Raw genomic sequence first — 286,827 nt, 5'->3', positions numbered from 1 at the left:
TATCTGCCATGTACTGAAACAGCAAACAAATCCATACAATTACAAAAATTAGAGACTGAAGAGACTATCTAGTCCGTAATCCTGATCAGTGCAATTAGTGTATTCTAAGAATGTTATTCAGTCTTAGTCAGTGACTGTACTTCTATCATATTTCTTAGAAATGTGCTCCTCTGTACGCTGACTCATAGTCAAGATCAAATTTCATCATCTCATTTAACCTTGAGAAATTACACTCCTTTGTTATCACCTTTAATGCTTTTCCCCCAGAGTTTTTCCTTAGGGTTTTATGCTGCATGTTCTGGGTTTTATTTTGCAACCTCACAGCATTTGTGACTTTCTGAAACATTTTAGATTATCAGACCGTTTCTCTCTTACATTTCTCTTCCAAGCTGTACATAAAGACCTCTTTTGATTTGCCTTCATGAATCAAACCTCCAGATATTTCATCTTTTGAATTGATGCTGATACGAATTTCCCCTACTTTGTAAAAATCTTTCCTGTACTAGAACTTGTATACAGACTACAATGCATACATTTTAGGGAGGAAATCACTGGACAGGATCTGACTGGAGCAAATGAAAAAGAATACAATACAATCTTTTCCAGAAGAAGTCAATGTTCCTGACCCTGTACCACTGAAAAAGATGGTTTAATTTCATTAGATAGCTTATCCTTACCACATTGTTATAATTCCAAAGTGAACCTGCTGGTGTATTCATCTTCCTGTTTTGCGAAGTAAAAACACTAGGATTTATTTTGATAGCAAAAATCTTTCCATTTATTAACATAAATGGTCTAGACAAGGCCAAGCAGTTGATGAACTGTTATTGCTCTCATGATTGATTAATAATACATGTGCATGTCCCACTATTTTTGTTATTCCTTTATTATCGTTACTGATATACTGATATATAGGAACCTCACTCACTGATTTCTATACTAGTGTGATCTGTGTCACGCAGAGGGGAAAAAAAGGGCCACTACTCCAGTTTCATGTCTGCAGAAGGCATTTGATTTTCTATAATATGAAATTCTGATTAAGAAGCCAGAACATGACATACATTCCAACGTGACATACACCAAATTGATTAAAAGCTGGGTAATAGGCCTTAAAATTTAACAATTTGAAAAAAGCTCCCCCCCCCCCTCACCCTGCTTGACATGAGTCTTTGCTTTGAGTGTCTTCTGGACATATATGTTCCACAAGAACAAAAAAAGATTTTTTTTTTTTTTAAAGCTACCTACATATGTACACAAAACAACTGTCTTTTCCACTTCCCTTTTTGCCTTTCTCTCTGTCTCTCTCACTCTCACACACACAGTTGAGATCTGAAATGGAAAAGCCACAGTTACCTCCTCAGCAGAAAACAGTAACAGCATTTCATGTATATTAATGAAGATGCATTAAACATCTTTCACTGTGACTGAGCAAAACAGCAAAACAGTTTTTGAAACCTATAAGTTATTGGGGGGGAGTGGGGGGAGAATAATATTATAAACACAACAACAGTCTGAACAAGCCAAGGGCAACACACAGATTTTTCACTTCCTTCACGCTAGCATCTGTTATGGAGAGAACATATCAGAAGTCTCATCAGCTTCTATATACTGACTATGAATACGATACTCTTGAGTACTTTTTTATGGTTTAATTTTGTTTGATGTTATTGTTGCTAATATCCACTTAGAAGCATGGAATTAAAATGTTTTGTGTTACTACTATCATATTTTTCTGTTTGGCAGACTGATTATTTAGTCTTCGTTTCTAATGGGACTTGAAAGGAATATGATGAGTAATTTTTTTTGTGCACAAGGTTTTTCCTCGGTGTCTCATTCAGCATTGCCCAAGGTGGTTTAGCAGTTAACTTTCACTCCCTCTGCTGGCTCTCAGGCATCAGAGCAGAAGTTATTGTTTTGTTTAGGTCCTACAAAAATGAAATGTGCTTACTATTACTTTTATATAAAAATAACGGTAGCATTTAAAGGAAATTCCTGACACATTAAAACAGTTCTGGATACACTGTGTTTATGCATTTTGCAAGTTGGAACTTTTTAGTCTCCCTGGGCCTTCCAAGTCACTCTTCAGGGGTTCTAACCAGCCAATTAGACAGCCAAAGTCTAGCAGCCCAACACAATCAACACTTCAATGTGTTCACTGCCAGTCTCAAATTTGATGTCATAGTGAGAATCTTACACCATCAGACTTTTACAAGAAAAAGAGTGTATTTGACATAGATATCAGCCAAGACTATGAAGATCCGTTGGAGAAAATCAGCAACAGTTACAATTTGAAAGAGATAAATATGAAAGATGGATGATGAGCAAACCAATAGTGTGTAGAAGGAGGAGACCCATTAATCCCCTGAATAGCAAGGGGAGCTCAAATTGAAAGACTCAGTCATTCAGGCCTACAAAAAAATGTTGCCAACAGCAAACATGATTCCTGGTGATACTACAACCCTCTTAGCCCACCATTCAAGGCTCTTTTTTTCTGTAGTAATTGTGGAATTAGTGCATATGAAAACAAGGATACTCTCAACCATTTTTCAGCATTATGCAAGAACAACCTCACTGTCTGCATCTAAAATACAAAGGTCTTTTTCAACCTTACAGCTGGCCCTTCTGCTCTTCCATCACCACAGTTGACACAGCTGACAAGTTTATCCATCTTAACTGTACTCTTCCTAGCTCAGCAATAATTACTGACAAGTATCTCTGCTTTCAAAACAAGCTGAACACTGGGTTTTCTGCAAAATCATGTCTGGAGTGATCAAAGGATCCTGTACTCACCCTAAATCTGTTTTAGAAGAGTCTGGTTTTATTTCTGCTATTCTTCATGATCCTCCATAGAATTGCCATCTCCAACAGCGAGACCAATTCCTCCAGGGCTGCCTGCATAGGAGTCTGGGAATCTGCTGACATGACTATGCAAGAAACACTGACCTTCCATCTCAGTAGGTCACCTTCTATTGAAACCTTCCTAATACTGCGAAGACACCGACAGCTCTCCTCAGAGTTTGTCAGGTCAGTATCAGCAACACCAAAATAAAAGACTTTGGATCAAGAGATCTGAATGCAAACCTGTTACAATGTTCTCTCAGTATCTATGGCAAAATGTACAGACAACCTAGTGGATAAAAAAGAGAAAACTCAAAAAGGACCAATTGACACTTTCACATCACTTAAAACTCACATCTGTTCCTCCTAGGTGGTCTCTTTCCAAATGGCAGTATGCAGAGATGGTAAAAGAAAAAATTGTTATGTCACACTGAAAGAGCAGTCACCGCCAGCTACAACAATCAATAATAACTGAAAAGCTTCCAGTAGCTACAAAACCTGAGTGCCATAAAGAGATGTCTAGAGACAAAGGTTATGATAATGACAAATAGACCTAATGCATTCTGTTCAGAGCAAAGCAAAATCCAGGCCTGACACATACACATTTTTAAGGATGGCACGAAGCATCACTGAAAGATTGCAGAGAGATATAAAATGAAAAATACATTATTTTAAGGAGTCTTTTAAAATTAAAATTGTTTTTTTCAGCTCCTTAGCAGATACCATCAGAAGTCAGCTTTCCTCAGGATTTCTGATGCTTTTCAGGGAAAGTCTAGAAAATATTTTGGACTTGAAGAAAACAAACCTAATTTGACCACAGGGCTCTCAAGGATAACCTGAAAGACATCCACGTTCAGTGAACTTCTACACACAGGCAGGAACGTTCTGAAAATGGTCCATATTGTTGATCCCTGGTTTGAGTGGCTTTATAAGAGAGATATGCGTGCAGTTCAAGTATGTTATAGAAATGCTACTAACTTCCCTAATATTACTGTCACCTGACGGGTCAGTGTCCACTGACTGCAGTGGCTGCTCCTACAAGGTGACCTTCTGCTCTTGTGAAGTGGAAGTAACACAATCTCTGCAAAAGTGCATAGCACAGCTGAGAAAGTCATTAGAGAGACAGAACTGCAACTACCAAAAACTGAGCAGCTTTTCTTTTAATATACAAAATGAAGGCCCCTTGAGGGGAAAAAAATATTAAACTACCTCCCAGATGAACCAAATGTCACATGGGACTCTACAGGTATGTAAATACATAGAAAGAGTTTATCATTTTTATGGGCCAAATATAAACCCACAGGTCATATATTCTTCAGACCCTAGGGTCTGTGACACTGACAACTATGCATTAATAAATTGTACCTAAAAAGAAGTACAATTAAGTCCACCGCTATTTTATGTATTAACTTCACTCGACAGGTACTGTGCAGAGTGCAAGCTGAACTACCTGGCAATCTAACGCATCTGAATGGACAGTACATCACTGAAGACTACTGCCAGACTCCCATGTGTTGGCATAAAGGTTGAGAAAGACTTGCTCAGCATTTACCTTGGCTTCATAGGATCCGTACAGAAGCATGTGCCAATATGGGAACAGGCCAAACGGGTAATCTGAGTAGGTTAGAAACAGCCCTTTCTAAATTTCAGTCATCTTATCTCATTGAGTCTTGCTTTGGATTCCAGGTTGGAGCGAGAACTCTCTGTTTGTGTCTAAATGGACAGATGCACAATAATAAGAAAGACAGATGCACAGGAATAAACCTTCCTGGCTGTCTCCCACTCTGTGGTAGATGGCTAGAAATGGGGCAGAACAAATTATGCACCACAAGCCCAGGACTTTGCCCAAAGGTATAACCTACTCTAAAATCACGGAATCATATCCTGGAAGAGCACTGACATTTAGTCCTTCTCCCTGCTCTGCAGCAAGATCAGTTTGTGCTTATACAAATTCTTCTGAAATCCCTCAACTTCCCTAAGAAATCTATTTCAGTGCTTTATTACCATTATCATTAGAAAAGGTTTCCTAAAATCTTGTCTGAGGCTTCCTTGCCCTATTGTAGACTGTTTTTTCTTGTTCTGTCCACCATAAATTGAAGCAAAATGGATCCCCTCCCTCTTTACATCAGCCTTTTGTGTACTCGAAGACTAATATAAGGTCTCTTTTATAGTTGCATAAAGAATTCTGTTTCTGCTTTTGCTTCAGAAAAAGGACCAACACTTTGCAGAGTCTCCCTCAAGTTATTGGCTTATAAATCTCCACTAGTAAACTGAATATTCAGGTATCTTCACCTTGTCTCACCCTAGAGCACACTCCATCAGTTCGAGACCATGAAGATCTCTACAAATCTTACTTATCAAACTGAATCCCATGCAGGATGCAGGAGGCCTTACTGGGAAAGAAGGAGGAATTGACACCTCTCAGGCCTGAGAAGCGAATTCACCATTATACTTTGCTGAGTTTGATTTCAGTGGAGCCAGAGCTGTTTATGGTACTGCAACTTAGATCCCTACTGTTTCAGCTGTTCCCTCAGTTGCCTGCCAAAGTGTAAGGTATTTGGAAACTTTGTGGTGTCAGGGATGTAGGCTTTACATTCTCCAGAATTCTGTAGTTTGCTGCAAATAAATTGGACATGTATGAACGGACAGATCCTCCGTCTTCTCTTTGATGGAAAAGGTCATACACCACAGTCCTTGTGAAGATCCAGGAGGCCAGTCTCAGGTCTATGTTACTGTACAGTGTGAAGTCCACAGAGAAGATAAAATGTGGACAGCTGAAAAATACCTTCTCAGCTCCAAGCTCCATTTATTCAGTCATTCTAATCACTGCATGTTGCAGCTTTATTCTAGCAGAACTAACTCTAATGAGGAAGAGATTTCAGTTAATAATTCTGCTTTTTTAATACTGTATTTGTGCTGAAAAGAAGTTAGAAATGCTCAATGTAAGATTTTTTTTCTGCTGTAGATACAAAACTTAACTGGAACACTCAATAATACCATAGGCCCCACAAATCAGAAATGAGAAACTGGACTGCAGTGACTGACAGTAGGTCTGGCCCGTAACTTCAGCTGAAAAGACATGCAAATTTGTGAGGATGAAATCACAGTGTCTCTAGAAAAGTCCAAAACCACATTTTCAGGCTGGCCACTCTGTTCTAGTACTTCAACGGTTTGAATCAAAACTCTTGGTGTGAATCTAAACATCAGAATTATTGAAATAGACACCTAATTTTTTTAGACCCACACCAGAGTAATAAAGGGTTAACATTTAAAGGTTTAAGGGTTTAACTATTTAAGGGTTTAACTAAGTAATCAGAAGGACATTGGTATTCCCAACCTGAAAGAAAATTTAAGGCAGGGATTACCTCCTGCAATCTGCTCAAACTAAAACAAAAATAACAGTATTCTTGATAAAAAAAAAAAAAAAAGCCTTGTTTCTCTGCAGTGATCCTTGAACAGCAGAGCATTTGAGTGCGATGGAAGGGAAGCCAGCCCTTGGCTTGTCGTGCATTAGTGCTCTATCACGTCTACTGCCAAAGTGAACCATTACTTACTAAAAGTGCTCTCTAGATGGGCCCCTTCTGGGACAGCGTACCCATCACTTTCTGAAGGGTAGTTTGGAGGATTCTTTCCTTTTTGTTGGACAGTCCCCTGGGTTTCCAAACCTCATGCATTATGGATAGGATTTTAATGGAGACTGGCTGCCTAAGCACTGTTTGCTGAGCCTCTCAGCTCAGGACAGCCACTGCTGCTCTGTGCTTTCCTCTTCTCTTTCCATCTTGTGTATGCCAATTAGACTCAAATTTGATTTCTGTTCTATCTGTATGAACCCCATTAAAACCCAATTCTGCTTATTACTAACAGCTTTCTTTAAATGAAACTACTTTCCCTCTAAGGGTTCTCCCAGATTCAGAGACAAATCAATCTGCAATTACCTGACATGTTGCCAGCCCATGCCACTTGGACTGATCCCCCCACTTTGTATTGAGAGAGAGCTTCCAGCTCACTGTCACCTCCTTGGCACTTTGCAACCTGCCACCATGTTGTCCATTTTTGCTTTGCCTGATCAAAAATGACAATTCGTGTATGTAAATGCCCTCAAATTACATCTCTCTACTGTAACATAATACCAGAATATTCTCTGTAGTACTGGCCACACAGGCATTAGCTCTAGTAGTTAGTGGTCTCTGCAAATACACCAATGATTTAACTATAGACAGAGAAGAAACTTGCTTATAAAATATTTGTCAGTATCAACAGGCAATTAATAACCAATAACCTCTTAATGAAGAGTCTCCCAGATTATAATGAAGCTTTGTAGCTATGTCCTAATCTTCTTTAGCTAAGAAACTTGGGATATTTTATGAAGGTTATAGAACCTCACTGTTGTTACAGATACAGTGGAATGTGAATCGGTACATGTCTTCTCTTAGAGAAAAGAAAGAGGCAAAAGAGAAATACTTTTCTTCCAGAACATGAATAATCTCAGTTTTCTATGACTACTTGGAAAAGAAAAGAAATAGCTTCAAGAGGGTGCAGTGAGGCTCTCTCCTTCACGTCTTTTCCTGGTGATGACTATAGCTGTTAAAAACAGAAAGCTGTTGTTTTGAAAATTATGTCAGTGTAGGTTGATAATAGACAACAAAATTGTCTACCCTCCATGAACAGAGGATCTACTCCTTTTTTCTTGCTGGTTAGCCAGCCCTGTTCTTTACTACAAGTGGATATGAAAACTGTTTCTTTTAAAAGCCAGTACACTTTTACAAACAATTGGAAACAGAAGGTACTTCAGATTTGGAGGAAAATCTACAATGACAGAACTATCTTTGAAATCAGGGAGTTTGAGTAATACTTGAACTCTAGTACATTGATGCTGAGATTGTTTCAAAAGACAATGAGGACTGATGCAGACATGAACATTTCTCTCCCCAAAGAGGCTCTGCTGGGAAAAGGCTGATTCCCTACTGAAGCTGGAGGAACCAGGGGCTTCATACAATGATCTTAGATGGAAGTGGTTTTGCTGACATATTACCTGCTGACCGGTATATTTTGTTTGTAATATTCTTAGCACAGTAAAGTACGTGCAAAAAAGCATAATGTAATGCCTTCCTTCTCCTTACGAGTTCTCACCTGAAGGTTTCTACATGGAGGGATTTCCCTTTTAATCATCCCCATATAAGGCCAGCAGTAGAAACATTTCAGGCTGTTTGTTACACACAAATGATACCCAGCCTTTCCTGAGCTGCTCTGCGTTTATTGTCTGGAACCTATCCACGAAGAAGGAAGAGAGTCAGACTAAAATGACTAAGAAGCCACAATAGAGATATAGGAAGTAATTAAAACTTATTTTGTAGTTAGAAATATCAAACTCTTTGGTGCAAGAATATGTCTGGCTATTTTAAGAACTGTAGCAGGCCTTTGTTGAGCTATATAAATGAGTACCACTTATATGTACAACAGCTAACAATAAATATAATGGTATTTTATAAACTACGCATATAAAATAGTAGCATGATAAACTGTAAGAACAGACAATAAATCGTATTTTTCTTTCAACCCTGGCCACCTCACTTGTGTTTCGTAGACTAACCCTCCTCTCCAAGGATTTATCCTATTCCAGACTCTAGGAACAGTTTGAAAAGCAGTTGCTACTTAAAATATAGAATGGGAAAAACTGCCGGAAGACTGTTTTCCTTTCCCTTCTCTTCCTCTAGTTACACAGGTCCAAAGTGCAAGACGGATAGTAGTCACTCTTGCATTACTGTTAAGTTTAAAGGTCTATTGCTTTAATCCTCAAGGGCCGGATATGGATGCTGTAAACCAACTGGCTCACGGCTGACAAGTCCAGGGCAAGGCATAACTCCTGAGAAAGGAGAAACAAAGCAATCACAAAGCAGTTCCTTTTAGCCACTGGTTCTAGCTAAACAAAACTTCCTGCTCACATAATGATTAAGAAACTTGGGTCTGCTGCTTTTTCCACCTATGAACAACAAAACTTGGTTTTAACTGTGGCTGCAGCCTCTGGGCATCAGCAAAGTTCATCTGAGTTCAAAAGAGGGTAGGAAGCCATATTTAGTTTGGGGAAATCCTGAGTGAAAATAACATGCTTGTGTGCTCTGTAACACATGCACAGTGAGCTTAACATATCTGGGATGTGTAAGATCTTCTCTGTAGCTTGCTTGCAGCAGTACCCACTGTTTTGACCAGGCTGCTGGACTGCTCAAAATCCAGGCAAATGGATAAAATCCTCAAGTACCATCCAAATAATATACTTTTGGAGGGGAAAAAAACAGACACAGCCAAGATGACATACATACATGGTTGTCTTAAGACGGGGAGGTAACACTCTAGCTACTCCTCAGCTTAGGGAAGGTCAAATACAGGAGTCCAATTTTCCTTAGAGTAACAGAATTTTTCTTTCTTATTTCCCTTCACTGGCCACTACTGTTTCTTTCTTAAAGCTTTCAGCACTTAAAGACCTTATATCCTCAAGGATATGTATGACATAGACTTACTGCTGTAGTAATATAACTCTCTGAGTGAAAGTTTTTACATTTAAATAAGCATATCCCTATGGTAAGATATGCTGGGATAGCTAGAGCATTGGCATTGCACCTCTGTGGGTAGGTAGGTCAGTAGAAGTTTCTGTGTGGACATGGCCAGGAAGATTAGCTCCATCACCCAGCCTAACAAAAACACAGGTAACTCACTCTTCTCTCTAGATCTGGTAGCAAAGGCAGTCTTTCAGCGTTAACTTCTTTTTAAGAACCTTGAGGAGCGTAATGTCCCCCTGGTCTATACCCATGACCACCAACAACACAGAGTCAACAAATTTGTAATGAACTGTAAAATACTGCTTTCCAGATCTGATGAATTTTTAGATAACGTCTGTATGATTAAACACAAAGGCACTTTTGAAAGCATGTAAATGAACATACTTTTTAACACCTCTGTGTATTATTATTCCCTGGCACCATGGATGGGTGACATTGGAATGAAGAGGCTGACAGAGTAGAAGAGTTGGATAGCACAGTTTGCAATGGCTTGGGAGGTTCTGTAGGCACAAAAGGCACAGAGTAATGTCAAGCAGATGGCTAAAAACAGGAACCAAAGCAGAAAGATAAAAAAAAGAAGTTGCTTGAGCGACACACACACACACACACACACATTTACAAGGTCTCATTGGCAAACCAGGACAATGAGTCTTTTGTAAAAGGGAAATAAGTTACACAACATAGAGCCGTATCACTCTGCACACAAAGCTGAATTAAATGAATTGACTGATTAATAAGTCAGACATCAAGAGCTACTAAAAACTGTCCAGGAAGTCTTACTGCTGTATCCTTCATATGTACACATAAATGACACACTATTGGTTTAAGTGGTCAGAACCATCTCTTATCACATGTGAACATCATAAGCCCTTTACAGCAAAGAGCCAGTGCAGATTCTTTTTTTAGCCTAAATGTTAAAGAGTCTTTGCTTTTGGAACAGGACAGTTCAAATTCTATCTCCAGTTAACCACAAAGCCCCAAGTGACTATAAAATGCAGTAGTGACATCTGTACAGTTTCAGAGGCCACAGATTGTTTCCATATTCTAATTACTACATCTCATTACAATGAAGAAAAATCACTTCTTTTTCTGAGTCACAGATGTGAAAGGAAGATCTTGCGGTTAAAGTAAAGGATTCACAGAATCCAGAGGCCTCGATTTTTTTCTCTTTCCAACTATATTGCAGACTTCCAGTGCAATAACACTCTCTTTCTTCCACTGAGTCTTGGAAGACTTAGCAAATCTGTGTTCATAAAGCATTTTGAGGTCCTAATTTAAATGCCTCATACTGTCACAAAATACATAAAATACCTTACAAGCAGGATTTTTATTATCACAGATTAGAAAGTTTGAAAAGAGGAGATACTAAATTTATTCTGTATGGCTGATTTTTTGTGTTAACTTTATTTTTAGAACACTAGACAATTAGGGGATACTATACAGTATTTGAATATCCAAAAATTTAATGCTTGATTAAATCACGGTTATGCGAAAAAAGTCTGTACAAGATAATGTTCAATTCATGCAGTTCTGCTAACCTTCCAGCCTTTCTAAGGCATTGAAGAAGCCTGTAAATTGCAAGCATTGGTTCAGCCAGAAAAGAAATGCCACTGGTATGATCAGCCACACCATGATGGGGTTTTCAACCCAGTGCCACATACCACTAATGTAACTGTATTTAAATTTAACCCAGCAATAAACTGGGTGCCTGATATTGGCAGGAATCTGCGATTCTTCACCAACATTTATAAACTGCAGCATCTTCTTTGGAAACACTGAGTTTCATGTGAATACTTAGGCAACAGCTGGCATGATAAGGCATGCATACTTGTGTCCAAAAATATGCACTCTGGGTGCGGTACAAGGAACAAGGTCAAGGGACATGTGCCTTCAAGCCTAGGTATTAGCTGGAAAGTACTCTCATCATGCAGGAGTACTCACCCAGTGAGACCCAGTGGGGCAGCACTCTTTTAAAAGGGTTTTCCATACTACATGACTTTGGAAGTCACTGATGGACTGCCAAAGAAGTTAATGAGATTTACCTAGATAGAAGTTTTCAAAGGCACAAAAAATTGCTGGGTATGAATCTCCCACTGGACCTCTAGAGCCAGAATACCTAAAATGCTATGAAAAAAAAACCCTCCTGTGACTTTTTTTGTGAAACATAAGCAAATTAATTTAGAGGACACTCCATACACACTCCTCTTAAACCTGCCCCATATAACAAAGGAGTTCTGCAGACCTGCAGCAGCTCCTGTGACCCACCATCTGGAAACGTAGGTATTTCCCTGTTCCAAAAATTCAGACTCATTGTGTTTTGGTGGGGGATCTCCAAAGTGTGAGTCACCCTAACTGAGCTGCCACTTTTGGCCTAAGTAGCTTGCCTAACTTGTTTTTGTCAGCAACAGATGCAAAATCAGAACTCTGGGGTTTCAGTCCCTGTTCAATCTACAGTTATCCATTCTCCCTCTCAAATTGAGCTTGCATTGACATTTTGCAATACACAGCTAACTGCAAAATGAATGACATTATGGTGGTGACACCAGATCTTTGCAACCTGAACTCTCCAGTATAAACAAAAAGCAGAAATGAATCCCCTGTCTCCTGAGCATTAGTAGTTCCTGAAAAGAGCAAACATGGAATTGCTTTGCTTATGGTCAAAAATGAATACTGTGAGGAAGTGATTGAAGGGCATTTTAGATTTCATGTTAAAGAAACAAAGCACAAATTGACTTTTTATAAAGGTCAAGTGAAAAATCGGATATCTTCAGGCTGCAGAGAATTTCTACTCTGTGTTCAGTTCTGTTTACATTAAAAAAAAAAAAAGGAGAAAAATATTGGTATGTCCAGCTTAACAGATGATCTGGCCTGGGACAAAGGAAAGAAAAAAGAGAAGACGACCATATGTGCAAGAAAGTCTGGAATTGCAAATAATACTGTTTATAGTAATGTTCCTTGATGGAAGCTATTATGTTGCCCTTCCACACACCATTACAACAGTAACAAAATCTATCGAGTTTGGTTTGCGCATAACCTGAAGGTTCCAGCATTTGCCACAGGTTTGTGAATTAGTTGGTTATGTGCTGAAACAGGTATTTAAGATCTATAATTCATCCTCTAGGCTAAAAATACATAATGTAACAAATAATACCCATACTGAAAATCATATTTTACATTCCTTTCACATGGACTAAACTGTGTCCCACGTGAATTGACTAAACAGCTTTGCAGCAATTTAAAAAAAAAGAAAAAATCCTGAATCTGATGTTTTAACCTGAGCCAGTTTTAATCATTATGCACCGGGTGACTTTCATCCTACAGCATGCTTTGTTCACGCCATTGCTAGATTCATTGCTGTCTCAGTACACTGTGGTTCACCTCCTACATGTGAGACGAACATTAAGACCAAGGACACCACAGCCTCTGGAAAGGGAAGCAAGAGGGCAGCCCTGGGGAAAGAGAAGCAGCACTAATGGAAACAACAAAAATCTGCATGATCAGAAACACACAAACAAAAAAAGCTTTTGCTGCTTCTTTCCCTACAGCCTCTCAGTCCTTTCCTCCCCCTGCCACAGATATTGCAGATTTTGTGTGTTTGCTCAGGAAGGAGGTTACTCCCTTTCCAGAGATCACAAGCATATTTCACACAGGGCTGAACAAGCTCTTCAGAATAGAAGCCACTGCCCCGAAATGTTCATCTCCCTCCATCTGTACACAAGCCCTTCCTTCCAGCCCCTTTTAAATTTTCTAGTCAGGGAGATCAGGGTTGTTGGGTCTTTAATCTCCTCTTCACAGTTTCACATACAAACCTTGGCTTCAATATTTGGATACATTTCCTGCCTTTTTTTTTTTTTTTTTTTTTTAAATACTCTTTTGAAGCCAAGTTGCTGAGTGAATCGTAAAGGGAGAGAATTCCAAGAGCGTTAGCTCCTCTGCTGTTCCCAGGGCAGGCCTGGGCCAAAATAAACCCCCGCTGTGCCAGCAGCAGTTACTTACAGTCAAACACCAGGCATCACAGCACTCTGCAGCTTCCCAGTCCGAACCATCTCCCATTTCCCTTAATAGATAAAGCCGCCTTAGAGATTTCTCACTTTGCCTCCAACTGCACCCCTTCCCATGTTTTCCTTGAGTCACAAAATAACCATCAGAATAGAAAATGGTGAGAAGGTAAATATTCTGTCTTGGAACCAGAAAGTCTCTGCCCAGAATATATCCTGCTTCGCTACAAAACTTTTCCATTCCCACCCTCAGTTCTACTTCTTAGGAAAGGATCTGTTCCCAGTTTCAGAAACTAGTGGTTTACATTGTGCCTTCCCCTTCACCACTTCTGTTCACATAGAGAACTTGGATGCCTAAATCAAATTCCTGCTAAAGAATTCAAGGAACAAATGGCCACTGCTTCACTGATCTCAGGATTTCAGTCAGACAGGACCGAAATTTGACATCTGGGCAGAGAAGTCTCAGTAAGACATATGTCACCAAATTCAGTCATTACACAAAAAGGATGGAATTATTTTTACCTTCTGGAAAGAAGCTTAATCTTAAAGCTTAAGCCACAGTAAGAAACCTCTTTCAATGGCTATTTGATCAAATTAAGAATTATTCCAACCTTAAAGATTTTTATATCATTTTCTCCAAAATTTCACAGTCATTTTAAGAATTTTCACCAGGTTTACTTCATTCTTCTACCCAATTCAGGTGAATTTGCACCAGTTGTGTTCACATCCATTTTACATAAGCACGTATACTACATATTCTGGTGACTATCATGTTTGCAGAGAGTGAATTTCAAATGTTTATGGGCAAAAGCCTTTAGAGGAAATGTCTGAGCTTTTGATCAAACAGCAAACACAAACAATACCATGACAATTACAGTTTGGGTGATTGTCAAATAATGGCACGAAACCGTCCATAAGCAAGTCTGAGAGATCCAAAATTTCACAAATTTGGGAAAAAAAAAAAAAGTCTGATCATTCACACTGCAAGACAACAAGTAAAACAAAGGAAACAGGGTATATTAAAGGGGCAAATTATTCCTATAGTTGCCTAGTCATCTTAAGTACAGAGGATGGGGAAGCCCCACACTCTAATTTGCATGAGGTATGCAGGAAAATACCACTGTCCAATCTATCCAGAGACACTATTTCCCCATATTTTTTTTTCAACATGTCTTCACACTCCTCTCCAAGACCAATAATTTCCTCCCTGGAAAGGCTGGTCTTAGAAACAAAAGAACTGAACTGCTCTAGACTCCCGTCCCCCTTCCTTAGGAAAGGACCATCATTCAGATCACTTAAATTCTGAAACAGCATCACTGCAAACCACAGGCTTTTACAACATTAAGGCATCAGGGAAAGCATTCTCCTTAGCATGATCATAAAAACCTGGTACTGTTTTTGACCATTCCGTTGTGAACCAAAGTGTCTAAGCCTGAACAACAAGGCAAAGCTGTTGAGTCCTCATTCTCTCACATACATGCACTTTTTTGTAATTGGTTCTGCTCTAATCACAGCTCCTCCTTTATGCTTTCCTCTTTTCTGTATTTATTTCTTAGCACACCTAGCTCCAAATATCAGCCACTACAGCAAATCCTCCAGTTCTCAATGGCAGTAACAGTAGAAGGGACTTTTTCATTCAACAAAATTTCTAATAAGTCACAGAAATTAGTTTGTCTTTTCCATCCATGTTTTCTTCCTCATGGTTGCAGTCCCCTCTCACTTCCATCATGATCCTTTTTTCTATTACCCCCCCTTCTCTACTTCTGTATGAATCTGACTTTTCATTTTCCTCATTCATGTTCCAGCTCTCTCTCTCCCTCTCTCTGTCTCACAGTAGTGCTGGAACGTGCAGCAGGAATATGATGGATGATCACCTGTCACAGTTTGTTTATTGTAATTCAGACAATCAATTACACATCCCTAATGCTGGTTGTCCCGCTGGAAATTTACATGCTCGGCACAGACCAATGTGAAAATGGAATCCCATTTGCCAAATGTCTTTCCGTGGGTACAGCATGATGATTACAGTCTGGTTGTTTCAACAGTTGTGTATGTCTGACAATGTCATCACTTACTGCCTGCCACAGGTCACATTGCTCTAAGGCATTATTTATTGTCTTATGTAGGCTAAGGCTTTCAGAGGACAAAGATGTTGCTAAAGCCACTATGCTCAAGGCAGGCGGGCCAGATAGCTCACACAGCAGGCACACAGTTTCAGCACCCATCACCTGCCTTTGTTTCCACTGGTGTGAATCCTTGTACCCTCTCTACCTTCTTTTCTTTTATGGATGACTGCCTTGTATTAAAGGGCTGGTGAGCTCTTGCATTGACAGGCAGGACTCTGGCAGGGGGAAATGCTGTTCATGCAGCTAAGTAATCCCAGGACAGCTAGTGATCTAATAAGAAGCAAAGGATTGCACAAAAATGAGACAAGGGGGAAAGCAAAAAGGGCTTTGTAAGTGTTTAGCTAAAATGCTATGCAGTAGTAGGTGCTGAACCTGCTGGGAAAGGGTTAAGAACATTTTACTGACTAACTGAGTAGTAGGGTTCATTCTTGCATCTAGGTAGAAAGGAGGTGGGAGATCCTACAGAAAAAGAGGATGTAGAGTATGGACTGAGCAGCCCATCCTGGGCTTCAGATCAAAACCTGGAGTTGATGCGAAGTAACCAGAACTTCAGGAAAATGAGGGAAAACTTAAATTTCACATGTAAACTGTGTTTATGAGCACGTTTAAGAACACACAGGTTTCTGTAAATGTAGGTTTTAGAAATCCTGTATGTGGGATGCTTCAACAACATGCCCAGCAATGCACAAGACACACGTACACATGCAAACATACTTAAGATGTAAAGGAAGTTTCCTCTCCCTTAACAGGGGAGAAAGGCAGGGAAAGGAAGACACCTTTCCTGCCTAGGAGCCAGGTTTCTAACATCTTCCTGTTAATTGGAGAGAAGAACACAGGAATAGTCCCATTAAATCATCTTGCTGATTTAGGCTTGCCATTCTCTCACACAGAAGTCAGCTGCTTCCCTCCATCTCTTTCTGCTCAACCCAGACAGACTGGTTTGGGTTCTGTACCTTAATTGCCTATGCTCTAAAGCACCCACAAACTAGTCATTCCTGGAAAACTCAGGTGAAAGACAGAGAGTAAACTTACTATACTGATTTCCTAAATATCAGTCTCAGTTGTGGAGGTGGTTGAAATTTTTCAATATAGTAGTTAATCTGACAGATTAACTACTTAAAAATAATTTTAACTAAGTATTCAACATCTAAATGGCTAATCTAAAGATCTGTAAGCACAAAAATATTAGCATAATCTGCAGAAAAGCCATGACATTTATGACATATAAAATAAAAATCTAGGTTAAATAACAAGTTTCTACTCCTTCAATAAACAGGACTAACCTTAAAGAGGGATGGCCTGTTGTTCAGAATAGTTATTCAAGGTGGAGGACAAGCAGTGAAATGGTGTAGTACTGATGACACTTTTTAAGATCTTATGAGCCACCTACCAGGGTTTTCTCAGTTCTGTGTGCACATGAGGTCAGAGAAGAGGCCCTTTATTCTTCCTCACAACATAAGCGCAAAAGAAAGTATTTAGCTTTCAGATGAGAGCTATGTTCCCTGCGTGAACAGATATATGAGATGTAGTTGCCTGTTACAGCAGAGGACTGGAGCACATGAATTGGAAAGATCCTCTGAAACCTTTGTTCTTAATGATACCATTTGTATATCCATGAGATAGGGTTCAGAAAGGCTGTGTGTAGCATATCATGTTGGTTATTTATTCATACGTTAAAATCTCTGTCTCAGCAGCACTGTGAGAAGTAATATTGGTCGCAAATCCCGGTGAGTCAACCCAAATCATGACAAAGTGCTCTCACTCCCTCTGCATATACACACACACACACAAATGGATTGACTATGGTGGTTTTGTTCTTAAATAACCTGTTTTTCAACAGAGGATCAGCACACTTAGTACTGAGGCTACATGTGCATCTAATTTCACAAATGATACAAGAGTATGTGAAAGGGCTCAAGTCCTTCTTACATAGCAAAAGGCTTCCTGTGCTCTTGTGAGTTCTGTATGAGTTGGCATAAAGAAAAGTCTGCTGAGGGGGTAGGAAGGAAATGGAGCAATCAACTGTGTAAGGAGTCACTGCTACCCACGGAGGGAAATGTTATTTTGAAGCTGGCTGAAGTGAATCATATTGAACCCTCAACCTCTTTTCTTGCTTTTCTTCTTTTTTTTTCCCCCCCTGCTCCTGTCTTCAGAAAGATGCATTAGTTACAATTAGGAAAAGAAGCAAACAAATATTAACTCTTATGGCTATGAGATCCTAATTGTATCAGACAGACACCCTGGGATAAGGAAGGCCACCTCTGTTGCATTATACGTGGGATATGAAGCTGTGCTGAAACTTTCTGAGGGAGTGCTGCATTATCACCGCTACCTGACTTGCTTTAATAGCAGGGCTGTGAGGATCAAAACAGCATGAGCTGTCTTTAGGTGCTTAGTGAAGTAAGATCTCAATATGGACTCTGTAAAACAAGGCATGCTCTGGGACTCTTCTAGTGAGGATATAGCACTTCCCAAGCCCGGTGCTAACTGGCTTGAACAACTGCAAGACTATTCACAAACTGGGCTGCTGTCTTAGGCAGCCAATCCTGATGGCTCCTGTGCCTGATTCTGAGGCAAGACAAGAGAAGACAATCACGAGCTTCAGTGCTTGCATTAGAACACACGATGGTCCTTCTGTGCCAGATTCGTAATTCAGTCTGTTCTGCCTGGAATGGGACGTACACCTTGCCTCTGTGACAGGCAGAATGCCTAAAGACAAATACAGCTACACAGGTCAGGGCAGGCTTGTGTTCTCCCAAGGGAGAAGAGTTTTCTCGCTCTTCTCCATCAACTACAAACTTGGGAGCTGCCACGAGGCTCAATTCCAAACAGAGGTGCTACCAGAAAATCCAATCAATTAAAGAACTTCTTCCTCCTAAACAGGCAAATGATATAACTGCTACCCTGTGAAACAGTCAAATTCTCATGCTTGCAAGGTAAGTTCCTTTCCTGCTGCCCCCAACAACCTCACTGCAACTGGAATTTTAGTTTGCTTATTACAGTGGACTCAAATTACACCAGACATTTAATTCCTCCTCACTCTGGTATTCTGCTGTTCATGCAAGTCCCACTGTGTTTCAGAAAACAGATTAATTCTTACATTATTTTTGTTACTGACTTGTAGCATAGTAGTACTGAGAGGTTCTCCATCAACTCAGTTTTTGACTAGGACACTATACAATCACCTTTATATCAAAGAATTATAGTCAAAACAGACAATGCAGACAAAGGGCACAAAACCGAAAGAGAGGCAGAGAGAGTTCACTTGTCCAAGGTCAAAAGCAGAGCTGGTAATACAGTCTTCCTATTCTTATTCCATTACTCAAACCACTAGGCAAAAGTGTCTTCCTAGCCTCCTCTCTCACCAGTTCTTATCCACCCTCTAAACCCCCCCCAATTCTGCAGTGTGTAAACATGCTGCAAATCAGTAACACATATGGAGAGAGGTCAAATGCTACCCCATGCAATGGATATGATGAACCTGTCTGGAAAAAGTGACTCAAGATACTTATGAGACATTGCATATTGTCATAGGACTGATGTATAAAAATGGCTTGGTTTGTTCCGTAAGGCTAATGTGGTAAACGCTAAATGCTCTCCGCCTCTACTGAAAGAGGCTCTCGTTCCCTACAGCACCCCAGCCTTGTATCAGGTTCTTTCTACATGACTGAGTACTTTTACAGACATTTAGAACTTACGCACACAATATATTTCTGAAATAAAGACCATGTATTTGTTCCTTCTTTGTGGGCACACTCCCCAGAGCAAATGCTTCATGTCACTTCAATCTAAACACCTCTACCCATGCGAACAAGCATCTCTCTCTTCACTGGTTGCAGGAGGTAGCGGAGGGGACCCGCTGTTTTGCCCGCAGCATTCCTAGTCTTGCTTGAGTGCACTTTTTGACTGTTAAGGCAGGAGATTTGCTGAGTCAGGCAGCTCCCCCAGCTGCTCACCGGAAACACAGCTGTTATGCAAAAATAACCATGAAGGCAAGGACTTGTACTTTTTAGAGAAAACAAAAAGAAAAACACATTGACCACCCCAAACTCAACAACAGACTCCTGAAGCTATTTGATTACATGCAAACCTACTTCATGCACTTCTCTTATTCTGGGCGAGAGTCTGTGCTGAGTACTGTCCTGCTCTTTTTAGACCGTGCCTGGGTGACAGGACAGGAGCCGGAGCCATCTCCCCTCCTGATTTTTTTGTTCCAAACTGGGAAACCTGAGCTCACTGTTTAATTAGGAAAGGATGGGGGAGGGTGTCAGGCAGGTGGACAGCTAATAAGCACAACCCCATATTGCAGCCTATTGCCTGTATCAGGTTATGGAACAATATCAAACAGTGCTGAACAAGCTGCTGTTTCCTTGCGCCTGTGTCCATGGCGTCGCCAGTTGTGCAGTGGCACCTGTTCCTCTGAATGTGAGCACAGGCTGTTCCCTCGGCGCTCCAGCACATACGAGTCACGACTCAGATTCAACAGCTACTTGGATAATGCCCCAACTTCTTAAAGGGCTCCAGCTCCATTGCTGCTGGTTTACTCAGTATCACCCCGCACAGAAACAGCTCCAACAAAAGCTGAAGTCTGGGAGAAGGCAAAAAGCACAACACGGCAACTTTTCTGTTGCTGAGAGGGAACAAGGGGGAAGCTGAGAGCTCACAAGGAAAAAAGGAATTGGCTTATTTAGGTAACCTGATCTTGAATGTGACCCGCACTGAGGCATCCACTACATGAAAGCATTTATCAAGGTTCCCTGGGTTCCAAAAAGGGTACCAATTTACATGGAAATGCACAGCCCCCTCATCTGTCGGCTGGGTGAAGTGGGGGAAAGACAGTGGCTCACCGTGTCTTTCTTTAAAAGCCAATGCAGGTAGTGCCCACAGTTTGGTTTCTACATGGCACATGCTGTGGATGTGCTAAACCCACCAAGCATCTTGGTATCCAGGTAATAGATCTGCAAAGACACCATTCAAGCCCTGGGCACAGTGCTCTCTTTGCCTCCAAACTGGCCGGTTAAAGGTCAGTCCTGAACAACCTTAATCTCATTTCACCTCTCCCCAGCCACTGAGAAGCAAGTTGCCCTTTCCCTCACCATAAGGCCAGGCTGCTACCCAGGGAATTTCACTTCGCAGTCCCCATACCTTAATTAATTAACAGATTAATTCAGAGAGGCCCAAACTGACAGACAAACAACGAATATCCTGTGACAAGCCCCAGAAAGCATCATGTTAATGACCCCAGAAATCAAAAGGAAGAGGATAATTAAACGTAGGCTGGGGAGGACAGAGTAGACAGGAGGTAAAAGAAAAAAAAAAGTTATAGTGGTCAGATCCAAAAAAGGCAGACAGCAGATATCAATTTGCATAATAATTCTGCGAACAACAATGGGCGCCCAGAAATCCTTTTTAAAGGCTGTAATACTAATTTAATGGAGAAAATATCTAATATAATTCCCACAGAATTTTTCAATTAAATTAATATGATGGGCTTTAATGGATATCTTAAGCAGAGAGCATGATTAACAGAAATACTGCATAAATTACACTTATATATTTTACAAAAACTGGCACACAGCCTTGCCATGCCGGGGACCTTACTCTAAACTCTGGCATACAGTTGTAAATGTATTTAAAAGGATTTCCCTGCTCAGAGATGAACCATTTCCTCTTGGGATTTTTACCCTTCCCATAATCTGGGCTAGTAGCAATGTGATTCCAAAAAACAAGAACTGAAGATAGGAACTGTCTTGGGGTGGTTTTTTTCCCTGTTTGTACAGTGTCTAGAGAAACTGGGTCTGGTGTGTGCATAGGACTTCAGAGTTGCTGCAATACACCTAATACATCATTAACATCGGCAACCCGTAGGAGTACTACACCCTTCCACAGCTGAACACTGGGGAGTCCTGTAGTAACACAAAGCCTGGCCATGTAGCAATGAAGAATTTTAACGATATACTGCCCATCCCAACCATAGTCACAGCACCATCAATACAAAAACCAAGGTTCTAAGGGTGATGGAAATATAATCCCAGCATCCAACTCATTCCTCCACAGAACATTCTTAACTGACTTTCAGATAAGCTTCCCAGGTTGCATAGTCCCAAACAAGCCCTGAACTGTAAGGAAATAAGCTGTTAAGTCAATATCCCATCTCTACTCATATCACAAGTTCCCCTTCTCAACCTCAACTACCTCCCTGTTACCATCCACAGCCCACACAATTGCACCCTCATCCTGAACAGCAGCCTTGGTGCCTACCATTTTGACCAGTTGTATACATTGACGCTTTAATACAGTGTTGGTGAGGCGTTCCTAAAAATCACACTGTATTTCTTCCCCCTACTTTTTCCACTCGTGCATAATAGGAAACAACACAGAGATGTCTAGTTGCAAATGTGGCTACGCATTACATTTAGTGACTTTTAATGCAGGTAAGAATTGCAGTCGTGGATACAGTCCATATACGTGCAAGTGTGATGGGGCATCGCATGCAGTCAGCATTGATTGCTCAGAAGTAGCTCTGTGGTGTGCCAGGAGAAGAACCATTGCTCTTGTGATTTCAGGTGGCTCAACACCGTATTAATTAGTGAGTGTTGTCATATAATTACATTACAGGTTTTAAAATGTAGAATGCAGAGGTAGGAAGAATTTTGGTGGAAGCTCAAAGTATTAGCTGTTGCAATACAACCACTGCTAGAAGCTGGGTATATCATACATCAGATGAGCTCAACATAGTTGTACCCTTGATCTAATGTTTTTTTAGATTATACCCACACAGCAAGCTAAATTTTACCATAGAGATACCACACACATTTCATACTTCCTCCCACATAATCCACACAGAGATGTATTCAACAAGCTTTATAAATATTTGAATGAGAAGAGGATCCTGCAAGTAAAATAGATCCCAGTTTTATTCTCAGCTTAACTACTATACAAGCCTGTTGTCCCTTTGAGCAATTACTAGACATAAATATTCTGTAGCAGTATCTTCTCAGCTCGTTCTTAATTTTGGAAAATTGTGGGCCCAACTCTTCAATTACTTAGCAATTAACCCTTTCTGAAGAAAGTGGGAACTGATATACACTGAACATCAGGACCCAGTTCCGTCAAATTAAGCCTTCAAAAATGCTGACATTTTAAATTATTGGTACTTTTGAGTATTAGAGACACAATGATCAGCTTTCTAATTTGTAAACCCAGTTCAATAAAATTTTACCAATTTCATAGCCATGAATCCTAATAAATATTTCTCAAAAGCACTTGAAGGTTGCTGGACAGCAGGTGCTAGTGAATGCTAGGTGTTATTATTTTTCTTGTGAAAATCCTATCAGCAACTCCATGCTGTGATATCTGGAAGAACAGCTTCCAATGAAGAAAAATTGCTTGTCACTTGCTGCCTCAAGATGCGAGACAGTTAAAGTTAAGCAGAAGCCATATTGCTGTGTTTTCTATTTCTTTCATAAAACACAAATAAAGTACCCTGTAGAAATATGTGAGATGAAGTGACAGGCATTTCTTGAATGCTTTTAATTGCTGCCAAAAATAGTCTGAAGCTTTCACCAAAGTTAACACAGACAAAATTTCCACGGAAAGCATCAGTTCCATGAGAAAAGAAGTTAGCTATTTCATCAGTTAAAATAAAAACAACAATTACACACTTTCCTTCTTCTGAAAATTCCATTTCACCTTACAACAGAGAGATACATTTTAAATACTGTGCTCACATCAGTGGAGAATGCAAGAAGCTCTGAATGCCATCTTACTTCTATCACTACATAGTAACCTCATCCCTCACCACTAGTAGGCAGATTTTAATCATCTTTGTTTCATTATTGTTACAATAGCACCTAATAATGCCAGTCAAGGACTAGAATTTGCTAAACTCAGCATAAAGACAAAATGCTCCCAGCATGTTGTTGAACAACAGACATCTTCAAAATCATGCATTCAGAGCTTCTAAAACCTTGTACTCTTGATAAAAATTCAAGCTGAGTTAGTGGAAGATTCGCTCCCCGGTTACAAAAAATTTATCTTCCTTCATTATAAATTTAATCAGTAAATGCTCCCCAGGCCAGACAAGAGGATGTCTCGCTGACTGAAGTCCTATGCAGTACAGTGTCAGCCATATACAACTGCTTTGGCCAAAGATGTTAGTACCACTTCGATGGCTCATCTCACCAGTGTTAGCAGATCAGAGTGTGCGTCTCATGCTATAGCGAGGCAGAAAACAGTTTTCTTATCTCAGAAAACTTGCAATTACCTTTCTCTTCCTCTCTTCATTTATCATCAGCTCTCAAAGGATGCATTTTTTGATTGTTTCCCACTCTTTCCATGAAACAGAAAGAGACTAAGATATCCAGGTAGTCAAGGCACTCATGTGGAAAATTGTCACTGCCTGCTTCAGACCTGTGACCTGACCTAGATCTTTAACAGTGCAGGTAAATTCTCCCAACATGAGGCTATTATCGCTGTGAGATAATATTCTGGGACAGGTCTCTCTTGTTTTAGCTAGAAGGGTCTGGACCCAAGGGACTACCCTGCCAGTGTTCCCCAACCACATTCTTGACAAAGATGACACATTAATGGCTGTTTTCTGAAACCAAACTGTTAAAAAAAAAAAAAAAAAAAAGAAGAAATCCTGACCAGCTGTAGCCTAAAACCTGTATTTCCTGAACACTGACAACTCCCAGTCAAGTCAATGAATTCACAAGATGTACAAGATGCAGGATCAGGCTCTTTGTGGTTAAAATTACTATTTTTCCAGTTTTCTTTATTTAAGTTTTACTTCCAGAACAAACATACATCAGCATGAAAAGAACCCATTAGTATGTCTAATGCTTTCCCCCTAAAACTACCATGATCTCACCACTTCCAAAGCCCAAAGGAAATTAAAGCACAGCTCAAGAGGACGGCACTGAAGGATACAACTTAAAACCCAAGAAAGCTGGGAAATTTCTGTGCAAAGGCTGCAAATCTGGGCTTGGAAAGGAAAGAAGCTTACAGTGAGCTGTAATAAAATTATTCTAGTCCGTAACCTGAAAAGAGAAAGCCTGCCATTCAGCAAACAGGAAATCCCAGAATTTATAGATGACCCTGTTACAAAGCAAATGTTTTGGAACAAATCGTTCTTTCCCTAGTGCCTGTTTTTCACTGTTTTCTCTCCTGCACTTTCCCCTATAATACAAGGGCCAGAGCAGCACCGTCTGGCTGCCGCTGGTAGCGGCACTCCTCTGGCCTACACCCACAAACACAAGATGAAGTGAGTAACCTAACAAGGGACTCCGAGCCTGCAAGTGTGTCTGGTTTTTTTCAACTGTATCAGTTAGCATATAAAAGGTATTATCCTCTTCCTACTAAACTTCCCTTTTTTTTATTCCCATTGATCATTCTAACTGGAGTACAATTACTTTTCTACTAAAAAAATGAAGTTTAGAAAAGCTCGTGCGTAGGTGTGTGACGTGCAGAAATTCTGTCCTCAGCCAATGTTAAAATTCACATACTCCTTGTACATATGACAAAGGTGACTGCACCAAGGAAAAAAAAGAAAAAGAAAAAACAATTCAAACAACCTTACCAGCTTCCCTAATTTTCTTCTGTTTATTATGTTTCAAAGACTCAAAGGCACTGGCAAGACAGCAGATGCAAAAGAAAAAGGGCAAACTCTCATCACAGTAACCAAGATGGCCAGGAAGGAGAAATGCAGCTGGGTGCCAGTTTAACCAAGACAAGAAAAGGAGGAGGTGCTCCTCTGCCCCCTTATTTCCACCGCATGCCTTCTCACTCCCTTGGGAGAGAGACACACGAAGCCAGGGAATGCTGATAAGAGCCAGGAAGCACAACCCACTCAACCTTTGGTGTCCACGTCCCCGCTCTAGTGAGATCAGCATCCTCCAGAGGTTTGCAGGACAGCTGGAGTAGCACTCCAGTATTGCAAAGGTCCACATCTCAAAAAGCCTGGTTTGGGAACTCCTCCTTCCTCACTAGTCTTAATTCAGCAGCTAGCAGGGCAGACAGATCTTCCCTGCTGACACAGCGAGCATGTGTCCACGCTTGTTTCAAGCAATAGGGTCATACAGCAGAGACTTTCTGTGGTATCTGTGGTTTTACAAAAGAATAGGTGTGCCAAGGAGGGACAGGCTCATCTAAACCTGAGAGAACAAAGCACGTGCTCCCAAAGGACAGTGTTCACTGTTTAGCATGACCTAAGGATCTAACTCCTGACAATATGAAAACCATCTATCAGAGAGAATCTTTCTTTTCTGTTCCTTTTGTTTGCCTCATCCTATCCCAGGACTGTTTAAAGCAACAAATAGAATAAATAGAAAAAAAATCATTTTTCCTCTGCAGCTATCGAATTGTCTGGATTCCTACACAATTTAAAAAACAGATATTGAATATATCTCTCCTTAGCAAATTTACTCTGTAGCATAAAGCATTTCCCACAGGAAGTCTGTGAAGCTCAATCACTATGGCACAGTCAAGAGAAATTTAGACAGTGAAGGAAAATTTAGACTGATGTTTGAGAAGCCAGGACAAAAAGGATCAACCTTTCTCAGGATGAAGAAAAGGTGCCTCAGCTAAGTAAGGCTGGCAGACCAGCGCTGAAATACTCTTCAGATATGCAATTACAGTTATCCCTAGGGGTTTTGCTTTTGTGTTGTTTTTTAAAACCCTTCTCCAGAGTCAACAATTTGCCTGAATCGCTTCTTATTCATTTCATCTTCATGACTTCTGAAGGCATCTAATGAGGCACTTTGAAGTTTGCCTGAAAACAAAACAGGGGGGGGGGGGGGGGGGGGGGGGGAGCAACCACCCTGAGATGACATTAAATCTTTCTCCTGAAACTATAATCTTCAGGATTACAGCTCAGCTTTGTTTTGTTTTAACACTGTGCTATCTTTGGATTAATGGGCTTTGTCCTTACTATGTTAAAGTATCTTGGGGACCAAAATCCAAGATGTGGCACCTATGATATAGTTATGCAGGCTTGATTGGCTGTATATAGAGGCAGGGCTGCGTCTGAAATTTAAAATTGGAGGTAAGCATTTTGTTATTTCAGATTCTGTTCAGAACAATGTCTTAGCCTAGTTAGTTCTTAAAACACTGCAGGTGGGACTGTGTGTAATTTACAGTGAGACAAATCTGGAGTCACTCGTGGTTTTCAGCAGAAAGTTTTAGATTTACAGAGTGTATAATCTGGCGTCACATCTCTTAGCCAAGCCCACACATAAACACTCATAAAGATAGAGAAGCAAACACAGTTAAAAACATTATTCGATTCCCTGACTCCCTCCTGACTATCCCTCCACAAAGACACATACTTTTGAGTATTTTTTTTTTAAAGAAGAAATCAAAGAAGTGGAAGAACTATGGAGATGTGGCCAGTCTCTGCTGAGGCTGCAGCTTGCCAGATCAATCAGCTTTGTGATTATTGCCATCAGTTGAAGAAATTCTTTCTTCATTTTAAGGAAAAAAAGAAAAGCTTTTCTATTTTTGAAGAAAGCTATCAACATTTTGTAATACGAAACATTTGAGCTGTCTTGTGATAGGCCCTACTGTACTGTGAGCTAGTTCTTCCTGAAGGGAGTCTGCAGGCTTCAGCCAGTTTATTCAATCATCTGTGCAAAGATTGATAATGTAGATGTGAGTAAGAGGCCGGAATTGTCAGCCTGTCTGAACACTGACAGCTACAGACAGATTTTCAAAGCAGCTCAGCTCCCACATATAAATGGCCACCACTTAAAAACTGCCTTGCATGTAAGAGCCCATCAGCATGTTCTTTGTTGAGCAATTTTTGAAATCCAGCCACACAGCAAGCATGGAGGTAGCCAGTCTGCATGGAGGGAATCCGTTTCAGATCGTCACGTGGTATTGTGCCATCAGCACACATGTTACAAGAGGAGTTTGGTTTTTCACTCTCTATTTTGTTAAAGCCAAGTCCTAGGAAGGAAGGGAGTCTTGGCACTAATCAGAGCATCCACATGGTTTCAAAATATGGGCAGGAATGGTAACAACTTATCTCACTATTTGCCTATATTCTTCTTCTGCAACCACACAGATAAGTTTGTAAATTTTTCTGAGCGTGCCACATGTTCTGCTGTTTTAACTGATTGAAGTTCAGTGGAAGCAAGGATAGAGCTGATGTTGGGACACTTCCATGCAGCATCTCAAAGTGTGTCCAGTCTGATCGGATTAAATTTGATTTAGGTTCCTACCGCTGACACTTCTATCCTTACTTCTACAAAGCAAAAGTTTGAAAGGGTCCCCCCTTGGCAGCACCTTCTCCTCTGCTGAAGTTTAAGACTGAAATTTCTGGATTCTTGTATAGCACTTCCTAACTAAACAAAAGGTTCACTTCAGAATAGGTCTTATACACAAGCTGACAGTTAGTTTGCCAGGAACTGGGAGTTTTAGTCAGTGCTGTGTGGTTTTTGTAAGCAGTTTTGATGTGAACAGCAACACACATAACTGGTGAGTCACATAGTGAAGCTTCAGTGCTTGAAGGCAAGGAGGGCACAGCAAGCCACACCTTTGACATTTTGCCCATACCTCTCTGCTACTCACACCAAAACATCACTAGCTGTGCAGTTGCTGTTTGGAAAGATTTTCATAACTTCATGATGCACCAAGATAGTATCTGAGACAGCCTGTACGTAGACAGCATATACCCTTCGTTCCCCAATGGCAAATTCAAAATTACTACCTGCAACCACTATTCACCTTCAAGTTCTCCAGATTTGTCAACTCTGAGAAATCTATACAGCATTATGCACAAATCTTACTGTAATTAAAATATCTTTCAAGACATATATAGGCCATGTTACTGAAAGATGGAATAGGGACAAATTAAAAAAATCATAAAGTAATTGTTTGCAAATGTGCACAAAAGATAAGTTGCTTTATGACAGCTCTCTCTTACCTGAAAGTAGCATTTTGGGGGAAAGAAAAGTTCTTTTTTCTTCAAGGTCTTGCTTTTCAAACACATAAATATAAGCTACTAATTCATTATTCTGATGTTGATAAGTAAGAAAACAACCTACCTTACTTATGTGCTTTAGATAGCTAATTTTGCTATCTAAAAGTCTGCTAGAGAAGTAGCTATTTCATTGCCACAGCTGTTAGAGCCTGTTCGAAGACACACATACACTGAACACTCTCTTGGGTGTTTTTTTACTATTTAGCCTTAGATTAGAAGGAAGCTTTTTAACAAGTATTTCTGAACTAAAACGATATGTCTGTCCTTTGCATATTTAAAATAGAGCAACTGATAAACAACACTCACCACACTGCAAAGCAACTTCAGTGACAAGAACAATTGCTCCAGTACTATTAGGAAACTTAGCACAATACTATATTATAAGTTAAGAAACCACATAATAATAATATCTCTTGGGTAAAGATGTACTCTGAGCCCTACTTAAGTCCAAAGTGGATGATGGGGTTTGGTGGCCAAGTATCACATGACTTTTAGTAGGTCTACTTTCAAGAGGGGTAAAATGCAAAAGAGAGAAAATAGGTAGGTAGTGGACTTGTTTGCTACATTTGTGAAGTAGCAACCATTTAACAATCTATCCTAGTTAGGACCAGCTGAATAGCAGGCTTTAGAGCCAAGAAACTAAAGCATTCATAGAGGAACTTCATATTTCAGTTGAGTTATTGCAATAAATAATAAATGGGAACTTAAGAAGCTGACTGTACTGTGGAAGCCCAAGTCAGAGATAAGACAGAAACTTCTATGAGCAGATAAGGGTGAAAAATACTCCTTTGTATGTTGATTTAAGCTCTAGAAACAGCAGGTATCTTGACTTTGACGCTTAAAAACAGAAGTCTGATTGAACCCCATTATGAAGATACACTTAACTATTTTTCTCTTCTTTGCAGTGTTACCAGTGACGCCTATTCACTTCAATACCTCTGCTGCTACTCTGTAAATTTAATGAAGTGGCAAAAGAATCCCAGCTATCAGCCTAAAAAGATTTGGGTAACCAACAGTATCTTCTGTTAATATAAATAAAGCCTAGATCTGCATAAAATGGTGGCCTTCAAACATTTACTCTCTTAAAAGATAAAATTAAGATAGTCATACTTCCCTCAGGACCATTTTAATTAAGCAAGAATCCTCAAGGATAAATGAACAAACTTAGTCAGTTTGGAGTAGCTTTTTAACTACATAGTGAACTCCATTGATAGCTGGGAAATTTCCTTATATCTAGTGAGACAGTTGCACAGGGGTTCTTAGTGGGTTCACAGCACTGGTCAGAAGAGGTTCTTGAGATCTTGCAAAAGGTTCATATAGACTTGAAGTATGGCTTCAAGGCAAAACCCATACTCAAAGCATCACAAGATTCACCTGTCAGCAGAATCTGAATTCTTAGATGAACTCTTCCTTGTATTTTCTTTTAGTATAGCTGAGAGAAGACTCCCAAAGATCTGAGTGTACAGCTGCATGGCAACTACAACTTCCTGTTTATACTGAACACAGACAACCTGTGACCTAACATCATCCATATAAAGTGGTATGTACTTCAGGGAGACTATTAAAATAAATACAAATGCACATAACAATGACATCCTTAATTCCATGGCATTCGAAACTCAACTTCACTTGCATCGCTGTACTAGTAACTGAGAACTTGCAGATACATTAATCATGAAAAATGTGCATGATGCCTTTCTTCATGCATTTTGCTGGCACTGTCTTCAAGATAGCTGAATGCATTTGGCCTTATTTTCACCCACAGCTGCACTGATTTAAGTAAAGAGTGACTTCAAACCCATTTAGTCAAATGCTGGCAAAAGTCTGCAAGATGTGTTTATTTTGGTTTAGCTAACATGGACTGGGAATACACAGTAAATCAAAGCTAAACATGAGTAAGACCCTCTTAAATTGAAATAAAGTTGTCTGCATTGTGAATGCTTAACTAAAGCTAGTTTAAAATACTGCTCCAATTGAATCAGCCTCACTTTCCCATCTAGATGAGGCCCCTGTTTCAAAGGCGCTCACTCTTTTTGCCTGTCAAGTGCAAGGTAGTATTGTGGGTTGGTAAAAATTCTGTTGAGCAGTTCTGAGACAACTGCAGGCCACTAGATACATTGGGGAAAAGATCTGTTAAGTACCAAAAAAAGAAACTAACCTTTGTGTTCTGTTTAAAAGAGAAACAGTTTATAAACTGTAGATGAACCTCTTATCTGGTAAATCTCAAAATCCATGAATTGGCTTGGAAAACAGCAGTGCGGAGGAGGAAGGCATTATAAATCATCTAGAAGAAGAAATATAGACCTGAGTCCATCTCATTCTTGCTGGGCAGAGCACATAGAAGTTTTTCTAGATATTAAGTAATGCCTTTTTTTTTTTTTTTAAACTTTTATATAGGCAATCACTGCTGTATGTACTATATCAATCCAGTATCACCGGAGCAGAGTTGCAAGGGAAGAGGGGGCAGAGGGAGAAAGAAAGAAGCTGCCAGCATTGGGCTTCAGCTCAGGCAATGCTTGATTGCAGGTATAAACATTACACGCTGTATCAGCAAAGCTGTAGAGAGTGAGCCATAAACCTCCCAGGAGGGGCTTTACAGGGAAGGCTGACAACGCAAGTTCAGAGTCAGTTATTTGGAGACATCCTGAGCAGCTAAAAACACATAGCAGCCTTTAGGAAGAAAGCAAAAAGGAAGTATCTTCCTCTTTCCAGTGCAAAGGGGCAGCGGGGGGAAAGAAGGAAAGAAAGCATTACCAAAAAGCACATGGAACATCTAGCTTGGGGACGTCCTACATGTGCGTACGTAAGCAGGTAAGCCACCTGCGCTGCCAGGTGTAGCAGTAAGATCCTGATGCTTGAAATTACTTTAAATGTGGGAAAGACTGTAGCCAGGGGCTTGCTCATTGTACTATGGCATTTAATAACTTGTCTCTGCTTGAGCAGATCCAGCACTTACATAGCAGCTATTAAAACTAAATTGCTTTCATTAATAGAATTTCCACATTCTGTCTGTGATGTATCCCAATGTCCTCTATAAACAAACACTGAGCTTTACCATAAGAACTGACAGCAGAAACATATCCCCATTTTATAAGGTGTGACAGATGCAAGAGACTCACAATGTTGGGGCTAGAACACGTAATCAGGAGTGCTAGCTTGTGTTTCATCATACTATGCCCCTCCCGTAAGCTGCCAGTGTTTTACTGAGACCCACGGTCTGAATACGTTACTGGGCAAAAAAGAGCAAAGTAGTTATGAAGGCAAGAACTTCAAAATTACCTTAAAACTGTGGCCACATTTTCAAACAATTCTCCTCTTGGTAGGACCCATTTCGAAAAACTGTTAGCGATGGGCAGTTCTGCAAACAGGCTGTGCAACTTCAAACTGCCCTAAGAGATGGGGTCTATGCCTAATTTGGTAAGGGACTAGAAATATTCTATAATAGAAGGAACGACTGGCAGAACGTTTATTGTTGCTAGTGATGAAGGAGCCAGAGTGAATCCACCCTGATTTTCAGATTCCATTTTGAATCTGCAGGACTGCACCTAGGGATTTTTTTTTTAACCTGTAAATGAAGGGAAGCTGATCCGCAGTCACTGAAACAAAACTGGAATCTATAATGCTAACTATCTATCAAGATACAGATAATGAAATGCAAACTGTTAATTTTCAAAGAGAAGCATCCATTAGGACGAATGTTCAATCATTCATTAAAACAAGAAAGGTAGAAGTGGGATCAGCTGATATTAGTTATAAAGGGTTAAACTGCCTGCAGTGTCAGACGCCCTTTAGAAAAGCATTTTAGTTCCATCTGATTAAACAGGAGCCACATTTTCTAAACTTCTTGCTCTAATGCCGATACAGTATGAAGCTGCCCAAAGGAATCTTGCTTCTAGCACTGCCCAGTGTAAGACCTCAATCATGCCCGGAACTTAGGTCAGGACTCAGAAAAGCTTTTTTTTTCCTGTTACCTGAATGAGAGGTACTCTGATCAGTAAAGGCAGGGGGAGATGCCACAGGTGGCATTTCATATTCAATGTGTGCGAATATCTCAGAATACTACTGTGAGAATAGACCTTGATTGTACCTAGCGATCAAGTGAGATTATGTAAATTCAGCCTAAATCATCTGCATTGTTTTAAAAGGCCCTACGATGTAGGATGAAGGTACTGAATAACTAGGCTACAAACATAACCAAGTAAAATGGAGTTAGTAATTCCACTGAGTAGAGATTCTGCAATGCCATAACTACTACAGAGAGATGAACTGCAATCTTGATACAAAAGGTAATTTAGAATGTGGCTCATCTTGTCACATTGTCCTGGAAATAAGTTTAGAGCAGTTCCTAGCATCAGGAGGACCTGCTGCCTCTGCTGTAGATGTTATGTGACCCTGAATAAATTACTCAGACTTCCAGTTTATCAGCCTATACCATAAGGATGACATGCATCTCAAAGGTGTTTAAAGAATTAACTCCTTAATGTTTGTAAAATTATTTGAGATCCCTCTCTAAACAGTGCTGTAGAAGGGCAGACTTATTATTGCAGTCATTATGGCTTTCAATAGATTTTAACTATGATAAGGAAAGCTCCTGCAGGAATGCATTGCTAGGAAACTTAATGCAGCTGTTAATCCTGGAAGGCTCTGATTTGCAGAACTAAGTCCAGAATGTGCTAAGAGTTGGGCTGTGAATAAAAATGACCTTTTACACACATTTTCAAGCTTTTACTACTGTAAAACTATGGAGCATCACGTATCTTTCAAGTATAAAAGGAGTATTCATGCTCCCAGATGGCCAGCAGGCCACTCCACCAATTTGCCAGGCTCAGAAATGAAGCAAAAGGAGTTCTAGTAAAGCAAAAAGACGGCTAAATGGCAAGCAGGGCTAAGGAAGGACCCAGAATTTGGAATGTAGTGGTCTTTGCAGAAGACTGGGATGCCTTAGCAGAGGAAGCATGTGCAATAGCTAGCAAAACGCGAGAGGCCTCCATTTTCAGAAGCAATAAATCTAATGAAGATCCAAACTGACAATCTGAATATGCATCTACCTTCGCCTTTTCTCTTTCCCACCTGTATCATTTCCTTGGGGAAGATTTCAGTTCTTGTTCACCTCTGTTTTGATTCCCTTGAAGTCTCAGCTGTTCCAGGGAAGGTAAATAGGGTTTAAAATTAATTATCAATTAAAATGAGGTTAATCAGCACTAGGCTTGTCATCTATTATCCTTGAAAGTGAGACAATCCTGTCCTCCTGCAAAACCCCTACAAGGAACAAGGCCAATAAGACTCAGCAACAAAGCCTGTTCCCTTGTGACCTTTGCTATGTTTAGGAAGAACAGCTAAAATAAGCTCTAATCCTCAGCCAGGCCAAACACTGTTGAGAACAACTATATTTAACCCTTTTGATGCACTGTGTATGTAAAGAGTCTGGACAGCAGAATGTGTTTATTATCTTACACCTCTTGCTACTGTGTTAGTTATAATATGTTCACTGGACACGGCCTTCTGCTATCCTAGCGTGGAAGCAGTTAACTTCTCCAAAGCCCTTAGCTACTACATCAGAATATGTCATACTCTGGATTTTTTGGTCCTAATGGGATGTGCTGGCTTATACAATCATTTACACAAGGCTTTGTTTCAAATGCCTTCCTCGTTTACTGTGGTGATCTCCCCATTCACATGAACAGGACTACGCAGGCAACTTGCTAGAAAGCCAGAGACTCTGAATACACTCACCCGCAATTTTAAAATGTTAGAGAAGCAAGAAATCTCACCATTGATACATGCAATCTATGCAATGTAACACTTTGCCATACATATAGCATATATATAGCATGCCTGAGCTCTGGCCTGCGCAAATGATTTATCTGCCTTTATAGCCAAGAAATCTCTTAATCTCTCACTTAATTTTTACCTGTGAGTTTCCGTATCTGTAAAGTGGGGAAGTATTTAGAATCACAGAATCATAAAATCATTTAGGTTGGAAAAGACCTTTAAGATCACCAAGTCCAACCATTAACCTACACTACCAAGTCCACCACTAAACCTATTAAGGGTAGCATAATAATTAATGTCATGTTTCCTGGCTTGGTGGCTGGATTATTTTTTAATGAAAAGTAAAATTAGAATAGAATCATGAAGGTTGGAAAGGACCTCTAAGATCATCAGTCCAACCGTCAACCTAACACCGCCATGCCTACTAAACCATGTCCCAAAGTGCCACGTCTACCCATTTTTTTAACACCTCCAGGGATGGTGACTCCACCACCTCCCTGGGCAGCCTGTTCCAATGCCTGACCTCTCTTTCCATGAAGAAATTTTTCCTAATATCCAACCTAAACCTCCCCTGATGCAATGTGAGACCATTTCTTCTCGTCCTATCACTTGTTACCTGGGAGAAGACACCAACACCCACCTCACTACAACCTCCTTTCAGGTAGTTGTAGAGAGCGATAAGGTCTCCCCTCAGCCTCCTCTTCTCCAGACTAAACAACCCCAGTTCCCTCAGCTGCTCGTCATAAGACCTGTGCTCCAGACCCTTCACCAGCTTCGTTGCCCTTCTCTGGACATGCTCCAGCACCTCAATGTCCTTCTTGTAGTGAGGGGCCCAAAACTGGACACAGTATTCCAGGTGCGGCCTCACCAGTGCTGAGTACAGGGGGACAATCACCTCCCTGGCTCCTGCTGGCCACACTGTTCCTGATACAAGCCAGGATGCTGTTGACCTTCTTGGCCACCTGGGCACACCCCCAGGTCCTTTTCCACTGGGCAGCTTTCCCAAGCCTGTAGCGTTGCATGAGGTTGTTGTGACTGAAGTGCAGGACCCGGCACTTGCCCTTGTTAAACCTCATACAGTTGGCCTCAGCCCATCGATCCAGTCTGTCCAGATCCCTCTGCACGGCCATCCTACCCTCCAGCAGATCGACACTCCCACCCAGTTTGGTGTTATCTGCAAACTTACTGAGGGCGCACTCAATCCCCTCATCCAGATCATTCATAAAGATATTAAACAAGGCTGGCTCCAAAAGTGAGCCCTGGGGAACATCACTTGTGACCGGTCACCAGCTGGATTTAACTCCATTCACCACAACTCTCTGGGCTCAGCCATCCAGCCAGTTTTTCACCCAGCGAAGAGTACACCTGCCTAAGCCATGAGCTGCCAGCTTCCCTAGGAGAATGCTGTGGGAGATGGTGTCAAAGGCTTTACTAAAGTCCAGGTAGATGATATCCACAGCCTTTCCATCATCCACCAGGCGGGTCACCAGGTCATAGAAGGAGATCAGGTTGGTCAAGCAGGACCTGCCTTTCATGAAGCCATGCTGGCTGGGCTGGATCCCCTGGCTGACCTGCACATGCCTGTTGAGCATACTCAGGATGAACTGCTCCATAATCTTCCCTGGCACCAAGGTCAGGCTGACAGGCCTGTAGTTCACCGAATCCTCCTTCTGGCCCTTCTTGTAGGTGGGCATCACATTGACAAGCCTCCAGACGTCTGGGACCTTTCCTGTTAACCAGGACTGCTGATAGATGATCGAGAGTGGCTTGGCAAGCTCCTCTGCCAGCTCCCTCAGTACTCTCGGGTGGATCCCATCCAGCCCCATAGAGTTGTGAGTGTCCAGGTGGCGTTAGCAGGTCATTAACTGCTTCCTCCTGGATTATGGGGGGTTTATTCTGCTCCCAGTCCCTGTCTTCCAGCTCAGGGCGCTGAGTACCCTGGGGATAACTGGTCTGACTATTAAAGACTGAGGCAAAGAATGCCTTAAGTACCTCAGCCTTTTCCTCATCCTTGGTGGCAACGTTCCCCCCCCCCCCCCCCCCCCCATCCAATAAAGAATGGAGATTCTCCTTGGCTCGCTTTTTGTTGTTAATATATTTTTAAAACCTTTTTTATGACCTCTTACAACAGTGGCCAGATTGAGTTCTAGCTGGGCAATTATTTAGCAAGGCAAAAAAAAAAAAATTATATCATTAAAGAGAAAATATCTATGAATGCAGGATATACCTGCATCTCAGGATTCAGATTTACACATATGTCTATTAACCAGGGGATAAACACAGACATGCGACAGGATGCCTTGTGTAGTGCCAGTGCTGGTTCAGAAGCATCCTTGTCTAATAACCCCTGTGAGTCCCCAAAGCTTTTCTTCAAATTTTATTGCTTGCTACCAATATGGAGAATGAGACTTTCAGAGGCACAAGTGAGAGTTAGAAGACCTCAAATCCTACTGAGTTGAAAAGACTAGATGAGCACTTGGAATCCCTTTGCATGTTTAAAATCTCCCAGAATCAGTCTTGGACCTTGGACCTTTAACACTGGATTAGAAAAGAACACTGATTTTTCTGAATCTGGGCACTGCCTGCTCTTCCTTGCCTTCAAAACCATCAAACAGAACATAAAGATATGTGTCCCTTCTTTAGTGTCTCTTTGATCTCTATTTTCATCTGGTTTTTCCTGTTCCTATTTTAAAATAATTCAGTAGTGAGTATGTGTGTGCATGCACTGAACTTTACTCTCAAAATACGTATTTAACCAAAAAAAAAAAAAAAAAAAAAAAAAACCCAAACCACAAGAACAATTTGTTCCAATCTGCTTCTGCAAGTTGTTAAGGGGGAAGCTCAGCTGTCACTGCCCTAATAGGCTTTATGCAAAGAGCTTCCTGCCAAGAACTGCCACAGAACTCCAGCCTTTGCCTTTGCTAAGCTTGCTATGGGTCTTGAAATAAATGGAGTTGACCTATATGATCTGGAGAACAGCATACCAGAGGATGCAAAAGCAATATATTCCAAGACTGGAAAACCTTGATGCTCAGCTATGCAAAGGTGGACCTGGCCCCTATTTGTGGCTACATGCTACAGAGAAGCCCCAAGGAACAGAGTAGGAATGGAGAGGGTACGCAACAGATATGGAATTAACAGGATGGGAAATCAGTAAGTTCTCTAGATTCCTTCAGTACAGTCCTTTAACCCTGATGTAAAGATGGCAAAGACAGAAAAGAAAGCAAGCAAATATGGTTGTGGTGAGGCTTCATGTGAGAACCAAACCTGTGTGAAGCCTCACATGAAAACGTGTTTGCCTGCTGCAATTTCTTCTCTAATGGAGACCTTTGATGTGGCATAGATATCCATGTATGACTATTGGAAAGACCTTGCTGTTTGGCTAAATTTTGTTAAAAGGAAACTTCTACTTAAGAGAAGCCTTGGCATGATAACATAGAGTTACATGGTAGGACAGAAAAGAATTAGACTTTGCAGGGATTTACAGCAAAGAAATTCCAGAGAGCCCAGGATATCAGCATCAATGGTTTCCTACAGGCAGGTTACTCAACTAACAGATTCCAGTCTAAGACCAGCTTATGGATAAGTTTTGCCTCGGCCTCAGTGGGACACATAAAGTGTGGTGCTTCATTAATTTCTGCTGAAGATCTTCTATTCTTACAATTCTTTCACTGAGTAGTCATGGCCAGTGGGCCCCACCTGACTGTCTCACTGGAGCTGGAGATGTACACTGCTTCTTTGTTGAGCAGGCCTTAGTAAAATGATGTGGTAAAAGTTAATTTAGTATCTCTCTTCTAGGAGAACAGTGAGATATGGAAAGAGGTCCATATTGGAAGGTAGTCTGCTCAATATCAGCAAACAGCCGTTACATTCATTATCTTTTGGGCACCCAAAAGTGGACCTCAAAATCTGCCTTCAGAGGCAGACACATATAACCACCTTCTAAAGATCTCAGCTAACCACCACTGCTCTGGGAAACACAAGGGCTGGGAGGCAGATGTGCACTCTCTGAATCCCACTGTGACTTGGATTTCTGTATCCAGTTACTGTCTCAACAAAGACATTTGTAAAATGAAGCTTGTCTTCACCCTCCCCCTTCTCTCTTGCTGCATTACTGGTATCTATTTTTGGTTGGGTTTTTTTGGGTTTTTTTTTTTTTTTAAGCGTTCCACTTAGAACATTTTGCTATGTTCTTTGCCACAGTGCTTGAGACCTCTGCGCTCAGGATGCAGGCAGCATGTACCTGACTTCTTTCACGGAAAGCTGGAATCAGGAAGGGGTTCTCCTGGACTTACAAATTCCAGTCTTTTAAGTCTTAGTAAACTGAATAAAAGGAGGGGAGAAAACCCCTACTGATCTGGATGCTTTTATTTTGTGTAGGCTTTTGTACACACCAAATCTTATATTGCTTTATTTATTCTACTCTAGTTAAAATGGTAACATTCCCACCCACCTACGCATGTGTACAACAGATCTATTTCCATTGGTACAATACCGAAGATTTATACTAACAACTGTTCCTGAACAGAAACAGTCTGTAATACTTCAGTACCGGTACAATAGCATTTACAGTACAGACCAGATACATGTATTACTATTTTCTAAGGAAAATCACGCCCTTATTCAATCAGTTTTACATACAGAAAACCTCCATGCAGACAAAGCCCAGGGAGCAGAATGGAGTTGAGGGACCCTGCTTGCCTGCCCCTCCGCCACCCTGGGATTTGCTGCTGGCTGTGGCTGTGATGAGGTGTGGGATGCCCTCTAGTGATGCAATGTTCCTATCTTTGGAAATACATTTTTGCTTCCCGTGTGGCTTTTGAGGTCTCTGGACAAAACAGCAGCTTGTGGCCTAAGCAAGGCAAAGCACTTAAAAGCATTAGATAATACGTCCACATCCTCAGCCTGGGGCAAAAAGAGGCACTGTGCACATGCCACTTGGCTATTGCGAGCCCTGCTTTTCTGACAGGACTGTGTGGACCGGGGTTGGCAGGCTGCAGAAGGAGCCTCACACAGAGCCCCTCTGTCAGAAGGAATATTTCTGTGACAGCTACATAGCAGGAAGAAGGGACACTGAGGGAAGGGTGGCCTGAGTCCTCTTAACCTTTGGTTAATGAATGTCTCTGGCAGAAAGTCTTGTCTGGGAAGGTGGATTTTAAAGATGGGCCTCTAATGGGCAAGAATGTAAGAGCAGAAGAATTAGGTACAGATAAGGAGGCTGTAGACAATATTACAGGAGAGAGGAAGCACTGACCCAGTGCTTGAGTGGTCAGTGGGGCACAGGCTCTAACTTCATCAGTCTTCAGTCTTTGGGGAATATATGTACACAAGGCTGTAATTTCTATTTGTTTATCATGCCTCTAACTTCCATTAGACAGGTGATATTTATATGCACTGAAAGGTGCCAGTCTAAGGACTTGGCTCATGCTGAAACCCATCTTCCTACTTCTCATGAACCCCATGATCAGACCCTCCACCTGAGCTTGGAAAAGCAATAGCAATTAAGACAAGCCTCTCATCATTCTTCAGGCACAGAATGCAAGCGACATTGATATATAATGGAAAGCAAGTATGAAGCATACTCCAGAGACCTTTTGCAGCATACTGATGTCTGCGAGGATGCTGTCATTTCCCAGCAGCTAAGCAGGTATTTTTCAACAGACTCCCCTAAGGATACTAAGGCACTCCCAAACTGAGCTGTTGCTGTCAGTACCAATTTTAGTAAATCCTAATTTCTAATAATTGTTAAGGATCACAGGGTATTCGCCATACTGGAAGTGTGGTAAACATGGCCAGATTAGAAATAGTGTACCTATCTTCATTTTCAGCTGAATATTTTTGTTTCAAGAGGTTTTAGAACAGCTTAGAAGAGCCAGGACCAAGGGGGATGGAGTGTGCCCTTGTATGACTGGATCAGCTCCATTCCAATTATTCGATTCCACAAGAGGTCACTAACAATCTGTGCCCTGCGCCTCTGCCAGGACGCAGCAGAAAGTGGCCGCTGCCTCCTCTTTGGCACCAGAAGAAGCATCCTTGTGCCAGACACGAAACAGAAGATCACTTCCTGAAAGGCGAGCTATAGCCAAGTATCCAGCTGCACTGCCTTCAAAATGTATGAAAAACATGTAGCATTAGAAAAGCACTGTGGAAGATGGCAATTAAAGCTCATCTACACACTACCTAGGATTAAGTCAGTTTTAAGATACTACAGCCAAAGGAGATATACACAGACCTGCGTTGAAATAATTGTCAGAATAAACCAAAACAGATTTAGTTCAAGGTGTAAGTAGACAAGCCCCTGCTTTTGGAACCACAGTAGAAGAAACAAATTAAACTTGCCTCCAATTAAGATAAGCGGTAAATATTTTGATGTGTTCAGGATCCCACTAAACTAGGAGATCTGAAATCCGTCAAGCAAACTCTCTTACATCATACAAATAATGGCAAAACACTTGGTGACATTCATCATTTTCTTTTAAAATGTCAAACAAGAGTGCAGGACTGATAGCCGAGCAACGCTGCTGCTGCTGTCAGCAACTCATTTAATCAATAGAGATGCTAATTCTAATAATGTCCTGGACTCCATTTAATTTTGATTACATCATTGTTTTTTCTCAGTCAGATTGTGCACTACTCAGGTTTACAAGTAAGTTGCTTTGTATTTGATACTGTCTTTCTTCATCTTGAATCTTCTTCTCTGCCACTTACACTTTTGCTTAGTTTATATATTATTTGGCTGAGATTTGAAAAGCTAAAGCCCCATCTGCTCTGACACTGAAGATCCAACAGTACATTTAATTTTGAATAGCCATTTGCGCTAGATTCTTGGTTAAGATTCTGCCCATGGATAATATTCACAGAGTGCTAGTTCCATTGTCACCTTCTTTCCCCTCGACATTGGTGCATTTCAGTGACACCATCAAATATGAAATACGGCTATTCTTGACATATCTTCTATTCTTGTTCTTTTGGGTCTTTTGATCCCCTACCATTTACATCACTTCCTTATTTTAACACCAATAATCCAATCTAAACTACAGTGCAAGCCAATAGGGAAAATAGCTCCAGACCTTGTATATTAAGAAAAATTATATTATTTGGTATCTTAGCGGTTCAACAGCTTGTATGGAAGCAAATAAAACAATATTCCTCATTATTTGAAGCATAGCAGGCAATTCCTTTCAGGACACAAGTTGTGGGTTATTGCTACTGAAATGACAACTCTTCATTAAGGGTCAGCAACTCTTTTAGGGCCCTTCCCACCCCTCTGCACCCTCAATGAAATGCATTTTAAACCAGAAGATACACAAATCCAATAATTTGTCTTGCTTCTATGAGTAAAATTATCCTCCAACATAAACACACAGATATGCTAAACACAAGTTGGCCAGAGGGATGAAAAACAAAGAAAGTATTAAAATAAAGGCAAATGGAAAAATGGGAAACTAGAAAATACAACTTTTAAAATAGCTCCTGTGGTGATTGCAGGGCTTGAAAACCACTTGAATACAGCCAGAATGTTTAGCACCTCTGAAGAAGCAATCTTGTGAAACCCAGGTCTGGTATTTTTTTAATAGCAGATTGCTGAGTTTTTTAAATATCAGTTCAGTAATTAAAAGTCCAGTTCTTTTATATAGAAGCAGATTAAGAAGGTTTCCATATTTGCTTCTTTGCTTCTAAAGCCAGAAGACTGACAACACTGTCAAAAATAGGTGCTATTGCAAAAATCTTCCTAGATTTCACTCGGACTTAAAAATTTATATCTGTTTATGTTACTATTATGTTAATAATTTCTGTTTTGCTAAAGACACATAAAATTTATATGTGATTTCCCAACACACCCGAATGTGTGGAAGTGGTCCCAAGACTGAAATTTTGTATAATTGCCTTTGCAGCAGAGTTCATCCTTCTTACTCAGGTACTATAACTAATTTATTACATGTGTCTTATGCCTAAGCTTGTCAGCCCTTAATTATATCCTAGAGAACCGGCTTGTCTGCCTTGACAAACTACCGCTCTCCATGTTGCTGTTCTTATTAGGACGTGGAACACTTGTAGCTTAACACTACATAACCAGTAGTGCAACAGCACGTCAACTCAGGGTGGACTGCAGCCTCCTGGAAGCCAGAGCTGCGCCATCGAAATGGAGCATGAGGTTTGGTCTCTGCAGCCACCTTCAGCATTCCTGAACAACAGCAGGAGCTGGGACCCAAACCTTCGGTTTAGGCAACCACTCAGCTAGCCAGGCAAACTCACCCCCAAACTGTCAAGCTGGAAACTGTATTCATGCAAGTACTCATATACGTAGGCTCTCATGTTTAAAACATTCAGTCTCACCAAAATTCATGTAGTTTAAGGCCAGCATATACCTTTCAGTAGCTTTATCTGACCTTTCAAAATCAGACAGTTATGTGTCAGCCACTCACCTTATGTACTTGATCCCAGTAACGTGTTTGGCTAAAGCATGTCTTTCCAGAAAGGCTTGTAGTTTAGATTCATAACCAAGCGCCAGCTTTGGGACCTTGAGAATCAGCACAAGGCAACTTTATCTGAACAATGTTAAATTCGCAGTGGCTGCAACAATGCAGTTTAAAACTTACGTGCCATTTTGCAGAATTATTCTGGTTTGTTTTGTTTCAGCTCTTCAACAGTTACTATTTTACTTCTCTTCTGCCAGAGTTTTGTACTATATGTAGAGATAGGGTTGATCTGTTCATTACAAATGGTTCAGTTTAAATTAGGCACAATAAAGCACTCAATCCAGGGCAGGACTACTTAAATTACTAATTGCTAAACATATTTTCTCCCATCCACCCTTTTTTTTAAACATTTAGTAATTTAGTTTTTAACAATGCCATGTTACTGCCATAATGGACACCCTGCTTTTCCATTTTCACCAGAAACAGACCCACCCTTTGCTCAAAGAGCTGCTCCCTGTAATGCCACATTTTCTGTGCCCTCTCTTCCAAGGAAGCATTGAGATTGTAGGGAGAATCTATATGTTTGGGTTTGGATGTTGTAACTTCCTGGGAAAGTGGACATTCCTCCTCTGTGCGAAAAGCTCCAGGTGGGCCACATGCACACAGGAGCAGACAAAAGAATTTGTCACATAAACTTCTATACACACAGCAGCACTGAAACTTTGAATAGCTCACACAGCCTGAAAGTGGCTTAGAGAAAGCATTTCTGGATAATTTAATGTCTATGCCAATAAAGCCATTGGTTGAGCTGGTCTTTTTAATGCTTTGTGTGCCTTGGAACACACTTTTACTACATGCAGTAGTGTATCTTTGAAGGCAGCAAAGCTTTTGGATTGGCACAGTTATAGTGCTGGGTGAATTGTAACATCCTGGAAAATCCCTTTTAAATGCCAGACTAGGACTTGGAACATATCCAAGCATTTGCAGCAGGCACAGCAAAACAGCTTTTGGAATTTAGCCTCCGTACTATGCAGACACTTAAAACGGTATAGACGTGTTCAGTAAAGCTAAGAGCACTTGAAGTCAAGCAGCATAAAATAACCTGGGACACTGGATTAACTGGTGTAAGATTCTGTACGGGGAAATTATGTGCTTGCCTGCTGGGTGAACAGGGGAGGGGGAGATTGCTTAGGAAGCTAAGCCTCAGGTTCATAATAAACACACTTAGAGCAATATCAATTCTTCCGCAGTGGCTGGAGAGGGATTTCTGGAGGAAGACTTTTTAACTAGGGGAAGTTCCAGCAATTTGCAGGGACTAACGGTCTGAGCATCCCAAGTGCTAATTGATAATGAGAGCAGATCTCATTCCACAATGTGCTACTCCTCACGCTAGCGAGAGCGCCCTCCCTTCTGGCTGCAGTCAGCTGGCTGCTCAACAGAGGAGCCGTTTCAGCTTCAGGCTGCCAGCTGGTAGGAAACTCAGATGATCCCCTGCCATCAGCCACGGCCTCAGCAGGAAACCCCACAGATATGAACTCATTTGGGTTCTTCCCCCAAATCAATAAGCCTGTAGCTATAGGTTTCTCCAGATCCCTAAACCGGATCTGGCAGGCTATAAGTAGCTCATTTGCTTTTAGGTGAAGAGCAGCTATAAAACTTCAAGCCAAGTCCCTCAATTACCTTTCCAAATTTAGCTTGTTTACAGAAATTAAAACTAATCCTATTTTATAGTATATTTCTGGGTCCTGCAAATGAATGGTCAAGCTGTGAGCATTGCAAAGCAAGCTCAGTTTTTGTTAAGAATAGCTATATACCTTTAAAGCAGTCTTTGCCCTAGGAATGCCTCACCCTTGCTGTTACACACTGTGTTATGCCATCATTAGCTAGCTCAGTGCTTTGAAGGGATATTGTCTCGTACGCCTGGGCAACACTGGCAGGTTTTACCAGTGTCTTGTATGCTAGTTTTTGTAAGTATTTCTGAATGTCACTGTTTGAAGAATCATCTTCGTAAGTGCTAAGGTGTGGGTTTATAACAAATAGCGAGTGAATGTATAGGACTACTACTGCCGTGCCTATTGCAGTGCAAGTTTAGCAATAAGAATGCGTGCTCTGGTTTCACGCTCTTTCCTGATCTTCTGATGTCACCTTTATTTCATGTTATCTTTGCAAGATGAGACAATATTAAAGTGTATCCATACCCCTTACTTTTCTTTCCACCATCCACTCCTCAGTGGGTATAGCAATATCTTTAGGCACATGCCAATCACTTCTCACGGGTTCCTTTCTGTGACTTAAGGCAGTCATTACAGATCATTTTCCAAGTGATCACAGAAGAACTCGCATTTCTTCTCTTCTTTGATTAGACTAAGAAATGCTAGAGAGGCCTAGAAATATTTCAGAGAGTTTGCTTCTCTAGATGGCATACATCATAGCTGTTTGGTGATTTGAGCCCTTCCCATGCTTAAAACTTCAGTACAGCTCAGTGCCTGTTACCCTGGGGCTCCTGTTATTGCAGCTCATCTGAGATACTAGCAAAAAAGACAGACTGCTGTGGCACAAACTGATGGAAATGAGGAAGCCACAAACTCTTCTACAGTTCTGAGAGCTTTCCTTAATACTTATTCACAAGACGTAGATCACTAGTTATGAAGCCTTAGTGGTTTGTGATATTGGTACACAAATACATTTTTTGAAACATGTGTTTCATCATCCATGACAAAGTAACGTAAGAATAACACTACAGAAAACAAGGAAGTTATATAAATGAAAGGACCCTTCTGTGCTCACCAGAAGTTTTATACAAACTGTCTATGGAACATCTAGTATGATGCAAGCTTGTATTTAATGCAGTGTTAACTGATTTAGGGTTGCATCTTGTGCAATTCTCATGTCCCTAAAAGGCTAAAATGCCAGGGTTTCAGCAGCATATAAGGGAAAAAGAGAAAAGCAAGTGTAGATGAGCAACTGATGGCAAATTGAGCAATGTAAACCAGTTTTTTCTGTGTTCTAAAAAAATTGAGAGTTGAGAGTCATCATCCTACCAGGAACAAATCTGTTTTTCCCTAGCCCCTGGAAAAGCTTGTTTTCTTATATAACCCTAGAACAGCTGTATGCCACTGGGACAGAGGGATTCTGTGATCCTATAAAGATTATGCCCAGTGGCTAAGGCGTAACTTAAGCCATGCTGAATATGAAGAAGAGTCCTTCAGCTCTGCTAGTGAACCCGGGAAATCAACATACTGAGGCAGCGAGATGCTGTGTCGGTAGATAAATGGATGCTTTTTACACACAAGGCAGGAATTGAAGGTCACAAATGCACGTGCCAAACCTCCATTTGTTGCAATGCATCCTTTTGCCCACTTGCAATTTGCATTTTTGTGGCATTTATAGCTATTCAGGTACCAAAAGCACTGGTAATGTAAAAGATGAGATAGTAGGCAGAGCAATAATACTCTAATACACAGGTTGAGCACAACAGAGATGAATCCCAGACTTATGGGAAACCATAGGTCACAGAAGATGAAAATGAACACTTGATGTGGCAGTACAGTATCCACCTGCTCTCTTTCACCCTGTCCCACATACAGTGGTCCTAGGTGTCCTAACTGTTTTGCTATAATTTCTGCTCATTGGATAGACATATTTTTTAATTAAATATTTACATGGCCTGCTCACTGTTTCCCTAGAGGATATGGGAAGCTTGAAGTCCATCAGCATACTACACAGAAAATGCCCAGATTATTTTTGCCTGCATGTAGTACTTGACATGTAGCCAAATGAAATTTCATCTACTGTAATAATGATTGTCCCGTTGGTTTACTTATCTTTGCATGGACATTACAAGCTCCATAGCTTTTATCCACAAATTTTGAAAGCTTATGGTCCATTTTTTCCAGGTCATTAATGAATTTAAGATTATAATCTCAACAGCAAACCCTAGAATGCTCAATTATTATTTTTGTTTCACTGTAAGATGCAGTCATTCCCAACAACAATTTTCCTTAATACTGCATTTTGTGTTGAAACCACACATTTAACCTCCTGTTCTAAGGGCTATCATATAGGTATTATCTTTGTGTCAAAACAGTGAAGATTGCAGACCACATGTAAATTCATATTACAGAGTCCTCCACAGTATTTGTTGAGGTTCTGGCTCCAAGAGGTCATCTGAAGATGTGTTCACAAAAAAATACTGTTGGTCAAACTTGGAAATCATTCAAGAAAATTAAAACCCTGAAATACTGGGGCTTTTATCTAACAAGGGAGGATTAGCAGGAAATTTTCTATGGAAAATAATATATTCAGTGGTCTGCTGTAGCATTCTTACATCAGAGCGCCTTCATTGGCTATGGTTAGAAATAGGATGTTTGCAATTGACACAGAAACTCTCTACAACTCTCAGTGGCTGCTTAGCATTCCCTCCGAAACTTGTAAGGGAGCGCTGAACTGAATGTCTGCTGGGGTCAGCCCATGCTGCAAAGTCAGAATTATGGACCTAGCTGGCCGTGGAAGAGACAACCTTCCAGACTGGCAGCCTCTCTTGGTTTTATGCCTCTATGCGGCCAGTTGACAAAGTTACTTTATGGGGTTTTGGGCTTTAACTGGAAACATTTACTTTTGAAGTAACGTAAAGGAAAACCTCCAGAGCTTTTCCCCTTTCCCTCTAAGAGGATTTTTAGGTCTTGACTAGCATATACAAACAAAAGATGATTGATGAGAGTATTCATCCTCTGCTGCTTGTTTCATTTACTAAGCACTTGGGAAGCAGAGAAAAAAAATGTAAACCAAATACGATTCCTAATATTTCATGTGCAAGAGAGGAAAATTTTTCTGTAGAATGCTCTGATAGTCCTATAAAAATGTTGTATCTGGAAAATAACAGCAGCTCTTTGGGAAAGAGATTTGTTGCTGAGATGACTGACTTCCCAAATCCTTTCTCAGAGTTCATGATTCATATCTGTGAGCCCTCAGTCAGAAACTGAAGACATTCAGACAACTCATTACATTACTAGCACACCGCTAACAGGATATTACTAAGGTGTTTCACGGACCACTCTTGGTCTGTTGATGGCACAGGTTCGCACATGCTGACAGACAATACTCCACTTCTCTTTCTTCACAACACTAAGAAAGAGATTCCCACTGGGAAACCCTTGATACCTGATGCCATAAAGATGCAAGTAAATGGTTGTCCTGGTTTCAGCTGGGATACAGTTAATTTTCTTCCTAGTAGCTGGTGTAGTGCTGTGTTTTGGATTTAGGATGAGAATAATGTTGATAACACACTGATGTTTTAGTTGTTGCTAAGTACTGCTTATGCTAGTCAAGGACTTTTCAGCTTCTCATGCCCTGCCAGCGAGAAGCTGGGAGGGGGCACAGCCAGGACAGGTGACCCAAACTGGCCAAAGGGCTATTCCAGACCATATGATGTCATGCTCAGTATATAAGCTGCGGGGAGTTGGCTGGGGGGCAGCAATCACTGCTCGAGGACTGGCTGGGCATCGGTTGGCGGGTGGTGAGCAATGGCATCGTGCATCACTTGCTTCGTATATTTTACTACTACTACTAGTTCTATTTTACTTTATTTTATTTCAATTATTAAACTGTTCTTACCTCAAACCACGCATTTTCTCACTTCTACTCTTCCGATTCTCTCCCCCATCCCACCAGGGCAGGGGGAGTAAGCAAGCAGCTGTGTAGTGCTTAGTTGCTTGCTAGGTTTAAGCCATGACAACGGTCAATTTTTATAAGCAAAAGAATCAATTTATTTCTCTCTTACTCCATCATCCTAAGCTGCCAATGCTGCCCCATGCACAGGTACTCTACAACCGCCCACTCGCATAGAATCATAGAATCGTTTAGGTTGGAAAAGACCTTTAAGATCATCCAGTCCAACCATTAACCTACACTACCAAGTCTACACATGGAAGAGCAGCATCAAGATATGGTTTTTGCTGATGGACAGAGTTAACTATCTCAGCAATGGGAGAAAATTAAAACTTATTTACACCAAATACCATGTCATTCTGAAAGATGCAATCCTGTTTACTCTTACTGCACTGGCAGCCAAGCTCCAACTGTCCCAGATGGAGCAGATTAATTTTGACGCATTCCTCCTTCTCTCAATGTCATTCACTGATTGTGGCTCTGCAGTCCAAAACCTTCACTTGTAACTCTAGCAAGTGTCAGAAATTACGGTATTTATTAAATCCATTCTACATTTAAGATTGCTGATAGCTTATCTGTTACAAGGTCAAAGAGAGTCATAAAACAGTATATACAATAAATGAGGCTGGCTGTGCTCATCTTGAATCATGTGTCACTGGGGAAAAAGTGTCCCCAGAAGGGAAGCACAAACCAAGTGTACGGAAGGCAGAATTGGAGAGACCACCATAAAATAAGCATATTCCATTTTCCCTTTAGAGGCCTCCCATCTGGAACAGTACGGGGAAGAGGAACAGTTCATGTTGTTTGTGTCCCATTGCTAGCAGTAGTCTGCCATCTGCTGATCTACGCAGCTGTGTTTATAGCCTTCAAGGTAAAGCACTCATCCATCTTTTCTCACAGTCTGCTCTTATTTCAGTGTACGCTGGTACATGAGAATATGAAATGCAGTGTGTATTCATCTATGCTACAGTCAAGAAGCCAAAGCCAAAACCACAGGATATCAAAGTGCAGCTGACCATTACGTTAAGATGCTTGGACCTCTGTCAAAAAGCCATTCCCTAGACTTACAGCTTTGAACCATGACAAAAAAAAAAGACAGTTTACCCTAAAGTAGCTTCCTGCAACCAACAGAAAGTGGTTCTTGATACAGGCCAGCAAACTGCTGCCTTTCTGAGTACTGCTCAAGCTGCCGAGGAGCTCCATAACCTAGCACAGTTAACCCTTTCTTCCTATGCAGGCATGTCCTACATTTGTGACATGCAGTTGTTTACTTCCCCCTGCTCAGAGCTAGCATTCTTCCACCAATTCTTCCTGTGCATGAGTACTGACAGAGCATATGAGAACTCCATTCGCTGCATGTGGCCAGCTGTACAATGCCATTATGCAAATGACAATGCTGATAATTAGAAGTGTTTATCAAGTAACCACAGAGGAACAGGGCTCTCCTCCATAACCAAGCTGCACTTTTCATCATTGTGAGACTATATAACATGCCTATCTGTTATCTTTGCTACAATTGTCCTAGCAGTTATCCAAGACACTGGCTTACAGTCAGTATTTTTCTAGGATATGACTGACGTTCATAGGATGTTGACAAAATAAGAGGCCTGGCATTTGTGATTTGGCATTTAACATCTGGAAATTAGCTTTGAAAATCCAGCCTATTTCTACCTCCTTTTCTAAAGAAATTCACTTGTGAAAGATAAGAGCTTCAGCTAGAAAAATAGAAGCGCATGCCTGTCCAGGTCATATGCAGAAAAGAAGTTTCTGTGGGACCTATTGTAAAGTTGGTGTTTTCTCGGATCTCTTTCAAGAAAAAAAGACAAACACCCACAGAAAATGATAAATCAAGATGGCTTTTGAGTATCCACCAGCAATGTAGAGTTTAAAAGGAAGGGAGAATAGAATGAAGTACAAAATAAACTCTGAAACTGTTTGACTTTCACATAGGAACATGATTTCACAGATTTTTCACTCACAACCACTTTCTATAAATGGAATTCAAGGGCAAAATGATGTGGAATTCATCTGAAAGGAAAAATTGGAGAGAAAACAAAACCAGGAATGAGTTCAGAAATTTTAGAGCAAAGAAACCAAAGCAGGTCAAGAAGCAGAGAAGCCCTGAGAGAGAGGGACCAGCTGGGGAGGCTGAAAAACTTGTCCCATTTGGCCATATTGCTCGTGCAGCCTGAGCAGTAACACCATGCATTCCACCAGCCGAGTGACTTCATCTTATACTTGAGGAACTGGCCAGCTTTGGAAGGACATGGTGTTTTACTTTACATATCAATGAAAAACTGATTCCCATGTCTTTGATTAGCCTTAAGGTTCCAGCTGGGATTCGCCCAGCTGCTTCCTGGGGAATAAAACTGTGACCTGCCAAGTGACTGTCAAGCACACCAAAAATCTATCAGTGTAAAACCTATTATTTGTGACTCAGATTGCATTTAAACTGGCACCTCTGAAGTTCATCAAAATTATTTTCTCAAAAATGTCAAAACCAATTAAGAAAATTTAGTAATGCTTTTGATGACCCTGATAAGACTTTTCAAGAAAAATGTTATGGTCAACATTTTCGAGATACCCTCTCTCCCAGTTGCTAGCACTTGAACAAAGATCTAGAATTGATTTTTATTGTAATGAATTTATTGCATTCCTTTCTCGCTACAAATATCATATGCTATTTCCTATATTCATTTTGATTTTTTTAGAGGGTAAGAACAGTGACAACACCAGCGTAACAACAAATAAGTGGAACCAGCCAGGAATAGATGTAGAGAGAAATTAGGAAAACGTTCCCTAACCGTCAGACAGATGAGGTTCTCTAACAGCTTTCCAGTTCTGGAGTGATGACAAAATGGCACAACTGTTTGTTAAAAGAAGTTAGTAAATTTGCTGAAGGCACTGTATGACCTTGACATCAGGTGCCTGAACTTGATGATGTGGGTTCACACGGCTAGAGCAAACACCTGATGATTCTTCTTTACAGCCATGACATGGGTCTGATATTTGACCCTGGGCATCTCAACATTTGTATGGTTCCCTGTTTCATAGGGATCTTGGAGAGCTTCATTGGATAATACTATAAGCAGGCTAGGACTCCTGAAGTATAAGCAAGGTGGGAGAAAAAGAGATTTACTTACATGTATAAAGACCCTTGACTAGTGCCGACAGTTGTTAATTGCCACCTCAATTTTTTCCCTCTCATTAGAATTTTTTGCCTCTCATTAGAAAACATGGTCCTCAACACAATATAGTCAGAATTTATTGAATAATATTGAGGGGGGAGGGAGAGAGAAGGTGGCAGAAAATGTTGCAGTCACTTGCAACTGTTAAAATGTGTCTTGCTGGCAGCTTCATTTGGAGGAAAAATATGATCTCCAGTAAAAGTGATTTATCACAATGACACACCTCAATGCAGAGCTCAGCAAGAGCCACTTAATACACACACAAAAATGAGAATGAGAGGCAGAACACAGAAGAGAATAAAAACCCCTGCATTTCTGATACATTCAGAAATGACAGTCCTCTCCTCCTCCGTTCCCCACAAAAAAGGTAGCTTTCTCACCAGACTCCCAATCCAATCCTCTGTCAATTGCACATTATCCATTCAACCGATTTTTTTTTCATTGAAAAGGACTCATTCTTCTATGTTTGTTTTTTATTCAGAGTAAGTTAAAAAAAATTTGTATCACAAAAATTTTAAGAAAAAAAAAATACCAAATATTCTAAAGGTTTAGGTTTCTAATTAAATCAAAATGGAAATGTCTGGCTACCATTTTTTCCCCAGAAATTAATATTCTTAAGCCAAAACTCACTTTTTCTTTTAGCATTTTCATTTCATCAAAAAGCAAATGTCTTTGGAAAAAAAGGATAGAAAGCTTTTGATGAGACATTTTTACATAAAACAAAAGAATTAGTAAGTCCTTATGAACTTCCTGGTTAATACTGTATTTGTCATGATAGCAATAACAGAATTTTTGTCTGTCTGTTCTAAAACCACAAGCTTTGCTGTCCCATGTAACAGCCAATTTTCACGAGGTGTTAGCAGAGGAGGAGCAGACGCAGCTGAAGAGGTCTGATAGCATGCAGAAGGCTGAGGCACGCATACCCACAGCTCTGCACTCCTTTGTACACTATCTTCTGGTCACACAAGTCTAGTCACGCTGTTCCTGTCTAAAGGCAGTGAGGGTAATGATGTACAAGAATTACTAACTCTTCCTCTTCTCAGCACCTTGCACTTGGACAGAAAGTACAATCTTTCCTTATGACATTGTCCTGGCTCACAAAAGATGACATTCCTAGTTAGAGGGCGGCACAGTTAATGCGGTACATATCTCCCACTTCTGTGACCTGCTCAGTGCACAGACAGGACTGTTAGAGTGCTAAAATGAACTAGAAGTGTGAGACAAAAACATACTCACAGCTCCTTTCCCCTCTGTGAAGGAGTTCATTAAAATATTTTTCAATGCAAGATGAAAACTGGCCAGATGACAACTCAGATTTAAGTCATCAGATACTGTCAAGGCTTCTTAAGAGGAAAAACCCACAGGTGTAGCACTTATAAGCATCTTGCCAGCACCAAGATTCACTAGCATCCAACTATCTGCTAAAGAAAGGCTCCATTCACTCATATGCAGCATAATCCTTACAACAAGGCCAGCTATTAGGTCTTGTGTCCTAAGCAAAATCCTACAAAGGAAGGCAGTTTTATTTGGCATCTGTTGCTATGGGTATCAGTGCATCTTGCTTTTACATTAGCTCAGGTGTGGTTTAAACAGTAGAAATAAGGGATGTTTTGCAATTTTAGAAAGCCTGAGGACACAGTTCCCTTCAGAGATCAAATTTACAGATGTTATATTCAACAGCATTTCCTAAAAAAGAATCCTCCTCACATAGGCACAAACTCTGTTACTAGTTGCATTGGGATAAAATTACAGTAATTCCACTACCTTTAAAGTTCTTCTCAATTTAAATCACCAAAAAGATAGAGATCTATGCAGCTTGGTTCCAGATTTTCAGTTCTGTCAAAAAAAAAAAACCTGGGGAAAGAATAAAAATAGCAGCAAAGCTATGCAGTGGACACTGTCTTTGTCTACTACTCTACAGAGTACCCTAGTATAAAACAGCAGAACCAGCAATAAGCAATCACAGAGCAGCAGAGTTTGTGGGAATTAAGTGAAACAAAGCACACCGATTAAACAAGGAAATCAGTGAAGTGTCAGAAAAAGCAGCTATTTGAATACTGCATAGCAAACACTTTTAATGTAGTAATATACGTTTATTTCTTCAAATAAAACATAAGTGACCAAGAGCAAAATAAAGATCAATGAAGACCTTAATGGTAAGCAACTGAAAATGACTGCAGTTGTATCTTTTGCTGCCTCGTATACAAAATACCAAAAGAATTGCCCAACAGATGCAAAAATAAACAAACTAACAAATGATTAAACAGCTCCCTGGATGGGCTTTGTCTGCCAAATCTCTGCCTGGAGAGGACTTTTATGTCCATATAATGAACCCTCAAAATTATGGACTTACAAAGGAAACAGCTGCTTAACCATGATGGTAATTACCCTGGTCAGACTGCAGAGCACCCAACCTTGAGGCTGTGGCTCGGGGCACCCGTGTCGAGCAACATGTGACAACACAGAGATGGAACTGAATTAGTGTCACTGCACAGAGCTTGTACCTGACTCATCTGTATTGTTTGTCACAAGACAGGTTGAGGAACAGGACAAAGCAGTGTGTGACTGAGTGGCAGGTCCTCCCAGGAAGAATTAAAGGCTGAGAGTAGGCTTGATACAGCCCATGTGGCACCATCATAAGGTGGTGTGGGATATCAGAAGTGACATGTTGTGGCCCAGCTCGCACATCCTACAGCTTGTGGCCGTTTTTAGCCCACACTGAGAGTTAGCGGGGGCCAAGTCCTTCTCCCAACGCCCCCTGAAGCTCACCCAAAAGCCACACTGAGACACCATCTTAGGCTCCAAAAGCAGAGAGATACTCTCCAATACCTGCAGTATTAAGGCTGAAATTATCATTATTGCACTTCAGTCATCCCAACAGCCTATGGATCTTAAAGCAACTTTGGGTGCACTGGTGTTCATCTTACTGATGAGCCTCATTGATCACAGAAGGCGGTGCAGGCCCATCTGCTTCAGTAGAACTGGTTACATGAAGAGAGAGCAGAGTGTGTCCTATCCTAAGTACAATGTGTCCTTCTCTAGAAGACATTACAGTTGGGGCAAACAGATAAAAAACTAGTTGAGTGTCTTCTCATGGTCATCTGGCAACTTGGCAGTGGTCAAACCTAGAAAGCAGGAATCCTGACTCTCAGTTTTCTATTCTAGCTACCAGAAGAAACACTGCTCTCCACAAGTGCTATTTTCCATATTTGTCTTGATTGCCTATATAACTACGAATAATCACAAACACTCCCTAAATTCTTCTTATGCTCATGTTATCCAATAGATGGAGGCTGAGATCCCCATTACCACAAATCCTGCCCTAAGCAGTGGCAGCCACCAAGCTGAAATGTACACGTGCTCTGGCTTGCACAGAAATTAGCATTTTGACACATATATACCTGAGATAAAATCATCGGCTATTTATTCAGCAGCTGACAAAGGGTACCACTTGCTAACAACATCTGCCCTGTAATTCCATACTGGCACAATGATTTTTGGCTCAGTAATCTTCAGTGTTAACTGCACAGCACCACCTATGCAGCTCATCCACAGTGTGCAGAAAGTGTTTATGCATAAACTGCTCATTCCAGCTAAAACAGTACTCAGGCTGTAAAAGTTGCTACAGTACTCACATGCACAATAGGGTGCTTTTAAACGTGTCATCTGCCAAATACATTTTCTGACGGAAAGTGATTGCTGATATGATACTAGATAATTTCTGTATAAATGGAGTTAAGCATGGCTTGTAAGAGACCAGGACAGCAGTATTTCAAGAAGCAGACAACAGATTAGAGACAAGTGACAAGGCTGATCTCTGCAGCTGCAATTAACTGTCTTTCCTTCAGTTTCTCCTGCACAGTTCTAAGAAGGGCTACGTTTTCCTCCTGCTGATGAAGGCTGATTAGCAGTCAGGTGGGGAGAGGCTCTGGGGATGGCATGACGCATTAATTAAATCACTTCTACCAGCTAAGTGATGACACTTTGATTTATAGCAGAGCTCATTCAACTAGACACTGGCATTTCCTGGGCACCAAGATGAGGAAAAGCCAAGCTGGGAAGCAGGTGGGAGAAGAGGGGGATGTGCACATAAAGGAGAAAGACCAAACTGTAAAGTAAATACCTGGAGCTGATAGAGACTGTTTTCAAAACAGAGCGCTTGCAGGAGCAGTAGGAATGACTGTGAAACATGAGCTGAAAATTACTTCGCTCACATGGCTTATACAGAGAATACTTAGTTTTGTCTGCATCTATGAGAAAAGCTGCTTTAGGACAGAGTCTTGTAAAAATCTCCCAAATTAAACGTAATATGAATCATTTCATAAGGCACATTTCAACCTGACATACTCAGTTTGTGACTATAGACATGAGTCAGTGCTATCTTCAGGCACAACAGCAGCAATCTCAGAAAGCGAAGGTAGAAATCCCCAGAAGGCAGAGCAGGACAGCGATCCAGGGGCCAGTTTTAGATGCTACCGCTCCTGCTGCATCATCTGACAAGACTGATGTCTCCTAAACACTGTGTTTCAATTTCTCCCTCTGCCAAAGGGCAATAATGCTATTTCACCAACCTTTGTAAAGGGTTACCTTTAACCGACTTTATCCATTTTGTTTAGGCTTTTGACATTTGAAAAGGCTAACTTAGGTAGTCCTCCTATTAGAAAGCTTCTCTTTTGGTGACAAGTCTACATATTCTTCCTTGTGAACTCTGTGGTCAAAATCACAAACCTGCACAAGGGAGAAAATAGTTCTACACCCTGGAATCCGAAACAGGTCAAAGCATGATTATCATTACAGTAATATTTCACTCCCTCTTCTGAGTCAACCATGCTTTTGTAATTCTTGGATCACTTTTTTGTTTGAAAGCCTAAAGCAAGCATTTTAGAACACTTAGGGTCTAAAATGTTCTGCTTACTGTACAGGCCAGTGTATTTTAGTAAGACTTATCTTTATATTTTTGGACACAAAGAAGGTTTGTTTGGTCACAACATTGTGTGGGGTGAAGATTTTTTTTTTTTTTTTATGAGCTCTTTAAAATACATGCAAGTTTTTAGAAATAATCATTTTGGACCTCTTAAACTACACCAGGCTCAGTCTAATTTCATACATGGCGAGGTGACATTTAAGGAAAACAAACAATAAGGTTGATTCAGAGGATGTATTCCTTTTAGGCAATATTACTGTCTTTCTAGTTAACCTGTGTTGCTACAGCACAGTGGCCTCAGACAGGACTGAGGCCACATTATGGTAGCTGCTTGTAAAAAGATTTACTAAAAATAGAATTCTTATTCTCTAACCCTTCACTAACAAACAAACAAAAAAATCCCCCACAAACCAACCACCTCTACTGATACAGCTTCCCTAGCAGTGACCAGTAGCAAAATGACTGCTCTTATTTTAAATCCAAATTCTGATCAGTGAAAGATCTCATGAGCCTCTCTGCTTGGCACATGCATCATGTACATTTGTTTTATCTCATTAACTTTGCTTATCTAAGTTATATTTCTTCTTTCAGCTCAAAGCCTTACTGTGTCTTCTATAAACGATTTCCACCTCTCTCAATGCTTCACCTCATTTATAGCTGCGATTACTATTGCACTTGATAATATCTTGAACTTTCCTAGCATATCCCCTAGGACCTCCAAGTGCTTTCTGGCTGATTTATTGTGAGAGTCAGATATGAGAAACCCTTTCCAGAAGCAGCAGCAACACAGAAATTTGGGTCATAAAGGAACTCTGTAGCAGACCAGTACATAGATCAGTGTTTAACCAATACCATTTGTCCTTGTTAATGTTGTATAATGTATTTGGATTCTTTTGCATCATCAGCTCTTAATAACAAAAGACTTTACTTAACACTGAATTTGCTAGGTAGCTAGGTGGGGGCTGGGAAAAAAGCTAGCTTGCTTTTAAATAGATGCACATGCATCTCCTTTTCATCATTAGAATAAATTTCCAGAGAGGTGAGCAGAGGTTTAACTGCATGACTCTCATTAATGTTAACTTTATTTCAGTAATGAGGTGAAAGTACAATCACTGGAGCTAATATAATCACAGTGATGAGACAAAAGTCTGCTGCCGTAACTACTGCCGAGAAGATGACATTGACGATGCTGATAGGTAAGGAAAAATAGGCGTCAGTAGTAAAATGATGCAGTGAGGGCAAAGACCTTGCCTTTAGGTATGGTAATAAAACTTAAAACTGACAGGAACTGTTGCACTGATGTGAATGCACTGACACCGGTCAGAGGACTTTCTGGCAAGATACTGGGCACGCCAACACTCATTGTTGCTAATTCCTAGCAAAAACTGAGGAAGCAGGGGGCTAACAGGCCTGTGCCCTTAAAAGTCATTAGGAAAGATAAGGAAGATCAACGTAGTCGCAAAAAAGGAATGTGGTGATAAAAGAAAACAGCAGGTGTAGAAATTCAAAAGCTATTGGTGACAGCCCCAGAAGACAATCCCAGTAATATGTAAGAGCCCCAGTAAAATGTGAGAGCCATCATGCCATTGCACTCCATTACTTTAGCTAATAGAATGATCTAAAGAGAACAAGGCTGGGATGAATTTTATAGTAATTAGCAAACCTGTTAGTGCCCATTTTTCTTCTGCACAACACATGAACAAAAGAAAAGCAGACACAGCTATTAAGGGAAACTGACAGCAAGGAAAAGTGGGAAGACAGACAATGAGTTGGGTACCCCTGCAGAAATTAAAAAAAAAAAAAGACATTTTTTATTATAAAACCAGTATATGTGGATTTTTAGCTTTGCACTAAAAAAAAATACACTGCAATACTAAATATACAGCACATAATCATCCACCTCCAAGTACTACTAGTAGAGAAGGAACAGAGGAAACATAATGTATGCATCCACTCCATATAATTCTTGCAACATTCAGTACCTCCGTAAGCAGCTCAGTATAACTTTATCCAGATACCATAAACATAGGGTTTTTTTTAAATCATGTGGAACTGATCCATTGCAAGCTGTTTGTACTGAATCCATGATTTTAACCTTATAGCTACAAATTAATTGTATTTATAATGACATGAACAAGACATGCCCTTTTCACTTGATTTCAGTATCTTACTGACCCTTTGAAGACTGGAGCAGAATTGCTCCAAAATTGCTGATGCTTAGCAGCAAAGCTAGGTGGTAAGCCCTCTCACTTTTTGGATTAAGACAAAGCATATTTGGTTTTGCCGTCCTGCCTTGCTGCATTGTCCTAGACATTGTTATTGCAGATATCCAACCATAGCAAGAAGAGCCCTGATCAATATGTCTTTGTTGTGTAGACCTGAATTAACTACATCTCACTTTCCATTGACAGCAACACAGATCACATGCAGCTGCTGCTTCCACTATAAGAAACATGAATTCTGGAAAGAATATTCATTATCTGGCTGTTAAAAGCAACAGAGCATGAAAGCCTCACCCTGCCTGGGTTACCTGAGAAATCAACATCTCCGTTTGATTAAGTGACTGCCAGCTAGCCACCTTCTCAGTCTAACCTTGATGTGGCAAGGCTGTGACAAGTGCATATAGTGTAACACCACAACATGTTTCACTGATGTTCACAAATAGACAGCTTAATTTGGTTTAATAGCCTGGTCCCTTGCAGCATTTCCACTGCAAACTCAGGTTTTGAGGACAGAATATATCAGCTCTTTATATGGAACCTACCTGAAAGCCAGCTGGCAGGAAGCCAGGAAGAATCCAGATGAGGTCCAAAGCTCTCAGTCTTTACCCAACTTATAGCACTTAATAAATTCCAGAAGAATTCCACCCCACCACCACCATCATTTTTTTTGTTGTAGGACTCAGGATCAGAAAAATTGACTTTATAAAAATCACCGCTCCTTAAAAGATCTTCTGTAGCTCAGTATTACTTGTGTATGAAAAAAACCCCGAATGAATTGCCATTTTAGATACAGAAGCAACTAAGTCCTTATAGGGTGAAGTTTGATTTTTATTTCACTTGTCTTGCAGAAATAACAGGGCTGTCAGTCGTCGCCAGCTCCCACAACGTTTTCATGGGTCTCATAATATTTGTCACTTTTTTCCAGTTGCAGCTGCTGGAGTAAGGTGGCCACATAGAAACCTCAGTTTTTACACAAGAAAGAAAAATGAAACCTCTACAGTTGTAGAGAGGAACTCAGAACTTTTGAAACTTCGTTAGTCCACCTTCAGATGATAAACAAGCACAGTTCTCACTTATTTTTAAATTTATCATGGTGTTAGGAGTGAACCTGACTTGTGATTGCTGAACACTGGGTTAGAACTCTCAGCATTCAACACCACTGTTTAGGTTCACATATCACCAGTAAATCATCTCACTTCCAACTGCAAAGCTTTCATAAATAGGAATATGCATGATACAGATAGAACCCATCTTGAATTTACAAACTAGCAGGACAGGAAAAAGCATGTTCAACACTGAGAACCAGTCTTCCCAGGTGTCACTAAGCAAAGGAGGAGATCATTATTTACATATTTTTTTAGAATTACTTTTCAGCATAGGGCTGGACTTCCATACAGTGACATGAAGGTTCATGAGCACAACTCATCTAGGCTTATTTTGAGATAATAACAAAATTTTAAGTAACTACTCAAAGAAAAAAGGTTTAACTGATGCTAGTGCTATTTTAGCATTACAACAAATTCTAAATATAAACTTTTCACAATGAAAGGTTGCGATCAGATAGCATGTACAGCTTTCTTTTTCATAAGTCGTATTTTTCCTGCAAGCAAGCCTCATCTGCTGTCGGCAGGAAGCTAGGATATCGTAATTAGGACAAATGCTTTCTTCGGCAACCTAGGGTTTTCAATAACTTTCAAATAGATTTAGAACTCTTGTTGCTGAAAAGGTAAATGTATGCTTGTCAAAGCAAAACCGATATATTTGAGATGCATGTGCCTAGTGGGATCCAGGTCCAAGATGTGAGTTCTTAGGGACAAATGCAACGTAAATGGGAAAATTCATACTCTGTTTCCTAGCCCAGCTGACAGCACAGGTGCCAAGAAACACTAGCTTTTTCTCCTGAAACTTTGGATGGGTATGCCTTTTAACATACACTGTAACCGTGACAGTATGAAGTTTTGCATAAATCATAGAATCATAGAATCATTTAGGTTGGAAAAGACCTTTAAGATCATCCAGTCCAACCATTAACCTACACTACCAAGTCCACACTAAACCAATCAAGGGTAGACTAGACTAAACCATGTCCCGAAGTGCCACATCTACCCGTTTTTTGAACACTTCCAGGGATGGTGACTCCACCACCTCTCTGGGCAGCCTGTTCCAATGCTTGACCACCCTTTCCGTAAAGAAATTTTTCCTAATTTCCAACCTAAACCTACCCTGGCGCAGCTTAAGCCCATTTCCTCTCGTCCTAAATACTCAAAGCAAAGATGGACTGAGACACTGGAAAGCTGCAAGTAGCATGAGATTAAAGTGGGGATGAAGAGAAATTGAGAAGGGGAGAAAACAGTAGAGAGATGCTCTCTTATCTCAAAGGCAAGGGGGAGTGCTACACTACCTCTCCCTGTTTAGGAAAGCAACATTTCCTCTAGGAAGGAGAATTACTGCTATCAGTATTACTGCCTTCAGTAATTAAAGCTGAGACAGATCCAAGGCAAAGCAGGGGAAGGGAGAAAAGATATAGGGGCCTGAGGGGAGGAAGGGGGGGGGGGGGGGGAGAAAGAAACCAGGGCTGAAAGTGAGCTGAGAGAAGAAAAATGAAAGCAGGTGTAGGAGTGGCGGGAGGTTAAAAAGCAGAACCACGAGGCGCTGGGGTGCGAGGCTGGGAGGAGGGGAGCAGGGCTCCGGGGGGTGACCCGCTCCCCCCGCCGGGCTCGGCCGGCTGCGACCCCGCCCCACACCGCCGCCCGCCAGGGACGGAACGGGGCGGCGCGGAGCTTCAGACTTAATTACATGGTAAAACACAGCCAGACGCATGTTTGTTTTAACCAAAAAAAAAAAAAAAAAAAAAAAAAACCCACCCAACAAACGCATCAGGCTCGTTCAGCTGTAGTCAGTCAGGAGAAGCTTCTAAGCGAGCGTAAACGAAACTGCTGAAACAAAGCAGCGCCTCGGCATCGACAGGCGTCAGGGCAGCGCCGACACACCGCACCGTGAGGCCTCCGCTGCCCAGACGCCGCCTTACCTCGTTTTTCCCCGTCAGAGCCACCGCTGAGGAGCCACCGACCAGCACTGCTGCGCCGCGCGGGAGAGGACGCTCCAGCCAAAGGCCGCGGTCCAGGCACGGTTATGGAGCTCCGTGAGCAGCAGGAGACCGGGCTGAGAGCTGCAACGCCCCGGCCTGCCCAGGAGCCTCGCCCCAGGGCCCAGTTACCACAACAGCTGCCTCCGCTCAGGGCCCCTCTCGCCCCGGGCTGGGCAGCTAATGGCGGGCGGGCGGTGGAACGTGAGGGGAAGAGCTGGGCAGCTAATGGCGGGCGGGCGGTGGAACGTGAGGGGAAGAGCTGGGCAGCTAATGGCGGGCGGGCGGTGGAACGTGAGGGGAAGAGCTGGGCAGCTAATGGCGGGCGGGCGGTGGAACGTGAGGGGGAAAAGGCGGGAACAGGGAGACGGCGCATGGCAGGGGGCCCACCCTCGGCCCTGCAGGAGCCCCGGCCTCGACTGCAGAGCTGTTCCTTCACACCTCCGGAGCCTGGCTCGGAGGGAGGGAGGGGCCTTCTTCAGTGCCTCGTCAGAGCACAGCTGTCCTGTGGAGTGAGGAGAGCCACCGCGACAGAGCAGCACACGGCAGCAGTTAGGCAAATCTCTCCAATTTCTCTCCCTGCTGTGAGGGTCGGGTTTTTTATTATTATTTTAGTACAATGGTTGTCAGTCAGGTTACCCCAGTACCATAGCTATTTTCCCACATTAGCACCCATGACTGCGCAACAGGTTGAAAACCCAGGCAACCCTCACAGGTAAGTTTATTTTGTGGGTTTGGGTGGCCAGGCCAAAGGTGCAGGAGTAATTCCAGACAGATGCTCCACGCTTTTTCCTGGAGCAACGTAATGACTTGCGTTCTGTACCTGTGGGTTTGGCTGCCTTTTTGCCCAGTGAAATTCAGCTCCAAGGGCCATCTGCCAGCCTGGCTCCACAGAGAGGAGACCAGCTTTTATCCAAATGCTGTGGTAGCCTCTGCTGGCTGATCCCTGCTGTTACACCAGTTGAGACATGCTGCTGGAAGTAAGCTTGGAAGCTGACACAAGAAGTTGAGCAGACAAAAAGACATCAGAAGAGGTGTATTACATTTCCTTATTCATACTTTTGCATGCATTTGGTTCTACAAAGGATTGGGATTTTTTAATTGATTTGTGTATTTTTAAGGCCTCAGCAATTTAGATAAATTAGGACCCTGTTCATCCATGTATGAACATGTTTATTTCCTCAAGTAACAACTTTTATTACAAAGCAGCGCTGTAACTGTCTTTTGCAAATAATCTACATTCTTCGGTCTGAAAATGTGGATGCAGCATACCCAGTGTCACTTTACACAGCTGATAGATGCATTTTTATACGTATGACGATTTCAATAGCTTAGGATGCTGGAGTATCTGAGCACCTGTGACATACTCAACCAACTTCTTTAAATAGTGATTTTTGTGGATATGTTGAGTAGTATTCATATGAATATGTACATTAAAGGCTCCAGGTGAGGCTATGGTCAGAAGTTGTAGGAACTACAAAGGGAGAGTTGTCTTCTTGCTCTGAGGAGTTTAAAATCTAAACAAATTTTGTGCAGGACAGGAAGAGAATGCAGACAGTTGACATATGATTCCCATTCACCTTGATTCCTATTAGTGTGCCTTACTCTGTAGGTGCACGCAGAGAGAAAAAACATACTGGATAAGTGAGAGCTGGATCTTATTGGAAGCTTCCATTAAACTGGGAAGTAATCAGGTGCTAATCCTCATTTCAACCATTAATAGTAGAAAGATTAATTGTAATCTCACAGGTAAACTAACACCTGCCTCCCATTACATTTGCAACTACAGCTTGCAGTCTTCTATCCCCTTAATTGAAATATATACTAGAAAAGCTTCTACAAGGCAAGCTTTTCAGCCAGAATTAATTTCTTAATTTACTCTGCAACTTTATGTTATTTCACCATAGGCAAAACAGCAGACCACAGCAACAAACATGCTTCAATCTGAAAGTATCCTGAGAATTCTTGCTTAAGACCTATACTTTTAATCTACTAAGAACCATGATTTCTAAGAAAAATGTGTGGCCACATGACCACCTCGAAAATGGAAAACATGTAGACAATATGCATGTTGCTACAAGTCAGACCTTATTTGACCAAAAATATTAGATAGAACTGCCTGTTTATAATTAAACACAGATCAAAAATTAAGAACTAAGTACTTTCCCATCATTCCCTGCAGGTTTTGAAGTTGGCGTTTTTCCCCCTCTGCATATAGTTAGTTGCTTGCCTCAGGTTGTAAAGAAATGCAGAAGACTCTTATTAAAGCACCAATAATTTGCTGAACTCAATATTTTGTGGAACTTGCTGAGTTAGAGAATTCCTTTTCACCTCCTCCCTGACCCTTCATTGACTAGAATAACTGAAGAACAAATAATCACATTATGGTGCTAGGTTAAAGGAGCTAGTGTGTTTGCAGTTTAAGTGACCGCTACAAGACAGAACACATCCTAAAGCTGAAGTCTGCGCAGCTAAATGACAAGGGAAGTCAAAAACATATTTGCTTTTTAAAAGCATATCAGAACAAAGACACCTGTTTAGGATTTGCTGTGCATAGTGCTTTATATTCCAAAATTGACTAACACAGTTTGTTAGAAAGTTCTCCAAGTGATTAGAGCCTGAACACTTGCAGAGATAGAATGAAGAATTGCCACTACAATGAGTGAGAGTCTGAGAATGTGGAAACCATGATCCCAGCTCATGAACTGTTTAGTGTTGGCCTCAAGAAGTTTGCTTTTGCCTTTTCAGAACTCCAGCCCATCACAGTAAGATTTTTCTATCCAATTCTCTATGTACCATCCCAATGGAGCAGTACAGCAGGGTCTTTCAAGGCCAATGGCTCGAGTTTAAATTCAGCTAAGGTGGCAGTTACTGCTTTGTCCTTCTGCCATAGATTACTCTTTCCAAATTGGTACAGCCAAATACTATACCTGTTCCTCATTAGATGTCAGCTGCTACCATTTTTCACTAGCATTAACATCTTGTAAACTGCAGAAATCAAGGAGTACACAACCCATTCAATTATCCCCAGCATTGACCTCAGTGCAGATAAGCAGAGCTAGTCGCTCCATCAAATGCTTTCATTAAATCTGCTGCCAAACACAAGTCAACAACCTGAGTGTCTTAGCTGACAAATAGAAAGGAGATGTCAGACAGCCAGAGTCACCAGGCTTTTATGCAAGAGGGACTGACATCACTTAAACCACACACAAGTATTACAGATTTGACATTTCTCACCGTATCTTCACAACATGAAACAATCATTTGCATTCCTTTCCCTGCTCAATCCAGTTTTGCAAAGGGCCAGGTATTTCTGTGCACCATTGAGAGAAGCATGCTCTTTTCTTAGATTGAAATGAAATAGATTTCCTGTTTGCCTCTACTTGTTTGCCTTTATTACACATATTCAAGTTAGCGTCCTTCTCTGCTCCACTCTTCAAACTTACATTTTGGTATGGTTGCCTTGTAGTTCAAGGAAAGACATGAGAACAGGAAGTATTTTGAAGTAACAGATAATTTTTTAATGATTTAACATATAGCATAGACACTAGTTGAACAGCTCAACAATCAGGGAGGGAGGATACAGTTTCTGTCCCATTGAATGGGCAATGGTCACAATGCACTTCTGATCACATCTGGTTTTTCCAGAAGAAAAAAGGGGCCGGGAATTCCCACTAGTGTTGTCTGAATTAGGTTGGTTCTTAGGATTTCTTACAACTACTGCTTCAAGCAGTGGTATCACCTGCTAAGGAATTAACACCAAGCTGAAAAAAAAAGCTAGAGCAAGCCATCAGTATCTTGATCTCAGCAGTCCTGGTGCAAAAACATGAAGTGTTGGAATACACCTCAGCAGGAGTGATGTAACAGACCAACCTGATGGCCATCCCTGAGGAAAAGTTATGAAGTGCTGGAACACGGGTGAAGAATCTGTTTAGCACTGGAAGGAGGAGTAACCTCTGCTACCCTCTGAAGACAGCATTTCACACTGCATCTTCACCCTGTATCGTGTCTGCTGCAGCATGTTACCATAGGATGGCAGCAAAGGGGAGACAGTTTCAGCTGGATAAACTGCTAATGCTAAAGCTTTTAAGCTTTTGGAAAAACAAAATTTTCCAGAGAATCTGCTGACAGAACCATTATCTCACTTGATGACTTCTGGGAAAGAACAATGAAAACAATGCAAGCGGATTTTATCAGATGGCTGATAACACTACTTCTTGTTTATATCCTATGTAATTGCAATAGCATTCTACAGATCTTTTGCACCAGGATACTCCACCACTGTGCTTTTTTTTTTTTTAAAAGCCTTTGTAGATTGTTTTATTTCAGTCAGGGAATAGGAAGTATCATTTTAAACAAGCATACACGAAGTCAAAATCCTGGAGGAGATGGATGGGGTAAAAACAAGAGAAATGAGGCTCTGGCATATAGAAAAGAAAAGCCCAATTTTGTCTAGCACTTGGACTTCACCCAGTGAATTGCAGGGGGAGAACAAATTTAGTCAGCATTTTATAGGTTCTGTACCCATCTTTTCTGTGTAGGGTGGCCTCAAGAGGGAGACAGCTTAAATTGCAACTTTAGAGAGCTAGGAGAAATTGTGGGAGAACCAACCCTGTTGTAGTGCCATTCTGATGAGACTGAAATTCCAGAACAGCAAGTTATGTCAAACATCAAATCAAAAACATCACGACTGTTCAACTGAACTCATGCAACACAGTTGTCCTCAGAGGAGGGCTTGCGCCATGTTCTGACATTCGAATTACTTCATACACAAGGACATCATTAAACTGAAATCCTAGAACAACTCCACCCTTTTGCCTCCTGCACAACCAGGAGTGAAGTACATTTGAATTACCAAGGCCTGAAAAAGTTCAAGCAAACAAATCTTCAGTGCTCCCTGTCAGAAAGTGGACTAGCAGAGAGCTGTTTACAAGACGAAGACTCCTCTTTGAGGAGACTGTTGCAGAGTAACAAGGAAAGCGTTTAAAAACAAGAAACATGCCATCCTACGCAGATCTCTGCTCTTCTCTCATGCTATGGGACTTGGACAGAATAACAACTCCATTGGAGTTCTGAATGCTTTAAACTCACTAAGAGGAACATAAGCACTATAGTGACAAATCTCAATATTATTCCTTTAGACTAAGGAGAAAAAAAAAACCAACCAATTTTAGTCAGGATCTAAAATATCCTTTCTACCTGACATAACGAAACAGGGACTGAAAGGTATCAACAACTACCTATGCAAAGCATCAATACTTCCACCTAGTAATCCATATAAAATGAATAAATAATTCATAATTACGTATGTAGTGTACACCATGCATGTCAAAAAGCGCTCCAGAGAGAAGCACAACAGGCATGCTTTACCCTCTAAAAGCAGAAGTTCTCCGATCATTACTGTCACTCTGGAAAGTCTCTGGACTGCAGACACACAATTGAACCTCCATGTACAGCTGCAAAGCTACATTAGATATTTGTCCTATGACATTTTATAGCCTAGATCGACTCTGCGCGTCCTAAAATTTAGAGGAAGTATTCAAAGAATGTACTAGTACTCTAGCACAGTACTAGTACTCTAAAGCAGGTGCATAACAAACTGAAGAAAGCAAGATACAATCCCGGAGAACTTAAGTCCCTCGCTTACACTGTACACCTCTGGGTTTGTCCGCAGAAGCAACGTAAGCCATTTACACTGAGGCTCCTGTAAAGCAGATGGTGTTGTCTTGCTCTTTTGGATTCCAGTCTCCAGGTCCTTCCCTTTGTTGCTTAGATCATGCAGCTTTCAAACAGGCAGAAGCTCTGGGGGATATTCACCATAGCAGTATTTTGCAATTGGATCTCTATAGGTGTTTTCATGCTGCACACTCTGCCAGGAAGAGGAGGAAAAGCTTTAACAATACACACATATTGAAACAATACATCCCTTCACTGAGCGCCAAAACCCAGAGCATTTATACATACGCAAAAAATTTCCCAAATTCTTCTACACATTAGAATATCATCTGGAGTCAAACAACACTGCACTCCCAACATATAAAAGACAGTTGCTATATTATAGCACTTTAATGTTGAACCATACCCAGAACCTCCTTTTCAGGAGGCTACCCAAGTAGGTGGGAACAGACTCGGTATTCCAAAAAAATTGTATATGCTTAGGCAGTATTGTCAAGTGTCCTAAGCAAGCAAAGCATAATCAAGTTGCAACTTGAGATGTATGCATTTTTCTTGCTAGAGTTCAGATACTATGGGTAAAAAAAAAAACAAAACCACCAACTTTGGAGACATTTGGAATTATGTCCTTTTGTTTGCAATCCCTCCCTATTGCTGTATTAAATACACAAGCTGCATGACATCTCCAACAGCACTTTCTAAGAGGGCTGATGCTTGCTTAGACCAAAACTTCTAGTAAAATCACATGGGTAACATAAGTTCACCTCTGTTCCTAAAAAGCAGAAAAATTACAACATGCTTTCTGAGTTACTATGCAGATGATTGTCAGCATATGGTTAAGTCTAAAAATGTACCATACAGTAAACAGCATTCTGAAGCTACTGGGAACAACTCTCACTGTTCTCATCCTTATGAGATCTTCCCCACAACTCATCCGAGATCTTCACTGGTCATTGAAATCAGCTAGTCTCTTTTTAGTTAAGTTCCTCTTTTCTAAAGAGAGTGTACAACTCATCCTGCTCTAAATATGCCCTTTGCCCTTCATTTACTGCTGATGTTACTATTTCACCTTACAAACCAAGAGGATTGCCTTACAGATTAGCTCTCAGCCATAGCTTCAGCATTTATGAAAACACCTGTGTGCATGCAAGCACAACAGGCCAGCCATTCATAGGACCATGCCCCATTTTTCAAGGGCACTTTTTGGGTGTTTTTCCATTTTTGAGCCCTGGACATGTACTTGTGTCTTACCTGTGATGAAGTCCTACATTTCGCCAGACATAACTCAAAGCGATCTTCCACTGCCATGAAGAGGTTTTGGAAAGCAATAGCTGCCCGGTTCAAGAAACGTTCCAGAAGATGTTGCTAAAGCGGTTAGCAAAAAAGACGACAACATAAAAAACCCACAAACACTGTACTTCAACAAGGAGTAATCAAAGCCCACCTTAATCTACACAGCTCAAGTATTAGAGGAGTAGCAAGCAACTCCACTTAGAATTTCTAGCAAGCACTGAAAGGTTAATGCATCACAGAACCCCAGCAGCAGGAAGAGAATCTACAGAAGCTAAAAGAATACAGTGAAGCGCTAATTACAAAACTGATAGTGGCCAGAATAAGCTTCTCCACAATCATTTCCCTTCAGCAAATGCAATTGCCCTGAAGTTGAAACATTTTGCAAGGCTCCCCGTATTTCCTCTCAAAGGTGGGAAGGATGGATTTTTTAAAGCTTTATTTATAGCTTGCCATATGGTCCTTGCAGTCTTTCCTCATCCTGCCAAGAAAAGGAACTGTCCCCTCTAAGGGAAAAGCTCTTCACGAACAAGCACTTTAAGTCACAGAGGAACCTGAGAACACCTGAAAAGCAGGAGAAAGTCTATGCACCTTGTTGGGCTGCAGGCAACAGGAAACACAGTACTCGTACACACTGCAGCAGCCATTGGGAAGGCAGCTGTCACAGCTGTACAGCTTTGTACTGGGCACGTTGACATTACAACAGCCATTTACCAGCAGGTCCTTCCTCTCACAGATGTAGCCTGAAAAACAAAACCAGTAGTAACAATTGACAAGATGTACTCCTTTATACATTCTATAGAAATGCTATAGTAAGAATCACATTACTTAAGAACAGGTTTATTTATCATGTAGTAGATTGGGATCCCCCTCAACTTGGCTGAAGTCCTAACTAGCAATTCTTTGAAATAACGCTCACACATAGAGCTGAGTTTTACTACAACCTGGTGTTATCTGTACAACTATTATGTAATGTACCTACTCTAATATGCTGTATATACAGTATGAGTCTTTAAATGCAGAATATTTAAGTTCTGATTTCTTTTTGGCATAATTTATTGTTGTGTTTGGAAGGGGAAAGGTACTAGAGAAAACTATGACATATGTTCTTTCAACTGGTCTGTGTCTGGATAACTCTCTTTATAGTTCAGTATGAAGAGATTTAGATTTATCCATGCAAGATAGCTATAATATTCATTGTTGAGAGGAATCCTTAATAGTATAGAACCACAGCGTATGTCCCTATGGAAACTGTACTACCACAGTGTTAGACTGTGAAAGATAGCCATGATTTTAGAGACCTTAGTGAATCAGCAGTAAGCATAATTCAGGCAGTGCTACATTTAATATTGATGCAAATCACAGATGATGCGGTGGCTTTCCTACAGCCTTGATTTCTAGTCCAGTGCCTGAGCAACAAACCCATGGGGAAGCATATGTGCATGGCAGGAAAGGCTCCATACACTTAAACCAAGTGGTTAATTTGAGAACCTACAAGAGATATCCTTGGGTTTACAAGGGTCAGATGAGCTTGTTAACTGTGACTGAGTATTAATTATACCAGTCTTGAGCTGCCTCCATACAAGGCCAATCAGGTTTCCCCAATTACTCTCCCTAACATACCTAACAGTTAGGAATACACTGCAGGGAGATACAAATAGCTCTGCAAGCAACCACACTAAATTGAGCAGGACTTGATGTTTTGAGTTCTGTGCAAAGGTAACTGGAGTTCTTTGAATCTAAGAAGGTCCTGGAAACAGTACAGCCGCACTCATAAGGTACCGTGCCTGAGCCAAGACCAGCTGGACGCAAGCCTGCTGTGCACAGAATCAGATCAGCGGTGGCTGCAGCCACAGCAAAATTAATCCAGTCTGAGGATAAAATGCCAACAGCTGAGGTTCTGCAGTAGGAATGCCTTAATAAAGAGCAGTTGTTACTTGGAAGTGCCATCAACAGTCAAAGCAGCATTCAACACTGTGATACGCAGAATAAATTCTTAGTATCAAGTATACCCAGTTCATCTGTAATGAGGAGCTTCCCCTGCACAGAATTCCTGCACTGGTTACTCAGCTGACTGCTGTTTCCTGAACTGAACTTCACCTTCCACATGATCGGCTGCTCATGCTCTTGCACTTGGAGGAGATTCCGATCTCTCACTGTCCTTTCTTCCTGCAAGGAAAAACAGCAATGCAACCAAACATAAATGTTTCTTCTGCCATTCCAATCCACGTGCTTTTCCCACAACTAAAAAGGCCTCATTGTAAATCCAAATGTCAATAGAGTAAGCAACACGTTACTTGCAGTGGCTTACTTTTTGCTACACACAGCATGAAAGCAACATAATCCAGTAAGACAGGGGTATGCAAGTTCACCACAGGATCAGCTAACGCAGCTGAACATAGTTACTACAAACACAACAGTAGCGTATATTATATTAAATAACCACAGGTACACGTATTTCTCTTTTGTAAGTCCTTTGCTAGTGGAATTACAGTTCACAAGAGATATGACAACAGAATAATCAAGTCCGTTCGAGATTTTTCCCCCCCCCCCCCCCCCCCAGTTTTGGTTCAAAACACCAAATACAGCCTCAGACGTGACTTTTTTTAACTCTTGTCTTTATTTAGTAATTGTGATGTAATTCTTAAGGCAACACACCGCCGGAGTTCAGCGACAGGCCTTGAAGAACAAAGGTTACCCCGGGACGAGGGATCCTTTTTAACCCGCCCCCCAGGGCACCGGCACCGGGGCCGCACGGCCGCCGGCGGGACGGGGGACGGGGCTCGGGGAGGGCACTGACCTGCTTGAAGGTGCTGCTCAGGAAGTAGACGAGGGAGAGCCCGAAGACGACGCCGAGGACCCAGCGCTTCCTCAGCAGCCGCCGCCACAGCACCGCTCCCCAGGGCACCATGGCGGCGCGGCGGGCGGCCCGGGGCCGCGGGCCGGGCCCTCAGCCCCCCGCCGCCGCGCTCGCCCGCCGCAGGGAGGGAGAGGAACGGCGGGGGCAGCGCTGATCCGCGACCGGCATCACCGGCTCCGGCGGAGGCAGCGGAAGGGCGGAGGGAGCGAGCGCGGGCTGCGCCCGGCGGAGAGCCCCGGCGCGGCCGCCCCAGGCGCCGCCGCCGCCACCGGCCCGGCCTCCCCCCCGCCCTCCCCGGCAGCGCGGCCCATTCGCTTCCGCCGGCCGGAGGAGGCGGAAGCCGCGGCCGTGCGTGCGCTGGGGGTGCGGCGGCGCTGACGGGCACCGCCCTCGCCCGGCGCGGCCGCAGGGGTAGGTGCGCGGGGCCGCGGCCGCCGGGGCCGGGCCGCGCCGGGCCGGGCTTGCTGCTGCCAGGCCCGGCCCGCTCCCGCCCCCGCTGGGGCATCAGCCACCCGCTCCAGTGGGAATCTCCCTCCCCCGCCTAACTGGGAAAAAAAGGCCTCACCTGTCTCTCCGTCTGTATACGTGTGTGTGTGTATGTGACTGTACTTACACATATGTGCGTGTATCTGTAAATACACTTGTGTATATATGTATTTATCACACACACACACGTGTGCGTGCATGCACAAGGAAGGCAGAGCAGAGCCCAGCAGGCGCCCAGGGAGCGCCTGTGCGGTGAGCAGGGCTGCAGGTGCCAGTCCCTGCAGGAGCGGCCTCGTTGGATCATGCACGCGTGCAGGCGTTGAAGCAGCAAGGGTTCCTGCCTCTCTCTGGCTTTCCCAAGGAGATGGAGAGGTGAAACTCGCTGTGCTATGGTGAAAATGACTCTATGCATGTGCTTCTTACAGATGCGCCTGGTTGAGCACTGTGATCTGGGTGCTTACAATCATCCAGCTTGAAGGACCTGTGATGAGTTTGAAATTTGGACCGTCTTGGATTATCTGAAGGACTCCATGTGTGAGATGTCTGCACCCTGTTGAGCTTCCCTCTCTCCCACCGTGGCACCTTGCACCTCTGGTTAAACCTGTTGTTCAGGTACTGTTAAAAAATGTCCAAGTGTTGCAAAATGAAAACCCCTAATCCGGAAAAGGCAGGACCAGTCGGTATTGAAGCTGAGTGCCTTTTGGAACAAAGTTCATTTAAATTCTGTCTGATCTTAAATCTGTAGGACTCTGGGCAGAACAGATGATTACGTCTCATCAAGTCCTGCATCTTCAGTACTTAGCATTCATGTCACTGCCCCCTTCGTGGCTGGTGCCAAAAGGAAAAGTGTCTCCCCATAGAGCTACATGTCATTTTGGAACGTGATTTCACCCCACGTTACAATCTAGTAGACTTCTAATGGTCTAGAAGAGAGTGAAGGATTTTCCAACTTTCAGAGTTATCTCCACGCTGAATCTAGCTCTCAGCTTGTGGCATGGGGAGATGGACAGATTTCTTTATAAGCAGTGTCCCCAAGGCTGTTCACAGGTAGGACAGCTCTACCTGCATGGGTCAGCCTGTTTTGGCCTTTTGATCATATCTCAATTACTGTCTTGGTTTAAAAGAGGATAATAGTATGTATTAAGTCAACAGAGATACTGTCAGGTTAGGATTAAATGACATTTACTGCAGGGAAAGCATAAAAGATTCCTGGAGTACTAAGTGTTGTTACTACAAATGCAGCTTTAAAAAATCTGGAAAAAAACCCTTTAATGTGTATTTTTTACTGTATGAAACTTAGAGATCCTTATAAAATGAATTTTGGCCCTGAAAACACAACAGAAATTGAAACGTAAAGCTAGAGATTAAAAAACTACTGGGAGTTACAAGATCAAAATCTGTAGTTAAGAGAGTATTGGTAACTTAGGGTATCAGAAAACTTTGATTAGAATTAGATTTCTGTTTCTCATGATGGCTTCCTGCATCCTCTCCGTAAAATATGTTAAAAGCTGTGGTTTTCCTGCCATATATGATGATGCCAAATTTTATTTGCATAGATACGTGTGTATTGATATTAAGTGTCAAGGGGGTGTCCAAAGTTGGCATCTCATATTAAAACCTCCATGTTCTCTGTCAGTGATGACTCAAATCCAGTGTTGTCTCGGTTCAGCCCACTTGATGGGGTTCTTCAAGACTGGATGTTACAAACCAAGAGTCTTTCTCTCTTTTGTAAATGTTAACTTTTTTTTTTCCCATCTTGTTACAAATTCAATACAGTTACCTGTATGATTTAACTGAAATACCCTTTCTTCTTTCACCATTTTGTAACTTATCTTCAGGGCTCGGCAAACTACATGTACTTCTACTGCAGGTGTACGTGGTAAACGCAACTGTCTCTTTAAACACTGTGAACTGCATGATTTGGGCTTTATTAAGGGATAAAATTTGAATTTAATGGAATTTCGCATGGGCTAGGGGGTCACTGAAAGTAAAGAATATGAATGAAAACGTGAAAATATAGGGGAAAAAGTATTCCATATTTTCTACTTCTCAGCTTTCATACCTCTGCTTACAGACAGGAAATGTTCTCAGAGCCATTGTGCCTTTACAGAATACAGATACAGGGCTACACATTTATTTACATCTATTAATGCAGTATGAAATGTTATAAATAATGTTATAACTTTTGATGTTCAAAAGTATTTAGAGCCTTTTACATTTTCTTCAGTAACTATCATAGTCTAGGGCTGAGCAGGATCAGACTTCAATAGTTAAAAGATGTCTCTCTAAATCTTCTATGAAATGCCTGTGGGAACCTGGACAAATCACTTGCAACAACAGCCCATTCCTCAGGTTTTATATAACTAAGGTAACATTATTTGCCAGGTACTCTGCTGTGCCTTGGTGATGATTCTGTGTTGTTCTTTGCTTTTGAATTAACTTTATTTTAAAAAGTTGTAACGTGTTTGAGGTTGTTCCCTTAAAATTAGACACTTGAAAACAGGGATTTAAATAACTAAATAAAGAACTTCTCTCCTTGTTCTAGAAAAAGTTCCTGAAGTTAACACAATGTCAATGCCTTTTCATTTCCCACTCCAGACCTTACTTTATTTATGCTGACAAGTCCAGAATGAGTGGAGCAGGAACGTGATCTTTTGCATATGTGCATATTATTTATGACCGTTGTGCAGAGTTTGCTAATGGCATTTCTGTGGTTTAAAAGGAATGGGTTGCTTATTTAAAAGAATATTGTCATGACCTGATTGTATTTTTCATAAAAAATGTTTATACGTTTTCTCTTTTTCCTCCTTCTCAGTTTTGCTTTACAAAGCAAGTTTCTTCAGAAGAGGAAGAAGGGATTTCATTTCCAGATAGTGTATGTCGAGTCACATGTCACATCAAGAGCCACTCTGTTAGTTGTGCTCAAGTTCTTTATCAGAACATGTCATCACACAGCTGTACGCCCCTTGTGACTGCCACATACTGCAAAAGGGGATCTGACTAGTTCCTGCCCTGCTTGGAGACCTGTGTATGTGTGCTTCCATTTGCCAGTTGAAAGTTGTTCCTTCGCAAGTGTACTAAGAAACAAATGCAAACTTGAGGTGCTCTTTCAGAGCAGCAAAAGATTTATGCCAGCCATGTCACTAGCTGAATGGCTTTCACAACCGTCTGACTCTGTGGGCCTTTGTTAGTAGTCACAGTGGGAATTGTGACCTGAAACGTTAATGTTGAGCGTGTTGTGTTTTAAAGTTTTGAGGAAAATGCAGAGACGGCATAGCAGCAACACTGACAACGTTCCTCCTGAAAGGTAAATCTTTTTCTGTCTTTTTTCCTCCATTTTTCTCTCCAGAGGGGAGTGTTCTGATCTAAGTGTCTGGTGTGTTTTAGAAGATGAAAGCTCAAAAGTGAGAAAGGCATATACATCCTGTGCATGTAGTGGCCAGGCTTTCTGCTCCAGTTTAAAGACAGATTTACTTTTCTCCTTTATGTCAGTTATTGACTGCTACCAACTACAGTGTTTCAGGTTTCATGATCCAGTATGGCACACATGGAGACAGCTGGCTTAGCATAGGCAGGATGTTTTGGAGCTCTGGAAGAGCAATTCATGGCACAGTCCTGTGGAGATGCTGAGTGCTATCAATCTGAAAGGGTCAATCTGTATGAACAGAGGCTATTTATACTTCTGTTATTAAGATGTTTTAAAAGTCTGCTGATCTGAAGCTCCCAACTACTATGACTTAGTATTTCGGTGATCCTTGGCATCATCCCAGAATCTGTATCTAGCTTCATGTATGTGAATATTCAGAAGCAGAATACCTACCTCTAATTCACTTCTGTAATTATAACATCAGCAAGGGAGGCTTGCCACTGTTGTTGTTCTGGTGCTAAGTATTCCCTTGTCCTTTCCCAGGGTTAGAGCTTGACTCTTTTTTCCTAAAGAAGAAACTAATCTAATTACTCTAAGACAAAGATGGAACTAACAAATTTCGTTGCTCTTGCTGAGCTGAGATTGTAAGTGAAAGATCATGATCACAAGCAGTCACTAAGTATTTCTTAGTGGTTTTGCAGGTAGAGGTGAAGCTTCATGTCATGACCACTTCTAGCATGGTACCATTCTTAACTTCAGGGGAAAAGAAAGCCATCTTCAACTCTTTCTGCATGGTGCTACCCAAGCCTCAGTGCAGTCTGTGGGTTTTATATCAGCAGGCAAGCCTGGGGCTTGAGAGGCACATAAGGTGTTGTATGGGTCCACTCATCTGCAATGTAGAGCTCTCTGAGTCTGTACAAAATTGAAAGCCACTTTGGGATCTGTTTGAGTAGTTAAAATATGTTCAGAATAAGATAAGCAGAGTAATGTCATTTGTTTTTTATAAATGCTTCTGGTTTTTAACAGGGTAAATACATATTGTCAGTAACATAGGTTGAAGGTTTTCTAACTGTAGAATGAAATGCTGTTGCTGCTGGTTTTCACTTCTGTTAACTTTGGCAGACTCACAGTTCTATCCTTGTTTATTTGTTTTTAAATATGTCCTTGATAAATTCCTTCCTGCTGAAAGCGTAGCCATGTATCCTGGTAGTATTGTTCCAAACAATACTTGTGTCTTTATCTATAACACTGAGTTCCACCCAACCTGTTTGTTACGTTCCCAGACATAAGTACTGTCACATTATGTTCCTGTCTTGCGTATACATCCCTGAATTGTAATGTTAGGTATAAAATCTAAGATCTGGTTGATGACTATTTTGAACCAAGAAGAGGTGTGCAATATCTTGCTGACTTGATTCCTTGCTGGAGCCTGTGGAAAGACATTGGGAATGGGGTGTAGCTATAAAAAGCCTTATTAGGAGTTTACTTAGTGGGAAGGTATGCCCTGAGAGGTTTGAAGCTATCTCCAGAGTGAGATGAAAGGCGGTGTTCTGAGCCCTGTAAGATGCCTGGGGAGGCTTTTGAACCCATGGGAGAGAAAGGGTTAAGGGCCCTGTATGTGCCTTCATGTGCTGTCTTAGCTTGTGACCACTGTTTCTAAAGTTAGAGATCTCCAAGGATTCAAATCAAGAGAGACTGAAGCTCTGCAACGTGCCTTATTTGTGGGCTTTGCCTCTTAACTGAGCTTTATTTATTCTTTACTCTCCTTTTGCAAGTTAGAGAGGTATTTGCTGTCTGCCAAGCATTTACTGCCTACTGATTGTTCTAGTTGTTACCTGTATTGTTCCCTGTCATCTAAACTTTACATGTATTCATTTCAGTACCACAGTAGTGAGTTCACGCAAAGAAAGCGTATTTTCATTTGGTAATAAGATGAAGATATTTAAGACTTTCTTTTTGGAATCTGGCTATAATCCAACAAGCTCAGGAAAGAATCAGTGCCAGATCTAATTCTGTCCAGTGCCCAGTAATTTGGGTACATCCATGTCTAATTTGCCAAGAATATAAAAATAAAACAATTTATCTTGACCCATGAGCGCATCCTTCACTTACAATATTTGTTGGGTCAGGGACACACAAGCAGCTCTCAATGCTTCTCTTCCCCAGTTGACTCTGTCTCTTGTTTGTGTTATTCATCAGTAGGCAAGTACCAATCATCCCTAAATAAAGACAGAAGATTTTGGGGGTAGGTCATTTCTTTGAGTTAGCTTAATTGATTTGGTTGTATATAATGTGGCCTGTCTTGGTTGCACTGTGTAAAGGTACATGGGTTTTTGTATGTGTTGTGGTTTAACCCCAGTCTGCAACCAAGCACCACACAGCTGCTCGCTCACCCTCCCCGCCCCCCGCGGTGGGATGGGGGAGAGAATCGGGGAAAAAAAAGTAAAACCCATGGGTTGAGATAAAGGCAGTTTAATAGGACAGCAGAGGAAGAGAAAATAATAATAATAATAATGATAAAGGAACATATAAAACAAGTGATGCATAATGCAATTGCTTGCTACCTGCTGACCAATGCCCAGCCAGTTCCCGAGCAGCGATCACTGTCCCCCAGCCAACTCCCACCAGTTTCTATACTGAGCATGACATCATATGGTATGGAATAGCCCTTTGGCCAGTTTGGGTCACCTGTCCTGGCTGTGCCCCCTCCTAGGTTTTTTGTGCACCTGGCAGAGCATGGGAAGCTGAAAAAGTCCTTGACTAGCATAAGCAGTACTTAGCAACAACTAAAACATCAGTGTGTTATCAGCATTATTCTCATCCTAAATCCAAACCACAGCACTACGCCTGCTACTAGGAAGAAAATTAACTCTATCCCAGCCAAAACCAGGACAGTATGTTCTTTAAATACTAAAATCATTATAGAAGATATTGAATTTGGTGTCAGATGGGTTATTTCTTCGTTTTCTCCAAAAGGGGGTGTTTGGGAACTTTGTTCCTTAGATGAAGAAACTGGTGCATTTTGATCAGTTCTTTAGAATTACTCTGATCTTATCTTAGGAGTCTGATTACTGGCCTGTAACTGGTTCTGCAACTGTGACTTTCCAACAGCAAATAGAGTGAAAAACATCTGTCATCTGGAGACTTACTTATTCTGGTAGTGTGTGAGGAACTCTTAAATGACTACCGTCAGGACTGAGCTAAAAGACTGAGAAGTTCTGTGGCACTCGGTTTTGTTTAATCGCTTTTCTCTAATCTCTGTCCACTGCAGAAACCGGAGCCAAACAGTCAGTTCTGAAACCAGCGTGGATGAAAGTGGAGTTTTTGAAAGTCTGAAGGCTGAAGCTTCCTCACCACAACAGCTGTTCTCAGGCCTGGCAGGTATCCCATCGGGCACCATCACAGCCACGCCGTTCCAGTCAGGTTTGGTTCTGGGCTCTTCAGCAGGAGGTGGGGAAGTATTCATTCAGATGCCAGCCCCAAGGGAGGAAGGGACCAGTCGTACAGAAGGAGCCCCATTTCACCACCGGCAATCGTCCCATCACTTCCACCATGGCCATCACCGGGGTTCATCTCTACTGCACATGGCAGGAGGGGACCGCCATGGGCATGCTGAGGAAGGCAGCGACGAACAAGCTGGAACTCCAGCCCCAGCTCTTTCAGAGTTAAAAGCTGTGATCGGTTGGCTGCAGAAGGGACTTCCCTTCATCTTGATCCTCCTGGCTAAAGTTTGTTTCCAGCATAAGCTTGGTAAGCACCTATCCTTCTTGGATTGTAAGTATATTAGAGGGTGGTTAAGAAGCTTTATCATGCTGTGGTGTCCGATACATTTATCCACACAGCAGTGTCTAGAGGTAGTCTAGCATGAAGGGGACATATTCAAATGCATGGCATAATGCATTTGAGAAATTCATCCTACTTTCACTCCAAGCTGTTTTCATCTGTGTTAGTCCCATCTGCTTCCTGTCCTGACCTGTGGGAGATCAGTTCTGTACCTTTTCCTAATCTCTCCTTGACATTCCTGTAGGGGCTGAGGATGTTACCAAGGCTTCTCCCTCAGACCTAGGAGAGATGGGGAGAGCTTACATTAGTGATTAGCAAAGGCCTCTGTGTAGCACAGAAGGGCTCAGAGGGGTGAAGTGCTAGAAGGATGGTAGTTGTGAAATCAAGCCAAACAGCATCAGCAGTTACACACTGTAGTCCTGATCTTCAGAGTTCCCTAAAAAATATGTCTATCCAGGTTTCTTTAATGATACCCGTCATGTAAAATCTATTCACCTAATCCTCCTCTTACTACAAAATCATATGTGTAGCATGTCTGAGGATCCTTACTTGTTCTGGGAGTAGTATGCTGAGATTATTATCCCAGGGAAGCCAGTAATGCTTGAGTTTAGTCCGCTTACAGCTCTGCCAGTATTCTCCAAAACAGGTATTGATTCGTGTCTGCAACATCTTGCTCTTTGGACCTGGTATCCTGTATGGTTTTGATAGTGTGCCCTATCCTCCATGAGCTGCTGAACTGCTATTGTAATACTGTCATCTAGCTGTGTTCTGTTTGCACAATGCAGCCACAACTTGCAGCGCTTCTGTTCTCCTTTCACATGGAACCTGACATCACAACAGAGTGTTTGTATTGGGCTGGGTGGCAAGTGCTCACTGCAATAGCTTCATTTTCATTTAGCTTGAATTTGAACTTTATATGAATCCAGACTGCTCTGTTTTAGTTGCCTATATATTTGAATTCCCAGTGCATCCAGAATGTCACCTGGTAAATTTTTTTCAAAGCTTGAGATGCTGACATCAAATGGGTTAGGACTGAAGATCCTCCTACCCAGCCTTACATACTTTGACAGTGTCTTTCCCTGCAGGGATTGCTGTGTGCATTGGTATGGCCAGCACATTCGCATATGCCAACTCAACACTCCGAGAACAGGTTGCTCTGAAGGTGAGTACAGCATCTTACTCTCTTATGCTCCCAAGCAACTTTGCTCTTTGTATACAAAACAATGTCTATGTTGAACCTTCTTTTGCAATGTAGGGATGAATGCCATTATATGGATACAGATCTGTCAGAATAAGAGTACCGTGCTGTAATCCTCACTTCCTCTTCCTACTTCTCCCCACTGATGCTCTCCCACATTTTCCATCCTGCTCTTTCGTGAAAGTGTGTCAAAGCAAAACAAAGAAAGGAAACGTCAGGGATATTGTAATCTGCTTCTAGTTCTGCCGCTGACTGGCAGTGCATCTCCAAGCACTTCTCTGTGCCTTTCTCCATTATGTACAGCAGAGGTGCTGAAACTATTTCACTAGTTAATGATGAGATTTAATTTATTAGCATTTACGTAATGTTTTGAGATGTTCAGCTGAAGGATTTTGCAGATGTATTCCTTGTTAGGATCTTTATAATGCTCTGTGGATGATATGCTTAGAATATAAAGAAACCAGCAGGTCTTTTCAGGTCTTATGATCTTCAGTGTCAGCGGAATACTTCAACAGCACTAAAAGCACAAGAGTAGAATTGCTTTTTCGTAAAAATGACATGGGTGGCACAAGTGTATACTTATATCTACTAGCAGCAGTGGAATAAATGTGATACAATGCTGAATGAGCAGATAAATTGCACAATCATATAATAGATTGCTGTTGCCTTGCACTTTGCACCTCTGTCTTTCCAGCAGTGTGCCCATTAATCTGCCTGCTTTAAATCTCAACCTAACATCCCTGGCTGTTGAATAGCTACAAAGAGATATTTTCTTAATAAATCAGCTCACAAGAAAAATGCTGCGGTTTTTTTTCCTCCCAGGAGTAAAATTTACTCACCAAAATTACAGTGGGCCAAGACCCACAACAAGGTCTTCTGCTATCCAGCTTCTGTCTATATGTTCCTTGTCTTTTGAAATGCAAAATTTGTACTTCTTTTGACCTTTAAGTATTTCTTCAGTCAAAAATGGATGTTCTAGAACCTCGATGCATTCAGATAACATTCATATCTGCTGCATGTAGTGATGGGTTATGTTATATTTGATTTAGCTAAGCCTTCTTGTAAGTGACTTTGGATCTATTTGTAAAACACTCCTTTCATGAAGTGTCATTCCAGACAGGTGGCAGCTCAGAATTATAGTACAATATATGGAACTGACTTTTTTTTAACCTGCTTGTCAAAGTGCATTTTAAGTATCAGGAGAATTTAAATGTCCCAAGAAAGATCCCAACTTTGAAAATTGTGTTCTGCAAGTATGGCTGTCATTTTCACCAGTGTGTTTCCATTAATTTCTCTGAAGTTGCTTTATTTGAAAAGGTTAAGGTGAGTGAGAGCCATTTCTGCTTGTGTTTATATATGTCTTTACCTAGCAGCCTATCTCTGAGTCTTAGTCCTATGTAAGTAAACTAATTACTGAACACTTAGTTGCATATTTGTGTCCCCTGGGTTAGTCTTGCATTTTTCAGCAGTCAAAGGCTCAGTGCAACCCTTGAGACTTCGAATTTATCTTCTCTGCTTCTTTTTCTTGCTCAGGAGAAGAGATCAGTGTTGGTTGTCTTCTGGATCCTGGCCTTTCTCACTGGAAACACCTTTTACTTGCTTTACACATTCAGCTCTCAGCAGCTGTACAACAGGTGGGCAAAATTTACATTGTACATGATGAAAGCAGGTGATAATTGCCGGGGGGAAAAGAGGGAAGCCCACTTTTCCCCACACTTTGGGAGGAAGTGTGTGTACTTACAGTATCTGCTGTCTTTGTTATATCATTGTAATACCTTTCAATGGAGGAAAAGAATGCGTGCATCGCTTCCAGCAGTGGACTATGCTCCTATCAATAAATGACATAACCAGGGTCTAAATGGGCCAGGGTGTGATGATATACTACAGTGTTGCTGCTTGAAATATGTACACTTCCAATTTTCTTATGTATCGAAGCAGGGTGGATGCTTTTTTTTAGTGGGACTTCTGAATTTCCATTTTAACCTCTGTGACTGAGCATAAAGAGCAGGTGTTGGAAGCAGATAAGAAATTGACCCACTGATTTTCCTCCTCCTGTAAAGTTTCTTTTCAGTCTATCAAGCTTTGAGTCTGTTACAGGAGATAAACTGGAGATGAAATAGTAGTGTTTTACTTCAGTGTCCTCAGGGCTTGGAGGCATTTGGATCGGGGGTGATTAAGATAGCCTCCACTTTCAAACTCTGACTAAAGCGGTTCTCAAATACAGAAAAGTTAGTACCCATGGATTTGGTTCAGTACTATCCCTGCTTATTATAAAGCAGGGATTAAATGAGAGATAGGAAGCAAAGATACAGAACTTAAGCAAGGGGGTGTTAGTAGAGTAAACAGGAAGAAATGGAGCAATATCAAGCCTAGTTACTTGAGAAGGTAGTTTTGATATTAGTAGCTAAAACCATACAAATTATCTTCCCAATGAAAATTTTATTTGTCCCACTGAAGGGGACTTAGAACTTCAGACTGAAAATACAATGTGTGTGACATGCATCAGTTGGGTTTTGGCTAGATGGCTCTTGGGTATGTTTTTTCTGTCATTTATTTCATTGCTTCCTGGCTTCTTCCCACCAGTACTGTCTATGCAGTGGAAGAGTCAAGGTCTGCCCACAACCCTGGTATCCTTTGGAATTGCCCCTAATGCATTTGGGTTTGATCATTGGACAGTTCTGTATGTAAATGCTTCTAGAAAGGGGGAGAGATGAGAAGGCTTGTATGTATGGGTCCGAATGAGAGATTGCAAGCCATGGGATACTCTGTATAGCGCTTGTGGGAGGGAATGGAAGAGAAGAAACAGGTATGGCAGGAAGGTGTGAAAGCATTAAGAAGAAATTTGCACCACAGGGAAACAGTATGTCTCTAAGAAGAAGGTTAAGGTTAAAAGCATGAATGGGACTAGTTTAAAATAAAGGATAGATCATCTAAAATAAAAGGGGTTCAGCAAACTGGGGACATCCTACATACACCGTGTTCAGGGCGTGGTTTATTAACAGTGAACAGACTGGGCAACGGCTTCACTGAAAAGCCCTATTCTGGCGAGTGTGGTAGTGGTGCCTGCTGTGTCATGCTTGGGCTAGCGTATCTATTGCTTGCTGCGTGGGGACCTGTGACTATTAATGAGGCAGGCCTGTGATATTAGAAATAGCTGCTTCAGTTTTGTTTCTTTCTGGCTTATTTTTCATTTCCTAATTTATTTACTTTTTGCTTGTTTCTAGTGCATGAATAGTAGTAAAGTCTCTGATTCTGTTTCTGTTTTTAGGGTGTAATTTTACCTGTTGTGCTGTGCCAATGTTGTGAGTATTTTAAATTCACGTTCAGGCTTTTCATTCTGGGTTGGTTTTTTATGTTTGTTTTTTGGTTTTTGTTAAGTTTTTCTTTCTACCATGAGGCTTTAGTAGGTAAATATCCTGAAGAGGAATCCTGTTTTTTCAGTGTGAGTAGGGGAGTAGGGTCCCGTTCTCATTGCTGCTCAGGTCAGTAGCTCCTGCCCATTGCTACATGAAGTTCTGCTATCCTGGACTCCCCTTCTTGAAAGAACAAATGTTCAGCCCAGTCAATAACATTACGTAAGGGGCACTACCTTTTTGGACCTTTGGTTCAGGTTAAGAGTTGCTAATTAACACAGCCCAGCTCGTGGTCTGCTTCAGACAGTGGCAAGCCACTGTCAGAGCATGACACACACGAAGTTCTGACCTTTCTGCTATGTCTAATATAGTGCTTCCTTTGTCACCAGTTTGTTTCACATGCACAAGTAGCTTTAGAGATTGCTGCCCCTGCAGTAGTTCTACCTGTGGCAAGCCAGCCTCAGAGGAGCAAGACATAGTGGTCTTGACTTGGCCATGATTTCCCCAAGGAGTCATAACTACTGATGACTTGGACTTCAAAGGATAAGCTTTTACAATCAGATCTGATAGAGCAAGCCTGTGGACTAAATGCACTATCTTAGACCAAAGGCTTTTTTACAGTGTGGATAGCAGGTTATGGAGATTGAAATCTTCCAAAACAGATTTTGTACATGTTTGGGTCCTGTTTTCTGGTAGTGGGCAAACCTGCTGACCTCAGTAGAAATGGGCAAGAACAAAGTCAAGAGGCCCAGAGGAACCATGGGACTAATTTGCATGTCTTATTCCTGTTGCCCTTGAGAACTTCACTGAAGTTCGGTGGAGTTTCCAGGCTTTCTCTGGCCAGCAGTGGATACAGCTGGTATCAAGAAGCTTAAGTGAGGTTCTCCTCATTGGTATTTGAGCCTTGTTGTCGTGCCTTTCAGCCTTATATTTCTGAAACCGAACCTTGAGAGGCTGGACTTCTTCGACCTGATGTGGATTGTGGGGATCGCAGACTTCGTACTGAAGTACCTCACTATCGCGTTGAAATGCCTAATTGTTGCCCTGCCTAAGATCATCCTAGCTGTCAAGTCAAAGGTAAGAGTCTCTTTTCTTCTTGATATACGGATGTTTGTCTTTTATAATCAGATACGTTTACAACATGTTTGCAGCATGAAATATGGGTGGAAGAATAAAAATAATAAAATCTCTGATAAAACTTTGGCAGAAAGTCCCCTGGGTAGTGAGTTTGGGGTTTTGAGCCATCTGCAGACCTGAGCAAGGGTTTGGTAATGCCAGTAAGTAATTAAAGTCCAGAGAGAGAGAGAGAGGGAAGCATTGCTTGAGAAGGAATAGGTACTAGCAGTGAGATAACTAGTACTTGTCTCTTCAGCTTTCCACTTGGGTCAAAGAAGTAACAGTATTAAATTGAAGATACTGATGCCACAAAAGACAGCAACAGTTCTAACCATGGGTGAAGAAGTATTTTAACTAAATGGTTAGCATACTTAAATGTTTATAAAATCGTATGTAGACCAAGCCTAACTTTTGAAACTTTCTCCCTACATTCTCTTTCTTGAAATACCTTTTCATATTTTTTTACTCTTAGAGATCTGTCATGCTGCCCCTTCCTCCACTTAGTAGTGTCTACATTTCAGTGGCAAATGTAGCAATGTGTATTATTTGCATTTGGTAAGGAAACTTTCTGGCAGCTGTTGGGATGAAAGGCACTATATAGATGCAAGATATTATCATTAATTGCTGAAAGTCTCAGGCAGGGCACTTAAGAGGATATCTAAACTGGGAATAGTTTTGCTTACAAATGACATGGGTGGCAGGGGAGTTGAGCAGTTTGTTCCTGCACAGCAGGGCTATTCGAGATGGTTATTAATTTATTTCTGGCGATTGTCCAGCTTTTTTTTTTCCCTTCTTCTTCTATTATTATTATTTTATTTTGGGAGATTAATGTGCTAGGTCAGACCATAATCCAGCCTGGGGAGGGAGGGAAAAGTGATGTGAATAGTCTTCCCAAGATAAATTGCAGTGTTGGAAAAGGTTCACAGCCTTTGCTTGCTTGTCTGAGAGCTATCCCAAGTACTCATTAATCCTTGTCGGGAGAGAAGAAAGAGAAGGGGTCTTTATTTGCAGCTACAGTGGGAGGCTGGTAAGATCACATCTGTCAAGGGCCTATAATGACTCGGAGCACAGATGCTTCATTTTTAATACCTTTTTCTGGATAGCAATATTTCTCACTTTTTTAAAGTCCCCTTTTTGTCTTAGGATGTTGTTGATGGTCTCACTGTCCCTTGACATCTAAGACTGCTGTTACCTACCACTATGGATCTGGATTTATTTTTTCCCCTCTCTCTACACTGCATCCATTAAGCTAACCAGGGATGAGATTTGATGTAACAAATTAAGCAAGATCAAACTGGGATGGGAGAGCTCCAAGAGAACCCCAGGATGCCATAGAAATTGTAATTGGTAACCACATAGCTGAGCTCTTTCCCTGATCCTGATGACCCAGCTTACTTCTACAGGCCAGCTCAATGCTACACATCTTATTTTTCAGATGAGTTTTTTTAAATGTAAGCTTTTTCTGAGTTAGAACAGTTCTATTGCACTTTAGGCACATTAACTTTGACCAAATTCTTACCAAGTTATTTGCTATCTTAATACTTGCCAGAAACAAAGTTATTCTCTTCCTCTCCATATGCTTGTAGTAGTGTTTCTGCTTGAAGCCTCACTTGTAGTTTATGAGCTTCTGGATGGCTGTCACTTAATGGTAGCAGCTAGCAAGCTGCTGGAGAAATATAAATTAAATTCACAGAGTAGAGCTAGAAGATTTTTTCAAGATACATATACTGAGAATTTTTCTGCTGATATAGCTAGTCAGAACAGCAGCCTCTAGCTCCCCATAATACAGGGCCTGAAGTGGAGATTGCTCTACTGTCGGGGATAGAGTTCAGCACAGCTGTGAATGGGATAGAGGTATTTAATCTTGAGCTTCCTTGCAGTACCTTCTTGCGGGCAGTAATAGATGATAAAACTTGACCGTGGATGGCATATCAGGGACTTTGATCATTCTGCACTCAACCTTTGAGCAGGCCCTTCTGATTTTCCTCATTTTGAAAGTTCAAAGGCACTTCCAAAGTTAGTCTGGCTTTTCATGCTGCTCCTTGAGATTCTAGTCTTCTCTGAATACTATGTAGTTTTCACTGATGCTTGCATAGCATTTCTAGTATGAGGCATCTCCTCTGAATGTCCTTCTTTTAAGTCTCTTACCTCTCCATATCCATTGTGATTGGAGCAAGATAGGATTCTTTTCTTTTACACATCGAAGTCTTCATATCTCCCCTCAGTCTTCTCTGTAGACTGAAGAACGTGAATTTTTTGAGTCTTTTCTCAGAGATTATTCATTCCAGATCTTATTATTCTCTTCTGGACTGTCTTCAGTCCTCCCTGTTTTCCAGACCATTTCTCCAGTCTGTCAAGATGAGTTTGGATTATAACCCTTCTTTCCAGTATGTTTATAGCCTTTCCCAGTTTAGTGTCAATTGCACATTTGATAAACCTACTTTGTTCCATCAAGATCACTAATGAGATTAGTGAATAGTACTAAACTCTGCCTAACCCAGATGCATCTTTCATTTTGACAGTGAACACATGAAAAATTCGGGCTAGAGCATTCAGTTCTCCCAGTCTAAGGTACCTGGGTCATATATTCCTAGTATGGCCCCATCACAGGAAGGGCAGCATTTGATTTGAGAACCATCTTGGATTTATAGTATCAGTTCATGCTTTAAAAACTGAGAAGAGGCAAACTGAAATTGAAAGGCAGAAAAAGAGGCTTTTCTTTGCAATCTGAATGCAGACAACAGTTAAAATGATGACTGCTTGAAGTGCGAAGCGTGAAGACTGCTATACAACTGAGAATACAACTAGCCAGAGTTCTCCAAGCTTGAATACCTCAGAAATGGAATATCTCTACAAGCAACCCCTCCAAAGAATGAGGGAAGACTGAAAATTTGACAAAATAATCCCAGCCTTTTCCAGGTTCCAAACCAGCCTGGAAAACAGAGGTGCCAAGAGAGGCTGTGAGACTAAAATCAGGCTGGAAGGAAGGGAAAGAAGAGTTTGCGAATAGGGGAGAAAAGCAGAAAATGGAAGGTAAACCCAGCATCAGACTCCAATCTTACACCTCTGCAATCAGTGGGATTTTGTGGGAGAAGGAGCATACCTGTGGCTAAAGATGTCCCTTCCTCCCCCATGAGCTGTGATGGGCACATCCAGCTGAGTACAAGTTTTAATAGCAGCTGGGCTCATAATTTCTTTGGAAGGGGGGCTTGGCTCCCACCCTGCATACTGAAGGCTCTCCATTAAAAAAGGCAAATAAGATCATTTGGTTCAATATAAAATGAATTAAAGTAAATTAAACTGCAGGAGCCATGTGGCCTGCAGAGGCCTCCATTGTTGTACACACATAAATGGCAGCTTTTCATTTTCACTGCTAAGGAATGACAGCTTGAGGGGGGTGGAATTAAAAATAAGGAAATAAATAATAAAAAGACACAGTTGCCAAAGATTTCGTTTAGGAAATCCCAGGTGCCTGCAAGTCTCCCATCCCCTCCTCATGCTGTTGTCAGCAATCTAAGCTAATATCCTGGAGAACAGAGTGAAGCATGGGGGGCAGGGGGAAGAAAGAAAACCAAACCAAAAGAACCGTAAGAAACTGGTATCCCAGGTTTTTCCCTATAAGGGAGAAAGATACCAAGGACACACTTTCTTCCAACAGTCTTAATGGCCGGTATATAAGAAAGGCCCTAAGTAAGAATTTTCTTTGCATGCTCAATACAGATGTGCAGCCAGGTTACAGGGGGATGCATTTCCAGGTGATTGAAAATTCAGAAGCAAAACACTAACATTTATTTGTTCAAAACATAGCATGAAATTACTATTGAATAAATACTTGTCAGTTTTGTTTGAAAGCTGGACCTAGACATTGCAAATGATTTTTTTTTTTTTTGTGGCAAAAGTGGCATTACTCATGTCAAGTTTTTTCTTCATGCTGTTCAAATGGTGTCAGGGACAAATGTACAAATACTAGTCCACACTAGCACTGTGGACTCCTCACTGCATCTTTGAAAATATTTGCTTGGTGGCTTTTTGGTTGGTTGGGTTTTTTGGTGCTTTTTTTTTTTTTTAAGTACCATCTCATCAAATCTGATTGGAGGAGATGTGGCCTGTATGTGGCAGCCATTCTTTACACAGTTTTGCACTTGGACTTTGGACCAGATACCTTTTTCAGGTGCATACCATGTTTCCTAGCATAGATGGTTACAGTAAACAGTTATAGATACCATAGATGGTTACAGTAAAAAAATGTGCCATGTAAACTGGCACATTAAGCTTTCCATATTCCTTCTGAGGCTGCACCTTGGACATGAAAGAGATACCAGAATGTCTTTTGCACAAAGTAGTATTATTTGGATCATTCAGCTGAAGCAAACTATCGTAAAGCAATGTATTACAGTGTCAGCGGATCTGTGATAACTGTTTTTTCTGAGAGCCTGAAGCTAGTAAGAGTTGATTTTGAGTAGCTGTAGTGCTCTTCATGTTCTAATGGAGCACAAGCATGTCCACAGTTGCTTTGGTTATCATGTCACCACCTGTTTCTGTCTCTGTGCACAGCCATGTATAATTAAACAGTTATTGTAAGGAAAATGAGTGCTTACCTTATAATGATTAGAATCGTTCCTCAGTCTGTCTCCATCTTGTGTCAGAGCTCAACTCCATGGGATACCACGGTCCAAAGTCCTGGTGCCCAGCCTTTCTCACTGGGCAGACCGACCCTTCCTCCATCACATGATTAGTTGCATGTGCAGAAGTTTTATGCTCTTTGAGCGACAAGCTCTTCTTGCACTAGGCGTGCATGTAGAACAACCCATGACATAGAACAAAGTCCATCGTTCTGCATGAGGGGAAAGAAGGCAAGCTGGAGCAGTTTGCTGCTGCCAGAGCACTTTCTCTAGGCCACAGCCTCTTCCAGAAGGCTCATTAGGAGAGAAGGTGCCAGAGGGAAGTTGTGTTAATTGTGATGGTGATGACAGCAGGCCTTTTAATGTGTCTGCAACCTCTCTTTCATCATGGGACCAGGTATTTATCAACCATTTAACATGAAGTTTGTGTACATTTTTTTTTTTTGTCCTGAGAAAAACAGGATCTCTTGGAGCATTTGAGTCTTCTAGATGCTGATCAAAAAATACGGAAGCATTAAAACAGGCACTGGGAGCAGGCACATAGATGATGTATTACAAAAAATATCTGGGTAAAGATCTTCCTGTTCCTTGTCTGTGCTCTCCTGTACTGTGCAATATGCAAGTTAATCCTAGTCTTCTCTAACAGTGTGGCTAAAGTGGTGTTTCCAGATGGTTGATAGCCTATCCTCTCGTTACCCTCTCCTTGATGATCTTGGATGCTATGTGGGGGAACTCACTCAGAAATAAATTCACTCTTCTTGGACAACAGTCTGAGCTTTGATCCTCTAGCGCCACAGGAACTATGTCCCTATTGCAGCCTGGGACAGATGTGGTGTCCCAGAGCCAGAAGTGTGGGATTTATTACTTATGAAAGAAAAAGACTCACCAAAGCATAAGACTAGGTACTGAGGAACTGGGACTCTTTTCTGTGCCTCTTCTTAACACACTTTGAAAGTCACTGCTGCTAAACTTTTTTAAAGGAACCATTGCTCTTAGGTGCTTTCCAAGTTTAACTTTCCAGTTTAAGATATCCAAGATGTGACTTTCAGAAGTGCTGTGCGCTAACTAAAAATCTAATTTTCCCCTCTAGTCCGACCTTGGAATTACTCCTCATTAGTCTTGCATGGATTTTCACCAGCATCCTCTGTGCCACAATCCTGTTTACTGCTCTTACCCAACACTTTTCTTATATTGGCAGTATGACCTGAAATCTCAGCAGAGCCTGCTCTCCTCTAATCCAAATTGCCAGCAGGTCTCAAAAGTTTTTTCTAGCATCTTCCTGTTTCAGAATATGTCCTAATGCTGCTGGCAACAGAACAAGTGAGACTTGGAACTTCCCTTGAGTGCTAATCACAACTTACAGCTGCCTCATTGCAACTTCTCTCACTTCTCTTACATCCCATTTTAATTCCGCTGTGTAAAACCTTCGCATGCCTTTCTGTTTCCTTCTGTGGAGGCACACATGCACACTTATGCAAAGCCTTATGTCAAAAGAGACTACAAAGTCAATGGCAAGGTAGGCTATGTGGGAATTAGCATTGCTTCTGCAGCTGTAATTTGCCCCCTTTGGTGTGTATATATTGTTATTCAATTTTTAATTATGTGATTCCATGTTATTTTTCTGTAAGACTTCTTCCATCTATCACCAGTGTATACTGTGTCCCACGGATGAAGCAAGGTGAGGTATTGAAAGAAGCTGTTGTAGAAACTGGAAAGTGCATAGAGAACAAAGAGACCATTGGAAGAAGAAGAATGTTCTACAAGTTAAAGTTGAATGCTACACTGGAGAATTAAATTCCGTCTTTTTCTTTGCCAGTTAATTCCTAGGTGATTCTAGAAAAGCTGTGGACAGCTGTGTACAGGTTTAACTTCTAATGGTAATATGATCTATAAAATTAAGTGCTTTATAAAAAGTCTAATCTCGGCTTAGACACCAAAACAACCTTACCTTAACCTTAGTCCTCCCATGTCTCAAGTTTTCATTTAGAAAATGCAGAGAATAGCTGTCCCTTATGTCAGTCAGCAATATGAAAATGTTTGTTGGTTTTTTTTAAAATATTTTACTGTAGTGGTGACATCAGAAAAAGACTGAAGAAATTTTAGTAATTTTCTACTCTGAGCAGAGCTCAAATAGCATGAAGTGATAGGATACAGATCTGCCATCAAATAGTAAGGGTATAACAAAATACTGAAGTCACATGCTTAATGACTACCACTCACCCTCTGGGAAAAAATAGTATGTATTCACATCATTACAGACTGTATAATACTGCATGTACAGAAGGGAAAATGCAATTTTATGAAAAACTGAATTCTGCTCTTCCAAAATAAGTGCTTGATTTAAAGTGTAAAAATGGTCTTTCTATGTGGTGAGGAAGATAGAGGAAAATGGAGGGTTATACTTGAGTCATTGATTTAGTTTTTAACAAAGCATTCTGGAAAAAAAAAAGCAATCAACATTTCACCATGTGGTATCACAAGGCTCATCAGCAGAGTTGCTATAATTAGATCCACAGCACAGTCCTCTGCCACTAGTGCTAATGAAGTGTTTGATAACAGTAGTAGTAGACTGTCAGCTTTTACAGTAACTGACCCTACAGAGGAAGTGGGGTAAGCACTCCTTACATTTTAGTCAGGCTTAACTCCAACCTGTTGCAAGGACTTGATGAGAGCAGAGCAGGGACTCTTTTCTGGTATCTGACTCTACCTTAACCAGGAGCTGTAATTTCAGGTAATATCCTATTTAATCTCTGCAGTCCAGCAAGGTGATATGCTTGTGCTGGAGGGCTGGCTCCTGTCAGTCATGTCCAGTCATGCACTGGGGCTGGCTCACAGGCTCACCAAAAATAGCTTTTGCCATTCTTAGAGAGCTGTTCAATCTCTGTAGTGTGTATTCAAGAGAAGATTCCCAGATTTACATGGATTTTTATGAAATAGGAAAGCTCTCCTAACAGGGGCAGGCCTTGCCTTGTTTCAAGCTGTTGTTCCAAGTCAGATGCACAGGAGAAGTAATTGTATTTGTGCTTAATATAACACACAGTTCTTCCTAATCTTGGTGAGAAATAGCTGAAATCCTTTATCTGAAGTTTCCAGACAAAATCCAGCTTGAGACAAAGATTTGGCTTTGAAAACTTCAACCTAGATAGCCAAGATATAACAAAGCTGAAAAGCAGAAGACAGGTATATTGAGTGTGCTGACAAGTGATGGGTGCCGCCAGCAATAAGTTACTGCTATCGGAAGGCTAAATTTTGCTCCTGAAATTATAGGGAAGAACTCTTGTTTTCTAAGCTTCTGGCTCAGAAGGAAGACTCCATAGAATCATAGAATCATTTAGGTAGGAAAAGATCTCTACGATCATCCAGTCCAACCATTAACCTACACTACCAAGTCTACTCTAAACCAATCAAGGGTAGACTAGACTAAACCATGTCCCAAAGTGCCACATCTACCGGGTTTTTGAACACTTCCAGGGATGGTGACTCCACCACCTCTCTGGGCAGCCTGTTCCAATTCTTGACCACCCCTTCCGTAAAGAAATTTTTCCTAATTTCCAGTCTAAACCTCCCCTGGCGCAGCTTAAGCCCATTTCCTGTCGTCCTATCACTAACTACTTGGGAGAAGAGACTAACACCCACCTCACTACAACCTCCTTTCAGGTAGTTGTAGAGAGTGATAAGGTTTCCCCTCAGCCTCCTCTTCTCTAAGCTAAACAGTCCCAGTTCCCTCAGCCACTCCTCATAAGGCCTGTGCTCCAGACCCTTCACCAGCCTTGTTGCCCTTTTCTGAACATGCTCCAGCACCTCAATGTCTTTCTTGTATTGAGGGGCCCAAAACTGGACACAGTATTCCAGGTGCGGCCTCACCAGTGCCGAGTACAGGGGGACAATCACCTCCCTGCTCCTGCTGGCCACACTATTCCTGATACAGGCCAGGATGCTGTTGGCCTTCTTGGCCACCTGGGCACACTGCTGGCTCATGTTCAGCCGGCTGTCAACCAACACCCCCAGGTCCTTTTCAGCCAGGCAGCTTTCCAGCCACTCTTCCCCAAGCCTGTAGCGTTGCATGGGGTTGTTGTGCCCGAAGTGCAGGACCCGGCACTTGCCCTTGTTAAACCTCATACAGCTGGCCTCGGCCCAACAATACAGCCTGTCCAGGTCCCTCTGCAGGGCCATCCTACCCTCCAGCAGACTGACACTCCCACCCAGTTTGGTGTCATCTGCAGACTTACTGAGGGTGCACTCAATCCCCTCATCCAGATCATCGATAAAGATATTAAACAAGGCTGGCCCCAAAACAGAGCCCTGGGGAACACCGTTCGTGACCGGCTGCCAACTGGACTTAACTCCATTTACAACTACTCTCTGGGCTCGGCCACCCAACCAGTTTTTACCCAGCGAAGACTACGCCCGTCCAAGCCATGAGCTGCCAGCTTCCCAAGGAGAATATTGTGGGAGACGGTGTCAAAAGCTTTGCTAAAGTCCAGGTAAATGACCTCCACAGCCTTTCCATCATCTACCAGGCAGGTCACCAGGTCATAAAAGGAGATCAGGTTGGTCAAGCAGGACCTGCCTTTCATGAAGCCATGCTGGCTGGTCCTGATCCCCTGGTTGACCTGCACTTGCCTGTTGAGTTCACTCAAGATGAACCTCTCCATAATCTTTCCCGGCACTGAGGTCAGGCTGACAGGCCTGTAGTTTCCTGGGTCCTCCTTCTGGCCCTTCTTGTAGATGGGCGTCACATTGGCAAGCCTCCAGTCATCAGGGACCTCCCCTGTTATCCAGGACTGCTGATAGATGGTGGAAAGTGGCTTGGCAAGCTCCTCTGCCAGCTCCCTCAGTACTCTTGGGTGGATCCCATCCAGCCCCACAGACTTGTGAGCATCCAGGTGGCATAGCAGGTCATTAACTGCTTCCTCCTGGACTATGAGGGCTCCATTCTGGTCCCCATCCCTATCCTCTAGCTCAGGGGCCTGAGTACCCTGGGGATGACCGGTCTGGCTGTTAAACACAGAGGCAAAGAAGGCGTTAAGTACCTCAGCCTTTTCCTTGTCCTCGGTGACAATGTTCCCCCCCACATCCAGCAAAGGATGGAGATCCTCCTTGGCTCTCCTTTTATTGGTAATGTACTTACAAAAACATTTTTTATTATCTTTTACAGCATTGGCCAGATTGAGTTCTAGCTGGGCTTTTGCCTTTCTAATTTCCTCCCTGCAGGACCTAACAAGATCCCTGTACTCCTCCTGAGTTGCCTGCCCCTTCTTCCAAAGGCGGTAGACTCTCCTTTTTTCCCTGAGTCCCCGCAAAAGCTCCCTATTCAGCCAGGCCGGTCGTTTTCCCCGCCGGTTGGTCTTACGGCACGCGGGGACAGCCCGCTCCTGCACCCTTAAGACTTCCTTCTTGAAGAAGGCCCAGCCTTCCTGGACCCCTTTGCCTTTCAGGACTGCCTCCCAAGGGACTTTCCCAGCCAGGGTCCTGAACAGGCCAAAGTCTGCCCTCTGGAAGTCCATAGTAACAGTTTTGCTGACCCTCCACTTGGCATCACCCAGAATCAAGAACTTTATCATATTGTGGTCGCTAAGCCCGAGACGGCCTCTGACCACGACATTTCCCACAAGTCCTTCTCTGTTAGTAAACAGCAGGTCAAGCGAGGCACATCCCCTGGGAGGCTCGCTTACCAGCTGTGTCAGAAAGTTATCCCCCACATGTTCTAGGAACTTTTGAGACTGTTGCCTCTTTGCTGTATGGTATTTCCAGCAGATGTCCGGCAAGTTGAAGTCGCCCACAAGAACAAGGGCTAGCGATTGCGAGACCTCTGCCAGCCACTTATAGAACGCCTCATCTACTTCTACATCCTGGTTGGGTGGTCTATAACAGACTCCCAACAGGACATCCGCCTTGCTGGCCTTCCCCCTCATCCTTACCCATAAGCACTTGACCTTGTCATCACCACTATCAAGCTCTGTACAGTCAAAACACTCCCTAACATACAGAGCCACCCCACCGCCTATCCCTTCTGAAGAGCTTATAGCCATCCAGTGCAGCACTCCAGTCATGAGAGTTGTCCCACCATGTTTCTGTGATGGCGACTATGTCATAGCCATTCTGCTGCACAAGGGCTTCCAGCTCCTCCTGTTTGTTGCCCATGCTACGTGCATTGGTGTAGATGCACTTGAGCCGGGCTATCGATTTCACCCCCAATGTTGCCATGCCGCGCCTGGGCTCCTCACTAGCGGGCCCATTTATATCCCCTTCCCCCTTCAAACCTAGTTTAAAGCCCTCTCAATGAGTCCCGCCAACTCATGGGCAAGAATCCTTTTCTCCTTTGGAGACAGCCGATCTCCATCAGCCGCCAGCAGGCCTGGTGCCGTGTAAACCTCCCCGTGATCGAAAAACCCAAAGTTCCACCGATGGCACCAGCCTCTGAGCCACCTGTTAGTCAGGTGAGTTTTCCCATTCCTTTCAGCACTCTTAGCTGCCACTGACGGGATTGAGGAAAACACTACCTGCGCTCCCGATCCTGCGACCAATCGCCCCAGTGCCCTGAAGTCCCTCTTCATTGCTTTAGGACTTCTCTGTGTAATCTCACTTCTGCTGCAGCCCTTTGTAGAATTACTTCTGACTTTCTAGGCACTTTTCCTAGTTTAAAAAAGGGCTGGTGTGTTGCACTGAGGACTGTAAGCATTTACTGTAGCACTAGTTCTCTTCTAAATGATGCTCAGCTGTCCTTGTATTGCTTCCCTTCTCCTAGGTGCAATCACTCTAAGCTTATCACCAGGCCTCTCTTAAATGGTCAAATGGGTGGTGTTCATGGACTGGATAGAGAGATGCATCCATTTAAAACTTAACTGCACTCTTGTAAGGGTGTTAACAAGTATCTAGCTGTTAAGATAGCCTGATACCCTGCAGTTGCCATTGAAAACTGAAGATCTGTATTAGATAAAGGAATTCCGAAAGCTTTGTAAAGGATGGAGATTTTGTAATTAGAAAATTGAAATTTGTTGCTTGCTGCATGTTTGTTTTAGAGCCACACTCTGCCACTTCCAATTCCACAGCCTGTCTGGACCTCTAGGGCTGCCTGTGACCCATCTTTCCTTACGTCTTGCTGTGGGCTTTAGTGTTTTTAGCACCTCAAAAGCTACTGTTGTAGAAGAGTTTCGGCTTTGATGCCCCAAATGCTGAATCCAGAAGTTCCATCTGATGCAATGAGGAAGTAAGCAGTGACCTGTCCCAGTCCAGCCTGCTAGGGAAGCAAGGCTAAATAAAAGAAGATGAGCGTGAGCCTGGTGGGAGGAACAAGTCAGAGAAGGCAAACAGTTTGCTGCCTTTAGCTTGCTGGTAGCTTTCATCAGAGCTGGCTGAGGAGGGGGAGGCGGAGAACTGCCTGTGTGAAGGGAAGGAAGTGACAGCGTAGTCATTAGCAGACTGCGACCCTCTGTCACAGGGGCTCCTGAAATAAACGATGATTGTATTGAAGCATGAGGCTGGATAGAGACCTCTGTGCTAATTTAATAAATTGCTTGCATTTAGGACCCCAGATTGTTGCTGTTACATTTTTGCTATGTGATGCCACCTGGGATTAACAAGGAGGAGGGGATGGGGGGAGAGGAAGAAAGCAGCCCAGGTCCGTTAGCAACCGCTGCTGTGACCTCACTCCTTGTCCCGGGGGGGATATGAGATCATGAGAATGCCAGAGCTCTCTGAAGGATTCGATTTGTTCAGTACAACAGGATGGCCTGCCGAGTGATCTCATCTCTGAGACCCTAGGGAAGGACGCTAGCTGCTGCTAGCCTTGTGGACTGCAGAGGACTTAATCCCTGCTCCAAATCTCACCAATTAACGATTGACCTGTGATGACATCACTGATGACAAAGCTAACTGGGACAACACAGCAAAATTCCAGGGGAATTTCCCCTTCTCTGTGATCTTATCAAATAAAAGAATTTTGACATGTCAAAACCAAATCTTTCAGTCCAGATAATGTCACTGCAGATTAAGCATAGCTCTGGGCTCACAGCTTGCACTGACCTAGTGCCCTGTCACCAGTTCTCCCTTTTAAACAGTGTGGGACAGAACATAAACAGGCCCTCATTAAGACTGGGTGGCCCTAAGTTAGATAGCCTTATTTAGCCAGCTTCTTAGCCTTATTCCTAGGTGCTTTAAAAGAAAAGTTATGTGGTAAGAAAAACCCATGTCCATTGTTGCACCTCATGGTCGTAGTAAGCCAGGAGGGAGTTTATGTTACCTTGCAGGTGTCCTTAAAGGAAGGAAAGCTTTCTAATTGGAGTAAACACCAGAATGGCAAGGACAGCTTTGGTGAAGGTTTACAAGGATGTTGCCCAGTCTTTGAGTCTCTTTTGAGAGAGAAGTGTTTCAGCCAGCATGCTTCCCTCCTCCCCCCCTTTTCTTCCTTCAGGTCCTCAGGAAGATTTGGTATCTCCCAGTGTAAAATGCCTTGAGGGTTTTTTTCAGAGCCAGTCTTTTTATCTGTGTACTGTACAAGATCCAACACACACCCGAGTGGAAGGGGAAGGATGCTAGCAAATACGTAATTAATTTGATTCTTTGGGATGATCTAGAAAGTTGTCAAGAAGACCAATGTCACCTTATATTTAAATCTCTGTACCTTCAGAAGGGGGTATAGGATCAAAGAGACTTACTGTGCATTCCTTTTCTCATTATTAATAGGATCTACAATTTACATCATATTCATCCCTGTAAGTCTTAACTCCTGCTGCTGGCGTTGTGTAGCATTGCATAGATATACAATAATATCCATATATATCCAGTATATCCATAACCTGCTCTAAAAGTTTAAGATTCAAAAGTGTAGAATAGCTGGATAAATGACAGACCAAGAGGAACAAAAAGAAACAATAAAGTGATAGTTATCCTCTCTAGGCACTGAGTTAAATGGCTGCAAAGAAAGCTGCATTCATGAATACTGGTCTTTGCACCATTTGTCAGAATGTGTAGGTGGACAGTGAACACAAGTCCTATAAGCTTCAAGCCCTGCACCTGTTAAGTGTTTTTCTTTTGACTTCCTGACAGTAATCATGTATCACTTGTTTGTTTTACAGGGAAAGTTTTATCTGGTTATTGAGGAGCTGAGCCAGCTGTTCCGCTCCCTTGTCCCCATCCAGCTGTGGTATAAATACATCATGGGAGATGATCCATCCAGCAGCTACTTCCTAGGTGGGATCCTGATCATCCTGTATAGTCTCTGCAAGGCGAGTACCACCTCATTAATAACCTCTATGGGAGCTGTAGCAAGAGCAGAGAAAGAAGCACAGCTGAGGGGAACAAATATACCTTTTGATTGTTGCTATCACTACCCAGGAAGGGAAGCTGCAGCAGCTGGGGACATCACGTGCTTTAGTTGCCAAAAGCATTTTGCTTCACCAGTATGTGGGCATTGGTGAGCTAGAGGAAGATCTGTCACTGCTCATGTAGTGTTGCATCAGGCTGATGAAGTCATTGCTGCTTTGTAATATCTTTCTATAAAGGCTAGAGGAGAATGGGAATGGAGTCTTGGGGAACCAGTACTGGAAAAGAGGTTAGCTGTCTCCAGACTTCTAGATGCAACACTGAAAAGAAGGTTGCAGACAGTCAAATGTTTCTCTCTAAGCTTTCCTCTGTCTTTCAAGGCAGGGTAGGTACTCTGTTACAGTACTGAATGCAACAAGGAGAAAGAGGGTTATCCAAGTCCTGCCTAGATAAAACAGGTAGTTCTGGCCCCATTCTAGGTCCTGGTCTGGCTGATACAAGTCAGGACGTCAGTGATGGACAAGAGTAATTAATGTTTCCTCAAAAATAAGAATGTTAAGAGCACAAAGTCTGCCTGTACAATTGTAAATGAATAGGTATGACTTATTTAGAAGAGTCCCAAGTCTGAGGTCTGGAAATAATTGTATTTCTACTTGTGTGTATTGAACCCTGCCTCAGGGCAGAGCAGTAGCTGAAGGAAACAATGGTACACCTGTGTTATCCATCCCTCTGAGGAAGGCCAAGTGAATCTAGCTTGCTGCAGCCCTGATGCTTGTCTCTGCCTAGGAGAAAGGGGCTATGGCTTTGTAGAAGCAGACTGAAGAAGAGAGAATATATCTGAGCTGAAAATAGCTCAGAGGGGCTAATGGATTGCTGAGCAACACAAAATCATACTACAGCTCTTATGTGAGATATGGCTGCAGTTGCATCTATATGTTGTATAGGAATGGGGCAATGCAAACCTCGCTGTCAAGGAATTTACCATTTTTATAGGCAAGATAGGCAGAGGAGGTCATGGGAAGTGACGTGACTCGGTCACAGCAGGTCTGTGATCAAGCCAGAAACAGAGCAAACAGTGCCAGAATAGCAGGCATGCGAGACCAGTGTAGTTCCCTGCACACCCATCCACTGCCTCAGCTGTATGTTTCCTGCTCTTCACTCTGTCCTGTGGGAGAGGGTTGTTGTCCCTTTCAAAGATGTCATTGTCTGGTTCCACTCTAGACAACAGTATCCAACCCTTCCATGCCCTTCTGACTTGTGAGGTCAGGTACACAGATCACAATTACAAGGACAGATTTCAGGTGATCTGTCTGGTGTCCCTTCTTCAAAGATCACTCAACACCTGGAGAAGGGGTGCTTACCTGCAGTTCTATATGCCATTTCTTACATCTGGAGAAGTCATCTTAGTGTGAAGAAGCAGTGGGGGCCATCTGCTCCCTGGAGAAAGGGGAGTCAAGCACAAAAACACAGCTGGCAGGGCAAGGGCCTCACCAGCCAGGGCCCAGCCCCACAGCACCCAAACAAGGCAAGCAGGGCAGGCCTGGAGGTGATAGACAGGTTCAAAGAGTCGAGATCTTCAGGTGGTGAGGCAGGTCCAAGACAAAGCCAGAATATCAAGCTACAGGTCAGGATCAGGTCTGGTGAAGGCAGCCAGAGTCAGACACAGTCCAGCAATTTTAGGGCATAGCCATAGTGATGAGACAGGCTCAAGGTGAGGGTGGGAGGTCACTCCGTATGCTGGGGTGTCCAGATCAGTGGGATCTGTAGCTAGGCACAGGCATGGCTATGGCGGTGGCTGAGCTGGAAGCTAGCACCTGCACAGCACAGCTCAGACATGAGCTGAGACCTCCAGGGCTGAGCAACAGACCTCCTGGGCCCATGGGCAGGGTCTGTGGGTGGAGACCCCAGGTGAGGCTCATCAGGGCCATGGAGGCCTGTTAATGCACTCAGGGCCCTGACACATAGGTGCAAGCAGTTCTTTATGGGCTAGCTTGACGTTTCTCTACTATGAAGCCTTTATAGTGTTGTGATAATCCAGATTGGAAAAGCAACCTCATTTTGAAAAGTTCTGCTGATCTGTTACCTAGAAGCTCCACGAGGAGCAAAGGACAGCTATTTACTGGCCTTGACTATGACTTAGGACCAGGTCTGCGGGGCAGACTTGTGTGAAAGTTCCTTGGCTACAGCCTGTGCCTTTAACATGCATGTTTCTTCCTTTAATTCATCTAGTTCATCAGAGGTGTAAATGGATGGATAGGCCAGCTGAAGGGTGATAGGTCCAGGAACGTGTCACAGGTCATTGTGCGGCAACTACTTATTACCACAGATGTGTCCACTTCAGGATTAGACATCTGCATGTTAGAGACTTTGCTTAGAAGTGAGAGAAAAGTAGGCGCACACTCTTCCAATAGAGATCTTGAAATACTAGGTGTGTGCATCCCATTTACAATCACAAGAGTTGCAGGTCTAATTCCTTGCCTGAGACACTGAAAATATACCCAAAGGAGTCCACATTAGCAAAGCCACAAACCACATTAGAAAAACCACAGAAGCCAATTTGGCACTCAGACCTTCTGTGCTCCTGGCAAAAATCCAGGGCTCAGCTAGGGCTGCATCCCCTTTCCCTACACAAAGGGCAGGCTCGACTTTCAGAATGTTGTATGTAGTGCAGCTGATGGGAGCTGTCCTAGAATCATAGAATCGTTTAGGTTGGAAAAGACCTTTAAGATCATCCAGTCCAACCATTAACCTAACAGTACCAAGATGTCTCTGTCTGGACTGTGTAAACATGAACCTCTGATTTTGGCAAAGAAGTCCCAGATGTTTATCAGTAAGGGCATCTAGGTCTTATTTTTTCCCTGTCCTGAACAGAAGCACTCATTGGCTGTGAACCCAATTGTTGCAATCCTATTGCTAGAAAGATGACTGATGCAATGTAGACTTCGGTGCATGGGGTAGTAAATGGATGCTAAGGAGACTACTGAAATGTGCATCTTTTGGGGGCACAGGAAACTCCAGAGGAAAAAAAAAAATTGAAGGGGGAAAATGGACTGGGAGAAGAGGACACATCAGAACCAGAGCAAAGGTATTAGAAGTCATTCTATAAGCAAAGCAACCAGAAAAAGCTGTGAATTGGACTGTGGGAAAGAGCTGATCCCTATCCTTGTTAGAAGATAAAAAGTCTGTAGTAGTCGGCAGCCTCAAGTGCTAGTTGCTGACTGGAAGCATTACTGGAAGGACCCTGGGAGCCTTTTTACATGCTGACTGGAAGCATTATTGGTGCCTTCATTTGATTCCACATCTATTGCACGATGATCTCATTGGCATTCCCTGCAGTGAGCCCACTTAATCATGCTAACCAGAAAAAAAAAAAGAAAGCCAACTCCAGGCATTCTGGTGCCTTTGTACTGCTAGTCCACTACAGCTCTGCATATTCTGCATCACATCTTCCCCTACCCTCATTCAGACAGGTTAGAAATGGAAAGGTCCTGTTATGTCATCTGTCCCTTCTCCCAACTAATGCAGGGCTGTTCTCTGCACAGTCATTTCTTCGTATCTTGTCTTTCTCTCTGTGTCCTGCCAGATAGGGAAGATGAAGCTGGCATACCGGATTAGGTTTTCCAAGCTGTTTTCCCTTTTATTAGTAGTACCCTGTCTTCACTTTAAGAATGCTGAGTGTGTTCAGCCCCTTGATATTTGTAGGCAGTTTATCATCTTTTCCCCCCACTTTTGTACTGCTCAGCCAAGCTGTAAATATTTATGTCTTTTAGTCTCTTTTCAGAAATCATTTTCTGCAGGCTTATTTTCTGCCCTTCTCTGAACTGCTTTTAGTCTTTAATGAGGAGCCCAGAATGAGTGCTGCTCTCCAGATGTAGTTACATCATGTTTGCTGGGCAATGGAGGGAGGGGGGAAGAAAAGGACCTGGTGTTGCCCCTGCTGTTGGCCATCTTAGGGTGTCTGCAAAGTACCAAGGTGCTGGAAACTCTCTCCCTTCCTGGCATTTGAAGTTTCTCACTCTTTAGGTGGATGGGAGCAACTCAGCCTCAGTCCTGCTTCTCATTCCTCAGGCCGTTCTTCTCTTGGTAGCATTTAATCACTGCACTCTGCTAAATCACTCTGCAGCAGGACAGGCAACTCCCACTCCTTCTTTCATAATATCATCTGGGCCTTGAAGTGTCAAGCTGTGTGGCAGAGCCACACAGCCCTGGAAATCCCCCTTTTCCCCAGAGGCTGAGGAAAGCAGTTTTCTGCCTCTTCCATGTGAAGAGACTGCCCTTCCTTCCCTCTTTCTCAAGCTAGCTGCAGTGTTTTCTAATCTCACTTCTGGGCTTTTCAGGTACTCAGTTCTCAGGGTGGGAATGGTCCATTTTAGCCCTTTCCTACCTAGTGGGACTGGGCAATTTACCCTACCACAACCCCCTGATGTCTGCTCCTCTTTCTGTCCGAATTGCAGTCCATTGTTACCAGAGCTTTTTTGGCTACCCTTCTGCACTGACAATTCACATTTATTACATATTTCATGATCACTATGAAATCTTTTTTGGCACCATTGTTGCTTAGGATTTTTTTCCCTCCAAGTATCCACTTGAAGAAACTGTGCCACATTTCCTGAGTTTCTGGACTGTACACACATGTACACACACACACGCACACATTTTGTGAAAAGTATCTAAAATGGAATGTCTTTATTGCAGTCTTTTGACATCTGTGGTCGTGTGGGAAGTGTCCGGAAGGCACTGAAGGTCCTTTGCACCCCACAGGTAAGTAGTCATATGTATTAGAGCAGTTTCATAGGTAGAACCTTGTTACTATTGAATGATGGAGTTGAAAATTGCTCAGTGTATCAGGATCATAGAATAAAATGATTTGTTGTCCCATAGCTGGATAAGCTGGTATCTCTTGACAGGGATGTTAGGAACCTTTTCTGATATCTGCCCCGTCCCAGCTATGGTAAGAGATTGTTGTTAGTCTGGCCTGTTTTGTCTGATTGGAAGCCCTGTGTAATATGGATTAATCCAGTGAGGCCAAAACTGCAAGAAGCCGAGAAAACTTTGTAGTGCAGAGCGTGAGAAAGACTTTAAATAGATGTATGTAGTGCCTGATGTGCAGTGACATTAAAAGAGATCCTACAGTGCCCAGAAATTATCCCAGGCATCGTATTATACAGTACTGATATTTAGATCTGTTGCAGTGAAATACTGTGACTTGTATTTTAAAATGGTAAAATCAAAGACTGTAGAGGAAAGGAACATAACATCATAGAAGTTTGTTAGAGCTTGCCTTGCTTATTCTGTGGGCTTGGGCCAGTCATTTTTCCTCAGCATGTTTCCATTTCCCCTATTACTGTTACAATAGGAGAAGCAACATTTACCTTCCACATATTTAAAAAGAAAAGTAGGAAGCCTGTGGGTGCTGCTGCTGTTATTCCTTCTTCTATTGTCTAACTTGCTAATAATAATACCTCCCACTATCTAAACACCTCTGCAAATGATGCTGAATTAATCCTTTCAGCTCCCTGTTGAGCTCATTAAATTTCATTATCATTGCTCCACAAGTGGAGGCACTAAAAGATGGAGTCAGCTCGAGGGGAAAACAAAACAGAGAACACAGAGCTCCAGACTCCCTGTGTTCTGTGTGCTGGTGCCCAAATCTCCCTTCCCCACACACAGTGACAACACCGGTGTCCTTCCCAGGTCATGCAGGGAATCTGGGTGTGAAAAACAGTGTCTATGTGTATGCTTAGCCAGAAACCAGATTATCTTCAAACCCTTTGACATTGGGATTTTTTTCCACCTCTCCCTAACAGACCTATGGAGTTCGTGCTACCAGTCAGCAGTGCAGTGAGGCAGGTGACATCTGTGCCATTTGCCAAGCAGAATTCAGGGAACCTTTGATCCTTATGTGCCAGGTAAGACCCCAAGCTTCCCACGTCAGGTTCCCCTGTTGGCATTCATTTAATTAACTTCTGCAGCTGGGGAGAGGCGCAGTTAGCCTGAGTACTTCTAAAATAATTTTCTGGGTCTTGATCTAGGTCCTAGTGGATATTTGTTGTCCTCTTCTGGATAGCCAGTGATTCATGATAGCTGAGCCACTCTTTAGGGGCTGATCATAGCTATTGAGATGGAAAAGACCAGCCTTGTAGTCCAGGGACTGCCAGTTGGCCATCCAGACCTTGGATCTAGGATGCAAGACATTTTCATCTGACCCCTGGGGAGACTGGCTAGTCAGCAGGCCAACTGAATTATGAGCCAGTGCTATGAGAGGGGCATAGATCCAGAATGAGCCTGATAGGGTGCATGAAGACTGGTGCAGCACCATGTAATCATGGTCTGGCCTCCGAACACCTGGCTGGGAATAAAAGTAGTTCTGCATACAGAAGTTGGGCACCGCTGCCAGTACATGGGAATTGTCCTGTTTCTCATTTGGTAACCACCGGCAAAACCTAGAGCCTAAGAATGGCGTGCTCTGGGTAATGCAGTAGTCCTAATCTGGTGCTGGTAGAACCCTTGGAACACACCATGCTGCCGTGGGTTCTGTTAATACATCAGAGGCCGGTTGAAGGTATTGCCTTGTGGCAAGACTGGTGATGCTTCCCCAGGATTTTCTCCTCAGTTGCTTGGAACTCGGTCAAGCTTTGTCTGTTGGCATTGAAATTCTGCATCCTCGAGACTGCTTCTGGCTGATGTGTGGGTGCATGCAGGAAAATGATGGCAGAATGATTCAGCCATTTCTGGGAATGGAACTGGTGGGATATATGCTCTCTTGTGATACCAAAATAAAGCTCAAGAGCCTTTTTCTGAAGATCTTTAACATTCCCGTGCTTTGTAACAGGGTTATCAAATTAAAGCAAGTAGGTCACCTGTGCATCAGAAGTGCCTCTTACTATTCCTGTGAACATCTGTGCAGATGTTATCAAGCTGTAAGCCCCAGAGAAGCTATCTTTGTATACGCTTACCAGAGTTGAGATTTTGATGAGTAACATTTCTGCTGACTCCACATGTGTTGAGGAGGTCTCAGCTTCTTACAGCTTCTAGTATTCCCTTCTTGCCCTATTCCTGCTCTTCCAGTCTGGGGCTAGACGGGGTTGTGTGCTGGGCAGCCGTCCCTCCTGATCTCTGTTAGTACCCAAGGCAGGCTAGAGGGAGAATCCTGTTGTGGCTCAGTGTAGAAATGAGAGGAGAAGATAAGGGGTGAAAACTGACATTTGTAGAGAAGGGGAAACTGGGACTGTGAAGCTACTGAGTAGGATTGGGTGATGTGACCAGAAAAAAGCAAATGCAAAAAGGAGTAGGGGGAAGAAAAGGGGTTGTTTGAGTTAAGTAAGGATTTGTAAAATAACCCAGGGAATTGAGAGTGGAAACATGGTAGAGAAAACCTTCTCAGCTACTTTGTTAGCCCAAATGTCATAGGCCTTTTTAATGTTTCTTTCTATTGCTATATTAAGAAGCAGAGTAAGATATCATTAGCTTTGGCAAACTGATGTACTAGTAATGCTGGGATTTATTTTTCGTATCATGTGAGTACTGCTAATCAGCTGCACTGTCTACCCAAACTTGAATCGTTACTCGCTCCCGTGGCTGTCCTATTGAGTGTGCACTCTTGGTGACAGGATTGGACCTCCTGCCCTCATCGTGATGATGCCCTTTTGTCTCCACAGCACGTGTTTTGTGAAGAATGCCTCTGCCTCTGGTTCGACAGGGAGAAGACCTGTCCTCTTTGTCGTTCTGTCACAGTAGAAACCCTGCGTTGCTGGAAAGATGGCACCACCTCTGCTCATTTCCAGGTGTATTAAAACCAATACATACCAACAAATGGAATAACATGTGTGGAGAGAAGAAAAAGCTGGAAAATCTGGTGATTCCCGTGCCCCTGTTTAGTTGCCTGTGGATGTGTTGTCTTAGTCTTTTCTTCCAGCTCTATTTCTCCAGGAGCAAACAGAACCACAGTTGTTACTAGCCAGAAACTTTATCCTCAAAGGCAAGAAAGATGTGTTTTATGTTACAGCAAACTCCATGGCTAAGCTACAGCCAAGATTTTTTCTTGAACTTACATGGTTATAAATTGCCTGGGATGTTTCCTTTCTTTCTGTCCTTTTAGTATAGATAAGTATTGTGTGTATAAGGCAATCGTACTGTGAATTGCATGTGTATAACCTGGTATACTGGAAAAAAGCTGTCCTCCTCTGGCTCAAACCACTGGTGAGATTTTTCACATTAAACGGCCCTAGCTTCCCTGAATCTGTAACTTAGTAGAATTACACTGTTGCTATCATATTACCTTTGAGAACTCTTCCAAAACAGTGCTTCAGAACCACGTGCCCAAAGTTTATTTGGGGTTGGAGAAACATCATTTCCCAGCAGATGTGTTTTTGCAATTGATTCCACAAATTGCACGTGTTGTCGTCTTAATAAAATCTCAAGGAACTTGGGAAAGGCTATGCTAGTGAAGCTGGAAATGACACTTGCTTTTCTTGGGAATGTTTTTCCTCTTTAATTTTCATGATCAGTCTTTCTGGTTTCCTAGCATATGGGGAGAACAGTGGGAGGCAGGGAGAGATTAAAGTCAGGTTTGTCTAGGTGAAAAGTTAAGGTCCTAACCAAGAGCATCTCACAAATTCAGGTATCTCTGCAACATGCTACTCAGCACAGCCACTTGAGGTAAGGCTTACTGGCTTTAAAAAGCAGCGCCACTCAGCATCCAGAACCTGCCTGGGTCCAAAACCAGAAAAAATGTGCTCACACAGCCCTGAGCCCATACAGCACTGTTGATACCAGCAATGCTGGGGCATCAGGGTCCGCTGGAGAGACTGGATTTAGTGAGACTTACTAGCCTGAGGGCAGAATTATACAGAAGCAGCTGCATTGCTTCAGGAGCCAGCCTGGTTTATGCACAAGCTGGATAATCCACCTGTGATGGTGGACACTTGATTGTTGTAACACCTCTGCTTCAGAAAAAGCTCTTCGAGGAGATACGTTGTATTGTTAACAGGAGAATTAACATACTTTATATTGCTGCAATTTCCATCTCTGCTGAGGGTGCTGCAGTGGCACTTGCATGCAAATGGAGTTGCTGCTTGTTCGCTGAAGCTTTCTCTTGCACTAAACAACCTCTGCTTTTTGCTGCACGCCCAGAGAAAGTGCCTCATTAGGCAATTGTGGCATCTTCCATGCTCATTACTATGGAAATGGCCGTAAGGTTACAATCCCACTTGAGTGGATAATCAGGAAGAACTGTACCTGGGGGAGATGAGCCTATGTGTATGTACTGACTGCCGCCTTCCCCTCCTGCTGTGAAACTCCACAGGGAGAAGAATTAAAGCAAACAGGAGCTAATGGTAACAGGATTAAGGCTCAACGTTTCTTTAGAAATAATAGTTCAGTATGGCTAGAGGAGAAATTACGAGAGGCAGAGCCTGAGCAGGGAAGATAGCCCAAATCTGGCTTGAGAGATACAGGGAAGTAGAAGAGGAAAAGCTTTACTTTCCAAAACAAAGTGATTTGGTTCTTCTCAAATGGATCCCATGAAAGTGGAAAACTAAGCCAAGGAATCCAGTGGCTGTCTCCAATGGGAATAGCCTTTTTGGGATGGGGCAGATGGAAGCTCACTAAGGAAGGAAGCAAGGTTTTCAGCAGGCATAAAAATGTTGTTACATACAATAGTCTGGTATATTCACCAGGAAAAGGGGAAATTACTGATTCTGTGGGCAGGCAACTTATGAAAGGTTTCAGCGTCAGTTTTCAGTGCAATGCCAATTAATTAAAGGGTTGGTGGTATCTGCGTTCAAAATGTTTGAAAAGCCACTTCCAATTCTGATTTTTTTTCTAAATGCTCCTGGAAAATGTATTTGGAGAAGTGTATGAAAAGGTCAATATGAGCCTAACACTACAGATAGCATTTGATACGCTGTTTCATAATTACTATTTTTTATTTGGTGATAGGGAAGGAAGGCAATCAAAGGGAAAGTGCGGGGAATATTTTTTGCCATTCTTATAGTCCTTTCTTTTTTTTCTTTATTGAATGATCTTTCCCAGTTGTCAGTGTAAGAAAGAGGGGAGTGTCATCATCATATACTTGAAACACTTTGCTACAGCCCAAGGTCTCATAAAGATCTCTGGATAAGACTTCATACCAGCACATAGTGGAAGAATTGCCACATACCTTGGGTGGTTTTGGTACCCATGTAAGAACCCCTGCACCAGCATCATAATTTTCTAAAGAACTTCTAATGATTAATTTTTCTTTTGCTTCATCTCAGTGATCCCTTCTTGATTTTTGCTTTCCCTCACTATTATGAGGCAGCACTCTGGTCCCTGTACAGAAGTCTGGCTCCTCTGGTGTTGCACTTCAGTGGTGTCCGACACCTGTGTGCAGATAACCCATTGCAATTCCCCTTTGTCTCAACAGAAATCCAGGAAAGTTGTGTTTGGGTAACCCGTGAGACAGGCGGCTTCTGTTGCTATTCAAACGGATACCTCAGTGACAAAAGACAGCCCTGCGACCCGGATGTCAGGCCTTCATTATGGGAAGAGCCTCCATCTGAGAGGACATGGGTGCTGAGGCTTGGTGGGCCATCCAGTGCTCCACTTCTCCGTTAAACTTAATTAGTGCTAAATAGAAGGTGAAGTTTTATGCTGTGGATATTTATTCTACTGGAAGCATAGCAAAGATCATCTTAATTCCTGCAAGATAAAGAATTCACCACAGGCCACTCTTACATAGCTGTTAAATTAAAACAACATCCTTCAGTCCCTATTCTTTTGCCCTGGATACTGTGGAAGAAACAGCCCTGTGCTGTTAGCAGGCTGTCAAACCTGGCTCCTCGGGTAAGTTATGGTTTTGTGAGGCAGGACAATTCTACCTTCTCCTAGAACATGACATTTGGACCAGAAGACAGAAGGGAAACTTCAGTTCTAGTGACAACTGAGGAGAATCTTCTGTTGATTTCCATGGGAAAACTGTTAGGGTTGTGGAAAGAAACTATTCTCTCAAATTTCAGGGAGGAAATAAAAACCGGAGCCTTTTTTTGCCATTGAACAGTTGTTTTTCTTTTTTTTAATAAAGTCATTATAAATATGTACAAAGAGTCTCAGCATATGAAATTCCTTTTACAAAAGAGAGAAGCCACATCCAACCATAAACAGGAGCCTTCATGAACTCATATCAGCAGTGAGCATATGCTTTGCTCTTGCTTTGGTGAGGGCGGAAACATGCACAGCGACTCTGCAAGAGTTTACATCCAAATAGTACTGAATCAGTAATGTGAATTACTGGAATTGTGCATTCACTGCATTTCATCTGTTTTATTCTGTTAGCAATGCATCTGGGAGCAGACTGGAACATTTGCAAATGTCCTAAGGACTAAAGATGATGGGAAGATTTTTTCTTGTGATAAACTGTGGTCTTCAAATTGATTGGAAAGGTTATGCTGTGAATACCCATGAAAACTAAATCCCATGGTAGTTGGTTTTGCTCTCTACTTAGGTGGCATCTGTAACTGATAAGGGATGTAATTAATAATGGCAGTTCAGTACCCAGATGCTTTCTGTGAATATCTGTCAAGCTCCAAAGTCACTTTCTGTAAATATGAAAAAACCTGTGAAATTCAAGTACTCAAGTATTCATGCAGAGTGAACACTGAAGAAGTCTGATTGGAGTTACATGAAAATTCACTCTTGTATTCAAATAAATATTGTCAGAAAAAAAATATTCACTTGGTTTGTATTTTGTAGCTTTAAATTTCTCTTGCAGATGGGGAATGGAAATTCTGCAGCTCTGACTGGAACAGTCAGCTTTTTCCCACAACTGCTAAGGGCAGAGCTGTGGTTTGGAAGACCTGAGTTTGGGAGCGCATTTGGGGCGTATGCCGATGGAGATTCTTGTTATGCAGATGGCGCGTGATTCAAGCCAGTAGGATTGGCAGAGGGAAGAAGCACGGAAGCATCTTATGCTGAGGACAGGGATATATACCTGTCCTGTGAGCAAAGATAGCCTTTTGAATGAGAAGGGCTTGCACATGCAGACCGGGACAGAATTAGAAGACCAAGGTAGGAGCAGCAGGCAAGGATTCCTCTCCTCCATTCAGACTAGCTGATATACCGGTGTTTTCCTAAGGTAGATCAAGTCTCACGTTATTTAGACTTTCCTAAGCTTTTGGATTTTGAACGAACATGGCCAGTGTCTCCTAAGCTTTTGTACTAAGAGAGATGAACAAGTTTAACTTGGCAGACATCAAGCAGTACCTTGCAAAGTGTTTTACAAGAATGAGGCTAATTTTGAAGCTTGGGTTCAAAACCAAACTGGCTCTAAGCAAATTTGCCCAAAGAAAAGTTGTGCCAATATTGTTCACCTGTTGTGGAGGTAGAATATAGCCAGCAGGTTTTGACACAGACAAAAAATGTGGGTCCCGGATTGAATTTGGAGCCACAGGTAGTTTCTTATATATATCTCAGACTTCTGTCAAGATCATGGACAGATCGTTTTAAAACCATTTGTAGGAAAATGAAAATTAAATATTAAGGTAGATGTACTAATCTGTCCTCACCATGAACCATTGTGTAGCTGGTAGTGCAGTTTTTAGAAGGGAAAGATCTCCTTCAGTTTTGCTTCCTGATTGCCCCCACCAAAGTGAGATTCTCCTCTGCCTGCTGAACTGATGAGGACCGCAGTGATAGCAGTATTTAACCAAACTGGTTTGTCTTACGAGGCAGCAGGGAAAAGTGCCCGATTCCGAGGTGCATGTGGACGTAGAAACTGCACCGCTTTAACCCAATCTGTTTGTAATCAGTTTCATTAGAAGGTACTGCTTCGGCTTTTGCAGTGGAGGCAAGACCCTTATAATTTTAGCATGATACAGAAACAAAGCAAATTCATAAATCGGATTAAACTGATTTAACAAGTGTTTCTGATTTAAGTAAATTGCTTTAGTAATGGGCTTAGCTAAATCAGGGCAATTTCTGCATGCCTACATGCTCTAAAACAGAAGCATGATGGGTTTCTCATTCCTCACACTGACAACTCATTGATTTTGGTGATTTGCTGTATGTTCTTATTGGGTGGTGCCTCTCCTGGGCACATGAAAGTGTATGACACAGGAGGCATTGCTGTTCCTGTACAACATAGGAGGCAGAACTGGTCCTATTCCGTATTTTTTTTACCTATTGAAAATAATTCTAAGAGAGGAGAAGAAGGAATCTGGAATTAATGGGCTAAACTCTGTCCTGGGTGTAACCCACCTGTCTGCAACCCGACAGCGGTGCTATCCTGGAATTAATTTGGCCAAAGGACTTAATTTTAACAGGCAGGGGGAGAGAAGCTGATTAGCAGTCCACACTAGACTGCTTTTTTAACTTGAAATATGAAGTTCCAATATGTGATGGGAGCTATCTTGGTGGAGTGCTGCTTTAAAAATTAATAAAGACTTTCCTCACAGCCACATTATGCGGCATTCTATATAGACTATGATCTCATAACCTCCTCCTCTGGCTTGCACACGCACCGTCTGCTGAAACCCAAGATGAGGTCTTTTTTTTCATTTAGAGAGCACTCCCCAGTCTTCACGGAGGCACAACTGCGAAGCTAATCAAAATCAATGACTTCTTGGCTGCTGGGAAAAAAAAAAAAGAGGGGCAAGAGAGAGGAACTGTGCTGGTTTCCTACCCATTAGTACAGTACAGAACCCCCCACCATCTCACACAGCTCTTGCAATACAGTAAGAACAGCACTAGGGGAGTATACAGCATGCTTTCTTTGCCAATACAAACATGAACCAGGGTTAAATCAGATATTTTAAAAAGGATAAAAACACCCCTTGTCAAAAAATGGAGGCATTCAAGAATAGCAATTATACCAGAAAATGTAAGGCTTTGACAAATACATACCCTCTAGTAAGTAATCTGATTTATGTACAGGGAATGCTGGCTGTAAAGTGCTGGTAAGCTGTTTCTCTAGCAAAGCTTGCTTGACCCAGCAACTAGTAGATGAAAGTCTCCAAAACTTAACCCTAGGTTCACACTAAACATCCAATTCAGAATGACAAAAGTCAAGCAAATCAAGATTAAAGCAGGCTTTGGGGTACTGGACCCGCTTGTGTTTACACTTGGGAAGCACCATAGATTTGGTTGTGGTTTCATGAGAAAAACAATAGGCAGCATATGTCTTCTAACATTTTTGCCAAATGTTGGGAACCACCAAAGAGGAGACTGCTCCCCTGGGAGGTCTGGGGCTTGGGGTTTTTTACAGAAAAGCCTGCCCACGGTGGGGTAGGACTGGGGGAGATTAGCCAATCACTTTGCTACTGAAGCTGGTCACCGATTCAAGGGGCTTTCCCAAGGGGAGGACACTACGGTAAGGACAGAGCTTTCTTTCCTTTTTTTCCTTTGCTGTGCTCTAATGTTTTAGGGGAATTGCCTCTTTGGGAAAAATGCTACAAGAAGTCTCAAGGCTGTGGACCCAAATAGCCAGTGTGGCAGGAAAACCGCTGGCAGTGCAGACTGTATGCACGGAAGATGCAAGGGAAAATGGAATAATGCATATTCCGGGTAAGAATTATTAAACATCCAGAACTCAGGAGCTAGTAATTGTTAAAGGTGAGGAATATGTGGGAGAGCCCTCTCTCTTGCACTGAGAACTGTAAGCCAGCTCCTACACTGGGTGGGTTTTCACAAGGCTGCTTCTGTGTACATGGGGTACACGCACAGGGTGAGGGAAGATTGTGCAGGGGCGGAAGGAAGACCTCCTGCAGGCTGCATGTCCTGTATAGCAAAGTGACGCATCCAGTCTTCCCCATCAATTATTTTCTGTTCAAATTTGACTTGTGCAATACCCTGCACACAATGTCACTTCCTCGTTTGAGTGATTTGCAGAAAGTTGTATTTTTAAGACTATGCCCGATCCAGCAGTCACTAATCCAGCACTCGCAGCACTGCTGAAATCAGCTGAGGCTCTTCCTTTTGCTGGAAGAATTCTTACTTATTTCAGTAGGAGACTGAGCCGGGAAGGAGTACAGGATGCCGAGTATTACTGAGCATCAGGCCAAAAATGGTAGAAAAATGTTTTATCGGTCCCTGTGGTTCTGCGGCCATCCAAATGCTACCAATAGACAAACTACACTTAGCTACATGATCCCTCCCAACACTGCACATAATATAAAGTAGGGCAAGGTTATTCATTAGGAACAATTTGCTCTTTCAGCATAGCCCTTTCTGCTGTTTGTGGATTGACTTGGATCAATAATACCCATGAATATGTGTGCAGGGGCCCAAAACACATCGGTGAATATTTGATAAAGGGAGAATTTATCTTTTAGATTGCTTAGAAACATTTCTCCTGCAGTAGTGAAAAATGCAAGGTTTGACTGGGACACAGTGACCATTCAGCTTGTTCCTTGACTGGGCGAGGGTTAGGAAGTATTTTTAAAACACAAGGAGCCAAGCTTCCTTTGGAAATTGTGTTCTTAACATTCCCTTATGCCTTTGAAAATTCTCCCCTGCCATGAGAGGGACAATTTTCTGGTGCAAATATCTGAAGCTGGGAAAAATATTCTAAAAAACTGTGCATAATAATTACTATAAATAGCATCTGGAAGGTATCCTGAATCTGACAGGTAGTTTTGGCTGCAAGAAAAAAAAGCGCTCAGTACTAGACTGAAAAAAGCCCTTTGACTTCTAAGGACAAGTTCTCCTGTTATCCCCTAGTCCATTGATTAGTCTAGATATAGTTCTCTTTCCTGGTTCACAGGATTTCAGACTGCTTAAATCACCATCCAGGAGAATACCCAGCTCCAGAGCTGCAGGAGATTCTGCACTAGCAGACTTTGACATGTACGCTGCAGTGAAAAGAGCTGGTGTGTCTTTGCCACCTCAGTGAATGCTGCTTCCCAGGCTCCGAACCGTCAAAAGAAAAAGAACTGCCCCAAAGAAAATTAGTTTTATAAAGTTCTGGGCTAGATTATTTGTTTTGTCTTAATTTATGTAGAGATTGAAACAAAGAAAAAAATAGCACCTTCTCAACAAGTATTATTTTTTGCTATCTTGTGTATAAATATTAATAACCAAAATAGATTTCTCCTTGTCCCATGTTTCAGAACATCCTCTTGGGGAAACTGTAGCACCACAGAGAGGCAGTTTAGCCCCAGACAAATATTAGATGTAGCACCAGAGAAACTAAAGTCATAAGAAAAGCTTATCTCACCTGGTGCTATAGCGCTTAATATATACACACACAAACTGTCTGTTGCCCAAGCTGCTAAGCACCTGTTCCCCCACCACCACGGCTAGGACATGCCCATTTTGCAGCAAGTTTGGTCTCTCAAGATACTACTTAACTCTGGATGTATAGATTATTTTTCATCCTGCTGCATTGAAAGGAACATTTATGTTGCCATAAACAAGGTGCAGTGGAGAAAATGCTAGCATTACAGCAAGGACATCACTAATCTTTTGACTCAGACTGCAGGAGCGTGAATGCTCAGACCACCATCATCTACAAGGAATGTTGCTTACGTTCTCAACAAGGCATGCACGTTTTAACGTATGCATACAGGAGGGTTTACATTCTTCTATATATAAGCATGTATGTGTCTCTGTTTTGCTGCTGGGCCCTTGAACAGCTCCTTCCGTGCAAATCCTTCTTCATGTTGCCCAAAGCACTTCCAACATCTTCCACTTCTTTCTTTATCTCCACTCTTCACAGCTGCTGCTCAGGCTCTGGATTCCCTGGAGGAAAAGGGGAAACAATTTTCTCCAAGGGCACAGGGTTTTCTCCAGCCTAAGAAAGCAAAAGAATTGTGTTTGGTTTTAATTATATTGATGCATTGGTTACAATAAAAGCTTCTTTTAAATTTATGCTTGAACCCTCCTGCTAAATTTACTGACAAGAAGAGGTATATAATTTATGGGGATGCTAGTTTTGTGGTTCAACACAAGAGATTACGCCTTTATCCCTGTGCTACTGCAGGATTGCTGGTGAGCTCTCATTTTGCAAGGCTCGTTCTTTTGGGTGCTCCATCTTCATTTACATCACGTTAACAAAAATGTTAACTTTTAGGAAAGCCATTAATTTTGTTACAGGTAGGCAATGGGGTGCATTGAGTACCACAGGAGACTGGAAGAACTCACTCATTCCTGGTTCTGCCACTGATTAGATTTGTGGCCTTGGGCAAACCACTTCTTTCAGTTGCTGCTGTAAAATGAGGGCAGTAATAACTTATTTGCCTCATAGGTGGGCTGCAAGCCTTAATTAATAAAGTGCTCAGAGAAAGGCACCTATCTAAGTGCAAATTAGCAGGAGAGGTGCCCAAGGGGCATCTACTATGAAATTCCCATTTCCCACATTTATACCAAGGTTTGTTGATACCAGCATTTGCTGGGGTAGATCCCATCTTTCAGACTGTGTTGTCTAGCTTGCAGAGACTGTGGCAATGAGTGATCTTATAAAAACCTCAGTGGAGAAATCTCTGCTGGCCTTCTGGATGAGGTGATTTCACCCGGGTGGGAGAAAGGAGCGGGGAGTAGCTGACTATGCAACTGCATCAGCTATGAAGTCAGAGTGTAATTAGGGCTGGCAAACAGCTTTGGGGCAGATTCTGATGGGCATTACTCTGATGTAAACCCAGAATCACTTCCCTTCCTTCTGTCGTACTACTCTGTTTATGCCAGCGGGAAGGTTATCACGATTCAGTGGCACTGCCTCTGAGATGAACTGAAACCTCCACTGTGAGGCAAGTGGGCAAATTCTGGTGCTGCAATGGACTCTGAGTAACCTAGAACATCTCTGGTTCAGGCTCATGAGATTTAACTGTATCCGCTTTATCCCAGTTACTGTCAGCTGCTCCAGCTGCTGCTGCACATAGGACATGGCAATTGCAACTTCTCTCTCCCTCAGTTTACAGTCTTGCTTTCTAGTCTGAAGGAATCTGAAGCAACAGTGAAAAGAGCTTGAAGGACTAAAGCCAGAATGAATCATCTAGACTTGAAGCACATCTTCATTTGTCTTGCTGTGATCAAGGCTACCACCTAGCCTTAGTTTTATGGCTTCTGTATCTGCACGCACACAGACTTTCACATGCACACCCGCTCTCTGGAAGTACCAGAGGTATTTTAAAAGGTTATTTGCAAAGCTACTTAGCTTTCTTGGCAAAAGTTAAATAGGAAAGGTGTTCACTACTTGAGAAAGTATGAACATGATAATATTGGCTACACAAAAACAGCCAGCAGAGCACAGACTGTCAACAAACAGCTGACAGTAAGCAGCCCAGAGGTTGAAATGCGTCCCCGTTCAGCCTCCTGGCCTGCACACATGGGAGACAGCCCCTCCTGCGGCCCTGCGCTCCCACACAGGCCTCCTGCGGTCTCAGCCTGCGCTTGCACAGCTGCACATGTGGGTCTAGGCCAACGCTGAGCACAGACAGACAGCACCACGGCTTGCTCTAGACTTGTGAAACGTCACAAGGAGGAGATTCTGGGCACTTGCATTTCTCACACGAGATGTCTTTATAGAGAGGACTTGATAATGAACCACACCTGCACTGCTGGGGTGGGAAAGCAGGGCACAACCTGAGCTGTGTGTAGGGTACCGAGAAACAGGGCCGGCAATACGGTGGAACAGCCTGTGATGCAGTTGCTTAGGCTCAAAGAGATGAGATATTTACTCAAGTTACACTGGAATAAAGACTTCAGGAGTTGATTAAAGGATTTCCCCCAAAGCAAAAACATTTAATCCTTATTTATTATTTCTCCTGTAGTAGCACTTCCAATTGCCAGCTATGAACCTACTGTGCCATCTACGGCCTGCAACCGATCATCTTTGGTGTCATTATATTTTACAAACTGTCTCTCTGTGTCACTTAACTTATAGAAAATCTATAAAAACACGTAAAAGTTGATAAATCCTAGAACATCTTGAACTCTGAGTGATAAATCTGCTCTGGGGCAGGCAAAGAGCTCAGCACAATGTTTATGTACCTCACAAGCCCTATTCTAAGAGCTTAAATGGCTCTTAAGTTTTGCATCAGCCTCGTGCTGGCCTTCTGCATAAAGGTGAATTTCATGGAAAGAATAAAAGAAAACCCCAGAATCCTGGCCTTCAGCCCATCTTTCAATAAAACAATTTTGAATATCCTAGGCTGTGTTAAAGCCATTTCTGGGTGCATATTGGCTGCATTGCCAGTATCTGACTCATTAATGGAATATACTTTAAGCCAAATTCTGATCTCATTTACAGCACTGTAAATCCAGGGCAACCCAATTGACTTCAATGGAGTTACTCCAAATTTCCCACAATAGGCACTCAGCAGATAGATCAAAATTTGGTACTTCGGGTCTGAAAAAGGCTGAGGAAAGCCAAACTACATCCCATTTGTAATCCTGGGGTGGATAGTAAGTTGGAAAGAGTGCCAGCATATCCCCTCTGCAGAGCTGCTGAAAATTTGTTTATTTTATGTGTCTGTCATATAGTGTTGAAACTTTGGGGGGGGACTGTCCACTACTATCAAAATTTTTCACTTATAAAAAAAAGGAATTGTAGCTGACTTCCTATATGAAAAATGCCGTGTCTATTGAAAACATGGATTGAAGTGATAAAGAAAAAAATCACTTGCTTTGAAATTTTTCATGGGAACCAAGATTCCCTTTAGTGACGTATCCTTCTCTTCCCGGTCATTTAGAGAGATACAGCTTCTGCTCCGAAAGTTGCTCCTATTCATTGCACCTATTAAGCAATAAGGTTCTAGGATGACAAATCATGTTGGCTGATATTTGCAAGACCATCTCAGCCAGCCTCGACACATCCCATTGCTTTTAATAGATACGGGCATCTCGACTTCTCAATTACTTTGAACTCTCCAGCCTTAAATCCTACAGTTTTATCACACAGCTTGCTAAGCTGGTGTTTACCAAAAAAAAGCAAGCTGCTCTTCTCTGGGATGCTGAGTCGGATGGGCATGAAATGACTCAGGCAGGGGGTCCCCAGTCTCATCTCAGCATTTCTTTGACTAATCTTTATTCAGAGACAGGATGCAAAGCCATGCTTGGGTACCACCTGCATAAAGCCATAGGAGAATCTGAGCTCATGTCCCCTAAAGCAGTTGGCAAAAGGAGTTCTGCTCACGGATAACATGTCAGCATGTAACTTCTTGATTTAAATGGATTACACAGGCAATTCAGTTGTCACATGTTGCACTCCTAATAAACAAAATAACAGTTATTGATATATTTAACGAAAAAAAAAATATTCAAGGGCTTGGATTGCTAAGGGAAAGCTTGAGGCAGGGACAAAACGAGGCGCTCTCGTTTCCTTCCTCACGCAGCAGCAGGTTAATGAGAAAACAAGGGCTGGGCAAGAGCCCTGTCAAATTCCCAAGCAGGCTGCATCCATGTACACTCACACTTCATTAGCATCTCTGTGGGAGACGGAAGGGTAACTTGGAAGACCAAAAAACAATTAGGAGGGGGTGTGAGAGGTAAGATGAAAGAAGGGTAGAACTAATAGGGAAGAACTCCGAAGAATGGTGTGTCAGGGAGACCTTAGCATAGGAAGATCAAGGAACCCAGACAGGGTAAAGAAATATGTTGGGGCTCCAATCTTTCTGCACAGAAGTGGCCTGCTTGGCCATAGTCCACCTGTGGAAAGAGGCATTTCTGGACTGCTGTTTATTTTTGAAAACTGCTGCTTGTTTATAATGAAAGTTAATGTTGAAGGTTTTCCTTGTGCAATTCAGCTGTGAAGTTGGAGCAAGGGTGGTGGGGACCTTTGGTATTTTTGAGCAGGATGCTTGCTGCTAGGAAGAGCAGGCTCCTTCTTCCTTAGTTATCCAGGAGGATAAACAACAGCGCTTGCCTCTTTGGGTCAGGGATGCATACGGGGTGCAACATGCTGAATGTTTGTCCTCGTGCAAAACTGCAGCTCACTGCTGAGCTAGTCGGCTTAGTCCTGCGCTAGCTGTACTGCCTCTGGTCCTTAATTTTCTTTGCACTCCTGCACAGCTCAGTGTGACATCTCCAGAAATCTTATCAACCCAATTTTAATACAGATAATTAACTGCACTGAGACTTTGGACAGAGTGGCTCTGCATGAACCTCGCAGCAAACAGTGGGGGGAATTACTGGCAACACAGTGGGCACAGAACCAGGCTGGTGAAGCTGGCAGGGACAAGTAGGGTTTGATTTTAATACGCTGCCACTTCTGAACTAATAGAGCGAAATACAAGTGACATTGTATGCCAGACTGGCACATGACAACTATACTTCATGCCCTGGCTGGATATTTCAAGGTGATGTCAGATTATATATTATAATACTGCCATTTGCAAAGCATTCATCCCCAAATCCCAAGCATGGCCCACAGATACAAGAAGTTGGTCACATGCAGTGGCCCTAATCCTGCTTTCACTGGCATCACCTGGGGGCTGTGAGAGCAGAGAAGTTCACTGGTATGCAGGATTATTCCCTGAGCTGCACTGTTGTGTAAAGCCACAAGGACCTGAGGGAACAGCTACCAACCTTCTTCCCCAGAAACAGTACGTACACGCACGGCAGCCAATGCAAAACGCTATTACCACTTGAAAAAGCGGGAGGGGAATTCAAGTAGTAAGCCAAGCTGAAACAGGCCTTTTCCTCTAACTTCTCTGTTCCTTCTGTGACCACTACATCACAAGACAAATGCTGACTTTGCAGCGCATTTATTAAGTGTACAAGTTACTCTCCTCTTATGAGCTGTTCCATGAAATCCCAAGATCACAAGTGCTCAGAGCCTGGACTTTCCATCTCATTGCATAACAATATTATCACTGCAGAGGGTCTCTCAGGACGGCAGAAAAAGAAAGATTTTGTTCAGAAATACTCTGCTGAGTTAACAAAACACTGCTGTCTTACCACATCTCTAAGTCTAACCCAGCTCACTGCACTATCACTTGGGCTCTGAAATACTGCAGATAATCAGATACCTCCACTGGTGTGAGCAAATTACTATTCAGGAAGAACAGAAAAGATTCTTAATGGCAAAAATAACCCAGAAACTGAGGTGTAGATTATATATTTAATTATTCTGGGGTTGCACTGTATTTTCATCTGCAGCTTGGTCACTTGTGCCTTAGAAGCTTGCCAAGAATCAGACAGGTCAGTCCACTGTGCATAGGGGCAACCAGGAGACTGTTACTACCTTGATATTCTTCCACATCTGGCCTCTTTATCCCTGAAATTGCTTCACATCACACACAAGGATCTTCTTTTCAGAGACTTAGATTTGTATTTTTGTCCACGGAGCCCCAGAGCATTTGGAGGCAGCTCAGCACGTCCTGTCTGCGGCAGCCTTTGAAGCTGCGAGGAAGGACTGTGCATGCTGAAGGAGCTCGCCCCGGTTGTGTTGAGGATAATGCTTTGGTTTTTGATAGTGTCTTTATCAAAGCAGTTTATAAGCAACTGGTTATTGTTGGACCTGAAGTGCAGAAAGCCAGATGGAGGTGAGGGCTCCACAGAGTCAACAGCAGAAGAGATTGAGAAAAAAAAAAAAAATCTGCCTAACCAAAGCTATGCAAACCATCATAAAAACTAAAAATCCAAACAGCTTTGGCCTCGTGGGGTTGCCAGGAAGTCTGGGCTGAGCGTGTGCACGGATCCACAGGGCCAGCGAACAGGCTCTCTCTGCCAGCCCTTCTCACCTGCTACCTTCTCTACATGGGATGAAGTCCCAGACTGGGCAGGGAGGAATTTCCCTGGAGTTGTTAGAAAGAAAAGGACACTTGAAACACCTGATAAGGGAGATCACTGCAGTCCCCCTTGGACTTCAACTTTTTTTGAGCTCAGAGAGGCAAGCAAGTCAGATGGGTGGGTTTGCTTCCAAATACTAGAATCAAACTTGCCAAAAACTGATGGGAAAGGAAAGAAGATCTCTAAGCTCTGCTCCTGACCACAGTCCCACATCTCCAACCCCTGCCCCACACCACTGACACTCTCCAAGGGCTTTGCTGGGCACAGCTCTGCAGACACCATCCCAGACGATTCTATAGAAACTGAGGCTTTGATTCATCAAAACCCACAGTTTTGTTCTGATTTTGTTTTCAAAGAAAGCTTTCCAAAGGTAACCAGCTGAACCTGCTGACAGACACAGCAGCTGTGGCTCAGACAGACAGATGACAATGCCCCCCCCCCCACCACCAGTGCATACACACATGCACGCAGTGCAAACACACATACCTGCTGGAAAACCTTACTTTTAAACTCTCTTGAAAACCACACTTTTTCTGACACTATACATATGTAACTAACTGTACTTCATGCACCTAAAAAGCATGCAAGACATTTTGCAATGTAAGAACTGATTGCTGACAGCCAAGGCCTGGCCCAAGGGTTGCAAACAGCCCAGTTAAGCTGAAATCGTACGAGGTCAGCCCAGCATTGGTGGCATTTTTCAACTAATTTATTTTAAGCTCATGCCTAAACCCTATCCAAGCTGGTGGGATATGAGCGTACGCTGAAAGTTAGACACACACTTAAGGTCTTTCCTGAACACAGACAGACACTGAAGGACATTCATAGATATAATTTAAAGTGCCCAAAATAGGACCCCTTGCTCCTCATGTCTGTGTGGAGAAATCCATCTCCCAAAGAGCACTTCAGAGCATCCAAAATCCCTGAGGTGACTCCATGTATGCTCAGATATTGCCCTAGGCTTGAATCTTACATTTTAAGGTACTTGGGACAATTACCACCCTACGCCCCCCTTACAAGGGCTGTAAGCAGCTTTCCTCCCAAAGTCTTGATACCTGTGAAATCCCTGGTGCTCCCAGGGCTGAGGCTGCAGAGCTGTCCCCACCAGCCCAGGAGGTGTCACCAGGATGACAACAAGGGTTAAAGGATCAGGTGTGCCCCATTTTCCTGCTGCTGGTTTGCTCGGCGGCTCTGGAGCACAGTGGCAGCTCTAGGAACTAGCAGTAACTGGGCTTGGACGCTCTTTCCCTGGCTGGTGACTTGGGACCCCCCTTGGGGAAAGTCTCCGGCACCAGGCAATGCACGATCCAAAACACAGAGCCAGTCACAGCCAGCCAAAGTCCCAGGCTGTCCCGCTGGATGGTCCTGTGGTGATATCCCACCACTGAGGGACCTTAGTGATGGGTGCCCCGCAGCACCTGTGGGTCTGAACCCCACTGGGGGATGGCAGTACACAGGGGAAGTTCCTCCACTCGCAAGAGGGCTGGAGGCTTGGCAGGCACAGGTGTGCAGGGCAAGCATCCTCCATCTCCCAGCGCCGGCAGTCAGGGCGCTGGGGGACCTGCTCCGACACCCCCGAGCTGCCCTGTGCTGCTGCCACTGCCCCACTGGGGCCACAGGCTCACTCAGCGCGGGCACGGAGCTGAAACTGCCCCGTGAGAGCACAGATGACCTGGGTGGAGGGGAGGCATAGGGCTGGGAGCAGTGGAAGTTTTGGGAAGGGGAAAGGGGTCGTTTGAGTCGTCCTGGGAAAGGGGAAGCGGAGTGGAGAAGAGTGGAGCGGAGAGGTCGGTGTGACGTTAGCGCCGGTACCCGCAGCCCGGGGCTCCGTGCGCTGCCACCATCAGACGCCGCAGCCCGCCGGTACCGCGGACAGCGCGCTCCGCCGGGCCGGGCCCCCTGCCGGGCCCGGGCCGCACCGAGCCGGGCCCCCGGGCCGGACCCTGCCGCGCCGGACCCCCCCGCAGCATGCCGGGCCGCGACGGACCGTGCCGTGCCGACCCCTGCCCGGCCCTGCCACCCCCGGCGGCACCGCACCCTGCCGCGCCGGGCCACGCCGTGCCGGCCCGTCCCGCGCCGAGCCCCGACGGCCGCGCAGCCGTCCCCGTCCCCGTCCCCGCCACCGCCTCGCCCGCTCCCCGTCCCCCGGCGCGGTGCCGACCTGTTGCTCGTCCCGCCTGCTCCCCGCTCCGGCCAGCGCCCCTCTCGCCTAGAGGCTCCTCCTGCGGATCAGCCAGGCCAGCGCGGCCGCGGGCGTGAGGGCGCACAGCAGGCACACCACGGCGGCCAGGCGGCGGCCGGCCGAGGGGCCGCGGCCCCGCGCCTTGCGCCGCGCCGCCCGCTGCTCCAGCTCATCGCCCAGGCGGCGCAGGCGGGCGGCGACCAGGCGGGCGGCGGCCGAGGGCCGGGCGGCGCGGCCGGGGCTGCAGGGGCAGGGCGCGGGGGGGCCGCCGTGCAGCGCGCAGGGGCACATGGCTGCGCCGCCGCTCGCCGCCGAGTGCCGCCGCGTGTGCGGGCGGGCGGGCCGGGGCGGCGGCGGGCGGGGGACGGGGGGGTTACATCATCCCCCGCGGGGCGGCGCTCGGCCGCGGGGAGCGGGCGGGGGGACGGGGACAGCGGGGAGCGGGGCGGGAACTGGGGGGGCAGCGGGGGAATTGGGGGGATAGTGTGGGATGGGCGGACAGTGGGGGAACTGGGGGGCAGAGTGGGGATGAGGGGACAGCGTGGGGATGGGGGGCAGTGTGGGAATTGGGGGGACAGTGGGGGACAGTGTGGGATGGGGGGCAGTGGGGGAACTGAGGGGCAGTGTGGGATGGGGGGCAGTGGGGGGTGGGGGGACAGTGTGGGAATTGGGGGGACAGTGGAGGGCAGAGTGGGGATGGGGGACAGTGTGGGATGGGGGGCAGTGGGGGAACTGAGGGGACACTGGGGGAACGGAGGGGCAGTGGGGGGTGGGGGGACAGTGTGGGGATGGGGGGCAGTGGGGGAATTGGGGGACAGTGGGGATGAGGAGACAGTGTGGGATGGGGGGACAGTGGGGGAATTGGGGGGACAGTGGGGGACAGTGTGGAATGGGGGGCAGTGGGGGAACTGAGGGGACACTGGGGGAATTGAGGGGACAGTGGTGGACAGTGTGGGATGGGGGCAGTGGGGGAACTGAGGGGACACTGGGGGAACTGAGGGGCAGTGGGGGGTGGGGGGGCAGTGGGGGGACAGTGTGGGGATGGGGGGCAGTGGGGGAACTGAGGGGACACTGGGGGAATTGAGGGGCAGTGTGGGATGGGGGGGGCAGTGGGGGGACAGTGTGGGGATGGGGGGCAGTGGGGGAATTGGCGAGGACAGTAGGGGAATTGAGGGCACAGTGTGGGATGGGGGGACAGTGGGGATGAGGGGACAGTGTGGGGATGGGGGGCAGTGTGGGGATGGGGGGGCAGTGGGGGAATTGGCAGGGACAGTAGGGGAATTGAGGGCACAGTGTGGGATGAGGGGACAGTGTGGGGATGAGGGGACAGTGTGGGGATGGGGGGCAGTGTGGGGATGGGGGGGCAGTGTGGGGATGGGGGGGCAGTGTGGGATGGGGAGGCAGTGTGGGATGGGGAGGCAGTGTGGGATGGGGAGGCAGTGGGGGAATTGAGGGGACAGTGGGGGACAGTGTGGGATGGGGGCAGTGGGAGAATTGAGGGGACTGGGGGAATTGAGGGGCAGTGTGGGGATGAGGGGGACAGTGGGGGAATTGGGGGGCAGTGTGGGGATGAGGGGACAGTGGGGGATGGAGGGGCAGTGCGGGAATTGAGGGGACAGTGTGGGGATGGGGAGACAGTGGGGGAATTGGGGGGACAGTGTGGGATGGGTGGCAGTAGGAGAATTAAAGGGACAGTGGGGGATGGAGGGCAGGGGAGAATTGAGGGGACAGTGGGGATGGAGGGGACAGTGTGGGATGGGGAGACAGTGGGGGAATTGAGGGGACAGTGGGGGATGGGGGGGCAGCGGGAGGAATGGAGGAGGCAGTGTTTGTGCAGTGAGACGTTTTGTTATCTAGGGACGGTGTGGGAGTTTGATTGGACAGCGTAGGGATGGAGGGACAGTGTGGGGATGCAGGGGGGCAGTGAGGGGATTACACAGAGTTGGAGGGGATTTCATCACCCAAAGCGTTACTGATTCCGATCACATTTCAGGTGGCCAAGGCAGGAGTGCACAGCCCCTAAGCACTTACTCAGGGCTATGTGGAGCCCCCCCAGCCGTCAGTGCACAGGAGTAGGGCTGGGACCCCCCAGGCAGGACTCCCCATCATGCATCAGCCCTGGGATGGCAGTGGGGACTCCCTGCAGCTCCCTGTGGGGCAGGAATCACCCCAAACTGGCCCATTTCTTTTCCACCTGGCAGGGAGGCTGCTGCCACCTCCTTAGCAGATCAGCCTGGTATTGCAAAGGGGTCTAAGGAGACCCTCCTGGGGCTCACCTTCTTCCCATTCCTTCTACCCTCCCTGGAGGTAGCATCCCAGCAGCCCTGCATCCCGCTACAGGGGAAGCCCCTGCTCTGCAGCCCCTCTATTTGCAGGGCTCACCACAGTCAGCATATGCACCCCAGGGCGATCCTCCTCCAAGTTCAAATTATTGTTTTGTAGGGAAAACAAATCTTTCATGGGATTTCTACATACAGAAATTCTTCCTCAAAATGAGGTAGCTCAGGCTTCTCCTGGAATCCAGAATGCCTGTTTGTGTTCATTAAGTTGGGTTTTGTAAACTGCATGGGCAGCAACAAGCTGCAAAAGAGAAAAAACAGCAAGTGGCCGCTGAGGATGCTGAATGGCAGCAGCTGGAGGTGGACAAAAGGGTGGGGGTACATTGGCACAAGCTGCTGGTGAGAGCAAGGGCCGTGCATTTTAGCATGTTCGCCAGCGCCCGGCGAGGACCAGCTGTTTGACTTAAATGTGGACAAATATCACTTACCTGTTTTATTTTCCCAAGTGCTCCGTGCAAGTTATGCTGAAGACTTGATACTTGCAGACTTTCCACTTCTCTGGGCAGCTGGACTGACTGAAGCAATAGTAGTTCTGTGGCTGTGTTTCAGCAGTTGGGTTTAGCCATCGTTTGAAAACGCAGCCTTTAAGGAAGAAGGTGGGTTGATACTGGAGAGGCGCAGAGCAAACATCATCTCCTCCCCAAAGAGCCATGGAAGCAGCCGCTCTCGGGCTGCGGTGGCTGCAGAAGGAGGCGGGCGTGATTCGGGGAGCACTGAGCAGCACATCTTCCCCAGGAGGTGTAATGGACATGGTGCAGGGCAGGACCCCTGCCCACAGGCTCTCGTTCAGACCTGGCCAACAAAATGGGTGGAAGAAATGGGCTGACCTGGGCCTGTCACCCAGTGGCAGAGCAACACACCTCTGTGCCTCCTCCATGGGCAATGGCCTGCTCGGTGGTGTCTCTTCTACTTTTCTGGGAGCAGTTTTTCCCCTGCGGGGCCATACGGGTGGCCCTAGCTGGGAGGCAGCTGAGGGCTTCCCAGCAGACAGAGCCCAGGCCCAGGGGGCCCGCACAGGACGCTGCCCTTGTCGCAGCCCTCGCTCGGCCGCCAGCAGCTTGCCAAGGCCGAGCTGCAGCGGCGGGGCCAGGGGCCTCCAGCCCGCCCCTCGTGTGCTCGACGGGCGCGGGCAGCACCAGCGTTTTCCCCCGCCTCGGCCCCACAAGATGGCGGCCGGCGGCCCCTCGCAGCCGGGCCCCGGCCCGCCCCGGCGGAGTAGGAACCTTCGCGCGGCGGAACGCACGGGCGCGGGGGGCGGTTTCCGGGCCGGGCCGGCGGGAAGTGGGCCGGGGCGGCCCCGCCGCCATGGCCGAGGGTTCGGCGGAGCTGGAGCTGTTCCGCCGCCGCTGGCGGGAGGAGCTGGCGGGGAGCGCGAAGCGGCGGCGGCGGGAGGCGGTAGCGGAGCCTGCGGCGGAGCCCGCGAGCCGCCGCGGCGCGGAGCCGAGCGAGCCGGGCTACCTGGCGCTGGCCCGCGGCCTGCTGGACGGCGGCACCCCACCCGCCCCGGCCTGCCGCAGCCCATCGCCCGCCCGCCCCGCCGAGGAGCCCGCGGGGGTCGGAGGCGGAGGCGGCGACGGCGACGACCTGCTGGGGCAGCTCATCCGGGACCTGGTAGGGCTGTGCGGCCCTGGGGCTGCGCTCGGCTGGCGGGGCGCCTGTGGCGGCCCGGGCGCTTTGCCTCCGGGTAGAGACCGGGGGCGAGGCGTGGAAGGGGCTGGCGCGGGTGGGAGCCGTGGAGGTTTATAGCTGGGGTCGTGGCGGGGCCGCTCGAACGGGAGCAGAGAGCAGGGCCTACCTGTGCCTCGTCTCTGGGATGGGGTGAGAAAGGGGGACGCTGAGTTTGGGTTCCTGTGAGCTTGTTTGTAACCTCGGCTTCTGAGTATATTTTGTCTCCCAAGGTTTTAACCCTCCAAAATCTACTTTTCTTCCTATGAGATGGGTTTTTTTTCCTCTTAAAAAAAGATTTTGTTGCTTTTTCAGGCTATTTGATGCAGGTGCAGTAATTAAGGATATCCTGCGTTGTGATACAGCAATGTAGTAAGAAAACAAGTATTAATTCTGTAAATAAATGAGTTAATTTGGAAATAGTCTTAAATACAGTTCTGAACCAGAAAAAAGTTATTTTGGTAAATCCTCTAAATGCAATGGAGATTTTATTTACAGTGTAGGAAAACTAGGGGGGAAACCCATTTTCTCGCTTCTCAGTAACCTAACTGTGACTAATTACTCTTTGCTTAAAAAAATTAAAAGGAACAGATTAAATTTCTGTCTGCAAGGCACAAATTAATCCATTTACAGAATTAGTGCTCCATTAGCACACAGGAGCCCAAATCTGTCTCAGAGGGGATGGTAGTATTTGAGTTTTGGATTCATTCCAGTAGACTTTTAGACAGGCGGGTGCTGACTTAACATTACCTCTTCGTTTGCAGTGGTGAGCACTGTGCTAAAGACAAGCTGCCTGAATTTTTGGGATGTAGGAAGGGAAGACCTTGATCTGCCTCTAATGTTAAGGTTGCATTAGAATAGAATTAGCATGAGCCCTTGCTTGTGCTTTGTTGCAAGCTCCTGCTTACAGTTTGACTATAAATACTCTTGCAGATTAGTTTAAAAAAAAAAAAATCTGTATACCAGTTTTTCTCTCTCTTTTTTTTTCCCCCTTTTTGGTGAGAGAGCTGTCAGTCTTGACTGTTGTGTCTGTACCAGTCTGTCTGTAGGCAGTCTGTCCTTCTGATGGTATCTTTGGGTACATGCAGACAGACCAGGTTCTGCTGGTTGGATGTGAGTCAACTACAATTTGGAAGCGCTATATTCATAGTGGTGCTGTGCCTGAGCTCGTAAGCCTAGAGCTAATAAGCCTTGCCGAATGGCTCATCTTATTTGTTTGGGCAGCACATTGCTCTAAAATGGTTATGCAGCTCCTGGATCCGAGCTGGTTCACATCTGGCCAGCTTGAGGTCTGTCTGCATGTGACCATGGAGATGTGATCTCAGAGTTCCTTTTGTATTTTTCTTTGGTGTCCCCTTTGGAAATAGATGCAATTTATATCACAGGAAAGCAAACAATCTTGCAAATCCACAGCAGGAAGTGGAGCCAGTGGTCTTCATGGAGAGGGAAAGGAAAGGAAAAGGAGCTCTTTGTGCAGGAAGATTGTGGACAAGGAGGGAGGGGAGCAGGAAAGATAGCCACAGGTCTAGTTTAAGTAACTTTAGAACAAGTGTGAGATTCTAGTGTTTATAAACTGGTGCTGTTTTGCTAAAAAGACCTAATGGGAACACTGCCCCTATTTGTGCTGTATTTGTGTATTCTACTTACCTAGCGTAGAATACCTTTTGCATTAAAAATTTTTACGCAACCATATTATACAATAGTTTTCCTGTGTAACTGTACTTTAAATAAACCCAGCATTACCTATTTTTGCCACTTCATTGGTACTGCAAAGCATCCAGGTTTAAATGAGCAAGGAGTAGTTGTAGAAGAGACCTTCAAAGAAACAAAGGTATCAGGGCTAGAGAAGTGCTAAGAGGCAGGGGATGATCCTGATTTGGGGTCTGCCTGACTTTCTGACAGCAAACAATGGAGATAAGTTTTTGCTGAGCAGCTGATTTTGTGCATGGGGATTGATGGAGAATGATCAGGTGTTCAGGAGCGCCTGGCAGGGTACAGAAATCAGGAAAAACCACTAGAGCACAAAACTTATGAACGGGTGACATAGAAACGGTCAGAATGGGATGATTTTGCTCTCCCTCTCTAAATTTGGAATGTCCAGGTAGAAATGAGGGAGAGGACAAATCTTCATGCGATAACTGCAGGAAGAAGATTTAATATTTATGTAGTGAAAACAAACAAAAAACATCTAGGAGAAATGTATATGCTGCATTTAGCTGTTAGAGTAAAATGATGGATTCTTTGGTTTTAAATTTTTTTTTTAGATAATCAGTTAAAGCAGCAACTCTTTCAGCACATTTCATATTAAAAAGACATATATATGTTACTAATGAAAGACAGAAACAAACTGTAACATCATCTCCATTCAGTTTTAGATAAAAATATTTGTTCATTTTCCATCATCTGTGTTTGAAATCTTGTAAGTGAAATTAATAATGGGCATGTGTCTTCAAAGTGCTTACTTGTTTGGTCTTTTTGATGCTGCAACCTTAGACAAACTTCTGTACTAGAACTTGTTTCTTGCCTTTCTCTGCCCTCTTATAGATAAGCCTTACAGTTCTGCTCAGTTTTCTTTTTAGCTCCACTTAGACTTCTAACATTCTTTACCTGATATGACTCAGAGAGAACAAAGAGTAGCTCGGGTACCTTCATGCCCGTGTGGTCTGTCTGATGTTGTGCTGTTACAGGAAGGAGAGGCAGAGTTACTTCTGCCTTTTTTATGGAACTGCAATGGCACTGAGGATACAATGTCCTTTCTTCGTACTATGGTAACTTTTGCTACTATCTAGCTGTGAGTTAAAGAAACCTAACAAATTATTTTCTCTTTTTTTCTTTTCAGAATGAAATAAATGAGGTTCCTTTCTTTGATATCCAGCTGCCTTATGAACTGGCACTGAAGATATTTCAGTACCTGGGCAAGACTGAATTGGGAAGGTGTGCTCAGGTAAGTGCTGCTGACAGTTTGCTTCTCTGATACCACATAAAATTGCCAGAAATATTCAAGAAGCAGTCAGGCACCTTGATGCAGAGAAGATATACATCTAGGTACATACTAGGTAGCCCTAGTAGCTCAGCTGATTGTGCTTTTGCTTATTGTAAATACTTCCAAAGCTGACTTGAAAAAATAACAGTAAATGAGCTGGATTTATAGCTTGCAGTTGAGTAGAGTTAAATAAAACATTTGTGGCTTGGACAAAAGTGAAGCCTTAAAATTTAAAATAAGTAATTGCAAAGATCTTGTGGTTCAAGTGAATGTATTTAGAAACAAGTGAGCATCCTTCTGCAATATTTAGAACTTAACAGTTTGCAGTGCTAAGGGTGTGGCAAAAAAGCTGTTCCCCCCACTTTTCAGAGTGTGCCTTGAAGCATAAAAATTGGAGTAGTAACTTTTCATCTGTTGTAATTTCACGTGAGGCTAAGTTCTTAAATGACACTGATTTCCTCCCTTCCTCTCCCTGGCCTCCATCCTGGCAAGGGGTTTATATTTTTCTTTGGTGGTACTTTAAGATAATGCTTTCACCAGTCTGTACTCAGACATGGTCCATAATTTATGTGTAGTTGTAAACTGCCTGTCTCCTCATGTAGCTTTACTAACTTAAACACTTGCACACACCTGACTATACTTAGGACTGTTCAGCCCACACAATTGAGCTTCTTTATCTTCTTTCTTCACACATTGAATGATGAACCTCCTCTCTGAATGAGTCTTTAAAGCAAACTTCATTGGCAAGTGGTGATTACTCTGTGAAATAGAGTATTGTGGATATTCATTGACAGCTTCTCCTATGGCCACTATTTAGTGTCTCAGTGTTCATTGAATTTTTATGTACAAAGCACATCTTGCAGCTTCACAAAACCATTCTTTGTGTTACACTTGAACCATGCCCTGGACTGTTTGTAAGAGAAAGAAATGTTAACATGTAAAAATTGAAAAGTGACAGACAGGGTGTAGCTCAGTTGTGGATGGTAAGCTAGACGCAAGTATTAGCCAAATGGCACACGCATTGAAATGAAATTGGGCTTTTAATGTTTAGTATGAGCAAGGCATAGCATTAAATAGTGGTGCTTATTGCTTAAATCCTTGACTTGCTAATGCCTTCTTAGGACCAAGGACTGTTAGAAGAAAAATAATTCCTCTTGCAGGGCTTCTGTTGCAGAGGAAAAAAATTCTCTGGTTTATTTTTTGCTGCTGTCCAGGAGACTGAATCTTTCAGGTGTCCTTCAGTTGTTTGAGGTAGAGATATACAGCCAGTAAAGGGTGCATCCCATGAAATGGAAGAGGTTTGCATTTTTGAAGTGGATTACTTTAAGGTTATTCTTTATCTTTTTTTTTTTTCTTTCCTTAGGCATGATCAATTTACCTCATAGCATAGTAAAAAGATTGGCTGATGAAGAGCTGCTCCTTTTCTCTGCTCTTGGGCTGTGCTTGATTTCTCTCACTCTGGTTTTTAACTTGAACCTGTTCTCATAAGATGTATTTAACACTGCGAAGATTTTCCACATTTCTCATTTGCCTTCTAAGACTGAGTCAGTTGATCCTACGTGGCAGCTGACAGGTAGCTGCGCAAATGCCCAGTGTTTTACAAGGCTTTCTGAATGAGATGAATATCCAATGCTTTTAGTGCAGAGCTGGCTTCTTTTTAAGTGTTCAAATAAAAAGCAAAGCAATAAAAATAAATACCATTTTCATTTTTCTCTTGGTGATTTTGTTTTTGAAGGGGGGGAAGCCCTCTTCTATTAAATGGAAAGCCCTGCTGTTTTACAGTGTTATCGCAGAAAGGTTTTTTTATTAAGGCGCCTTGGGATTTTAGTGAACTTGGGCCAGTTAGTGGAATTGGCATCATGAACTGTGCAAGTGCCTTTGGAGAAAACCTGTTTGCTTAGTTCTTTATGCCAAATTGGTAACTGACTAACAGTAAAGTAGCCTGACTGACTGTGGAGCCTCTTTGAGATTTAATCACACCACAGACTGCTCTGGAGAACTTTAATTTCACCGTGATATTTCCCCCTCCCCCTGTTCCCCGCAGCTTTTCTTTGATTTTTGGAATTAGTACTATAAAACACAAACTATCCGTATGGCACTTGAAATACGAAAGCCATGTGCAGCATGTAAATTAATGGTGTCATCAGTTCCTGAGCTCTGGTGGGTTCGCGGTAGTTGTGCAATACTTAGTAGCATCCAGCAGATCAGTCCCTGTTGATATCCCATGTTTATAATTCAAAGAGAAAGGTATTGAGGACTTAATGTGTCAGCAGAACAGTCCAGTGTAATGGCAAAATTTTCCCTCCGCTTTGTGCCAACCCTGCGAGCACCTTTTGATTCTGTTCTGACCATTGAAAGAAGTATCTATGCTACGAGCAACTCTCTTGTGACTTCTGTGATGAGTGGGTTTGAGAACAGTCAGTCTTTTCTCCTGGTCGTGATGTAGAGGGACAAGAAAAACAACCACTTGGGACACCACAACAAGTGTGACAAATTGAAATGCATCAGAAGTTATTGTGTTATTTGAGGGTGATACTACAGACACCTGCAATTAACTTCACTCACGGCCTGAGGACCTGGCCTTTAAACTCTCAGCTTTGTGATAAGGTGATGTGACTCATCTATGAACTTCTCCATATACTTACAGTTGTTACTGCTTTCTAGTAAATACCAGAGACAGTATAAATTGCCTTTTGTGGTGTGAAATACTTCTCGACAGTATGTGCTGAATTTTGGCGATGCTAAGGCAGTTTTATTTCTGAACGGATCAGTGGGAAATTGCCTTGAACGGTTAGCATTTTCATCTGGGAGGTGGTTTAGAAATGTTTACCAACACAACAATTGTGTATGTATCTAGGACAAGGGAGACTGTTTCTAGGAATTTAAGAATGAATTGTCTTGCATAAATCAAGAATTTCAGATGCTTGCCTCTAGAGCTTCTGGAATTGTTAAACTGTTAGGCTTTTAGTGTTCAGACACTTAAAAAAAGAAAATCTCATGTATTTTTTGAGCAAACTTTTGCGTCAAGGTTGTGTATGGGTAAAAGAAATTGTCCATCCTCATCATAGTTTAGAGAGAGAGCACAGAGAACAAGGATATCCTGGGCTAAGGATGAGACTTAAAATAACATTATGGCTGTGAATTGAAAAGATGAGCAGCTTCCACCTGATAAATGTGCATCTGAATGGCTTTGGATTAAATACTGTTTAGTGCTACATATTGTACTGAATTGAAAGTCCAGATATTTTTAATTGAGGCCCCTGGCTTCAGTGAACAAACCTTCAATATGTCTTTGTATGACTAGGGAAGAAAATAAACCTAATGAAACAAAGACAGTTATCAGATGGAGAGGGATGAATAAACCTTCATTAGGATTTGAGCCAGTTGATTTAGACAGGATTAGAAGAAATTTAGGATTTGATGGAAGACATGGGGTGTTCTCGGTTCTTTTTTCTTTTTTTGGAGGGGGCAAAAAAAAAAAATCCCCCAAAGGCAAAACCAAATAGCAAAACCTATGTCAGCAAAAGCCTTTGAAGTCCTTCAGAACATTATTACTTGCTGAACTATAAGATATAAAATTCTTCCTGTGTGGAGCTCAGGGGAAACCGAAGTTTCTTTGCTGAGAACAGTTGAGAACTATAGTAAAAAGAGAATAGGAACACTAAAGACAAAATTAAATTGGGGACTCTAAATCTGTAAACAGCTCTGTAAGATGTTGTCATTGATCGTTGTTGGAGTTTCTACATAGTGTAGATTTGGAAATAATTATGTTCGTAGTTTAATAAGAGCTACGCGCATCTCAGCTACTCTCCAACAAGCAGAATGTATGGGTGCGTATAAATAAAGCCATAATGCTCTGGCTTTCGGGGCCTCACCTGAAACTCCAAGTCAAGCAGATCTAATAAAGCTGACTTCAAGCCAATAGCTGGTTTTAATGCAGCAGCTCACAGTGGTGCTGTAAAGTGAAATGCTTGAGACACTTTTATTAGAGATTTCTTGCAGCTGAGGCTCGCTCAGTGGGGCTTTTACAAGGGATTGTCATGCCAGTTTTGGTGCATTAAGAAAAGGCTGTGTTGGGGACCCTTTGGAAATTCATGCTTGTAAAGCAGCAGGATTCGATGTAATTTGATTTAAAAAAATCATAATAGGATAGGATCTTTATTCCCCTTGAATGTTTGTTCCTGAAAGTTGAAAAGGCAGTCTAAATTTTACGTAGCCCTCCCCTCCCCCCCCCCCCCCCTTTTTTTTTACTGTCTTTATAAAATGCTTTTAAGACCTTGAAACTAGAAAGGTCTGCAACATTGTCTATTTTGGCAAACTCCAAAGGTGTGGGGGGGTGGTTTGGTTGGGTTTTTTTGGGGGGGTTTTTTGTTTGTTTGTTTGTTTTAAGTAAGGCAAAAGTTGGCATAGTTTGGCTTTGTTTAATTCTGCTTGTGCATTAGCCTGTCCCCTCAATGTCAGCAGAAACGTGCTGCTGTTACGGGAGCGGGGGCAGAGGTGCTGTTACTGTTGACCAGGCTTGGCCGGGGTGCTCAACTCCTGCAGAACAGCTGCTTTTTTTTTGTGTGTCAGCAAAAAGCTGGGTGGTGGGGTTTTTTGTGGTTTGTGGTTTTTTTTTTTTCCCTTTGAACAATAATATATGGATTTATATTACTTTAAAATCAAATTGAGAGCAAATTTCCCACTAAACTGTAATAGTTTGAAATTTGGATAGCTCTTTTTTTTTTTCCTTTTTTTCCCTCCTTTTGAACTTCCTGAGTGTGTCCCTATAGGGACAGGAGCATTAAGCACTGCTTTTTTATTGCAGGATGATGTATAATGTTAGAGAAGACTCGGTGCTGTTTCTGTCATTTGTAAGGCAGTTATGATTGCCCCGTCCAGGTTGTTTTCTTTGTCTGATGATGGAAGGGGATTGTATGCCTGCTAGTTCAAGCTGACATCTTTTGGTGAATAACTGGAATATTAGATCTACTGAACTTGGATATTCCTGTTTGAGAGCTGCTCTTATATGTAGGTATCAAATCTTAAAAACATGTAGGTTACTCAGTCCACCCCCCTTTTTTCTCTCATTAATTTTTTTTTCCCCTTGGAAGAAACAGGTCATGAGATGTCTTCTGATGCAATTCTTAATTCCTAGTGGGACGTTGGTTTTTGAGAGCAGTAATGATATATGCTAGTCTTTACAGCAAGACCAACAGGCAACACGGCATAAACAAGATGGCTGGAAGCTTCATAATGTTTTCAAGGGGAGATCTGTGCTGTTCACTGCAGAGCATGCTGTCCCACTGTTTGGAGACTATATAGTACACAAGGAGGTTTGGCACTGTCCTGGTTTCAGCTGGAACAGAGTTAATTTTCTTCCTAGTAGCTGGTATAGTGCTGTGGTTTGGATTTAGTATGAGAATAATGTTGATAACACACTGATGTTTCAGTTGTTGCAAAGTAGTGTTTACACTAATCAACAACTTTTTAGCTTCCCATGCTCTGCTGGGTGCACAAGAAGCTGGGAGGGGGCACAGCCAGGACAGCTGACCCAAACTGGCCAAAGGGCTATTCCATACCATATGATGTCATGCTCAGTATAGAAACTGGGGGGAGTTGGCCAGGGGGGCAGCGATCACAGCTCAGGAACTGGCTGGGTGTCAGTCAGTGGGTGGTGGTGAGCAATTGCATTGTGCATCACTTATTTTGTTTATTATTATTATTATTATCATTAATTATTATTTTCCCTTCCTTTTCTGTCCTATTAAACTGTCGTTATCTTAACCCACAAATTTCACTTTTTTTTCCCCCCCCGATTCTCTCCCCCATCCCACTGGGGAGGGGGAGAGTGAGTGAATGGCTGTGTGGTGTTTAGCTGCCTGCCAGGTTAAACCACAACAGGGACCATGTGTGTAAGACAGTTTTGCACTTACTGTGACCCAAGGAGACCTGTAAGACACAAGGTCATGTTGATGGGGCTGACCTGCTTTCTGGACCTTAGCTGTTGTCTCTCTGCGATGTTGTGGGTGCTCTCACTTGGTTGGGCTGACTGGTCAGTCTTGGCCTGATGCTGCATTTGATACAGTAGACTAAGGCATGCTCTTCCAAGTCATCACGTGTAAAATTCATCATGTTACAAACTCTTGAGTTTGCTTGATTTATTTAAGGCAGGGGATGTTGTCTTCCTAACCTTTCTGTAAGCCTCACTGCACACTTTGTTGTTCCTATGGCTTGTGTTCTGCAGGGACTTCTTGCAAATCTGCACCAGCCAAAAGGATCTCATACTTTCAGTATTCCTCATGATATATAGTTTTGTGAAGCTATGCTTTGTATTTGAAATCTGTGGTTTTAAGAAGTCTGAAGCAAGATGTGCATGATAATGACAAAATACAAAGGAGATTAATCTTATAAAATAGAGAACAAGTAATAGTTCATCTTTCACCCCACTATGCCATGTTGTATCTGTGTGTAAATGTGGAACAAATGGCAAGTAAACATGAAGATGTGGTCCTGTGAGAGTTTGTATCCATGGGAGACCTGGATTCTTGGTGTAATCTTGGGACTGAAACGGACATTAGATGCTTAATTGTAAGTTGCTGAAAATGATCTCAGTCTGAGAAGGGGTTTTTTAATCTTTTGGAAACAGCGTACGATTGATTGCTGCCTTCACCAGTAGCAGTTCTCATTGGTTACATCTGGTTTTTTAAGTTAAGAATTATGGAGAACAAATGCTACTTAAGTTGGCTCTTACCTCTTGAATCTTTAATTCTAAACCCACAATTGATTATGATGAAGCTGTTCTCTCTGAAATGGACAGCAACTTGAGGCTACTTGAAAAACTTAATAATTCATTCCTATTTATGCATACTGTAATACAATAGGTTATAAATCACTAATGTCATACACCTAATCAGGCATTGTTAGTAAGTCTTTGGAGATATGGTGGTGTGATCTGAGAGGTTTTCTTAGCTACAAATACGAAAATAAATTCATATTTTTTCTCTAAACTTACAATGCTGTTTTAATTGTTTTCTTTTTTCTTTTTCCTTCAAAATTTTCTAATACACTGACATTTCAGGTTGGCAGTGTGGCCACTGAACACTGGTATCCATGTTGCATCGAGTTTTAGTGGAGTAGAAACTGAGTTATTTTCAAAAGAATCCACAGAAAACAAGCATTCTGTTAAGGTCATGGTTTTTTTTTTTTTTTTTTTATGCTGTCAGTAGTATATTCGTTTAGATAAGAATTTAGTCTCAGTGGAGGCCTATATTGTTTTACATGTGTATATTTCAGATGTTATTTAAATCATTTTATATGAAATCTAATTTTTACTTATAACTTTATGCTATATATATAAATTTGATTTCTAGGTCAGCAGGACATGGAAAGTGCTTGCAGAAGATGAAGTGTTGTGGTACCGGTTGTGCCAACAGGAAGGATATCTAATAGATACAAGCATCTCTGATCATTCCTGCTGGAAGCTTGCCCTCAAGAACTGCCGTGCCAGAGAGCGCACTTTGAAGAGCAACTGGAAGGTAAAAGAGAATTTCTTTAATGGGATCCAGATGCCGTAGAAAAATGGAAACCCGGTTCAAGCAAGTGGTAGTGAAAAGTTGGTCTTTTGTATTGCAGCTTCTTTTTGCCAGTTAGAAGGGGAAAGCTGCTGAAAGATTTATGAGACTTTGCCCTAGCTGTAATACCTTTTTTCCCAAGGACCGATTACTTCTGGGAGCTAGTCTTTCTGTTTGCTATGCTACTCCATTGACTTTGGTGAAAGAGAGATGTTTATACTTCAACCATCCCTTGATAATGAGAATCAGCCTTTAAGATGAAGGCTCCTTTCCCTGCTCATTACATATCCTGGCTAAAAGAAAGCTATCATTTTGTTGTTGTTGTGATAATTGTTTCTCTACCTAAAGATTATGAATGATAAGAGCAATAGCTTCTTTCTCCTTCATTTCTGTCTGTAAAAATTCCAGGAGGCAAGCATAAAATAGATGGGTCTTCTCTCTCAGCTGCACTGTCAGTACCAATAGTAAAGCTCAGAGTTTTCCAAGACGAAGCAAATTAACTTGGTCAATGAATGTATTGCAATTCCAACACCATGTCTTGTCTTTCTGTGCAGAACCGCATCGGTGCTGTGAGCCAGCTACAATATGCAGTGGGAAAAATTCTTTGTGATGTACATTCTTGTGATGGAGTTGTTATTGCTGGGTGAGTATGGGGTTGCATAATGCTCATTTAATCTTCACTGTTTGGGATCTCGTGTACTGCTTTCTAACAAATTCAAAAGAAGCATCCATTTGAGGCAACAAGAATGAATTTTTCTGACTGCGGTTCCTTTGTGGGTGAGGTAGATTGTCCTTAAAGTGACTGATAATGATGGTTATCTACGAGTCATTTCAGCAGTGCAAATTTTTATTGTACTATTCAAAAAGCTATCTCATGTATGTATAGTCCTTGTAAAAACTATAGTACTTTCTGATGAACTGTAGCTATTGTTTTGCTGTGGAAGCACTCAGAATGTATTAAATTTTGTACACATCTACTGAAAAATGCTCTTTTTATTATTTTTTCCATAAAAAAATCTCTTGATCAGGAGGATACTTTCGTGTGCCGTGGCAAGATAACTTTAGAAAGACTGTTACTTTTCTCCATTGTTATTTAAAAGACAACCTGGGGAAAAAAACACCCACTTAAAAATCAGAAAAACTCAAACTTCTCTTTCCCTAATATAAAGCTTTGTCAGGACCTTGATTTAATGTTAGCTATTCATTTGCTTTACACTCTTAAATACAATTTTAAGAACCTCCCGATCTCTTGGAAGAGGTGACTGTGACTGTCTTAGGTGTAAGGCTTTACTGTATTCTGCTTGAATTTTACAGGTTCAGTAATTAGCAGCCCTCCAGAGGAAGTCACACAAGTAAATAAAAATGATATCATCCTGGGGGCAGTCGGGGGACATTCTCCTTAACATACTAGAGTTCCATATTTTATGGTAGCACTTTGTGTTAATGGTATGCTTATGCATGGTGGGATTAGAGAAAACTACTCATAAAATAATATAGAATTTACACACTGGTATTAGAAAGGTGCCTTGAAATACATTGCTTGTAGATAACTTACATACATTGAAATGCTTTTGAATGCTGTTGGGCAACTGAGAGCAGAAATGTAAACTAGCAGATGGCAGGAGGGAAAGAGGAATTTTAATCTTCGATGATGGGTTTGCTGGTTGATTTGTGGGTTTTTACTTCTGTGTTTGGAGGTGTCGTGGTTTAGCCCCAGCCAGCAACTAAGCACCACGCAGCCACTCGCTCACTCCCCCTACCCCGATGGGATGGGGGAGAGAATTGGAGGAGTAAGAGTGAGAAACACTCCTGGGTTGAGATAAGAACAGTTTAATAATTGAAATAAAGTAAAGTAGTAATGATAATAATAACAATATAATAATGATAATAACAATAATAATATACAAAGCAAGTGATGCACAATGCAATTGCTTACCACCCGCTGACCGATACCCAGACAGTTCCCGAGCAGCAATTGCTGCTCCCCAGCCAACCCCCCCCAGTTTCTATACTGAGCATGATGTCATATGGTATGGAATAGCCCTTTGGTCAGTTTGGATCAACTCTTCTGGCTGTGCCCCCTCCCAGTTTCTTGTGCACCTGGCAGAGCATGGGAAGCTGAAAAGTCCTTGACTAGCATAAGCAGTACTTAGCAACAACTAAAACATCAGTTTGTTACCAACATTCTTCTCCTACTAAATCCAAAACACAGCACTATGCCTGCTACTAGGAAGAAAATTAACTCTATCCCAGCCGAAACCAGGACAGGAGGTCTCCCTTTCTATTCCCTTCTATCCTGTTTATTGACTATTGCTTCTCTTTCTCTGCTTTTCACGCAATGTCTTTGCTGCTGTAATCAGTTGCATTATAGCAATGAAAATGCTTCTGCTGAAGAGCTGTGTAGTCTGTGACCTCTAGAGGGGCAGTGCCACACAGTGGTTAACCTAAACAGTGGCTGTGGGAAGAGGCTTGAAGAATTTGTGTGGCTGGAGTACCGCAGGTCTTGCATTGAGTCCTACCTGATGTTGAGAGTTCCTTGTGCCACTGATAAGACACCGCAGCTCCCAGCCGGCTGTGGTCCGCAGCTGGGATCCAGCTCTGTGGATAGCAGCCTGACTTCTTTTGTGCCCTTCAGCTTGGGCAGTGTGTTTCCTGGCCTTGGCTAGGGATCTGAGCTACTGTATCTGTTCCACTGTATCTAATGAAACCTGTACTTTTTTGGGAGCCAGAAACTCCAGTTGTCCCCATGCTGCTGCCAAAGCCTCCAGCTCTTCTTTTTCTTCATTTTCTCCATGGGCTTTATATCCAAACATGCAGCATATAGAAGGTGGGCAGAATAAATTTAATTTATAAGGAATTAAGGAGCAAAGGAGGTTAATCCTGTATATTAAACTCAAATAGTCCATATTTTACCTTGGTGTATTACAGAAACTGGGTTTATGCAGTTTCACAGTCTTTTCATATTGGTTCCCCAGTTCCTCCAGTATCTCTTGATTCTTTTGGTGAGTTTGCCTCAATTGGCATGTTGAAGGGAGGTGGTGCTTTTAAAGAATTTAGGTTCCTGTAAGGTTCATGAAAATAGGTGAGCAGGTAAGAGACCACTGAGGGAAAAGCTGCACATGCATATCCATTAGGAAAAGCGATGTTATGGGTTTCACTCAAATTACTTTTCAGTGATTTCCCTTCTCTGAGAAAATGAATTTTAGTGATGAAATATCTCTTTATGAAGCTATGAGCATACATTTGATAAAACAACATGGGGAAATCAGACTTTACCTGGTTAGTAAATGAAATGCTTAGAATACTAGAAAAATTACATTATTTCCTTTCCTGTTTCCTACTTGCCCTTCACTCTGCTTTGGTGGCTTGAGATCTCTGAAAGCACCTCTTAAATTGCTGCAAGCAGAAAACTGTTCTGTGAATCTTGCCCAAAAGAAGATGAATTTGTTGTGATGATCAAAGTCTGCAAGACAGTAGCACACTGCTCTTCCCCTCAGTAATATCTCATAGTCAAGTAGCAAATATCAAACAAGACAGACTTAAAGTTATAACTAAATCTTCCAAAGACATTAGCAGACTTTGCAGGGAAATACTTTGTTCATTATGTGCATTTGATAAGTATTTAGGATAGGTAGATTGAGGAATTTAGGGTTTGGGTTTTTTTTTAAATCCAAACATAACGCTTCCCTTTTTCTCCCAGCTTATAGTATTGTACTTAATGGCATTGTGTTTTCAAATTTGTCATAAAAGTGTAATGAATCTGGTGATCAATAACTAGCTGTTGCATTCTTTCAGTACTGAAGAAGTAATTTAATAGCTGAGGTTAACAAGTCAATTTTCTTCTCGGTATAAATATCAATTACCTGTTACATTTAATGATTTTATCTCCAGTTTTGCAAACACTTATGTGCTTAGCTTTACATGAGAATAATCATAGATTACAGCGATACATGCCATGTGCATAAAGCTAAACAGACGTGTAACTTTGCAAGGCTTGAGTTGTTGATTATCTTAAAGGTAATTTTGCATGTGGCACTTCCCAGGGTTTTCTAAGCAGTTTCCTTGTGGCATCATTTACCTTTCTTTCTTCTATAGTCAGGTTGCTGCACTGGAGAAAAATAGGGCCACTTGGTTTTTAGCAGTTTTTTGATGTCGGACTTTGGGGAGCAGCTGCAGTGCTCTGGCTCAGCTCGGTCAGACCAGCCAGGCATTATTCTCTGTCTTTATAGCTGGAAACTGTGGCAGTGTATAGCAGCTGCTCCCTGGTTTCAGGAGGTTCAACTCAGGATCTTGGGAGATCAGAGAGTGGTTATAAAAATTAAAAAAGAGGTGGAGAGAGAGGTTCTCCAGCAGAAATGCTGGGGCTGTTGTGTATTTGGGGTCTTGGAACAAGCCTGGGAAAAATCTTACTGGATGTGAACCTGTGCTGTGATGGACCGCTGTTAGTCAACGTAAGATCTGCAGTAGATCTAGTATGCTTCATTAACTGCTTCAAACTCTGCTGGAAAGTGGAATAATTTTTATTTTAGTTGCTGAAGGGCTTTTTTTTTTAATCTTTCTGAAAAGGAATTTGTACAGGTTGTGGTGGGCAGAGTGACTTAAAACAGCAGCTACAAGTAACATAGAGGCATAGTTTGCCTGAACTGGTTCAGGAGTGGATCTCTTTGTTAACTTTGTGTAAGGAAGCAAAGATAAACTATACAGGGTTAGCTCTCCCTTAGAGAAATGTACCTATTTTCTTGCACACTTTATTTTCTCCATGCTGCTGCCAAAGCTCAAGCCAGAAGATGGCAGAATATCAAGGATTGATGAAGTGCAACCTGAGCTGCGAGTTGAAGGTGGCTGCTAGCAGCTCCTCTTTCTCAGAGCGCCTTGCATTTACTGGCTGACATCAGATAATTCAATCTGGCCTGCATGCAGAGCATCTTGTGTTTATCATTAAAATTTCATCCCAGCGGTTACGATGCTTGTTTTCTGGGTCAGACCTTGAATCCCTTTTCATTTGAGACAGTGGTGTTTGTGGTTACCTCACTCCCAATCAATGCTGTATTCACCAGCCTTTCTACAGTTACATGTCTCGAAGGATCTTCTTTAAAGGGATGTTGTCCTCCCCCCCTTCCATGTTCAATTCAAATGTAGTTTCTTCTTTTAGTCAGTTTACTTAAAGCAATTATACATCTGCTCAGTTGGCTTTTATAAATTACTACTGATAATTAGGTTCACTGTACCTAATGCTGTTGTATGTTTGGTTTATGTACAGAATGTCTGGATTTCTTCACCTTCTGTTAATGAAATCTTAAATAAATCTTTTTTTTTTTTTTTTTTTCTTTTAAGCAAGCACATGTTCAGACAGTAAAATTACTACTTTTTCTTCTTCTTGGCCGTGTTGACAGCCACACTGATGGGCATTTGTAGTTAGAGGTTAAGTCCTCCTGGAGGTACTGATCTCAGAGCACGCATCTGGTCCTTGTTTGAACTGTGGTGTCATTACACAGTGGATCCTGTGGTGTAACATGTCCGTAACGTGTTGTGAGACTTTTTTGCTGTCTGCCCGGCTCCATGTGAAATACTTAACGTGTGGCTGTCCTTGAAACTGTATGGTAAACTTGCCTTGTGTTGGTGGTGACCACCTCACCTCACAGCTCGCCCTGTAAAACCACACCAAGTCTGCTCTGAGTCAGGGTGATGTTTTGTTGCGCACTGTGTTAACTTTTTTATGCTTTTGGAAAGGGCACTGTGGCTTTACTGCTGCTGTTTGTAGCTCTGAAAGGTTCCCAAACAAAAATAAACAGAAGAGATCGGAGTCAGACTACCCTTCCAAAGACCCATAAATACAAAGGTATCTGACGTTTTTTCATTCTGCAGTTTCCTTTGACTGAAGGAGGAGTGGTAGACTGTTAGTTAAGAGCTTGCATAAACAGAGGTTGAAGGGCATGCCTCTGCTGTGCCACGGAGACCGGTCTAGCAGATGCTGCGTGGAGTCCTGTACCCCTTACAGACTCGGCTGGGAATCAGCCCTTGGTTCTTCTCTACATTTTAACTTCAGAGGCTTTCCTCCTTCCCTCAGTAAGTACTATCTTCTTTCCTAGAGATTTTACTTTCTTGAATTAGGGCTACTGAGGTTCATGTGCTCTGAGTGCGTCATAACACTTTCTCCCTTTTCAGGGTGGAGCACACCTGGCACAGATGGTATTTCTGCAAGTGATGTTTGATAAAGGCAATGAGAAGCAAAAGAAGAACTTTCTAACTATCCTGTGTGGTTAGAGGAATCATTTGTTTTAGAGGTAGTGATACATTTTGCTTTTCTCCTACTGAGAAACTAAATGCACTGAAATAATTTTCATACAGTTGTCTTTGTTCTGAAGAGGTCTTATGGGAGTTACAGTTTAAACACTGCAGCACTTTCAAACAATTTTGGCCTTTCAGTTTAAGTCATTATGAACAACATACAGACATAAAAGTAGCTGCTACTATATGGTAGATTTCTTTGTTCTGTACGACCACCTCCCACTCTGCTTTCCTCCTGCTCAAAGGTGACCTGCAAATGACTTTTTTGAAAAAAATGGGCTTGCCACTCTTTTCAGCTTCATAATGATGTGTGAAACTAGCCCGAAAGGCTTGAAAACACTTTTCTGCACTTTCTAAAACTTCATGTCAGCTCTCATCTAATTTGGTTTTTTTGCTATAGGGCTTGTGGGCTATTCTCAAGGTATTTATTATTAGCTCTTGCATCTTAATTCAGTGTGCAGACCTGAGGAAACCAAAATATTAATTAGTAATGAAAATGAATAAAAGTTAACAAACTGAAGTCTTAAACAGCCTGAATAAACCCCTGCCTTATTTAATTGCTTAAATTTCACTTGTATAATGGTGCAACTTTGATAAGTTTCTCCTTCCCCTCCCAGTGATGAGAGCCTGGATGTAAAACAAAGCAGTGAGGCAGAAGGTAAAAATATTTGCCTTTTTCCTTCAGCCTTCCCCAAACCCTTTGTGTTCTCTTCACTCATTCTCATCATTGTTAAGAAGTAATAAGTGTCAGACCTTTTTTTCAAGCGGGTCACCTTTAGGAGGGTTGAAATCAGGATGACGCCATGAGTTCAGAGGGGTCAGATGACAAACTATGGGAGTTAGGTAAGGTTGTGTTAAGTGACAAACATGTTGGCTTCTCTGTCATCTTGTGAAAAAGAGCCTTTCAGGTGAAATCAATAGTAGAAGCTTGATACTGACTCTTTGTGAAAGCTGTTTTTCCAGCCTGCCCGACCATTAAGCTATTGGTTTACCTATAGGTTTTGCTGGATGCAGAGGAATGCGTTGCTGTAGGGAGATGTGCTGTGTGCAACAGTGATGCCCAGTATTCTGAAGTCATGATAGTTATTTTTGAGCTTGTAAAGCCTGGTTTTCTGCTGAGGTGAGGCAAACCCATCCTTCTTTCTAGTAAACTTCTTGAACACTTCCTTTTTACTGTTTTCACAACCTACCAGCCTCTGGGCTGTTGCCATCAGTGCCTAAAGTTCAGGTGGTACTTTTCCTTTCTACTGTTTGCAGTGTGTTGCAGTTTGTATTCCTTCCAACATGTAAACATATCAATTTACATCATTTTCAAATGATGTTTTCTCGCCTGTATCTGAAACTGGAGCCATTGTTTTATTTGTTGCATTATGTGTTTGTCCTTTGTGAAATAATAGGGCTAACAGACCAGATTCTTCCCAAATTGCATCATAATTCCTCTTGAATTCTTTTGAGAGAGATTTTTTTTTTTTTTTTTTTCCCTCCAGCCACGGCAGTAGCCTTAGGCAGCACCCACAAGTAATATGTTTCCTTGCTCAGATCAGCTGGTTTAATAAATGGGCCTGGGCTGATGCAAGCCACTGGAACCTTGATCTAAATGATGGGAGATCTTGGCCTTAAAAAAAGAAATTACTAGAGACAGTTTGGCTTTCTCTAGCTTCTGCTTTTGTAGGTGTTCATTAAAACATTTTGTCTGCCATATAACCCTTTGGCTTGTTTCTGTTCTCTTGGTATGACATTTGTATGCACTTTAATAAGAAAATGAGGCACGCAGAAGTACTTAGGATGGCGAAATACTAATTTTGTTACAGAGAACAATGATAAGCTGCAGAACTGCATGCTATCTCCAGCAGCTTAACCCACTTTGTAGAGCTACAATTTCCTAAATGAGGCCTTAAAAGCAAAGGTATTAGCTTTCCACAGCTCAGTTTCTGTGAGTGTGGTCCACAGATGGATGTGGGTTGATGAATTGGAAAGTCAGGTTCCCAGCAGAAGAGTTTGGAAACTGATTGTAGGGATGCTCAGAATATATTTCCTACATGTTAAAGTGGTTCCAGATCCGTTTTGGTACAAGTTAGTCACTTTTTTCATAGCTGCACTCGTATATCAAGCAACCCAAAAGAATAGTTGGATGGAATTAGGGACATTACTTTTCTACTTGATGTTCTTCTGTCAGTGTTAGGATTGTTTCAAATGCTGGTTTTGGTTTACCCCATCTGTTTTTTCTTGTATTTTATGGTGTAGCCTTCTGCCACACTATGTAATAGCAGAACATTTTCTCTTTTCTGTTCCATTTGTATTTCTTTTTTTTGTCATTGTGTCCTATTTATATTCCTTTCTGCCATATAAAGTAGTCCTTTACTCCATTGTTGCTACTATACTGTTTTTCCTGATTCCTTCCCTTAAGGAATCCATTAGCCAAGCTACCTGTTGGTTATGTATGTAGTGGCAAAATCAATGTCTCTAACTGTAAATGAGAACACAGGAAGGCTTGGGAACTTTACCTGTTTCATCCAGCCTTACTCTGTGAGGCATCTAACACCGTGGTAAATGTATCTAAGCTCTCCATTTTTGCTTGCTTAAGAGAAAAGTAGTGGATCTTAATGTTGACTGTAAAGACAGTAACAGAATCCATTTAATTTCAGTATTGTCTGTTGCCATTGAGGTATCTTCCAACTTGCAGTGTTTTTGCTGAAGAGGTTTTTTGAAATTGAACGTTATGAATACCACTGTCTTACCTGAGCCTTACAGAGAAGATGAAGCTTAGGAGCAATTTGAACCAACTTCCAAAGGCGTTTGGACTTGGGTTTGCATGTTTAATTGGACCTTATTCTTAAGCCTACTGAGGGGGTCTCTGACTAGATGCCTTAATTAACCACATGAAGGACTGGTTAGTTGCTTTTGGTGGAATAAGGATGAAAGGTCCGAGATGCTTGTTGCAGCAAGACAATGCAAAATACTCATTATTTTACTTGCTTATCAACAGGCATCCATTTAAACAGAGCAATAGCTAGAGATTGTTACTTGAGCAAAATTCCTACTGACTTCAATAAAATGCATTGACATTGTAAGGACTTCATAATAAGATCTTTTGAGTATTAACAGATGGTCACTGACTGCCTGAAACAAAGTTGTTGCGTTTTTTTGTTTTGTTGATCACCACAGGTATCTGGAAACTGAACAGACTTTGCCTTCTGGAAATCAAACCTGACTGTGAAACAAAGGTTTTTCTTTCTCCTTTCTTTTTATTTTCTTGCTACAAATTCTTCTGAGAAAACATGGAAAATGATAAGACACTTCAGAAATCAGTTTACAAAAGTCTTTGCTGTTCAGACCAGCTTAGTGTAGTAACATTTGCCCTGGAGCAGTGTGCTTGAGGCAGCCTACAAAATGGACTGACACCAGCACCCTGTTTCAACAGAAACCCAGCAACAGTCTAGTTGACCCGCTTGTTTGAAGTGAAATTCTGCAGTGCCAGCAATAAACAAGCCATGAAGGAAAGCAGTTTGTCTTTGCTGCTGCCATGGACTGAATGAGTAGAATCTCGACTGTTCTGAAAATGTTCCTGTTAACAGTTTTTCTTTTGTGTATTTGTCAGTTTATATATTAGTTGCAGTTGTACTTTGCACAAACACTAATTAGACAGCCATCAACACTCAGGGCCAAAGGCTTACTAACAATGCAACTGTGATAGCAGTGTCTTAATTGGTTGAGTATAATTGTCATTAGGCAACGATAAAGACATCTGGGGCTCTGGAGAGAGATCAGCCTCCCCCTCCTCCTCTTCCCCAAATTTGTTTTGGCTATTGCTATCCAACACAGTTGAGCTTTTTCAGATGGGATTCTGTGTTTTGACCAGTTTCCTGATGTTTTTCTCCTTATGAAATCGTCTGCCTCTTCAGCACCACTTCATTAGAGCGGTGCCCAGCCTCCATCTCTGCTTCCTCCCACATGTGCTCTGCACTTCACCACCTGCTTCCCAGCCATTGTGGGACATCAGCAGCTTTTAACCCCCAGCTCCTTCTTCTTCAGTCTTCTGCTTTCACTCATGTGAGAGGGCACAAGGAAATTGTTCATCTCATTATGACATCACTGCCAATAAAAAGTAGTTGAAATGTTTTTTATTACTGAGTAGGTATTTTTATTATGGTACATTTGTAGATGCCATATGAATTTAATTTTTTTCAGTTTCTCTATACCATATGCATTCCACCTATTGTTGCTCCATTTCAGCAAGTTTTTTATGCATATCTGTAAAGCTTAAGCTGAATTTGCAGGCTAATTTTTACAGAGGTATACATATCTGTCCAGAATTACAGAACTGGCTTGTCAAGGAGAAGTAGAGTTAGACAAATATAGCTCTTGTCTTTCTCCTGCTGCTACTTCTCATGTGTATACGCTGAAATGTTTAGAAGAACAAGAGCAAAGTGAAATGTAAGTCGATCAAAGAAGCTGAGTTACTTGGGTGGAGAGTCTCTGTTGAATGCTAAGGGAAGGATGACTGGTGAATAGGGAGAGAAGCACGCAGACCCAGACCTGAAAGCCAGGTGGATGAAACACATTGGAAGGCATCAGGGCAGGGGGTATCTGGAGAGGGGGAAACTTGGGGTTGTAAGCAACAGTCTTTTTCTTGTTGTTCCCTGTTGTGCTCGGGAAAGCAAGACTTTGAACAGCCTTTCTAAATGCAGTAAATCAGGTATGGTCTCTAATATGTTGTTTTGTTTTTTTCTTTGAACTTGAACTCAGAATTTGTAGGTTTTGGGGTTGGTTTGGGGGGTCTGGGGTTTTTTTTTTGTGCAAGTGGCTTATATTAGATGTTGGGGTATTTACCTGCCACTGCAATAATCATCTCAGTACACCCACCGGGGCAGGGGGGGGGGGGCGAGAAGCAGCTGAATGCTGTTGGTATTATAGCAAATATAATGTATTTATTGTTATAATAAACAGAAAGGTTTGGTTTTTTGGTTTGGGTTTTTTTTTTTTTTTTTTTTTCACTCCAGCAGAAAGCTATGTGGGCCTTTCATAGCCGTCTTGATAGAAAAATCAGTAACTGAATGAGTTTGGAGGGCTGTGTCTGTTCTGGGGCAGAAGATTTAAATATAGGGTTCTTTCATTCAGTAGCTGGTAATCCAAACTAGATTTTCATGACGAAGTGTAAAAGTTGTGGTAGGAAATGAATAGAAATACTGAAATTATCTAGAAATAGGTTCTGTACAGTGCAGCGTGTTCTTCTCTTCAGCCATCTATATTGATATGGCAGATTTGCCAATTATCTGCAATAAAGCAGCCTTTTTATTTTTTTTACGGCAAGGCAATGCTTTAATAGTTTAAAAGCCTTTTGTTGTGGTTACAAATTGAAAGTGTGGTGCTCTTTACAACCGCATTAAAAGTGGGGAGTTGAACCATTAAGTTTTTTTGTTCTGAATTGGATTCATCTGTGTTTGAAATTCTTCCAGTTCAGTTCTGGTACAGGCCCAGTGTATGCTGGAAATGGGCATGCAGTGGTGATGGCCAACGGAGTGTGTTGTCAGCTGAGGAGATGGTTTATATCTCCCATTTCCCCATGCTGGTTCCCTGCCCAAACCTAGACCTCCACTTATGTTTCCAGCATGGTCTTGTAACGTTTCTCCAAATCCTTTAGGTTTGCCACATGGGACTGATCTGCTGTCATGCTGCACTGGGAAGGATGTGAGTGGTGTTGCTGAGTGAGAAGTGGGGGTAGGAGGGATATGGGAGGGATCGGGGCAAGGATGCCTTACTGCCCTCCTCCCTCCTCTTCCTGGTGAACATAAAGCGCTTGTCCTATCTTGCAGTGCACTGGTGGGATTTCTGGACAGACACACACAAAGGTAGGGTTTGGTGGGTGCTTGCAGCATTCTCCTGGCACATACAGTGCTCCCCATTCTATGTCATGATGGAACCGGAATGAGCACTATGGCCAGGATCCTCTTATGGATTGTTCTGTGGTATCTGTCTGAACCCACTAGAGCGTAGCTGAGGTACACGTATCAAGCTCCTGTGTACCACAGGTCCTTGCTAGGGGCGGGAGAGCAGCATGGCTTCATGGTATAGAAGTGAAAGCTCTTCAGCATGTACCTATCCATCACTGGAGAGGAAGGGGGTGAGGATGAGGAGGCTGCTGGGTGGTCTGATGCAGAGCTTACTGAGCAGAGACAGTTCCTGCGTTTAACAGGTCCTAGCACGAACACGTTGGAATTTGAGTCAAATTTATTTCAAACTGATAGTCAGAAACGTTTGGTAGTTCTATTCCAGTTTGAGCTTAGCTGTAGAGGTGGTTCAGGTTCTTCTTCAAGAACAAAGAATGGTTCAAACTAAATTTTGACTTGGTTGAATTATCAGAAAAAATTAAAGCACTTATTGTGGTACTGTGATGTTGGATCTTTAATTCCAAGGTTGTGGTCCATGTTATTTTTTTATGGATGGTAGCGTGGCTTGAGCCCTGGATCACTTGTGTTGCATGCTACATAGAAAACTGGAAGCAGTGTGCTCAGAGAATTAGCCAGCCCTGTGTCTCATCTCTATTCCTGTCATTCTGTTTTCTCCATCTATTAGTCTTTCTTTTTACATTCCTAGACTGGACTATGTGAGAGCAAGTATGTATATGCAGTAGGAGGAGATGCTATTCTTCCTTGCTTATTTGCGGATGAAAATTAATATTCTGTCACTTAGTTCTGTCAATTCTGCCAGTCTTTTATGTCTCCCTTGAAACTCAACTTTTCAGGGTCACATAGTGACAAGATAATTTTGTCTTCTCCCTTGAGAATAATCTGTTCCTCTCTGCACTTAGGAGAAGTTTGAAAACATGACCCAAACCAGCCCAGACATAAAGGGAAATGAAAAGCAGCTCGAAACTAAAATGATTCCAAAATGGTGTGTGTGTGTGTTGTTGCATAGGACTGCAACAGATCTGTGCAATTACATGTCCCGTTGTGTTTTATCTCCATATTTTAAAATGTATCTGAAATGAGCACTTTTCGGTTTTGTAAACTGAAGATGTTTGTTGTGGACTAATCTGGATTGCTTATTCGGTCCAACATGAAATGTTTAGCTTTGCTTTGGGGAAGCTTCTTTCTTGATCTGTTCATTTTAAATAATGCTGCTGTAAATTGGAAATGAAAGCAAGATTCATAGAGGGATTTGGGCCTCATTTGCAGGAGGAAAAGGGAGAAGTGCTGTCCCACCCTATTCTTTCATTTTCTTCTGTCTTACCATGTAAAGCACTGAAGAGAAAGCCGGGTGACAGGGACACAGTTCTCTTCATGATGTGGTGCAGAGAATTAATGTGCATCTCGTTCTGCTTGACAGATATCACCATCCCCTCAGGTACTTTAATTAGTTGTATAAAGTGGAGCATTTTCACTCAGAGATGTTGGAAGAAATCTGCTCCAGAGTACCTGTAGTCCTGTTGCATGGTACTCCCCAAAGACCTGGGTGACCTGAGTCAGAAGTCCAACATCTAAACCTTTATTAAGCACCTTCCTTCACCTCCTTTGTAAATAACTATTTTCTTATTTTCCTCATAAACATAGGAGAGCCAGATTTCTAACCAGTAGACCTTTGAGGCTTGTAAGAATCATTCTTTTGAAATATTTTTCCCAAAAAAGTTGGGAGATAACAATAAAGCTGACAGAGCAGGAAGCACCCTTCATTTTCCAACAGAATCCAAGTCCTGGGTATGGCAGAGAAAGACATCTGGGACTGTTTGACAGTGTTAATTGTCACAGTTCTGTCAAAACTTATCTTAAATAGTTATTGAACTGTTCCAAGTAACTATTGAACTGTGTTCTTTGACCAGTCATAGAGGGAGCTTCTCTACTTGGCCTGCAGTGTTTTTTTTCTCTAATAGTGTGTTGTGTTCCACAGTATAGATGCCACAGGACAGTTTCTGTGTTGCTTGCTGTGTTACAACCTTTGTTCATTCAGATATATTCAGTGTTATCTGAGAAGTTTAGTTCTGTTTTTTATTTTCTCACTGGCAAACTATAGTTTGATGTTAAACTGTAGTTTTTCTGATGTTTCAGTGAGAAAGAAGGCAGCACTGCCTTAGTTCTAAATACAACACTTAATTGTATTAATAAATTAATTAGTCTTCAGAGATGTAGGCAAATCTGGTCAGTTGACAAGGCATTAAGAAGTTTCTGTCTATAAAGAGCAGTAAGCTGGATGGGTGTATGCATGTGCGTGCTTGTACGTATGTACATAATGCTCTGATTAAACAGCCTTGCCTTGGCACAACCACAATCACGAATTTTTAAAGACCGAAAGGAAACAGTTTGAAGTTTTGCCATGATGTAATTTAGACTCATTACTGATTACCTTTTTTCCCTGGAGCCCAGGCCTCCTTGCATTCTATATGTAAAGCTAATATTGATAGTTGGTAGCGTAACCCGTGGTAGTTCAGCCATGCCGTTCTTGTAGCTCCAGTATACCTGCCCGTCTTAGTAGACTTGATGCTGCAATCGGTAAATGGGAATAAAATGAGCAAAGTTGATGGGTTTGTACACAGATTGTGTAAACAGGAGGAGAATCAGTCTAGGAGCTGTAAAAGTCGTTGGGCTTTAAGACATTTCTTGTTTCTTCCTCCCTTCTCCTGCAGCTACCTCTTTTCAGGTGTTTTGGGATGAATAATAGCCTTCTTTTCCAGATATACATCAGGAGAAGTGAGGTTGTGGGACACTCGCACCTGGGACTACACAGCCCCCATCCTGGAACCAATACACAGTCCTGGTGATGCTGGACCTCAGCCACATGTCTCCTTTGTGAGGATAAACAGCTCTCTGGCTGTAGCAGCTTACGAGGACGGTAAGTAACCACAACTCTCCTCCCTATTTTAAAAAAAAAAGAAAAAAAGGCTTTACAAAAATGAAGCAGCTGTGCTCAGCTTTTTGTGTGTCTGTAATCCTGTGTATACACACACACGCACACACTTGCTTTTATGTGAGAAAGTTGGCCAATAACCCTAAATGCATTAGGAGGCATTGGAACATAGCACCCATTAAAACTGATGTTTAATTCCTACTGGAACTGCTATGCAAAGCTTGAGTGCCAGGCTGTAGTCCAGCCAAACTATCTTAAGCAAATAACTTGTTTTGCTATAAAAATATTAAATATTCTTCCACCAGCCTTCTCCTCTGTCCAAAACTCCCTTGGGATGCTGTGAGGCTTTGTTATGGGAATACTGGTAAACTTGCATGTCTGATTAATCTGCATCCTCTCTTGCTCTTGGCATAGTGTATGGATGCACATTTTCTTAACTGAAGTATTGGTTTGCAATGGTGTGTTATTATATACTTTGATATAGAGAAATAAAAGCTGTGACCTAGTATTTAATGAAACTGTAATACAATCCTGGTTATATGCATTGTTTTAAATATACTTAGATGTTTATATAACAGGCAACAAGAGCCAGAGACCAACTGTACATCTACTGGACATGAGAACAGCAATTAAAAAGTCAGGTTTGGACAGTGCTACCCAATTGGGATCCTAGGCTGAGGTGCTTGGGCAGAACTCAACTGCTGTCATCTTTCTTTAAAATGTATGATTTGACACTTAAAAACCTCAGGTATGAATAAAGAGTATTTTTAACATTAGGGAACTTTGTACTCATACTGTCTTTGATCTTAGCATTTCTGCATGTGGAAACAGGACCAAAGATGGGTAATCCAAACCAAATCTCTAATCCATATATTTTATAAGTAAATTAAATGCTTTATATGTGAAAACAACTGTTTTAAGATGATCAACATCCTTATCTGTTTTTCTAGCATGGATTATGCTAGAATGGTTTTCTGTGGCTAAAAATTGTTGATAGGTAGCGCTTTCTGACAACAGCAAGTCTGGTATTACAGAATACTCATTAATATTACTTACTCGAGTCATAGGAAATTATAACACGGTGATAGTTTTAAGTGTTGGCCCTCTGTCCAATGTACGAAACAATGATTAGCAGAGGGTCTTTTGTTTTCTAGTCTGCGACTGACTAATAATTTGTCTAGGGGTTTTTTTTCCTGTCATATTCCTTGTCATCAGTCCTGTGTGTGCTGTGACTAAACTAGTTTGCATAAAGCTCGGTGTCTTTTCTTCTTTTGGGTAGAAATTTTAATGGGCTGTGTGATATGGCAGTTACTCTTGATTTGAGAAGCCTGGTCAGAATAGATTAGTTTCTATGTGAATAGGGAATTATAAACACTGATTTTAGAAATGTTTACTAACTGGAATCTAAAAGTGTATGTTTACAGTTTGGAGAGAATTATTTTAAACTTGGGAAAGGGGAGGAAGACTTTAAAGATAATATGTTTGATTGTTCTTTGTTGTACTTTTCCAGCTCCTTTTTCTCTTTGTTTGTAAGTTTGACTAACACAGAGAAACCATCTGCTAGTGTTGGAGGTGGTGCTGTCAGGCAAAGAGTCTAGACTTCTCTGTCGAATCCCTGGCTAGCAGACTCGTTCAGATAACATCAGTTTCTCCCAGTTCAACAGAGCTCATGCAGCGATGTCCTTGGCATCCGATCACAGGGAAGAACTAACAGGCAGATTCTGCTCACGCCGTGTCTGCCTTACAGCACTGTTTTGCTGGTTCGGTAGTGGCAAACACTTCCCAAGGCATATGAAATACAGCAAGGAAAAAGATTTGTCGTACTGGGATGCCTGCATCCAAAGTGAATTGTAACTCCATGATGGCACTAAAGAAAAATTGGATTGTGACTTCTGGTGAACGTTTCTGACGGCATCAGCCTCTCAGAAACAAGCTGTAAGGAGAGGTAAATGAGAGAAAAATGTATGGGGAGAAAATGAAGTTCCCTCCGCCCATGCCAGTGCTCAGTGGGGGCACTGTATGTACACCTGGGGCAACGGGACTTGGCAACTTGATCCACAGTTGTGATTTTTGAATTCCAACCCACTGGCCTCATATTTCTTCTGCCTTGTTTCCTATTGTCAGCACTGGCAGTCCTCCAGTTTGATTTTACCACTAATTGTGTTGCACGTTACCGAATTGAAATGAATCAAATCAAAATGCTTTTCCTGGAGCATTAGATAAAGCAGGCGAGGGTTCTGGGTAATGAGCAGATGCTGCTAATGCAGGGACAGTAGAGGCCTTGCCAGGACTCCATCTGCTCCATGCTTGCCTGACTTTGGCTGTGAGCCATAGCTTTTGGGAAACAGCAGTCTACTTTAGCCATCACCCTCCCCCCTGCCCTCCCGAGTCTCATAGTTTGACTTGAAAACAATGTGCTGCAACAAGAGAACATACTTTTTTTAAATGCTGTGCTTCATACTCATGTAGGCATGGCGGGGAGATGCCACACTGTCCCTGTTCATGGTAGTGCTTTGAGACCTGTTGGGAGGAGTTAGTGGTGCTTCACAAGCTGCAAAGTAGCAACATGGAGCAAAGGAAGGTGGTTTCTGCAGGGATCAGAAATACTCTTGCTTGTTGGCAGGCTCCAAGAAAGGAATTTTGGCAACGCTACTTTCTGGGACTAGAAATCTGCTGTCTTGTCCATTCTGATGCCCTTAAAGCTGCTTGCGGGTGTTGTCCCTTCTGTACCCTCTTTGCAAAGACAGAAATGGAGTAATGTGTTTGGAGTCTTCCCCTAAGTGCCAGGGCATGCTGTAAGATAGCAAGAGCAGGGAAACAGGCTGACTCAAATAAAGGAAAAAGTTTTTGAAGAAAACCGCATGTAGCATGTGGTAATGTATTTATTCCCATCAGATACGTACAGATGGCTGTGGATGCAGAACTCTTCATTTGAGTAAATGGTGTGTGATGTCACGTCATGGTCAGGGAAGTCTGCCTCTTGATTCCCCAAGTTGGGAACAAAATACACACTTTCTCATCTGTGCCTCTTCTGAGGGACTGTACAGGGACGGTGTCATTTGGAAATCTCTGTAAGAAGACTGGTGGAGATGAAACCTGACAACATTTGGTGGAAACTGATGTGGTAACGGTAACATAAAGGCATGACTCTTATGACTGAGGTCTAGTCTCTTGCTGTTAAGTGTGGTAAGTAGCTTGCTGTGCGTGCTGGAAGTTGAGAACCAGCATTGCCATGAAAATAAAATGTAAAACGTTAGTTAAGAAACACCAAGCATCTACCAGGGTCAAGTTGGCTGTGTGTTGGTGGTCCCTCTGACTAGAAATGTTCTTGGGAGAAACTTGAAATTCAAGATAAGCAGCTTTGAGACTTCAGACTGGTGCTCATTTCCACCTGTGTGTTTTTGTTAACTGTCTCTACTTCATAGAAGTATGATGTTATCTGAAAATTATAAGGAAGTAAATTAATGTTCCCAGCTTAGAGGAAAAATTACATTTAAGAAGTGTTTTCAAAAGGTGAAGAAGAATTTGATTTTGTTTAAATCAAGGTAGGAAGTGGCAAGACCGTGACCTACAAACAGAAAAAAAAATCAAGTAGATGATGTGGATTAAGCAGCTTCTGGCCTTTCCACACAGCTGTGTTTAGAAGCTGAAGTGAATGAGCATGAAGACCATGTGCATGTCCAGATTCCCTGCTCCAGCATATACCAAATTCTGTCTTTGCTTTTATTTTTTGCAGATAATGCACATGCAGATCGTTCTACATCTTTTCTGAAGCTGACAGCAACTGCTAGCCGTATCATCTTAACGTGGAAGAGCTGATGTAATGGGTCATTAGGATCTGAGCGTAGGATCTTCTGCACGAAAACACAGCCCTCCCTCCACTTAGCCCAAGGGTTTGCTGTTAGCAGGTAGCACTAGCGGGCAGCTGTCCTCTGCTGTGACTAGCTCGTAGAAGGAGCTGTGACATGCTGTATTACAGCCAGTAACAATATTTACAAATGTGATTTATCTTTTTTTGCCTCTGCTGCCTTTCCCTGTTACAGGATTAGAGTATTTTATATGAAAACAGATAATTTTTTTTTTGTTGCAGAAGTGTTGCCTTTTATACCAGAGACACCTATGTGAAAACAGATGTAAAACCAGCTGCTTTTGCAGGATGTCTTGTGCTGCCAGCTCCAAAGAGGGGAATATATTAGAGACAGGCACTGTTAATGGAGAACAGTTTCTAGCCGTTCACCTTTGATATAGCAGGAAATGTGTAAGACTTGCTGATGCTTACTAAAATTGGAGTACAGTCAGAATCAGCAGTGCAGTGTGTAAGGGACAATAGGCTCATAGTTAAATGTTTTATCCAAATATCTTCCAATCTGTAGTGAATTGCAATAAATGGACCTTTCATCAGGCCACATTTCAACAACAGAAATTACAAACCTAAATTTTTTGTACATTCTGGGCCAAAGTGATAAACAGGAAGACTGGTACAGTGATTGTAATGTCAAGTGTCAGCAATTACACCACCTTCATCAGCTTCTTGCACTTAACTCGTTTCCTTGAGCCAAGATCAAATATAAGCAAGCTGTAAAGTCTAAATCGGTTTGAGGAGTTATTGTTAGAGTTCAGTTGGAATAATCACAGTTGTGGTGCAGATTTTAGCATGCTGTGAAAGTATTGCTTATAATTTTGATTTAATGACTTTCTAATACTTTCAAGATTACAGTATTCAAAAAATAAAGATAATGTATGTTTGCAACCTTAACTTCACCTTAGCAAAGATACTGCTTTGGAAATGAAGTACTGGTCACTGCTGGAGGCAGGAAGATAGACTATGTAAAGTAGTGATCTCATCTGCACTGGTAAATCTTATGCCTATTTTTTTTTTATGTTGCCGTACTAATAACTTTAACTGTAACGGTGGCTTTTTTTTTGCTCTTACACAAACATGATTGACTGTTGCAAAGGCTTGCACGTTAATAAATACATTTTGCTGTTTCTGCAATGAAATACAGAATACAGAATATTCTGAGTAACACTTTTAGAACTAGTAATAATAAATGCAGTGGGAGTGTTTGCTTTTTCTGTGTAAAACTTGATAGTGTTTTCCTGCTGTCATGCACGAATGCATATACCTGTTTTGACAATAGTGCATTTTCACAGAAGGTCCTTGCACACAGTGATGGAAGTTTCTGACTGGTAGCAAGTAACAGATGATGGAGGATGTACGTACAGAATCGTACACTCTTTTGGAGGAGGGGAGAAGCAAGGGGGACAAGCAATCCTTTTGCAAGCAAATAATTGTTCATCCTAATGAAAGAAAAAAGTATTTATCTTGCTCTTCACATTCCTTTTCAACTCTCCTTCTTACTCCTTATGTTGTGCTTCATTAAACAGATGTTGACTTGTGACCTTACAAGTCACTTGTGGTTTTGATATTACCAGAGGTGTTTTCACACCGCATTGTGCTATCAGGTGTTGCAGACACTGTATTTGCCTGATAAAATTTTTAGATATTTTGAGCAGATTTTGCTATTGAACATCTGGTTTAAAAAAAAAAAAAGTACCTGTCTCGAACTGGTTGTACTAATTGCATGAGGCATTTTCACTGTCTTCTCTTTTTGTGATGTTTGAGATGCAATAATAATAATAGTGGCTTTGTTGCCCAATTTGGAGAACAGAACTCTGAATTCTGTGTTTCCCAATTTGCTTGCGTGGTCAGAAGAGCGTTGTTTGACTTGAATATTTTTTTGTATTTTGCAGAACTTTCATAGTTAATACACTCTGTTAAAAACAGTGAAGTGCTCATCAGAGAGATGTGTAAACAAAAGACTTCACTGAAAGCAAATCAGCTTCCTTTTCCCCTTCATAAAAGTGGTCTTTAATTGGGATAAATGTTCTGCAAAAAAAAGTTGAAAATACTCCTGCCTGGAGGAGCTTGGCAGCAATATTCATCATCTGATGAAAAAGTCCAGTTCTAACATCTGTGATCTGATATCACTACAGTCTTTTATCATTGATGTTTGTTTGTTTGCATGTTTAAATCAGCTGTCCTGGAGATGAGACTTCACCCATTCCCTTTGTTTTAGTCTGGAGCCGAGGACTCGCTGTGAAGGCACAAAAGTGCCACTGCTATGCCTTCGTGTGGGGTGGACCAGGCTGCAGAGGGAATTGTAGCCTGCGCTGTCCATTTGTATTTGTTAACTTGTTTTAAGCATCTGTGATGCAAGCTAGCATTCAGTTTTTCAAAACCAGTTCAGCAGTTATCTACCTTTCAAGCAATTAACATAATTACCATTATGCTAAGAAGTAATTTTGGGAAGTTCTGCTCTGAGCCCTTGTGACTCCATCGGGACAGTTTTAGTCGGGACTTATCTTTTTGATGGAAGCCTAATTGCAGTTTTGGCTTTGTGTAAACAAACAGAGGCAGCTAATTGTTTAGGCAAATAGCAGATTAATTTAAATATGCATCCCTAATAAAACAAAAATGGTCCCCATTATGGTACTCATTCCCATGGCGAGGAATATAAATATTCAGTGGGAGTGCCATTAGACAGGGATCTTAAGGATTATCTGCATTATTTCACATGGGTAGCACTTTCCAGATACCAAATAATCTTTACAAAAGCAAACATAAATCAATTTAAACTCATTTAGATACCATTTCACTACGTGCAGTTTCATTACCACACTCTTGCTTCACCTCCTTTGGGACATGGGAGGAGTGTTTGCAGACTGGCATTGGTGCCCGTCCACAGCTGTCTGTCAGAGCTTTTATGTCTCCTTTTGAAGGAATAGCTACCATTAATCATTTCATCATTAATGGCCATGCTCAAGTAGAAGGAAGGCTTCTCCAGCCCTGTCTGTTAGGTCTGAGGATTGCTTCTCCGTTAATTCAGTGCAAAGGTGGCCCAGAAGTCTCCAATTCTGTCTGGCCCTTCTGTTCTGTAATACACCTCTGATTGCTTCAGGTTGCTCTTATTCAGATTGTTGCTTTAATGTACCATGCTTTTAAATAGAGTATCTGGTGATCTGTGCCAGGAAAAAATGCAACTGCAAACGTATTGTCTTTTGACTTGTACTCCTGTGTTCTTTGGGGCTTGTGTTCTTTAGCTTTCTGAAAGCACTGAACTGTTTTGCCTTTTCTGTTTTTCCAGAGCATCAGGATTAGAAGCTTTGCTGCTGGTTGTAAACTGTTTAAGAATGGTATTAAAATCCCTGGCCTGATTGCTGTATGCAGAGCTTCAGACTCTTTACTTTGAAACTTTTCTGTGTGCAGCAGTGACTTAAATTTGAGTGTGGTTTCTTCCTCACTATTTTTAGTGGTAATTGAGGGGGAGTATATAGTAGAATAAAAATTCAGGTGTCTGTTTAAGTCTTACCTTCTCCAAATGTAGAAAAGTGAGAGAATTCAAGCAGTCTTCCTCAAGGTAGATAACAATGTTATCTAAAAGTAAAAAATTAGGAGTTATTTAGAGAGCAACGAGCCTCTAATGCCAGAACCCGTAATTTTGGAAAGTTTCCTCTGAACCTGTTATGTGGTGCTGTGCAGCGTCCTGAAGTTCTGGTTTCCTGCCTTACAGTCTTTTATGTATGTTAACCTTTTCCATTAGAATGCTTATAAGTTTACATCTTTAAATGGTCTTTTAAAGTTTTGTTAAATCCTAAGGTAAAGCATAATGGGGTTTGGGGTTTTTTTTTTGTATACAGGAACTGTTAGTGTGTGGAACTTGATGTTCGGGCGGGAGCCAATCCATCATTACCAGCACAATCAGAGGATACAGGCTTTAGCTCTTGGTTCAGAGGGTGCAACAGTAGCAACGGCATCTGGCTTCGAGGTCAAAGTGGAAAGCCCTAATGACAGAGGATTCTGGCAAACTACAGAAACATATGAAATCCAGAAATTGGTGAGTTTCCAGGCTACTCAGCTTCATTCCAGGAGCTCTTGATCCACTAATTAGTTTTGGTATGGTTAAGAGGGATCTTACAAAAATCTTACAAGAGTGTTGCCTGAACTAGATAACAGCATTATCAGCAAGAGGCTGTGATTTTGAAGCAGGTTAATGGACAAGCCTTTCATCACTGAAGAGCAAGGGTGAAATGCTGGCTTAAGCTACAAGTGAAAATGAATAGAAGTCCATATGGTGCAGGAGGTTGGCTGTTTTTAATTATTTTTTTGTCAACATCAAACTAAGTTGGCTCATTTTGTAAATCAGTTTTCTCGCATAGAATTGGAGCTAAAACTCAAGGTCTCATTCCAGATCAACGCTATCTGATTAATTCTGAGGCAGGATATTGCAGACGAGCTAATAGTATCACTTGTGAAGCTGTAACTAGTTGTGCAGCTTCTTTAGGTTGCACCTTCTGTCACTGAAGTTTTGAGACTATTTTAATTAAAAATCAAAAGCTGTTCCATTCTCTGAAGTTTTATTATGTCTCAGAGTATCGACATTTTTTTGAAAGGGGAAGGAAGCGCTTAGGAATAAACTGACTCTTGCGGCTTGTCTCCTATTGCAAGAAGCTCCTGCTCAGCTAATGGTTATGAAGTTGTGATTTAAACCACTCCTGATTAATCCCCTTTCAAAGCTAAGTCAGTCTTACAATACTTAAAATGTTTGGGGATTTTATTTTTAAGAGGTTTCCCAATAGAAATGCTGAAACACCACCACCTGTTCCGCTGTAGTTGGATCCGTTTTACTCTTGTATCTTGCTTGCTTTGAAATGTCAGTTTGCCACGTGACAGACAGACATTCAGGACACCACACTGTCTTCTAAGGTTGAGTTAGAAATCAGCTGTGCTGTTAAGGAGTTTAAACCCTTCCCGTGGTGAGACTTTTCAGCAATGTCTTAACAGTTTACTGAAACGGGAAGAGCAACATCATTCTGGTCTTGTGACAGAAGATAGGGAAGCTGATACTTGGGTTGTCCTAGAGTAATGTGATGACTTTTCTGTTGATTTAGGGTGTATATATACATGATTTCAGGGCAAGCATCAACTATTCCATGTTAGTTGCATGAATGTGGTGCCTCTTCTGGAGCACTGTATTCACATTCCAGCCATGATATTTGCTTTGTGTGCTTTAACCTTAACGGCTTTCTGTCCTTCATCTGAAGAGTCCATTAAGTCTTGCTCCTTTCTTTGATGTGATATTTTGTGTTCTGTTGTAATGTGTTTTGATCAGTTTTTTAAAATGGGCTCATTCTAAAGACTGTGAGCTAGATTTCATCATAGGAGCTAAGCTTGCAAAAGTTCAGAAATAAAATTGATAGTTGGTCTTTGCCTGAAACTAATCCATAATTGGGATGATTCAAGATAGCCGATAACCACACATGTAGTTTGTTCAGTTTAGCGTGTGGCAGTAGTGATCTAAAAGAATTTTTGGCTGTAATAAAAATTAAAAGTCTGCTCTTTTTAGGTCAGCTTCCTTAATCTGGTTCCAGATGTTACGGGGAGTCCAGTGACAGTAGCAGCTGCAGAAGACATTGTCTATCTCCTGAAAGCAGAAGATCCTGGCAAAATCCTCCATTCTGTCTATGGTCAGCCTGTCACATGCCTTGACGTATCTGCTCATGAAGCAGCCTTTGGGGTCAAAACCTTTGGCTGGTTATTGAATGAACCCAACCAGGTATTTAATTTTTTTTTTGTAAGATTTTTATACCTTCATAATTAACAAAGGCAAAAAGAGTTCACGCTACTGACCATTTCCTTCCCTGCTATTCAGCTTTTGACAGTAGAGGGAAGACTTTGTTTTTAATGCAAAAATCTGATGCTTCTATTAGTTTTCTTCCAGTGGGCTGAAGTAAGGGATTATTGTTCAGCTAACTGTGTTCGCTGTGAATACTTTGTGTTCTCTGCTCCTCAGCTAGTCCCAACTTACTCAGCTGTATGCTGCATCAGTGGTCCTCTAAGGGGAACTTGTCTCAAAACCAAACAAAAAACCCAAACCAATAAAAACCCCAATAAACAACCTCACCCCAAAAAGCCAAAACATCCCTCAGCATTTCTGATGAGGATATCCTGAGCAGCATGTCAAGCCCTGTACATGCAAATGTGCCATCTTAGGAGGATGCTTCTTTTTTTTGCACGCTTGAGTATCTGAACTAAGTTACTTCCAATTTGGGGAGAATGGTGTGACTTGTATTAAAGGAAGCTAAATGATAATCATAGGTTTGAAGCTCCCTGTGACCTTTTATCAGCACATCTTAGCAGTGGCAGGGTAGGTCAAAACCAGACCGATTTTGTAACCCTGCTGAAGACTCATGGCTGAGGCATGCTTCTAATGCAGCTATTCTCAACCTTCTCTGCTTGCAGGAGGGGCTATTTTGGGCTTGCAGACCCAAATAGGTAGCATAAATAATTGTATTTTGGTGGGGCTTTGAATCCTGAGATCCCAGGTAGCTGGTGGCAGCAGCCCTGCTCCTGGTCACAGCCCCACTCCAGGGCAGGGACCAGGCTGCGGAAAGACCTGTTTCCAGATGCCTTGAGAAGAGTTTCTGTCCCTTTCCTGCATCTTGCCTAGCTTTCCTATTCCCTAATTTCGTTCAATTTTTTTTTTGTGGTTATACTTCAGGCATGTGATTGGCTATCAGCAAAGAGAGCAGGAGAGTGCTTCAGGCAGGTGGAGAAAGAAGCAGGAGGTGAGCAACCAGATGAAAGGACCTGTGGTCTGTAGTGTACAAATGCAGTGTTTTCTTTGGCAAGCGACTAGAGCAGGAAAGCTTTATTTAGGACTACCTCTGTGTTAGGAATAAATGTGTCCAGCTGCATCTAATTTTCCCTTAAAATTCATGTTCACTAGGGAAATGCTGAGGCCACCATAAATACCTCTAGGGTTGAGAGATGCTGCGAGGCCATGCTGTCTTTATTAATTCCTTTGCTGTCCTAATCCAATTCTTTTCCCTACAGAGGTGGGAGGTTAGAAGGTAAAATTGCCTCATTCAGGGGCATTACATTGGTGATCACCTTTGTGCCTCGTAAAGGAATAGAGAAATCTACTTAGGCCCCTGAGCGTCACTCTGTAAAGCCGGACATATTTCCTAATTTAGTTCTGAAGTATTTGGCATTTGATGGCAGATTGTATTAAGCAGTGCATCAGTGCGCATCCTAATCAGGGAGATGGGACTGAAGTCGTCCAGACGGCTGGGGTGTGTTTGACAAGGACGCTTGCTTGGCATTGCCGCACCAGCTGACATCACGCCGGAAATTAATTACTAATGTCTATTATGATAATTATTCGCCTTGCACAGACGTGAAGGGACTTCACATTGGCTGATTACACTGGTCACAAGTTGACAATCTGTCTTTAGGAGAGCTTTTGGTCTCGGAAACGTAATGATGAAGAATTCCAGCCCCATTTGCTGCTCGCTGTGTTGCTGTAGTGCAAAAGCTGTGTTTCTTCGCAGTTTGGGGTTTTCTTTGTGTTTCCTGAGGCATATTTTTTTTCTTTAGTGTAAACTCACAATCCTAATGCTACTACCTAGTAACCTGCTTTCTGATGAAAGTATAGTTAGGGAAACCATCTTTTTCCCTCTCTCTTTTTTAATTGTTGTTTAATTTGAACGAAATTTGACAAGAGTAGAGATCCGAGGCATAAATTTTGTAGGGACTTCTATGTCAGAGAGGAGAAAAACATAAAATCTGTGGCATAGGCTTGCCTACTGTTAGATGACTGACATCTGTGCGGGAGAGAGGGAAGAATATAAATGCTTCATCTATGAGAAGCTCAACTTTCACTTCATTAAGCATCAGACAACCCAAGTATGATGCTGTTTCTTGAAAGTTCGTCTGTTTAGTGCTCCTGGACCTCTTTGTTTTATGTTACGAGAAATTTCTTTAGTAAGGGTTATTTCAGCTGTATTAACTCAATGTGGAATGTACTATTTTCCTTAAATTCCAAATTCTTGAAATATTGAGATCTGTGTTCCCATCTAGGCTCATACATGGCTAATGATACAGGCAGATAATGAACCACAGGGAAAACCCTAACCCTAGCTTTCCCTTTCAACCTAAAGTGGTGCTCATGGCATCCAGTGGACATGCCTTGAAGGATGGTGTCTAGCAAATAACATATTACGCTGCGTCATGCAGTTTGGAGACCTGTGATCTTGATGCTGCAGCAGCATCGCAAAGTCTTGGCATTCACATGTTTGAATTTTGGATTTGAGCATTATATGTAAAATTAAATCCACAGATTTAAACTAGAGCTGGCTTTGGTTCTCTTCATGTCAGGATATAAACCTCTTAAACAGGTAGCACCATAACTTGTCAGGATTAACATCAACTGATTTCTGAAGCAATTATCTCACTGTTTGTAGAAGGCTAGATATGTTGAGATCAGATGTCTTGGGAGTTGTTTGTTATGCTGTTGTGTTTTCATCTGTTTTGAGCTGGTGATTGGCTTGTACTTGATGAATGGCATTCAACATCACCTGTCTCTTCTCATCAGCAATTGAAATACTGCCTAGTTTTGCTCCGGTATTTAATGTTTCCACAGAGTTCAACTGCTTGCTAATGTGTGTCCAGTAGAATTAATCACTTGAAATGGATGTTATGAACTAATAGTAAGTGAAAACAAACTTTAAATAATCCTTTAAATTGAATTTCATATTCTGCAGTCTCTCTTGGATGATGTATTTAGGTCATAGCTGCTTTATATAAGCCGTTATGTCTTTCTTACACCTTATTTTTAACTAAAATCCTCCTCTTTGTTAACTGGTAAGCTTGCATTGTCTTTTCTGGTGTTGTAATGTCTCTAGTTCTCGTGGAGTTCCAAAGACTTCAAATTTTTTTTATCTTGATTTTTCTTGTTTTAATAATGTGGGGTTTTTTCAGTTTTGTTAACCACTGTGCCCCTTGTAAATAGTCCTGTTTTCAATAAATTGATCTTTATGAACTCTTGTTTTCATACCAGTAGAAGGGCAGGTCTTACTGGTGGCTGCATTTGAATGTATGGGACTTGCCGAAACGTTTCTCTTTGGGGGTTTGTAGGACTATAGAGTGTTAGCAGATCTTTGAAAGTGAAAGGTGTTATAAATAGTTTTCTTTATAAACTCTTTGGTACCATGCAGGAGAGACAGAACTCTTTCTGAGGATCTGAACTATGTAACTTTTTGTATGCCGTCCAGCAGAGAGACCAGAAGTTTTCCCTGCCTAAATTTTGCATGATATATCAATTAATATCGATTAACCCCTCTCACTGAAAAGTAACAATTGTCCATCTCTGTTTTCCTGTGTTTGTAAATGACCAGAAATAATTTTGCAAGTTAAAAAAAAAAAAAAAAAGAATCCCTTTTGTATTGGCTAATGTGAGTACCTCAAAATTGGCACAGCTGCTTAGGTGTCTCAGGTTTTGAAAATATAGCTGCTGGGATGTGCCATGAGTATTCAAGGTGATAATCTATGGAATGACGAGAATTCATTCAGTTTTTAGAATTACCTTGCCTTCCTTTTCCCTGTCCTAACCTTAGGTTAGCGAAAATGTGTTTCTGGGCTAGGGCTTGTTTTTTAGTGAGTGGGTGGTGCAGTGGGTAGACATAGTATCCTTTCATCTCTGGGTACCTGAACTCTTACATCAGTCTTCAGCCACAAGTCAAATGAGTCTGGTGACCTCATTCCAGGTCCTAGCAGACATCTGTCCACATCACAAGCCCATCAAGGCTGGCAGAGTCCTGGCTGCTGGCAGCCCGGGCTCGGGCAGTGTCCAGTGCTGGAACAGCAAGGGTTGCAGGTGCGTTGGCAGAATTGCGTTGCTGAAGCTTGTGCACTGCCTGCCTGCACAATGCTTGGCTCTACTTCTTGCTGCCAGCTTGGAGTCTTACTTTTTAACTCCAATCAGATGAAAACTTTAAAAGGAAAAACCAAACTACACTTGTCTTTAGCTTCATGTGTAACTTTTATGGCACGTGTAGATATTTGGAGGACCAGGTAGTGTGCATGGCTGGCTTTTTTTGCTGCTGGATTTGCTGCAAGCTGTTTAGACTGTTATTTTTGCAGTCCTCTGTGTGGATCTTTAAGCATTGCTTGAGGCTGCTTGGTGCAGCTCAGCACATGCAAAATAAGAGTTCTCGTTTGCCAGCGTAAAGTCACCTTTAGGATGGCATGAAAGTCAATTTTCCACATGCTCAGAGAAATGGTTGTGTTACCAGCTTTACACAATGACTTATATCTGGCAAGAGCTTGCAAAATAGTCTCTCTGGCTGATTGTCAAAAATTACATCATATTGGAGTAAACTGCTTTTAAATCAAACATCCATTATTCATGTATATTAACTGCTTTTTTTAATTTTTTTTTTTTTTACTGGCTGTTTTGTGTATGATTTGCTCTTTTTCTTTCTGTCTGATTGTCTGTCTGTCTCCCTCAGCTGTTCCTTTTAAATCTTAGCTCATCTTTAAATTTACGGAGCCAGAACATTTACCTCTGTGTACAAGTATCAATATGCTGACCTTGCATTTGTTAATAGTCAGATTTTTTTGTTGTTGTTGCAGTGTTATGTTCCATATTTACAGTAGGCAATTCAGTACATTTGCACTGGGAAACTGTGCCCCTGAGGCCTGTAGACTTTGAAAATATTCTCTTTCACATCCCTTTAGAAATAAAATTCAAACTTGCAGCAGTGTGTACCATATGTTGTACTTAATTTGATGACTTCTGCTGCAAATGCAGATGAAATCGCCTTATCGCTTTTGTAGATACCTTTTGAATTGAATGGTTTTGACCTGAGCAAAAACCAGATCCCTTTTTATTCATGGTGGACTTGAAATTTCATGACCCTTTCTTTTGTTGGCAATATTTGTGTGTATTCAGGCAATGTTTTTTTGTGGTTGGCAGAGGGATGGACAGAAGGAAAGGGGGAGAAACATAATCTGAAAATAAATGCAAATTCTGTTCCTGGTCTTGCTGCTTGTTCCTCTGCCTCTTTGGGCAACTCTTTTTTAAATTTTGGTCCTCTTTCTCTAAAATTACAGTTAGAAACCTCTGTCCTAGATGGTTCTTTCTAAGAAAGTGGTTCTTTAATGTATCCTGTGTGTTATTCAGTAAGGAAAAGGATGTAGGTTTTGAGTGTGGTTTTACAGTGTACTTTTTGCTAATATTTATGATACTCTGTTCAATACTTCATCTAAATAAGAACTAAATATACTGTATATACAGAGTGCTTTGCCCAATTCTGAGAGACAGCTCAGTTTTTACTAGCCATGCGATGTGGTAACTTTTGACAAGAAGCAGAAATGCAATTGCAGAGGGAAACTAGCTATTTCACAAAGCAGTTGTCTGCTGGCTTTCAGCCAGGACAGTGGGTTGAACACCCCTGCTCTTGTTGAAAGTACCACAGGCTCTTTGATAACAAGTGCTTGGGGATTTGTTGTTTTAATGTTCTATCCAAAAAAGACATCTCCAACAACACAGGATCCCAAAACACCTGCTGGGGTATTGGACATGCATGGAGGAGTTCCATCAACAGCATTTCCTTCAATTCCTTGGTTTTTCTTGGAAGTATCTCAACCAGAGTACATCGACCACGCTTGACCTCACTTAGCTGCAGGATGTAACAACGCTCACAGCTTAGCTATTCTGGCTACAGAGACTTTAATTCTTTGTGAATTAACTTAGTCTTCTTTCTTGAGTTCTTGGACAGCATTTAAAGAGAGTTCCCCGTACCCACTGCTCTGCAGTTTCATGAAGTACAGTAACTTTTCCTTTCTCCCTCTGCCTCGTCTCATGAATTTGCCAGCATCTTGGCGCATCTATCTAAGAACAGTGGCCACAGGTTGAGACTTGCCCAACTCACACAGTAAAGAGGGAAATTAGTCTAATGCACTGCCTTAATAAAAGAGAGAGTATGAGCATGAATAATTAATACCACTAGTCTGTGGCAATCGGATAAAATGAAGTCCCATTTGCTCAGCCTTATTAAAAGAGAGAGAGAGAGAGGGAGAGATGGTAAAGGTCGTTAAGGGACTTGTAACATGGAAAGAATCGCCTCTGAGATGGATAATGTGTTTTCTAATCTCTGTGGTCTTTAACTAAACATAATGGTAAAGGTACTCTGGCTATTTCTGGCTTGTTGAATTATTAAGCATTCTGGGAGATTGCTTGGCTCTTATCCAATAACTTAGGCTTTTTCATTTGAACAATGTTAATAGGTAACACTTTTTATTTTGTGTGTTAGATCCTGATATATCTGCACGGAGTATTTAATGCTTTTCCTCCCTTGTGTCCCTGAAGTCCCACTGGGGGAAGGGATGCTCGTTAGTGTGTTATCCCAGGGTACTTCATTTCACACCCAAATGCTCTTCGTTCACTTACCTTCAGTTCGGTACCTATTAGGTCACTGGTCTTGGGTGTCCATTATAGGATTATAAATATCTTTAAAAGGGTAATCCCTTTGCAGTGTGCATTATAGGATTATAAACCTCCTAAAGATCTTATGCTTTATCTGCCCTTTAACATACAGGCCCTTATTTCAAGTCCCTATTGACCAGGTATTTTCATTCTTTCTCCTTGGCCTTTGTAAAGAAAATCCTTGTTGCCTTGGGATATTATAGGAGAGATCATCAGAAGTGTTTTAGCAACTTCAAAATTGTCATCAGTATGTTTTTAAAACCCCTGTCTTCAAGAAATTATTATTCAGACTTAAAAAAGCGTTCCGAGTTCTTTTTGTTTCTTTACCTGTCAGTTTGTTAAGGGTAAGGTTTTGAAATTCATTTGCAGGCCATAAAATTGCTCACAGAAGTTGAATTTAAAGATAGGTAAAACCTGGATACCGAAAATCACAAAGAGAATCTTTCTTCCAGTGATAGGGCTAATTGGCTAGAAATACACGTGTGCGTTATAACATTTTAAAAAACCTCAACCCAACAATCTTTAAAAGAATGGAGACTGACATGAGAAGAGAAGGAATTGGAGGGGGTAGGAGAAGATAAGACAAAAACTTTTCTTCCAGTTTTGTGGATCTGAACCTTTATTTTTTTGCAGGTTCTCTTTCTTAGATGCAAACACTTTCAATTGGTGGCCATATGCAAGTTACGTGAGGAGAAAGAAATAATTTTTCAGCTAGTGCTACCTACATATGAGGATTGCCACAGGTCTAAAATTGAGACTGCAAGCAGGAGAATATGTAACATTCGCTCCAGTAAAACGGGAATCTTTAAATGCTACGTGGAAGCAATTTTTCATTATAGTCTTTCATGGCCATAACTGAATTTTCAAGTATGTATCATATGTTTATAGGATAGATGGGAGCTATGGTCATTTAGATAAATTAATAGTTTATGGATGTTCACTTTAAGTATTAGCCCCAGAGGACTTTTGAGAAAGCAGCATTTGGCCCTCTTCTCTCCAGAGTTTTAACGTACAGCTGGGAAGGGCTGGTTCAGAAGCTCAACTGGGAGTTGGAATACGCTGCTGTTGACCTGATCGTTTATTGTTCCTAAGTTGAATTCAGCAGTTTATTGACTTTGTCTTTTGTTCAAAACTTTCCAAGGAGAAATTTGGTTGCCAGGCACAGATATTAATTTCCTTTGCACTGAAAACTGTGCAAAGTACCTTTGCCAGAATGTCATTATCTCTGGGTTTGGTTAGTGAGCTGTTGGAAGCTGTGCTGCAAGTGAGAACAGGCTGTAAATTGGTCTTTACCTCCAAGACTAACATTTTCATACGATTTGTAGCAACTTTTTTTGTAGGTATGGAAGTTCAAATTAATTTTTTAGCAACTTTTATGTCCTAAGTCTCCGTGCAAAGGTAGAATCTTCCTTGCTTCACAGAGCTTGGGTAAAATTGCTTTGGTTTTTTGGGTCTTAAGGATGAAAAATTACATGCTAAAGACTGGTATTGGAGGCAGATAGCTTCACAAAGACAAGTCTGGGAAAGGGAACTAGTTAGGAGATTATAAATATCGTAAGAAACTGAGGAAGTAGGGTATGAATGTGTTGATTCTAATAGGGAGCTGATAATATGTCTGAATAAAACCATGCCTGCTCTTTAATTGGGAGAAATGGCAGGTGGAGGAAACCTGCAAATTCTCTGCCTTTCTTTGCAGTCTTCCTAGAGATTTTTAAAGCTTCACTTTTGTTGCCTAGAGGCGTCCATCACAAAATGATCCCCTCCTGCTCTCTTAATTCGACCTTTCAGATGCTTACTAAAATTGCAGAGATAGGAAGTAAAAGGCCAGGCAGCATTACTATCCCTGTTCTGGCAAATGTTGAAATAATATGTACAGATAGTGTAATATTTATTAAGCTGCACGTGGACATAATCAGAAAAGTAGAAATTAAGAATATTGATGTGATGTTGACATAGCCATGCTGATGTTGCCATGGAAGCCAGAAGTTTTTTCTGATGTTTTAAGTACCGTTATTCTTTACATGGTCATAGGTTTCTTTTAAACTAAAGGAGCATCACCATGAAATTTAATAATGTTTATCAAGTTATGTAAGACCAGGTACTGTGCTGAGCTCCACTGGGCTTTGACCAGTACATTTTTGTGTTTCTAAAAATACTTGCTCTCCTAAATTGAAAGGCCCAAATAGATAAATCTCATCTGGCCCCACAGGAAAGACAGTGAACATGATTAAACTGATTGCTGTGCAAAGAAGAAGAGGGTGAACAGACGGGAAACAACTCGTACCTCTCTTCCAGTCTCTGGTCGAATCATCTTGGATGTTGCTTAAAATCAGAGTTGTTTTTATTCCTTTCCCATCTGAACTGCCACTTCACATGTAATATTTCTCTTAATCTGTTGCTGCCGCATGATCTGTACAAAAGCTATCAGCAGGGCCTGTCAGCGCTGAGCCAGTGTTCAGTTCTGCTCTCATTTTGCTGTATTTGATTCAATCTTTCTTGCACAGTCCATCTGTCTAAACCTTCTAAATGTTGATTCTGTTTACTTTTACTATTCTTTCAAATATTAGAATTGATGAAGAAACTATATTTGCTTTTCCATGTAAGCTTTAAAAATTTGACCTGGAGAAAATCTGTATTGCTTGCTTTGCCTGCCTGAGAACTATACCTATCTGATACTGGTTGGCAAGAGCCTTGCATCCCTGCTTCTTGATGGATTCCATTGTGAAACTTGATTTCCTTATTTCTGAGGGTGGTGTTGCCCTTCTTAATAGGGGTAGGTCTGTATCTTGGTATGTATTAGCATATTGAGAAATGAGTCCTGCAAACTGTCTCTGATGGTAATAACTCTGCTCTACTTTATGCTGCAGCAAAATGCAGTTGTGCTCACGCTACATTTAGCCGATGTTTGTTCTCTTTCTGCCAGATTCTTCTTTACAATCTGGAAACAAGTCAGTGTCTGAAGAAGATGGGCAACTCAATAGGTGATTTTACGTGTGTCAACCTCCAGAACAGTCCTCCAAACATGCTTGTTACAGGCAATAAAGACAGAAGGTAGGTACTACCAAGAGCTGTAACCCATCTCAAATTAGCTTACTTCCTGTCCTGCTGTCCTACATCTGGACCTGCTACAATTTTTCTCCTCTAATGTTTCAAATGCAGCCTGTGTGAACTTCAGGAACAAAATATTAGGTAATAGCTGGATGTGGCTGCCAGTTTGCTTTGTTTCAGAAAGCTCCATGGGAAGACTTTCTTTTTAAGCCATTTGGTGGACGCAGTTGGTGTACAGCCCAGCGAGACCACTTGGAATATCTTCCACTTCCCCACCACCACCCGCAAAATTAGTTTGGCATTTAAAAGCTCACTTTCTGATATTAAAAAAATAACCTAAGGGATGAATCATGTAGGATGAGATGGGTCCGTCTGCCAAATGATGTCAAGAGTGTATTTCAGAACACTGTGATGTCCCTCAGGTGACAAAAAAAAGAGACTTTCATATGAACAGATTCCAGCTTCTATTTAGCTGATTAGCAGCTTTCTCTTTAACTCCTTGGCTTGGGGAGTAGGATTTTCCCAGCACAATATCTGGTGCCAGGGACGGACGCGCTGGGAACAGTCAGTGCGAAAGGATTAAAGTGCTTAAAAGGACCCTTTGAGTCCAATTTTTAGATTTTCTTTTTTTGGCTAGTTATTTGTGGGGTCTGATCCAGTGCACCAAAGGAGATGTGGGATGGCGAGGAGCCAGTGTCTAATGGCTCCCTGTTCCTTCCCTCCTCCTTTCTGCACTGGGCATCAGGCTGCAGGTGGTGGTCTGGTGTGGTGGTGGGTATCAGATTGTAAGGCGGATACTTCCCTTTGCCAAATCCCAGACCTCTGTCCCGCCAGTGCAGCAGCTTGCAAAAATGATTATTTTGTCAAACAGCTTTTTTTCTTCTCAGTGAATAGGCAGTGCAAGCAAACCTCACACTTTCTCAGCAAAGAGGATAAAGGAAATATCTGAAGTTTGACACATGTAATTGAATCCTTGGGAGTTTTCCTCTAAAAGCAGATAATTGATTTTTCCAAAGCACCCCAGTAAAACTACCTCCAGTTTTGATCTCTTGCACAATGATGGGAGAGTAGATAAAGTTGATATCCCTTAACTGAGATTGAAATTTACTCCCTTCATACTAGAGTAAATGTCTGCGCCCTTTCCCCTCCAGAAAGCTTTTCAGTTTTTCAGCTCAGGCATTGACTGAGTTCAGGGGTTGGCCATCACTAAAATAGCAAGAAGTTAGGAATCAATAGGTCAGCAAATAAGTTTGGCATCCAGGAAACAAGTCCACATGTATCTCAGAGGTCAGTTCCTCATGTCGTGCTGCATGAAGGGTATTACTAGGCGCTGGGCATCCACAGATGGAATGTGGCTTGAACCTCCATAGCTCTGTTATGGAGCAAGTGTACTAAATAGGGACCTTGCCATGTGAGTTCAAACTGCTGATGACCAGTGGGGAAATGTATTGCTTGAATTAAATATAGCACTTTCATAATTTTACTAGTATATGCTATTGTTTTATTCAAAGTTGTGATTTTGAAAAGTAACACAGACCACCCTGTTGAAGTGAAATGTTTTTGGTAAGGCCTATGAAATCTTTTTCTATCAAAAAATACTCCTGAAGCATTGCTGATGTATTTGATTACTTAGCTGTGCTTCACACTGGCAAGAGGTCTGATAACAGGGAGTGTGTGTTGATGCACTGCACAACAGCAGCCTTTTTCTTGGTGGAACTTAAGGTGGTGAATAGCATTGGGAAAGCAAACATACGGCAAGCCCAGTGTGTACCATTGCTGAAAAGTGTGGATCAAAACAAAACGTGTATGCCATGCTCTCCTAAAGGCAAGTGAGCTAAGAGAGTCTTAACAGGAGAGTCAAAGCCTGGTCACGAGAACACCTTCTTTACAGCTCCCTTGAACTCGGATGAGTCTGAAGTGCTCCCACTGAGCCCAGCTGTTGAGGCAGGAGATGGAGGGCCATGCCAGGTCTGCATTAGAGCATCACATTGGATTTGCAAAATGCTTTCCTCCACCCCCCCTGCCGCCTTTTTTTTTTTAAAGCACATCTAAACAACTGAAGTGTGCCTCTAATTCTTCCAAGGGTGTGCCAGAATAGACACCTGCCTGAAACCTGGGCCCTTGCTAATGAAATAACCAGGACACAATCAGATCTTCGTTTCCAACTGTGCTTACCGAACAGAAGCAGCTTTGATTGCAGTGCAGAACTCATGCAGTAAGACAGGGAGGGTGCTGGGTGTGAATGCTTCCAAAATACCCCATCCTAACCCAAAGCGTAGCTCTAATATGTAGCCAAAGCTGCTCTCTGCTGGAGTTGGAGAAAGCAAGAAGTCCTTTTTGCCATTAGCAACTGTTGTGATGGGGTTTTCCTAGGGGTGAGCGCGGAGCCACACAAAGCGTGCTCCTCGCTCTGTTCCAGCATGTTTGTCTGCATGTCAGATGGATGTTGCTCTGTTGGAGTTTTGGACTGTTCTGTTGCCTTTTATTTCAGTTGCTGAAATGTGTTGTTTGTAAAATCATGTGATGCAATCTCCATTTGAGAAAGGAAAAGGAAAGACTTGCAACACCATTAGGAGCGTAGCAGGGGTATGGAGTAAAGTACAGTTAATGTGTTGGATCAAGTGTGTTTCGGCCTTTTCTGGAATTAATGTGTACCTGATGGTTTCATTCTTGATAGCCATCAGCTGGGAGGAACTTCCTCTAGCTTCTTTTCAAATCTGAGATCAGTATTTCCCCTTCTGTTTTCATTAATTTCTTTTTTTTTTTATTCACTTATGTGCTTTGCTTTATTTCTTAATCTTGATATATAAGGATCAAAGAACCTACTCATTTGTGATATGTACTGGGTTTAAAATTTAACACCATTAACTTTAACTGGTTTTGTGGACTTGTTGCAGTGGTTGAAATCCTAAGCTCTTTTTCTACAGTTCTGCTTCTAGCCGAGTCTTCAGTACGTTTCTCTTCAAAATGCCTGGTGTGAGTGATCAATACTTTCTGAAAACCTGATGTACCTAAAAGCTGCCTGCAGTCAGTAGTTGCGTTTTCTAAATCAGAAGAGATACTGATTGCTGGATGCTTAACTCAAGTGTATAAACCCGTAATTCCCTTGACTTGTCTTTTGAATTGCCACACATTTAGTCTCTTCCTAAATCTTTGTAATAACAGTCCTTTCCTTGAGGAAAGAAATTATTATTCCATAATAATATTACCCGTTGGCCATAGTGGACGTAGGTTAGGTACCAAGGGGTAGGATGTGTTAGCAGTATGCCCAAAGCACGGTACTTTATGCCTCACAGCATTGCTAACGTTTTGGGAGGCACAGATAGAGGAGTTTTCTCCGAATTTCACGTATATTTTGTGTCACCTAGGACTTGTAAAGAAACAGAGAGGTCCCGTATGGTGGGAGAACTCTGCCTCAAAAAATCTTTGATAGTAGAGTGAAAATTCAGTGGTGAAAAGTGTCAGCTATATTGGATTTCTGGCCCTGTAGTGGCTGTGGGACTACTGCTGTCCTAGACATGTTTTCATAACCCCAGAAGTACTTGTGCTCTCAGAACCCACAGGCTGCAGATCCACAGTTGTTTTTATCTCTGTTCTTTATTTGCTTTCATTTAGGGTCAGGGTATTTGATCTCCGCAAAAGCGAATCTTTGTGCTCCCTCTATGCCCACCAGTTAGGAGTGTCTGCGGTCCAGATGGATGACTGGAAGATCGTCAGTGGAGGAGAAGAGGGCTTGGTCTGTGTATGGGACCAACGGATGGGCACCAAACTCTGGGAAATGCATGCTAGGTAATTTTGTCCACGTGGGGTCCTATTGCTGCAAGGGTCTTCAAAGGATCTGGCTGACAGGAGGAATGTGGGAATGGGATGATCCAGGACCAAAATGATAACATGCCTGTGTCTAAAGCTTCTGAGAGTTCTGTTTAGTTTTCATGTGGTTTGGGAACAGATTGCTTCCCCACCTGGAGTCTTGTGCGTGTTTCTGTGTGTGCCCTTTAGTTGTCATCGGCTTTCTACTCATTAGTTAAAAAGAGTGCTTCAGTCAGCGTAAGGGAGCATGGAAATTGTTTCTCCTGGATTTTCTGTGAAGTCGTTAGTGTCTTCTCCCTGCCCCCTCCCCAACCAGTATTTACTTTATTGAACCTTGGATTTAAAATGCTGGGCTCCTGTATTCAGAGTGACTGGTTCTGGCTGTTTTCATCCACTATATCCTTACACAATGCCTGTGTTTCTGTTCACCTCATTCACGCATTCCCTTAGTGGTAATGATCAAAGCCAGGCTGGTATTTAAACTCATTTAAATATTAAAATACCAGTTTGTACTGAAAGCACCAGAAGTACAGTACTGAACGTACAAGCAGAGATCAGTATCCTGGAGTTGACAGAAGACTGTTAGTTGCTACAGCCAAATTACGATTTTCTGATTTTCTGAATGAAGACCTCAAGGATTTAGCCCATTGTAAGTCTGAGTGATACCCTTAATAAAATGAACAGATAAATCCTGATATTTTTTTTTTAACGCATCTTCCCCAAAGAGGAGCTCTATGAGGTATTTACAGTCAGAGAAGTTCAAGTTGGAGTTGTCATTGATTAATAGCGGGTATCTCCTTCTCTTTTGACCCTGTGAATTATAAAGCCCGTTGTGATGCAGCTGATGCATTAAAGACAATATTGCATTGATTGTCTCCTGGAGCAGCACTAATGAACATGCCAAGAAGGAGGGCAGGCAGTACAGATCTGAGCTTTGGGAGTGTTCTAAAAGTGAAGCCATTAGATTAAACATTTAAAATACTGTTTAATCTATATAGGAATCAAAGGGATTGCTTCAATCAAAAAGGCCTTCATAGATAAGAAGGTGTGTGTGGTGTTATCCATGCCTACAGCCCAGTGTCATGAACGGAAAGCAAGGGCAGAAGCTAAGGGAGATGACAGGAGACACATTAGGGTTGTGGAGATGAGCCATCTTGATCTGAGAAGATAAGTTACTCCTACTTGAACAGTAAATGCCCTTACAATGGTTCAGGGTTAGTTTATTCACCAGTGAGAGGAAAAGGAATGAAGACCAGACTTCTTAGCTTGTGCCGTATAGTGCATTTCTAAATCAGCCATAGCTCAGTGCTTGGGGGTATGGGGGTCCTGGGGGTCCCTGTCCTTCACCTTGGGAAGCATCCTGCTCTTCCTAGGAGTGTGCCGCTGCAGTCCTTAAAGCAGCAAAGCAAGCAGGCAGCCCGGATCCCTTGCAGCCTGTGCGCTGCCAAATGTCTAAAATATTTTCTGGCCTCCACGTGTGTTCTGGTAACAGCCCACTAGATGGGGATAAAAGCTGTGTTTATCTGCTCCACACAGGAGGAGAAGAGCCAAAGGTGCGGGTTCCCAGCCTCTGGCTGTGGTGAGGGTGCTGATTTAAATGAATTCTTGTTTAATCCAGAGCAATTCCTTTACTGCACTTAGATTTTAGGAGTCTAATGCAGGTGGCGTCTCACCCAGTGCTGTGCATTATTTTTCAGACATCCAGTCCGCCACATATGGTTTAATTCTCATAGCCTCATCACTGCAAACATCCCTGATGAGAAAACTCCCCGAGGCGCCAGCATCACAGACGATGACCTTACCGCGCACCGCAAGTGAGTAATTCTGCTCTGAAGGGTAGGATTTTTGGCACTGCAAAGATCTGCTTTATTATATATTTTTAAATGGCACACTAAGCACCTGATTCATGATCCAGAGCAGTAATAGAGAAGGTATAGCATCTAAAAAATAAAATAAAAGAAGTTTAAAGGCAAGGCTTTCAAAACCATTGATGAATTGGCTCTTTATTTACTTCTGAGCACAAAAAAAGAAAAAAAAGCATTTCTTTTTCAGCAGGGTAATGTAAAGGCCACTGAAGCCAGATAGGGAATGCAGCCCTCTCCTTGCTCTAAATATGAGTAATGATATCTCCTCCTAAAGGAAAACTACTGGTATTTAAACTGCAGGTTTTGGTATTTGCATCTCAGATGGCTGTTAGCATGTGTAACTGAACTATCAAACTACAATGTACTTATCTTCCCCCTTCCTGAATAGATTAGAAATGTTTCAGCAGATGACAGTCATGTCTCTGCAGTGCTAAAGTGAATGATTCACCGTTCGTTTCCAGGGCTTGGTGGGGTCCCTGGAAGGAGGCAGGAGGGAGTTTTCTGTGTTAAAACTGCACAGACAGTCCTAGTGCAGAAGGGGTAGGTTTTTATATTGAGCTTCTGAAGCATCAAATTTTGATCCTTTGTGGCAGTCTCAAACTTTGTTCATTTCCTCTGTTGAAATATGTAATTAAGGTAAAATGGTGTGTCCCCTGGTTGTGTTTTGTACAGGCATCGAGGAATCATTTATGCCTACGAGTTCTCAGTGGACCAGTTAGCTGTAGAAAGCGTCCTTCCTATTTGCCGTTCTTCCTACGATGAAGTGACTGGTTACAACTACAACATTGGCCTTGCAGTTCCCTATGATAGTGTTTAGGTAACTCACTTTACTTGGCTTCTGTGGTCCAGCCCTCTGCCAAGTACATGGCCAAAGGTAAAAAGGAGATTCACGTGGGACAAGCGCCAAAAAGATGGCGTTGGCTGCAGGCACACCAAATGGGCAGAGCATTTGCTGAAAACTTGGGGATATGAACCAGAACAGAGAGTATGGCTGCCCTTGAGCATATCATTAAAATACGTTGCTGCACAAATGTTCAAAGGTCCACTGTGGTGGAATGGAGAGAGTGAAGGGGAACAGTACATTTCAGTGTAAACAAATGTTCCTTCCTGCTGCTTGTGGGAAAAATGCTGCTGATCCCATCTTGGCAGAGGACAGTGAGAGCCCCGAGTGGCAAACTGCTGAAGTGGTGGGAGGCTGGGAGCACATGGAGGAGTTCATGCCTGTCCTGAGAGGGGGGGAAAAAAAAAACCACCAAGGACTTGGAAGAAGCATCTTGCTGAGCCACGTGTTTGAAATTTCTTTCCTTGTAATGAGCTGCTCATTCTTCTTTTCCTTGGAGTGCATTGGAATGTGTCTGGGAACAGGACCATGCACAAAAGGTTACGGTGGTTGGGAGAAGGGAGTATGATGGAGAGAGGGAGGGGAAGGTTGGCCTTGGCCAGGCTGGATGCTTGGAAACTCAGCAGACCACATACATCAAAATTATTTTAAAATAAATTATTTTTTTAAGTCTCTAAAATTCTGGATTAAATGTTTTCTAATTGTGTATGGACATGTGTTTGTGGGCTTTTTGTTCATAAGTTTTTAGGGTGAACTAACCCCTATGCACTGGAACAAAAGGCTGTCATGTCTCAGGTTAGTTGTCAGGTATGTTCTTTGCTGGATCATGCCCTTCCACAGCTCTGGTTTTCCCCAGGTGGCTGGGACATGGGTTTCCAACATTGTCCTCGCCTGGGAGTTGGTCATGTTGGTGTAATGAAACAGAAGGGATGAACTTGCCTGCAATCCCTCTGCATGAGTTATTAGCACTAATGCTGTGGAGAATCATCCAGGCTGAAGGGTAAGATGTGGTACCTCAGGCGAAAATGAGGAGTAAGGCTTTATCTTAAACCCATGTTGCACTGGCATAGGTAGAACCAGTTTGGTGAACAAGAACTGTAGTCCTGCATGGATAAGTTTTACTGTTTTAAAACTATTTTATGGTTGTGATTTGCCCTTGTAAACTTCCTGGTGCAAGCCAAAGCCACGTACATTAAGTTTAAATTGAGGTTAAGTTTTAACTTAACATTCTGGCTTAATGGAATCAATTTAAAAGTACGGTGCTGGGGAAGGGTGCAGGAAATGTGCCCGAACCTGCAGGAGAGGGGCTGGCTGGACTGTCACTTCAACCCTTAACCAGTCACTGAAGCAGCCCCTGGAGAGCTTTGTACTGCCCTCCTGCCTGGAGAGAGACCTGTTTCACAGCTCTTCATCATCTTTGGCTTGGAGTGGTCTTCCATGACCCCTAGGCCAACTTTCACGCGTGTGTTTGGTTTTTAACAGTCAGCTTTCCCTTGTGATGGACAGATACAAGAAGTGCAAGGGGCAAAGTCATTCTGTCTGACCAATAAATTTTATCTTTCATAAAGCTTTGGTGGTTTTGCTTTGTTTTTTTCTTCCTGTGCCCTTCTGGGAAGCCAGCTCCCTTCCTTCATTCCTGGAAGAGCAAGAAGTGTGACATATATGTAGTTTGGACAAGAGCTCAGCTGAAACCTGTCAAATAGATAATAGTTTCTGTAGCATGGATGATTTTTGTGGGTTGCTCCAGACCTGTGTCTTCTGATGTGGCTGAATAGAGAAAGCTTCTGCTGTCATTGTTCTCTTCCCCTCCATGCCGTGACCTGCTGCCCCATCTCACTTAATACACCCTTGGCTTGTTCTGACTTTGACTCTCCTTATCTTGCCTCATTATCTCAGGACAGTTTTGTTCTTTCTTCATCTCCCTGCTGCAAGTAACAGATAAGTTTGTCTTGTGCCCGCATGTGTTGAGCCATTTTCCCAGAGTCCACCTCTGCACTTCCCTTCTCCTTCTGCATTGCCTGTGGCAAGGCTGCCTCCATGTTGCTCCTTGACTACCCCCTACCATGGGGTAGTCACTGAGCTGCTAGAAAACGGATGCTTTACAGCACCTGCACTGGTAGAGGTGTTTGCTTTCTTATGCAGAGAAGACCTGTAAGTCAGCAATTCATTAGAGACCAAACATCAACCCATCCAGATACTAGAAGGCTTGCATCACCTCCAGTGGAGAAAGAAATTCTCTGTCCCCACAGCCACCATTTCGTTGGCTCACAGTCTGGATGCAGCTCCTCTGGCTGGATCAGAGGGTGGTCCTTTCGGTCTGTTTTTCCTATCACTGGAATTCATTTAGAAAGGTTGTACCATAGCAGAAGATTATGTATGTATTTAACTAGCATTCATAATGCAAATGAGGGCACTTAGGCTGTTGGAGAGTATCCGTGTTGGGATTTTCATTTTTGTTTCTGAAAAGGGATGTTGTCCTACTTCACTGGGTAGTCATTAATTCTGTGCTGAAGTGGGTGCTGGAGTGTAGCCAATGCAATCGTGACTGTTTACATCTTTGCCAGGGTTAGGTGACATTTAAATGGAGCCTCTTCCCTAATAAGTTCAAGAGCAAGAATGGAGTCGCTGTCCAATCTTTACTGGAGATAGATGCCACCTTTGGATTTCCCTTCTGGAGACTCCCTAGGACTTGTGAGTGCTACCAGAGAGAGGGAGGGGAAGGTTGGCCTTGGCCAGGCTGTATGCTTGGAAACTCAGCAGACCACATACATCAAGGTAGGTAGGGGCAAAGGTGGACTCGTCTCAGCAGATCCCTGTTGTATCCCACAGGCAAAAGTTATCACTCAAGAAGGGGGCATCTCTTCTGTGTTGGGTGGTGCCCAGGGCTGATGGCAGGGGTTTGAGGTGAGGAGCTGCAGTCAGAACATGTTGGACCAGTGTTGTGGATTGACCAAGCAGAGGTCAGACTGAAGGTGAAGGCTCACGCTGTGTGAGAGCATGGTGCAATGTGCCAGGCTAGTGAACATCAGATGGGCTGGGTAGTTGGGGACAGCTAAAGAATCAGAAGGCTTCAAAGGAGGAAGTAGTTTGGGGAGAAGAGCCTCAAGAACAACTTCTGGTTTCTATTGTTGATGACAGTGATCCTTAGCAAAAAAGAGGTGTCCAGTGTCTTCATGAGAAGGATCCCTGGGCATAAGTTTCTTCCCTGCTATTCTCCAAAGAGAATATATGATCAAAGGGGGAGGCTGTATCGCAGCTTCCAGCTGCTACCAGGCTCCAGAGCTCTGACTTCAGTGAAAAGCGATGGGCGGTGCATAGCAAAACAGTCTGGATGCAAAGGATGTGGTAGGACACACTCAGCTGTAGTGCCGTACTGGAAAAACCCTAGCTCTTCCTCCACATATTTGGGGTCCAAGCCACCAGCAGAAGCCCAAGGAAAGTGCCTTTTGTCTCTGTTTTGTGTCCTCGACCACCTTGGCAGTGGGGGAAGAGCGATTCCAGTGTTTTGTGGTCTGCTGTCCCTTTCTTGATGCTGAGGAGTGGTGGGAGGAGGAACAGAGGGTGCTTTTTGTGCAGAGAGGGACTATGGGGGTCTCTGACTCCTCTCCCCTTCCCTGTAGCTCAGCTCCACAGACCAGCACCTTCCCCTCCCACCCTGCAGCCTTTCCTGCTCTCAGCCTCTGCTTTCATGCCCTTGTCCAGAGGGGAAGGTTCCTCTGTCATTCCCCATCCTGGCTGCTGTCAAAGAGGAGTGAGCACGTGGTTATCGATGAGCCACACTGGTGAAAAAAAATGCTGCTTTATGCCCTCTCTGCCCCTTCTTTTCTTTCAGTGATGTTTGGCTGCTCATTTCCCCCTTCCATGGATGGTGCTAAAACCTTCAGCTGCATTTTGGCCAGTGCTGGCATCCTCCCAGCCCCTACCAGTCACTTGTACCTCTGAGACTGTTCCCTGCTGCTGAAGGGGGAGATGAGGCAGCAGTGGTTGGAGGCCTCATAAGAACCAACAGATTAAGCAGTAGCAATTAGTGGGGAAAGCACCTGTTCCACATCAGGGTTTGTGCCATTGGCGGATTTCTGGCCAGAAATGTGGACCTTCAGCCTCTGGGCCAAATGCATCTTCATGTAAGGCAGCTGCTGGCTTCGTTGATGGCGGAGTTCCTGTGTCACCTCTGCCTCGATGGGTGCCATTTGAAGGAAGGGGGAGCTCCTCAAAATTTAGCTTACAAATATCTGCTGCAACTGGCTGCCCTGGCTCCATCACTGCATGCTCCTGCGCTGCCCTCCTGCTCTCCTGCACCTCCTGTCCTTCCCAGGCAGCTGTCCCCTGTGTTTCAGTCTCTCCTGCCTTTCCCAAGCTCCGCTGTGGCTGAGAGATGGGTGGAGATGGTGAGATGGGTGTCACTGGTGAGGAGATGGGTCAAACTATCTGTCCCATCTGTACAAAAAGCCCCACAACCCAACCCTGCCTGGGGCACCTGCCCTGCAGTTGTGTGGGTTGCTCAGTCCCGCTCTTCCAGAACCAGAAGTCACTGCTCTCTCTGATAAGCTGCTCAGCCTTCAACAGCCTTCCCTGAGTTTTCCAACACGTGGCAAAGCTGCTTCAATTTTCCAGTTACCCTCTGCCGACACTACTGGGGTCTGCAATGGAGCTGCGTGCCACATCACAGGTCTCAGCATCTTGGCAGCTCTCGCCGTGCCCCATAACAGAACTATTATCCTTTATCAAACACTCTGGGCTTTGCAGGATTTTGCTGTTGTCTTCGACAGGAAATGTTACCCTTGCTAAATTTCCCAGTGCTCTGCCGGTTTTTCCTGCCCTTTACAGAATTATTATGCTCTGTCTCACTGGGTTTTGCTGGGCGTAATGTCAACATTGCATTACTCAGCCCTGGCTTTCTGCTGGCCGTGGGAGTGATGCTTCTGCCCACCTGGAGGAACCCTGACTGCGGGCAGGGCTGTAGCAGCCTTGGGGCTCCTGGCCTTTATCATCGGCCCTTTGCTGGGGTGAGGATCGGGCTTATCTTCCCCGGTCCCTTCCGTTCCACTCTCCCTTTCATCTGCTCCATGCAACCCTCCCTCCCGCTCTTGGCTTCATCCCATTTCCCGCAGAGAAGACAAACACAAGGGAAGGCAAAACATGCTGCAGCCAGTTTGCTTTGGGGCCTCTGCTTCCCTGCAACCCCTGCTCCCACGCTTGCCTCGCCACCTAACAAAATAGCTGGGGGACAGCTAATTAGCTCAGGAGATAATAATTACCCTCTTATCAATACTCTTCAGTCCTCCTGCCCTCTATTTCCCTGCATTGCATGATGTATCCAGCCCTTGCTGGCTGCAAGAAGCACTGACGGCTCCTCCAAGAAAACCATGGTATGGAGGGGGAGTGGACCATGATCTTAGCCAACCTGCTGCAGCAGCAGCAAGGGCTTTGCTCGGGAGGGGCAGCCCCACTGGGTGATCCTCGGGTGGCAAAAGGCCTTTCAGACACACATGGCTGCTGCCCGGAGGCGGGTGAGGCCGGCAGCATGGAGCCTGCAGCTGGTCTGGGGAGCAGGACAGTTCTGCAGCATCTGTATGGTAATCCCTGTGAGGAGACAGGGAAAGGAGCCTGTCTGCTCCTGAAACCTGGGGATTTCAGGAGAAGTGGCTGTTGTGCTCTTGTGTGCCTGGGGAGGGAAGGGAGCACCAAGGGAGTGGTACAGGGAGGAGGAGGAGGAGGACGTTCACGAGGAGGAGGAAGTTCAGTCTCAGCCGGGCGGTCAGGCTCTGACCCTCCGCATTGGATGGTGCCGATGCAATGCAGCTGGGGATGAACCCAGACGATGGAGTTGTCCAGAGAAACAAGAGGAGAACAGGACTGAAGTGTCCCAGAGCCCCGCAACTGCAGACGAGGCTGTGGCTGCCATTGGGCAGCACTGGGAGACCCTCAGGGTCTGGAAGGCTGCACTGGAAGAGCTGGGAGCTCCATTGCCACCATCCCCTCCCCAGCCCTGGCACTCAGCCCTGCCCACAGCACCGGCATCAACCCTGGCTCTCGCCACCCAGCCCAGGTCGAGCACCACAACGGCTCAGCCTACACCGCGGGTGGCTGCAGCGCTGTCCCACGTCCTTGCCTCGATGTGGTGGCATCCCTGCGCGTGGAGCTGTGAGGTGGGATCGGCTCCGTCCCTCTGAAGCTGGGTCAGCCCCAGCATGTCCTCGGCGCCGCTGCGCAGCACAGGTCCTTCCAGGACAGGACTGCATTGCAGGGCAGGGCTGTCCTTTCCTGCCTTAGCGCTGCTCTTAGCCGGCTCTCCGGCTCACCTCTCCGGCTGCTGGCTCTGAAGAGCTGCTCCGGTGCAGGGGCTGTGGTCCAGCAGCTGCGAATGGAGAGCGGGGGCCTCGTCCTGGCTGCACACCCCACACCGATGGGCAAGATGGGGGGGTTCAGAGGGGCAAAGCTGCCTTGCTTGTGAGGGTGAGTCCTTATCCCCAGCACAGGGATGCCTGGGCAGTGCAGAAACCCCCGCTAAGGCAGAGCAGAAGGAGAAATTGTTTGTGCCCTGAGCCGGGGAGACAGCGGGCACTTGCTGCCCATGGAGGGATGGAGGGAGCTGGCGCCGGGGCCGTACGTGGCTGTGCATCCATTGCTCCCTGCAGCCTTCACTCATGCGCTGCTGGCTGCTTGCTATGGCGGGGTCTATTTTTCCGTTGAGTGTACATGTCACTGGGGGAAGCTATTTTTGATAAAACAAACAAATCTTTCCAGCTTTTCTAAAAATAGCCATTGCCCTTTTTTCTCCCCCTCCCTTCCCAGCTCAGGCTGCCTTAGAGACAGAAATCCGCCTCGAGCCATCCAGTTACTAACACCAGTAAACAAACCCTTATCTCCGGTGCCTTATTCTAGCAGGAACATGTGGGGGTGGGAGCCACCCGGCTGCCAGGAGCCCATGTCCCCATGTCCCCACATCCCTGCTGCCTGCCTCAGCGTGGTCCCACGCTGCCTCTCCTGCCTGGCTCCGGCCAGCAGATGAAGCCAAGGCGGCTGGTTTGGATTTGATTTGGGGTTATTCCTTGTGCCGCTGCCACCTTCGCTGGCTTGAGCATCTCATGCGATGCAGAGGGGGATGCGATTGCCCTTTCAGGTACCGAGGATGCTGCCTTCACCTCCTGCCCCTCAGCATCTCCATCCCTGCCTGCATACGGTCCGCATGGCATGGGGAGGCTTTCTGCACAGGGAGAGACCCCAGCAGGCCCTGGGTGATGGATGGATGGAGTATTTCTCAGCAAGGAGTAAAAAGAGAAATACCTTTTATTACAGATAAAAGCCTCTTATGTTTCTAGAGAGCAGAAGGCAGCCCCACTATGGGACAGGCACGTACAAAGCGCTTGGTGCCAGGAATATGGAGCTGCTGCGGAGTCCTCTTCCTCCTTCTCTTCCTCCTCCTCTTTCTCCTCCTCTGGCTCCCAGGAAGGAGCTGGAGGTCAGTAGCAGTGTGCGATGGTCTCCATGTTGAGGAAGCGGACGTGCATCTTGGTTTCGATGTCGATCCCCTGCCACATCTGCAAGGGGAAGGGGTGAGCGGGGCTGGGATGGGGGCTTGGCTCGGTGCCCGCACCAAATGCCCAGGTCCCTGCGACCGCCCAGCGCCCTCCTCCTGGGGAGATGAGCAGAGATGCCACCAACCTTAAGGAAGTCTTCGAAGGTGATGCCCTCATACACTTGGTCCGGCCCCTGGGCGCAGCGAGAGAGAAAACATTTACAGCTGCCCCACACCAATGGGGCAGGGGCCTCGGGGCACTGGGTCACCAGGGGGTGGGTCCCTTGAGGCTATGGGACATGTCTCCCACAGGCGCACAGCACTGGCCCCACACCATGCCCCATGGACAGCCCAGAACTGGTTCCCAGAACCACCATGGCTGCAAGGAGCTGCCTTTTCTATAAGCACTAAAACCCCAAAGCACTGAGGATGGTGCTTTATGGAGTGCTGTTTGCTTATCCCCCTTGAGCTCTTATAATGGGGGAAAAAAAAAAAACAAACAAACAAAAAACAAACTGAAAGCTGCTGCCTGCAAAAAAATTTGGCAAAACTGGCAAAAGCAGCCCAGGGACAGTGGGGGGGATGCCCCAGGCAGGACGGACACCTTCCAGCCCCATTTTCGATACCATCACAGCGCCTCTGTGCTGCGGTAGAGCAAGGAACCGGCTCCCACCATTTGTCCCACACAGATGCTGGCTGCCTCCATCATGGCCCCATCGGCAATGGACCGTGCCGACTCCTTCTCCAGGTGTGGGTTCCCGGACAACAGCTCCTCCACCACCTACAAGGCAGCGGGTCAAAGCCAGGGCCAGGAATTCAGTGGTGATGGGGCGGGAGGGACCATACATTACATTTCTGTACTCCTGCAGCGTGATCTTCCCGTCGTGGTCTGAGTCGTACATGTGGAAGAGGACTGAGAGGGACGAGAGAAGTGTGGCAGGGTCAGGGGAGCCCCATCCTGCCGTCCCCCCGCAGGCCCTGGGCTTTGCGTGAGCCTCACATTTGAGTTTCTCTTTCCGGAAGCGATCAAGCTGCTCCTCATCCATGTTCATCTCGATGGGTCTGAAGTAGGACATGATGGTCAGGAAGTCTTCGAAGTTTATCTCATCCACCAGCCCATCCGACTCCTGCCGCAGGTTCCTGCCAAGAGCAGAGCTGCTGGTGACGGGCAGCCGGGAGCACCCCCAGCCTCCCGCTCCCACCTGCCACAGAGCCTGGTGCATCCCTCAACAAAGCTTTAGGACTGTTTTTTCCCCTAAGACTTAGCTTAAATGTCTGTAATTCTCACCCCAGCTCCATCCCAGCCTTTAGGAAGATCTTTGCCCAGCCACGTCCCACTTTCAGAGGATAAACCAATTACCCCAACCCTCCCTGCAGCGCTGGGGATGTTCTTACCGCTTGTCAAAAAAGGCATGGACAATTTTCCCCCTAATTGGGTTGAACTCCAGATCAGGGATGCTGTCAAAATTCTCCTTGCTGCAAAGGAAACAGAGACAGCCCGAAGTGTGAGGGAGCCATGGAGGAGGGAGATGCTGCACCCATTCTTTCAAAGCAATCAAAAAAAAAAAAAAAAAAAGAGGTTTTGCATGAAAACCCCTATTTGCCTCAATTCAGACTGAAAGCTGCTGCATTGGTCTGTGCTTGGTGCCGCTACGGGGGATTTTTGTCCCCACTAAAATGGGTCTTTGGGAAGCTCTGGGACACAGCGGCTCGGGCCTGATGCTGGGGCCCTTTGCACTGCTCAACCTGCAAACGGCTGCGTGGTTTTCAGAGAGTTTTCCAAAGAAAAAGGTCCCGAACGGGGCTCAACGAGGCGAGGGAAGGAGCTTCTGCCATCCACCCTCCCCTCGGCTTCCTCTGCCCTACACCGTCCCACTGCACCTCACTGCCGCTCCGTGGTGTGCTGCACAGACACCAGGGGAGCCTGTGCTGGTTGTTTGCTATCGACTTTTTAGAAAGCAACTGAGCCAAGAAATAATCTCCGGGAGGAGGGAAACAGAGGGTAGCTGGGCTCGCCAGCCCACGCTAGCTCCTTGCATGGCTGGTGAAGCTGGTCAGGTGTGACAGAGCTTTCCTGAGGAAGCGGAGTCGTGGCTTTGGTGCACAACTGCCTGCACAGCTGCCAAGGAGGGGGAAAAGGGCAACTGCAAATCCCACCGTAGCTGCTGTGTAGGGGCTTCTCGCTTCCCTCCCCAAAACTGATTTTAAAACTGGGGGGAAATGGGATGCTTGGCAGGAGCGACCCTGCTCTCAGGCCACCACTTCACCACTTGTATTATTTGCAATGCCACACTGCAGAGAGCCAGCTCAGCATGGCCGTGGGATGACCGGGAAGGACACGCTCATCTTTGCAGCCCGGGGAGCCAGGTGTCTCAGCCAGGCCCCCTCCGCCAGCCCGGGGAAGGCAGGCGCCCCAGCAGTGGGAACGGAAGCGCCGTACCGGATTGTCAGCTGGTCCCGGCTCAGCTGCTTGAACCGCCGGTGCAGGTGCTCGATCTGTTCAGAGGTGACTGTCGGGGGAAAAGAGAGAGGTGACAGAGGGTGAGCTCCCTGGGCATGGGGCAGCCCCCAGGGGACCCCCAGAACACCCATCTGCAGAGCTCATGTCCTGCCCAGGGACACGAGGAGACTGGTGGGCAACAAAACCTGCTGCAAAGCTCGTTCCGGGGGGCACCACCAAAGCCCACCCCATCCGGCAACAGCCAAAAGGCTGCCTGCTCCTGCACCCGCCCCAGCAGTGGGGCAGGGCCTCGCACACTTCTTGGCACAGCTGTCGCTGTCCCCATTTCCCCTTGGTGACTCTGTGCAGCCCTGCAAGGTCCATCTCGCTGCGTCGGTCCCTGTGTGCTCTGTCCCTTGCTCGCTGCAGGGGTGTGACAGGGTGGTGCCTCAACCTGCCCCAGGGCATCTCTACTTGCAGCTGGGAGGTTCATGTGCTCGTGTCCACAGTCATGCTGGGTGGCAGAAAATAACACTTTTCAAAAAAAAAAAAAAAAAAAGAAAACCCCAAAGCTGACAGCAGCAGCCACCTGTGTCTTGCCAGGGGCAAGGAAAGGCTGAGCACGGAGGAGATGCATCGGCACCCAAAAAGCAAAGCCAGGCTGCTGGGGGGGAGTTGGGGCACCGGGAAGCCCCAAACCATGGAGGTGGGCACTGCCTCCCCCAGGGATGCACCAGCCCCCGGGCAGTGCGGCTGCACCCACTGGAGCATCAGCCTGGGGCAGGGGCTGGAAGCGGGGTGCCCGGCAGCCTTGCTTTGACACCCATGAGTGCTGAGGTTACCGCATGAGGCTCAGCAGCATCTTTTCACCTCCTTAATCCCATGATGCAGGTTGTTTTATTTTTTCCCAGCTACTCTCTACAGGCTGTAACCAAGCTCTACAAATCCCCAAAGACACGCAGAGCCTGACTCTCTCGTGCAAATATTGACAGTAGCCATTCCCAGGAGCCAGGGAAGCGGCTTTCAGCGCTGTTTGCAGGAGCTGCTGGCGTCTGTCCGGGCGCCAGCTGGACCCGCACGCTTGCTGCGGCCCTGGCTGCAGCCGGGCACGGGGCAGGGCTGCGCCGGTGGCTGGTCCTCAGCCGTTCCCGGCGGCGCGGAGAAAGAGAAAAGCATGCTGAAGTATTATTGAGGGGTTGCAAATGGTTAACTGCTGTGGCTGAAAGACAACAGGTCAATGCTTGAGCTCGTGTGCTTGCTGCCTGGTTCGCTCCCTCCCTCTCTTTTATTATGTTTAAATAATCTCCTTCGCTCCGTTTCTGACTGTTGTTTCACAGGCTTGAAATAGAAACTGTATTGATCAGTAAGGCTGAGCATTTACAGACCTCTATTAATGGACTGGAAAACCCATCTGTGCTTGTTGCTGGGACTCTGTGCCTGCCCCGGATCTCTGCCCACGCTGGCAGCTACCAGACCCTTTGCAGGATGAAGCCATTTAAGCCCCCTGGCCTGGCTTTGGGGGGGTCCCCCGCTCCGAACCCGCTGGCTCTCAAGCAGTGATGCCTGGCTGCAGAGGTGCTCAGGCACCACCGATTCACCCATATCGTGTTTTTTTCCCCCTAATCCCTCTCTGGCTGGTGCTCTGCTGCTGTCCACACACACACACACAAACTTTCTCTGGACTTTGCTTTCCAAGTCTGGCCACAGAGAAGTGACTGACTGCTTTCTCCCTTGACAACACCGCTGTCACCATGGGAGCAGCTGGGCCACCAAGCCTTCAGCATCTGTGTCTTGGTTGCACACCAAAATCTTTGAACTCTCAGAAAAATGTCCCAGACACCAACATGACAAAAAAAATGGGGTCACCAGCTGGATGCTCATGGTTGGTCCAGCCCCGCTCCCCATCCAGCCCACAGCTGCAAGGCAAAAAAGAGCGCTTTTCCTCCCTCTTTCCCCAAACCCAGGTCTTCCTCATCCAGCTCCGAGCTGCGGCGCAGGGCTGTGGTGCAGGCAGGTCCCCAAGGACCGCACCGGTCCTGAGAAGGGCAGCAGCACTCGGCTGCTTTCCAGAAAAAAAAGCTGCACCTGCACAAAGGGCAAAGGCTTTCCTGCAAGAAGGACAGGCTCAAAGGCAGCAGAGGCTGCTCGTATCGCTGAGAAACAGCTTCAGCGCTTTGATGCTGCAGGCCCACGTCCAAGCACGACAAGCTACACTACAGGGGGAAAAAAAAATGGTATTTAAACTGAAGGGTGCTGGGTTTGCTGTTTCCCAGCCTGCGGCAGTTTGTGCTGCTTGAGCAAAGAGTATCCCCTGGGGAAGAGACGCACTGGAGGGGCTCAGCCCCTGGCTGCCCTCCCAGTGCTGTGTTTCGCCTCACTGGACCAGCCTGGGTGCAGGAAAAGCTCGCATCGTCCTGGGAAGAGCCACTTCAGCACCAGGCAGATGCTGCTGCTGCAGCTTCATGATCAGGCCCATGGCAGCAGGGATGGGAACCAGCCCCGACAGCCCCAAGCAGAGAGCTGTGGGTGCCCCTGCGGCTTTCGGGGTTATAAGCACAGGAGGAGAAGGCAAATGACTGCGCCCCAGGCACGTCCTGGGGACCCACAGGGAGCTCTGCCCTCTCCCCGCTCCTCCCAAGGGACCAAGGGTGACTGTGATGCCCTCCACAAGACTGTACCGCAGCTGCAAGCCTGTAAAAAACACTTGCATTCCCCAGCTTTTTCTAGCAGCAGCTGCAGAGTGGTGGGAGCCTGTGAATCCTGCTGGCAGCATACTACATGCACCCCAGTCGTGGCATGGAGTCATCGCATCCCCCCACCTCTGGTTTTGATGAGACTTTTTTGGGTGCTGCCTTTGTAAACCCTTTTCTGGGACTGATTCACTTGGGTGTGAGGCAGGTGCCTCCCACGGGCAGGTGCTAGAGAAATGCCCACGGGCAGCACTGCCTGTGTGGGAGGCAGCCTGACAGCGCTGGCATGGCAGGGTCCCCAGGCCCAGGCGTTCCCAAAAACCTCCTCCCACCCTTGGCTCTCATGCTTGCACCCCGGGGGCTCCCCAGGCTGCTGCCTGCGGGGAGGGCTGAGCTCACCCCAGTACTCAGTCCTCACTGGGGGAGGAGAAAGAGTGAGAGGGGAGGAAGGGCGATGTGACCGTAGGGTCAGTTGCAGGACTGGGGAGAGGTGCGGGACACCTTTGGCTTTTGGCAGAGCTGCCTCCCTCCACCCCTCCCTCCATCACAGCCTGCTCTTGGTACGGCAGGAGCTGGAGGAACCAGGCGGGAGCACCCCGATCTCTGTGCCCAGAGCTGGGCCATCCTGGAGCGATGACATCTCCCAGGAGGGACACGACCACCCCGTCCTATGCACCGAGCCGTGCTTGGAGCCCTAGGCCACATCCCTGCTGCAAACCCCTGCCTGCCGGCCCCTTCCCCCGCACCGCCGGGGTTCCGCACCTTACCAGCCCCGACAGCATCGCTGGATGGCAGCGGAGCCGGCGGCTCCCGGGCAAAACAGCGACGTGGGGACAATTTCTTGCACTAGGGGCATGGGAGGGCAAAGCGCTGCTGGGGCTCACACGTGTGCGCGCTCGACGCCCCAGCTGGCAGCAGTGCGGCACCGGGGGTGCGTGGGTGCATCCCCGTGGGTCACATGGCTGCTTCCCCCCCACCCCCGGTGACATGCCAGCACCTGCGGGTGACATGCTTACATGCTTACATCCCCCCCTCCCCGCCCCCCCATTCCCCGGTGACATGCCTGCATCCCCCGGGGTGACATGTCCTGCACCCCCCCCCCCCCCCCCCGGGTGACATGTCCTGCACCCCCCCCCCCCCCCCGGGTGACATGTCCTGCAACTCCCCCCCGGGTGACATGTCCTGCACCCCCCCCGGGTGACATGTCCCCTGCGCGGCCGGACAGCCCGTGTCCCCCTCCGGGGAGGGCTCCGGGGGGGGAGGCAGCGGGCAGGGCCCGGCCAAGGTGCCCCCGGGCTGCTCCGGGGACCCGCGGCGGGCGATACTCACAGCCGGTCCTGTCGGCCAGCTCCCGCATCTCGGCGGGCACGGAGTGCGCGGAGCCCATGCCGGGCCGTGCGGGGCCGTGCGGGGCCGGGAGCCGGCGCGCCGCGGGCCGCTGCACCGGGCGCCGCCGCCGCTGCCGCTTATAAGGGCGGGCGCGGCGGGGAGGGAGGCGGTGGCGGCGCGGCTCCCCCGGGTCCCTGAGCTCACCGCCGCCGCGCTGTCGCTAGGTTCCAGAGTTAACAGCCCCGCCAGCGGGCTGGCGCGGATGGGACCCCCCGGAGCCTCAGCGCGGGGGCAGCTCCCCCGTGCGCTGGTGCCCAGGCCCCCGGAGAAGGGCAGGGAGAGGCCCCTGTGCCCCCCACTCCCTCCCCAGCCCGGCCGCAGGCACTCAGGCCAGGGGTCTCCCGCCGGCAGGAACCCCGGCTCCTACATGAGCCCTTCGGCTTCCCCATCCCTGGCTATGCCCAGGGCCCCGGGAGCTTGGGAAGAGAAAAGGGGGGGATAGACAGAGTGGGAGCAACACAGGATCCCCGCGAAAGAGAGAAACCCAGCCCCCCTCAGGGCCCAGGCTGTGAGCCCAGGCGGTGCAGGACCGGCGGGGAGGGAGAGGCAGCAGCAGCAGGCAGGTTTGGCAGGGCCCGGTGTGGAGTTGGGTGTTTCTGTCACCATCTCTCCCGCTGCCAGACTGGGCTCCAGCACCGGCAGCGACACAGGAGCTTCCCACAAGCGCAGGGGAACAGCAAACCACTTCGGAGAGACAAGGCAGCGGTTTTAAGGGAGGCAGGCAGCTCAGAAAGCACAGCACGCTATAGCAGTAGGTAGCAAGTCAGTGTGGTTTATTTTTTTAAAGCCAAATATAAACAGGAAAGGAACCAAATAATTTCCAGCATCCAGCTGTCCCAGATCCATTAAAATACCTGGGGTTTTTGGGGGAAAAAAAAAAAAAAAGAGAGAAAGGAGAGCTGTCCCCATCCTGCAACCTCAGCTGTCTGTGTCAGGGGGACCCTGGGGCTCAGGGGTCCTTGCCCTTCAGGCCTGGAGCAGCCGATTTTTCATCTAATTTGTCTTTTTGCCCAGCCCAGGCATCTCCATCCAAAAGGAGGAGGGGGTAGGAGAGAGGGGCAACACATGCACCACCCTTCCCCTGCCTACCCAGGCAGTCCCTGTGGGAAGAGCCAGCAGCCAGGCAGGTAGGGCCCACAGAGCTGTGGCATCCCTTGGAGATGCTCCAAACTAGTGAGGTCAATCCCCTGAGCAGCCTAGTGTGAACGGGATGGTGGCCTGGAAGGGACCAGAAGATCCCCAGGGGCCCTCCCCCAGCCCAAAGCACTCCCTCCCTCCTCTCCCCCTCCTGCGCTCAGCAGCAGAGGCCCGGAGGACGCAGCTCTCCGCTAGCCGGAGGCAGGGCTGGCTGGTGCACAGGGTCTCGGGGCCTCTGTTTTTCCTGTAAAGGCTGGTGACAAACTGCCACGGTTTGCCGCAGAGGCCACACTCGGCTGCAGGGGCTGTCCAGGCACTCCGTAGCGTATCCCTGCTGGCCCCGTGCGTCAGGATGAGTCCAGAGGGATTGGAAGGGCTTCCCAAGAGGCTGCTGCACCATTGGCTGTCCCTCCCCTGCCCAAGGAACACACCTTGCCGGTGCAGGGCCGTGAGCGGCTCTTCAGCCTCTCTCACAGGCAGCAGCACATCACGACATCGTCCTGTAAGGGAGGACAAACCTCCCCAAAGAGGCTGTTGCTCACAGCCCTCACTCCCTTGCTTGGCGAAGTCTGGGAATGGCACTACTTTTATAACCTACCTGAGCCCCAAGACCGCTCAAAAGCAGCCCATGACAGCAGTTCCCTGTGCCATTTTCCTAACCATCCAGACAGCAGTCTTGCTTCCTGTCCCCTCCCAGCCTCCTCTTTCCCCACCTCCGTATTTTTTCCCTTCGCCCTCCAGAAAGCCATTTTAACACGACAGCACCCTGGCCGTTCCGTGCACAGGACAGATGGCTGACGACACAGAAAGAAAAGGGAGGGGGACGGTATTAGCTACAGGAAATCCACCCCTCTGCCCCCAGGGGACTCAGGAGGACTTTGGTACCGCACCAGACCACCCAGGACAGTCTGCTCAGTGGGATGGCGGGTGGGTGAAGTCCGGTAAGAGAAGGGTGGCAATTCCACCTTCTCCAGAAAGCAAAACATCCCTTTTCCCAAGTGGACTCTGTACAGACACGACAGGACAAATCATGATGTATATGCACATGTATCATCTTTAACATACATACATTCACGTGGACCCAGGACATTACTCACGGACACAAGGAACATTTGGGATCCACTGCTGTCGTCTTGGGGAAGTGGTGACTGCAAAGATGCCTGTGCTGCCAGGAGGGGGGTACGGAAGGGCCACCTGATGCCCAGGCAAACACCTCATGTGACCTCCATCAGCCCACTGCTGTGCCGGACCTTGGATGCTCAGCCTCTGGGAACTGATGTGCATTTCAAGAGGTTGCTCAAGCAAGGACAGACAGACATCCTTGCGGTTTTTTTTCCAGCTTTCCCTGGCCACCCTGGATGCTTGGGCTGAGGTCTCCCACAGCTGCAAATACTTAGGTGGAAATTCCTCCTCACTAAGACTGAAGACTCAACCCACAGCACGCAACGCAGCCTACCCCACCGGGATAAAAAGGGGGAGCCTTTACATGCCGTTTCCTTTGGTTTTGTCTGAAGTCCCAAAATTGGACTTGGACCCTGTGCTGATGTTGTGCAGTGCCTATGGAAATGCCTCCAGCCTCTTCCGAATTTGGCACGTACAAGGCTGCGTCAGCACCCCTGGACGACACAAAGACCCACATAACCGTGCACTGATGTGGTCTGCGCAGCAAAGCTGACAGGTAGACCTGCCTAAGGATGCAGTTTCTCTACAAAATGTTTGCTGAAGGGATGAGAAGGTTTAGTTACAGGGCTGGCTGGGTTGCTTTGTGTGAGTTGCTTGCAGTACGTCTGTCCCCTGTTGCACAGTAATGCTCCCCTTTTCCACCCCATGCAAAAAGGAAGCAGTTAAGAGTCTGTGGGTGGCAGAAGCGTGTGTGAACCACGTGAAGAGCAGCTCCCATGCTTCCTCCTTGTCCAGACTCTTTTCAGAGTCTAAACACAGGGTGTCCCCAGAAAGATGGGTATAATGGGCTGTGCCAGCTACTCTGGGACCCCTGTCTTAAAGTATACAGCATGTTTTCAAGTCGGTTAGATACGCATTGTTCAGCACCAGTTTTCAGAGAAACTTTGGGCAGCTTTCTGTTGACTCCTGTGGCTTTTTTACAGCACAATTCTACCCAGCATTCAGGCAGCACCTCTTGCTGAGGACTCTTATGAGCTTGGTATGTGGCAATTCTCTCGATGCACTTGAGAGGGGCAAGGTGTCAACAGAGTGCCTGTTTGGCAGAGGGGAGCATAAAGCCCCATTAAACTCATCAATATCTACAGTGTCGCTGAGCTAGCCTCATCAAAGCTGAGGCTGGGAATGGGGAGCCCAAGCCCTGCTCCTGCATGCCTGTTCTCAGCTACCAGCATCAACCTTGTGACTCAGCAGTCCCATTCCCAACCTTGCATTCCTGCTAGGCATCTTTTGGGATCTGCTTTCAACCCTCAAAAAGGGTCAGAGGCTTGGGGTCTACTCCAACCCTCAAAAATAAGAGATGGATTTTAAGGTTTTGCCTAATGATTCCCTACCCTGCTTTCAGTTGGATCCATTCTGCTTCTGTAGAAATTCTTCAGTCCCTTTCCCCTTCCCCCCCTCCAAGTTCATTTCAGCACAGACTTCTTTAAAGACATAGTTCTACTTGGAGTACAGCACCTTCACCATTTCTCAGCACTAACCACACAGGGCTCTTCCTAAAGCACCAAGATTCCTGCAGACCACCACCACTCCACTGGCAAAAGTGCTGGGCTTTCAGTATTTATTTCTCATATTTAATCAGTGCTCAATATTTCAGTAGGATGGCATGCAGTTCAAGCATTCTTTTAAGAGGAGGGCTGTTTGATTTCACATGGCGATACCTGAAGTGCTGTAAGAGACTAAGAGCATCCACCTAACTCTACAGGGCACAGTACCTAATTCTCATCTGTGACGTAACTACTGTACTGTAGCTGGACAGTGACAGGAGACACTAGCTGCAGCTAGTCTACAGACGTTTCAGAAACCACAAAAATATTCAGGCTCTGTGTATGCACAAACACTGTCACTCTGCACCCCATAAAACCTGAACCCAGAGGAGAACTTTTTCTGCAGTGGTTCTGTCTGGGCCTTTAAGTCACACTGAAATTCATGTGCCTTGACCTGCTAAAGCTCCTCCCTTCTGGGCAGCAGAGTATGCGCTCCCCCAAAATCCGTTCTCTTTTGGCAAAAAGGAAGAAGGCCTCAAGCTGCAGGAATTAACATCTCTCTTCCATACACGGTTTGGCTGACTCCGGGGTTGGCCAGTTTCCAGTCACGATCCCACTGTATTGCATAAATACCTATAGACTAGAGACAGCAGTGAGCAGAAGCTCCCCATACATCAAAGTCATTCTGGCACTGACCTCAAGGCTTCCATGAAACAGTGCCACGAGGTTCAAAATCGTCCTGGGAGTGAGCAGTCATGGCTGTGCTGCAGGTCCTGTGTTGGACATACACGATGAAGAGGCCAAAAACCAAGGTAAGAATATGGACTGGGTGTGCTTAGCAGGCATGAAAAAGGGCTAGAAGTTCATCTGCATTAGGAGAGTTTGTATCATCAGCGAGGTGGCCAACTGGACCTCAGTGTTACCACTGTGCTTGCCACCCCCAGAAGCCTAGCTGCTTCTGGCTTTGTTGCTGGGGCTCTTTCCCAGGCCTGTAAGGATGTTCAGAATTGGAATGGTAGCTCTGTGAACAATCAGACTACAGAGGTGAAGCAAAATCTGACCAAAAATTCAGACTGGAAAAGACAGCAGTGAAACATAAGAGACTTTAAAAACTATCACCTGCATGAGATGTACATTAAAAAAAAAACCAACCAAAAAAACCCAACCCAACCCGAAACCACAACCAAACAAAAAAACCCACAACACTGCAAGGACAAGCAACTTCCTTCTCTGGAAGAGGGGGTTCTTCCATATTCCACACCAGGGATCTCACTGCATCAACCTTCTAGGCAAGACAATCACAGAATGAGTAGTATATGCAAATCCTTCCGAAGGACAACGCGCTTCCTAGCACGACTGTCCCTGCAAGATCCTTACACTTGGCCTCAACTACCAATATGTCCCTGTGCCTTTGGGCCAGAATGGGCAGGCAGGCAATGGAAAGATGCTATAGCACCAGTTACAAACTTCAATGCAGTTTTCAATGCATTAAGCCAAAGGATTGTCACCAAACTTGCCTTCCACGCAAGTTTTGCAAAGAGGGTAAAGCTACACTCCAGCTGCTTTTGTCCTCATGATGCCTTTTGCACTCACTCCTTGCCCGAACTGTAGATTTTCTGAACTGTGGTACGTGTGAGCTCCAAATCCTCCGGGTACCGAATTTCTAGCTCGGTATTTGCTAGGTAATGAATGCCGGTAAACTCTGAAAAATAGCGGCCAATGTCAGGATGAGGGATCTCCCGAGGCTCAGAGTTATATTCCAGGTTCTCTGTTAGGAAAGGAAAGAATCAGTTACCACCACATGAAATGGCCTGCTACAAGGCAATAAATCCTACACCTCTCTCAAGTCTTGTTTCTGTCTCTAGAAACGTCACCTCCTGATGCTTTAAAGAAAAAACACCTCATCCAGGAAAATATGCACAGAGTATGCCTAGTATGATTGCTCAGAGCGCCTCATCTCCTAAATGATGCTGACTCCATTTCCTAGTGGCATGAAAACAATTTTATATCTGAGACCACATTGTCTGACATTAGGTTACAGTAGCAGGATGCTGACCTGCTCCCACTGTTGGTCACAGGTCTTGGCTGTAAGTGCAGAGAGAAGCTGCGGCACTGAGCTCTGATCCCTCAAGTCCCATGTGAGATCAGTTTCTAGGAGAGATCCTTCTCAAATGCTCCAAGGTGAGGCAGACTGCACAAGGTTGTCCTGGTAGAGGAGCCGAGTGCTTTCTTGCTTTACGTCACCCGCCCGTGTTTCAACCATGTCAAGTCACCAGCCTGGTTTTCAAGCATATCTCACACAGCAAAATTAACTTTTCTGAATCCAAACTTCCCAAAGTTAAGAGAAAGTCCCCAAGAAGAGCACATTGATTCTTTCCCAGAACACCCCATTTTCTCCTTTCTACTAAAAGATAACCTGATTAACAACAGTTAAACACAGAAGCACTGGCATTAAAACACAAAGGTGACCCAAGCTGACAGCCCCTTTGCTCCCGCAGTATTGGTATAAAGCAGTGCGACTGGGAGGCAGCCCAGCAGTAAATCACATGTGCAGGAGCCCTGCAGCAGTCCCCAAATGATGTCATTTTTTCCTGCACAGTGCCAGATATACAGGTAGAAACAAAAGCTGCCTAAGTCCCAAAGTCTGACTTATTTGCAAGGCAGGGTGGGAAGAAGATGGGATAGAGAGAAAATAATTCAGGAATAATTCATCTGTCTCTGAAACTATTTAGTTCGCTACAGAGAGCACATACAAGTCATTAATCCATACAGGCTCTTTGAAGCTACTGTACATCAGCACGCGCAGCCGAAAGCACAACAGCTTTCTGTACCTCAGTGGGCTGGTGGAGCCCTATGGGCTTGCAAAGTACCTTTTTGGTATACTGCACCACAGTGGAAAACAATTTACACTCCAATATGCTCTGCAGAAGCACGGCTGAGCAGTAAGCTTTGTACAAAGGGAAAAACACAGTGACGAAACAGAAGCTGGCAGGGGGGAAGAGACTGAGATGAGCAAGTTCGGCACTAGGTGGGGAGCCTGAGAAACATGCCGACTAGAAGTTTTTGAACCACAGATATCTGGCCTGTGCTGCCACAAAGCAAACAAGACAGACAAGAGCAGACAGGTAGATACCAAACTCACTGTATGAAACAGGTGCTTTGGAGTTGGCTACAGTTCAACCTACAAATTTACAGGAAGGACTCAAACTGAGGTATAATTACCTATGACAAGCTTGGTGTTATTTCTGAGCTGGTGAGATAAAACTCTGCATGCAAATTTGGTTAAGATTATTTCAGTAAAAAAACCTATCATCCCCTCCCTAAAGTCAGGTCAGTAAGTTATGAAATACTCCCTTCCCAAATGATGTGAGGATGTATTTTAGAGGGGATACTCAATAGGCAGGCAGCAAGATTTCAACAAGCAAGGACAAACCCTTCAATTTTCCCTAGCAATATCAAAACACTCGGATGCTACAGAGATGACGGTGTCAACCTACAGCTTGGCTAAAATACTCTGTGCTCTGGAACCAGCCAGCAGAACACTTGTTTATAAACAATTAGACAAAAGATATGAGAGATGACTCAGCCCCAGCAGCACTGTGGACAACTAACTGATTAGTTTTCATCGAGACTCACATTTTAATATCAACCCATAGCACGCAAGAATTTTTGGTTTTTAAGACTCTCTGAGAGGCCAAGTACCGCCTACTGTGAGCCATAAGGCTGAGCTGCAATATTCCCAGTCCCCACTTCATCTTTTTGGACTACTGAATATAAAGTAACTCTCAGGACAGTGAGAAACACCTGCACTTTAAATCTACAAAGATAGGAGTGTCCCCTCCTGTAAAACCACCTCTTGCTCGCACATAGGGGACCAGAACACGCTAGGGAGCACTCCTAGTGAAAGAGCTGAACTGCATTTTGTTCAGCATTTCCCCTCCAGCAGCTTCCACATCTTCTCTTAGCAACATACAGTCAGGCCGTGCAGCTGCCCTGCCAGCTGGATGGGATGCCTCTGTATCACAGGGAGAAGAACAAACATGAGGCAAAGAAACACTCTGTTTACAATGTACAGAGTTACAGACATATATGTGTAAGGGGTTTTTTCCCTTTTGAACCTCAGTTCAACATTCCTTGTATCCTAACCTCATATTCTGACCATCAGACAAGAATTTCTTTTCTTATGGTATGTTGCATAAAGAATGGGTGACACAGATTTCATAAATGCAAAGAGGTTTAGAAGAGACATGCACTTTTGTCCCACTGTTATCAGAGGTGGCACTAAAAGCCATGCTACCTGGGTTCTTTGGGATCTTGGCACATAGTCTCTTGATGACAGCTGCTCAGAACCATGTCCTGACAAACAAAGTGTGTGCTCTCTTACTAAATGCTATTTTGAGGTCCTGCCCAAAGCACAGCTATAATTTCAAAGAATGAGAGCTGCCGACAGAACTTCAGATTTCAGCAAAAGCTGAATTACCTCTTCTAAAAGCGACCATCATTGTTTACACCATAAAACCAATCATGTCCAAAACACATTTCTAAGGCAAAAGGAGATTACACCAGAATGGTCCTGGTGACTTCAGGCAGTACTGACTTCATGGAGAGCAAACAATGCAGGCCATGAATTCAAGATCGTTTTCCTTCCTACCTCAACCTTAACTAACAGTTTATGTTTCATACTTAAGAGTTAATCACTTAAGCATCCCTTCCTCCTAATGTACTTCTAAACAGATAGTAAGCATATGAGACTTCTGTTCACCTTGAGCAGCATATCTGCAAGAGCCGTCTTCCACTAGCACATTGTAGAAAGGCTGGTGGGGGCCATGTGGAAGGCTGTGGACGTTCATATTCCGGATCCATTCATGCCCCATCATGCAGGCGGGATCCCAGCCATAAATCACACAGTTATAGCCATATCTAATTAAAAAACAATTGCACACCAAAGACTGTGAAAACTCCAGAGCCATCTCTTTTTCCTCAAGACTAATATAGCACAAACAGGACAGGAGCCTCCTGTGAGTTGGCACAAGGAGGAGAGGACAAGGGGGGGAGAAATCAGTTCAAATTGTGTGTGCATGTGTGTGTATTTTGAGGTTGGGGGAAATGACTAGGAGTGACTGGATAAATAGACAGGAATAAACAGCTGAGGACAAAGGAAAACCAAATGTGAGCAAGAAATGAAAATGGGAAGGAGACTGGAAGTCAGCAACCGGGAGAGCAGGAAACAAGAAATAGAGAATCAACCATCCTACTGTGTTGTGCAATTACTTCTGTGCCCATCACACAGATGTGGTAATCCCAATACTGAACTCCCAGAAATAAAGCCATCATTATTTTCAGATTATTTATGCGATTAACTGCAAGGTATTATAACTGTCACTGCTGACGCCCTTAAAAAATGCTCCAGATGTCTTGTTGAGTTGGAGGAGTGGCCAAAGCAACACAGTGCTGGCATGTCATTCTGGCAGAGTAGTACAGACAGGAACACAAAGCCTCTGTGCAATGCAGGAAGAGGGGATAACACTAGCACAGGAAAAGATTCATAAGCTGTCTTGGGAATCTTACAGTCTCTTTTGAAGTCGATTCTGTTCCATGGTCCCTCATTAACTGATTACTGATGTTTCTTCGAGAGCTCTGGGCGGTGGAAATTTTAGCTGTGTGATAGACGATGACTCTGAAAAGTCACCTCACAAACTTCTCTCTGCAAGCAAACAGCAAATACACTTGCTCTGTCAAAGGACAGACAGAGCTGCTCCCATTTTTCTACGAGGTACATGGCATAGAGACACGTGCCTGGCATTTTCCACTCCAGGTACCTCCTTGGCAGATAAAACCACGTCTCATTACTCTCAGAATAAACACTTCTGCACACGTTGTTACAGTACAGCCGGTTAATGTGGCGAAGGTTTTGAAGAGCTCACCTCTTGTGTTTCATAATCAGCCCGATCGAAAAGCAGACCTCTTTGTGCTTCTCATCTGAACGGTGCTTCACCTCAGGGCCCACCTCCTCCTTCCGGCGCTCAATATGCTCTAGGGTATGTTGAACTAAGTACCCGACGGCCCCATGCTGGGATGGGTCCAAAGCCTGAATATGCTGCAAGATGTCCAGAACCTTCAGCAACCAAAAAAAAAAAGACAGATTCAGAGCAAGTCTCTACAGCAGTCCAACACTTACAAATATATACAGATATATTTCTCAAGTTAGCTGGGTCTAACTGTCCAGGCCTAGAGGTCTGCCACACGAGTTTTCCACACGGGACTGAGAACGTTTGCTCTAGCTACACACTCCCAAGGAGTTCTTCACACTTGCTGAGACTGCAGAAGTTGCGAACGGTCCTCTTCTTTTCTATTTGTAAAGCTCCCTACTTCCAAGGAAGGGCACTGTCGAACACAGTAACTCCTTAAAACTAAGTCATATGAGCTAACTGCGTCACAAATTGCGACCACAGGGCATTGATGAGACCATTTCAAGGTCTCTGAAATGTTAAGAGAATACTGTTGCTAGTCTCCCAAACTGCTGCTGTGAAGTGATTCCAGATGACTTCTGCTGTACTTGAGAATAAGCAGAGTTCCTCAGCACATCTGTGGGAGCCTGGCAGAGGAAAAATAGGGCAGCACAGAAGGAAATGCAAATAACCTCTATGATGCTACACAATGTAATAGTGAATAAGAGACAGAGAGCGTGCTTGTCTCAGGATGACTAAAGAACACTAACTTTAAAAGCGCTCTCAAAGCAGCAAACCCAGTAGATCCAGAATACCAGCCTACTACCACCCTCTGGCACACTATCAGAGCATCTGCTGCCAAGTTTGTTAGAGGCAGGCAATGCAAGTTTTAGCCTTTTTTTCTTAGTTTTAACAAAACTGTTGTCTAAACAGGTTGGGAAAAGACAGATACATCTGTCCCAACATCAAATACCTCAAATGCTGCCACAGTTCCAAAATCTGACACACTTTAGCACGTGGCAAAAGGATTGTCTCCATCACATGCTGGAATTTTTGCTCACTAAGTTCAGAGCAGCAGCATCAGAAGAATAGAAATCTCAGGCTATTGAGCATGAACATCATCCAAGAGGTGAAGAAAATAAATTTGGAAAAAGAACAGGTATGAGAAGAAGAAACACAGCTCAGGCTTCTTGGCCACCTTAATTCTCCAGCTGGCATCTTAAGAAGGACGTGAAAAACCTGAAAAATCCTACAGAAAGGGGAATGCCTAGCACACTGACCATAGCTGCCAGATATTCTTGGCAATTTCATTTACTGTTATTTGCAAACATGTAGGACAACATTCTGTGTAGCTCTGCTTGACTTTTAAGATTTTTGTACCACTTTCCATAAATCTAGCAGACCTCTTAAATCTGCTATCTTCTGTTCTGTCAGACATAGAGCATTCTCTCTGGCTAGCTACAATCCTACCTGATAGCCTGGAACAACTGGATGCGTATGAGGATGCAATACTGAAAAGTCCAAATTTGCACATTTTCATTGCACCTGGCAACGTGGTGCAGAGAAACTACATGTAAAACTCATCCATGGCGTTGTATTATTTGTTCTGAGGGGCAGCAGAATGCAAGTACATAAAGCCTTGGTGCTTTACAAACACATCGCTGAGTGCCAGAAAGGGGAAGGAAGATCTTTCACTGTTTCACTTAGCTGTCCTCTATTTACGTACAGTTGCCTTTCCAGCTCATCGAGTCCCCCCTGTACACAATTTCTTAGTTTGTGCTGTTTTTTCTGTGGCAACCCTAAAACCTGCTGCCATAAGAAAGGAATGGCAAGCTTAGCAGTTTGTTCTTCAAAATGAAGGCAGCTTCTCCAGCAGTCCTATGCTTCAGTTAATTTGGTGGAAAGAGCTTTGCTTTCTGTTCAGCTGTCCAGCCAATACTTCTGCGCCTTACCAAAACCTCACATTTGGAAATGGCACAGGCACTGCGCAACTGTGTGAGCTTAACTAAAGTAGTACAGGAAATTCTGACTAGGGAACGCCTCTTTGCTGTAGTGACAGACTAAAGAAATAATACTTTTTTGAGTTACATGCTTCTTCCCTGTGCCCTCCCCTAATTCAGTGAAAGACGCAGATGATCTAGACAACTTATACAACTTGTAAGTCTTGGCACCTTCTTTCCCACATTCACAAGATAGCAGGACTCAAGTTGCCACGCTAAAGGTGATATTAAAAAAGAATCCCAAGGACAGGAATATTAAGTTGCTTTTTCACAAGAGCCACTGATTGTGTGGCTAAGGTTTCAGAGAACAGCTTTGGTCATATTTATAAAAGGTAACTTCCTACAAGTTTTCTGATAAGGCAATTGCTCCTTTTATATGAGTCCACCAAGAGTTTTACCACCACTACCACAATCTAGGCATAAGCCAAATAGAATGCTCTTATAACTTACAGCTAGAAGCCCACAGTATTGATTGCAAGATAAGCTGTCAGACTTGGGCAGTGAATCATAAATTATGACTCGGACTCAAGGTTGCTCACAAGTTTCCCCTAGGGCAAGCAAGCAAGAATCATCCTCTTTTCCCTGCTTCACATAGTAGAAATTGATTCTCTGAAATGTGATAACTCATTCAATTGCATTTATTACAGAAACAGCTTGTGGCAGACTGTAATGCAAGCTGACGTAGTCCTAAAAATCAATAGCCTAGTGTTAGTAGTGTTTAGCCTATCAGAAAACATACGACCGAGTGGCGAGGTACCTTTTCTGGCCAGATTCCCAGGTGGAAGTATAACCTAGCCTGGAGCATTAGATGCTGCACATTGTCCGGATACATGGCCAGGTATAGATCCAACGAGTCTCTCAAGAGTTGGTAAGACTGATCAGTGCTTTCTCTGCCAGCAAAAAAGAAACTCAATTGTAAGGCTAGCTCTTCAATCCCTATCCCCAGTACTCTGATGTACAGGGATAGTCACCAAAAATTATGCTACAGGTACAGGCATGCTCATTCAGTAAGAGTGATGCCGGCACTGACTGTCACTCATCATATCCAACAGGCTGCTCAGAAGGAAAAACGCTACAGAACTGATGATTGGACTCGACCCTCCCACTTCACTGGTATTCTACTTGGTCAAATAATCCTACATGGAGAATTCACTCTCCAAGCCATTCCCTTTTGAAATCTGCTTTTGTTCCCCTAGCTTAATTACACCTAAAGCAATCCTTTCACTCTGATTTCTGTCTCTGGCTACTCGAGAAAGTGATTTTCAGATTTTCTACAAAACAATAGTACCTTTGCAACGGCTCATTTGAGCACGTGGGTTGTGTTTACCAGATCATAACGAAGGTCTCTGCTCTTAAGGGAATGGTGGACAGTCCCTATCAGCTTTTCACAAAGGAAAAAAAATGATCTGCCCATTTTCTTGAGGGCAACTAGTTTTACTAAATATTCTTGTTTCCACACAATACTGCTGCAGGTGATTAAAAGCAACTAGACAATGTAACGTGACATACAGAATTTTCAAGATCCCCTGGGGTGACTGACACCTTTTTAGAGCACTCATTTAAATACTGTGAAGAAGCAGTATCAGATATGCAGACAGTATACTCTGGGCCCTTTTTTCCACAGGCCTTAGACGCCACATGATCCTCAACTCACCGCTTGCCAAGGTTTAAGAGATTTCCCACCATACGCTGCAAGACCTCTTTTGAAGTCACCACTCCATAGAACTCCTCTGTCACATGGTGGCCAATAAGGTACTCGCACTCCTTCACCGTCAGCTGCTTCCCCTTCCCAAAGGCATCAATGTAGGTGTAGTCAAAAATATCTGTGCTTCTAATGAAACAACAAGGAAACTGAATTGTGATGATGGGTCTCATGGTAAAGCAAGATTACCTATTCCTGTTCTTCCCTCAGCACTTTCAAGCTTGTTTCTAAAAGAAATGCCATTCATACCTCAGCTCCCTCCTAAAAAGAGACAACCTGCTACCTTCTCTCTCCTAGCTTCTTCAGATAAGCATATATAGGAAAGGACAGACAAACTAAGGGGACATTTTCACTCCATCATCCAGTTCTTCAGATATTTTCAGGTTTGCTGTATCCATCACTAGATTATATTATGACACTGCACTGGAAAGTGTAACGGAGCCGATGCATATGGCTTCTGAAGCCTAGTGCCAAAAGGAGTATATATAGACAAAACCATTGCTCTGAATTGGACTGCTGATGTCATTCACAAAATACAGATTTCTGCAAATTGATCATGATCTGGTCAAAGACGTATCCTGCACTGACTCAGAGAATTAAATGAGTGCACAGAACAGCAGCAATGGTGTCTAGGAACTGTTCTGTATGAAAGGTTACGTGAAATCAGCACCTTTTTTCTTCTTTTCAGTTTTTCATAATTTTCTTAAATAAGAGAAACATTACCTCATGGTTACTATTATTTTACACTCAGGAAATCTGTTACCATTCATCAACAGCGGAGCTGAATTCTGGGAAAACTTCTTTAGAAACCTCATCTTTTCCTCCGTAAAAGTTGTAATTACAGATGGAAAATTATTAAACATTCTGGTACAGGTCTGGAGCTGTAAATGCTTCCTGGCTTTTATTACTGTGGACACAACTTCAAAATTCAGCACATCACCTACCCTTCTTTTCCTTGACACCATCGCAGCAGAAAATGGCTAGGGAAGTTGACTGGTTCAAGCTTGACTCCTAGCTGCCTGGCAATTGTTAAATAAAGCACAGACAAACTGATGGGAATTCCTGTCCTGCGGATCAAAACCTGGGGGATAAAAATGTGATAAAAACATTTGGGATGCTAAGAAAAACACAAAACCCCAAGGTTTGATTTCACACATGAAAATACACCAACTTGACAGAATATGCACTAAAAGATGATATCCTATTGACTTTACAGCAAGTTGTTCTTCAGAGAGAATTATTTGTCTGACTACATTCGGACAAATAAACACCACAAATAAAATGTCTCAAGCCTTGCAGCCTCCTAGTTTTTTCCCCTAACATACACGTACCTGGTGAATGTATGAATTCAGGGAGTTATAGTAATCCAGCTCGTTTCCTTTGTATTTTAACTGCTCATACAGCACACAATTCATAGCATCAAGTACCTGCCGCTGAAGCTCCACTTCTGGAATCAGAACCTCTCCTGAAAACACATGCAATGAAATAAAAACTGAGAAAACAAGTGTACTTAACCTTTATGCAATGAACCTTATACCAAAATTCTTCATATGGACTAAGAACACAAGAGATTCATCTCGATTCAGATAGTCAAGAGACTGGCTGGAGCTGACCATGGCAGTGCCCTAGCGCTCCGCTCACAACATGGCCTGGCTGAGCAGATTGCCCTGCACCTCAGCTGTGCAACAGTGATGCCTCGCTTCCTTCTGCAACTGGAGGACTGGATCCTAACCAACCTTGTCAACACAGCACTGCAGCTGGACACATCACACTGCCCAGGCATGGGAAGTGTGCTTTCACTGCTTAAGAGTCCCAGCTTGGCCACTTCAGATATACAGACACAAGCAGACTGCTCATTCTCTCTCTGAAAGACAGCAAACATTAGATAGTGCTTATAAAAAAATAAGGAGCAAGATGCTGCCTGACCTTTGGAGATGTCAAAGCACATAGCTTTTCTATTACTGCTGCTTGCAGACGAAAAGAGGTTGATCCCCCGTCTTGCAGCTCTGCTATACATATCAGGACTACTTAAAACTTCAGGGACAAATGGGAAAAAAAAGGAAAAAAAAAATTCCCCTCCCAATTGTTTTTGCTTAGACAGCATCGGATGGACTGACAGCCCTGGGCTATTGAGTCCCTGTGGCTGAACAAACAGCTGTTTCCTGAATGATGGTTTAAGCAAATGTCAGAATATGCTGGCCAGAGGATAAAGAACAACAGCTCTTTAAGCTAAAATAATTCAACAGCTGTTTCACTTTGTCTGCCTATATCTGGACTTGCAGAAATGCTCTGCTGTAAAGCATATGTTTCTGTACAGTACCTGCCTTGGAAGCCAAGCTGGGGTGCCTTGGATTTTTCGTCCGCAGAACTTTGCGCACTTTATCTGTGATATCGTCCACCTGTGCCTGGACACTTTTTAAGCAGATGTCTGACAGCGGGTTACAGTATTGATCAATTAAAACAGCACCTGGAAAAAACAAACTATATAAGAAACAGGACTTCAGTTTTTTCTTTGCTTAGTTTTACCTACTCTAAATTCCAGGCATGCAGCAAGCAACTGCAGCAGAACACAAGAGCTTTCCTTTTAAAATTTGCAATCATATATTGGATTTACCACATAAAATGCAAAGAATAAGCTGACATGATAATACCAATTAAATTCAGTATTCCCCTCTCCACCACCTTGAAAGGGAAAGCAATAGATTTGTACATTGAGCAGGTATGCTGCTAGACCAGGCTTAACCAGTCAACTCTCTGGTCACACTGCATCTCCTGGCATCCTCCCAAACGGTATTTTTTATTCAGAGCCTGAAACAATCTCAACTTCAGTTCTGCTTTCTTCTTGCCATATCCTCCATAGCTATCATTCTTGCTCATCACTCCCTCTTCTGCTACATTCATCTTTCTTTTCCATGCCTGCTCTCCATCTTCATGTCAGAAACCCACTATAACAGAAGAGATTTTCATTTTCCTTCTGTCCAAGCCTCTTCCGTCAAACTTCTGCAGGAAGAAAACAGCCCTTTCTCAGAATCTTCTCCTTGTCACCACTGCTCTTTCCAAAGCCTCCGTATCATTCAACCTTTGGAATCAACTGAATTCACCTGCAAGAATTTTGCATGGATCATACCTCTTCCAGCTTCCTACATTGCTTCGTTAGCACGTCCATGACAGGCCTGTATTCAAGGATTTCAGCAGGGCCCCAAGCCATGTCTTCTTCCCCCTCCACAAAGTGTTTCCCATGCTGACCAGGTGAAACTTCACAAAAGACTACCTGTTGGTGCTCTAATAGTACCTCCATGGCAGACCGATGCATATATATGATTAAGTCACATAATTAACTGTCTCAGTTGTTTCCAGAAAAAGCCACTTTTGGCTTTCCCTTCTTGCCCTAACACAGTCCCTTCTTCAGTCTGTTGCCACTAACAAGAACCAGCTTTGGTGTTAGACACTCTTTCATATGACATTTTTGAGGTATATACTAAGAGTAAGGGACTCTTCTACAGACACTGGCAGCTCTGGATCCATTCAGGTGACCATCTTCTCCACAGGAAGCTTGAAGAAGACAATAATCCACCAGACTGAGGACATGAATTGCAGTAAAGTTTTTTCTTTCTTCCTATCAGGTGCATGTACCTTCCCACCATGTGACTGGATTTCCATCCATTCTCCAGCTCTACACTGCACAGGTTCAACAGTCCAGCAGTCAGACAGCTCTTGAGAAAAAGTCACAGTGCACAGGCTGCAACAATTCCCCCTGCCTGCAGCTCGCTCCTTGCCCTTATCCAAGAAGCTCTTGGGAAAGGAGATTGTAGGGAACTGACTCGGATCAGATGGTCTGTTAGGCTGTATTCAACCCATGGGCCACAGTCAAAATGTTTCTGCAATGTCAGCTAATGAGGATGCTGAGCTACTGCTGATTTCCTCAATACATTGTTCAAGATTCAAATGCAAGTGTTTAACATTTTCTCCACTGCTTTTCAGCTGTGGAGGACTGTCCATGAGCAATTATTCAAGCATACAGCACTGACAGAAACTAATGTAATCCTGACATTCTGATGCAACACTATGCAATTACTGCAAGATTTTAAGGATTTCAGGTACATAAAAAATCCACACTTAATCCTGAGTCATTGTCCAACGGCTAGTTGAAATATAAGCAAGGAAGCCTCTTTCCAAATAAAACAACAATGATGGAAAGCTGTCATTAGGTGCTCTACACGGCATTTCTGCCAAAGACTTACCCTCCAAAAATGACTGCCGATCAGTCGGGCGTTGAAGATACTCCTTCAGATTTTTTAATATATTCTGTTGCCGTAGGAAGTATAGAATTTTCTTTGCATAGTACTTCCAGGTGAGACCTTTCCTGCACATTTAAATACAAAAAGTAGTATTGCCCTAAACAAGCACTTTAAGGGTGAACATTTGATTTAACTTTTCCAGTGAACACAGGTTTACGATTTAAGACTATTGCTTTTCTAAACAAGTCTGACATCACAATCACTGAAGAGTCAACCAAAAAGGTAATGCTAAGAGGCAATTTGTCATCAAAAAACCACAATACAAGACACTTCCAAAACACTGCTCCTATCATCTCTGATTTTTATCCTATCAGCAATATATAATTTTGAGAAGATACAGTATCATGGGAAACACTACAGATCCTAATTAAAGTAGCTCAGAAATACCTGATTAAAATCATCTATTTTATTCATAGAATGTCACCCTCTGTCTGACTGGATCCCTCCAGAATCAAACTTAAAGTATCCTCTCACCATTAAAAAGAAACTGATGAGGGACATGAATGTAGGTCCAACAGTATTCAGAAGGAAAAAAAAAAAAATCGCCAGAGGAAAAAACACCTCTGTTGCTCTGAAAAGGCAGGAACAGATCACCAGTTGGTCTGTAGATCACAATCCAAAACCTTACAGCTTCTATAGTAAAGCCCCTTCACTTTCTAAATTAACAAGTGAAATCGGAATGTCCAAGGAGAAGCAATAGACAGCTGGTTACTGTCCAGGTCAGGTTTGAAGAGGTCACCTGAAATATGACAGACCAACTCAGAGGCACTCAAATCACATGCATCTAAGCAAGCCCTGGCCTTTAGCAATGGGTTACCCAGTGCCTCACGGAGCACTTTTACATGAAATAGCTCGGAATGGCACAAAGCCCAAAGGGGGAATTCTACTGATTCCCAGGCTCTGCCATTGCCATGTGTTTAAAACAAGTCCAGTTTCCTTCTTCAGAAAAAAACCCTCTTTCCCTGCTTACATTTCCTGTCCTCCAGACTGCAGGTCAAACCAGCCTTCTCTGTCCTCCTGGACAGGAGAACAATCAAACCTCATAACACTTTATCCTCTTCCAATAAATTGTGATGCTCAATAGGGACAACTGCTTTATTGAGATATCTTCCAGGGAAATGATTTAGCCTAATGCTCCTGAATGGCAATGACTATAGCTTAATCAGGGTGTAATTAGCATCAATTCTGCTTTATGGGGAGGCATTTGGCCAGTGCAAAGGCTCACAAGCTTTTTAACCAGGTGTCAAATGAGAGATGTTTAATCCCCGTTCAAATAGAGAAGGTAATAAAATAGATGTGAAAAAGCAAAAATGACATGATTGCCATTCCAGTTACGTTTTTTCAAGCTCTACTAACAATCCCTTTAATCAAGGCTATTAGACTCCATTTAGAGCAATCTATCGCTGCCCAATATCACAGCAAAATCAGCATGGTTTATACACTACCAGCAGAAAAACCTTCAAGTAAAGCAGTGACTTATTCATCTTGCCCAGTGTTAACCATGGTGATGAGAATACCTATGCAAACCAGAAGTTTTATTTGTTTATTTATTTGGCATTTCACCTGTCTAAATCATTTACAGAACCACAAATTTTGCAGTGGCTGAATTAAACTCAGTTGCTTATTTGGGGACAAAAATTGTACCAACCTACTACAGCTAAGAAAAGCAACAAGAGGTAAAAAAACCCAAACCAAACCAAAACAAAGCAGTAGTTTCCTGATACAGGGATTCATGGTGGCAATCCTCATTGACTATTCCTGCTTCCCTCCAGCGCTGTGGCCTCATCCTGCAAATCAGTTCAGCAAACTGATCCAGGTTCAAATAAAAAAGGAACACGAGGATGGGAACTCTTTAAGCCAAAACCACTGCAGAGAACAGGGTGCATGGAATGTACCAAGAGATGTCCTGAACTGGCAAGGAAACAAGCAACAAACAGCAACACAAAGCCAGAGGACCTCCTTCTCATAGAATGGTTAACATGTTTTTTCTGGGAATATTAAATTTGTTCTTAAGTTAAACACACAGCAATACTTCCCAGCCTCAGTAAGCCTGGGGATGTTGTTTTATGAAAGCAACAAAAGGATAGAAGCTGAGGTCAGGCATTCACCACAGTACTGTTCTCCTTTAATTGGTGAAAGGGAAAAATCTTTTCCATTTCTAACCCCTCACTCTTTCTTACCTTCCTTCCATGTTAAGGATACACATCAGTTCATCCTCAAAAAAATGACTTGGGCACCCAAGAGTCTCAATGTCACTGAATCCATCACAGGGGACCTGTCAAACCAGACAATGAATTACGCAGAGCACAACAGATTCTTTCCAAAAGAATGCAATTTCATAAAAAGTTTCAAAACCAATTTTGTTCTATTTTTTAAAGATCTTAAAAATGTCCAGCTCACCAAGTATTCGTAGTGTCTACTCCCCTGATTTATTACAAGGATCCACTGAGAACGCCAGTAGCTTCCTACAGCAATTTGAGCTAACTACTACAACACTTAGGGCTCCTACAGAGGGTGTATGGACCAGCACAAGCATACCAGATCTTATGCAGGCTGGGCCCAAGCTGAACTTTTAAAGTGGAAAGAACTGTTGCCTGTGGTTGACTGAACCTCTACAAATCCTCCCTAGTGTAGCAGATTGCTCCCAGGGGAAGCAATGAAGGAGCAGGAGCCTTCATTTCAGCCTCAAACTTATGCTTAAAAACCTCATCTGATTAATGATAAGCATAACCCAGAGTTACCAGCTTGCTGATAGAACAGCACTTTTTGAAACAATCACTTATGTATCTATATTCAGAAGAGTTATTTTCTTCCAGAATTTGGAATTCATTTTTAAGCTACGATTGAACTGTAACAAATCTTCTTGCTTTCAAGCTTTTCAGTACAGGACGTGGGCTACTAAAGTAAGGAAAAAGCGATTCCCATTATACTGTATCTTAGCAGGCACTCTGCAGGATCTAGTGGAACTGGGCTGAAAGTCTCTTCCCCTCAATTCAGGCTGCAGCTTCTAGCCCCACAGGAGACGGTCCTAATTATTAGGCCTTTGGGTACTGCTGAATGGTCTCTCAGTAGTCTTTGCATACGTGATTAAAACAATAGGAATCCAGGAGCCTCTGCCCCCAGTTAATGCCCTGACACACATTTCTCCATGGTCAAATGTCTATCTGCTGCAACTACAGTGGAACAGTTCAGAAAGAACAGCTAAGAGATATGCATCTCCAAATACCCTACTGGCCCCATGGCCTTCCTTCTCCAGGGGTGAAAACCTAGGTGCCGACCCTTGCTTAAAAATCAGGTAAGAGGATTTCAACATGGGTCTCCTACACCTTAGGGGAATTCTCTACTGGTCCACAACATATTCGCAAAGGAGTCGTAAAAGGGTGGCTGTTTAGTGGCTCTTGTGTGAACTTTTTAATTCAGCTGAAGTCACAGGCAGCATTTATGCCTATTTAGCAGAATTTCAGGCTGACCGGAGTTCTACAGCTAGTCAAAACCCACAGCCATCAACTAAGCAAACAGACAATGAAATAACTGTTGTTCCATGCGCAAGTCTCTCTGAGAGACTACATTTTCACCTTTTTCACACTGAACACAAAAGCATCTTGGTGTCATGGTTGGGTGAAACTATTGTGCCTTGGTCCTGTTTTCAAATGACTTCCAACAACTCACAGAACTCACAGAACATATCCCTGCACAAGGTCTGCAGTAAGATAAAATTCATAGGCTGTGCTACGTGCCAACAAACTATCGGTCCTTCAGAAGCTCCCAGAGCCAGGTCTGAACATGCAGCAGCGAGCAAAGAGCTTTTAAAGCTGCAGTGGCAACAGCTGAATGTGATGTGCAGAGCGTGCTTTAGACTCTATGCAGTTTGCACCTTTGGATTTTGAACTCTCTCCCCCCTTTTGGCTAGTGATCTAGCATTTTCACGCAAAGTGAGGAAATACAAATTTTCTGACGCGTAGTTGAAAAGATGTGAAGAGAGAGGAAAGACAAATAAATAAAAAGTACTAAACAAGCAGCTAGGCTGTTGCACATATATAGAGAAGATGACTCACATGTTCTGAAAAGAACCTTTTGGAGAACGAAGCTACAATTCTCTGGGCTTCTAGACCAGCATTGTGACGTGCTTTGTATTCTTCAAGCCAGCTAACACCATCTGTGTGGCTATAGTATTTCAGCAGTGATGGCCATCTACAGAAGAAGACATAAGCGAATATGTTGATTAGTATTCCAACATCACTGAGAACCTCCAGAACCGTAAAATGTTGCTTACTGTAACCATGTGACTTGAGGAGCTGAGACACTGCCAAGACACAGTACATCTTTAAATATAACTCTATAAATTAATCCAATGACTGACTCGAGCATCAAAGCCTAAAACTAGCTCATTTCATCTGAGTATTAATGGTTATTTAAAAGTAAGCTCTCCTGAAGCCTGCCAACAGGAAACCTTCAAAAGGTTCATACTCCAGGTATTTCAATATCTAACTATCTTAAACACTTCTGAGATTTCCTCTAGAGCTTTGCAAGATGAACACCGGTATCACATTAGAAGAGATGCAGAGTTTTATAATTAAAAAAAAAGTTTGCCATTCTGAAGAGGTATCATCTTTAGGCTAACTTGTCATCTAACAGAATGGGAATTCATTGTCCTGTGTTCTTCCTACTACCTTGTGGGTCTAATGAAAAGGATGCACAAAACAGAGCTCCCTCTATTGCCCTTGCTGGTGGCAACATCTACTGGAGGAAAACAGAGACTTCCAAAGTCAAATTGTGACAGCTAAATGCTTTCGCAGTTCATTTTTAATACAAAAAATAATTATTTAAAAAAAAAAACCCACACCTTTCTTGTAAAAGAAAGCTGTACCTGCTTTATTGAGTCTAAAAGTCCAAAAGCTAAAACACATTCCACAGCTTACTAAGAAGCATTTCAAGGTTCAACTGAAAACCTAACTTCAGGTAATGTTTTGGGGGCTATCAGCAGCAGCACCTTTTCTAATAAAGCAGGCATGTGCTGCCACAACGCAGCCCTGTGCAATAAAATATGTGCCAACGCAGCAATACCCACGACTGTTCTGAAGATACAAAAATCATTTGTGTATGAAACACGAAGAAGAATCAGTGCAGATGGAAATATTTTGGACAGCATGGGAAAGCAAGCTGAGAGAAAGGCCTCTTGCAATTTACAGGGAGGTTTATTTCACATTTTGAAATTCTGGTTTTTACAAAACATTTTGCTTCATCTACATGGATTTCCTTAGGTTCTTTTCAGGTTATATGATATATATATATAAAATTATATATATATTTTTACCTTTATAAATAGGGAACGCCAAATATTTCAATCACTATTTCTGTGTAAAAATTATTACGGATCAAAAGGCACAGTTGTGCCTGTCCACACGTGGAAGATATTTTACTACCAGTTAATAATAAACTACGCTGCAACTGCAGTTACAAAATAAAGTCAAAGACTAACCAAATAACTTCACATTATATAACAACCTCCCTCCTGATGGATCCCTAGCCACTCATCTACCACTGAAATGCAGCCATGTTGTAATAACAATTACAATCATTTATTTTAGGATGAGAAAGAGTAATTTCTTGGGTTGAAATTATATTGAAAATTTTAGGAAGATAAAGTGCAATTACTCACGATGGAATCCAGCCAGGACGACAAGGTCAACGTATAAACTCCTGCCAAAAGTTCTATTATCAGACAGAGGAGGACAGCAGCATGTGCTAATCACCTACCACATTCAATTTCAGCTGTTGGATCTGAACCATTTTTAAACTTTCACGTTCACTCCAGAAATTAGAGCCACTGAATTGGTGAAAGGATCTGGCCAGCCATCTCAAGCCACAGCTCAGTGAATTGGGGAAGCTCTAATTGTTGAGTAGTCTTTTTCACCAGTGGAAAGAGAATAATCCTCTCATTTGAGCTATGCTAAATTTTAGAAGCCAACTGGCAATTAGAGAAAGCAATATTGCTACTTTTTCTGTGCCAAAACACAGACAAAACCAGGTAGCAGACGAGCATGCCCTATTCTAGATAGGCTGGCAGCCCCAGTGAAGAAGCGGTATTTCTAGAACTGCTGAAACCACCGTGACATAAGCAAATCAACAATAATGCTCATGCTTTATTTCCAACTAAAGTATTAACAGCTTCACTGGTTACAACACAGCTATGCCCTCATCGGGTACCCTGTGACTGCCTCTGGGGGAAGCTACACTCACAAGCAGCAGAAGTCAATCGAAAGGATTTTGGTTTCTGTGAAAATAGCTCTCCCAGAAGCACTAGAAATAAACACCTCTCTTTGCTGTAAAGCATTAGTCCTGCGACAGGATAAGTGTTGGCAGTTGTTTTGGAAGCTGCTAGCTAGAACTGCCTACCTTAGTGGGACGAGGGAGGCCAATCGACAACGCCGGTATGCATGGGCCCCATGTCCGCACCACTGCCAGACTCCCGGCTGGATCTGGGGCCTGCAGGTAATCCAAGTGCCTGGCCGTGGAAGGGGCTGCAAAGACTGATCTCCTCCGAGTGGCAGGCTCAGCCTGGTCCCACCCCGTGGGATTTAGGAGGGAAAGCAACCTTGCAACAGTCCCTGCCATCCCTGCTCGGGAAGGACACCCACATCTCCTCACCCGTCAGGCACACAGCAAAAAGCCGCAGGGCTCATCCCACCCGCGACAGGTTCCGTGTGCACCTTGCAGAGCCGGGAAGAGACAAAGACGGGGTGCGTGGGGTGCACTTCCACCGCCCCAGGAGCACCCAGGCCCTCCCAGGCCAAGGGGGCCGAGGGCACCGTCCCCTGTGCCAGCTGAACCCCTCCGGGCGGGGCCCGGCCTGCGGTGACAGGGCCCGCCCGGCCCCGGGCCCCGCCGGGGCGCTGAGGAGACGCCCGGGCACCCCTCGCCCTCCCTCGCCAAGCCGCGTCCAGCCAGCGCAGCCCCGCGGCGGGCCGTGCCGGGCCGGGCCGGGCCGTGCCGTGCCGTGCCGGGCGGCGGTGCCCACCTGAGGCGGAAGCGCTCCCGCCACACCTTGCCGCGGGGCTGGCACGCCTCACGAAGCCGGCGGCAGGTGCACGACACCCGCCCGATATCGGCGGCTCCCAACACGTCGCAGCAGAGGATCAGCTCCAGCAGCTCGCCCGGCAGGTCCGTCAGGCCCATCCCGTCGCCGTCGGCCTCCGCCGCGCCCCGCGGCCCCCCCGCCGCCGGGCCCGGGCTCGGGCTCGCCGCCGCCGCCATCTTGGATGTTTACCTGGGCGACCCCCCCCCGCGGGAGGGCTTAGGGAGCGTCTCCCGCTTCCGGCGCAGAGCGAAGGCGGAGGAACGACCCGGGGAGCGTCCGCCAAGTGCCGCCGCCCCGCGAAGCGCAGAGCGGAGCGGTTCCTTCCCCGGGTAGGCGCTAGGGAGCGTCTGCCAAGTGTCGCGGCGCAGAGAGGAGCGCGCCGCCTCTCCAGGTCGAGGGCAGCGGCGGGGCCTAGGGAGCGTCTGCAAAGTTCCTATCCCCCGAGAAGAGGCGCCAGCCCCAGGGTCGGTGGGCACGCGGGCCTGGGGACCCCCCGTCCCTCCAAACACCGCCTGCTCCGCCGGCCGCCCCGGGCCCCCGGTAGAGCTGGGACGGTCAGTAAGAGAGCAAGGCCGACCCTGCGTGCCGGGGAGGCTGCGGGGAGGCAGGTGGATGGTTTGTGCCTGTCTGCCCTGGGCTAACAGGGCCTGGCGGGGCAGCGGCGAGGCGTTGACCGAGGCAATGCCGCCTCCATGGCTGCGGCAGCACCTGAGGCAATGCCGCCTCCATGGCTGCGGCAGCACCGGCGTGGGAACTGAGGTAACGCCAGTGTGGTGTGTGAGGTGACACCGAGGTGTTCGCTGCTCTGTCTGGGGCGACAACATGGCGATGTCTGAGGCAACGCCGCTGCCATGTCTGAAATAACGCTGCTGCCATGTCTGAGGTAAAGCTACCACCGTGTATCCGGTAACACCGCAGCCGCGTTCCCCTCACGCCAGCCTGGCAGCGCAGCGCTTGCCAGGGGAGCAGCCCCTCACTCCTGCACGCGATGCCTTTCATCCTCTCACCTGCCCCTTGCAGACAGCTTAGGATCTTCCTGCCCTGATCACATCCATGTCCTGCTGCTCGTCAGGGAGCACTAAGTGAGCTGTTTAAATACAGGCAGATTCGTACCCCCTTGCAACAGCATACTACCTTCCCATGTAAAAAGCCGTGTCCGTACTTCTGGCCCATTCACCTGGCTACATGCAGCCGTTCTTCTCGCTCGGGTCCAGCCTGGAGTACTGCTGCTGTGTTCCTGAGGCTCCAGCATCAAAAGTTGCCCTGGATCGCAAACAGCTGTCCTTGCTTGACTGTGGCATTTTCCTGGTGGGCACGGTATAAATTACGTGAAACATGTAACGCTGTGACTCAAGTGACCTTACAATAAAGTGTTTCTGTCTTGCAGATAGATAGATATTGCTGATTGACACCACCGTCCTAGTTATAGTGCTCTGACATTACAGGTAGCAAACCAGAGCAAGGCCAAGATACCAGGAGAGGCGTTTCAGCATTAAAAACCCAGAGATAAGAGAAGAATGAGGTCCGCTAGATTTCAGTTCACTTTTTTATTTTGACTGTAATGCAAACAGGCATAAGTATTCCATAAAATCAGAAGATTGGAACTATACAGAAAGAGGTGCATGCTTTAGAACAATGTGGATATCTTGCAAACAGAGCCAGAGTCAGTCCGAGAGAAGGGGCTGGAGTACGTTGTACAAATGGCAGAGATTTTAGCAGCATTGAGAGCTCAGAGGTAGGGGAAAACCATGTTTCTGACCGCTTAAAGCACTGGTATGATCAAATACAACACCATCTCATTCCTGCTCCCACTGTCCCCACCCCTTTACTCCTCAGAAGAAACCTACCTTAGGATCACACGAAAAGCTACAAAATAAGCTACCCCCCCACACACACACACACATATGTGTCTTATGGAATGCAAAGTGAGAGTAAAGACAATGTGCCAGTCTTAAATCATGGCACCATTTTATAAACCAAATGAAGGCACAGTGACGTGAGGAGGTGCTGAGGGGAGGGAGGAAGGAGCAGGAGGACCAGAGAGCAGTGAGAGGTTGGAGTCCCATCTAGCAGAGCGGAATTTACCCACACCTGAAGAGTTTAGAAAACCTCTGCAATGGAAAGGTCAGGAGTTGCCTACCCCAATGCTGCTACCCTTCACAGACTGGTCCCCTTTCTCATCTTGGCACCACTGCTTTTCAGGAAAAAGGCCACCAGAAAAAAAAAAATCCAAACCAACCGTTGAGGCATACACTTTTCAAAGGTGCCTAAGGGAATCAAGGGAATAAATCCCTGTTCCTATTACAAAAATTAATTGGCACTGAATATCAAATTCCCTGGGCAGCTGGCAGAACTCATGTTTCTAACTACATGCAATCTAAAAGCAATGCGTCCTGGCTGAAAGTCATCTTACTCTGTTCATCTACTGCCTGGGGAATTGTGTACACTCTAGAAGAGCTGGGGATGTTGCTGCAGACCAGGGAACCTATTCTCAAGCTCTTTTCACATACAGATCCCAGGGTTTTTTGAAGGCATCTCAAGGCAGCAGAGCATGTTTAACCTTGGGAACTGTGGACGTTTGCCTATTTTGTAGAATTCTAGCAAAGCAGAAATTTTGCATTGAATTTCATTGGCTTCAAAGCCATCGCTTCAATGCTGCGCACAGGGAGATTCTGAAACACTGTCTTCTGTTTCCGGACATCCTGTTGAGTACTGTAAAGAGTATTTTGTTAAGACATGATTCCATGCCACGATCACACAGAGAGAAAAATAAAAAAGCAGGTTCAGAACTGAGTAGTGCTAATTCCTCTTGTTGGAGCTGAACACATACTAAGGCAGTTTTATTACCCTTGGAAAAAATTTAAATCTCCATTAGCAATTATTGTGGGGACAAAATAGTCAATTTTGTCCAAAACAACTTGATATACTTTTTGATATACTTTTTTTGATATACTTTTTTTTTTTTGCTTTCCCCACCCAAAGCCAACACATAAAGCAACAAAAAGAAGCTCAAAATCAGTTGCTCTTTTAGATTAACTTTTTCAATATTTTAGTCTTTACATTTTTAAAGTATTAAGAATGCCCCTGGAAGAAATACACTTTGCCCAGTGTTATTCACTAGCAGATTTCTGAACCAGCCCTACAGAGCTGTGTGCAAATACTGCAGTCAGGCACTGCAGGGCTCTACCCACAGCCCAGCTCCATGCTCTTGCTTTTCCACAGCCCCAGAACAGCTTCTGGAAGCTTAGACCCACGGATACTGGAGAAGCCCCCGGTGTCTTGCCCGCTTCCCCGCCGTGGTAATGAGGAGTAGCTGCAAAGCCATGGTCTGTAGGCTCCTGTTAAACGAGGGATTCTAAGGGCAAGCCTCACAGTTTTGATTTTCTTGCTTTCGAAGTGTTTCCTCCCTCCTCCCTCCCTGAAATCTGGCCAGGTAGGTACATGAATGAGTAAGGCAGGAAAGCAGCAGCCCTCGCAGTGAGGCGCTCTCACTGCTAAACAAGCTGCATCTGCTCAGCTATGAACTCACAATCTGTTTTTTTCCTGTGATTTTGATAGCTCAAACTTCCATCACAGCCAAACATCTGTAGGGGTGGAGGCCAAGAGTTTCTAGTCTGCTTCATTCCTCACATGGCAGGAAAAAAGTATATCTGCATTACAATACTCAAATATTTTATGAGTTGCTCTTGTACCCATGCTAAAATCAAGCCAATTTCGACCTCTGGTAAGATCTGTTTTACTTCTGGAACCAAGTGCTTTAAAGCAGCAATCTCATTAGCTTTCTCCAGCTCCCCTGATTTGCTATTAAATACACACGGCCATATGGAAGAAGCTAGAGCTCAGATCTCCCTGTTGAGGGTAGATTTCAAATGTATTACTACAGTCATGCATTGCAGGCAAGTGCAAGTGCAGATTGACACACATAAAAATACTGCCATCATGAAATTGCTGCTGCTGCTGTGAAAGCCTAATCCTGCAAGCTGCTGAAATCCCCAACACCACTGAAGGCTGTGGGTGTGGAAGGCATTTTCTATCTGGGAGGACTTGTGTTCTAGACTAATTTTGTCCAAGTTTGGGAATACAGTTTTCAAGAGCATTCAGCACTGGCCAAATTTTGCTCCTCCTGTTATAGCAGAAGAAACTGTTATAACAAAGACAGAGTTATGGCAAAATTGAATGGTCCTGAAAATGTGTCTCCATCTGTTCTGTAAAGGGACCGCGCTCCCCTCTGGAACTATCAAAGCAATTGCAAAGTTATCAGAGCAATTCTGAAGCTGAGAACTGGTCCCCAGTGAAAGCAGAAACAAAATTTAGTTTTGAGCATAAAATCCTCCTTCCAAAAAATGCTGGGAACTCTGCAGCTTCCCCGCAGGTGTAAATCACAGGACTGTAATGGCTTCAGTGGTCGTTAAGTTGGGAGGCAGCAGCTTTGACTTGGGCTTGGTGCAAGTCCGTGAGGCTTCAAGCACAAACACGCCCTCACCCCTGCCCCCAGCTTAATAAAAACATGGTCTCCAGTACATGGTAGGTGCTCACAGACCCATGGTGCTTGCAGAAGGTGGTGTCCAGTTTGTACCCACACTCTGACCCTGCATCGCCTCCATACCCCTATAAAACCCCATCACTGGGAGATGAATTGCAGAGCACGGCTGAGCAGGGCTACAAGTTTGCTCTCAGTTATCCCAGGGGGAATTTGCCCACCAAGAATTTCACTTGTAAAATGAAGTAATCTGTCCCCCTCATCCTCCAGCCTCTGTGTGCTAGGAACATCTCTGGAGAGAGCAGGAACGGGAGGGCAATCCTGGTGCAATAGTCTCTTCCCAGCACAAGGCATTGCGAGTCCATTGCCACCCCCCAGACCCACCCTTGCTGAGCAGCTCGCTGCACCTTGTGGCTGGGCAGACAGGGCTGACAAGGAGGAAGGAGGGATCTCCAGAGGGAAGCGGTGGAGGGAGCCTGGGTTACAGCCCAGGACGGGGCGAGAGGCATCACATACTAACAGTGAAGGAACTAGTGGAGTAATCACAGTTAGACTGGACACAGGTTCATGCAGCTCCTGTCTCTTCCCATCTCCTTTTTGCATAGGTGCAATCACATTCTCTCAGGACACAACTGCAAGTTTGCCGGTCACACACGGACACGTTGGCTGACATTGCTCTGGGTGTGAAGAGTCCCCTGCTCGCCCCTGGGGACATGTAGGCACAGGACAGGGGACAGGGAATGCAGACAGCCCAAACTCAAACCCCATTTCTCTGGCCAGTATAGATGCGACTGGCTCAGTTCCTCTAGCGCAACGAGCTCAGGCCTACCCAGCAACAATCATGGAAGTGTCATCTTTGCAAGTCTACTCCTGATGGCAGAAGTCTCATTATTTTCCCGCTGTCTCTCATAAATAGAAGAACAACAAACTCCCAGGCAGTCCTTCTGGGGAGACGAAACGTTTGAAGTCATCAACAACACAGGCAGTAGATACCCATGCGCTGAATGAACAACTTATTTTTCCCTGTGAGTGGACACAGCAGGCTGGGAAAACAGAGAACCATTTCCCATGAGTTTTCAAGTTCATATATAACTTCCTGTGGACATTTGAAAAACCTACGAATTAAAATCTTTGAGAAAAAAACCCTCACTTCATGGTGTCTTGAAAATTAAATCTCCTCTTTAGAGAAAAGCCTCTTCATGTTTAATCCCTGGGATCGAAAAGGAGCTGAGCTGCTGCAAAACAGGCAGTGGTGGACATGCTCCAGGAGAGGGACTGGGACATTGGATCAGGCCGGGTGTCCATCAGGTCCAGTATCCCCTTGCTGCAGGAGCTGCGTGGGGCTGTGCAGGAGCCTAGACAGGCAGCAGGGACCCGGCGGTGACAGATCTGTGAACCGAGTGCCCAAGAGGCGCAACCCCCTCCATGCATGACACCCCCAAACAGCTCATGGCACCAGTCTGCGGCACACCCCACCTCGCTCTCTGATGTTTATGCGTGCTGGAGATATTGTAGCTACACTCACGCATCAGAAATGTCACACCAAGATGAGCAGAGTCTAGACAACTGGTGGAAGAGTCGCATTTGTGGAATGATAAAGCAGATCTGCAAGTTTATTTCCCCCTTTGCTATGGGAAAAAATTAAGCTGGGGGGTGCAAAGCCCCTGCAAATAAGGGGGAAGAAGGAGAAGTTAAGATGCCTGAGACTGACTCAACAAAAAATAATGAATCAAAATTCCCAGTGGTGTGGCTTATGAGGAGCAAACGGGTCTACTCAGGCAGAGGGAGCAGAGAGGCAGCCCGGAGCCCTGGGGGACATATTAACTTCATGGACCTTCACAGCAGGAAGGGTGTTTCTTCTCCAGGGCCAGGCAGGCAGGCTGGCCTTACACCAACATTTTCCTTCCAAAGGGCTCTGAAGGACTCTCCTACCTGCTTCCTGTTGAACTTGACACGGCTTTGGCTGTCTGCCCTGCACAGACCCCTTTGGAGATCCTACCGAAGGCAAGGCACACACCCCGTTCCCTTCTCTGCTGTGCTTCCCCGCTGTTTTCACTGGCAGCTCAGGTGGAAGGGGGAGATGGAGGTGGCAAGCTTTGGGGTGCAGAAAAAGCGAGCCAGTTCATCTCAGACACAAACTGCAGCAGCAACATGACTTCCAGATGGGAGGTGTTATACCAATACAGGCAGAAGGCAGGACAGGAGAAAACTGATTGCCAGCAACACGGGACAAGCTGGAAAGAGGACGAAGACAAGGGCATTTCTTTGGGCACTGCCTCCTCTTCAGGTTGCATCACTCCTTCTACTAAAAGGAGGACCAGAGCACAAAGTCTAGAGCCAGAATCAAATTTCCCAAAAGGAGGGAATGAGTTTAATTTTTTTTCTTTAGCTCCATTTCTGCAGCCATGGGATTGGGGGTTAGGGCCAGGCTTGCTGTATGTTCACAGCTCTAGGGCCAGGGAGCTGGCTCCCACAGACAGGACCTCTGCCCAAATTCACACATCCCAGCTGCAAAGGGACCCAGCTCCCACATCCCACTGCCTGCCCTGGGATTAGGGCATAACCCACAGAGATGGACCAGGACTGCCCTTTTTCCCTGTCCCGTCCTGCTTTCACCTCTAGGTCATGAAGTCCCCAGGCAGTGACACAAACCTGGGCTTGCACCTGGCTCCAAACCCTTCCCCGGTCACCCTGCCAGCCCAGCGAGCTCCGCTCTGGCCACACCGTGGCAGCATTCATTCGCATTGTACGCCACGCTGGGACCAGCAAAACTGAGACCTGGATCTCAAATTCTCCCAGTAGCTGGAGGCCTTTTGCTCCTGGATTTTGGGCTGGAGCTGCTTCAAGCATTCAGGGAGTCAAAGTTGTAGAAGATGGTCACAGCACATGGAGACACAGCCAGCGAAGCAGCAGGAAAGGGCAGGAGGTTCTGGCTGAGGGTGGGGATAACTGCACAGCTTGGGGCCAGGGGAGCCAGCGCAGCTTGTACCGTAGGCTGTGAGAGCAGCAAACCTCCCTGCAGCTCTTTTTCATCTGCCTTTGGCTCGGGGCAGCTAATCTTAACCCTGTGAAAGCAAAGCTCACCATTGCAGCTCCTGGACAAACCCTCTGCTGTCGCTGGTGCAGGTGCTTTGCTCCATACAAGCATCAGTGCACAGTGCAGCAGAGCGGGGGCAGGAGGAAAGGATCAGCATCTACCAGCTCAAAATGTCAACCCCGTATCCCTGCCTCCAAGCAAGAGCTGCAACCATGCCCTGCTGTCCTTGTCCTGGCAGTGAGGGAGGACAAACCTTCTTCAGGGTGAGGAAGGGAGGAGGAGGAGGAGGAAGGACACAGAAGGTCATGCATGCTTTACCTTGCAGACAGCTTTTCTCTGTTAAAGGGACTGATACCTTTCTGTGATCGTGTTAACAGATTGCTTTTGGGGCCAGATTTTTGCAGCAGGGCTGAGGTGTGAGCATGTCAGAGCCCAGAATCACACAGCATCTTTGCAGCCGATCTCACCTCCCTTCTCACATGAGATGTCCCAGCAGAGACAGCTCGTGCCGCTGGCAGGTGGCGCAGGGCCTACCGAGGGGGCTGGCTTGCTACTGAGATGCCACATGTATTTCTTCTGGCAGGCAGGTCGCTCCATGCTGGCACTTTCTGCTCCTGAAGGTGTGGAAGTGGCTGGGGCCTGCTGTCCTAGAACTGCTCATGAGACTGTGCTAAGGTGGAGCTGATGCTTTCTGGGCTTTCAAGAATCCTTGTTCAGCACATCATCAGCAAGGACCAGGAGCCTGCGTAACCCTCCAAGTGCTGCCTTCCAAATAGGCCTTGTTACCAGGAGGTGCCTCTTGCAGCCAGGGTTGGAGCCACTTCTCTCCCATCCTCATGGCTTTCCAGTCTCACCTGGGAGAGGGTTCACATGTTCACAGCATGCAAAGCTCTGGGATGTGGCCAGTCCCTGAATCTCTCCCACCAGCATCATGGCTGCAGATCACATATCTCCTGCAAAGCCTTCCGGAGGACAGCCTGGCCAAGCAGCAGCCATTGCCATGAGTTTTTCCCTAGCATACACATCAGCCTGTGTGTTCAGTGCTTGCTCCTCTGTGGGAGGACTTTCGTGCCAGCAAAAGTGGGGACTGAGCAAAAGGAGAGGCTCATGGGGAACAGGGAGCAGAGAAGGAGGGAAACATAGCGCAGAGTCCATTTAGGAGAAATCACGACACGTGAATCAGAGACATCCTGCCCTTTGGATCAAAACAGCCATATTTGTACCCAGGCTGCTTGGGGATGAACAAAGTTCATAGGCATGAGGGCATTGCACATCATCTGCCCCCAGCCTCGGGCATGTGCCCAGGTCTGCACAAGTCCAAAGGAAAGGCAAGAAAATGCAAGGATTCAGCCAAGCCCCAAGCTGGGGAAAGGGGGAGCCTGGGGGAAACAGCCCCCAGCTCTGGTCAAGCAACAAGACCTAGCCATTGCCCAGCCCCTACCACCTCTGCTCTCCCCCAAAACACCAAAAACGTGGATGATCACGAAGGTGGTGATTTCATGCAGGTGCAAAATGCCCTCATGAGAAGGAGAAATGTGAATTTCTGTTAAGAGCCACTGCAGATTATAAAGCCATTGTACTTCAGTAGGGAAATCCAGGGAAAGGGGGTGAAAAATAATGGCCACAGGACAAGAGCAAGAGAAGGAGGAAGAAAAAGGAAATAAAAATCATCATCATCATCATCATCAGGACACAACAACAGGACGAGAGACAGAGCGCTTTCCATGGGCAGTTCCCAGCAGAAAAGGAGCCACCGTGTCCGTGAAATACAAAACCCAGTGCCCTCCGGCTGGAGGGGGCAGCAGGTGCTGGGACTGGTTTGGCATCCCCTTGGGGCGAAGGGTCCATTTAGGAGCAGAAAACCCTGCAATGGAAAGGGGAGAAAGGCTGGCCTTAGAAGGAGCAGTGAGAAGCGTCTAGGACTAAGGACTTCCCAAGGGACCATGTCATGGACAGGAATTTACAGAGCCCTTTGCAGCTGGGTGAGGTGGGCAGGTAGGTAACCTTATCCCTACCTAGAGATGGGAAACTGAGGCACTCCGTATACAATGCAGATCCTAGACTATGTCCTGTGTTGGAGAAAAAATCCTACCAAACCTCAGGGATGCTGGGAAACCCGCTCTGGGTCAACCGGGCAGTACACAGCACAGCCAGGGGTGCAGGGAAGGGATTGCACCCCAGGCTGCTGAGGGCCAGGACAAGGAGCAAGATCCATGCAGCCTCCCTTCCTTTATTCTAAATAATCCTTCTGCTCAGCCAGGGAAAATCCCACTGAGACAGAGCTGAACAAATGGCAGGACATGGTGGAGCAGAAACAAACATAGAAAATGTCAAGGTTTTTTACTTCTTATGGTTGTTTTTACAACAGTGGAAAGAAAAGTCTCCAGATCTTTCCTATCTGGGCATGCAGCAGCCTGGAGACCTCCCCACACTGTGAGTACCAGCCGTCTGCACCCCTGGAGCCAGCCAGACGCCCCCCAGCCAGCACTGGAACTGGGGAGAGCTACCCCTTGCCACAGATCCTGCAAACCTTCCAGCCCGTCATCTGCTGGCTTGCTGGCAGGGCAGCAGAGGCAGGCAGCGGGCAGGACTTCTGCTTTGAATGACCATTTGGATGGGATTTTCAGGTCTGAACACATTGGTACGATGGGTGCAAGAACCCGGGAAGGCCAGAGGGTATTTGTCCTAGTGAGGTGACAGCTATTTCAGAGAGACTGCCAGGCAGAAGCCTCTGCTTCCAGTGCAAAAATCAAATGTCTTTTCTCAGCCTCTGCTACAAGAAGGACCACTTGTGTGCAAAAGTTAAAGCTCCCTTCCTGTCCTGGTTTCGGCTGGGATAGAGTTGATTTTCTTCCTAGTAGCAGGCATAGTGCTGTGTTTTGGATTTAGTATGAGAAGAATGTTGATAACACGCTGATGTTTTTAGTTGTTGCTAAGTACTGCTTATGCTAGTCAAGGACTTTTCAGCTTCCCATGCTCTGCCAGGTGCACAAGAAACTGGGAGGGGGCACAACCAGAATAGTTGATCCAAACTGACCAAAGGGCTATTCCATACCATATGACATCATGCTCAGTATATAAACTGGGGGCATTGGCCGGGGAGCAGTGATCACTGCTCAGGAACTGTCTGGGTATCGGTCGGCGGGTGGTGAGCAATTGCATTGTGCATCACTTGCTTTGTATAATATTATTATTATTATTATTATTATTACTACTACTACTATTATTTTATCATTACTATTTTACTTTATTTCAATTCTTAAACTGTTCTTATCTCAACCCAGGAGTTTTCCTCACTCTTACTCCTCCGATTCTCTCCCCCATCCCATCGGGGTAGGGGGAGTGAGCAAGCAGCTGCGTGGTGCTTAGTTGCTGGCTGGGGCTAACCCACGACACTTCCCCATCCCACAGCCCACGTGCTCGGGAGACCATTGCAGGGGTTAAAATAAACGTGTCAACTCACTCATCTGTATCTTTTTTGCTCTCCTCAATGAATGCAATAGACTCAGATCTAAGGCGGTTAGTCACTTCATACGTACGCAGGGTGACTCCAAAAATATCCTCATGGTACCGGCTGTCATCCTGAAACAGAGGATGGCAGAGAGGAAAAAAATAGTATTTACCAGTGGTTGGTACTACACTAGAAAGCTTTTGTGGTGTGGGTAGGTACCAAATAGACAGCAAGTGTTCTGGGGCCTGTCACAAGAGCTGGTGGGACGGGCAGGGCAGAGGGGCAGGAACAAGCGGGGAGGTGAAATGACCTTCCCAAGGTCACACTGTGGGGCAGTGGCGGAGCTGCTCAGTGCATTAAACCTCCTCAACTGCTGGCAACCCAGGGACTGCCTGGCTGTCAGGGGGACAAGTAGCCCAAGGCCAGCCCACGTACGAGAGGTTTTGCTTGTAAACCCGCTAAAAACGTGGCTCTGGGCTCCCTTGGCTCCTGAATGGAGTGTGGGGACATGGTTCAGAAGGGGCAGTCCCACAGGAATTGCGCTGAGTTATCCTCCTGGGCAGATGCCGAGCTGTTCAAGCATCTGTTCTCGGGCCTGTGTCCCAAACTGAGCTCACTCCTGCTTCTGTTGTAACTTCATAGAATTCTATGATTCTATGATTCTATCTGCAGCAACGTGTTTGCCCAAGGGCAGCAGCCAGCCAGCCACACAGGCAGAGGAGATTTGGGGAGGGGGACCCACAAACTGCCCTGTTAGCTTGTTGCAATGATGGACGGACAGCGGGGACTTAACCAGGTGAATAAGCCCTGTCTGGGCTACCAAGGGTTCCCAAAAGAGCTTGTACCAGTGCTCAGCACAGCACCAGGCTCCTCGCAGGAGCCCAGCGCAGGCTGAGGGGGCTGCAGCCTGGAGCAGAGCTCCTGCAAAGCAAGGTCACTACCACTGCTCACCCAAAGCTGTGGAAGATCATGCTCCCGACCTTCCCCAGGTGCAGGCAGCGTGGGTGGGAGCCGCAGCCCCCCCCAGCACCCATCTCCTCGGTGCTGCCTGTTCGGCAGAGGGAGGCACCAGGTGCAGCGCCCGTGGCAGGAGGTCGTGTGGTGTCTCGTGGTGCAGACACTACTCACCCGCAGCTTGCTGATGAAAGTGCCTGCCTCCTCCACCGACAGCTGGCCCTGCTGCCTCACAATGCGCTGAATGGTCTTAAGGACGTCCCTGGCCATGGTGACATCCCCGCAGACGTAGATGTGGCCTCCCTGCTCCTTCAGTGCTTTGAACACGGTTTGGGCCAGCTGCTCCTGTAACACGTCCTGCACGTATTTCTGAGGGAGGAGGAGGTGGGAGTTGAGATTAACTACAGCTTCTCAGCCCTATTCACCTGCACGCTCCAGCCAGCTTTGTGTGCACCAGCTGCCTTCAAGGCAGCAATGCAATGCAACCACATCTTTGGGGGAGCATGCCTGCACCTCACAGCACCCACAACGATAGGAAAGAGATGGGTAAAGCAGCAAAGCATCGTTTGCTCTTGCATTTTCACATCTTGACCGTATATCTCTGCCAGACCTGCTCGGGTGGTGGTGGGGGTTTAGACCAGATGTTTGCGCTAGCTCTGGGCCACCCCACCGGGTGACATCCCTCCTTGCCCACCGACTTGGGAAGATGTGCCTTTCCCCTACTCATCTGCTCCCACCTGGTGAGGATGGCTGCAGCCCTCCAGGGCACACATTGTGGGCACACATTCAGGCTGGCGCAGGGATGGGGATGTGCCCTGGGAACAGGGCTGCACTGGGAAGGGCATGATCCTGCACACTTATGCAACTAGAGCGCCCCAGGGCATGAGCCACTGTGGCTGTGCCAAGGATCCAGCACCTCCATGCCATGCTGACTGGCCACAGCCACCCAGGACTCCACACCAGCTCTGGAGCAGTACCTGCCACGCACCTTTGGTTTGTCCGGTTCCCGGGAGTAGGCTGTGTACAGCTCTCTGAAGACACCTTGGGTTTTGGCAAAGAGCGTCTCCTCTTTGTAAATGTGGTCAATCCTGGACTGCCGGCAGCCAAATACCAGGACCATAGGACAAGGCTTCAGACCTAGGGGGGAGACGGGGGAAGCAGTTAGGCCGGGGACCACCGATACCTGCTTTCTGCAAGCCACCACCCTCCAGCTCTGGCAGCAGCCCCAGCACCCAGCATGAGACTGCCGGGAGCTTTCCCTGGCTGAACTGGGAGGGAGGAAAAACCAGCAAGGAGGGGGTAATGCACTGTCTGAGCCAGCGCATGGCCTGAGATCACATGGCAGGGGTGCTTGTGCCAGGTTTTGGGGAGAAATTCAACTTTTTTTTCCCTGAATGGTCTAAATGATCAATGTAAAATGCATATTTTACATAAATTTGCATTAATGTTCTTTGAAAAAAAACAACTCTGGCACTATAGTTCTGCCATAAAAACTTGCAAAGTTTTACAGGATAGTTTTCATGGAGATTGTTTTGGGAGTTTGGGCTGACCTGCAAGCCTACATTTGGGTCAGCCGCTGCTTCAAGAAGCCCTTTGCCTCTGCTGGGGCAGCCTGGGGAAGGAGACTGGACCCCCATCCCCATGCCACCAGCCCAGGTTTCTCCTGATATGCGAAACGAGGAACAAGCATCAACCCACCTTTGTGCTGGATTTCAAAAAGCCGCTGCTGCCAGAAGCTCCGGAAAGGGGCGATGCCGGTGCCGGGGCCGATGAGGATGCAGGGCACCTGGGGATCCTGGGGCAGGTGGAACCCGGGCGCACTGCACACATCGAAGACACCAGTTAAACCCAAGCAGGATGCTCCCTCCCTCGCCTCTGCCCACAGCAAGCTGAGACACTACCCATAGAGGGAGGGGTAGAAAACGAGGTGAAATCCTGGAAAGTGACATTTTAGCACAGAAGAACTGCACTTGAGAGGGACCTGTTTGCTTACAAATCCAGCCCTGTTTTCTCCACACCCTTAGTGCTTTGCAAAGAAGAATTGGGGCCAAAGAGCTCATCCTGCAAGGGGGCTCACCCCATCTTTTTCACCCCTTGCCTTGTGTGGATCACTTACCCTCTTACAAAACAGGGCACTATTTCATCGGTTTGTATCTGATTGAGCCAAGAGGAGCAAACTCCGTGGTGGATTGGTCCTTCTCCATCTAGGAGGGGAGAAAAGGAGGTCTGTACTTGACACACCAGCCAACAACTCCAACTACTACTTTCCTTTATGAAACCCTCCCTGCTACTTTCCACATAAACACCTCACTGAAACCTTTACTATATCTGCATCCATCTCCCACAAACTTGGTAGAAGTTTGGCACTTGGATCCCTCTGTGGAGTTACCCAAGTTCACCCAGGACCCCATCCTGGGATAGTTGGACCTCCACAGTACTTAGGAAGCACCCAACTTCTCTTCGGTCCTTTTTGGCAGAAGCAATATCATGCTGTAGTGCTTCCGGATACAAGCCCTCCATCAGAGCCCCAGATGAATGGCCAGTGTCTTCCCCTGTGTCCTGCCTGCTACAGGGGTGATGGGGCTGTGTCCATCTACACCATGACCAGGGTTGCTTGGACACATCAGTGCTTGCACAGGTACAGAAATCTGGCTAGTTGTGGCAATGTGGACTTTGGTGTGGGCAAACAAATGATCCCACATGGAGGTTGGAGCCACCATGGCTGGTCTGTTGTTGGTACCTGACCCAGATCTGGCATCTCTGCAATACACTGCCCTTTGAAGGATGGCCATTCTCCATAACATGGGACAGCAGTGTCATGGGTTGAAGGAATCCAGTCACTACAGCAGGTAGAAAGACTTTAAAATAACATCTCTCTGCCAAAGACCTTGTGGTGTTGCCCACGTGCTAATGCTTTTTCCCTGCTCTCCATACCAAGCCTGTCTCCACTGACCCCCGCATAAGCATGGTACCTCTCGTACGATAGGAGACCACTGCCACAGTGAGGTGGACCTCGCCTGGGTACATCTCTGGGGAGGAACTGATGGAGTAGTAGCGCGGTTGGAGGAGGGGGAGCTGTGTGAGCAGCAACGTGGAGGGCATCTGCACTGAGGGGAACTCCTCCAGCACCTCCACGATGGTGGGGTTCTTGGACCACTTCCATTCCTCATACTCCTGCAAGCCCTGCAGCCAGGGAAAGAGGGAGGGAGGGAGAGAGGGAGGATGGAGAGCACTGCAGCATCAACCTTGTCCAAGCCAGGTACCTCTGCCAATATCCCACCGGGCCTGTGGCAAAGCTGGGGTGGGTGGCAGTGAAGGCAGGCAGGAGAAGCCCTGCTGTCATGGGTAGAGACTCAGCCTAACTACAGTGTGGGATGAAAATTCCCTGGGGTTGTGGTTGTCCCCAGAGCCTTGAGGAACTTGGGGCTTGGGGTCTGAGACTTTACCTTGCTAAGGACCTGCAGACGTTTCTTCTCCTTGTCACTTGTGGCCAACAAAGCAAACTGCTGCAGCAGCAGGGGTGTGGGAGGGGTGGTGATGTCCAAATAGTACTTAAAAGCCTGGAAGATGGTGCATGGTGGGATACGGTTCTCATCTGTCCAGTTACTGATGACACCTGTCAGGAGGGAATTCAGCACAACCATGGGATCAGCTGAACACAGGAGCTAAGGTGGATAAATCCTTGCTTTCATTCCCCCTTATCAGCTCTGAGACGGTGAATGATGAAGAGCTGGAAAGAAGAGTCAATGAGATAGCCTCATGCTACAGGTGAGATGCTGTACAATGAGCACAAATGAGTGATACTCTACCACCTTCAGCCCTGGTCACCCTGAGTTGGTACTGTTTTCCATCTCTGGTTACACTGTGCATGGCAGTAGGTATCAGACTTATCCCTGAAATACAGTGTTGGGATGGTCCATCAAGATCCTTTAATTCTTCTTTCCGGTCCTAGACATTGCTCTTTGCATGAGAATATAAATGCCTTTAATTTTTCTGAAGAACAAGGAAACATCTTCTCCCCAGGGTCCTGCTCACCCTTCAAACCTGTGCTCTACACCCCAAATGCAGGTAAGCAATGGCTCTGGGCAGGGGAAGGTTGAAGGAGGTGCTCCCAATCCAGGCGAATGCACCAGTGAGATGGAAAATGATTTCTCCTGGGGGCCACCTACCTCCCCGAGATGCTACAAGAACCGCTACAAGGGACGGGTGAGGAGGAGAGAGGCCACCTCTATGTAGAGGTGGCCCTGGTTACCTAGAGCTGTGTTCCTCTCCTCCAGGAGCTCCACCTTCACCAGCTGGTTGGTCGGAGGGGCATCTTCAAGTCTGTCAATCAAGGCATTGACCAAGTCTTCATGGTTCCCTGGAAACACACCCAAGTGGTCTCCAGGCAGGTACTGCAGTTCCTGGTGTCCATTGGTGTGGAGGCGCAGGAAAATTGTCAAGCGACTACAGGGAAAGGAGAAAAAGCAGGACTTGTTTGGGGGGAGTCCTCCAGGGAGTCGCTGCCTCAAGAGGCACTGGGTGTGCTGGGCAGTGGTAGCATATCCAAGTCCTGATGCCCTGCTGAGCACGTCACCAAAGTCGCAGGAGGGAGCTAGAAAGGACACTGCAGTGTCTGCCTCCCCTCGCTGCTGACTCACCCTCAGGGAGTTTTTAAAAGGGAAAACTGGTCTAACCTCTTGCTTCAGCAATGTTATCCTTCCTTTGCATGCACCCTGCCACTCCACAAGTGTGGCCACCCATCTTCTCATCCTTACAGGCAGCAGGTTAATTTATGTAGCAGCAGAGATTTCACTGTGTAAGAAGGCAGGAAACACCCTTCCCTGGGTTAACATGGTTTCCAGCCTTGGTGATGATTTGCACAAAGATGGTATCATGGGACATTCAGGGGTCAGGGGATATTTGCAGCACCGCATGAATGGATGCTTGGGTGCACCACAAGTGCATTCAGCTCCCACAGGTCCCGGGGCAGCTGCATCTCCTACCTGGACTTTGGGCTCTGCAGGTTCTGGCGTGTGATAAGCCGGGCTGCATAGACACGTTTTTTGTGGATGCTGTACAATCCTGCAGAGGAGGACAGTCAGTGAAGCAATGCAGCACAGTGTGGCCAAAGCACCTTCTGGCTTTTGCAGGGCTGTCGGCTGCTGCTGCGGGTTCAGCCCTTTGGACTGGACCTGGCTGATGCCAGCCACAGCAAGTGGGCCATGGGCTCAACCACCCTCCTGTCCCAATATTCTGCAAAGCTTCAGTGAGCCTGGGGGATCAAAAACCCCAGGGGAGAACCCAACACATGTCCCTTTTGTTAGTGACTGAGGAGGACTCCGAAACCACCCGCACAAGGCACGGGGACGTGCCGTCACGTGCAGGCATGCACCTCTTGCTGCCAGTACCACCTGGCTGGTAGCAAAGAGCCTGAATTTGGGAAAAGCTAAGCCAGTGTGGCAGATCATCAGCTGCAGGAGCCGTGCTGAGGGGCCAGGTGTCGGTGGGCTGGACCTGCGATTGCACCGCAACGCTCAGTGGAGCGGCATTTGGACAAAGCGGGCTTGGAAAACTCCCAGGTTTCCAGCTCTTTGCTTCAAAAAATGGGGTCAGGAGGAGGGAGATCAGTTCATATCCCAACATCTCTGTTACAGATACAGACAGGGACCAGCCAGAGGGGCCTGAGACCATCACAAACTGCTCCTTGGGCATGTGACGGAGGGGAAAGGCAAGACTGAAATGCTGGTAATTTAACACAGAATAAGTAAGGAGATTTGGCCCCTTTGCTGCCACTTGAGCCCACCATGTCTTCTCTTCCACCTGCCCCATGTCTAGAGCCCTCCGGGGTGACCCTGTCTTCGTACCTTGTGTGAGTTCTGGGGCTTCAGCCACGTAAGTCAGGCGAAACTTGCTCCTCTTCCAGCTCCGGTCGTTGCTGATGAGGGAGTTGTTTGCTTTCTCAATGTTGACGTCGTCCCCCACGCAGAACACGTCGCACGCTGCCTGCAGCATGCACCAGGCTCTCAGGCATCTCCCTGCTGCCCCTGGGCTTTCTGACCAAGTCCCATGACCCCCCTTGTCCCACCCACCTCAGCCAACACATGGGGGATATACACATACACATCCCAATGGTGTAGGGCTGTACTGGTGGCCATGGACGTATCTTGTGGTGCCCTCCTCAGCCAGGCATCTGGGATAATGCAGGAATTCAACATAGTGCTCACCCTTTGGCAGTCAGCACAAACCAGAGCATCAGCTCTGATTCTGGAGAACCTCTTTATTGTGGGCCAGGGTGATGGATGGGTGTCCCAGTGTAGGGAAGGAGAGGCTGGGTTTTGATCCAGCTCTAACCAGCAGCTTTGCTCTGTCCCTGTGTCTTTCTGCCCCTGCTCCTCCCTGGAGCACAAGGGAAGCGGGTTACCTTGAAGACCTTCTTGGCCCAGGTCCTGAAGGACTCCTCTTGGCCACAGAGCTCGTCCCCTTCTCCCATGCGGAGGATCCGCTCTCCACCCAGCTCCTCCAGGAGAGTGTCCACTGCCCGGGCAAAGGCGCAGAAATGGGGGTAAGCACGCGACCCCAGCCCAAACACGGAGAACCTGTGAAGAGGTGACACAGCTGTGGCTACCGAGCTGGGAGGGACAATGTCTCTCCCTCCCACACCACCACAGCCAACATCAGCATGAGGGAGCGTGAAGGGATCTGCACATTGCAAAAATACATCATGTGTTAGGTAAGAGCTGTGGTAGAAGAAAGAGGCTCTGTGCAGCACCAGCTCCAGCTCTGTCCCAGGAAATTGCTGCCTCCCACCGTGTCCTATTTACCTGACATTAGCCAGGGGCCCCGTGCTTTCAAAGTTGTCCCTGGAGTCAGGGCCATCGCTTGAGGATTTCCGTGCATCCGAGTAAGAGGAGACACTGTTGAAACGGACCTTGTAGCTCCTGCAAACAGCAACAACATCAGGTATTACAGTGGTGATATGTGCGTGTGGTTCCTACCAGGCTGCATGCTCAGAGGGGACTGGATTGTGGAGGAGACCAAACCAGAGCAGGCTCAAGCTCATGGCGCAGTATTTCATGAGCAGGCACCATGATCAGTGGCTAGAGCAGAGAAATGTGCTCCCTCCTGGGGGTATGCCATAGCAGCCCGTATGTTGCATCCCCACAGCTGGACCTGGTCTTCTCCATGGGGTCATCCAGTCACCTCCCAGTGGGTTAACCCAGGTGTTGGCCACCACGTTGTCCCCAGCGGTGCAGAGCTGACAGGACCTTTTGCTTTACCTGTCCTTCCCTGGTTGCACACAAGGTCAGGCATATGTCTGAACAGATATTCTGAAGGTTTTTCATTCATAGGAAGTGAAAAAAAAAAAAAAAAAAGGAGAGAAGAGGGGATGAGGAGGGGGAAGGGGAGTGGAGGAAAAAATCTGACAACAGCAGAAGTATTTCTGAATTGAACCATCTTCAAAAATTGCTCTACACAAGAGTTTCTAAATATACTGCGAGAGCAATGAAGCAGTAGTGTGTGGATGAGTCACAGCAGACCTCCTGCACCCAGCACACCACGCAGAGGAGACAACCCCTGAGCAAAATAACTGCCAGGGTCGTAGAGCCCTGTGCTCCGTGTCTGCTCTGGAGCCTCCTCCTTCCACCCAGACCTCTCATGCTATTCTGCTTCACTCCATCTGGATGGCCCCACTTCTTTCTCTGCTGTCCCTGGACCATGTACTCACCCCGGGTTACATGGTGAAGGCAGGACAGCACAGCCTACCAGCATGAGGCCCACGTTCCCCACTTGGGTGCTGGGCCCAAGGTCGGGGCACCGGCAGCTTTTGCTGAAATGAATAGGCAGGGGATGGCTGCTGAAGGATGGGCTGGATTTGAACAGCGGGGTCCTTGAATAGGAATGGTTTATGAATGCCTCTGAAAACGGTTGGAAAACCCTTGCTGTAAGACAGAAGGAACCAAATATACAACCATAGCAAAACCCCTGGGCTGTGGTCAGAGAGCTGTGGCTGCAACACCCTGGCAGGCTCCTCGAGACACTGTGGCTTAGAGAGGTCACTGATCCCCGCCTTCACCATCCCCTGGTGGACATGGAGCTGGGAGTCCATGGGGTGCATGGGCAGGAGCTGCTCTATCCAGCCCTTCCCTACAGACACCAGGCTGGCGCTGCCCTTCTTCCCCAGACGGCCTCCTCCAGGCCATCTTTTCTCATTGCAAAAGCTTTTTTTCATGCTTAACATCAGCATCTCTTCCTACCATCCAGAGTCAGGACCTCTTGGCCTGTCCCGGGGGGGCCACAGGGTGTAATTTATTCCCTCCACCTCTGCAGTCACCTCTTCTGTATGTGAAGTCTGCTACCGCACTGCATTTCTGTCTCCTCCAGATAAAATAGCTCTCACCCTTTTGATCTGTCCTTGCAGGTCACTTTTTCCAGCACTCTGACCACTTTTGCTGTCAGGTAACCAAGCCACAGGCTGTCCCAGCTCTTAGAAACTCCTGCCAGTCCCTTAAATTACATTTAGAGGTGGCTGGGACAGTCAGCACTGACCTCAGGTGCTTTTGTCCGCCTTAAATCTGCCTGGCTTGCTATGGGTAGCACCTCTGCACCCAACCCATTGTTGCACCAACCCAGCCCCTAAAAGTGAAGATCCTTGGGGTAAGAACTACACGCAAAATGGCCCTTCTCCATCCAGACGCTGCCAGGGCAGCCTGCATGTCCCGTTTTGTCAGCTGTCCCCATTAAGGCATGAGGCCATTAGAAACCTAATGCGTTTTCGGCTTGCAAGCTCTGTGGGGATCCATCAGATGACTTGGCTGCACAGCAAGGAGACCACTTCAGGGCTGCTGCATCGCCAGAGGTACAAATTGGTCCCTGCCCTGCCCAGTGGTGTTTGTCACCGCTCTGCAGCCCCACCAGTTCTGCTCTGCACTGCTCAAGCAGAAAGTCAGGGCAGTTAAATTGCACTGCATCACTGGCCAGTGCTAATTCTGCCTTAATTAAGGAGCAGCCTTTTGCCAGTTGTGAGCATCACTGTGTTAACTCAGGAGGGACTCCAGAGCAGAGCAGCGTCCCAGTTAAGCGAAATATATTGTACTTAATAGCTAAAATAAGAGGAGGCCCCAAATGATTAACACTTTGCCAGCTGCCCTCACTTCCCAGCCTCTGGGGCGTGCACTGAGATGCTCAAGGCTCATCTTCCACCAGTGGGGGATTTTCTAGAACCCTAGACCCTGTCTCCAAGGTACCAGTTCCAGACTTACTGCTACAAACATCACAGCCAGAATTTATAACAGCTCTTATTTTCCCTAGAAAAATTTTCAAATAATGCAAGAAGTTAAATTTGGTTCTGAAGCCTTCCCCCATTTACAGCCACATAGTGGGGATTCCCTTCTACCTCCAAGTCTTACTATTTTGGTGTCTTCTGGACAGTCCCAGCTCTCAGATTTGATGATTTTTGGGGAATTCCTGCTTTTATTTGTTTTTTTTCATACATGCCTGCCTCTTACAGCTGAAGAGAGAAGCTTTAAAATGCCAGCCCAGGGAATTACAAGCTGGAGTCCACAGGCATGCCTGACTCAGTGCTTTTGTCCTCCCTGGGACCTCCACCTGCTCCATCCCCTGGTTCTCCAGGCAGGTCCCATCCCTTGGACCTTTGCAAGCTTGAAACCTGCATGACGATTTCACACTCCCTTCTGAGAGGAGGAAAGCAGAGAAGCAGGTTGTTCCGGCTGCTGGGCTGCCTGCTTGCTGGGGTTGTGAGTGGGAAGGGAGGGTTTTGGGGTGCTCTTACTTCCTCTCCTCCAGGTTGGAGTTGGGATTCTTCATCTCCATTAATGCGCAGCCAAATTTCTACAGAGAAGAAATAAAAAAAGGCCATCAGTTTTGCCATTCTTTGCAGGAAACAAAGATGTGATGAAAGCCTGGACAGCGGCTCTGCTTTCTGCTTGCTGTTCCAAGCAGCCTGCAACTCTGTTGTACAGGGCTGGATGAGGTCGTAGCTCCCCAGCCAAGGGACTGGCACCTTTTGTGTGACACCGACATCAGTTGTACAGGATGAATTTAGCAACAGATTAGCTACTTGTCTCACAGCAGGGAATAAGTAGATATCCCTATTTCAGAGCAGGCTGGAGGCAGGCAGGTACAGCACCAGGTATCACACAGAACCTGGACCTGTTTGGGCATTCCAGCTCAGGCTGAGCAAAAAGAGGATGCTCTTCCCTGTTCCCCACCCCTTCTCTTCTGCCCGTGTCCCTGCCATAGTCACCCATGCCCGTGCTTTGTCCTACCTCTCCATTTTCAGGTGGGTCTCCATTGCCAAATGTGCTTGTGACCACCAGGACCATGGTTTCATGCTCTAGGTGCACAATGTCATACTCGTCCATGGACATCACCTGGGAGCAACAGAGGTGTTAGCAAGAGGCCCTTGGTGGGGAGCTCTACCACCAGCCAGTCTCCTGGGATGGACCCCAGTCCACCTGGGGATAGGAGCAGCATCTCCTTGCTGACTCCATGACAGTGCATGATCTCCACACAGGGAGGACAGAACAAGAGCGTCAAGGGACGTGGACAAACCATGGGGCTACCACCTGAGAGGCAGAAGACAGATGTATGCCACAATGCCTACAGGAGCATTAGCTGGAAATGCTATTCATGTGCAGGTTTCAATCCAGACCTACAAGGTCACGTCCTGGGAGCTTCTGGAGACCCTTGGCGGCTGGGAAGCTCCACATGAGTTGAGCTGTGTATTTTCCAACAGCCATGTATTTCCTTGGGCCACCCAGATGCACAGATAATCTTGCAGGGGCTGGGAGCTAGTACAATACCTTGGCATCGAAAGCGTGCTTGAAGATTTCACACAGAGTTTTTGCATAGACCTGTGACTTCCCTGTTTCAGTGGCGTACAGGATGGTTGCTTTGACCCTCTTGGCCATGGCCTGTCCCATCAGCTTGGCTGAGAACTTCACAGCCCTAGGAAGCAAGAATAAATCCCAGTAAGAGAGCTTGCTTCCTTGTCAGTGCCTCTAGCCCAGACTATTCACACCATTTTATGTATTAAATTAACAGCCTGCTTTGAACTTGAAGCATCACTTTTTTTGTTGTTATATGCCAAACAGGGAGGCTATGGAAGAGCATGTTCATTTTGACTTGTCAGAGAGAAAGACTGGATGGGGGAGCTTGAACACAGAGCTGAAATACCTGCATGGGTATAAGGAGGAAAATGCTAAACCAGGTGTAGAAGTGGTCTTTCTGCAGGGACAGAGAAGCAGAAGAAGAATCAGGGGCAGCAGTTGCTGAAAGCAGTGACCAGGTAACCTCAAAGTAAAAGCTGGAGACCAACCAGACCCCAAGCTATGAGAGGAACAGTGGCTTCTCCATCTCTTCGTGTCTTTAAATCCTACCTGGCTGCCTTTCTGCAGGATGTGTCCTAGCCAAGCAGAAGCACCCAGGCTCCACACATCACACACAAAGCCCCGAGACACTGAGGTCAGACAAGGCTGTCTGTAGTCCCTTTGATTTGTACTCCAGCAATGCTATGAACTTTACTCAGAGGAACAGCCCTCCTGAGGCTGAGAGGTTGCACATTTATTTGAGTATTTGCAGGGCTGTGTCTAGCCGGCTGCCTCCTCTGGCTGCCATCGTGACTGGATGCATTTGCTTCAGTTTTCCCCACTGGCTCAGCTCTGACAGCAGGGCAGAGAGGCCCTGGGAGGTCACCGGCCTCTCTAATCCTGTCCAAGGTGAAGCAGCACTAGAAACACTGGCTCTTTATCTGTGCTAACGCTGCTGGATGGCTTGGCATCAGTGGGAGCACAATGATGGGGGACAAGAGAGGCTGTCATCAGCCAGCTTTGGGTTGCACAGTGGGGCACTGAGCCCAGTGTGACAAGTTTATTATATTAGGGCCATTCATAATCACAGAATTTGGACATCAACATTATTTTTCCTAAGTGCAGAATATCTCTTCACCTTTTCTAAGTGGACCATCAAGCCTTTAAATGGGGCCACCAGAAAGGCAGGTCTGGATTTAGCATGGTGTGTTGCAATAGGGAAGGGGCAGTTTTAGGGGGGCTGAGAGAGCACAAAGCATCTCTTTGGCCTTTGCAAACATAAAGGCTGCTTGATTCACTTCAACAGGGTGATCAGCCCCTGCCCCAGGTGGTCAAGTTCAGCAGGACTCCTGCATCCCCTTCAGATGAGCTATGGGGAATGGAGATTGCAGCTGTACTGGTTACACTGGCAGGAGAAGAGAAGCCCAGCTTCCACCTGCCCCTCCAGCCAAGGAGGGAAGAAATGCTCTATGTTTGGAAAATCACTTGGGAAAGAAAAAGAGAAAAGGGAGGGAAGAAGAGGAAGAAACCCCACCAGGCTGCTATGTCCTGCGTCCTCCAGGCAGCTCCCCTCCATGTTGAAGTCAGCTTCAGGAGCATTTATATTTGCTGCTATACAATCATTCCTCAGCGTAGTTCTGCATATTAAAGTTGCCCCTTTCTTTCCCATGATGGCAGTGTCCCCTGTCCCTAGGGCTTACACTGGCCCAGGGGAGGGAAGAGGCAGGATGGGCAGGAACTGCAGGTTTGAATGCTCTGATGTGGCCAGAACCAGCACAGCCTGTCTGAACAGGCATAAAGATCATGCTGCGACCAGTGCCAAGTGCAACACTCAGGACTGCTGGGCTCAATACACCGCTTGTTCAGCTGATTAGCTCAGATCCAGGCAGGATTAATGGTGAACTACAAAAATAATTCTCCCCCACCCCCCATCAGGCACAATGGAGATTTTTTTTTTTTAAATTACCTGTCATGCTCACATTTTTATAAAATCATTTATCAATCTCACACACACACAAATAAAAGCATTGTTTCTTCTAACTCAATGGCTCAATTAATCTTCCTGTGCTCTCCACCAGCTCCGGGCTGCAGCCCAGACCTAGGCACCAGTGTCAGCCTAAGGAGCACATTCATCAGCTGCTGATCATGTTTATGGATGCGCCATGGAAAATACCCTACAGAAGGTGACAGCTGAAGAGTGGGAACAAACTGATAGTAGTGACCTGGGGAAACTGAAGCATGGGGAGATGCTGTGAACAGCACAAGGCCACCTGGCAGCCTGGCCACAGATACCAGGGCAGACCCAGCCCTTCAAAATCTTGGTCCAGGGTTCTGCTACTGCAGAGCCAGCAGCTCCTACAAGAACCTCTCTGCCAATGGCCTACAGGGGAGGCATTCAGGCCAGGATCAGCCAAAGGGTCCAAATTACACTTCATTCCTACACTCCTGCTGACTGCTTTGGCAGGGGAGAAGGACTTGTGTGGCCCATTACTAGGGGTCAACTGGCCGTGAAGTGCAAATCTCAGCTTGGTCCTGATCCATCTGCTACCTGTAGGGAGATTCCTTATTCCTATCTCTCCCCTCCTTGCAAAGTGGGTGTTTGGAGGTTTAGACATGCACTGGAGACAAGTGCTCCTCGAGCACCTAGAAAGTCAGTGAGAGAAAGAGAAATATGGCCACGACTATCATCTTGCTTGTGCCAGCATGGCCTTGAACAGTGATGACTGATCTCTCTGCCCCAGGAGGCTATGAAAGCAGAAACAGGCAATGTACCCCCACAAAGTGAGAAAGACATTCCTGAGCATTGAAGACCACCTTACTGGAGAATGAACCAGCTTGAGAGAAGAGACTATTCACCTGGTCACACACCTTTTGGTGGTCTAATGGGGTGTTCAAAGGACTGTCTGTTTCTCCAAATGTCCCTCTTGGCAGCTAAAGCCTTCAGTGGCCTGAGATCCAGGCTCGCAACCAATCAGTTTGCACACATCTGTAGGGTAGCGCTATCAAACAGCACAGCAAACAGAGCTGTCCAAAATCAGGACCAGCCCCAAGCACTCCAGGGCTTTTCAAAGTCCACTGGTACTTACTTTGCTAACTTCTTAAAGCCAATGGCCCTCTTCTTGGTAGGCGTCCCGTTGACCCCTTTCCACACGTGGGTGTTCCAGGGGTCCGGCTAGGAGAGAGGAGAGTAGCAGTGGCTGATGGGCAGTGCTCAGACCTTCGAGAAATGCTGTATCTACAGCACTGAGCATTGAATTCCTCTAGTCACTCTAGGGGAGGACTAGCTGACCTCTACACAGCTCTTGATCTCTTGTATAGGTCCCTGGTCCTTGGAGCCCTGTGGGTTTCTTGAAGCAGTGGGGCAATGGAGTATGCACAGAAAAACTGCAATATAATAAAACCTTGATGGCTTGTAACAGCATCTGGCCAAATGCCTTCTCATGTCTGAGATGGGCATTAAATGACCACAAGCAAAGAGAAGGCAGGCAACACGAGAAGGGGAGACGTGATGGAAACACATCCTTCCTCCTCCCCAGCCCACGGGTTTTTTTTTCCTAAGAGGCCCTTTGGGAAGTGGGGGCAACTGAAGCAAGGAACAAGCACACAGAAGCTGATTCAGTGCCCTTGCAGGCGGCTGTCTGTAATCAGGGCCAGGAACCATCAGGGTTCCTGGTGGATTGCTTATAGAAATGAACAGACTGCTCCTGTTTTGTGATTGTTCCTTAAGGGCTCTTGACTAAAGGTCACATTGTGTGAAAACCACCGGAGCAGGGATGGTTGGCTAATGAGGGCGTGTTTGCTTAAGGCCCTTTTTCCCATGGTCTGAAGTGTTAAATACTCCAGCACCAGCATTTCAGCCTGCTGCTTGGCCTGCTGGGCAGGAGTTCCCCCCATCAAGTTGTTGGATCCCCAAGCTGGCAGGATCCATCCACTCAAACCTGCAGGCTGGAGGGAGGAGGGATACGGTGACTACCAGGTCATTTCCTCACCTACCCATCAAAGTGCAAAATCAGGCACTTCCAAAGGGAGGAACTCTGCTTAGTTCCACTTCCAAGGGTAAAAGTTGGGGCCTCATCATGTCCCATGTTCCCATTGAGGGGCAAAAAGCCATTGCCCTGGGAAAAGGTATAACATCCATGGGTTATTACACCATATTAGGGGGAATCATGAATTATACCTGTTCATGAACTTCACTGCCTTGAGGGACAGCTTGTTGAAGGGATTAGATAGTGTCCTTCTCCTTCCTGCATTTTCTGAACTCCAGCTCCCACCCTGCTCTATGCACCCTTACCTTTGGGCATGCAGCACTGGTGAAAGGTAAGGTGCAGACAGTACCTGGTACTCAAAGGAGGGTGTGAGACGGTAGTTGAGCATTTCCTGATGGAAAACTGGGGTGATACTGCCAGACATTGGTGGGACAATCCACACCCAGTCAGCAGGACAGCCTCCACGGCATCGGTACTCATTCTCCATGTGCTTGATAAAGGACTCAGTGGCTGAGTGGTGATCCACAATGGTCACCTTGTCACTCTGTTTGAAGGAGAAGAAAGCAGAACCAACAACTGTGGGTTAATAGTCCCCAGAAGGTGAAAGCCAAAATTTTACTTTTGCAGCTGTTTGACCCAAAAATGCCTCACTCCATGGTCTTACAGGACTGTACCTTTGGAGGTGACACTGGGTGGCTGCTGACCCTGGTCTTCCCAAGGAGCACAGTCACCGAGCAATGTCTTTTTCCAGGGCTGAGAAGCTGCCCTTGTCCTTCCTGAGTAGATGCACTATGGGATGGCTGTTCCTTCTGTTATTTGTCATGGGCCAAGCAAAGACTAAGATGGCATGAATGGGATGGTGCATCCCCTGCTCAGACCCTTGGGGAACTCATTCATGGCTTGCACAACACAACGAGCAGTTCTGATCCAGCTCTGGCTCCCAGCTTCCACCCTCTGAAGTCGGGTTGCCAAGGACTGGTTTTGCTACTCAACCTTTAAGTGCAAGTGAGAGGAGAACCTGGGCCAATTCTTGCCTCATGGATGGGACAGAAGGGCTGGATCTTGCCCTCTAGGGGCACTCCCTCTGGACCAGCAGAACTCAGATGCTGGTAGTGATGTCTTTGCAACATCCAGGGCACAGAGATTATTAAATTCCACTGCAGGCTCCTGGAACAGCCCAAAACTAGGAAGGCACAGCACAATTTCAGCTGAGTGTATCAGCTGCTGCCATTGTCCTTAGGCAGATGCCTCCATCCTTGTCCCATCCAATACTTGTGTCCCTCAAGCCTGACCCAAACACAACAGAGTCCTGCTACTCAGGTACCTGGAAGCTGTACAGCACAGCGATGTTAATCTCCACCAGGGCCTGGTCCTTCCACAGTGATGAAGTTTTCCTCATATCCAGATTCATTTTCTTGGCCACTTGCTGTAACAAAACATGGTAGAAGGTGAACACTTTTAATGGCCAAGAACCAAGGACTGAAGATCTCTTTCTGGGGAGAGGAACTCAGAGGAGGGACCCAGGCTGACACAAGGCACCGACAGGGCAGGGCAGCACACTTGCAATGAAGGGCTGACATTTTGCCTTCCTCTGGGAAGATGTAGTCATACCTTTTCCTCTCCATGACAGGAGCAAGGCCAGTCTGACCTCCCTTCCTCCCCCAGGGAACAGGAAGACTAAATGCTGCTGGAAAGGGCCATCAAGAGCAGTTGATCTTTGTGGGAGGAGAGGAAATGGGTGGGTCCATGGGGCAGCAGGAGATTATGGTGATCCATGTGCAGGGAGGAACAGACCCCTGCACCCCTTCGCATGCCAGACCCCCTGCTGCTCCCAAATTCTGTTCTTTCTCAGCCCGTTTCTTCCACCTGGAGTCCTTCCCCCAGACACTATCACAGATGGGCATGTGCACACACACACACTCACTCTCGCCCCTCTGGTTTTCAGGCAACTGGGGAAGGATGCAGTGTAACACAGCGCTCCTTGGAAGGGCAAAGGAGCCACCCTTGTTGGGTGCAGATCCCCTGCACCAGCACCTCCCATGGCTTGGCTTTGTCTCTGACTCACCCTGTCCCCACTGTGGAAAGTCCCCAAGCCACGGCAGAATGCTCCAGAGTGGCCAGCTGGAGGGTCCCCATGAGGAGGCATGTCCCTGACGAGTCACCAAGTGCCTCAGCACCCTCTCAGCCCCACTATGTCTTTGCACTTGACCTCAGTCAAGCACATGACCAGGTGCCTGCTGATCCATAAGATGCTTTGAGAAGTCTGTGGGGAGCTCAACAGGCCTCACACTTGCTGTGTTAGATACTAGCTGGCCCCATAGGACACAAAAAAACTTGCCAGACCATCACACCCTTGGCCATGTGGCTCCAGGAGTACATAACTGCTCTCTATGGGAGACTTGGATGTCCTGTACTCTCCCACCCAGGAAAACACTCTCCCAGTGTCCTGCCTGCTCTCCAGTAACTTCACACACACCTGCTGCACCCCAGGAGTGCCTAGCCTCCTTGAGGAGGAGGAATTACCTCCAGTATGTTGTAGCGAGAGTTGTCACAATAGTCCCGGACCCCAATCTCTGTGCCCATGTACCAGCCGCTGAAGGGGCAGGCAGAAAACTCCAAGCCACCAATCTCGAGGAGCATGTTGGAAACTGCTGGCAAACCATACCACTTCAGGCCCAGGTCCTTAAACCACTCAAACCTGCCAGGATACAACAGGGTTAGGCAATCAGCTAGAGCCCCCCTGCCCAGTGAAGGCAGGGGAATGGAGGAGGTTACTTTGCTACCAGCCACCAGGCTGAAGGACATGTGAGCAGAACTGTTTCTGGAGGCAATATCTCCCTTAGGGGCTGTTTATGGGGAGAAAGCAATATATCAGGAGCATTACAGAATGGCGTAAGTCCTGGGAGGCTTCAAGGAAAGGGAAACCAGCCCTGAGACAAGGACAAAACTTGCTTTCCACCTCCAGACTCTGCTAGCTTTACATCAGAGTGGAGGGAAGATCTGGAAGAGGGTCTTGGGTAAAGCACCCAAGCCACAACAAGGAAAGGCAAAGCACAGGAGATGGCTTAGGGTGAAACCAGAGGAGCTGAGTCCTACTGATCCCCTTGAACAGTTTCAGGGCTTACTTGGGATGCCGGATGGGAACTTCCAGCACAAGCTCTGGTGGGATTTCGAAGAGCTCTGGATCGTTGCCGTTGGCTTGGAGGAGCAGAGGCAGGATATCAAAGCGCCCGTGTGGTGCCTTCCACCCTTGCTGAATGCAGATCTACAGGCAGAACAAAGGTGGGGTTTAGAAGTCCCAGCAGATCACCTGCTCTTCAGGCATTATGGGCAGGGAGTTGCAAGGTACTGAGCGGTGTCTCCTAACAGCATCTCTGCTCAGCCCTTACTATTGAGTAATAACCTCCATCCAAGGGAGCTACGACATGGGGTTCCCCGTCACACCAACCTGTGGCCTTGTAAGGGGGATTTGGGCTGAAAATGAGCCTAGAACAAGATCCCCAGGTAGGATCATGGCTCTGAAAAAGCTGCTTACCCTATTTGTGCCTGTAATGGTGAAGGAGAAAATAGGTGAGAAAAGCAGAGGAGTTTGGGAAGAGCTGAGCAGAGCACTGGTGCTCTGTGGGCAGCACCAACAGGCAGTGACAAAAGGCAAATCTAATTTCTGATTCCCACTGGCCCAGGTCAGCAGTGGGCCCACATGTCCTCCTCCAACAATTCCCTCAGCACCACTAAGTGACCTCTTCTCAGCAAAAGCAAAGTGCGATAAGAGTCTTCTGGTGCGGCTATGACCAACTCCTGCTGTGTGGAAACAGCTCTCATTCCTGGGAAAATATCTGAGGGTGAGACAAATCCAGCTTCACTCTGTGGCACTGCAGTGGGTGCGATAAACCCTGCTTGGCCCAGCATGCTTCTCACTCCTGGGATGGTCAGAGCTTCTGCATGCCCCTACCAGCCCCATGCCCATGGTGCCCAGGAAGGATGGCTTCAGCCAGTACCTCCGTCAGCTCCACATTTGCGGGGTCTCCCAGGATAGTGCCGTCGGGCTGCTTGTAGCCAGCGTAGCGGATGAGCTGGGCATTCCATATGCGGAAATCGTGCTTGCTGTCCGTCCGCTGTGGGAAGATGGTAATAGCAGATCTGGAAGGAAGAAGCAGCACTGGTGAATGCTGAGGATGTTGCAAGGGCACAGGACAGGGGTCATCAGAGGAACAGCAAAGTGTTGCAGGGGAAACGTGCTTCCCCTGCTTGCCACCACGCTGTGCACCACCTCTGCTGGTGCCCTGGACAAGACTCAAATATTTATTCTATTTACTTCACCAGAAGAAGTCATGGCCAGGTGCAGTCCAGCTCTGGAATTTGGGGTGTTTCCAGCAATTCAGCTCCAGGCAGAAGCTGGCTGCTAACATGGGGTTTCAGATAGATCTGAAGAGCAGCCTGTGCTCTGCATTTGATGCAGAATATAGCAAAAGAAAAATAATTGGAAAGTCTGCCCTTTGCAGTCACACAGAGGGAAGAGATATACTTGGACCAGCAGGACACCTTCCCCTGATATCAGGTCCTTCTAACGCTCCCCAGGACAGGTGCTGGCTACAACCATCCTGTTGTGCAGTGGCTGCTAAAGGTGCCAGCGTCAGCAGGGCCCAGAGCTGGGTTGACACATGTCCAGAGGCCTTCAGATATAAACTCTGGTCACCTGGTGGCTCACCTGAGGTTTCCTTTGTTGGTGGCATATTTGATGTGGTTGCAGATATAATTGAACATCCCATGGGCTGTGGTGCAGTCCCGGGCATCAAACACCTGGAACATCAAACAGTGGAAGCAATTGTGGCAATGCTACAGGATGCTCCAACTCCTAGGGCAGAGCCAAGGAGAAGAAACACAGCACAGGGAAAGCCCTAGAGGCCACCGTGACTTTTTAGGTAACTAAAGCTCCATTAATTATGTGTTCCCTGCCTTTACAACACGTGGATGTCTAATCCAGCTGCCCCTTCTGCTTTGGAGAGGTGAGTCTGCTGCTGCTCAGGCAAAAACCTCCTCAGTCCAGTGCTCTCAACCTGCTGCTGTTCCTGGCTTATCCACCAACAGTTTTGGCCTCTGCTCTTTGTCTCTTGCAGATCAAGACTCAAAGCTGAAATAGGACAGGTATCAGTCAGGCCTGAGATCTACTGAGAGGATGGGGAATCACAGAATCATAGAATGGTTTGGGTTGGAAGGGACCTTTAAAAGTTGTCTAATCCAACCCTCCTGCAATTCAGCAGGCATATCTTCAACTAGACCAGGCAGCTCAGAGCCCTGTCTAACCTGACCTTGACTGTTTCCAGGGATGGGGTATCTACACAAGTATGGGGAAACCAGGAAAGAGGGTCAACAGGAGGCTTGAAGACAACTTCTTGCAGAAACAGCTCCTCCCAAGGTTCACATAGGCCAAAAGAAACAGTGAAAGAGAAGAGCTGAAGGCTGAGCTGGGAGTGAAGGAGGCCCAGCCTCCTGGCCCCAGGCAGTGCTTATACCCTGTGTGAAGCAGCCACAAGAATTACTCAGCAGCACTTGAGATGTGCTCCAGGTTACAGAGGGAGAAGTCAACTCCGTACCAAGGGATTCAGCTACAGATCACTAATTCAGATCCTCCCCTAAACTTCCAGCTAGTTAAAAGGGCACTGAGCCAAATCTTCTCCTGCCATAGCATCTCTGTACCAAGATTGAGCGTGTGCTGCTGCCTCTCTCCAGGCAAAGCAATAGTTTTGGAAGCAGCATGTAAGATATTGGAGCAGTATCTGATTTTGGAAAATCTTCTCTAGAGTGCCAGCTTCCCATTGGCCCCATTTCAGACACAGACACCTTGGCTGCACCTACCCCACAGATGCTTTTCCAGCTCCTGCTGGCTTCCCAGCCCATGCATCCCCAAAGCTGTCAAGGAGAGCATAGCTGGGGTGTGCTGAATACCCCCAACTGTACCTGTGCTGTGCTTCCCTGGGTATTTGAAGAGCAAGTTTTGCCTCTCCAAAACTCCAGTGCATCCTTTGGCAGGCAATGTGCCAGCTGTCTCCAGCTGTGCTGGTGCTCACCTGCAGCTTGGACCACTGAATCCTGCCCACACAGCGGGCTGCATTTCTCCAGGCATGCTTGGCTCCATAGATCAGTTCTGTGTCACGCAGCTGGTAGGTATCAGTGGCTTCAATCTCCTTGGTCACTTCCTCCAGCCTTTCCATGTGGGCCTTGGAGCCAGATCTGCATGTGTGGGGAATGGAGGAGATGGCAATCACCAACCCAGGTGGAAGACAGGGAATCCTGCTGCTCTCCACCTGGGCATGAGTTCTTTCTATCTTAAACACGTGTGCACATACACACATGCACGTGTGTGCTTTCAGATAACAGATGACCAAGTGCAAATGGGAGAGGTCAGTAATTTGCACAGAGGCACACAACAAATGCTAGGAATGAAATTCCCCTGAAGCAGCAGCTGAATGTGGAGCACCACAGCCTCACCCTGCTTGACTTTCACAAGTGTGAAAGATCAGATCATATGTAACACCTCAGCACAAGCAGCAGCCAGGGCCTGCGACCTTCTCCAGTCAATGCTTACCTCTTTATGGAGGAGTAGTACTGGTCAATGAAGTCTTTAGCCAAGAGGAGCACCTCCTCTTTTGTCCTGGTATCTTCTGACTTGCGGATGTGCTGGCTAGGGGTCATTACTGAGCCCATGCAGATCTGCTCAGTGCACGCAGTGGCCTGATGAGACAGAATGAGGTAAGTGTGTCCTGGGTTAATGCAGCACTTTTGGTTACATGAGCTGGGGGAAGTCAAAATTAGCTATGCAGAAGTTGATGGCATCTTTGGCAAACAGGTACGTTTCCAGTTTATTTGTTTTCATACCTATCAGTAATGTTGTGTAAGACAGCTCAAGCATGTGCAGTCATCTCTTGTCCCATGCAATACAGACAATTGGAGCTCACTAGATTCTTTCCCCAGCTTGGCATAAAGTCATATGCTTTTCCTCATTTATCCCAGATTGGCTTCCCTCTCACCCAGTTTATTGCACCAGAGGTTTGAAACTCAGACATCACTGGAGACAAAAGACTGGCCTGAATTCATCCAGTTCTGCACTCCCTGGTGAGTCCATCTTGGAACACTGTGATTGACTCAATTATGCTCAGACAACTTTTGGCCAGTCCTATCAACTCTACTCACCATCGCTGTTTTGAGGTGCAGAGTGTCGTGAAGCACAGAGCCTGTCTCCCAGTTCTTGATTTTGACAAACCGCTGGCATTTGGAGGGACTTCCATTCACTGTGTTCTTAGTTGGGGACTGCCGTCCGGATGGCAGTGGCTGGACAACAGTGAAGACCAAGCACAAGGTTAGTATTCATCAATGAGATACAGGAAAAAGGCCACAATAACAAGCAGCATCTTGTAGTATTGGATGCCTGTGCTTAAATCCTAGTGATAATATAGCAAGACAAGGTATATGATCCAAATATTGGCAGGATTTGGCATCCTACAATGGAGCAACCAACTCTTAATGCAACTGAGAAGTCATCTCTGTGTACAGAACAACCAAACCTCTAGAAGAGGAGTTAAAAAACAGAGACAGAAGTGACTTAGGAGAATGTTGTGTTCAAGTTTCCCAGTGGAAGACTTACCTCTCTAAAGTATATTCATGTTTCTTTTTAAGGAGCATCACCTGCTCAGGTTTACACGTGCCAAGCTCTGCCTCACTAATACGAGCACTGTGAGATACAGCGAACAGCATATCGTTCCTCTGAGCAAGCCAAAGGCACATCTCCTTTGATATCAACGCTGGAAGATCGTAGGAATAAGGATGGATAAATTATGCAAGTGGAAGGGCTGCTGAATTATACATAGTTGGATTACTTCAGTCTCAGCTCTGAATCTCCAGCCCTCCCTGATACTCTGCATCAGGGTGTGCTCATCTAGCACATCTTGAGTTATATGCCAACATAAGGAAGAGCCTCAGCTGACAGAGTTTGTAACGAGAAGAGCTGGCTGCAAGTGCTTGTGTTTGCACATGTTTTCACAGATAATATCTAGTATTTCTACTGTGACCCTTATTCACCCCAAGCACTTAAAAACTTAAAGAGCAATCAGTGTCTGCCAGTGTATCATGGGACAGCAAGATCCTCAGTGGCCCTGGAAAGCAGAGACATTTCTTTTAAGAATCAGATCTTATAGCAGGGTGTAATTCTGTCACTGCAACCACAACGGTGTTGCTGCAGGTTTCAAGGGGAGACCTGATCCCACACCAGAGTGTCCTGTCAAAACCTGCTTATATTTGGCATTGCTTGAAAGTTTGCATCTCTGCAAAGTAGACCTGGGCTTGGACTGAGTTTTGATGTAGCCTACCTTTTGTGTCCTGTGTCCCTTTCTAATCCATCTGCAAGGTTTTTTTAAGGATGGCACTGCCTTCAGCAGACCTGTGCAGAGTCTCACCCTCCTTTTTGGTGGTTCTGGGCTCGTCACAGTTGCAGCTCATCGACTAGCAGCAATAGTACAAATCCAGCATTACAGCCTGAAGGATCAACTGAAGAAAAGCCAGCACATGGTGGAAGAAGCTCTTGTTTCAGAACAAGCACTTTTGCTGATGAGCAAACCCAGGAGGGAAAGCAACAGGGGCCACAAGGATGACAAAAGCAGATGAGGCTCCATGTCTAACTTGTTCTCACTTTGCCAGACAGAGGATTGCTCAGCTTTTCCAATGCAGAGAGTGCGAGACTGATGCCTGGGCTGAGCAGACACCACTGCATTGCCGTGGTGGCAATGTTGGCCATATTTTTTTCCCAGTCCTTGTTTTTACCATATGCTCCACACTTTTTTTCCTGGAAGATAGGGATTTTGCTGCCAAGCAGCCTGAGGTTCACAGTGTAATACCATGTACTGAAAACATATGCTGGGAGCAACAGACAGAGGATGGGGGGGAAGGGAGAGCTTTACAACCTGACCCTTCAGTAGGACCCTCTTTGGTCCTCACAGTTTCCAAAAGCTGCTCTCTGCATGCCTTCAGGCTATGCTGTCTCTGTGACATCCCTCATGTCACAAATCCTGTGATCTTCCCAAGGAGTGTTTTGAAGTGCCAGCCCCTGAAGCCAGATGACCACACAGTGGATCTCAGCTTCCCCTTTCCATGCTGCGGAAAACAAATATAAGACTTCATATGGAGCTCAAAACCAGTAGTAAATAAAAAGAACCTCCTAAATGTAGTCCTGGAACAGCACTGTTTTATAGTTCATTTGTTTTTTCAGTTTTGGGGAATCTGACCTGAATTGTGGCAGTGGCAGTTCCTGGTCATTTTTTTCTGCTTGTTTTACTCTTTCAAGAGAATTAAACCATTCCTGAGCCACTAACTGCATCCCGTGCTCCCTGAACCAACCTGAGCCACCCTTAGGACCAAGGGGATAATCTGCCACCTTCCTTCTGAGCATGATTGCTCAGAGCAGCTCTGTGAGATTGGTAAAACATAGCTGAAAAGTGCTACTCAAAAATGCAAATAAAACTGATCCTCACCTGTACCTCTACCTGCCAGATGGAAATTAGAAGTACCAAGCAGAAAGTGTTGGTTGTATCCAGCACCACTTTTTTATTCTGAGTTGGTTTTGATTTGCTGACAGGGCTTCATTGCAGGTTAGGAGGTGTGCTGCTAAACAACATCTTGCTAGAGCAGGTATGGCCCAAGAGCATGTAATGAATCCAGATGTAGCAATGACCCCATCCTTGGAGTGAGCAAGCTCCTGGTCCAAGCTGGTGGACATTGGCTGCTTAACATCTGCCTACAGATGTTCTACCTTAAACCTCTCTCAAAGCTGTTCCCTTTCCTTTTTGTCTTTTCCTTGCAGGAACTGGCAAAGTTTGAATCTTTGCTGAAAGAGGGCCATGGTGCAGATGCATGCTGAATCCGTGGGATGCCAGCCGGGCTAGAGCAGCCGAGGCTACACCACCTACAAGAAGCAGAGGTGCCAGGTCTGGCAGCCGTATCGCAGAGCAGCTGTGGAGAGTGACGCCCAGAAGAGACTGAGAAAGAGCTCTGTGTGTGTGTGTGTGTGTGTGTTTATGCCTTCCTTGCATGGCAAAGCTGAAGCCAAATATTACCCCTGGTTCTGTCAGGGAGGTTGTGTGAGATCCTTTCATGTTTTAATTAAGCAGCTGTGATATTAGTGACTCAAGAATGGGACAAATGGAGAGACTAACGTAGCAGTCGGGGCGCACATGCATTATGCAAACATCTTTTACAAGGGAGTGTGTTGGCACTTATCGTCAGTGTGCAGCTTGCGAGCTGTCTGCAGCTCTTACAGACACAGGGAAGAAATGCACCCAGCCCCAGGCACTTCTTGGGGCCAGAATGGCAGGCACCATCTCCCTTTTTGCAGACCCAAATGGGCTCTACAGGTCCTCAGCCTTCCACCTGCATCCCAGTTGGGCTTCGTGAGTCCCTGCAGCAATGGCATATATTGCCCTGCTGCAATGCATTGACTATGGGAGGGCGAGGTCTGCAGCATTAGTCCAGGTCACGGATATATTGGCATGCTGACATTTCCTTCCAGACTGCATTAACCCTGCTAGTTGAAAGTGTGTTTTTCGCTTTTATAAAGCTGTAAATCATCCTTACAAGCGTGGAGCTGATATGACTCCCTTCCCCTGCTAGCTACACGGACACACACTCCCCCTGGTTACCCTGGAGCTCCTAACAAATCAATCCATATGGACTGAAATATGACTCACACAGGACCTGGGCTGGTGCAGTCACAGCATCTTTCCACCGGTCAGGTTTAGGGCCAGGGGCATTGGGCTCCTGGGAAACAAATAAAACACGCTGCACTATTTTGCAAAAAGAGGGATAGGGATGAATGCCCAATGGGTCTTTCAGCACTTTGTTACAAGCCTCAGTGAGCATTCCCCACCTGGCCAAGTGAATCCACCAAATCCTGCTTTAAAGAACAACATGTATAAAAAGTTCACACTTGGCTTGACTTGCCCCTGTGTTAACAGTATTTATTGCAGCTTATAAGAAGTTCAGTTGCCTTGACTGCATGCAGCCCTGGGGAATGGCTGCAGGGAGCATGGGGGAAAAACCAAACTGCTTCCAAAAGAGCATACATAGCAATTTGGAGATAAGAAGGATAACAAGAAAGCTGCACATCTAGTGAAAAAAAAATTAAAGGGTTTAATAGCAGCTTAAGACTGGGGGTTTTGGCAGCCCTAACATGGAGAGAAATTAAGCTCTGAACACAGAAGGTTATAAAGTGCTTATAGTAACAGACACATACATGCGAGGAGCTTAGCAAAGGAGGCAGAAAGACAGTGTCTTTTCAGAGCTGGGGAAAAGGGACCAGAGCAGTGACCTGTTCTTGGGTGAGACAGGCTTGTGATACATGCTACAGTGCATAAACTGTGCAGCGGGACATGGGGCTGCCCGGGGATGTCTGTCCAGTAGCTGAACAAAGTGTGTTGCAGCTCTTGGATGCATCCATTTGTGTGTGCCAATGTAGGATGATACCCACTGTAAGGCTGTCTATGCTGCTGGGAGACCTGGCCGCAATCCTGAGCTGCAGCCGGGGAGCTGAGGATGGAAATCGCTCCCAACTGCATCTAAGCACCCAACCAGGTTGGTTAAAACCATGAAGCAAGTCTAGCATGGTCAGGAGTATCTCAGCTGCCCTGCGTGTGCACCTGCACAGCAGGTCTTGCATGTCTCACGAGCCTCCAACACAGTGCGTGCTGCAAAAGTGCACGTGAACATTGTTCTGCTCAGGAGTCCCAGGAGAAACAGCGGTACTCCTGGCACAGGGGGAATGAGGGTGTGGGCAGAGGTAAACCACCACAGCCAAGACCACATCACCTCCATGGGCATGAAGGGACCATGTCACCTCATGTGACCTCACCCCCTGCTTCTGGCTTTGCATCTTGCAAAATGCCCGTGAAATGGGAAAACATCCACTGGCAGAGCCATGGCCTGGGAGGTGCTGCTGGACACTGCTGGGTATCAAGGCCAGGTGGGCCAACATCTGGGTGTCAACCACACCACGAGTGGCACCCACCCAGTGGTAGTCTGCACATGGCATGTCAGTGAGGAGCATTGCATAGCAGGTTGTTGGAGCTGGGAAGAGGCATCAGCCAGAGGTATCTGCTGAGGACATTCCTGAGCTGAGGAAATACTGATTTTCTTGGAAGTCTTCATGTGACCACTAAATCACTTTTCTCCCCTCCCTTGGAAAACAGCCTTTACTATGTCACCCTGAGAAATATGGTGGGGCAAGGAGACCAAATGGTTCCCAGACTGGTCCCCCATGTCCTGCCTTGCTACTGGTTAATCCCATCAGGCAGACACGTTTGCCCAAACAGGCTTGGAAGTGCTCACGCATGTCATGTTTTCCCCGAGGTGATCTTTCTGGCCTGGCAGGATCTGCCTTACGTCTCTGGCTTTGCTACAAATGTGGAGTTAATCCACTTTTGGCAAGGAAGCCTGAGAATTTATGTCCGTGGAGTGTGAGGAGATGAAAAGGCACTGTACAACATATTATCTGAAGTGCTCTGTTGAATTACCATCATATGAATCAAAACGACTTTAACGATGCAACTTGGCTTTTTGCCACGAAAAGGGACAACAGTCCCAAGGCAGGTTTCAGAGTCCTGGTCCCTGGTTGTGCTCCCACTCTGGCCCCTCAGATCAAGAGCATCATTCTCCAGTGACCTGTACGCTGGCTGAACCACGGGGAATTCGGCTTTGGGACCAAATGGGTTCCACACCCCATCAACTCCAGCTCTTGGGATCAAAGGTCTTCAGGGTAGTGCATGTGGCCCTTGCAGGTTCTCTGTGGTGTGAGAGCCCACCAGGATGGGTCACGTACCCCCAAGACCCCTTCCCAACCAAAGCAGCACAAGCCATGGGCTCTTACCTGCTCCACTTCAGAGTAGGGGTTGTTCAGGACCACAGGCACGTTGCTCTTCCCCCACAGGTCACCAAAGACACGGTCGTTCTCCATCCGAGCTGGTAAGGCTTTCTGCGGCTTGTTTTCCCCTTCCCTGAAACTGAAGGGTTAAAAACCATTTGGGTCAGCGGGCTAGAGGGCAGCTGGGTGCTGGGACCACGGGGCCAGGTCCTGGAGTGATGCCGCCAGGACCTGCTCCATCTGCTTCCCACAGGAGCGAAAACTCATGCATCGCTTTGCAGGAGGGGAGGAAACACTCTGCTTCGATGAATCACCGTGGTGAGGGCAACCCAAACACAATAGAAATTTCACTGCGCGGATGAGTGCAGTGCCTGCAAAACAACAGGAAACCCCTGCCCCAGCACTGGCTCTAGCGGGTTTACATGCCAGAACCTCTGCACCCCAAAAACCAAGCTGGAGCCCTGTGAGAACAAGCATGGAAGGGGAAAGGAGAGCCACATGCACTTCCAGCTGCAAAACCTCATAGCAAAACCTCATAGCAAAACCTCACAGCACAACCAGCTGGGTTTGCAGAGCAGCTTGGTGTTTATGAGTAGAGGAAAGGGAAAAAACCCAAGAAAAATAGGTGGCTCCCAGGAGGAAGAGACAGCTCCCTCTCTCCTCTTCCTGACCTTTACAGATGCTGCAAATGCCGTCAAGTGCAAGCGATTTTACCCCAGTAAATTGATGGATTGCCTCCACGGAGCTGGGGATGTTGGTAAGGCTGGGGGACTGAGGATGTCCCCAGCGCTGGCTGCCCTGGCTTGCACAGTGAGAATGGTGTAACTCACGGTGCACACAGTCTACCACACACGTTTGCCTGGGGAATGTACCACAGGATGTCGGTGAGGCTGTTAAATGTCATCCAAGCAGGTGATGGAAAACCATTGCCATGTGAGCTCTCTCAAAGGAGAAAAACAAATGGGGTTTAGAGGCGCGATATTCAGACAAGGCAGGCTGCGGCATCCGCACCAAAGGCACCGACTGCCCTGGTGAGGCCACACATGGGAAGGAACTCCGTGGGTTGGGCTGCACGGGGCCATGGGCCAGGACAGGCATAGCTCCGCGGCTTGCAGCCACGCTGCCTTCAGCCTTGCTCAACAGACCATCGAGGTAATGCATTCTGGCAATTGTTTTGCTCCTGCTGTCAGTTCTTAAAAGTCTTCCAGATGCTCACTAAAGTCAATAATGAGCCTTCCCATTAATGGCGGTGGGCTTTGGGCACTGACCAAAGTAGGACACTTGCACTCAGGACATAATTCACACCAACACAGTGCTCTTGACACCCTCTCAGGAAGACACATATGTACAAATAAATTCAGTTTCACAACCCTCCTTGCTCCCCAGTTCATATCTTCAGGTACAGCTTAAGGAAACTACTTCACTTAAAGATGATCTCCCTGTGCTCTAAGTTTTCTGTAGTTTTTCTGCCTTTACAGAGCAATGTTCAGCTGTCAAAATATTACACTAGGCTCCTGGACACCTTCCAAACATTGACTACCGTAGGGTGTGTCCTGGTTGCGGCTGGAAAAGCTTTGTGGCCAGCTTGGTGAAAGCAAGGAGGTACAGGTGCCATAGGGGCAGTTTTTACTGGGTTTTCTATGCGCCCCCCCAGGAAAAGCAAGCTGTTCTTTTGTGACTTGGCTCCTACGAGTATGTGAAAGGGTTTCAGTCAGATAAAACACAAGAAACCCTACCCACCGCATTGCACAGCCGCAGCCAAAGACAACAGGTCCCAGAGGTCCCAGCTCTCTGCTACACGGTGGCGGTGCTGCCAGGAGTACCGGGTGGCTACGCAGGTCCCAGGGCTGGGGACAACAATGAACCATACAGTACCCACTCTGCCCTCTACCAGCCCATCCAAAGGGGAAGCTCAGGGTCTCTTGACATGTCCAGCCTACCTCCATCCAGAGAATTCCCAGGACCAAGACAGAGAATTAGCAGGGAACATTCAGCACATCTGGCTCTTTCCCCTAAGTCAAGGCCAGCTATTAAACCTCCTAGAGAATATTAATTTCCACAGCTACACATCCCTGACCTCTTGCCCTGAGCCCCATCATATCAGGGAGAGTGGAGGCAGGTCCTGCCCACAGAGCCACTGAGCACATGAAATTATGGGCATACACAAGCCATCTCTCATAGCTGATGAGCCCCAATGTGCTGCTCCCCATAACTGGCCCAAAATCAAGACACAAACACTAAATCCAGAAGGTGATGGAAGAAATACCTTGGCTTTACTGGTGCCTGGGACTTAGCAGAAGGAACCTGCCTCCTGGGGGACCACAGTGCCTCTCCAGGGGCACAGAGTTTGCCTCTATGCAGACAGGAGAGGCTTGGGCAGACAGACCCCAGCGTGCCAGGTATCCCACAGGCGCCTCCAAAATGACACTGAGCATACGCCTGCAGGCACCTGGCATGACCCATTATTTCAAGGAAGGTGTTTGCAAGCCCATCTAAATGTGTGTCTGCCAGCACGAGGGAACCTCGGAGAGGAATCCAGCAATCGGCGGCAGCAGTCGGAGGTCTCGGCCAGGAGGTTGCACGCGTAATCTCATTGTCTGCACACCAGCAAAGCCATAAATGCTGGTACCTATGCCAACAGCACGGAAAAGACCAGGTGCTTGAATTAAGTCATCGCTGTAGTTGGCTACTTTGCGTATTACACGTATTGCTGGAGCGGGGCCCTGCTCCCATTCACTGGCCTCGAGCACCTCCCAACAGTGACTTGCACCATCCTGAGGAACAGTGAAGTCCAGGTGGGCATCAAGGGTTGGACGATCAGGAGCAAATGCTCCATATCCCATTGCATGTTTGCAGCTGGGGCAGAAACGGGTTGCATGTTGCTATTCCTTATGGACTTATGGCTGCGTGAGCTGCCCTCACCCTCAGTCTCTGCTATAAAAGCACAGTCAAGCGTAGCTGCAACAAAGCCATTAGACTAAACTCATGGTTGTATCTCTCGCCTCTGTGCTGGTGTTGTGCTGCAGTTTGCTCAGTGTCGGGTGAGGTGGTCCGTCTCTCGCAGGGCTGCGGGTGCATGCCCCTGCCCTGAGCTAGTGCAGACCTCTCCTGGATGAGGCTGCCCAGAAGTATCCGGCTCTGTCTTTTGGAGAGACACAGGAGGAGAAAAGCCCATTCAGAGCAGCTGCAGCCTCACCCCAGATGGGGAAAAAATTTTTTTAAAAAATCAACTGCTTTATTCTACAAATATTTCCTGCCCATTTCTTGTAACTGCCTTGTTTGTGAGCTCAGACAGGAACAGGGTCTTCTGGGTCAGCTATTTTCATCTCTTGACTTGGCCAGAGATGGCCAAAACACTGTGCCCGATCTCAGCCTCCAGATAATGTTTCCAAAAGCACTTTATCGACAGGAGAGCCCAAAGGGCTGTTCTCACAGGTTCCCAGTGGGCGATGGGGAGGGCACAGTTCCCCCGAGGGGTGTTTCAAGGCAGCCAGGTTGCGCACCTCCAGGGAGCTGCTGTGGGAGCAGACCTGTCTGCAGCTACATAGGGGAGAGGGAGGCTTGCCCTCAGCTCCCAGCAGCCTTTGGAGAAATCTTCCTGACTCATGGTCAGACCTGACCTGGGTGCTTTGGGGCATTGAACAGGATTTTTAAGTTACCACTTTAGTGTCTTTGAAGAACTGGAAGCAATGCTGAAGATCTGTCCTCGGAGGCACTTGTTTGGCTGAACTCTCCCAAAGGCCAGATCCAGGATCCAGAGATCCCTTCTGACCTGGGTCCCACTGCCAGATCCATTAAATACGATTTCAGCAATAACCAAATCTTTTGGATCCAGAGCAGGTTTTGGGGAAGGGACCCCATTTGAGGTCATCTTTTGTTCTGAAAGCAAAATTTGTTACTTAAAAAAAGAAAGAGGAATCCTGCCCTCCCCCACTGGTGCACAGGCAGAGCCTTGGATGCTGCCTCACCTCGGAAAGAGCATCTGGCTGTTTGGAGAAATGAGAGGCACCACTGTTTTCTTTTGACTAATTTGATGATGTTGCAGTGCTCAGAGTGATGAAGCAGAAGGGAAGTTGCTGAGACAGCCCTTTGAGAAATTTCTCCAAAGCTTTTCCGAAAAGAAAAAAAAAAAAAAAAAAAGAGCAAAAAGAAAGTTCGTCACTTCGCTCCTTTGAATTTGCTTGGCACAAGAATCTCTCTGATTTCCCAAGCAGAGATGAGAGATACCACTAGCTGCTGCAATCCCTAGGGGCCAATTTGGATGAACCATTAAGGATGCTGATGTCCACACTTCTGATGATGGCTCTTGTGCCATGATGCCAATAGCAGCACCCTGTGCTGTGACCATGGGAGATGGACCCCTTCCAGGCCTTTGGCCTGGTGGCTGAAAACCCTACACTTGAGCTTGGGACTGCATGGGAAGCTCATACATGCACACCTCATTTGATCTGAGCTTCAGGAGAGAAATACCTTCTTTTTACTTTCTTCCCTTCTCCTGGTGTGTCCTTGGAGACAGCTGCAAGGCTCCACTGCGCATTGCTCCTCCTTCCAGTGCTAGAGGCTGGGGTAAATGGCTCTTGCCCCACCTTTCTTTTGCCCCATGGAAAACTGTACTCCAGAGGGCATTGCACCCTCAGAAGTTAATATTTCCTTGCTATCATGCCCCTGGGGCAGCTCAGAGTCTGCAACGTTGGAAAACGTGCTGGCTGCAGTCTCCTCACCTCAAGGGTTAAGGCAAGGTCTGGCACAGCAGCACGCATTTGAGGGAGAGGCAGGAGAAGGGATCAGGCAGGATCTGGAATTTGCAGGGTGCAGAGGATGGAGCGGAGCTCAGGAAGAAAGCAGGAATGTTGGAAGCAGAAGGAGTAACTTCAAAAGGTGGGATGCACTCCCCGGAGAGTCAGTGGGGCCAGCATGCCCAGAGTGGGTGACTGCAGAATGATCAACGCAAGAAACCACTTCCTAAATGAGAAAGGGGAGCTTGGATGGCACTGAAGGAAGAGGACAAAAGCCTCACCGACAAACATGCAGCATTGATTGAGGAACGTCTTGCACCTTCAGAAGGTCAGAGTGTCACTGGGCTGTGCCCCATGTTGGGATTAGGGACTAATGAGCCGAGCAAGCTGCACAGAACAGCTTTGTAGAGAGGCCTATGAAATACAAGGTTTGTAAATGCTGTTGAGTAGGCATTGACAGATAAAGACCTGGGAACGGATCCAAGTGATCCCAAAGTCCCATCGGCATCGTTAGAGATTCAGCCAGCGTCAGATGCATCCATTCCAGCCGTGCCCAAAGAGTACCTGGCAGATTCCAGCCTCAGCATCTTATTTGGAGGCCAAACACAGTTCAAATCTGCCAGGAGACTGCAGACTCTTATGTGGGCCATGGGTTTGTCTGCTGGGACCACGTACAAGGAGAACGGCCATCCCATGGGATGCAAGAAGCAGCATCAGTACAGGGGCCTGAGCAGGTGAAGGGTACTTTGGAGACTGGTCTGAGAGAGCTCCACAGGGGTGTGTTCAAGGGGAATATGTTATTTGCAGGCACAAAATGCCTCTCTGGATTAGACTGATGCAGTCAGAGTGACAAGGAAGAAGAATCCACCGAGGGAGAAGTGGAGGGTTATTCACTGCCAAAGCTTCCTACTTCACCATTTTGCAGAATGGCAATAACATGATAGTTTCAGGGAACCTTTTCATTTCAGAGGTTTTAAAAGTTTCATGTCCAAGTACAAAATAATGAAGACATCAGAAATGCAAATGAAATGTTTTGAGCAACACAAAGAGATTTTGGCGGCAGCGAAGGAGGTGGGAGGAAGAGAATTTTCTCTTCAAGAACTGCAAAATTACGGGGTTTGTTCCAATGCAGGATGGAGCCTGAAACCTTGAAACCCTTCATAAACAGAATTCCTGCTCTCAGCACACTTCTCCCTCTCAGGGCTGCTGATGCTGCTTTTTGGACTGAAACTGCCATGTTTCCATCATGCTGTTCATGTTATGGAATAGACCTGAAAAGAAAGATAAATACTGGCAACTTGGTGGAGGGGTAGAGGGAGGGAAGATGGGACATGACAATCTCCCTAAAGCTCAGAGGGAAAAACAGACCTGTGTTAGCTGGCAGAGAGTGAATCAAACTCTATTTTTGTTTTCTAGCCCACAGTGAGCCTCATGGCAGATATGCCAGCTCTCATCATACCTTGTGCCCCACTTCCATGCTCTGTTTTATGATCAACTTGATCGCAAATGGCTTAAGCCAAGTAGCAGACATTCAGCCATGGTCGCAGCCCACCCCATGGGCAGGCACCATGGACCCAGGACACCTTACAGCTGGAAATGAGCAGGGAGCAAAAGCCAGGTCATTGCAGGAGCAACTCCCCCCGGGGGTGCAGACCATGGATGCAAGGGGTGGAGATGAACTGATACTTTTTCCCAATGCATGCTTAACAGTTTCCAGTTTTCCTTGCAAGTAACATTAGAGACATGGGCTGGAAGCCCAAAGCATCAGGTGTAATTTGAATCACTTTTGGCAAAGCCCACCTTGAACAAGAAGTGTTTGGCTCCTGTGAATAGCCACAGACTTGTACCATTTTTTCTGCCCTAGGAAAGCTGTCACAGCTCTGCAAGCTGGACCAGCTTTGACAAAGTGCTGCAGGCTGTGAAGGTCAGCACCAGGCAAAGACAGAGACAGAACAGGATGGGTCCCAAGACCAGCATCTCCAGCTGGATCAATAGTCAAGTGGTCCAGGCTGTAGGTGTCAAGTTCAACCTCGAGTGAGGTTTTGCACCTTCCTGGGGTCTAGGTAGAGCTCTATTCCTGCTTTGACTAACGCCAGCTTTGCTTGCACTCCCCCAAGGCTGGAGAAGTCACAGCCTACAGCATTAGAGCTGCATCAATCTGATAAAGCTTGCTTTTTTTTTTTTTTTTTGGCATTTCTTTGGCATTGACCAACACAGTCTCCACGGTTATCTGCTCCCCATCACTCCCTGACCTTTCTGCACTTCTCTTATGGACCAAGAAAACTCTCACTATAGAAGACCTTCACGATGCCCCAGCTCTGTCTGAGACCAAGCAGAGGAGATGAATCATCTCCAGCACGTCGCAGGAGTGGGAGGAGAGGCAGCTGAGAAATGCCCTTTACCCTGCAGAGCAGCTCTTGACAAGTTTTCCCAGCATTATATCTCCTTTCCCACTTCTCTGCTCAAGCACAGGTCTTCTCACTCATAGAGTCCTACCACAAGAGCGAGACTGCAGCTTTTCATCAAGCAGAAGACTGAAGACTAATTTTGACTGAAAAGTGGATTTTCAGTCCCAAGGTACATAGATTACATAGATTTAAAAAAAAAAAAAAAAGATATTGAAAAATAAAATGAGTGGAGTTTTGGTGAAGTACCCACTTTGTTAATATTCTTGCTGGTTTGAGGTCCTTCAGTTTAAGTGAATTCAAAGTGTTTCGGTTTAATCTTTTTATGAGTAGAAGAGACTCCTCAAAGAAAAACCACATTTTTCAGCCTTTCCCCCAGCTGGAGCAGAATTTCCTTGGAGAACCTGCAGCTGGTGGGACAGGATGGGGCCACTGGGGGACGCAGTTTGAAGGGTGAGGCTGTACCTTGTATCAGTACCCCCTCCGGGGGCTTCACCAGATCATGACCCAGCTCCATCACAGCAGTCTTAGCAAAAACAGAGGGACAGAAGGGATTTCTAAGCACCCCTGCACATTTTGTTGGACCTGTAGTCAAGCACAACCTCTTCAAGGTCTCAATTCTTTGGTTGTTTAAACCAGGTTCTGCCAGGGATGGGTTGGTGCTGGATTAAAGGACGTGCAGTCTGGGCAGGTAGCCCTGAGACTTCCAGGGAGAGTGCCGGGCTCAGGGGGTTAAATTGCTTCCTATTACACAGCAGAGACCAAAACCAACAGTTTCTGAAAGCAGCCAAACAAAAAAGCAGTGTGCCAAGACCTGGGGGTGTGCGTGGCAGGAGGGGACGGCAGGGAAGGATGTTCCCTGCTTGCCCTATCCCACCGCTCTTCCCCAGACATCTGCCACCCACCACCAATCCCGAGCTGAGCTGATTTTCTTTTCTTTTGACTTAGTGTGACCACCCTAACAGGCTTTGTGTAACTGTGTCCTCCACAGAAAAAATGCACAATTTGAGAGCCAGCAGAAATGACGGCGTGAAAATAACCAGAAGTAACAAAAAGAAGATGGAAAACACATGGTGTGGGTGTTGGTTTGTGACGGGAGTGGTTGGGAGCTCAGCGTGGGCTCTGCCACTGAGCCAGGCAGGGAACCCACCACAGGGATCCCACTCCTCTGCAGCCAACAGCTCTGCCTTTCATCTCTCATTGTTTCTGATAAAAAAAAAAAAACAACCAAAACAAAACATTTTTTCCCCCTCCCTAAGGAAGCAGGTGCAGCAAGGGAACTTGGAGTTACAAATCCCTCTGTCACTGAACCGAGATCACCAGCTTCAGCGAACCATCCTGAAAAAGCCTCCTGGCTTTTACAGCCAGTCAATAACCTAGGGCAGCCACAACCTGCTGCAGCACTTGACACTGCTAAAATGTGTTCAGGGACTTGGGGAAAGGCAACAGGAAAAGGCAACCTATCATTGCTAATAAACGGCCAGGAGGCAAGAGAGCTGGTACCAAAAAAAATTGCTACTAACAATATTTTTGCAAAGCATGAAGGGCCACAGGGAGCTGCTTCGGCTCCAGAGAAATGGTCTACATCTCAGGGAAATGCCAAGGAAGATCAGGAGGGCAACACCACCTTGCAGAAGCAGATATCAGAAATGAAGCAATTCAGCCCACATGATAGGACTTCACCCTCGTCAAGAGGCCATGGGGCAAGCATTCATGTGTCCCCACCCTTGTTATACATGCATGCACATATTGAAATAATTAGCTTGATCTAGAAAGAGTGGAGGGCGTGAACAGGCAGCTCTGCTGTTGCATTTCAACAAGGGATGGCTATTTCTGAGCTCTCGACAGGAAATATTTCCTCCCTTCCCAGAAGACAGGAGCACCCAAGGCAGGTCCCACTGCCCTTGCATAGAGGTCCCCTTGGCTTCAGCTGGCGCTGGACTGGGGCTCCCCTCTCCCTTCCCCAAAGCCAGAGCCTGACTTCCAAAAGCACAGAAGGTTTTGAAACTCATTTCTCCTGGGAAGCATTGTGCTCTGCAGGTCTGACCTTCCTTCTCCCTCTCTGGCAGTTAATCAATAGCAGATTTCAAGGGGAGAGCTCCAAAGCAGAATAGCAAGGACAGACAATAGCATAAATCTGATTTGGCAGGTGGGGAAACTGAGGCACAGGATTTTCTTTAAAACTTAAAGCAAGTGAGATTGAGAACATGGAACAGAAACAAATCCTAGCCTAGCCCATGATGCACCACATTGCATAGCTCAGCTTTCCATGAGACATTACTCCTGCCATCTCCCCAATTTCCCACGCTTACATTTTTCTCCCTTTCTTCCACCATCTACTCCCAATTTTTCATTCCTTTTACCTTCCCCTCATCAACTGCTTCCCCCTTTTTTTGCATCCTTTCCTCTCCATCTCCATCCTGCTGTGTCAGCAGCCTATTCTGAGGAAGTGCCCACTGACACCTAAACCAGACATGCTGGGTAGCCAAAACCAGCACATTTCACCAAATGTAAAAAATGTATTTAGGGACCTACCAGTCCACCTGGACTTCTATATCTCTTGTTTCTACCTTGGAGGGTGCATCTCCATCACTGTCCTTACTGCTGCTCTTCAGGAGATCCAGGACAGGCTCGATTTCTTTGAGCAGTTCATTGTCTTCCACGCTGCCATTGAGGCAAGGGTGACCACAAGCACCCTCCTTCCCCTTCCCAGCGTTCTGTCCTTTGCTGCCGGTAACAATGCCGTTAACGTGGACCATCGGCTCCACCTCCTGCCCGATCTCTCTTGTCCACAGGGAGCCCATGGTGCGGTCAGCTGCTGGCAGTGGCTGCTCTTTGCTGTGCAGGCTTGGGTTGGAAAAGTCAACTGCCTTTGGAGTCAGGTAGAGGGGTCTGGTGACACGGATGGTTTTCGGTGTCCCGTCACCTGCAAAAGTGGTCTCCAGGTGAGTGGTGAAGCCCTCGGGGCCCCGCAGGATGAGGACCACGTAGGTCTCGGAGGCGATGCTTCTCAGTATCTCCAATGCAGTCTCATAGCTCATGTCCACCAGGGGCCTGCCATTGACAGCTAAAATTATGTCCCCAGCCTGGATGAGGCCACTCTGCTCTGCAGCCCCTCCCCGGATCAAGTCTGAGATGATGACGGGTGGCTTGCTGACGCGCTCCTTCACCAGGAAGCCGAGGCCGCCCACCTTGCGTTTGAAGAGCCTCACCGAGATGACGTTGGGCTGTATCTGCTGCACACTGAACACATTCTCTTCCATGGCAGCCCCCCTCTTTGAGCCTGCAGACCAGGACCTTGACACCCACTGAGCGCAGAGAAATTCACTGCCTGAGATGCTTATCCACGCTGGGGCAGGGAAGGAGCAACTCTTTGGCTTTTAAGCAACTGGCTTCACTGCAAAACTCTGGGCTTCAGCTGCAGGCTAGCTTTCTGCAGCATACTTGCTGACACCTCTCTCCCAAAGCGGTGTCCTGGGGAAAGCAGGGTGTATCACCGGTGGAAAGCAAGGCTAGGGGCAGGGCAGGCAGGGCTGGGCATCATGCAGCCAAGCAGGGGCTGGAGGGGGAACATGCCAGCTTGCAGTCAGCCTCTGGTCCTGTGCTGGGCAGAGGGGGGGGAAGCAGCCTGCTCACTTCACCGACATCCCTGCAAACGGTCCGTGAGGTTCTTTATCTAGAAAAGGAGAAAAAAACCAACAAAGGAGAAAGAAAAGTGAGATAGGGCAGGCATAAGTACAGGCTCAGCACGGGGCTCGGCATGCCACAGACACCCATATGCATCAGCCCGTCCCCACAGATGTCATCCCCCGGGCTGCATTTGGGAGACAAGCTGCACTCTCCCATTGCTCTGGGCTTTGTTTCCTCTGCTCCCCCTGCAAAAATCGGCACCATCTGTTTGGCGGGGGCCGGGAATGCATGGGGGGAGTGGGGGAGCCCTGGGAGGGGGCTGCTGGGCAGCCTTGCTCGGACCCTCCCCACTTTGCCCATGGGTTGCAAGCAAAAACTGTGTGAGTCTGGCAAATGGGTAGAGACGCATGGAGCCTGGCAGCAATTTCTGCCAGCTGAGGATCTTGTCTCTGTGTTTTTTCCAGAGTATCCAACAACCTGATTGTCGAGATGGATCTGGGTGACCAGACAGGGGACGTATGTCCTTGCCCAGGATGAAACCCATTCCATAGGTGCTGTCACACTGAGACTGTTTCAATGCTTCAGGAAAAAGAGTAGCAGCCACAAGCAAAACAAGGCAGAAGAAGAGGACATTCAGCTCCCCTTACCCTGACTTACAGCAAAGCACTTACAATGGCAAGTGCTTTTAAGCCTGGCTACAGGGATCACAGCCTCAGCCTGGCTCAGCTCCTCCTCTCCCCATATTTCAAGCCTGGCACGGGGATACAGGAGGCAAAGTAGCACTCCCCCGTGCCCAGCCCTGCCATCCAGTTCTGAACAGTTCCCAAACAAACTGCTTTAGCTGATGGAAAACCATCTATAGGGGAACATGCAATGAGTTTATCCAGCTCTCCAGGGATCCTCATGCATCTGGGCATGACTTTCTACAGCCCTCGCGTGGTTTGGGGAGCCATGTCTCATTGACTCCTGATGGGACCCTGGTTCTTACATGCCTACACTTGCATTCAATAACTTCAGCTCCCAAACCCTTTCCGTGTTCCCCTCTCATTTCTTAGATGCTCTGGAGCACATTTCTCTCCATGACTGTACCCTGACATTTAGCAGCAAGCTGAAATGCGGATGCCTTCTTTTCTTTTTTAAAACTGAATTTTGGGGAGAGGACAGAGGGCACTAGATCTGCAGGCTGGAGGCACTGACATGCCAAGGAAAACACTCTCCTGTCTCTCAGAGGCAGCACATTCAGGGCAGTGTTTGCACCTTCAGACACCTCACACTGAGCCCCAATTCTGCCAGGAGCTCCCTCCAGCACCCAGATGAGAAAAACAGCGATCTAGGGAGCAGGGCAGTGACACCAGCCCCGGCATTAACTCACTTGAGCATTTTAATCCTCGTGTGACGAACACTGCTGACCCCAGGCTCGCTCTTTACAGGCAAGTAAAGAATAAAGCAATTAGAGCCCGATAACCCGAGCAGATGGATTTAACCCCTATTGTCCTTCTCCTGCTATTACTCAGCCCCGCAGAGTAATAGCAGCATACAAAGGGTTAAATGCCACCTCGAATATGTCAGTGGGCAGTCACCTCTTCAAGGGCTAATTAGCTGGGGTGACATAAGTCCTAATTGCTGGGTGACTTCCTGCAAACGGCCCTGGCCAGAGGTCACTGGAGCAAGACCTCCACGTGCCGTGATGGGCTGTGCCACCTTGTAGGGCTCAGGGCAGCAGAGCAGGGCATCTCCTCCAGATCCTCGGGCCACCTGGGGAGGGAAGGTCACATATTTGGGGGGGAAGGAGGCAGGCAGAGATCTGCTTGGACAGGAAAGGTCCCACCCCTCTCCCTTTCCAGCCCCTCCACCCCTTCCCCAGCCAGAGCCCACTTTCACCAGCAGTGCTGGACACAGTGGCACAGGTGGGACCCCAGCCAAGTCTTCCCCCTCTTCCACAGGTGAGAGCCCTCAGGCTCTTTGGTGTCAGTGCCAAACCACAGGACCAACTTCCTTCCCCCTGCCCAGGGTCTGTCTTTTCCTCGCCCCACTCCAGCAGCCCACCAGCACAGTCCCTGCATCCCCCAGCCCCTCCACTGGTCCCCTCTGCCAGTGAGATCACCATCACCCCGATGTCCAGGCAAGCCGCCGATTCACGCAGGACTCATTTCTAATGTATTAGCTGACATCATAAGGACGAATGAGGCTTTGAAAGGAGTGTAAGGACCACCCAAGTGTGGGACTGTCAGCTCCCCTGTCCGGGACAGCCCTGTTATTTGCTCTGAATTAGTCACTGGCTATGCAGTACTCATGAACTCCTCACAGTCGGTGAAGACTGTGTTCGCATCGTGCCCATCTCAGTGGGGCCAGGGTCATCTTGGGGACTGCCTGGCATGAGCTCCTGTCACCACCAGGCTGGCAGGCATCCCCAGCAGCTCCCGCAGGCAGATGCTCAAGAGCCAGAGGAGATGATGCCTTTCAGCCTTGCTCGACCACTTACTGCAGCACTTGCAGGGGAGCAGGGCGATACTGAGTTCACTGGAAAGGGCCATCATCCACCCAAAAAACTGAAAAACCCCAAAGTAGTTACAGTCCCTCACTCTTCTCCAACCAGGCCAATTTCCAGTTCTTTCCTCCAAAAAGCTTATAGCAAAGCTTTTAATTTGTTACATATGTGCAGCTCCAGCCCGCAAGATCCCAGAGAACAATATTATTGCTGGATGCACATCGTTCCCCATTCCTGAAACCTGCCAACACCTCTGCATTCCTTACAAGAGGGAAGAGAATTAAAAAGTCGATTCTAGGTGATACCTAAGTACCCCTGCCAGGGATTTCTCCAAGATGGGGGTGAGCACCAGCGTGTCACCTACAGACAAGAGGGTAACTCACTCCCGGATGTTGCGCGCTTTAGCCCATGGGTGATTGGTGGACGATGTCTCTCCCCACCTCAGCTGCGGGCTCAGCAGCAGCAGCTGGGGACTGGCTGGAAGACAGGGAATGACATAATTTACCTGTTCAGGATTTTTTCCCCTCCCTCAAACTCAAGCCTTTTCTTTCCTATCTGTCAGCTTCTCCCCAGAGTAAGGAAGGTCAGAAAAAAGACGGAAGCAGAGGGGCAGGCAAGGAGATTGAGGGCAACCTGTCCCTAAGCCCCTGACCCTTCTGGTTCTTTGGAGAAGAGTTGGACAAGCATTTTCATAGAATCATAGAATCCTTTAGGCTGGAAAATAACCTTAAGATTGTCAAGTCCAACCATTTTCCAGCTACAAAATCTTGCACAAACTCAGATGGGATGGGAGGGACAGGGAGAGGTTCAGGGCACACGAAGGCAGCAGGAGACACCTCGGAGTGCATGGAAGACTTCCCCAGACACCCAGCAAGGACCAGGACTTCCCCCATGCCCAGCTCCCAGGGTGTCCTGGGACATCTGCAGGTCTGTTCCCAGAGGGGAAATATTTCAAATGAAACCTGAAGCATTCAACCCCATGTGAAGTGGTGGGGAGATGCTGGCTGCTTGCAGCTCAGGTGGCTGAGCTGTGCTCAGCTCTGCTGAGTTCAGTTCTCCCTACGAGCGTCATTAAGAGTCCGATTTATGAACCCAAGAGCAGTAGTACATTTGCCAGGTCACACATTTAAAGCTACTGAAGGTGTCACGTCCAACTCCTTAAAACCAGTGAGAGCAGCACAGTGAGAAGGGTTTCACTGGCATGAGTGCTACTCAGGTGGAAATGCTTATTTCACCCCGAAAGACAGCTGGGAGATAGCCGATGCCATGGGCACAGCGGGGCTCAGCTCCCTGCTGAGCCACCATGCTTGAATAAACATCCATGGACAGTGCCGTCCCACTGCCTGCCTCAGTTTCCCTCCCCTTTCCAAAGCATAAAACCAACTCAAATTACAGAAGAGCAACAAACCCTGCAGAGCTGCAAACTTGTAGCATCCCAGACAAGTGTTATGAAAAGCGTTAACCCTGATCTCGACACCGATCCACGCTGACATTGCTTGTTTGGAGGCTTTAATCAGTGTAGGGAAGAGCAGCAGAACAGGCTCCCCTACGGCAGCGACGAAGGCATTCGCTTAACAAACAAGCTCTACGAAAAGCAATAACAAAAAGCTTTTAGAGTCACCAGATAACATTTCAAGCAACAAACTCCAGCACATATGTTAATTGGATGATTTGATTTAGAAAGCAAAGCAGAGGAGAAATCAATCTTAGGAGCTTAACACAATCTCTTAACTCTCCCAGCCAGGAGCTGCAGACTACAGTGAGCTAGGATGTACCCACCACCAGCCCTTCAGCATGGGCACTTGGATTGCCCTTGCCCTTACAAATCAATTTTGAGTCTTGTCTTCTCTGTGGTAATGGCTTACATTTCTACGTGCCAGCTTTAAATGGACACCATTGTCCTATTTAATTAGTTTTCGTGGGATTTATAGCGTTCAATGAAGAACCCCAGGGCTGATGGATTTATGCCCATTTAATTTTTATGACCCATGGAGCATCAGTGAATCTGATGAGGAGCAATGGGATGCAACATATGCACAGTTACTGTAAACCTGCGTGTTTGTGCATCTGAAAATGGAGTATTAAAGTGATTCACTGTCAGCCAGCTCTCTCGTGCCAGCAGTTCCATGCTCAACTCCCGTTCGGCACAGACTGAAGCTGCAGGTCTATCTATGTACATGGCCTTTTAATCCTGAGAATATATAGACAATGTTCCCCCCAGCTTTCTCTAATTATCCGCCTCCCACCAACCTTGCCAAAGCCCGCCCGGGAAGGAGCAAGCCCTTTTTCCTTCACAGCCAAATGACACGCTCCACTTCTCCCTTCCCATCCCCAGCGCGCAAGGCTGGGAAGTGGCTATTTCACCTGGGCCACAATATTTTCTTCACCCCCAATAAACCTGATTTACACATAGGAGTGAATTAAATAAGAGGCACTTTGCCATCTGTACAACACCCTGGTGCCAGCACCCAGCGATGCTGCAGAGCTGCTGGACCGCTCCTCACAGCCATGGAAACCAGCAGGCTCAGCAAGGATGCTGCCGAAGGGATGAAATGCCAAGGCCTCAGCCCTGGAGACCCCCTCGGCACCCCCACATCAGCAGAGCACAGGTGTTTGCACTGAAAACATGCCTATCACTGGCAAAAGAACAGTTAATAAAGTAAATGCTTGCTTTCTGATATAAATAAATCTATGTCCTTTCCCTGAGAGGGTTCATTTGCCTCTAATCAGAGGGTTGTTTTCTGGAAAGTGAAACAATACACGCTTGTTCATGGCAATATCGTTGAGCTGAAGCGGCCCCAAAGCCCCACGACCTGCACATTTATCCAACCCCTGGCACTTGCTTTTGTGTTCATCCCAACCATCTCTCTATGAGGAATTAAACAGCTGAGGAAAGCCTGGTCCTGCCAGCACAAGCAGCCACCAGCACACCTTCTAGGCAGTCAGACTAGATGATCATTTTAGGTCCCTTCCAACTGAAATACTCTGTTCTGTTCTATTCTCTTCTATTCGGGCCAGCATCCTGCACACTGCTAACACTGGAGGAGGCAGAACTGCAGAGAAACTTTGCCGTAATTTAATGAAGTCCCTCATCCCTCTCCCCTTCGCCCCATCCGATACGAACTGCACCTCTCCAAGCAGACTGCAGGCAATACATTTTAATGTTGCCAAGACAACTGTGTTGACGAAATTCCCTTTTTTTTAGATGACAGAAACAAGGCTTTGTTTTAATTTGGAGTTCAAGGCTTAGCATATTTCAGTAACATGCCTTCCATTTCTCTTTTATTGTTTCATACAATATTTTCTTGGCGCCTGTGGCATGCGGCTAAAATGAAGTTTAGATAAAACCGTCAATTCCACCACTAACCCCATCTAAAACTGATGTTCTTATTAGGGCTCAGCCCATCTGTAAAACATAAATTTCACCACCATGAATTTGCCGAGAGGATTGGAATTACACCAGTGACTCTGGTTTGACAAATGGGACCTATGTTAACACAACACCACTTTGTCCTAAATGACAAAATAGGTAGATAGGAAATAAATGAGAAAATGCCATTTGATGGATGGTCTCGAAATCCAATCGCAGCACGAGAGGGGAATCGTGGCTCCATTTAGAAAAAAAAAGAAAAAGGGAATTTAAAAGTCGCAGCAGGTTGGCTGGAGCTGTAATAGCTCCAGAGCCGCCAGCCAGCATCAATAAAGTCAGCGGCAGAGCTCTCTCGGCTCAGAGTCGGTCCAGGAATTAAACTCCCGGCTCATTTCAGTGGCTCACGTTCTCATCCCCTCCTTTGCTGCTGACTCCTCAAAATCCTTCTAGCATGGTGTTAAATTTTCCTACTCTAACAAGCCAGTTGGGGAAGTAGCCCAATTAGGATACTAAATAGCAATAAACCTTATTGTCACCGACTTTCATAAAGAGTGACTCATATCACTATTTAAAAACCTTGGGAAAACATAAGGCTCCTCATGGCACAAGCCTGGGTTCCTCAGTCTGGAGGCACAAGCCTCCTGCCAGGTCCCTGTGAAAGCTTACTGCTGAAAAGGCTGTGGGATTTTCTCTGTCCCCCAAGTATCGCTACCACCTGTCTTCAACATCGAAAGGTGCAGGAGGACTAGAGGTGTGACTCCCCACTGATTAATCCGGTACATGGAGTCAAAGCAGAGCTCTTGCCCTCTTTGCACCGGCATCCTCAGTGACTGCACAAGGCAAAAAGTGGAGATAATTTGTTCCCCTGAGTTTCTGTCTGCGCTTTTTTTTTTTTTTTTTTAAGGGTTTTGCATTAGCACTTTTTGCCATAGTATCAATGGTGGCAGCAAAGTTCTCTGGGGGCCTCCTGGGGCCTCTTTCTTGTCCCATGGAAGACTCTGGCTCTCATTCGGGCAAGATTGGGGTGGAGGGATGTGGAATTTTCTGCTTCCTAATTTTTGCTAAAGGTGCTGCTGGCAAGAGTGAGGCCGTTCCTTAGAGGCAGCATCAGCCACATCATGCTCACTCTGCAAGCACCCTTGAACATGGGGCTGGGCATGGGCAACTGCGGCAAGAAAGCCAGGAGTGCATGAGAGAGAGGAATGGCAATGGGCCCCGACGCTCATCAGTTCCTGGGGCTTTTCCCCTTCCCTCATGGGACAGTCCCATGCTGGTGATGCTGCCTTTGGCTGAAGCAGCCCCAGCCCCTATCTTGAAAACAGAGAGTTTTTCCCCGTGCCGGAGGAGAGAATTTTGGCTTCCCAGGACCCTGCTCTTCAATAGTGGCATCATGGGGAGAGGCAGCAGTGGGGCAGGCTGTCACACAAGGGCCATGGTCCCACTGCACTGCAGCAGGACCGGAGCCCTTGGCCAAGACGTGCCAGGGATGTTTCCAAGGACGTGTTCATTTTGGTGGCATTTGTGCATGAAGGATGGGTCCTGCTCTGAAAAGGCTGAGCTTTGATGCTCTGAAAAGGCTGAGCTTTGACGACTTTCAAGGCAAGGAGGAACTGCACATTTTCAGCATGTCTGAAAACATAAGCCCAAGACCCTGCAAAATGGGAGTAAGACAAGCCTACCCTAGAAGCGCATTGCAAGATCTTCTTAAGCATTTCTGAATTGTCATGTAAAATAGAGGTTTTGGAAAGAGTTGCCTTAGTATAAATACCTCTGGGTTTGTATATACACACACAGTGCTTGCAGGTTTCCATGCTCTGCATATAGAACCAACATACTGATAACATATGGGCTTTCCAGACCACGTGTTTCTCATGCCCACAGCCAGACCCCGAGCACTTGCTTGGCGTCATATCAGTACTTTGCTCTGCTTGCTTTACAGCTGCCGTGCAGGGTGGCAATCCGGGGTGTGTTGGGTCAGGTATCGCACACAGCCCATCGCGGAGTTAATTTGGAACAAGTGGATGGAAGTAAACACGCTTTCATCCGGCTTCAGCCAGACAGTGGCTTACAGATCCTTCCCTCTTTGGGACACAGTATGTTTATTTTTGGTTACGTACGAGAGATCAGATCATGTATATAGATTTGATTTAATGCACAGATACAATCGGAACAGCGTGAGTAGAGCAAAGGCATTTTAGCTTCATTTGGAGCCTTCTCTTAAAACTGGTCCCTTGCTATCAGGGTTCTATTTCTTTAGTAAAAATTGATGGTATCAACAAGTATCAAACAATATTCTCGTTACTCAGGAAAGGTAAATGCTAATCTATGCGAGCTGAGCTCATGTGACTTATCAGTTACTATATATAGTTGTTTTCAGGCACTGATTTAGGCAATCTGGCAGATTTCCTAAGCCTTTGTACAGATAGACTACTGAAATGGAAAATACAAAATACACGAGCAAAGCAGGGGGGAAAAAATCTGAGAGGGCCAAAATGTCCCTGATGGTCAGGGAGGACCAAGCACTCCCCATCAGCATACGACATTAATTGCAAGTGAGGATTCAGCCCAAACCCCTCTGCCTAAGATGGCCTCTCCAGTGCTCGCTCACAATTGCCGCACTGACAGAGGGAATAAACAGAATTCAAAGGGCACAAGGACTTGTCACTCTCCTTTGCTCATGAGGGAACGTAATGCTTTTCCCAGTGCAGGTATCTGATTAGAGAAATATCCCCCCTCAAATAAACACACGTCTGTGTAAGAAGAGACTCTGTAGTGGGAGTTTGTTTGCAAATATACGCACGTTTTAAAACTGGAGAGTATATGACAGAGTTTGTAGCATTTTTAAGAAAATATTCTGGGTAATACAAGCTAGAAGAAAATAGTGGGAGGAAGAAAGCGCTTATGCAAACCCAAACTCTTTAAAATAAGACTTCCCCACCTGAGACCTTTAACAGAAAAGGCATAGCCAACCAAGATGTGCAGGTAGAAATCTCTGGGAGAGTGCTATTTTGAACAGCCCCCTGCCCCAAAAGCCTCCCCACAGCCCTCCGGTGATCATCCCTGTAGATCCCGTTCTGCCATCTGCCTGAGCCATCAGCATTTGGGCATGTAGAAGAGGAAGAGGAGCTGGCCTTTAAAGCATTTAAAGAAGTCGAGCCCTCGACCACTGCAACTGCCCCCTGCAATCTCCCACGTCTCCCACTCCAGACAGCCTGTGCTCCCATGGGAAGGAAAGAGACACTTCCCCTCCATTTCAGTGAGAGGTGGATCAGCTCCTCGGGGACTCAGCAGATAATTGTCAAGTTGCCTGCCAGAATTTCCTCCTGACAGTCATAACTTGAAAGCGTTGGAAGAAAATGTCTGCACCTGGGCTGTGGAGTCAGCGCACGCAGGGAGCGCAGAGCTGAGGCAGGGAAAGGCTCTGCGGGACTGGAGCTGGATGGGGTGATGCACACCCACCCCAGCACCAGATGCTCCAGACGTGCGTGTACAGAGGTCTCTTTTCCTCTGCTTTGCCAGTAAAAACGAAAATCTTTCTACTATCTACTGCAAACCAAGCCGAGAGCGAGACCACAGGCAGGGGAGGCAGGGTTCATCTCCTTTGCCACAACAGCTCTCTTCTGCATTTCAAGCGTGCCCGGAGTGGAGTGCTGAGGTCCTTGGCGCGCGGGTGGGGAGAGGGAAGGGGCAAGATGTGGACAGACCCCCGACTCTCCCTGAAGGACAGGAGCCAGCCGTGAGCAGGACATCCCAGGGCTTCACTCGGGGGCTGAAGCCGCATCGGGGTGTCTCTTCCCCACCCCGAGCTGGATGGGGATCTTGCTCCCTCCCCACCGCAGTGCCCCGGGGACGGCAGGGATATCCCGACCCCGTGGGACAGGAGGAACAGCAGGGACAGGACCCGGCGTGGGCCAACCCCCCCCCCCCCCCCCCCAAGCACTGGGGGGGTGGTAGCACCTCCTGCAGCCCCGAGCCCTCCCCGCCGGTGCTAGGGCTGGCGGGGCGGGCGGGCGGGGAGGGGGGGGCGGTGAGCAGGGCTCCAGGCGGGCGGCGGCGCCCGCAGCCTTCAGCACCCGGGACAGCTCCTGCCCCTGCTCCCGCCCACCCCCCGGGAAACTGCCCCCCCCCACACGCCCCCCGGGGAAAACTGCACCCTTGCCCTCCCCAGAAACTGCCCCCTCCCCGGACAGACCGACCCCTGCCGTCCCCCGACAGATCGCATCCGGCCCCCCCGCCTGCCCCGGCCCCTCTCCCCTCCCTCCCCGGGCAAACTGCCGGCTGTCCCGGGCGCGCTGCCCGCCTGCCTTCCGCGGCCAAATTGGCCCCCTGCCCTCCCCGCGCACCCCGTCCACCTGTCCCTGCCTTCCCTCCCCAGGCAAACTGCCCCCCACGGGCACGCTGGTGTCGTCGGCGTCCGCCCCCCCCCCCCCCCCCACCCCGCCGTAAAACTGCCCGCCCGTGCAAGCAGCCCCCCTCGCCCCATCCAAACTTGCTGCAAAGAGTTGCGGGGGAGGGAGATAACAGACACCGTCGCTCCGTTCCCGCAGCTGGCTCAGCCCCCCCAGCCCGAGGGGCGCGGGGGGGAGCCGAGCACGGAGGCGGTGGAGGAAGTTTGCAGCGGAGCCCCGGGGTGCGGAGCGGGGCGGGGGGGCGGGGGGGGGACACCGACCGCGACATCCCGGCGGGCAGCACCGCCCGGGGGTGGGGGGGGCCGGGTGGGAGCCACGTCTCGGCCCGGCCACCCACGGCCTCGCTCGCCGGGCCAGCAAAGCATCCCACGCGTGCCCTCCGCTGCCCTCCCCGCCGCGGGGTCTGGGGGCGGCTCGGGCGCCTCCGCCGAGCCCCAGGCTCCTGCAGCCGCAGGCAGAGCCCGGCTGCCCGCACCGGCGGCGCTGGGGACCCACTGCTGCGCCCGCCTCCGGCCGAGGGCACGGCGGAGCGGAGCGGCGCAGCCCCGGTGCCCCGAGGCGGCGGGGAGCGCTTCCGACGGGCGTCCGGGGGAGCTCACTGTCCCGCGGGGCTCCGCGCTCCGCGGCCGGTCCCGCACCCCTTGCCCCGCCGCAAAGTTTCCCGGAGAAGCGGGGCTGGGGGCAGCCCGCCCGCCGCCCCACCTACCGTGCGGCGGAGAGGAGCCGTCCCCGTCTCCGTCCCCGCCCGGCGCATCCCTCCCGGCGGCTCCGGGTGCGGCGGAGGGACGGAGCCCGGCGCGGCGCTGGGCTCGGTTGGGCTGGCAGGGAGGGAGCCAGTCCTCGCTGCGCCCCTTTATCCCAGCATCACCGAAACGAATCCGCTTTGACGTCCAACCAGGGTTTTTATGGGTGTGGAGCGAGCCGGTGCAGCCCTCATTAGGAGACACTCTGCTCTCCAAATCATACATCTTTTATATAACCTCATTTCCAGCGTGGCTTTTCTTCCCCCTCCCTCCCCTTGCCGGGGAGCATCGCCCCCAGCACCCCCCCCCCCAGCTCCCCCACCAATTAAAGAGCCGAGAGACACCCCCTCGCCCCCACTTGTTGCCGGGATGCTCCGCTCCGCAGCCCGTGGGTCCGCCTCAGCCTGCCCCGAGGGAACGGGGGCTCTGCCTGCCCCGGCGCCCCTGCCCAGCTCTGCTCCACCACCAGCTGCCTCCGTGCCCCTGGAAAGCCGCAGCCCCCCGCCTTCCTGCTCCCACTTTGCTTGTGCTCTGGGGGCTGCAGAAAAGCCCCCTCTTTCCCTGACAGCAGGCAGCCCCCTCCTGCCAGGTCTGTCCCTGCCCTCTCTGTGCCTCAGGGCAGATGGCACCAGCCCCGCCAGGTTGCCCCAGTGCCCCCAGCCCTGGGCCGGGCAATGCTGCAGGCTGGGGCAGCCCTGCCCCTCTCCCAGCTGCCTGTACCTCTGCTGCCAGAGCCGAGCCTAGGCTGCACACAGGGGAGAGAGCAAAAGTGCTCCTCCTCACCCTGTTTCCCCTTCTGACTCTTCACCTGCCCCCAGTAAGGCCCAGTGCAGACCGAGGCTTGACATCAGTCTCCAGGCTTTGCAATTGCACTCATTCCCATGGCAACAACAAAACCACAATTATAGATATATAATATTATATAAACCCAAGTGGGCTCTTGGGCAGCAGTGCAAGGTTCACCTGCTTGCAGCCTCCTCCCAAGCCAAGGAGGCAGCTCCCACCGGAACACGGAGAGGTGGCTTCAGCCCGGTGAAGATGCACAGCCTGTGGAAGCCCGGCAGCTCCGGGAACCAGCCAGCCCTGGGCAGCCCCAGCCCGCCTGCCCCACTGCCTCTCCAGAGGCAGGCAAATAAAGCACAGCAGGCAGTTCAATTACAAAACTTCCCACAGGGAAGAGGAAACCGAGCAGCCTTGTTCCTCCCCAGTGCATGGGGAGTTTTGTATAGGTGGCGAAGGGGAGAGGACCAAACGCAGCAGCAGAATTGGGGCTGGGGCTGCTTTTCCCATACTCCCCCCCTCCTCACACTACCCACACATCAAGCTGTAACGCACTGTCTGGGGCTAATTAAAACATAATTATGCCTATTTAGATGCAGGAGGACTAATCTAATAGTAAGCTACCCAACATCTGCTCTGATCATTGGGCAGGGAAACCTGCCCCGTGAAGGGATGAGTAGGTGCACACCGGCAAAGAAGGGCTTCGTGACCCAGTCGCAGGCTGAAAATTGTCAGCTTCAGCCCAGGCTAAGAAAAGTCCAAAACCTTCTCCTTTCAGAGCTCACATCTTTGAGCATGGCCTTAGTGCTGCAGGGCTGTGTGTGCTATGGATTATCAGGGAAACAGGTCCAGTCCCCCTTGCATGGGGGTGCAGACAGGCGGGGATGAGCATAGCATGGGCTGGAAGTCCAGCTTGCCCAAGGCTGACGGGTGAGATGGCACTCGTGTGGTATTCAAGGAGACTGCACTGCCAAAGCCACCCTGAAACACGACATGAGCTCCAGCCACCAGCACCTTGCTGCTCTTATGCCCTCCTGCCAGTGAGGCAGATCTGCAGGAGGCAAAACCATGCTGTGGAAGCAAAGCCCTGACTGCTGAGTGCTTGGATCCAGGCATGCGGGGCTCCTGGCAGTGCACCGGGACACTGCTTTGGCAGCGCAGCTCACCCACCCCACCACCACACCCTGCAGCTGCACCCTTGACAGGATCCCAGCCCTCTCCACTAGCCCAGAGCTTAAGGGAACCAGATGAGCTGTTCTCCTCCATGGGTCATGTCCTCACCAGGGCACGGCAGCGCTTCCTTCACCTGCAGAAAACTTAATGGGACAATGCTCATTTTTCTATCATCTGGAGCTTTGCTGAAGCCTGTAAATCCAGGCAAGCCAGGAGCAAAGTGTCAGCACAAGATGGGACCTGCTGGCCTGTGCATGTCCTGTGCATCCCCCTGAGCCAGGGAGGAGCCCCAGGTAGCCTTTCCCTCCAGCTGGTAGCCATGAGTCAGCCCAGAGAGGAGGGCTCAGAGGCTCATAACAACTAATGAGACAGACATTGGCCTGGGAATGGAGAAAGTGGAGAGAGCCCCTCTCCAGCCCATCTGCACCCAGTGAGCCCATTCCCACACAGCTCTTGGTGTGACAGCAAATGTTTGCACCTTCTTTCCTCCAGCAAAGAGCATTGGTGAGCAGGATTTCTCCACAGGGAGCATGTTCCTGTAATCCTGCCTCATCCTACTCGGGTGGCTGAGAGCCCTGAGGAAGAGACCCTAGCTCTGCAGAAGCCCCCCGCATGCCCAGCCCTGCCAAGCCAGCCTCGTCCATAGAAGTTGCTTCACCCCTTTTCATAGCTGGGAACAAATGCAATTGGTGCTACCAAGCAAGTTATCCCCCAAAACTGCTCGGGAGAGGGAATAGCTTCCTCCCTGCCCCTCGCACAGCTGCGCCCCAGTTCCCCCTCTCCTCTGAAATCAGCTCAGCGCTGCTTGCTTCTGGCCATATGCTGCCAGCAGTTAGAGAAGCCGAATATAAACACAGCAGCTAATGCTCACCCAAGTTTCCTTTCCCTCCCCACCCTCCCAAATCTGGGCTCTTTCCCCTCTCCTGCTGCCATACATCCTCACCCACCTCTCTTTTGTGAGCCGGTGGTGGCTGTGGGCTCCAGCGGGGAGGTCGGGTGCGTGTCGAGGAGCTGGCGATGGGTCTCTCTCGAGGGGTGAGTAGCTGGCAGCCAGCTCTGCTGCCGGGGCTCGCAGTCCACCGGCAGGAACGTGCCGCTCGGGATGCTTGGCTCTCTAAGATCCTTAGGAAACCGTGGCCTCGGCACAGCTCACACACACAATATCCCCAGCAGCCGTGGCTTGGGAGTTATTCGGCTGCTATTTCTATGCAACTCAAAATGTGTTCGAGGGATTACTGCCCCGGGAATAAAGAAACGGCTAAACATATTTATACTAAAGCTTAAGGAGCCTATGTAACTGCACACACACACGCCAGCTGATAGGGGGGTCTGGCACAGAGACTGCAGTGATTTGGGACAAATCCCAGGATTGTCTGTCTGTGCTCTAGTTTAGAGCAAGTGCCTATGCTGGCGCTTGCCTAGAGGTGGCAGTGAGCCTTCGCTCTTGTCCTCTCCCCGAGCAGAGCAGCACAGGAGGGCCTGGGAAGTCCCCAGCTGAGCTGGAGCTTTGCACTCTCTGCTGGGTTGGCTGCAGGTGAAGTGTTTGCTGTGGGCATAAATACAGGTACCTGTGCCCACATGGCACACTGCAGATCCCAGGTGGGACCTGCAAGGAGGAGTCCTGCTGCCTCCTTCCTCTGTCCACCATGCGTGTAATGCACACCCACGCCACAGTCTTGGGGGGATTCTTTGGCATCCTCCCCTCTGCAAGGTGCATGGGGAAAAGACTGGGGTTGGATCAAATCCTGACTGCCTTTAAAACCTGGGAAGACATGGCCAAGGGAGCTCGCTTTTAGAAACATCCCTGTGTCAGTGCCCAGCTCCACCAGCCCACAGGCTCCAGGACATGTTTGGGGGGAAACTCTTTGCTCCCCACTTTCAGGAGCTGTAACAAGTCCTGAGCTACCAGGCAGAGGTGTGGCAACATGAAGTCTTCCAGCACAAACACCAATGTCCGCTTTTCCCCGAAATCTCCCTCCCTTCCAACAAGACACGTGTAAATGCCACCAAAAGCCAAATATATGTCTTAAACCTCCCCGCACTGGGCGTTACAGTCCAAAACATGTTTCTCGAAAGATTCTTTTGGAGTGTGTCTCAGCTTCCAAGGGTACAAAATGGGTTATAAAGGGTGATCTCTCTTTCACACGTACGCATGGGCACGTACACACACACAAAATCTAATAAAAAGATGTTAGTCGAAGAGTATTTGGCTTCTGGCATTCAACTAACTCAAGCTTCATACAGACACCAAAGAAATGAAATTATGGGAGCACACAAACAAGAAATTCCAGGGGGATGAATTGTTTCATCGCTATTACAGGGCAGAGAAGTACCTGTCTGTCTTCGCTTGCATTTCTTTCTCTTGTACTTCAAAATGTGAACCCCCTACCTTTAAAAGTCACAGTAGCGTGTTTCCTCCAGCCCAAGTCCTAATGCCTTTCCATCAAAATCAAAATTGCTTTCATTATCATTTTAAGGACACATTGGAGGGCCAGCAAACACACCAAAGTTCAAGCACTTCTTGTAAATCCAGGGTCTAATTTAGACAGATTAAAAAACCTGCTTTAAGACCTTGCTTCACAAGCTGAAAGGGGTTTGAGTTACTTCTGGGTTATTCAGATGCAAACACTGTTTTGAAACACAAGTGCCTGAGCCATCCACCCGCAGCTGTAAGTTCGGGGGCAGATGCTCGGTAGCGGCAGAGCTACATGACTCCACTGAAATCAGCAGAATTGAGATCATTAAAGCCAGCTAAAACCAGCCAGTTCTCAGTATTTTGTACCGTCTGAGTCCCTATTTCAAGCCCATTCCTTTCTAGTGGGATCAGACCCCAAATGGTGCCTTTTTACCTTTGGATCAATTCTTGGGGTAATTACAAACTAGAAAAATCACTTTTGTGTAAACCTTAAAGACATATTTAGAGATTTTTTTTTCCCCCCTTTTAAGTGACACATTTCAGAGGACTGTAGGTTAAAGACTTTTCCGAAAAGACCCAAATCCCTAATCTTAAATGAAACGTTATCACCAGAGGACCTTGGGGTGGGTGGTGACAAACACAGGAAAGGGCCCTGCGTCGGCCAACGCCCTGGGTAAATAGGGACGGGGAGGAGAGCGGAGAGCTTGGAGCAGGCTGACAAGCCTGATAAGCCAAATCTGCAAAGCATTCATTGCAAAAAAGAACACAAAACAAACCCAAAAGCAGAGAAACAGCTGCTGTTGAGTTCTTAATTTCTAAAAAAGAGCAAGAAAAAAATGCCAGAAATACTCCACTACCCACCAGCAAAGCCCCTTGCATGCCTCCCTGCAGGGTGGGTGGGGAGGGAGGCTCCAGCATCCCTGGTCCCCCCCAGACCCACTTAAGTGAAGCAGCATATTTGGGGCACCACGCAAGCTGTGCAGCCCCTCCAGCACATCAACCTCAGCTTCTTCCAGCCTGGATGGAGCAGCAAAGCCACTCAGCCCCAGCTACAAAGACCAAGGGGAAGGCGATGATGTGGAAGGCTGATCTCAGCCCCCAAATTACTCACAGCGCAAGCAAAAAGAAAAAAAAAATCCTTGGGGGATGAGCAAGCATAGGGGGACACAAAGATGTTGGTCACCCACCTCTGAATCGGCACCGTTTGGCCACAGCCAAACAGCGACCGAGGATCTCTCTCAGCCCAAATGCATAAGTCAGGAGGTCCCCAAAAAAAGGGAGGAAAATACGAAGTCAAGAGGCAGAGCTGTGTTTTTTCCCCCCTTTCCTTCCACAAACCAGACAAAAGAAAGACGGCACTCAGCCTTCCCACTGACTGCGGAGAAGTTTGCAGAAGCTATGCCAGGAATTTAGATTTATTTCTGGAATGACTTTAATGGGATATTGAAAGACTGCTGTAATTTAAAGGTATTAAACAGCTTCTCCTGGTTAAACCACGATGAAGCAAACCCTTTCACAAACCACCTTGCTTTGAGCCGATGAGCACAGCCGTGGCCAGGAGAGCTCAGCAGCCCGATGCAAAGCCCCAGCAGCAGGATTGAACATGCCAGCCCCTGAGTTTGCAGCTTTTTTTTTTTTAAAAAAAAAAAAAAAGGCAATTTACAGCTTTTTGGCTACCTCCAGACACAGCTCGGCCTTAGTGATTCACCTACCTCCAGGCTGCAAGAGGCTCCCCGCAGCCAAATCCTGGCTCACATGCAGCCCCTCTGGTTTCAGGCTCCTGGAAGCAGGGCTGACCCTACTCATGAGAGGGAATTGGGGCTGAGCAGCTCACTGATGTCGCCATGGTTAAGTCCCAGGCAAGGAGAGGTTTCCTGATGGGCACACACAGACCTTCCTAGTCCCACCACCCGGACCCAGGATCCTGCCCAGTTTGTAGAGGGAGGAGGTAAAATCCCGGGAAATCCTGGTTCTCCATGCCAGGCAAATGCTGGAGGGGCCCCAACTGCTTTTATTTCCAGGCTCCTGCATTCCCTGCTGCATCTTAACATGCTTTGGCTCTTATGAGATGACTCGGTTAAGTCTGGATTAAATTGATTGCTGCGACATTAACATCTGACCTAGGGTTTTGCCTACAGCCAGCCATAGCTGTGTGCTTTCAGGTTTTGCCTAACAAGCTTGTGAAAAGCTTCACCTTTCTGTAATGCTATGTGCAGAGCTGGTTGGTAATCTGTCTGCTGGCCTAGGAGTCATGGCTGTAGGACTCACTGCTCCATCTGGTTGAGCTTCTGCTCCCAGCCCAGCTCTGGACCTGCAGGTGATGTGTTCCACCTTGCCCGTAAAGCAGGTGAAGCAAGGTCCCAGTGGGAGCAGCACTACCATCACCCTTGGGCTCCTTCAATGGCCACTTCAGCACAGGGGAAAGTCCCTTTGCCATCAGGCCACTAGCAGAAGCCCTTTGGCAATGGAAGTTGGGTTGTGGCTGCAACTCCTCTAGACTTCATCTGCATTGCCAGACAAGGCTGTCACTGCTGCATGTCAGATGTGTTGAATCCCCCTCTCACCCCACCACTAAGTACTGGAGAAGAGCTCAGGCAAGAAGATAGAGACCCACAGGCTTTGCCCCCATGCTGGCCAAGCATCACAGCTGGTGTAGCAGGACAGACCAAGCCCCATTGCACCCATCTCCAGTCCAGCAAAGTTTTCTGCCTTGCTGAGACCAATATTGAATGGTTGTGGGCCAGGAGGGAAGAGAGGTGCTCAGAAGATACCAGGAGAGCTGGCATCCAAAACACTCAGATTTTTATTTTATTTTTAGCAATGTTATTTTCCCATCCTCATTTGAGGGTTTTTTGCAGCAAGAGCAGCTGATGGCCTGGAAACAGGCTCTGAGTTAGGAGCAGGAGGCACCCATCCATGCAGCCCGAGGGAGAGCTTTGAGGCTAAAAACATAGTAAA

General features: G+C 45.5%; 7 protein-coding genes across 12 annotated transcripts; 2 read left to right on the top strand and 5 right to left on the bottom strand.

Moving 5' to 3' along the window:
- Window positions 1-67,513: 67,513 nt before the first annotated feature.
- Window positions 67,514-71,650, bottom strand: SPRING1 (SREBF pathway regulator in golgi 1). 3 transcript variants are annotated; one of them, XM_075719148.1, is made up of 5 exons: window positions 71,540-71,650; window positions 70,752-70,908; window positions 69,331-69,482; window positions 68,701-68,814; window positions 67,514-67,645 (listed from the first exon to the last, which is right to left on the bottom strand). In XM_075719148.1, exons 1-5 carry the CDS (start codon window positions 71,648-71,650, stop codon window positions 67,562-67,564), a joined length of 618 nt encoding a protein of 205 aa, XP_075575263.1. In that variant the 3' UTR covers window positions 67,514-67,561. The 3 variants fall into 3 exon arrangements, with proteins under 3 accessions (XP_075575263.1, XP_075575264.1, XP_075575265.1); XM_075719149.1 differs by lacking the exons at window positions 69,331-69,482; window positions 70,752-70,908; XM_075719150.1 differs by lacking the exons at window positions 68,701-68,814; window positions 69,331-69,482; window positions 70,752-70,908.
- Window positions 71,651-75,309: 3,659 nt separating this feature from the next.
- On the top strand, window positions 75,310-106,581 carry RNFT2 (ring finger protein, transmembrane 2). Its single transcript, XM_075718925.1, has 9 exons — window positions 75,310-75,392; window positions 78,724-79,202; window positions 80,321-80,397; window positions 81,967-82,067; window positions 84,710-84,863; window positions 98,602-98,751; window positions 103,484-103,549; window positions 104,596-104,697; window positions 106,447-106,581. Exons 1-9 carry the CDS (start codon window positions 75,310-75,312, stop codon window positions 106,579-106,581), a joined length of 1,347 nt encoding a protein of 448 aa, XP_075575040.1.
- A 17,117-nt stretch (window positions 106,582-123,698) lies between these two features.
- Window positions 123,699-123,962, bottom strand: HRK (harakiri, BCL2 interacting protein). The gene has a single exon (XM_075718943.1). It carries the CDS (start codon window positions 123,960-123,962, stop codon window positions 123,699-123,701), a length of 264 nt encoding a protein of 87 aa, XP_075575058.1.
- A 3,353-nt stretch (window positions 123,963-127,315) lies between these two features.
- Window positions 127,316-180,783, top strand: FBXW8 (F-box and WD repeat domain containing 8). The gene is made up of 11 exons (XM_075718981.1): window positions 127,316-127,621; window positions 130,515-130,619; window positions 138,011-138,175; window positions 138,766-138,854; window positions 153,165-153,322; window positions 161,039-161,235; window positions 162,745-162,954; window positions 172,592-172,719; window positions 176,332-176,505; window positions 178,224-178,340; window positions 179,064-180,783. The coding sequence occupies exons 1-11, from the start codon at window positions 127,316-127,318 to the stop codon at window positions 179,206-179,208; spliced, it is 1,794 nt and encodes a 597-aa protein (XP_075575096.1). The 3' UTR covers window positions 179,209-180,783.
- Window positions 180,784-186,646: 5,863 nt separating this feature from the next.
- On the bottom strand, window positions 186,647-195,708 carry TESC (tescalcin). 3 transcript variants are annotated; one of them, XM_075718089.1, is made up of 8 exons: window positions 195,505-195,708; window positions 189,192-189,261; window positions 188,147-188,227; window positions 187,752-187,891; window positions 187,603-187,664; window positions 187,425-187,532; window positions 186,898-186,945; window positions 186,647-186,773 (listed from the first exon to the last, which is right to left on the bottom strand). In XM_075718089.1, the coding sequence occupies exons 1-8, from the start codon at window positions 195,689-195,691 to the stop codon at window positions 186,696-186,698; spliced, it is 774 nt and encodes a 257-aa protein (XP_075574204.1). In that variant the 5' UTR covers window positions 195,692-195,708; the 3' UTR covers window positions 186,647-186,695. The 3 variants fall into 3 exon arrangements, with proteins under 3 accessions (XP_075574204.1, XP_075574205.1, XP_075574206.1); XM_075718090.1 differs by lacking the exon at window positions 195,505-195,708 and adding an exon at window positions 193,211-193,268; XM_075718091.1 differs by lacking the exons at window positions 188,147-188,227; window positions 195,505-195,708 and adding an exon at window positions 193,211-193,268.
- Window positions 195,709-198,647: 2,939 nt separating this feature from the next.
- Window positions 198,648-218,275, bottom strand: FBXO21 (F-box protein 21). 2 transcript variants are annotated; one of them, XM_075718087.1, is made up of 12 exons: window positions 218,040-218,275; window positions 215,077-215,212; window positions 213,202-213,296; window positions 210,965-211,086; window positions 209,044-209,190; window positions 208,055-208,188; window positions 207,668-207,804; window positions 206,676-206,852; window positions 205,779-205,911; window positions 202,998-203,188; window positions 201,836-201,993; window positions 198,648-198,841 (listed from the first exon to the last, which is right to left on the bottom strand). In XM_075718087.1, exons 1-12 carry the CDS (start codon window positions 218,273-218,275, stop codon window positions 198,663-198,665), a joined length of 1,845 nt encoding a protein of 614 aa, XP_075574202.1. In that variant the 3' UTR covers window positions 198,648-198,662. The 2 variants fall into 2 exon arrangements, with proteins under 2 accessions (XP_075574202.1, XP_075574203.1); XM_075718088.1 differs by lacking the exon at window positions 218,040-218,275 and adding an exon at window positions 217,670-217,746.
- Window positions 218,276-229,075: 10,800 nt separating this feature from the next.
- NOS1 (nitric oxide synthase 1) lies at window positions 229,076-268,123 on the bottom strand. The gene is made up of 27 exons (XM_009480289.2): window positions 267,396-268,123; window positions 257,726-257,852; window positions 252,010-252,147; window positions 251,405-251,550; window positions 250,887-251,049; window positions 249,527-249,618; window positions 248,817-248,958; window positions 247,944-248,083; window positions 247,342-247,516; window positions 246,143-246,244; window positions 245,168-245,362; window positions 243,919-244,004; window positions 240,827-240,971; window positions 240,290-240,394; window positions 239,794-239,852; window positions 236,825-236,941; window positions 236,425-236,599; window positions 235,868-236,006; window positions 235,007-235,085; window positions 234,274-234,467; window positions 233,468-233,637; window positions 232,994-233,204; window positions 232,138-232,225; window positions 231,720-231,841; window positions 231,010-231,158; window positions 230,196-230,390; window positions 229,076-229,198 (listed from the first exon to the last, which is right to left on the bottom strand). Exons 1-27 carry the CDS (start codon window positions 268,121-268,123, stop codon window positions 229,076-229,078), a joined length of 4,305 nt encoding a protein of 1,434 aa, XP_009478564.1.
- Window positions 268,124-286,827: the final 18,704 nt, after the last annotated feature.

Source organism: Pelecanus crispus, chromosome 11 (genome assembly GCF_030463565.1).
Source record: "Pelecanus crispus isolate bPelCri1 chromosome 11, bPelCri1.pri, whole genome shotgun sequence".
NCBI classification, from domain to species: Eukaryota; Metazoa; Chordata; class Aves; order Pelecaniformes; family Pelecanidae; genus Pelecanus; species Pelecanus crispus.
The sequence above is the reverse complement of the archived record's forward strand: the minus strand, read 5'-3'. Positions and strand labels throughout refer to the sequence as shown.

Bases quoted from the DNA above. Each gene is read 5' to 3' on its own strand.
- TESC (XM_075718089.1), bottom strand. From the start codon at position 195,691: ATGCACATCAGTTCCCAGAGGCTGAGCATCCAAGGTCCGGCACAGCAG. The intron at 187,665-187,751 runs GTGAGGCTCACG...CGTCCCTCTCAG, and splicing joins CCGGAAAGAGAAACTCAAAT to TCCTCTTCCACATGTACGAC. The intron at 186,774-186,897 runs GTTGGTGGCATC...TTCCCCTTGCAG, and splicing joins CCTTCGAAGACTTCCTTAAG to ATGTGGCAGGGGATCGACAT.
- RNFT2 (XM_075718925.1), top strand. From the start codon at position 75,310: ATGTTGAGCGTGTTGTGTTTTAAAGTTTTGAGGAAAATGCAGAGACGG. The intron at 103,550-104,595 runs GTAAGTAGTCAT...TCTCCCTAACAG, and splicing joins AGGTCCTTTGCACCCCACAG to ACCTATGGAGTTCGTGCTAC. The intron at 104,698-106,446 runs GTAAGACCCCAA...TTGTCTCCACAG, and splicing joins CTTTGATCCTTATGTGCCAG to CACGTGTTTTGTGAAGAATG.
- NOS1 (XM_009480289.2), bottom strand. From the start codon at position 268,123: ATGGAAGAGAATGTGTTCAGTGTGCAGCAGATACAGCCCAACGTCATC. The intron at 240,972-243,918 runs GTAAGTACCAGT...CTTGCTTCCTAG, and splicing joins GGCTTTAAGAAGTTAGCAAA to GGCTGTGAAGTTCTCAGCCA. The intron at 239,853-240,289 runs GTAGGACAAAGC...TCTTCTCTGTAG, and splicing joins ACCCACCTGAAAATGGAGAG to AAATTTGGCTGCGCATTAAT.
- FBXO21 (XM_075718087.1), bottom strand. From the start codon at position 218,275: ATGGCGGCGGCGGCGAGCCCGAGCCCGGGCCCGGCGGCGGGGGGGCCG. The intron at 213,297-215,076 runs GTGAGTCATCTT...CTGGTTTGACAG, and splicing joins AAAGGTTCTTTTCAGAACAT to GTCCCCTGTGATGGATTCAG. The intron at 206,853-207,667 runs GTAGGTGATGTG...TTGTTTCATTAG, and splicing joins TGGTGTCAAGGAAAAGAAGG to AAGCACAGATATTTTTGACT.
- SPRING1 (XM_075719148.1), bottom strand. From the start codon at position 71,650: ATGGTGCCCTGGGGAGCGGTGCTGTGGCGGCGGCTGCTGAGGAAGCGC. The intron at 70,909-71,539 runs GTCAGTGCCCTC...TTTTCCTTGCAG, and splicing joins TGAGCAGCACCTTCAAGCAG to GAAGAAAGGACAGTGAGAGA. The intron at 68,815-69,330 runs GTGCATAGACTT...TAACCGCTTTAG, and splicing joins GTTGCCTGCAGCCCAACAAG to CAACATCTTCTGGAACGTTT.
- FBXW8 (XM_075718981.1), top strand. From the start codon at position 127,316: ATGGCCGAGGGTTCGGCGGAGCTGGAGCTGTTCCGCCGCCGCTGGCGG. The intron at 138,855-153,164 runs GTGAGTATGGGG...CTTCTTTTCCAG, and splicing joins GATGGAGTTGTTATTGCTGG to ATATACATCAGGAGAAGTGA. The intron at 176,506-178,223 runs GTAATTTTGTCC...ATTATTTTTCAG, and splicing joins CTCTGGGAAATGCATGCTAG to ACATCCAGTCCGCCACATAT.
- HRK (XM_075718943.1), bottom strand. From the start codon at position 123,962: ATGTGCCCCTGCGCGCTGCACGGCGGCCCCCCCGCGCCCTGCCCCTGC.